The 288,358-nt window shown below is 42.4% G+C and overlaps 2 protein-coding genes across 2 annotated transcripts; both read left to right on the forward strand.

The window, feature by feature from the left end:
• Positions 1-54,898: 54,898 nt before the first annotated feature.
• On the forward strand, positions 54,899-193,217 carry COX10 (cytochrome c oxidase assembly factor heme A:farnesyltransferase COX10). The gene is made up of 7 exons (XM_088468456.1): positions 54,899-54,989; positions 69,888-70,015; positions 71,195-71,495; positions 75,617-75,741; positions 154,277-154,347; positions 186,661-186,893; positions 190,390-193,217. Exons 1-7 carry the CDS (start codon positions 54,983-54,985, stop codon positions 190,803-190,805), a joined length of 1,281 nt encoding a protein of 426 aa, XP_088324582.1. The 5' UTR covers positions 54,899-54,982; the 3' UTR covers positions 190,806-193,217.
• A 38,796-nt stretch (positions 193,218-232,013) lies between these two features.
• Positions 232,014-260,382, forward strand: LOC148542491 (heparan sulfate glucosamine 3-O-sulfotransferase 3B1-like). The gene is made up of 2 exons (XM_088468457.1): positions 232,014-232,685; positions 257,428-260,382. Exons 1-2 carry the CDS (start codon positions 232,309-232,311, stop codon positions 258,044-258,046), a joined length of 996 nt encoding a protein of 331 aa, XP_088324583.1. The 5' UTR covers positions 232,014-232,308; the 3' UTR covers positions 258,047-260,382.
• The last annotated feature ends 27,976 nt before the right edge of the window (positions 260,383-288,358 follow it).

A 288,358-nucleotide genomic window follows, 5' to 3' on the forward strand; every position in this document is an offset into this window, starting at 1 on the left:
CCAGTAGTGTCCCCCCTTATGCAGTGCCCCCAGTAGTGGTCCCCTTATGCAGTACCCCCAGTAGTGCCCCTTATACAGTGCACTCAATAGTGGGTCCTCCTATGCAGTGTCCCCAGTAGTGGTCCCCCATGTGTAGTGCCTCCCCCAGTAGTGGTCCCCCATGTGTAGTGCCTTATATAGTGCCCCCAGTAGTGCCCCTACATATATCAGAAAGACACACACAAAACACAACACTTATCTGAATCCCCACTCTTGCGCTCGCCGTCGTCCCCTCCTCCGTCCTCCAGCTCGGCACTATGGGAGAGACGTCTCTCCCTTCACCCACTGCGGGAGCTGGAAGGTGGAGCTCATAAGTGAGCTCTGGCCCGGCTCCGGGTGCAGCAGCCAATGCGAGTCTGTCTGACTCTCATTGGCTGTTAAAACAAACACACCACCGCAGGGTAGTACGAGTGTACTACCCAACTCCGGCGGCGGTGTGTTTGTTTTACTGTGTAGTGTGGACTGACTGACTGGAACGGACGGAGGCCGGCGGCGTCGCTGCCGGTCTGAGGGTGCCAGGGGCACAAGCCCCGGATGACCCTCCCTAGTTAAACCACTGTTCCACGTGCACTAGTGAGGCATTGTGAATGATGGATCTGAATGGACGGACAGATAAATGACTGAAGGTGAGCTGTGCTTTCAGTGGATTTGGGATTTCCCAGCTACAGTGTGCACACTATAAGATTTTCTGGACAGGTCTTTATGATACATGTTTTATCCACCTACTATTATATGGCCATATATATGCATTTACTGAGTTTTTAATTGGAATATAACTTTTGTGTTTATTATTTATTTGATTCTATCAAGCCGAATTTTGAAGAATTATTATTATTTGTAAATCACTTTTGATTATGCTATCCACATAGCGCTGTTTTCCTTCTTTGGGTGTTTTCAGTGACTGCTAGTGGTACAGAAGGACCAGTGCTTGCGTGAAAATCATAATTTAAAGGAAAAAAATTAAAATGATTGGAGGAAGTAAGCACTCCCCCTGGGCTACACTAGTTATGCCCACTCTGGTGGAGTGCTGCTGAGAGCGTTGTCTCTGCAAGCTATGGGACCTACAAAGTTCTAGCTATGTCCCTGGCTGGCATTGTAGCTGCATTGCACACCACAGAGGTACTCCTTTTTTCCCTGCAGTCTCTCCCACTGTCCCTGCAAATGTACGATCTGTCAAGAAGTGATGCACTTTGCCATGTATCCTGGGAGGTTCCTGTTTCCCTGAAGTAAGTCTAGTTATGTTTGTCATGTTGAGTAAGCATGTTCTGTTTCACTCCTGAAGTTGCCGCTCCGGTCTTTCTACACCCACATCTACATCTTGGCGAGGCGATACAGGAAACAGTACTGGCGGGATGTAATAACATCTCATCTGCCTGAGTGGATTAATGAAAACTCCCCCTTCCGACGATCCCTGCCAGAGCCCACAGTGCTTCAGCCAAGTGCTGATGTGCTGTGTCTTACCTCAGGCCAGCTCCACTGGGCATTCGCAAGATCTTGCAAGCATGGCGAGATCTCACCTGCAGTCCGGCAACCACAACAGCCAGGGACAGTGACCCTGCTGTGGTGTTAGAGGAATGACAGCTGCAGGTGTCGACAGCAATAGCTGCAGCTGTCGAAATCAATAGCTGCAGCTGTCGGAACGGTCAGTGCCACTGACCATTCATACATTCAGTGGCACAACGGCGTGCTTTGTAGATAGCAGCGCTGATAGTGACAGAGAAACATAGCGCCCCTGTCATTTTCCACCCAATCCCACATTAATACATGGGGGAGAAGCGGTATCAGCGCACATAACATGCGCTGTTACCACTAAACCCCCATATCGCCGGGTGATTCATCTCCCCCTCTATTCCCAAATCTGGAGGCCCTATATTCACTATTACATGGACACACACAATAAAATATACACATTATGGATATTTTGGGTACAGGAACAAATACCCCTAAAGCTGTATTTCAGACTTATGGTCAAAAGTCACAGCATGTACACTTGATGGCGTGGTGGTTATGTTTGACCTGGTAAGTGGAAGCAATGCTACCCAACACACCAACCATGCTGACACACATGGCGCGTAAAAACAAAACATCTATAAAACCCACAATGACAGAGGCTTTACACACATTGCCTGCTAAAACACATGAATATAGGTTTAGGATCGAAAATGACAATTTGAACTGCGTGCTCACTGCGATCACTTCCCGATCGCAGCGGCCTGTTCGCGCATGTGCACTGCAATGCATGTGCAGAGCGCAAACATCAAACAACTGCGTGCGAACGCAGACTTGCGAACCAACTTGAATCAGGCCCTTACACCTTTCCTTGCCTATCTCTCCTCTGGATGGTTCTATTAAACATATGGCTCAGGACACACCATGCCTAATTATTATCTGACACACTGTGGGCTCTATTTACTACAATCCGCATTTTGAATGCAGATTGTAGTGTGATATTACCGCATTGCGAATTCAGGCAATATCACAGGGATTTACAAAAAATTTGATGCAGGGATAGAGCTTGCGATAAAGCTCTGTCCCTGCGAATCCCCTCCGCACACTAATCACGGTATTTAAAAAAAAAAAAATACTGTGACAAGTGCCGCGCATGCACCGACTGGCTGCCGTTAAGCCCCTCCCCCATCACTAAGCGCCACCCCCCACGATCGCGACCCCCCCTCACTTAATTGCACTTACCTGCAGTGATCGGGGCTCTGGTGATGTACTCCATGGCTCCGGTCAGCTGACATCCCACCCTGCACTGGGACCCGGTCACCTGATGGCTGGCTCCCAGTGCATGATGGGAGACCAGCTTACGAGACGGAGGACATCTCCGGAGCCCCGATCTCCGGTCCAAGGATTCAGGTAAGTTTTTTTTCTTCACTATATATATATATATTTTTTTTTCTGGTTAGACCACACAGCTGATCACTGGGGCTGGCTCCGGGCTCTGCCTGTTAGAGCAGAGCAGGAGTCCGGTAACCGGGGCATACCCTGGATAATGCCACCTCCAGGTGGCGTTATCACAGGGCTTTCCCCGGTATTTTTTTCACAAATTATTTTTAGTAACTACCAGGCAGATCGCATTTCCCATTACAATGATGGGAAATGTGATCTGCTTACTAAAAATAAATGATAATTAGGGGTTGGAGTAGAATTTTACGCATTCTACTCCAATTGCCCTTTAGTAACTTTAGGTGAAACTAAAATAAGGTGAAAATGGTGTGAAAACACCCTTTTTCACTTTATTTTAGTAAAAATAATGATAATAAATAGAGCCCAATGTGTATAATTATTTAGAGCACAAGATTTATTTTTGTGAATGGCCTCATTGGCTACCGCTATACCTTTTTGTGTTGGGTTTGGGTCTTACTCAGCCAGACATAGGATGGTGTTCAGCAGGCATAAGGCTGGGAATCATTACTGGTTTTATCCTTCCATAATTAGAAGGCAGGTCATCTTTAATGTTATGCCAGAGTACAGATCAGCACATCCCAATGAGAAGCCTGTTTGAAGTGAGGCACATCAGGACGCTGCGTACCAGGAGGCTGAACTCATCATCACGCTGAATGCCTAATTCACCCCTATTGAATCCATCCGGGATTGTTATGTACAGTCTTTTTCAATTTCCTTATGCTTTAGTCTCATTTTATGCTGTCTGAGTTTTGACATACTGACCAGCCATACCTCCCACTTTGCCGTATTTACTGACAGTCACAGCCGACAGCATTCCTGTCCCACAGAGCTTGCATTTATTGCTGGTTCGTTCTTGTTTCATAAATGTAAATGATTTTTCATGTGGACAATTGCCTTGTATTTATTGAGAAGCAATACAGGCAGGGAACATGGATATTAATTTTTAGGTAACCAAGGGCTTGAAATAGTTAATGTAGAATACAAAAGTATAATTACTTTGGACTCAAAGCTTACCAGATTTGTGAGATTCCCTGATGGCTAGAATATGCCCAGGGGCTTATTAAGAGAGGAGGGGCCCGTGTGTATTCCCTGTCTGAGGCCCCTCCTCTCTTCCCGGCGGCTGGCAGCAGACTGACGCGTCTGACCGCAGAATCTGTACTCTGGGCACTAGTCTGTGCCCAGAGTCTACTGTGCATGTGCAGGTTGCCGGGGAAATGGCACAGCCGCACCGCACACCCTGCACCCATTATAGATGAGCCCCTGAAAACACCACTATATTATTAATAATAAATAATAACAGTTATTTATACAACACAGTATATTCTGTTCCCCGGCTGTAGCACAAGCACTCCATACACTCCGCTGCACTACCACTGCAGCTCCGCTCCTGGCTAACGGCACTATGAAGTGCCCGCCAGCCGTAGCAGATGACAGCTTCCTGTTTGTTTTCCATATAGTTCATATAGGAAATCGTTCTTATATGTATTTCAATTTTAGGTTTGCGTGTTGTATGCCCAACCATTTTTTTAAAGGTATATTATTAAAGGTTATATTTTAATACTTTAAATAATTCAAATTAAGAAGTGCCCCCAAAAGAGTCTACTTTTTCTTTCTAATTCATAGATACAAAGTACACAGGCCTATCTTAATGTAGGGTAGGTGTAACAATGCCCACCACTGCTGTGCCGCCGCCATAGCAAAATGCTTTATGAATGGGCTTAGTTGTGCATCCAATGGTAGCCACAACCCCCCAGTACCTGGGCCCTCCCAATATCTCGGTGACCCTGTTCACATGCAGAATAGCAGTTCTGTATGCACAGCGGGGATCCAGGAGATCTCACTATGTTCTTGGAGTCTCCTGGACATTCTGGGAGAGTAGACCCATTTGTAATGCACACAACACGTCCTGTCAGTGAGACCTTTGAAAGATACTGCAGTTAGCCTCCTTCACCTTCTGCATAGGATGGTTAGATAACAAATGTTATTGACAAAGACCTCAAGTTCTGTCTGGGTGTTGTGACATTTATATACAAGTAAATATTTTTAGTAACTATTTTATATTATATTAGGCAATTTACACTTTAAATTTACCAGTCCTTTAAGTTAAAAAAAATTTGTTTAAGTTGTTAGACAATTTAGATTTACAACAACATTCTGATTGCCACTAGTTTTAAAATTCAACTTTAGCCTCCTGTGCGGCTTCCTTTACAGTTGTAAGATAAAAAAGATTATACTACAAATCTTCCATGGATTGCTCAGTAGCTAAAATAATGATGACATATCCGAAAGTTTAGAGAAGCATTTTTTTTAGGCTGACAGCATAATAATACAGACAGATGAGTCAAAGCTCCTTTTTTTCACCCACTGGTCAAAGAAAAAAACTTTAAATAGAAAACATTCAATTATAACACTAAGCACTTGTTAAGGCATTCTGGTTAGCATCAAAATTTTAGGCATGCTGTTCCAGGAGGTTAAGCCGACCAATAAATCTTGTCTTATGCTGAATTTCTCAAGGGCTAAAGAGGCCCCATGTATGTCACACAGCTTTTTCTGCAAATACCTGACAAATTACAGAAAATCTATCAAGGCAAAAATAATGAACAATACATGAAAAAAAGGTATATACAGTAAAGGATATCTACAGCAGACACTATAGTGCTTCAGGGGCGTAGCAAACACTTTGAGACCCCCATATCAACATTTTGAAGGGGCCCCAGCCCCAATGCTTCAGGAAAGGCATCTATCTCCACATCACTTGATCATTTTCTGCCCCATAGTAGTGCCCTAGTTTATTTTCTGTCCCATAGTAGTGTCCAAGTTCATTTTATGCGCAAAGGAGACAGGGTTGGATTCCCGGGTCAAGTGACCTGGCAATCCAACCCAGGTAACTTGCAGGTTTTAACACGGAAATGACCCGTGAAACCCTGCATTGTAAACAGCGCAACCCGGGTCACGATGACCTGGAGCGCATCACATACCGGCCGATTGGCCGGCTTCAGTGGCCCTCGGAGATGACGTCATCTCCAAGTGTCCACTTCCACGCTGGAAGAGCCGGGTCACTACAGACCCGACTCTGGTGTGAACAGCGCCGACTCCAGAATTTCCTGGGTCGGCGCCGGCTAAATTTCAGGTCTGATCCGGTTTGGAACCCTGTTCCAACCTCCGGGTCAGAACCAGAATTTAGGTATTAAAGCAGTTCTAATTTGCACCCACTGTGTACCTCAGTTTCAGCAAATACATCTAGATTTGATCTGAGGAGCCAACTGGGGGCAAAAGGGGAAAGTAATAATTTGTACAGACAGAGAACAGGGGTTGGGCAGAGTGAGGGAATTAGATTTAATTATACAGAGAAAGAAATATATAAAAAACATGGTGCATTATCAGGTCATTTCAACTCAACATAGGGAAATGGAATTTTGCACCCACACAGAGATGGCAGAGTATCGTCCTACTTTGAATTAGAGATGTGCGCCGACCCCCGTGTTTTGGTTTTGGATCTCCCCTGGTTTTGGATCAGAATCTGGTTTTGGATTTTTTTCCTTGGTGTTTTGTTTTTAGGTTTTGGATCTGTATTTTTTCCAAAAAATGATAAACAGCTAAAACCACATAATTTGGGCCTGTTTTTGTTCCTACAGTATTATTAACCTTAATAACAATCATTTTCAGGCATTTCTAGGCATTTTAACCACCTCACAGCTCGCAATATTGATTTCACTATTTTTCACCAATACAGTCCAAAGGCTGCATCGAGCTGGCTGGCTAAAGTAAGCAACAGAGCAGCAGCACAAACCCACAGCAGTTTAAAAAAATATAGGACATCTATGAAACATTGCCACACAGCAGTAGCAGACAGGATGGCAGTTTAATAAACTATAATAATGTCAGTCGGCAATGCCCCAAGATGGAATTGTCCCTCCCACCCACTCTTATGTGGGCTATTAAAAAGGACATGCACAGTTTAACAACCAAAGCACTTTAGCCACTAGGACTGACACTTTCATGGCTGAACTCCTTGGTTTATTTGGGCCCCCACAAAACATTTTTTGGAAGGACTACCTTCAGTTATTAAGGAGAAGGTTGATGTTGATGGTGTTGGTGGTGGAGATTGCATGTGCTGGTCCAAACTGCTGGTAGCTGATACTGGACTGCTTGTTATTAATTTATAAAGTATAATTTTGTTAAACAAATTGCATGAACTCGCTGCAAATGACGTAACAGGGAGGAGGTCCCTAGATGGTTAACGTCCCTTCCTCTGCTAACTTTGGCTTTACAAATGGAACAGATGCCTTCACAACTGTTGTCAGAATTTAGATTAAAATAATTCCACACCCAAGACGTTGCTTTTCTGGCTTTCTTTTTATCATTAGCAAGAACTGCTGCCACTGGTGGCTGATTTACGCAAACCACATCCCCCTTATCATCAACATCCACATTAGCGTCAGATAGGACACAAATTTCCCCTTGATCCTCCTTTTGCACTTCCTCCACACTATCATCCGCATTTTTTGTTATTTCACCATCTAATACTAGCACAGCCGTCATGGCGTCAGTGATCCGCTGTGAAACTGGGTGACAGCTGTTATACTTACTTCCTCTATCAAAGGACTGTGTAATAGTCAATTGTTTTTTTAAATTACTTCCCGTCTCAAATGAGGATGTTGATGATGATGCAGGTGTTGGAGATCGAAGGCGCTTGGATTCCACAGAGAGGGAGCAGGTAGATGACACTGGACTTGTTACGTTTTGAGTTTTGGAACTCGGCGACATACACGTTGATATTTGATGAATGCGCTCCAAGTGACGTAACAAGGAGGAGGTTCCTAGGTGGTTTAGGTCCCTCCCTCTACGCAATCTTGCTTTGCAATGGTTACATATGGCTTGACAACTGTTGTCCGGATTGGGGTGGAAATAATTCCACACGTGAGAAGTGGATTTTTTTGGTCTTTTGCCCCAGCATGACAACAATGGGCTTTGGCTTTTTCAATCCATGGGCAACAGCTGTTGCCTTACTTACACAAAGGACATCCTCGGCATCAACATCCTCATCACCAATATCTTCATCATCAACAGCCTCATCATCCTTAGCACCTTCAACTACCAAAATATCCTCCTCCTCCATGTGCAATTCCACAGAAGCATCCTCGATGACTACATCTGCAAGATGTTGACTGCACTTCCCCACATTTACAGAGGGCACACAAATGTTGGAACTTGGAGGATCTTCCAGTACACTAGTATTCAGGTCTGGCTCACACATGGCAACCGCTAACAAACTTACACTCTCCTCGCGGATTTGTGATTTAGATTTCTCAGGGCACACAGTTGGTTTTTCCGAAGGGCTATCAGAATCAGCAGTCTTCCTAAAGAAAGGCCAAGGCCTTATCCTTTCCTTGTCACTTTGTGTAGTGAAGGGCATATTGCCAATTTTTTGTTTATCTAAAGGCAAATTTCCTTTCAATTTTTTTTTCTTAACTTCAGTACAAGTAGCTTTACCATATCGATGGCGTGACTTAAGCCCTGGGGCATGGGCCTTCATAGAGGATGAGGAAGTTGACAGCCTTGCACTGCTGGCGGCAGCTACAACATGATGTGACAGCCTCCATATTTTCTGCGGTCTTTAGGTAGTGTCACAAGCACCAATAGTGTAGCCAAGGTGCGGTTACAAAATTCACACACGTGCAGTCGTGCACACACAAAAAAATATTAGACAAAAAAAGACAATTGATTTTTATTTTTTTTCAGCTCCAGAACTTGAGCCCAGAGCAGTGATTGATCACGACTGGAGTCGGGCAGCACTAGGTTGCAACTTGTGTTGCTGGCTGGATCTTATGCGGTTAAACCTAACACGCACACAGAAAAATATTACATTAAAAGACACATTATATATATATGGATGGACGCAGCACCAGCCCAGATGTATTCTGCAAAAGCCCAGATGGACACAGCAGACAGCAGAGCACCTTCCCAGAATGGATCAGCACTGCAGCACCAGCCCAGGACACAGCAGACAGCAGAGCACCAGCCAGGAATGAATCAGCACTCAGCAGCAACAGCCCAGAATGGATCAGCAGTGCACCAGACCAGCCCAGGACACAGGATGCAGCAGACAGCACAGTACCACTCTCCCAGCCCTACACTACCCACCCTCCCTCTCCACAGCCAGAGTGAAATGGCATCCGCCGCGTGGTCCCTATATACTACATTGATCATAGAGACGTAAGCTTGTGAACCGCGAGATTTCCATCTCTATGGTTTTGCCTTGGTTTCGAGATCCGAGTCAGGCGGGAAACTCAGAGCCTGCTTGGATCCGACTCGGATCTGAAAAATTCGGGTGGGTTCAGTTCTCTGAGAACTGAACCCGCTCATCCCTACTTTGAATACAATCACTTTATGTACACATGCACTGTGTAATACAATAGCTATATAACTGATCTCTGGGTAGATCTGCTCAAGGGGTATGTAAATGTGGTTCAGATCGATGGTACTGTAGTGCTTCCACTCAGGTCTTCTCAGTAGACTTGTCGCAGGTGATTTCTTCACTCTGCAAGGGGTTATCCCTGCCTGACTCACCAGACACAAGTAATATACACATATTAATAGGAAGAAAGCCAATATAGCATGTTTATTACTGGGGAACAGAACATTTAGGAATAGAGGATAATTTGGAGTTTGCTTATCAAACTGTTTAACCTTTTAATTATGAGCTAACAAGATAATCCTACACCGCATTTGCAACAATTTTAATTCACACAATCTGTAATGAATTAAGTAGTAAATTTAGATTTACACACACTTTCTGAATAACAGAAACTCTCTCTAGCTTTGGTGGTATATGTAGATGATGTTTAATCTGTTTTAAAATCATAGGGATAAATTTACTAAAGTGAGAGTTTTTAGAAATGGAGATGTTGCCCACAGCAACCAATCAGATTCTAGCTATTATCTTCTAGAAGGTGCTAGTAAAATGTTAAGTAGAATCTGATTGCAGGCTATGGGCAACATCTCTACTTCTAAAAACTCTCACTTTAGTAAATATACCCCCTAGTATCACTCAATATGTAGTCTGGAAGTGTCTGGGTAAAATATTAAACCTAATCCTGATTGGTATCTCAGTCTCTGATGCAGATAACACTGGGGAACAAAAAAATATATATTTTTTCTTGCCAAGGATTTAGAGTACTCGCAGGTCCTATTTTCGCATTAGATCTTTGCTATACCTGAATTGGCTCCAGTTTTCAAATTAATGAAAAATTATAAAATTTAATTATTTTCTCCATTTGAAATACCTTACTAATCTAAAAAGGAGCTTAAAATGCGTATTACTGCACAATGGGAATAAATTTGCATTGTTTCCTATTGGTCATTCAACCAAAACTTAAAGAACAGTATGAAAATATCAAGTTAGACTTAGAAAAAATTGCTTATTCTCAGCATCAGTGGTCTGCTTGTGTCGATTTAAAAATGGTAAAAACTTTCTTCTTGGGCAGCAAAGTGGATATACTAAGATTCCTTGTCACATATGCTTATGCAATAGTCGTGCAAAACAAAAGCACTGGCAGCAAACCGTATGGCCTCCAAGAGAAGTTATAACTGTTGGAGAAGCCAACATCATTCATAAGCCCTTAATTGACAGGAAAAAAAAATCATACTGCCACCTCTCCATATCAAACTGGATTTCATTAAACAAATTGTAAAAGCTTGGACAAGTCAGGCGATTGTTTCACATATATTTGTCGAACATTTCCATCTCTTAGTATTGAAAAATTAAAGGCAGGAATTTTTGACGGCCCACAGATATGGAAACTGGTGAAGGATCCAAATTTTACCACATCTATGACTGAAACAGAATCTGAAGCATGGCTGAGTTATGTGCCTGTCATTCAAAAATTTTTAGGCAATCACAAGGCAAACAACTACCATGAATTAGTCCACAACATGCTAAAATGTTTCGAGAAAGTAGGTGCTAACATGAGTATTAAAGTACATTTAGATCACTTCCCATCCAATCTTGGAGATTTAAGCGACGAACAGGGTGAACAATTCCACCAGGATATTCAGGTAATGGAAGAAAGATATCAAGGAAGGTGGGACGTCACATGAAGGCTGATTACTGTTGGAGTCTGCAGAGGGACTGCCCGCAACAAGAATACAAAAGAAAATCCTACAAAAAACAGTTCTCATAGCTTCCTGACACTTATGTATGTAATTATCCTGTGTCTTTTTATAACATTTTACGAATTAAATTTAATCAGAATAAAAAAATATATCTTTTTAACTATTTTTAACATGTTTAATTTAATTTTTCATAAATATTAAAGACATATGCATATCTCAAAAACTAGAGCCAATTGAAGAATAAGCATGGCATATTCATGATCAGGAGCACAAAATTATTTGAAATCGACTCTTAAATCCCTGGCAACAAACTGACTGTTCCCCAGTATAATAGAATTACTAATCCCTGTAGATATCCCAAAGCAACTCTCTGTAATACAGCTTTTATACCTAAATTCCGGGTCTGACCTGGAAGTTGGAACAGGGTTCCAAACCGGATCAGGCTCAGAATTTAGTCGGCGTCGACCAGGATATTCCCGAGACGGTGCCTTAAATTAATAATATTACAATTTAAAACAAAAAGATCTATTTTTTTATTTTCTAACTAGTCCCAGCATAAAGTTAATAATAGTCACAATTAATAATTAAACCTATTTCTTCCAAACATTAACTAGTATTCACATTTAATTCAGTTCTGCATTCAAATAGCCCCCAAACCATTCCACCATAAAATGTTGTGAAATCCCACTTTAATAGAATCCACCATAACTCCACTGCCATCAAATAAATAGCCTGCTCCCACCATTATATGAAAAGGTTCCATCTACAATTAAATGATTAACTCTCTCCCTACCAATAAATTAAATGCTTCATCCCTCCACCACACACACACATTATAGTAAGAGTCACCCACCTGGCCTTTATGTTACCATTAAAAGTCTTTTCCTCCTCCCACATACTTATTTCCCTCTCACACACATAAAAGCTATTATTACTTACTTTAAAAAGACACTTCCCCTACCTGTTACAAATGTGTACCTATTACAGCCTTACTGTCTTCCTTTTGGTGCTGTATCTTGCAATCGGTATTACATCTTGTCTCCTGCTGCCTCCACACATGACTATAATAAGTAGAAGATTTTGCAACAGTTAATGTATGGGTGAGAGGGGAGGAAGCCCCAGACTTTCCAGTGCTTGGCTATTTACAATACCTCTGTGAAAGAACCACACTGTTTTTGCACCCCACTCCATAGTGACGCAAGCTTGTGGATGACATTCAATACATAAGATTGACCCCACATCTCCTTGATGCTGCTCCTAAGGAAGAAGAGGAATAATGGACCTTAATAAATGCTGGGCAGAAGGCAGAGTATCACAGTGCACCAGTGCAAAACCAAGGTGATTTGTACGGCTCATTTGGTGCACTTCTAAAATTAGTTTTGGTGGAAGAAGCCATTGTTTGTACTGGGCCAATATTCATACTATATATGTATAGATATACAGATGTGTTGTCACAGTGTGCCAAACACCGGTCGTTACTTACCGCTGCCGATGACGTCCTCCCCTGCTGCCTGTCTTGTCCTTCGGCGAGCAGGGAGATCCCGGCGCCCGCTACCGCAGGCTTCCTTTGTAAAATGTGCAGACAGTCGCGGCTCCCCATAGGGGTGCGCGTGCCGTACTGCAAGTAGTTTAAAGAAACAGGCAGGGATAGGGAATCACTGATTGGGGCTGGCTTGAACCCTGACCTATATAAGGAAGTTCCTGGGAGCACCTCAGTGCCAGAGTATAGGCTCCATTACAATACTCCGGCGTTACTATGTTTATCCTGACTATTGGTTCTGACCTTGGCTTGCTCGTGACTCTGATTCTGCCTGATCCCTGGTTCTGCGTTGATTATCTGGTTCTGGCCTCGGCTTCTCCCTGTGACTCGTTTACGCCTCCTCCCTGGTACTGACTCGTCTGTTTGGTTCTGATCCGGCTTGTCGACTACGCTAAAGTCTCCTGCACTCCTACTAGCTCACCAGCACCTGTATAGGGAAACCTAAGCCGAGGGCCGCAACCTGTGTGTCGGAAGCAGCCAAGTCCATACCTTCTTCCGAGGGTCCCTGGTGAATACCGCCATCACATTAGACTCTGCGCCTCAGGAATAGGTCTAGCCCTTCCAGTGCCGTGGCGCGACTTGGTATCACTGAGCGTCTTTTGGTACGTTTTCACTTAAAATGCGTCATTCACAATGCGATGCAAGTAGGACGCAGAAGGGAGACTAAACAGTAACAAAGTGCAATCAGTGTAAAGAGTGAACCGGTGTGCACTTGGAGTACCTGGGACCGACACTGTGTAACATCACATGCTCACTAAGGACTGCCCGTTGACAGTTCTCTCTGCTATCCGGTAATTGTGATTCTTAGTGCCACTGTGGGATACCTTGTCCATGTTATGAATGCTAAAGATTTTACCTTGCAGATTTTTTTGATGTATTAAATTGTGCTTCACTATATGCTCTTTTGGGTACCTATGCCGATGTCCTATAAGAGGATTTGTCCTAAGGAATCCGCTACACAACGTGTGTCTCAAATCGATAACTGGAGAAATTTAAGGGAACTTAACCCTTGTTCATAATGTACTAGGCGAAGGTTATGTGATTTCTGCATATTTATTTATGCAGAAGGGAGGCTGCCTGGGGAGACAAAATGGGGGCTGGCTTTGGAGTCAGAAGGGGGGGCTGGCTGGGGAGACAGAAGGGGGGCAGGCTGGGGAGACAGAAAGTGGGGCAGGCTGGGGAGACAGAAGGTGGGGCTGGCTGGGGAGACAGAAGGGGAGCTGGCTGGGGAGACAGAAGGGGAGCTGGCTGGGGAGACAGAAGGGGAGCTGGCTGGGGAGACAGAAGGGGAGCAGGCTGGGGAGACAGAAGGGGGGCAGGCTGGGGAGACAGAAGGGGGGCTGGCTAGCACTGGAGAAACACTTCAGGGCTGGAGATGCAGAAACATGGGGGGGCGGTTGGGGGCCCTGTCTGATTTGTCAGTCCCGGGCCCCACAATTTTTTATGGCAGCCCTGTACGGGCGACCCGTCGACCGACCGTACACTTGCTACAGGAACAGTTGACACGGACATCTCAACTGGAATTGTGATGTCAGGTCAGACATATCGAGCAGCCACTTGAGATCGGTCTGCTGACAGATCCGTCATTGTAGTGTGTACCCAGCATTACACACAGAACACAGCATAAATGGGATTGCCCCTTGAAAGCAGGACTGTTTGGTGTTAAACTCCTCAGATCCCTGACAGAATTATGTACTGTGGCTCCTATTTATACAAACTAGAGATGTGCGCTGATCCCCGTGTTTTGGTTTTGGCAAAACCACCCTCAAGTGTTTTGGTTCAGAACATGTAATTTGGACATATTTACATGTTAACCAAAATCCGAGTTTCAGTTTTTAAATCCGAGTTCCAAACTTGCAACAGACCCCAATGAGGATTTGGTTCTACTTGGAACCACAAAAGTGATCTGAGCCGGGACTCGATTCGACTTGGAACCCCAAAGTTCAGGTGTTTTCGTTTTCCAGGAAAACTGAACCGCACATCTCTAATACAAACTGCTTTATAACTCCATCCTCGGTATATGCTTTGCACAAAAGTTCATTCACATTAAGTAATTCCATTTTATGTCACCATCTTCATAACACCACCCTCACCATAAGGCCAGTATTTGGGCTTGCTAACCTAGTGTAATAAAGAAGGAAAACTGTAGCTATCAGTTTCATCAGTGAAATTTGTCCGCAAATCAGTGGCTATCGCAGGATTTCTAGAGGGGGGTTTTCAAATGCTAGATTTTAGAGTGAGTGTGGCCAGTCCATGAAGAGGGCATAATTAGCACTTAATATGTGTCCTACAAAGTGTATTGTGCGTCATAATTCCAGCATATACAGGACCAGCGATCACAGTAAATTATTAAATGCGGCAGTAAGGCCATCCTGCCTGAGATGAATGTTTCTATTTCAGATATGGGCATCATTCTAGAGCATTGCACAAGTCTGGGAGTCTGGTGAGTATCAGAAGAACCTAGCACTTCCCTAGACATATATGTACATATTGGTCTAATTTATTAATTTATTTATTTATTAACAGTTTCTTATATAGCGCAGCATATTCCATTGCATTTTACAATTGTAAACATTAATTGAACAAAACTGGGTAATAACAGACAGATATATAGGTAGGAAGGCCCTGCTCGCAAGCTTATGCACTGGATAGCATATTAGTATACATTATTAATAATTAACACTATTGATGGTCTATAGCAGTGCACCCCTAACAGTGCATGTTTTCCAGATCTCCTAGTTGGTACACAGGTGTATTTATTACTGGCTGACACTTGGTGGTGCTAATTATTTCATTTGGATACTGAGAAGAACATGAAGCATTAGTAAAAATATATTATATTACTATTTCTATTGTGGTTTTGGCGTGGACTGTGGAGGGGGTTTCCAGACAACCAGAACCCCCCCCCACACACACACACACACATACCCTGCATTAGCCTATGGAAAGTGTAAAAAATTGAATCCTCTCTATTATTTTTGTTCTGTGCAGACTACTCTTATTATACTCCCACCACATAATGGGACAGAAAGAACTGATGCAGTTACCACCACATCTATATTTGTAGACAGTGCTATTTTTCAGCAGGAACAAACAGGAACTCAGGGCTCGATTCAGACCCGCTCGCTAGGCTGTATTTGCACGCAGACTGCCGATGTTTGCAATCTGCGCATGCATCACAGTGCACGTGCGCGAACTAGTCCATGCGATTGGGAAGCGTTCGCTCGCTGCGCATAGACAGCTCACTAGAATGAGTGACAGGACATGCCGTTTGTGGGTGGTGACGGGTTGGTCTATGGAAACGGGGGCGTGGTGGTGCGAATACAGACGTACTTAGTGTCTTAACGCTGTTTCAGATGCATGCATAATTAAGACACAGCGTCATAGTACACGTCACATGGTTGAAAAATCACACTGAAGCACTCGCTTGCAGTAGGGTATGGTCAGCCACAAGTGCTTTGATAGCTTCCGATGGTAATCAATGTTACCGATGGTTGCATACACCTCCTGGACATGACATGCATAAGTGGGCGTCTTAAGACAGGCTGGTGGGCATCTGCACACACACCGCAATCGCACGCTGAGACAAGGTGGGCGTGCTATTGCCTTGCGATCGAGGATTTGCATACTTTGCTGCATGCGAACCCATCTAGTGAGCGGGTCTGAATCGAGCCCTGAATTCCTGCACCTCTCATTAACTATGAAGTAATGTACTTGGCCAAAATGTATTTTCCATAAGATAAGTTTTATTTGAATGTCCCTTTTGACACACACACACACCTATAGCTCCAACCCCAGTAGCTCCACAGTTCCTGAACCTGAGCCCTGTTTGTAGACTATAAATGACACGAAATGCAGAATTTACAAAAGCAGTGAGGAATGCCATTCCGCAGTACAGCAAGATATCGCCCGAACTCAGCACTTCTGCAAATAGTCTGTTGTGTTACAAAAAGAAACCTGCTTGAAATGATGCCTCATTTTCACTTCTCTCTACAATCAGGAATGTGATTGAAACCGAAAGTGGCAGGTAAGTCACCTAACCCTCCCCTCTCCCCCCCACTAAGCTGAGGGTGTCTAAGTCCTCCTGGGGATGCCTAAACCTAACCCCCCCGTGCGGCTAAGTGCTAGGGAAGGCCGGACTCACCTCGATCAGTCCGGTGTCCTTCAGCACTCCGGCGTCTGGATGAAGATAGGCGTCGGTATTTCGATGCCTATCTTCTGTCTCTTGCCGGCCTTCTGGTGTCGGGATATAGACCGGTGGCACTTAGTCTGCCGGTCTATTAACTACATCCCCTACATTCAGTTCCTCAGATTTTTTTATTCTGCCAGTGATCTAAGAAACTGAGCACGTCTGAAAACATAACTGTGGACATGGGGTCCTGACAATATCCTGTACATGCCTACTTGTAGTAATTCATGAGGTATATTTTAATGACATCACCTGATCTGGATCAGAAAAAAAAAAAAAGCGTCAGATATTTTGACACCTTCCCCAGTTTTTGCAGCTGAAAGACTATGATGAATGTCTCGGTTTTTTTATTGCCAAGAAAGGCCAATTAATCACATGTAGAACTTTGTTACAATAATGCTAATGCCTGTTTGATGAGATAGTAAACTTAATGTGCTTCCCTCCTTGTTGTGAGCAAATTAGCTCTAGGTACCATGAGCTTATGCACAATTTCCTCTCATCAAAGTGTGAAAAGAAATAAGCCACAAGCACATTGGCCTCTCGTTAATTAATATGTGACAACTCAGTATGTTAATGACTAAACAAGGAACATCTCCAAGTAATGGGATGAGAATTCTGAGGAGCGGAGTGCCAACATTTGTACACAACAAACTACAGATAAATTTAAAGTGTGCTCATTGCCACATAGAGGGGCTGACCAAATGTTTTGAAGAGTGCCGCATATGAATTCATTAGAAACTAGTGACATCCCTGAGGCATGAGACACAGAGTGCCTCATGCCGCAATAAAGCTACTGGTTCACACTGAACTAAAGTAATGCATTCTTGTGACTATTGGGGACCATCAGTTTGTAAATGATCTAGGTACAGCTCAAATAATTTTGCCCTGAAATACGAGGAGACTTATGTGACCACCGGTTTGCGCAGGCCATAAAACCCGCACAATACTTTCTTTCAGGTTTCAAATAAGGTGAAACATTTATCAGAACCTGTTTATTTGGGTTTATCAGGATTGTAAATCATTGTAAAAGAAGACATGTCAGTTCATGATTTCAGGTAAAAATAAAAATCTGTCTTGGGAACATCGTAACACACGGATCACTATTCAAAGATATGTGTCCAGAAATACTACAATGTAACTTTAAATTTCTGCTGCTGCAGTTTGCCTTTTGTTACAAAATACTTCACATTTAAATGACATAGCTGTTTGGCCTCGGCTGCTGATTGAGGCCTCTGCAGCTTATTAAAACTCCATCACATTCCTTGATGCAAAGACACCCAGTCCCAACAGATGTGTCCTATCATTAAATCTGCCTGTAATATGCTGTAAGTCCCAGCTTGCTGTATTAATGCTTTGTTTGTCTTTAAGCACAGATGGATATTTTTTATGAGTGCTTCTTTGCTGATGTTAGCCCCATGAGTTACCCTCTGTTAAATAATAGCGGCCTCCATATTTTTTTTATGTTTCTTTCCTATTAATAACATTGGCACCAAGTCTCATTGGTCAGTCTTGGAGCAGCTGTCTACTAGTGACAAGATATTTCCCCTCTGGCATTAAGTGACACAATATAATATAAATATCTTTACTCTGTTGCAGAATTGAGGGAAATTGTGTAGGGGGCTGACACACAGTATGGCTTATTCAGTAACATAGTGCCCTGCACAAATGGGCTGTTTACCATAATACTGAATCAGATGTCTGCTTTCATTTTGTAAACTATGCTGGAAAGATAAACCTGATTGCTTGCTATGGAATACATTTATGCATTACATGATGTTATTAATTACCATTTGTGTGGATATTTTCTCTACAATTCAACAAAGGTAAAGATTTTATTTTTTACTTGAGTGTTTCAAATATTCTAAACCAGAGGTTCTCAAACTCGGTCCTCAGGACCCCACAAAGGTCACGTTTTCCAGGTTACACATTAAGTGCACAGGTGTATTCATTACTCACTGACACGTTTTAAAAGATCCACAGGTGGAGCTAATTATATCACTTGTGATTCTGTGAGGAGACCTGGAAAACATGCACTGTTTGGGGTCTTGAGGACTGAGTTTGAGAACCTATGTTCCAAACTATGAACAGGGCTGTTCCTTGTGGAGTACGGATTAGACACGTGAGTAATACAGTGGCACAGCGATTAGCATTGCTGCCTCACAGCATTGAGGTCATGGGTTAAATTCCAATCAGGCCCTATCTATGTGGCTATATTATGTTCTCCCATGTTTGCTTGCATTCCTTCAGGGTTTCATTTTATTCCCACAGTCCAAATGCATACTGGTAGGTTAATTGGGTTCTGATGGAAAAAACATTGAATTCTAACTCTAGAGCGGGGTATTCCACATTTGCCCCTCCAGCTGCTTATGGAATTACACATCTCAGCATGCCCTGCCACAGTATTGCTATTAAGGCATGCCAAAACTGTGGCAGGGCATTGTGGGATGTGTAGTTCCACAGAAGCTGGAGGGCTGCATGTTGAATTGGATTTTTATCACCTCTGTGCTGCACACTTTCTATAGGACACATTTTTCAAGTTGCACTTCTGTAGGAAAACACATTTGTAGGTGCAATTCAGCAATGTATTAAAAATGTTCAAACACACAAAAAAGACAAATATAGTAAAGACTGACCTGATGTCCTCTCATTCTCTTCATTCATTAAATTAAGATATCATAATTTGCTGTACTCTCTGTACTTTAGAACAGGGCTTGACAAATCCCAGGGGACAGGTCGCCATGGCTACCAGATTTTGCTGCCTGGCTACCAGATTTTACAGTGAGGGAGGAAGCAGATCCTCATCAGCCCCTGCGGAGATTCGTGCCTATAGTATTGCAGCATTCATTACATGCACAGGAGTGCATGTGCTTGGTGTAGTCTGCGGTGAGTTCTGTTGTACTTTCTGGCACCATTGTTTTATATGAAATGTGGTCCATTATTACTGGAGGGTGGGGGGTGGAGCAGAGGAGATGTGCAGAGCAGTGAGGGGGCCTCCATTTTATTATATCCATTCAACTGTGACCATTTTGTGGACTAGTATAGTGTGTATAACAGCTGTATAACACACAGAGCTGTGCTCCTCACTCACTCCTGTATTTTTTGGGGGGGACAGTGATCTGGCTCCTACACTTTCATCCTGGCTCCTAGATTTTAGAAAAATTTATCAAGCCCTGCTTTAGAATAACATGTTTAAGTAATTGATTAATTTGTTAAGTCCTACAAAAATGAGGATCGGTTCCATGGAGTGAGCCTACAACTTGAAACCAAAACAAGCTGATGCACTTGCATAAATTGTGAAGCATTGTGGGTCCTTCTTTTCACGGTGTTCATAAATATACCTTATTAATAGCAGGTTATTGGGGATTAAATTACGTAAATGTAAATATGTAAACGAATAAAAGTGGCTTAATAGAAAGAAAAAAAGCTGCCAAATATTATACTCCATATTTAAAGTTTTACAATAAATATCTGTAAAAAATTGATAATTTAAAATATATACATTTTTTCTACTGAAAATGAACTAAAGAATTCTATTTTTTTTTATTTTTTATGTGTGTACATTATTAAAGTAATTTCCATAAAATATGTCACAGGTTCTCAAACTCAAGGCCCCCATACATCAGAGATTGATTTGTAGCAATCATGCAATTTGCAATTGATTGTGTTTAAAAATCTTTCCCTTTTTCAATCGATTGTGGCAATTCTGCAATCGATTTGAAAAAGGGAAAGATATTTATACACAATCGATTGCAAATTGCACGATTGCTGCAATCAATCTCTGATGTATGGGGGCCTTTAGTCCTCAGCACAGAATCACAAGTGAAATAATTTGCTCCGCCTGTGGATCTTTTAAAATGTGTCAGTGAGTAATGAATACACCTGTGCACCTGCTAAGTGACCAGCTAAACGTGAACTGTTTGGGGTCCTGTGTACCAAGTTTGAGAGCCACTGGAATATGGTATCCATAATAAGAGATTTTAGGGAACACTAAAAATGAATAACACTTACAGAAAAGTAACCTTTTATAGTTTCAATAGAATATGGTATTCTTACTCCAAAGAGTTTTATACCTTATATAACGATTTGAAGGAGATAAGAGGACTCTTCTTTGGGGGCACTCTTAATAACGGGATGTTGTCAGCATCCCGGCGTGCAGGCTGCCAACTGGTGAAATAACAGAGCCGAAATCCTGACAGCAGAATCCTTCTGGTTACGTTTAGGGTGCGGGGAGGGGGAGCTTAAGTTTAGGCGCTAGGGGGGAGGGAGTGCAGGGCCAGGTTTAGGGTGCAGGGAAGGGGGAGGTGAGGGTTAGGGGTAACGGTTAGTCTTACCTTGTTTCCTTACGGGTGTTGGTAATCTGACCAGTGGCTTCCCGACCGCCGGGATATCCTACCCAATCCTTAATAGCAGAATATTAAAATGTAACTTTTATTAATAATAACCTAAAACCACTATTTAAAATACAAACAAACAAACGACACCTATATTGTAAAAACATGCATATAGAGAAAAAAATAAAGTATCCCAAAATGATACACCGCGTGGTTCAAATCTCGGGATTTTATTCCCAGATACAGTATGGATACAAGTCTTCAAAACAGATAATAGCCTTAAGATGCCCATCCACTAGATGATTAAGTTGAGTGATTGAACGATAATGATCGTTAAATCGTTCATAGATTGTTTGCAAAAAAACCCGTGCCCGCTGGTCGTTTAGACATCTATCATCGTGCAAACATGCTGGACAACCTGACTATAACATCAGGTTGAGCATGTTTGCAGATGATTGATGAGCCTGCACTGAACGACTGCTCGTTCAGTGCAGGCTCATCACAGACCGACAAATGACTGCACGATTACAATGTCGTAATCGTGCAGTCGTTTTAATGTCTGCTAGTGGATGGGCACCTTAAGTCTGAAAGGGGTTCGGTAATATTCCTTAAGGATAAAGTGCACATTAGCCTGTATACACAAATATACGTAAAAAGTTTCATAAGCAAGGATTAAATGTACATGTATACAAATGGTAAACCTACGTACATAGAAAAATATAAAAGGTAGAGAAGACACGTGTCAAAAATGTGATAACTGTGTACCATAGGGTAGTGAACGGCCAATGAGAGCCCCTAGGACACATTACCATGTGTAAAAGAATAGTCCTGCATCTGCTGTTGGCTTAGGTAGGGGTTTAACCATTGATGACCGATAACAGTACAGATACTATGGAAAGTAAAAATAACTAAGATACTCAAGCCAAAATTGTCTCAATTCCCGTGACCTCATATTATTATTACATTCTATTTATAGGGCTCCACAATTGGTCCGCAGCCAGGGGCGTTTTAAGAGAGGAGGGGGCCCATGTGCAGACTCAGTGCGGGCCCCCTCCTCTCTACGGGGGTGCAGAATCTATGCTTAGTGCCAGAATCTACTGCGCATGCGCAGGTCTCTGGGAAAATGGTGCCCACAGTGGTTTCTCGGAGACAGGACTACTGCGCATGCGCGAGTAACCAGGAAAATGTATGCCGCCATTTTCCCAGTGATTTTTGCTGCAGCACTACGGACAGGTACAGGAAGTATAAGACTGAGTGCAGTGTGGGCCCACCTGGACCCAGTGCCCCGCACCCATTATATATAGGCCCTTGTCCGCAGCATTGTACAGAGAGCAAAACAATAAGACAGTACATGGTAACACAGTACAGTAAAATACAGTAGACAAACTACAAAATCTTAACACAGCCACTGGTGCAATGGAAATATTCAGCTTAAGCTTAAAGCTGTACCTGTTAGCGTGGGTGCAGATAAGGGTTCCAGGTCATCTGAAGAGATTAAAACAAAAGAGGAGTGGAGTCCTGGGGCAAAAAGCCAGAGAAGTAGGTAATGAGAACAGGAGGGAATATGTTGCAGCTTTCTTGCATGTGGCTTCTGAGAATATATTTGGCGAAAATACTGTCTGAAAACATAGGCAAACACAGGGGGGGAGGTTCCTGGAAACCCCCTTCCCAGCCTACACCATTACCACAATAGGAATAGGAATATAATAGAATTTTACTAGTGCTGCATATTCTTCTCAGTATCACAAATGAAATAACCAGCACACCTGTGGATGTTTTAACATGTGTCAGCTTCTGATGAAAGACCTTGAGAGGTCAGAAATGCATTAAGAAAAGGCTCTGACTAGGACTCTAGTCTGCTGACATCGGGTAACAGTGGGTTTCTGTGGGAGGCAGACACTGTGTCTGGGACCGAGGTTCTGAACTATTCCAGTATCCAGTATCTTCATTTTGGAACCACCAGAGATGACCACTTTGTTCCTGTATTGCCATTTGGAAGAGTGGGCCTGATTCAGACCCGCTCGCGAGCGCACAGCGCTCGCAAACGGGTCGATGGTCCCTCACTGCGCATGCGCACGCCGGAGCTGACTCAGGCATGCACATGCGCGAGACCCGGCCAGCGACGGGCGCTCCATCGCTACAGGTCTCGCACCAAAAGGGGGCAGCTGTCGCTTTTAATTGACAGCTCGCCCCGTTTTGGAGGCGGGCAGGGGGGTGGCTACACAAACTGAGGCGTTCCCGAAGGAACGCCTGCCGTTTGTGGGAGGCACCACTGACCTCACCAGTGAAGTCAGTGGAGAGCTTCCTGCTCTGTTAGAGCAGGAAGCTCTCTGGGGCTTGCGACGGACGAGACCCTACCACAAGGGTCTCGTCGCAAGCCCCGATGGTCTCGACCATCACCTGGCCGCAACCAGAAAAATTTAAAAAACGCCGATTCAGAGTGAGCACTCTTCAAGAGCGTCAGACTCTGAATCAGGCCCAGTGTACATGCTTTTAACCATTTATGTTTGTAAGTGCACTGAATTATTAAATGTTTACATTTTTTAAAGGATCTCTGCACTACTCTGTTTTATGTGTGCTCCCCACCTGCAGTGTTAATTCACAGGGGAAAAGAGACATGTAATTTCAGATATATGCAATGAGAAAGAAGGAGAGTATATATCACATTTCCACATTAATTGGATTGGAATTATCCATATAAATCTGCCTTCATAATGTGCCCACACATACTGGATGATTTTAGGCACGATTTGCACGAAAATGATGCATCGGAATGATACATCGTTTAAAAACGTGCAAATTGTGCAGCTTCCAGGAACGATGCGGGTCGTTTGTTGTATCTTTAGATGTTACCTACTGCAGGTAAGGTCTGCCAATCTCCTTAACGATGTACTGGAAATCAGGGCTGTAGCTAGGGTAGTGCGACCTGTGCCATGGCCTGTCAATTTTCTGTTTATTATCATTCTCACTTGTAGCTTCCTCTTATTTTATCCCCAGCATCTCCAGGTCTCCCCTATCTCTCCCCTAGCCCTTCCCCATGAGGCCATGGCCTTTTTTGAGTCTGTTATCTCCCTATTTCAAAAAGAGGGGGGCGCCAATGCTCTTTCTGGCACAGGGCACCAAAAAGTATAGTTACGGCTCTGCTGGAAATCATTAAGGACTCACGATAGGTCGTTAGTCAATGTTTAGCAGATGTAGTCTGTCCAGGAGTGCAGGTGAGTTCGCAGGGAATTCAAGGGAAATCATTGATGACATCGCATCTTTTGTGAGTCGTCCAGTGTGTGGGCACATTTATTGCACTGATTGTTGCTGGACACCATTGGACTGCTGCAGCGTGATTTATCCCATTTTATTTTGTCTTTCACATAAATTGTGGCAACTGGTTTTTAAAGGGATTGGTTATGCGGGAAGTGCCCTAACATTGCACATAATTGTCTGTTTTGTTTTATGTATCAGCCAGTAATAAATACACCTGTGCACCCACTAGGAGATCTGGAAAACATGCACTGTTAGCAGGGCCGGTGCAATGCTTCCCGGCACCCTAGGCAGAACTTCAGCCTATGCTCCCCCCCCTCACCCCATTACACTTACTAACATTCAATATACATGTGTTGTATAATACAATTATTTATATATATTAACAAGAAATGTATGTTGTGTGTCAGTAAGTATAATGGCCCTATAGACAGTACATAATATACTGTCTACAGCACCATTACACTTACTGACACACACACACGACATACATTTCTTGTTAATATATATATTATACTGTCAGTCCACAGCAGCACCATTATTACACTTACTACTTATGTAGTGAGGACTCGTTCCTTCCCACTCCAAGGCTCTCAGCTCGGGCAGCAACCATTTCCTACTCCTCGCCTCTCAGATGGGTCTATTTACTAAGACCTGAATTGATATAAAGTACCAGCCAATCAGCTCTGGTTGGTTGGTACTTTATCACTGTTCACTTTATCTCCATCCAAGGCTTAGTAAATAGACCCCTGAGAGAGGGCAGGGCCGCAACTAGGGGGGGGGCTAGAGGTGCACGTGCACCGGGTGGGTATTGCGGGGGGGGTGAAAAATCTGACTCGGCCATCTGAAAATGGCCGCCGCCAAAGAGAAGACAAATGCTAGAGGTCCTTACTGGACCTCTAGTGTCTGTCTCCTCCTTGGCGGCGGCCATTTTCAGCAGATTCCATGTGGACTAGCCGTCCGCATGGACTCTGCTGAAAACGGCCATCCAAAAATGGCCACCGCCAAAGAAGAGACAGATGCTAGAGGTCCTACTGGACCTCTAGTGTTTGTTAGCAGAGCGCAATGCACACAGCGTTCCCGGAAGTGCCGGGAACGCTGGCGCTGCAGGGAGATGATGCCGAGAGCTGCATCTTCTCCCTTCAACCCCCCCTGGAAATGAGCATGTAACTCCATGGCAACGAGCATGTAACCCCTGGCAACGAGCATGAAACCCCTGGCAACGAGCATGGAACCCCTGACAACAAGCATGAAATCCCCTGACAACAAGCATGAAACCCCATGGCAACGAGCATAAACCCCATGGCAACGAGCATAAACCCCATGGCAACGAGCATGTAACTCCTGGCAACGAGCATGAAACCCCATGGCAACGAGCATGTAACCCCTGGTAACAAGCATAAATACCCTGACAATAAGCATGAAACCCCCTGGCAACAAGCATGTAACCCCATGGCAACAGGCATGAAACCCCATGGCAACGAGCATGAAACCCCATGGCAACGAGCATGAAACCCCTGGCAACGAGCATAAACCCCCTGGCAAGGAGCAGGTAATTTTAAAGTAATTAGAAGCATTATTGTGGGGCATAAAATGGTGTCGGGCAAATATTTAAGTGGCACTTTGGTAATAGGCATTGCAGTGTGTGGCATAATGTGTAATGGGCATTATGATGTGTGGAATAATGTAAGTCACTATACCAGGGATGTCTGAGTAGTGCACTGCCTTATTGAGGAGCAAGGACAAAATCCAGGTACGGGAAGGGAGGGGGCGCAAAATTGCTGCCTTGCACTGGGTGACAGATATCCTAGTTTCGGCCCTGGAGAGGGAAGAGGAGGAGTAAAGGGAAAGTATAGAGCAAGGGGGCGGGCGATTGCGTTATGATTGCCATGCCTTGCTAGCACAAACTTCAAGTGAAAGCAGAGCAGGATTGCTCAGAGGGGCCCAGGGCACTTGAGACAAGGGGGCTCCTAAGGATCATTGCCAGTGCTCACTGTCTCCGTCACTGACAGAGTGGTGGCTACGGCTTGCTACACCAGTGCTGCGGCTGCCGCTCTGACTTCACACAGGAAGCCATGGTCGGTATAATACACAACGCCATTCATGGGCACCAGAGGCTGGCGCCCCTAGGCAGCTGCCTAATGGTGGCCAGGGCAGTGCTAGGTTCTTCTGCTGCTCCCCCAGACTCCTGGACTTGCTCCAATGCTCTGGAATGGAGCCCACATCTAAGATAAAAATATTAATCTCAGGCAGGATGGCCCTACTGCCGCATTTAATGGCTTACTGTGATCACTAGTCCTGTATATGCTGAATTACAGTATGACACACAATACACTTTTTATGACGCATAATAAAGCTGAATAAGAGCTAATTATGCCCTCTTCATGGACTGGCACACTCACTCTACTAGCAAACATTTGGAAAATCCCATTTAGAAATTCTTCGCTTACCACTGAGAAAAACTGTAATTTTATAAAATAGTTACAACACAATTGTAAACATGTAAATACACTGCAGCTCAATTACATAAATCTTTAATAGTGTCCTGATATTTTTCCTTATATCACACATATAGTGACATATATATATATATATATACACACACATTTAAAAGCTCTACTAGTTTAACGTGGAGATAAAAAGAACCTCCTTGAATGCAGTTAAGCTCTGCTTTTGACCATGTGCCATGGACGTAACTACCATAGGTGCAAGGGGTGCAGCTACTATAGGGCATTTTTCCCCATTGGGTGGTACATAGGGGCCCTTACACACTTTTGCTATGGGGTCTTCAGATACCTAGTTACGCCCCAGCCATGTGCCATGTGGCAATGAATGAAAGTTCCCAGGTGCATTAACCAGAGTTAAAGCTGCATCTGTTTTCGGTTATGGGGGTAAGATGCCCTTCGTGAGAGATACTCTTACTAGCTGATGAGAGAGCAGTGAAGAAAGAAGAGTTCAAGCTTACCTGGAATAGTATGAGGAGAGTCAGAGCTGGGAACATTGGGGACCCCAGTGTGTGCATAGTAGGAGTTCCTGTTGATCTGTGTCGACTTGCTTATTTACAGACAGTGTCGGTACACATATATTTGTTACCGTACAGTGCACCTACCTATACCTACATGTACACCTTTTATGCTGAATAAGATACTAGATTCAGAAAAAAGAAAATTGCCCCCCAGCACACTGCAGATAAATCAAAAATACTTGAATCCTACATGATAATAGAAATTCAGAGGTATTGGTTTACATACATTTGCAAATATATGAATAAGCGCTGGGCCGACGTCAAGGCTCCTCTATACCAGTGTCCCTAACATTAAGGGGTTCACGTCCGAGAAGCAAGGCACCCCAAAAAATTCCAGCCAAGGACCATCCCCAGGGCATCACACGAAAAGGGGAAAAGAGGTGATAGTGAAGTGTAAAAAGGATAGATGTGTAAAGATAAATCAATAAGTGTAAATGAAATGTAAAAGAATTAAAATTACATAAATAATACACAAACGAATAGAGAAGTGAAAAAATATTGTATGTGAATTAAGTGGTGATGCCATGAGCAAGGTCCAGCCAGAACAGCCCCGGGGGCCCCACTCCCATACGCTCACCCCAAAATAATTATTGCTACATAATAGTAGCACCCACTCTGGGTCATATAATTACAAATTGATGTACTGCATGATAACAGTACATGTATGAACATCCCCTTTTCGTGTGATGCCCTGCGGATGGTCCTTGGCAGGAATTTTTTGGGGTGCCTTGCTTCTCGGACGTGGACCCCTTAATGTTAGGGACGCTGGTATAGAGGAGCCTTGACGTCGGCCCAGCGCTTATTCATATATTTGCAAATGTATGTAAACCAATACCTCTGAATTTCTATTATCATGTAGGATTCAAGTATTTTTGATTTATCTGCAGTGTGCTGGGGGGCAATTTTCTTTTTTTCTGTGTTCAGTGTAAACCCCGCCCTTTACAAGCACCTGTAGTATATTATTAAGCTGATTGAGCAACTAAGATACTAGATTCCACTAGACCATTGATGGGCACACCGATACACCATGATTTATCGTCCCTCTAACTAACCATCAAAAGGAAAAACTTTACTGTGAATCTGTAAAGTGATCGGATAATTTGACCACAAGAAACAAATTATAAATGATATCCATTTAAAAACTATCCACTGTTGGTCAACTGAGTTATAACTATATGAACTATTCTATAGTACAATTTGAACTGTGGGCCTGATTCAGAGCCGAACGCTCTGACCAGAGTGCTCGCTCTGAATCAGGGCCCTCCTCCATGAAAATGGAGCGTCCTCCTGGACGCTCGCATAGCTGTGGGTGACCACCCACAGCATATGCGAGCGTCCATGATGATGGTCCCGATGGTCTTGACCATCGCGACCATCGGGCTTGCGATGGAGACCCTGCGGTAGGGTCTCGCTGCCGCAAGCCCTGGAATGATTTTGGCTCTATCAGAGCCAAAATCACTCCCACTGACATCACTAGTGATGTCAGTGGGGCCGGCTTCAGACGGTAGGCATTCCCATGGGAACGCCTCCGTCTGGCAGGCACGCCCACCAAAGGGGGCGTGCTGTCAATCAACATCGACAGCACGCTCCCTTTGGTGCGAGACCCCGAGCGACGTATTCCTCGTCGCTCGCCGGGTCTCACGCATGCGCACGACAGAGCTCCCTCCATCGTGCGCATGCGCAGTGGGGGAACATCGACCCACTTGCGAGCATCCTACGCTCGCGAGCGGGTCTGAATGACCCCCTGTGTCCCACCATTTACCAACTAATTATTTTTTTTTTTCAGCAATTAGTTAGAAAATAGAGTACTATGGCCTTGAGTTTTATGCTTTTCCGATGCTTACGCAAGTTGAACGATTATCAGTAAACTGCTGATGCATCTAAGTCGCAATGTGCCTGCATCAAGCACATTACCGTAGTCACTTACTGCGACTATTTATTCGTAGTGTGATTGACAGTCAGGGAGCATTTGGGGGATGTAATGGGGTGTGGCGGCACAGAACGCAGGCGTGTCACAACCTTTTTTGGGGCGCGTCTCACACTGCGATTTCGTATGCAAGGAATCTGGCTCTGGGATTGAATGATCTGTGACCCATGCTGCATCTTTGTATGCAGATTATGCAACATTTTAAGCAGAAACTTGGATTTGCAAAGCCGCAGGTGGGCATCTCAACACATCACCCGGTGACTGCACTGTTTGCATAGTCGCATAGCAACTGCGTACAGATTTACAGCTGCAACAGCATTAGCGTCCAACTCTGAATCAGGCTCTATGTTATCAGGTTTCCAAACTGTTGCATGCCAATTTTACCTGATATTTAAGATCATAACAGTGAAAGTTGTAAATGATATTCTGCATCAATGAATATATAGTAGATACATGGTATGGCAATCAGAAAAATTTTTACAAGTTGGTAAAATAGACAATTCTAATTTCGTTGGTGGTCAACTAGGACTATATAGCAGACTGGGTGGGCAGTGCTGTCATGTTACCTCCATTCTAGATGTCTCTGAGAATAAGCTTTTGCTTGGCTGGATGTAACAGCGACTGAATATATAAACATTCTCCACAGCACACAGAGAGTTGCTTCACGTAACAGACCAGGCAGCGTCAGCCTAATTTCCTTAGCGTTTCATAGTGAACTTACTGTTAAGAGTCTGTTTGGTGACAGAGTGTATCCCATCAGATCATCTAAAAGCCCTGTGGTGTTAGAAGACTCTGCAACCTCACAAAAATGGCTCCTGTGAACGCAAACAGAAACAGAGTCCCCTCTTTGGCTATTTATTACCAGTTATTTATATAGCGCACACATATTCCGCAGCGCTTTACTAAGGAAACCTTGTGTTATTGACAAGGAACGAGGTAGTCTCACCATACTCCTGGGTCGGGTGGCACACATTATGCAAAGCAGCACTGGATATCATTATTTGGCTGATTTTGTCTTTACGTTTTCAGAATAAGAGCAGGAGTGCTTAGTAGCCTAAAGTCTTAGCCATCCTGTGTTTAACAGACTGTATTTTGTCTTTATAAAAACAATAACTTTCAACAAATATTATTATCATTATTATTATATTATTATCAACAATAGTAATCATCATAAAAAAGAAAAAGAAAAAAATGATTTGGTAACAAAAAAGCATAATAGTAATTCACCAGATACATCAAGGAAACAATGATGATTAGAAATAACATGTAACAACAATATACAGCTAGCAGAAAAACTGATGATTATTATACACTTTAATAATTTACTTTAAATCAAAATGCTCCATGGCAGCCATTACACTGATTAGACATTATACTAGATAGGTAGATTCCAATATATATTGGAGCTCCTCCGCTTCCCCCGTGTCTTTGAGTGACTTCCCAAAATGTCTCTAAAAGACAAATCTCGGAAACAACATTGTTAGGAAACGTGGGCTGCCATGGGGAAAGTGACTTATGGCTGAGTAGAATCTGAAGTCTTCTCCTTTAATATCCACAATAGCCATTACAAAAGGGATGTACCCAAGAAAACCACAGGGGAGGGGGAGGCCTAGGAAATGAATACACACACACACACATACATATATATATATATATATATATATATATATATACACACACACACACACACACATACAAGTGACCTGCAACGGCTTCGCACAGAAGCAATTTTTTATTTACGGCCATAGTCATTTTTTAACCATGGTCTCATAAGATTGCCTTGTAGACATTAGTCATTTTCCCTCCTGATGTCAACACAAAAATATTTAGTTTTAATGTGACAGGCAAAAGGACCACGTAAAGTTTATCATGAGAAAAACAGTCTCCACTTAGGTCAACTCCAGCCACATTAAGAGGGGTATTCAATATGAAAGGTTAACTTCCCTGGCGAAGTTAACGTTTCATATCGGAGTTTTTTTCTGCGTAAAGGTATGGTGCACGCTCCCGCTTATCCCCGTATTCAAAATAAAATTAATGAAAACGGAAAACTCCGAAGTTGGATTTGCGTAAAGTTACGCATTTTTCCTTAAAATAATGTAAGACCCCCCTAAAGTTGTAAAAGCATGGGGGAACACTATGGATAACCCCGTTTTAGCCTTTAATTGAAAGTCGGGGATTTAAATAGCCGCAGCAGGTATTTTTTTTCCGACATTGAAGAAGTGATGCAGAAGAGCACTTAGGTTATTTTTTTAAAAATTTTTTAAGTGGTCCCATCAAATTTGGGGTACATGAAAATGGGTACTAGCATATTTTGGTGTCCCTAAAGTAATTTTTTTTAAAATTCTGCATTTGTGCACCTGCCGCTATAATTCTATTCTAGAAAACACCTGCCACATACTTGCAGAATAGCCCTGAACCTATTTCCCTATTGTTTAACAATTTTTTCACTTTTTTTTTTTGCACCCCAATTTTTACATTATTTTTTTTGGGAGTCCCTATTTTTTTTTTAAACACAGTTCTTTTTTAAATGTCATTCCCCGCGGTGTAGGCTATTTTTTTTAAGCCTGCACCCCTAAACCCCAATTCTGCACTTTTTTTCGACACCTATTCAATGGTGAAAACTTATCCCCGTTTTTTAGCAAAGACTTTTCAAAACTGCTAAAAGTCTTTGAAATTGAATACGGTGTAAAACTAAAACCAGTGATATTAACGCAAAAAACGATGTTATCGCACCCATATTGAATACCCCTATAAGTGTCTGTCCCTGTGCTTTATTTATTGTCATACCAAAGCAGACTCTTACCGGGATTGGAGTTGTTTGAAATTAAAGAATACTTTTTCACATTACTGAAATAGGGATGGTAAAAAAAAAGGGAAAAACTGAAAAAACAGGATAGAAGTGTCCAGGATAAACGGAATTGGGCACAAAAAAAAAACTTTTATGAGCAGGATATCACAATTGTTATTGTGAGTAGGGTACACCTTTATTATCCTCCTCATTTGTTAAATATGTTTTATGCTTTCACATACTAGAAGGGTGGGTAAAGATACCTTTATATGGACATCAGTCTGTCAGGATGCGGCCTGGGATCGCCCGCTTTCACCTCGGCACCGGCGTCCTTGGGTGTTCAGTCACTGGGAGTGGAGGTGAGTGGTGTCTGAGTATTCTCCCCGGGGTCTGCTAGGGCTTTCATGTGTGCGTCCTGGTTTCCAGGGTGCTGGGCATGGGCACAGCCATGTTGGTCCATATCACCTGACTAGTCTCTCCCAATGGTAGTCCTGTGGTCACTCAGCTGATCCTCTGATCCAATGACCAGCTACCCATGGGTATTTAAGTCTGACTCCAGGAACAAGTAACTGCTGTTCAACTTCGCTGTTCCAGTGACTGACTCTCACCAGTGTTGCTCTATGTTATTCCCTGCAGAGTGTTCAGCCTATTCACAGTTTCCAGGGTTAGCTGTATTAGCTTCCATGCTAATTCTTAGTCTGAGACTTTAGTTCTCTCTCAGAAATGCCAGTGTTTTATGTTATTTTTCCTGTGTGTCTTGTAGTGTGCTACTAGCTCTACTGCAGCCTCCCTGTGTTACTGAGATGTTAGGTTTCCTGCTAATTTCTTGTTATCTCTCAGCTGAACCTATAGCAATCCCCAGTATATGCCTGTGTCCACGTCTCTGTCTCTCTGTGCAAATCAGCACCTGAATCTGTTGCAGTTCCCAGTACATTTCCTTGTGTTCTCAAGCAAGCCTGCAACTAGGATCTCTACATTCTCAAGTTTATCTCCAGTGTTCAAGTATTCTGTTCATCACCAGTGTTCAAGTATTCTGTTCATCACCAGTGTTCAAGTATTCTGTTCATCACCAGTGTTCAAGTATTCTGTTCATCACCAGTGTTCAAGTATTCTGTTCATCACCAGTGTTCAAGTATTCTGTTCATCACCAGTGTTCAAGTATTCTGTTCATCACCAGTGTTCAAGTATTCTGTTCATATCCAGTGTTCAAGTACTCTGTGCATCTTCAGTGTTTAGTTCATCTCCAATATTCAAGTATCCAGCTCATCTTCAATATTTCAGTATTAGTTTATATTCTATTGATTTAATCTAGTTCTGGTCTTTCTGACATTCCCAGGTACCTGTCCAGAGGGCCGCACCCTGCCCACTTGGTGCAGTGAAACCCAAATCCCAATTGGAGCGGTCACTGGGGAAGACCACCAAGTGGGTTAGACTCCGCACCTCTGGGCAGGTCTAGCCAAACCTAGGTTTGGTCGCAATTGGGAAACCTAGCTGTCACTCACCTTCTTGTTCCCTAGTGACCCTACGCCCTGGCTTCTTCTCTACAGTTTGTGACACAGTCCATACAATTGTAAGTGGGGTACGCCTTCCTATGTTAACATGTTCGTATCTTTGTAATAAGGAAGTTCACAACAAACCAGAGTACACTATTGGTGTATCCCTCCTCTTTCCCCGTGTTTTCATCTCTGGGAGCTAATTGAGATTATTGAGAAAATAGGGATCTAGAGAGGGTTGTACCAGAAAGAAACCTTGATGAGCCAGATATTGCAGTTCCTTGTGTGGAGTAGGATACGCCCATTTATACGTGTTGGCCAAATCTATCTCGCTATCTTGCTAAAGGAGTGCAAATATACCTTTTATGTGCTTCTATACTGTCCACTTGTGGAGTACGCTATTTGTCTCTTGTCCATTAAGGTGGTGAAAACCTTTACTTTGAATACTCCAATCTTTCAGGATTTCCACACTAAGGGTGGATTTTATGCAAAGCTGCTTGTTTAAAGACATATTACACTATATATAAATCTTCATTTTTTATTTTCCCATGTCTATGAACTGAGGGCCTGATTCAGAGCCGGACGCTCTGACCAGAGCGCTCGCTCTGAATCAGGGCCCTCCTACCTAAAAATGGAGCGGCCTCTTGGACGCTCGCATAGCTGATGGTCGCAATGGTCTTGACCATCGGGCTTGCGACGGAGACCCTGCGGTAGGGTCTCGCTGCCGCAAGCCCTGGAGTGATTTTGGCTCTATCAGAGCCAAAATCACTCCCACTGACATCACTAGTGATGCTAGTGGGGCCGGCTTGAGACGGAAGGCGTTCCCATGGGAACGCCTCCGTCTGGCAGGCACGCCCCCGGCACGCCCACCAAAGGGGGCGTGCTGTCAATCAACATCAACAGCATGCCCCCTTCGGTGCGAGACCCGGAGCGATGGAGAGCCCGTCTCACGCCGGGTCTCACGCCGGGTCTCACGCATGTGCGCGACGGAGCTCCCTCCATCGTGCGCGTGCGCAGTGGGGGAACATCGACCCGCTTGCGAGCGTACTGCCGCTCACGAGCGGGTCTGAATTAGGCCCTGAGAGCACCAGTGAAAGGAAGCATCAGTAGCTTGGAGGATATTGGATCATGTTACTGGACTGAACCAATTGGATTAAGTATTTTAGTCATATTGTGTGATTATTTGTTGTTTGATGTAAAGTGCCTTTGTCCTATTTCTAATTAATGTATACTGATTTGCTTACTAGAAGTTGTGGATAGAAGAAAGGGTAACGTAGGCTGCGTTTCATTTGCACTTATTTGAGTGACACTGTTTTTTTTGTATATAATTTGATAAGTATGCTGTAGAGAATACACACTTATCAACCAACCGATAAGACTGGCACAGGAACCAGTGGTGATGTAATTGCAAACATATGGGTCGGTCGTACACATGCAGATGTGCACAATATATTTAAAAGATATATTGCATCTGCTGTGCTGCATGGCCGACGCGATATATCAGTAAACGTTCACAGATATATCGGGTGTACACACCAGCCAACGTTTGGATGATATATGTTGAGACTTACTTCAGGTTTCTTACTGATCTATTTAACTGTCTCTTTACTTTTTTCTGTTATATGGAACAATTTATTATGACTTTTACTGCAGGGATTACTTTAGCTGGTTTACATTTAGACTGCTTTTCTCCCAGAGTTTTCTTCCCTGAGATATCTGATCTTTTGGTGCACTTCTTTCAGGATGTTCCATTTTCTTATTCTTGATACCTTTCAAGATATTAAGTGGTGACAGAGTTAACTGCAGGATCTGGATTATTACCTTAGTTTTGCTTTGCAATGCAGCCAGGATAGAAATTACAACAAACTAAAGGCCATACACTGTGAGATTCTAAAGTTGGTCAGATCAGTTGTACGATTTCCCTTGAAAATTCTTCCCTTCAGATACAGGACGATTTGTATTTAAAATGCAACTATTTCACATAAGACCATACGACTTGATCAATCACATCACATAATGTGTGTTAATTCCTACACGATCAGTTGAGATCTCTCTGCAAAACCATCTGATCTGCAATCCAACTAGACGACGGTGGGGACGCGCATCGGAGTCGCAGAAGACTCAAAATACAACTATTTTCAAATGATTGGTCGGTCCAACCTGTAGAAACTGCCCAAATCGTGTGATCAATCGTCCCGTGTATGGCCAGCATAATGATCCTTAGCAGATACTTTATGCTGAGGTCACAAGTCACTACCGTTCCGAGAAACTATATTACATATACACACTTGTTGTTTATGCCGAGTAATAGCCTAATGCCAAATTGAGAATATCTTTACAAAGGATTACGTAACAAACAAACCCTAATCCTGGTGATATAATCAGGCTAGGGCAACAGTCCTATTTTCTCTTTTGGGTTTCCATTTTACAATTTCCTTTGTTAGTAACATTTTCCTGATTCATGCAATAGTTATTGTAAAGATCCCTGGTTTTGTCTTTAATCTGCATTCTCTTAAAATCGAGAAGAATGCCTGGGAGTAAAAGACCGATTCTGTATGTTGTATTGCTTCCCTGGTTTGCAACTTTTTATATCTCTGTACTGCTGATATGGAGAGTAGGATTGAATGAACGTATCTTTCAGTTCTTGAAGCAACAAATGAGATCTTTCTCCAGTATATTCCTGTATCATAGTATCTAACGTTTCTCCAAATTCCCTTCAAAAAGATTTGTCAAACTATATTTAATCTGCGCATCTACCATCCAAGTACATAACCAAAGGATTCTAGGAGACACTACAGAACAGTGGTTCTCAACTCCAATCCTCAAGTATCCCCACCTGGTCTGTTTCTGAGATCTCTTGCACCTAGCATGGGGCTAGTACAGGTGCCAATACTACAGATAACGATTGCGGCTGATGGAGTAAAATCAATGGGTGGCCCGGCTATCCGCTTGTGCATGCACAGATTCTGGCACTAGCTGTACAGTATCTCACATTAGTAGTAGATAAGGGGACTACCTGCAATTATAGCCACTTTGCGTCCAACTCAGAATCAGACCCTTAAAGGGGGAATTCTATAATTTCGATGTGCATGCTCCATTTCCGGCAGTGCAAGCTATTACTTATTATGGTAAGCAATCTTCTCTCTTTATACTGTGCACCTCTATGGGGTGCAAGGAAAAATGAGTAAAGATAAATAGTTGTGGAGTTCCTTTCAGACCGTTCGAGACCATTCAGGGTGCACATAATGGAGAATACAATTAAGGCTTATCTTGCTATATACTATATATATTTTTTTAAATAATCATAAGAACACCACAGTGGGCTTTATTCTAGAGTGTCACACAAGTTGGCCACATTGGGTGCTCCTCCCACATCCATCCGTTTGTGAAAGTAGCCGTGATCACTATCAGCATGTCACAAATTGTGGACGCTACCCGTATTCAGGGAATTGGCTAGACCTATTCCTGAGGCGCGGAGTCTAATGTGCCAGCGGTTTTCACCAGGGACCCTCACAAGAAGGTATGGACTTGGCTGCGTTCGACACACAGGTCACGGCCCTCAGATTAGATTTCCCTATACAGGAGCTGGCGAACTTTGTTGGAATGCAGGAGACGTTAGCGTAGTCGACTAGCCGGGTCAGAACCAAACAGACAAGACAGTACCAGGGAGCAGAAGTAAACCGGTCACAGGGAATAGCCGAGGTCAGAACCGGATATCAACGCGGAACCAGGGGTCAGGCAGAATCTGAGTCACGAACAAGCCAAGGTCAGAACCAATAGTCAGGATATGCACAGGAATGCTGGAGTATGGTAATGGAGCCTATACTCTGGCACAGGAATGCTCTCCTAGACTTCCTTAAATAAGCAAGGCTTGATTTTGGCGCCTTCTGTGGTTTACACTAACTTTTGTGCATGACATTTTAAATCCTATGCAGAGCGGCGTGCACGCTCCTATGGATGCTGCGGCCGCCTGCACACAGCCGCCGGAGAGGGAGAACAGTGGGCTCCGGGGTTCTCCCACCCACTGTCCCACGCCAGCCCGCACCCCATCGTCACCGGACCAGGTAAGAGTGACCTGGATTCGGCGGCGCTGTGACACAGCGCACCTTTGCACCAGCCCTATACCTGGTGTAAGAGATCCTTCTCAATCCAGAATTTATGTGTACACTTAACTCTGCACAGCCTGCAATCCGCCTACATGCCCACAGAACATATTCCGTACAAACGACAAGTTGCTGCCCATTTACACCCATTCAGCAGCAAATGGAGATGTGACCTGAAATACGTACGACTCTAAATCACCTGTAGCTGTTACAGATGCGCATGCTCGACTCAGGTGCAAAGACAGCGCCGCAAGATCCATCCGCAAAATGGACTTGTGTGCAACTGTGAATTAGGTCTACACACAATAAAATAGGAAATCAGTATGGCGCTGTCACTATGCAGCTAGTTCAGATGGATGGTGTCAAGCCCCCCCCCAAACATTAATAATATATACACAGATGATCAGCGCTAATAGACCTGGTAGTATTAAACTATAACAACACAATTGATTTTGGAATATTGTTGCCGGTCCGGAAAGAGTCCAAATGATATTCCAATGGTGTAGTAGTCGAAGCTTGTGGGGTGCTAAACGCGTTTCGTTGTGGAATGATCCACAACTTCCTCAGTAGCATACTACTGGAACCTCATTTAGCCTCTTTCCGGACCGACACCAATATTCGAACTCCAGCAGCTTCTCCATTGGAATCACACCATTTGCAACAAACCCTGCATAAACACCAGGACATGACCATCTTTATCAAGGCTGGTAATTACTCAAAAGCTGGATATTATTCCGGATTAATAAATTGAGGCCAGTGACTGTCACTAGATTATATAGATTGCTGGTTAACTTAATACTTTAACAGACATTTAATTCATTGGTTTATTTTTCACCATTTCATCTATTTTTTTTTTCACTAGTACCGTCCATATATATACCTGGATTGACCAATAGTTGATCCTATTTTATCTCTTTTTTTTTTTTTTTTTTTTTAAATGAAATTTAGCAATAAACTATTATTGATTTTCCAACCAAGCCGTATGGAGTCTCATATATATGTATTTACTATAGCGTTCCCGCTAGGCTGTTTTAGCGGGGCGCGGCGCCCTGCCCTCTTTCTGGAAGGCAAAAAGCGCCCTGCCCTCCAGAAGGAGGGCAAAAAGCGCCCTGCCCTAACAGCACGCAGGAACCGTCTTCACCCGCGGGTCGCAGTGTCCCGCGGGTGAAGAAATGTGCGGTGGCCCGGTCACCGCCGGAGAATAGACGCAGGGCGCATGCGCCTGGCATCTATTCTCCCTGTCTGCAGGGCTTGGGGGCTGCCCGGCGTGTCCGTAAGTGCCGGGCACGCCCCCAAGAGTGACGAAAAGGGGACGCGTCTTAGACACGCCCCCTTTTTTATGACCACGCCCCCTTCTCGGCCGCGCATGCGCCGAAGGCGCGCACGGATATGCCCTCTTTAGCTCCGGCGCCCTGCCTCCCGCCGCAGCTAGAGGGAACACTATACTATATGCATATGTTATAATCTTTCATAATACATTATACAAAATCAATTGTGTTGTTATAGTTTAAAACTACCAGGTCTATTAGCGCTGTTCATCTGTGTATATTTTATTCTGAATTAGGTCTAGTAGGTTTTCCTGTGATATTTAGGAATTGGAATGTACAAGTGGAAATTATTTCTTTCCATCTACTTTTAAAAAGACCCTGGACAGAATGTAACAGGTTTTGATTGGTCAATAATGGACATTTTTTTTGCCAATTCTGTGACAGTATTTATACTAGGTTGGTTCTACCCTTTAAATTCTGCTGCAAATTTGGAACCTATTGTATTCTGGCTACATGTAATCTACACACAGCAGAAGACAACCATTTGAACCAATATGCATGATGTGATAGGCGTATGAATTCAATTATTGGGTTGAAACATAGGATTAACTACAGTGGATGCAGGAGGTGTGGCTGCTATGTGGCCTGGGCGGCCTCGCCCACCTGTCACTCCCCCTGCACCCAACAGCAGTCTCTCTCTGCCTGCATAATGTGCAGGTGGGAGGGGGAGCAATTGCACTGATATGACCATGGCTGAGGGACGCACACATTTTTATTTTAGGGAATGTGACCATGCCTAATTTTTTGGCCATACCCCACCAGTACCCGGGCCCATCCCCACTCTCTTTGGCCCTGTATTGTACATTACCAAATGGCACAAGGGGCTACACAACACCACCTGGACAGCACTAGGCATGCTCATTCCGGCGGTGCGCTGTGTCCCTCTGTAAGCTGAGGGGGGAGGGCAGGGCCATGTTAATTTACGGGCAAACTTGGCAGCTACCCATGGCCCCACTATTCTAGGCAGGACCATTGAGAGCCGGTCCGGGCACATTACTATCAGGGGGCATGGCCTAATTGTGAGAGGCATGGTCACGCCCCTACATAATGGAAAAATCCTAATTGCAGTGCCACGAGGAGGGGGGCACTGTGAGCCCCTCAGCCAGGTGCAAATCCAGGTGGGGGGTATGACTAGTGTGATCGCTTCCCCCCCCACAGGCAGAGGAGAGGAGACTGCAGCTGCTGCTTAGCGGCAGCAGTCTCCCTGCAGCCCAGCACACAGCAGCATGTGCTGGGCTGCTGACAGGTAAGAGGGAGGAGGGGCAGTGTTGGACTCGAGGCCCTCCAACAAGCACAGGCCCAGGTAATTAGTACCCGCTCACTCTCCCCACCTGCCACCTGATTCTAGGGGCCTTCGAAGGGCAGGGCGGCCCGGGGGGAATTTACAGTACATGAAGCGTAAGGTCGTTCGCTCCGTGCATAGGGGAGCCAGCTGAGATGAAGGCAGAGAAAAAGATGCTCCCTGGCCACTCTGATTGTGAATTACACACAGAGTGGCCAGGCAGCATTCTCCATCTGCCTCCCACTTTGCAGCAACAGAGCCGGATTAAGGAGGGACACAGGGGGACGTCCCCCTTTCTCAGGGGGGCCCTCATACTTTAATCACAGCTGCAGAGCAGAGCAGGACTTGCACTCTGAGCTGAAGAAGAGAAGAGGGAGGTGGAGTCCGTAATCCTCACTTTACATCATGTTTTTTATGTTTAAACATTGATTTTGTTGAAAGTACCAATAAATTCAAAGGTTTTATTTTACTGACCATTCAAATTTTTATTCCTGTGAGTGCACTGCTTTGTCCAGCGCCTACAAGGCTATTAATACGGCCCTGGTGAGGAGCCCTTTCAAAATTTTACTCTGGTGCCCACAAAATGCTAGTTACACCCCTGGTGCTGCAATATCATGAATACACACAGTAAAATCGAATGCATGGATGGGATGATAAGGTTATTAGCTTAAATAATTCTGGTGTATAATAAAATGGATTAGGACATTTTTATCCTCCTATAAAATCATGTAATCTAATGCATAATGCTGGATTAACAGGGAACTGATTTTTAGTGAGCAAAAACTTCTCTGGAAATGTCAAAATGATTTTGCATTGGCATAATTACCATGTAGGTATTAGCAGGGATGAAATTTTATAGCTTAGACAATGCAATTTAAATCCAAAATGCATAACTGCCTTAATAAATAGTCCCTGACTTTTAAAGGTCACTTAGCAACACAGGATGATGCAAGTTCTGGTCAAAGCAACATCTGATCATGTGCGGATTGTACATTCTCTACTAGCTGTGAAAGATTTCAATTTACACTTATAAATTTAAGTTGATTACAAAGAAATATTTTTTTGGTATTAAATGGTAAAAAAATAAAGAGAAAAGCCATCATTTACTAGTAACAGTGATGAGTTCATGTACTGCAACAATTGTATCATTGGTCTGTCTACAACAAACTGTTACAAAGTAGAACTAAAGCTGGGTACTCACCTGAGCGATGATTCGGCTGGACCGATCGATCCACCAATTTGGGAAGTGTTCTGCACAAACGAATTGTGCATACACACCTACCAATCTGCTGCCCAACAGGCCTGGCTACAGGACCGGAAATGACATCAGTGTCATCTGTTCCTTCGACGATCGAATGAAGGATATATCGAAAAGTGGGCCTGATTCAGAGCCGCTCGCTAGATTCGATCGCTCGCACAATGTGTATGCAAATTGCGTAGGCAGTGCTATCGCACAGCAATGCATTAGCACGCCCAGTATTTCTTACAGAGCGATCACATAGTGTATGCAGACACCCACCAGCCTGTTTTAAGACGCCCACTTGTGCACGTCATGTCCAGGAAGTGTATGCAACCATGGGTGAATCGGATGCTATCGCAGCGCTTGAGGTTGACCATACCCTGCCACAAGCACTGCGAGGACTTCAGTGTAAAAACAAGCCAGGTGACGTGTACTATGATTCTGTCTTTTAATTATGCACACCTCTAAAACGCCGTTGAGATGCTCAGGCATGCCTGCATTTGCACCTCCACTAATGGCCAGCCCGTTACCACCTACAAACCGTTTCTCCTGCCACTCACTCTGCTGGGCTGTGTATGCGCAGCGAGCGAATGCATTGTGATCTTTCGCTAAAGTATGCGCACTGCGATGCATACACACTGCATACCATCGGCAGCAGCGAGAGTATGCATCTTAGCGAGCGGGTCTGAATCAGGCCCAGTGTGTACCCAGTTTAAGGGTAAAAAGCATTAAGTTGCTTTTTTTCACCTGAGATTTTCACCTCCGTTTTGCCAGATGATACAGTAGGATCAAAACAGAAATTGTTGGTGTTGTTCGGAAAATTCGAAAACCCTAAATTGCATGCCATTCAGTCCAAACAGCATGCAGTTCAGGGGAAATCGCCATTAGTAACATAAAAATCCCCTCCCTCCCCTTCAATAACAGCATAATTCCCTGTCCTCTGTTCTTGTCCTCTGGGGGGACAGGAACAAACTGGGGACATAATACCTAGAGTGTGCACTTGTATTCTAAGAACAATGACAGACAAAATAACCATGATAAACTCTACAATTAACATGGAGTATAAGTGAGGTTGTAAGTACATGTTTGGCCAAAAATGTTTGCCCATCCACCGCATGAAGGTAAACCCCATAAGATGGGTCCCTAGCCTCCCTAATACTAACACATTACGTTAAATTTATCCAGGACTTACCTGTAATAGTGCCCGTTCTAATATGTAGACAGAAATGCAGGAACCTGGGCTGGTGATTAAAAACACCTAAAGGCAGATGGGAGGGGAGCAAATTCCAAACAGAAGGAGTCTCAACCTTCAACTGTACAAAATCTACACAAATATAGTAAGAGGGGGGTGGCTTTGACTGCACACCCTAATTTTACACATAATAGGAGGTGCTGCCATGCTGAGACTTGTAGTACAATGCAGGGGACATAGAATGCAAGCGCACACTCTAGGTACTAAGAACAATGAGACAAAATGATCCTGAACAACTCTACAATTAACATGGAGTATAAGTGAGGTTCTCAGTACATGTTTGGCTAAAAATGTTTGCCCATCCACCACGTCAAGGTGAACATCCCTAAGAAGAACATGAACAAGAACAAACGTCTGGGCCTTTTCTCCTACGGTTGAAAGTGCAACCTTGAGTAAAATATTTTTTTTATTATCCAGCAGTATTAATTGCAGTATCATTCTGCCACTCATTTTTCAGTAGTGTGATGGTTTTTAATAATTACCTACCTACAATCTTCTGTTCTTGATCCAACATAATCCTAAGGAACTTTTGATGCAAAATGAGATAATGTCCTGTAAGCCCGCCCACTTAATTGACTGACGTCTATCACGACTGGTCTTCTCGTTATGGGAAGGTTTTTTCATAATTACTTTTTCTTTCAATACACATGCCAACAGGTATGGTTTTAGATATCTCATTTGTTCTTTTTTTTAAATCAAGTAATTTTTATTAAAATTTTTCACAAATTACAAAGAACAAAAAAGAAAATATACACAAAAAAAAAATACAGTTAAGATACAGGTGGTGGAGGTAAAAAAAAACTAACAAACAAAGGAAAGTTATAATGGAGAGAGAGAATATATATATATTTTTTCAAAGAACAGAAAATACATTACATGGGTGGATCACCAACTGGTCTACGAAAGCCCAAGGGAGAAAGAGCCCATCGGTCCCTTAATTTATGATATTTAGGAAGAGCCTTACAGCTAGTATAGACATCTTTCATGGTCAATGGTATCCTTCACCAGCGCTCGCCATTTGTGTATATCTGGAGGGTCTGGAGCACACCAGGAGCAAGCGATAATCACTATCTATACAGCCAATGTAGATAGGCCTAAAACATATCGATAAATAGTAACATTAAACAATTCTTCCAAATCTGAAGCAAATAAACAGAGATTAGCTTCTAATGATGGTAATGACGGAAATGTAGACTGAATATCCGACCAGACCAAATTCCAAAAATCACTGACCATAGGGTATTCCCATAATAAATGCCAAAAATCACAGCCATGTGCATGACATTTGGGACAGTTAGTTGGGGCATTTATATCAATATGCGCATTAGAGACAGGGGAACGGTAGGACCCATGCATAATAAAGTAATGGATTTGCTGAAAACGGACACAGGAGGTAATGTACCTTATAGAGCCCAGTATCTGAGTCCATTGCTCATCCTGGAGAAGACCCAAATTTAATTCCCATTTATTTTGATGGGGAAGAAGGGCATCCGGCAAATTACGAGAGGTGAGATCACTGTAGAGGTAGGAGACTATCTTACGAGAAGGTAATTGAAGGAGTGCTAATTTTAGTGGAGAGAGGAATAGCACTATAGGTTCATATTCAAACTGGGCACGCAGGGCATGCCTGAGCTGGAGATATCGATAGAAGGCCGAATGAGGAAGCCCAAACTCCACATGTAAATGTTCAAAGGAATGGAGGACACTGTTTTGAAACAGATGTCTAAGTGTTTTGACAATCTCAGAAATCCAAAAGGTCTGCGATCCCAGTATGCCCAGCTCAGAGAGACACACTTAGGATTTGGGTTTGTTGGGGACCCAGAGTGGTAATAGGAGCAGACACCTGAACAGATTTAAACTGAAAAGTGTTTTTCTTAATGGCAGAACTTGAAGACATGTACACAGATAATATAAAGTCCAGAACATAGGTAGGGAAGTGATGACTAGAAACTGTAGTGAAGTATGAATGGGTAATGTCCAGGTAGTGGCAGAACTAATTCAAAGTCTTTGTAATCCAAATGGTCACTGCAAGGCTGCAGACAGGATATCAGGTTACAAATTGATTCAGTTGAGATGAAATCCAGAGAGGTTATGGAGTAATCTGAATAGTAGTAACTGTTGGGTTAACTGGAGAGTTGTACTGAGATGGGTTAGTGTAGAAATTGGATTAGCTGCAATATGAGCCAACAGAGAGCTAGGTAAGCAGAGGCAGTAGGTACAGGGTTCACTGCACACTCAGGTCTTTTGGCAGGAAAAGGGTTGATAGAAGGTGCAGGGTGGTTCCAGCAGGAGGCTGGGAGCAGGCAGAGCGGTGAAGGCAGCTAGGAAGCTGGAATCCAGCAAGAGCACTGGAACAGACAGGTCTCAGGAGCACAGGAACACTCTCACAGCATGCGCTGTGAAACACGTTGCACTGGCAAATATGGGAAGCTCTGAACTTCCTTAAGTACCCAGTGCAGGAACGTGATAGGTTGGAGAGAGCATGTGACACGCCAGGATGGAGCAACTAAGTCACATGACTAGAAGCAAGATGGCGGTGCCCATACCAGAGCGGAATGGAAACACCACCATACTTACCCCAGCCAGAATGACACAGTGCCTGCGGAACACTTTGCACAGCCAACGCCTGCCACCAGACACTAGCCCTCTCTGCCGGAAGGACCACGCCACAGCGCCCTCACACGTAATACCCATCATCACCTATGCTGGAAAACCCTGGTCATGACAGACCCCCATTAAACCAAGGCGGGACATCAGGATCCAAACCCCCATCCCCAAATAACCCCTGTGCAAAACGCCAAACCAGTCAGGCCTGCCGGAGCAAAGGAGGAGATCTACTCTGAGTTTTAGCGGCGAGCATAACCTGTAATGGAGCCAAAGGGGACCCTGTCTGCTCATCAAGGAATCCTGCCATAGTGGTATAAGTATCAGCTGTCAACCAGGTGACCAGATGTGAAAGTTGTGAGGTCATATAATACAATCTTAAATTAGAAAGAGCCAGGCCACCTGCAGATTTAGGTCTGCATAGAGTTCAAAGTGCAATCCGAGGTCTTTTATCCCCCCGCACAAAAGAAGAAAGAATAGAGTCAATATGGGAGAAAATCTTTTTGGGGATAAATACAGGTGAGTGCTATAGTACATAAAGATATTTAGGCTGAATAACCATTTTAAATAAATTAATGCGACCTGTAGTGGCGGGCTGGGCCGGGGGGCAGGGTGCCATGTGCCCCCCGGGCCGCTCTGTGAGAAAGCATTGTGGGCCGCCCACCTCCTCCTTGCATAGGGCCGTGGAGGTGGACCAGTCACCAGTGTGCAGCGTGGCTGCATTCCGACTTTGACTGTCGGAGGCAGCCGCGGTCACGTGCTATTCTGTTGTGTATGTACTACAGGGCTATGGAAGCCCTGTAGGTACATAATGCACAACAAGCCACCAAACCCCGGCCGTCCCGTCGGCATCGCGCATAGGCGGCTGCCGGCCGTACACAACGAGCGGCGGCAGGGGGGGGAGGCAGCAGCTATGGGGGTCGCAGGGTATCAGCAGCGCCGGTTAAATGGTCAGTATATGAGTGACACGGCCACCCTGCGGCTATTTCCCGTGTCACCCAGGACCCCTCCCCCCAACCCAATAGATGTATTTTGTGCAAAAATAAAAATGTGTTGTGTTGCAAAATGGGAGCCTTATTTTTAATAAGAGTCCCCCATCATTAGTGATTTAAAAATAAATAAACAGCCCTTCAGCTTTGGGACTACACATCCCAACATGCCCTGCCACAGTTTGAATACAAGACTCCTGACAAGGCATGCTGGGATGTGTAGTTTACCAGCAGCTAAAGGGCAGCTTATTATAGCCCACCCCTGGTACCAAATAGGCAGGGCCATTGAAAGTCCACCCTTGGCTGCATCCAGAGAATGAAAGGAAGTGGAGGGAAAAATAAGCAGGGGAAGAGGAGCTGAAGGAAAGAAGAAGAACCCAGTTAAAAGAATAGAAAGTGGAGAGAGAAAAGCAGAAAAAAACAAAGAAGAAATGAAGGTAAGTGTATGTTTAGTATGGATTTTATACTCTTATTTTTCTTTTAAAAAAAAAAAAAAAATATGGTGGGAGGGAGTTCTTGTATGTAATATTTCTCTCTCTACACTGAACTTTGGGGAATATGTACAAGGTGCTGCTTAGTGACAAATGCGCGTTAACCAGCGCTATTTTACACTTACACTTATGTATGTTATAGCACTGCTAATATACATAAGTGTACGTGTAAAATAGCACTGCTAATATACATGTGTACGTGTAAAATAGCACTGCTAATATACATGTGTACGTGTAAAATAGCACTGCTAATATACATGTGTACGTGTAAAATAGCACTGCTAATATACATGTGTACGCGTAAAATAGCACTGCTGATATACATAAGTGTACGTGTAAAATAGCGCTGCTAATATACATAAGTGTACGTGTAAAATAGCACTGCTAATATACATGTGTACGTTTAAAATCACTAGACCTATTTATTTTATTAATAAACACCTCAATTTAAGGATGCGCCGTTACTTATGGGCCACTGCCTTGGACTTGCCCCCCAGGCTAAAAGTTGCCAGCCAGCCCCTGGCGACCTGTGACTGTAAGCGACAGTTTCTTACACACATGAATATTTTGTTTAAAAGCTGAGGTGATGGGCATCACATTAAGTTCCACAAATGCAGCCGTATCAGAAGCAATGGAGATACCCAGACACCTAAAGGAGAGAGTCTATTGTAGGAGGCAAGATGGTGTAGAAGAAAGGGATAGGGAACAGTTTAAGGGAAAAAGATTAGACTTGGACCAGTTAATAAAAAGCCCCGAAAAAAGCCCAAAATCTTCAATGACACTCATCAAATGTTCTAGCGAAGGGCCAGCATCTGCAAGGAACAACAGAATATTGTCTGCATAGTGAGCTATCTTGTCAATTACACGGACTGCCCGCAGACCGCGAATCTCTGGATCTAAGCAAATGAGACAATGCTAGGGGCTCGATAGCCAGTGGTGCAGGAGATAAAGGACACCCCTGACGCGTGCCACGCCCTAGCTTGACAGATGAGGAAATATAATCGTTCACTGACTTTCTGGCCCATGGGGAAGAATACAAAAGACGAGCCCAAGAAACAAAATGGAGACCAAAACCAAACCTAACCAGGACTTCCCACAAATATTCCCATTCCACGGAGTTGAAGGCCTTGACTGAATCTAGGGAAACCATCACAGATCCAGGGACATCTGCATAGGGCAGGAGAGACGTCTAAGATTGTGGGTAGTGGACTTACCTGGCATAAAGCCGGTTTGATCAGGATGTATAATTCAGCTGATAACTGAATTAAGACGAATAGCTAAAAGCTTGGCCAATAGTTTTATGTCTGTAGTAAGGAGGGAGATAGGTCTATAAGACTCTGGGTAAAGGGGGTCCTTCCCTGGCTTTGGGGGTACAACAACTAAGGCCTGTGTAGTGTGTACCCAGCTTAAGTTTCCATTTATACATTCACACAGACGAGTTCACACAGAGGCCCTGATTCAGAGAAGGACGCTCTAACAGAGCGCTCGCTCTGAATCAGGGCCGTCCCTCCTTCATTTTGGAGCGGCCTCCTGACCACTCGCATAGCTGGGGGTGACCACCCACAGCTTTAGCGAGCGGCCAAACTGATGGTCGCGACCATCGGGCTTGCGACGAGACCCTGCGGTAGGGTCTCGCTGCCGCAAGCCCAGGAGTGCTTTTGGCTCTATCAGAGCCGAGAGCACTCCCACTGACATCACTAGTGATGTCAGTGGGGCCGGCACCAGACGGTAGGCGTTCCCATGAGAACGCCTCCGTCTGGGCAGCCACGCCCCCGGCACGCCCACCAAAGGGGGCGTGCTGTCAATCACCATAGACAGCACGCTCCATTTGGTGCAAGACCCTTAACGACGGCTTGGCCGTCGTTATTCGGGTCTCGCGCATGCGCACGACGGAGCCGCCTCTGTCGTGCGCACTTGGGCACCATCGACCCGCTTGCGAGCGCTCAGCGCTCGCGAGCCTGAATCAGGCCCAGATTGTTTAGTGAACAAACACAGTTATGCACAATAAACTTCTCTCTCGCTATATATACAGTACTGTGACCATGTGGAAGATTTGGTAGCGAATCACAACTCACAGAAATACTTTCTTGAGGAATCCCCATGTGTTCAGTGTGCACATATGGATACTTTCAGGCTATTGAGACAGTGGACTGACAATGATCAGATTCTAAATTAATCCAGCTATGCTGGGGTTGCTGCAGGTCATTTGGGGTCCTGTCACAGCTGTGAAGCTACAGCACCCACTGCTATGCCACTGACTACTGCAAACATTAAAAATCCAGTACTCATCTAATAAGCCAAATTTGGTTTGTATTGTGCATTTCTCATGAAATATTTGTAAATATTTCATATGCTTTTTCTTATAGGATTGATGATAATTATTTCTAGTATGAGTTGGAGATATAAAAAAACCTGCATCATTTACTAGCTCTGACTGTCTATTTTAGCGTGCCTAACCTTAGCTGCTAGTGCATTAGGACACAATCTGTTACTGCATGAAAATGATCTCACAGAGACTGTTGAAGCACACCAGATTTCTTGCAAAAGACAACACACAATAACACATAAATATCCAGTTACTTGAAATACACAATAACAGTAAGTATGTAATAATTGTGAAATTAATGCAGTATTGTAAAAATTCATATAGATGGTCTGACTGTAAAAAACATTATTTTAAGCAATATTTTTTATATAGTCTAAACTTGTTTTTGAACGCCATAAAATAGGACTGTGAGCCTTAATAGCTATATTATAAAACAGTTCTTTAAATGTATTCAAAATAAATTTGTGTTATTAGTGTACTGTTATCTGTTTGTGGGTCTGTTTTTTTTCTTACTGTATTTTGTACTCTTGGTAAGCCAAGCAGATTCAATTAGAAACTGTTTTTTTTCTCTCCACTGTTTCCCACAGCAAATCCCTTGACGTAAGAAAACAGCCCGTTTAATGACTCATAACATCATCTATCGATTTAATGAGATGTGCCAGATTCTTACATTTTCCCCTAAATTAAAATTTGCATTAAAAAGACGAATGTTTTACCTATTGTGAACATTAGCCTTTTGATGGCTGAACTATGCAAATAAAAATGAGCGGTGTCATTACATTGTTATATGACACAGCCAGGGGCTGGAGGGAAGGGACAGAGTATTTGGGAAGATTATGCCCTGAATTACAATGTAAAATAAATTAATAAAGATCAATTATGTTTAATTGCTTGTGTACAATGTATTTCCTCATGAGAAGCTAAAATGTCCAGAGGCTGGAGTAATGCCTTATGTTCATTCTATTGTTGTTTACTGGAGACCAGTACTTACTAACACAAAATACCACGATAGAGACAATTATTGTATAATGCAAACTGCAGTATACAGGCTCATAGGATGAATAATGAATTAATAAATCACAGCTTAATACCATTCCACAGTATATGGTATCTCAGAACAGTATACATTGAGGAGTCCACAGGCTAGGGTATTGTATATTACTGCAGTATGTTTCTGCTCAAAACATCCCAGGGCAGCAGATAATATCGAATAATGTAGAACTGTGTAGGTGTATACAGTGGCTGAAAGTCTTAAAAACAGTGCCTATGTAAGCTGGCCTCAGACTGTCAGCCACGACTCCGCTATAGCCTGTTTCTTTTCCCCCAAATTGACGCTGCCAGCGGCAGGTGGTGCTGACCATCAAATCAGCAGAGGAAGAGAAGACTGTAGAGAGAGTGCTCTCCTGCCTTTCCTTCTCCTGCTGCTGCAGTGGCGTCACTAGGGGGCTGCGGGCCTTACCGGGTGACACTATCTGAGAGGATGACACCCATATAGCAGAGCTGCAATTTTGGTGTCACCCCCTCGGAAGTTGTCATCGAACAGGGCTAAAGAGGTGATGGATGACGTGCACCAGCAGCATGGGCGCGGCCATGTTAGACTCTGTCAGGTGATTCATCTGAGCATACCAGCCAAGCTCACCTGATTATCTGCACCAATGAGCAGGAACTGCTTCCTACTTAAACCTGCATCTGGATCCAGCACATTGCCAGAACAACATGTGCCTTCCAGTGATAGTTCTAGGCTGCAGGCCTCAGTGATCTCCACTGTTCCTGTTCCTTGCTGTGACCTCTGTGTACTGCGTGCGATCCAGTATCTGTCCCTGTGACCTCCAGCTGCTGCTAGACCAGGGTACCTGCATATACCATCTGCCTCTGGAATCATCTTCAGTCACTGCTATTTACGAGTGCATGTCCTCACCTCCGGCCTCTGGTGCCTTGGCATCATCCAGTGGACCTCGGGCTTACCACCTTCTCTGGACTTCTGCCAAAACTGCGTATTATCATTGGCTGTCTGTGCAGGTCATCAGTACACACTATATGGCTGGTTATTGACAGGTCTCCTTGTTTTGAATGTTTGCGTCTGGAGTTGGTTCTAAGTCTCATAGATCTCGATTCCAGTGCTAGGACCAGGGTGTGGGTTCCAGGTCCAGGACTTGGTCAGGGTAACATTCAAGGTTGTGAGACTGTAGCAGTTGACAGCTCTGAGTTTGTTATCACTGGTTCCTATTTAGTGTTCCTGCTAGGCTGTTTTAGTGGGATGCCGCCGCCGCCGCCCTGCCCAATTTGAAAGTATAAAAATGTGTCCTGCCAGTGTCCCGTGGTGGGCAGGTGAGTTCTGGTGAAACAATCACCGGCGAGTGAATTGATGTTGTGTGCATCTATACAAAACATCTCCGTATATTTTACTACGAGGATGATGCGGGAGGAGTCTGCCAAATATCAATTTGTCTATTGACAAAGTAAGAAAGCGATTCATCCAAGTTGCAATGCCCGTGGAAGTTCTGGCGCAGTTTAATGGAGAATGATGCAAGGTATCATTTGTAGAAATGGCTTTGCGCATTTGGAGTGGCATCTGTAATATCCTTTGCTGGATTAGACAAACCAAACATTGGATGATCAGACTAGCATGGTGCTGAACCTGAAAAAACACCAAATCATGTGTCCGATTAGCTCTAAAAGACAAACTAGCCGGAGTAAATGAGAGTGGTTTGCCTATCGATTTGTCCAAAAGTTCAAAAATGGTGCTCTACATGCTAGCGAGTAAAGGGGTTGGGCTGCCTCACCACACTGAAGCTTTGGATTTCCCAGGACGACCTAGGGATCGCTGCTGGTGTAAACATGTCCAAGTCCGGGACAACCTCAACATTAAAGTCACCACCCATCACCAGGTTGGGATTATCCCTATTTAAAAGCTTTTGCAAAACATCAGTAAAAAAATATATATATAACATGAGTGGTGTTGGGGGCGTTTATATTATGCAGAATTTATCTAGGGGCAAGAGGAGGGGTTGAAGAACAGCTTCACTTCAGAAATGTCAGTAAAGATATGAGTCTGGCCAGTCGGTTTGGCTGGGTAGAGGAGAGCAGATCATTTATTGTTATCAGACAGGTATAAATTCTCTTTGTAGCTGTGTGATGGTTGCAGAGTAGTCTTGGAATATTAGGATCTCATGGTCATCAATGATCAAAACTGTTTATAGCAGGGGTCTTCAAACTTGGCCCTCCAGCTGCTGTGGAACTACACATCCCAGCATGCACTGCCACCTTTTTGATATAACAGCATGCTAAAACTATGTGCAGTGCATGCTGGGATGTGTAGTTCCACAGCATCTGGAGGGCCAAGTTTGAAGACCCCTGGTCTATAGGCTATCAAAATATGCTCCTAACTCTAAAATTAAGGAATCTAGCCAGAACCAGGTGTGGTCTAGTTCCCCCTGAGACTGATGGATCTCAGTGGAAGCAACCTCCCCAGACACTCCCCAGCCCAGCCGAGCCCATGCTGCATAAGGGTGGAGTTGGGAGATATTTTAAGATAAGCGAAAAGATGTATGTTAGTGTACTTTGGTTAATATCCTGATATTTAAGTAGAACTATTTAATACTAAATTCAGTAAAACACATGTAAACAATGTAGGCATTAACAGAGCCAAGCAGCAGAAGACAAACATAGCAAAGAATAGATTGTAGGGGTGAAATTCTGTTTCGAGGAAGACCAGTGAGGAGACAATCTCAATAATCAATGCGAGAGATAATGAATTCGAGTTTTTGCATTGTCTTGTGTAAGATATAGGCATATTCTACATATGTTTCTAAGATGTATGTAACAGGATTTGGAAACATATTGAATGTGGGAAACAAAGGACAGTTTAGAGTTAAAGGATGACACCTAGGTAATGAGCTTGAGGGGTATGATTGATTGTTGTGTTATCACAAGTGATAGAGATATCAGATAGGTAACTGCTACTAGCTGGGGGATATATTATTCATTCTGTTTTGGAAAGATTCAGTTTGAGGTGCTGAGATGACATCCAAGATGAAATGACAGAAAGACATTCAGTAACGCAGGCCAACATCTGGAGGGGATAGGTAGATTTGCATATAATCTGCATACGGGGCCTGATTCTGAGATTTACCGTACAGGCACAGCCACTGCATGTTTGTACACAGCGGCTGTGCTAAAATTTGCAAAAGACGCCCACTGCCTGCTTCTCTGATCCACTGCTATGTCGGATCAACTGCGTGAACATCGGACATCTGAGTAATTCTCGGGTTAATTAGGATGTCTGGCACGCTGCTTGGGCCAGTGAAGGTGCATCCAAGGATGCAGCCACTAGCTTTGGCACGCCCAGAAAATGGGGCCGACATGTCCACGTTTTCTGGAACGCTCCAAGTCGCCACCCTCAAATGTCAGCAGCATGTCAATCATGCTGCGCCTTTTGGCGTACTACAACCAATGTCGCAGGACCAGATCTGCACATGTGCAGTGCAGCTCCTGCGCAGATCAAAAAAACACTGGACATTTACGTAAATATCGAATTTCCGTTAATCTCTGAAGCAAAGAGTGGTCAACAGAGACATATACAGCAGAGATCCAGGAGAACAAGAAGCGAGCAATGGTCTCTAGACCTAAAAGTGCAAACATTGGATTTCATGATTTGTTAAGGACAGGATGATTATTAATCACATCAACATTATGCAAAACCAGAGATTTGAAAGGGTATTTTTTTATTTCATATGACTGTATTATGTGCAGAACAGGTTTCTTTTGCAGAACTCCATTCATATAAAATAAAAATGCGTGTTAGTAAAAGAACAAATGCTTTTTGCCCTGTGATGGAGTCACTGCTTCAAAGAGTTAAAATAGAAGATAAGTGGTTGCATTGAGGTCCTTCCTAAATTAAACACAGAGATTTTGATTGCTATTTGGTAGAATGTTATAGAAAAGCGTTTGGCAGGACCTGGTTGTATTGTGGTTCTATATACAGTATATATCTAGGATTGCCTATAGCCATGTTTCCTTTGTTGTAATATCAGAAATGGTGATTCAGAACAAAGAAAAGCAATTATTTTCTCTCCGATTACAGCAGACCGCATTCTAAAACCCCAATCTTACCCTAAAACAACCAATTTCATATTTTGTAGGTCTGCATTGCACTCCCCTTGGTCGCCCTGCTGCCAGTGTTTACTGAGCCATCGTTAGTGACGTCATGACAAGAATGTCCTATATAGTATATAAATGATATAGCCTGCTCTGCTCATCCATTACATTAAACTCCAGATCAGACATGTAATTATGGACACGTATGTATTACACATGCTACATAGCTAGCTTTACAATTACATACATGTTGCAGACGGTGAGACCTGCATATGAAAACTAAAAAAATTAGCAGAATGCATCAGTGTCCGAGTCACATGGCTAACCTGGTACACCCTAACCACCTACATAAGGTACTTACATAAGCAACCTGCTGCGGTACCTCTGAAGAATGATATTCATATACAACAATGGCATGCTTAGACTTGTAGTTCCATATGCTACTGCTCTCTGATTATTACCCTGCCATGTAAATAATAATAGAGATGCCAGCAGCAAGCACAGACTAGTATCTCACGCTGACATAATAATAACTTCTAGTAACCTGGCAGCGACATGCCCTGAGCCGGGCGGAAGTACGTCTGATTCGGAAGCTCTGACATGACGTCACTGGCAAGATGGCGGCGCACATGAGCTGAGAGGGCACAGCGGGCGCAGAATGAGAGGTACTTGAGCTGCGGGTCTCCAGGCTCACCTGCTCCTGCATTGTGCAGAGGGGTTTATCTGGTGTTAGTACATTGGTGTAGCTGGCAGTATACGCATAATAGCCTCAGCTGCAGTCGCAATAGGACACTGCTGGGACTGATAGTTACCTTACCTCAGTCTGTAGGTGATGTCCATTGTTGTTCTAACGGCTTTTGAGGTTTATATTCTAATACTGTGGTTTTTGGGTTCTGTCGATAGTATGGCAAGATGACACAGCCATGCGGAGTGGTTTCTCCTGTCGGTCTGTATCATACTTGCATACCTCCCAACATGACCCTCTCCAGGAGGGACACAATGCTCTGGTCCTGGACTTCCCTGTAAGAGGTGGGGCTGCAGCACAGTTCAAAAGTCAAATAGGGGAGTCACACCAACTGTCATTTCACACGCTGCCAAACTTCACTGGCTGGGACTCACTGGCAGTTGGTGTGACTCCCCTCTTTGAATTTTGGACTGTGCTGCAGCCCCACCCCTGGAGCCGCCACCAATCATAAATTACCAGGGAAGTCCAGGACCAGAGTATTGTGTCCCTCCTGGAGAGGGTCATGTTGGGAGGTATTTACTTGCCTACTATTAAAAAAGCATTTCAAGGAGATTGTGAAAGTTACCCCTTTGAGCACAGAGATAAAGTGCACATGTATTGCTACATCTGAGAGGTGTGTCATAATACTGACATCCAAATGTAAATGAGCCCCAAAGCAGTTAGCAAGATACATTTTCTAAAAAAAAATAGATGTAGGCATAGAGATCATTGTACTTTATAACCAATGCAGAAAAATGACACTGATGATCTCATTTGAATGTATATAACAGCCACAAAACGGGGGTAAGGTGTAATCCGGGTGATTGCTAGACCCTGCAGGGAGTCAGGGAGATTGCTACTATTTCAGGGAGTTTCCCTGACAATCAGGAAGAATTGGCAAGTATGGTCTGTACAGTATGGAGCACATACTGGGGCCTATGTATCAAAGCTTGATGAGAGATAAAATCGGCTCCTAACTGTCATTTTTCAAACGCAGCTTGTGAAATGTCAGTTAGAAGCTGATTGGTTAGTGCTTTATCTCTCACAATTGTATCTCTCTCCAGTATTTGATACATAGGGCCCACTGTATCTGCGAAATGAAGGGACACAAAAGTCTCATCCACACACAGATAAGACATTCATTCACCAGGACTAGTGACATTTCTGAGGTAAGTGTCTCATACCTCACTCATATAACCAGCTGCTACTGAATTTTAGGCTGCGTTCTCACAAACACTGACTCTTAATTTTTCCCTGGCCATAGTATGATGTCTTATAAAGGCCCTAGCTCTCTATTTGTATTGTAAAAAAAGATCCTGGCTCACTAATGAGCAATGCCAAGGGGTGCCACTGTCAAAAGCACAGACACTTCCTCGCTGCCACAGTGTAAGCCCTCACTAATAAGTCCCATATAGCGGGCACTTTCTTCCTCATATCATAGTTATGTCATCTTCATGATCATTGTTCATGTAGTCGAAACTAACTCTCATTCATGATATTGAGTGCTGAAAACAGCGGATCTTGCTCAATCGATGTTGTATCCTACTCTAGTAACGCCAGCCCAGTTGTCATCTATTTTTCTCATTCCAGAGATCAAACACGTAAAGCTTTTATATCAGAAAGACACTAATATGACTGACTGATTTCTTGATGTTCCCGTAATTCAAGTTGTGCCTTTGAATTGCTTGGTTTGTAGGGCCATGAGAGCTACTCAAAAATGCTCACAAGGGAATCCACATAATCAGACACAGTGGTAATCTTCATAGAAACTCAACTGACTGCATCAATTAATGAGTACCCTATTTAAAGGACCACAAACTTTATTATTTTAAATACAATTTCATCATTATGTACAGTAAGCAGGACCTTGGTCACCTATATGTTAACACATATTACTTAGTTACAGTTGTACTTTAGACTATGTTAAAGCAGAACATAATAACTAAAATAGCATTTATTCTCCCACCATACCACAGCTGGGGAGAGAGGCTGAGTCCCTAATTGGAAAGAGCGAATGTTACATCATGAGTAATGAACATTCGCTCATTCAATCAGGTGATGAGGCTGATGACCCCAGGGAAAAAGTCTGAGGATTTGAAGAAACAAGGGAAATGTATCTTTAGAAGGGGATTAGCCCATTGGTGTACAATTGTGCAGGTGAACAGAAAAAAGATCCTCTCACTAGACTGGTAACTTAATGTAAAGCTGGGTACACACTAAACGATGTGTGTACCCAGCGATGCGACACACGACCCGGGCTGCTGACATATTGGACGGTCCATACCGTCCGATCTGGTGCCCGATATGCCGGCAGCCCCACATAGTACTGCATGGGACCGTCAGCCGTATTGCCTGATCTTACATGCTGCACATAAGATCAGGCGATGAGGCGGATGACCCCACGGGAGTACGCACTACACTAGGGGTGGGCAATAAGCGACCACCCCAGCTGTTATAGAACTACACATCCCAGATGCCCTGCCACAGTTTTGCTATTTGGCCATGTTAAAACTGTTGCAAGGCATGCTGGGATTTGTAGTTCAACAACAGCTGAGGAGACGCTTATTGGCCACCCCTGCACTACATGATGTAGTGCATACACACTACACATTTTAACGATTTGTCGTTCCGATGTGTCAGAATCGGACAAATCGTTAAAGATATCGTGTAGTGTATAGAGGCCTTAATACACTTCATTTGAGGTGTTTTGATTGCTGCGTAATATAGAAATTGTCGTGCATTAAAAATATAAAAGTTTTAAAGGACCTCCTCGCTTTTTCTCAATGTTTGTATTCCATCACTTTTTGTACATGTGATGCTCAATTGATATGTATTAATGTGAGATTGTGTAAAAAATGTTCAGATGTGCTTTCCATTTGCCTGATTTCCTGCATGGTTTTATGAACCCAGCTTGTTTGCATTATCATTGCAGAATTGAGCTGTTGCCCTGATGCTATTTTGTGAAATTTTAGTCACAATAGCAAATTATTCACTATCCTGATGCTTTGTAGAGGTCTACTTTATAAAAAAATACATTGGGGTTTATGGGCGGGATTCAATTGTTTCGCCCCTTTACACGCCTGACAGGAGCTATTAAATTGTTGCTCCTGTCGGGCGTGATCAGCTGCCAGCACACCATTTCAGCTCGCAGCCCCAGGATGGTGGGAGCTAAAATGTGCGAAAAGTGACCTGTTTGGGCGCCCAAAACAGCACTTCTCGCGATCGCGCCCAGCACTTCGGTCGGGGGTAGCCACTTTACACGGCTAAACCCGACCACTTTGGGTGCGATCAGCGCGAAAAACAGCAACAATTTAATAGTGCCCTGCGATCTCTCATCACTTTAGATGGGATATCAGATGCGCTATAACAATTGAATACCGCCAAATGTATCAAGCAGTGAAAAGCGTGGAGAAGTTGCCCATAGCAACCAATCAGCTCCTACCTATTATAGTGTTTACTCTAGGTCCAGCGCTGGACATAAAGAAAGGGCACGCCGGTGCGCGCCTCCGGGGGTGTGGCCATGAGAAAAGGTCCGTGTCTCTAAGACACCCCCCTTTTCATCACTCTTGGGGGCATGCCCGGCACTTACGGACATGCCGGGCTGTTCCCAAGCTCTCCCTTCTCTGTGAATAGATGCCGGGCGCATGCACCTGGCATATATTCACCCGGCAGTGATCGCTACACCGCAAGTTACCCACCCGTGGGACACTGTGGCCCGCGGGTGGGGACGGCACCCGGAGGCTGTTTTAGCGGGGCACCTTCAGAAGGGTTTGGGCGTATTCTGCCCATTTGAAATTGGGCAGGGCGTGGTACCCCGCTAAAACAGCCTAGCAGGAACACTATTATTTTATAGACTGTACTTGATAAATGCTACTTCTAAGCTGATAGGTTGCTATGGGCAACTTCTCCATGCGTTTACTGTTTGATACAGACCCCATTGTCTTGAAGATGCTCTGCTTAAAAAATATTTGGGAGATCAATCAATTCTACTCTAATACTGAAAATTACTTATGCTGGGCATACACTGCCAGATAAAATGTCTGTCAGACCGACAGACATTTTATCTGGCAGCCTGCCAGCCGCAGATGTCCGCGGCATACACTGTGAGAGAAATCTCACAGTGTATAGCCCGACATCCGCGCTCCGCCCCCGGGGGAGGAGGCATTTCCCTGTTCCTTCCGTAGGAAGGAACACAGGAAATGTCTGTCTGTCGGCTGCGCTGGGCATACACTGCCCGATGCGGCCGACAGTTTCCCGGGTAAATATCGCATCGGACGGGCATGCTGGACAATCCAACATGCCCGACCGAGCAATATTTAACCCTCGGTCGCCCGCACACACGCTACAATTATCGCGCGATCCGCCGATATCGGGCGGATCGTCCCGATAATTGCAGCGTGTATGGCCAGCATTACCTTTAGGTTTGGTGGATCCCTGACATCTGTAACGTTCTATGATGATCTCATTGTTTGTCTGTTTCATATGTATATATTGTGTTCACTCTAGCTCCGGCGGCAGGCAGGGTGCCGGAGCTAGAGAAGGCACTGCCGCGCGTGCACCCGAAAAGGGGGCATGGCCATTGAAAAGGGGGCGTGTTTATTAGACGCATCACCCTTTTCGTCACTCTTGGGGGCGTGCCCGTCACTTACGGACACGCCGGGCAGCTCCCAAGCGCTGCTGGCAGGGGGAATGGATGCCGGGCGCTTCTCTATAGGGGGCGTGGCCAAAGAAAAGGAGGCGTGTCTTTATGATGTGTCCCCTTTTCGTCACTCCTGGGGGCGTGCCCGGCACTTACGGACATGCCGGGCAGCCCACAAGCGCTGCGGTCACAGTGAATAGATGCCAGGCGCATGCGCCCGACATCCATTCACCGGTGGTGACTGCTGCGCCGCCGTTTTGACTACCCGCGGGATACTGTGACCTGTGGGTGGAGATAACCGTAGGCTGTCTCAGCGGGGTGCCGCGCTGGAGGGCAGGGTGCTTTCTGCCCTTCAGAAATAGGGCGCCCCACTAAATTTCTTGGGAATGAGACCAATTATATACACCTTCTGAAGTTCATTTTATATTATATTTTTTATAATTTTGTGACAAAGTTCGTGTACATCGAACCATCAGAAAGCAAAGGTTTCACTATCTCAAAATATTTCTTATTTCTAAATATTCGGATATGGGAGAATCAATGTGTGTGTGTGTGTATGTATATATATATATATATATATATATATATGTGTGTGTGTGTGTGTGTATATATATATATATATATATATATATATACATACACACACACACACATACATACATACATACATACATATAACCAATCAATTGAACCCGGCACTCACATATTGGGTGAATCAATTACTTGCTACAGTGACTTTCCAGACCATAAAACTCATTCCATAGAAGTCACGAAACAGGACGGCACTCAGTAGTCTTTAAAATGGTTCTTTATTTTTCCTTTTACAACGTTTCAGGGGTTCCCCCCTTCGTCAGGGACAGCAGGTTACAATAACACAATGACAATAATAGACATATATAGCCACAAGTATCAAGAAAATTACCTTCACCTGCAGAACGCTGATAACGAGCCATCAACACACGAGTGTAGTCATGGAAAGATAATGTCATCAATCAGCGCCTGCCTAGGTTCAACACTATGTTTGTGTTGCTTGGCAACAAACAATACTCATAGTCATAAATAACTAAATACCACCTATATAAAGCTTATTTAAATGCAGTATTACCCATATAATCACATAGTGTCAATATATATACTGTCAGGTGCATAAATATTGGGACATTGACAGAATTTTCATATTTTGGCCTCTATTCACCACCACAATGGATTTGAAATGAAACAAATAAGATGTGCTTTAACTGCAGACTTTCATATTTAATTTGAGGGTAATTACATCCAAATCAGGTGAACGGTGTAGGAATTACAACGGTTTCTATATGTGCCTCCCACTTTTTAAGGGGCCAAAAGTAATGGGACAAACTAAACAATCCTAAATCTAACTTTCACTTTTTAATACTTTGTTGCAAATCCTTTGCAGGCAATTACAGCCTGAAGTCTGGAACGCATAGACATCACTAGACGCTGGGTTTCATCCCTGGTGATGCTCTGCCAGGCCTCTACTGCAAATGTCTTCAGTTCCTGCTTGTTCTTGGGGCATTTTCCCTTCAGTTTTGTCTTCATCAAGTGAAATGCATGCTCAATCAGATTCAGGTCAGGGGATTGACTTGGCCATTGCATAACATTCCACTTTTTAGCCTTAAAAAACTCTTTGGTTGCTTTTGCAGTATGCTTCGGGTCATTGTCCATCTGCACTGTGAAGCGCCGTCCAATGAGTTCTGAAGCATTTGACTAAATATGAGCATATAATATTGCCCAAAACACTTCAGAATTCATTCTGCTGCTTTTGTCAGCAGTCTCATCATCAATAAATACAAGGGAACCAGTTCCATTGGCAGCCATACATGCCCACGCCATGACACTACCACCACCATGCTTCACTGATGAGGTGGTATGTTTTGGATCATGAGCAGTTCCTTTCCTTCTCCATACTCTTCTCTTCCCATCACTATGGTACAAGTTGATCTTTGTCTCATCTGGTCATAGGATGTTGTTCCAGAACTGTAATGGCTTTTTTAGATGTTGTTTTGGCAAACTCTAAACTGGCCTTCCTGTTTTTGAGGCTCACCAATGGTTTACATCTTGTGGTGAACCCTCTATTCACTCTTGTGAAGTCTTCTCTTGATTGTTGATTTTGACACATATACACCTACCTCCTGGAGAGTGTTCTTGATTTGGCCAACTGTTGTGAAGGGGTTTTTCTTCACCAGGGAAATAATTCTTCTGTCATCCACCACAGTTGTTTTCCGTGGTCTTCCGGGTCTTTTGGTGTTGCTGAGCTCTCCGGTGTGTTCTTTCTTTTTAAGAATGTTCCAAACAGTTGATTTGGCCACACCTAATGTTTTTGCTATCTCTCTGATGGGTTTGTTTTGATTTTTCAGCCTAATGATGGCTTGCTTCACTGATAGTGACAGCTCTTTGGATCTCATATTGAGAGTCGACAGCAACTGATTCCAAATGCAAATGTCACACCTAGAATCAACTCCAGACCTTTTACCTGTTTAATTGATAATAAAATAATGAGGGAATAGCCCACACCTGTCCATGAAATAGCTTTTGAGTTGATAGTCCCATTACTTTTGGCCCCTTAAAAAGTGGGAGGCACATATAGAAACCGTTGTAATTACTACACCGATCACCTGATTTGGATGTAATTACCCTCAAATTAAATCTGAAAGTCTGCCGTTAAAGCATATCTTGTTTGTTTCATTTCAAAGCCATTGTGGTGGTGATTAGAGGCCAAAATATGAAAATTCTGTCAGTGTCCCAATATTTATGCACCTGACTGTAAATACAAAGCACATGGCAATCCATTTACAACGAACCACCATAATTATACATTTGTAAAACGTACAGACCAAATCACTACACAATGGGCCTGATTCAGAGGCGCTCGCTCTGTCTGAATCAGGGCGCTTTTTTTTTTTTTTAATTTCGGGCTCCAGGCCGCTCACAAAGCTGTGGGTGACCACCCACAGGTATTGCGAGTGGCCTGGCGATGGTCGCGATTATCGCGACCATCGGGCTTGCGTCGAGACCCTGCAGGAGAGTCTCTGGTCCCACAAGCCAGAGTGAACTTCCTGCTCTAATAGAGCAGGAAGTCCACTACTGACATCACGAGTGACGTCATTAGGGCCGCCCACAAACGGCAGGCGTTCCTTAGGGAATGCCTGCATTTGTGCAGCCACCCCCCCTTCCCCGATTACAAAACGGGGCGAGCTGTCAATCAACTTCGACAGTGACAGAGGAGACTAATGCCCCTAACCACTAGCCCTAAGCCTTTTTCACACAGCTTAACTCTAACTTCCCCCAAACTCCCCCCTTGTGCATCAGCTAGGTTAGAACCTGCAGTGTCCAATATGATACTGGACTTCTAGCTAAGAATGTTATTAATATATTTCCTGCAAGCAGCTCTTTTTATTCTGTTCACTACTTCCTTTACCTATTTGTGTATCACACTTATTAATGGAATTTTCCGTTGCTATACTCTCTTTGCTTTTAATATATGAGGTATACCAATGGAGCACAATTCGAGAAGGTCTACAGGGAAACATTTTGGATCTTATGTTCCATGCAGCCAACGAAGGGTGGGGAAACTGAGCTTATCCCAATAAAAGTTTCTTAATTTTTAGTTTGTCATGTAAACCTGGCAAGGCGTCATTAAAAATGGAAACTCTTAGAAATCAGTGCTTGTACTTTTTCAGCACAAGGTACCTAAGCAACCCTCTGTGTAATCTGGACACCCTATAAAACTGCTTATACATCTTGTTTTCTTCCTTTAAACCCACTAAGTACAGACTCCACTAGTGGAAACTTTCTTACAAGATCATACTTACCAAGGCCATAAATCAACGGTTTATAGAAGCACGGTTTACCAGCTACACTGGTCTTTTATGATGTGACAGCTGCTGCAGTGAAGAAAATAAAAATTCTTGCAAGTGAAATTGCATAATGCTGAAACTGACGAGTTGTGGGTTTTTATAATAATAATTAAATTTTAGACATTAAGGGGGCAATTCATTTGTTTGTGTGTATATAAGCTCCCGTCTAAAGAGCCTGGGAGCTATAAAATTGTTTTGCACAATCAATTGAATAGCACCCTTATTTCTTATGCTGGTCCCTTCCTCGCGCCCGATTGCACAGAATTAGCCATGATAAGCAGTTTTCCCGTGCTAGGCACTTGCAACCTGCCCTGAAACCCTCCTTTACATGGATTTCTGCTCGTACCTCAAGAGAGTGCAAGCAGAAATGCACGATAAGTGCAGCCTCTTGGCTGGCTACACTAAACAATTGAATAGCTTTCTAAATACATAGGGCTCGATTCAATTGAACACGAATTAAATAGCACCGGGAGGGAGCTCCCGGAGCTATTCAATTCAGCGCACTGTTAAAGATTTCTTCTCGCACCCCTCCAGAAAACCGACAAAAGTACAGACTCGATGCGTTTTTTTCTGCCCTTAGCGCCGCAGAAACAGCATCGCACCGGGAAGTTTAGTTGGAGAATGCCCGTTCTCGCGACTAAACAACCTGTTTAAGGGGCGGGAGAACGGGCATTCTCCATCCTAACAGCGCTATTTAATTCACATTCAATTGAATCGAGCCCACTGTTTTACTAGAAAGTAACTAAATACTGGTCCAATCAGAATGCAGACTACTAATACCCCTTTTACACCAACATAAGAATCCTGGGTTGATGCACGGGAGCGCGCATTAGCTCGGGATTTTGCCAGTGTAAATGGATCCACCCGGATCCGGGGATCCAACTCTTTACCGAGGCGAAGCAGGAACCCCTACTGATTAGATGTATTAACATCTCATCGGCTAGAGTGGGGGAGTTCACAGCACAGCCTAGTGCTGATGCGCTGTGTCCAGAGAATGTCCAGAGACCGCTCACCACACAGATGTACAAAGTGCTGCAGAGCCGACTGAAAGCTCCCCGCAGCCAGTGCACTGTAATGACAGGCAGCCGATCCGATGTCACTGCTGCCAGGCCCTGGGGAGTATGGAGAGCCCCCAATGTGTGCCTCTGCCCCAGTCCCCCAATGTGTGCCTCTGCCCCAGTCCCCCAATGTGTGCCTCTGCCCCAGTCCCCCATGTGTGCCTCTGCCCCAGCCAACCATGTGTGCCTCTGCCCCAGCTCCCCATGTGTGCCTCTGCCCTCCCAGCCTTTGTGAGCATCTGCCCGCTTCCCCCTATCTGCGTGCCTCCGATTGCGGAGCCCTACTTGTTTAATTTATACTGGTCCCACATATTCTGATGTAAGCCTGCCTGCACCCACAGTGCTGCATCCTTTGTAGTTTGGCAGCGCTGGACTTTTCCATGTGATTCAGATGCAGCCCGATCCTGGCATGACCCAGAGACGGTGGTGCGATGACATGACTTTGTGTACCTACATTCCGCCTCCAGCTACAGTGATGCAGTGACACAGTGCAATGAAGTTGAATCAATGTGTTTAGATTTTTTCCTGTGGGGGCCAATGTGTGTGTTTTTTCTTCATGTGGGGCAAATGTGGTGTTTTTTACCTACTGGGGCCAATGTGTGTGTTTTTTTTTTTTTTTTTCCTACCGGGGCCAATGTCATCTGCTACTTTTCTTCATGGGATTTAGATGGGACCCAGAAAATGTCAGGTAGGACCCCGATTTCTTTAAAGTGAGGGGTCCCTGGGACCCACATTTTTTTGGGCTCACCGCGATCACTGATACATAGCCCAGCACATTGGCGCTATCTTGTAGATAGCAGCCCCAAAAATGGCATAGAGCCCCTGTCATTTACCGCCCAGTCCCCCCAATCACACATAGGGGAGAAGCGGTATCAGTGCATAATGTGCGCTGATGCCGCTTCGGCGGTTAATACATCTACCCACAGGATTAAGTGGAGGGGTAGAGAGAGAAGCCTGTGGCAGGGGCAATGGGGCATATGGATCTCCATATCGGCATCCGCGCACGTTATATGCGCTGATACTGCTTCTCCCCCATGTATTACTGGGGGGCTGGGCGGTAAATGACAGGGGCGCTATGCCATTGTCGGGGCTGCTATTTGCAAGATTGCAGCGCCAATAGCCTTGGCAATGTATGAACGATCAGTTCGCCTGACTGCTCCGCCAGCTATCGATATCGACAACTGCAGCTGGCGTTGCCCTATCTCCACAGCAGGGACAGCGCTGTCCCTGCTGAGGGACCTACTGGTTCCAGGGCTGCACGCGGGACCACGAGATCCCGCGCATGCTCAGTGGAGCTGGCCGGAAGTGAGACACAGTGCATCAGCACTAGGCTGATACGCTGTGAGCTCTAGCGGGGATCGCCGGTGGGGAGAGTTTTCGCTCCCTCCCTCTGCCGATGAGATATTAATACATCTTCTCGTTAGTGCTTCCTGCTTCACCTCAGTAAAGAGGTGAAGCAGGAAGCGTTATAGCGGTATCATAAGGGCCGCTACAATACATTACCCCCTCCATAGCTCATGCGGGAGATGTGCTACATGTTTATAAATTCATACCTTCTGCAAAGTGGTACATGACCTATTTTCATATGGTTCCATTCTGGACTTCCCTCTTAATTCATGATTGCCATCACCCGTGTTGAAATACCTTGCTTATCAATTAACTAGTTATTAATGATGACAAAGGTATTTCAGTACAGGTGACGGCAATCATAAATTAAGAGGGAAGTCCAGGAGCAGAGCATTTTGTACCTGATGGAACGGGTCATGTTGGAGGGCCTGTGGTACTCACCAAATAAATGTTTGAGAACCCCTGATGTAAATTATCTTCTTCAGTTTTTTTCTCTTCACTGGTTGAGATACTGCTTACTTTGCTCTTTATTACATAATTACTGTATAGAAAAGCTTCTTTAATAACACAGTGCTATGTGCACAGATGTACTGTAACCCATAGCAACCAGCCATTTTCAAACCATACTAAAACAAAGAGACTGGTTGCTATGGTTTACAGCACCCATGTGCCCGTTGCACCAGATGTCTAGTGGTTAGATATGCAGCACACACTACATTTGGTTTTTTAGTTTGGTTTCAGTCATAAAATCAGCAACTGGAGCTGCATATGTGATAAATCCTCTAATGCTTTTGTAATTGTGTTTAAGAACTTCACTTTACTTTTGTTTATTTATATAATGACATGATATTTAGTAGTAATCTTTACATTAAGGTAACTCACCACTCACTAAAATAACAGGCCTCTATATTTGTGTGGCAGCAATTTTAATTTCCTCACCCTTCCACATTTACCAGGCGCTCTAAAACCCTGTGTGTTTAGCTGCTGCTTTTGGGAACGGCACAGGGACTGGAAAAATTTGAGCAAGTGTTTGTTTAATTCCTGTCTAATGATCTTGTGAAAGTGCTTGTTCAACATGTTTTCATACCAATTACGTTTGGTCAGTGACAAAAAAGTATCTGATGGAGTGGGAAGTTTGCTTTTTCTGGAAAGAGAGAGGGACCCCAATGTTTTCGCAAATCATTCTCCCATGTACTGGACTCATATGAAAAGTCATTTACTCTAGGCATTTTTTTTCCCTTTAGCATGGGAATGTGACTGACCTGTTCAAGCTATGGCATAGACAAACGTGTATATCCAGCACTGTAATACAATTTCCGGTGGCACGTCCGGTGATTACTTCTACTATTAAAGCAGTGCTTTTTTTTTTTTTTTTTTTTAAATGCATCTTGAAAATAGTGCATTCAATTTTATATTGTGTTTTGCACACACAGATTTTAGTGCCTGACATGTACATCAAAACTGTCTTTCCCAAGGACACAATGCCGATTTATGGTATTCAAACCCGAATTTCAATGCTTTATACAGTATAATCCCTGTATTACGCTGAACATCCACATGTATGTTAATTGGTACCTTGTGGGGTTATTAGAAGCCATGTCTCAAGTGACCATACACTAACAGGCTACATGAGGAACTCATCCACAACAAGCATAACATACCAGTCAGGTGAGAGACCCATAATACTTCAATTTGAAAGCCAGATAAGATAGTGTCAATTATCATAATTTATACAGTGCCACAAAACTCTGCAGCACCTGACAGTCCGTATAACAAATCACACATAGAAACAGAATAAGGACAACATGGATGACAGGGACGGTGCCGACTTGGAACAGAGTAGAGAGGTCTGCTCATGAGAAATTACAATGTGAAACCTATTGGGCGATAGCTGCAGGCATTTTACACTGCATGACTCGATGTGTCTATGACGAGGTGGTAGATCAACCCCTTTACATGACCAGAAAAATCAAAAGTATTCCAAGATTTACTGAATGTTACAATACACCTTTACATGTTAAGTCAGATACACATTGTGTTTGCTGGTATAACTTTATGTTTCTGGAAGTTGTGCGCTAGGAATGAGTGGAATAGGGATTCAGGGAATGGTTCTGATTGGTTTGACTTGAAAGTGATCTCCACTTCTAAAACTTCTAAGTGTCTTAACTATTCTCTAATGTACTGTTTTACTAATTGAAACTCATTCACTGTCCCAATAATGTGTTTTTTTGCTAATTAAGCACCTTCACTATCACATTTATTGTTGTGCTAATTAAAGTTCCTACGTTGTAGCAATCGCTTTGATAAATAAGCCCCTAATGTAAACTGCTGGCTGGCTGCGAGGATTTTGTTGGTTATCAGGGAAACGGTCACAATAACACCTTTCCCCAACTCCCTTTTTAAACATGGTGATGATGTTGGTATGATGCATTGTGGTGGGGGGCTTCTGAGCGATTTCCCTGCTGCTGTGCTGATGAGATGGTTTCCTCTGATAACTAAGGGAGGATGGTAATTTTGTGGGGAAGAAATCTCAATGAGATTCATGTGAGGCCATTCTCTGGTGATTCTCAGAGCATTTTTCTGCTCCATTCAAAGGGCTTGTGCTCTTACACGACCTTGGCCTGTATTGTCAGTGGTGTGGCTTTTGTGCCCTCCATATACACTTTGTACAGGAACATGCTTTTATTAAGGCGTTCCAATTTATGATGCTGACACATAGTAAGGATGTGTCTCCACTCTTCTCAGTTATTTAAGACTTAATTATAACAAGAAATATATTTGGTAAATGAGTATAACTTGTAATTAACAACGGCATCATCCTCTGTTGTAGGCAGGCCCTTGAAGTGCTGTTTTTACTTATTCTACCATGCAAAACAGCCTTCTAATCATCCTTTTAACATCATTAGGATCATTATCAGGCATGTTGGGAAATTAGGTTGATTGTCCTGTGTGAGTGGTCGTCTTCCAAACAACGTAACAGGCTTACGTGTAAGCGAAGAAATAACCAGCTGCTTGACGTGAATATCAAAAGTAAAAACGGCAAAAGAATTACCGAAGGGGCGCTACCATGTGATGTAGACCCTATGATAAATGAGCAGCTTTATATAAAAGAGGTTAGTCAGTTCTCACAAGGTATAATGCAGAAAATAACTATAAACAGCGCTCAAATAACATTTTGTACATGAATCACATTAAATGTAAGATCTAAGCTCAGAAAATAGCAAGCACAATCACAATAGTAAAATACATATATAAAAAATAAAACTATTCTATAGCTGTGTTCTTAAGATCACCCAATCCACATAGTATATGTACTTAGTCCCAGGTGGTATGGCTGTGGGAGCTTAAGTTCATGAGTACGTCCAAACAGGGCGCAATCTCCTGGTGTTAGATGAGAAGCTGTGGTTAGCACAGCATAATAGTTACCAGTTCCAGTGTCTTAGAATGTGGGGTCCCTTTAGCAATGCCGGCAAAGCTTTTGCAATTGTAATAGTCCCCTGTGACACAAGTTCAATGTGCTGGTAGCAGAAATTGTGCAGAAACACCAAATAGGCAAATACCAGATGGGCTCCTTCTGGGCTTTGAGTGGTGGAGGGTGAAATTAGCCAGTCCCTTGGGACTAAACTTAGGCCATACCACCTGGGAATGAGTATATATACTATGCGGATTGGGTGATCTTGAGAATACTGTGCTATATATTGATAGATAGATATAGATATGTGTGTGTGTGTGTATTTTACTTGAAAATTAATATGCAATGTCCAGGACTTTTCTAGTTTGGCCATCCATGTATGCCGTCAAATTCTGATCCTGTTGCGTGGCTCTAGGTCGGCATAAAAAAATTGTGACATGAATGTATGAACTCATACGTATAGACACTTGTTCTTACATCAGCTGATGTGACTTTTCCCTTCCAGGTGTGGCAGGAATGTGCCTAGCACAGATTCGCAGGACAGTTGCGGTATCACCAGCAGCATTCCGCCTGCTCCATATATACAGGAGAAGAAGCAACTACTGGCTCATCTTCCATCCATCAAAACGCAAGGTAGGCACAGCTCTGGAGGTTAGAGCTACTGTAGTATCTTACAGCATCATGAAGCAGCAATTCAAAGTAATGTCAGGAGCCGGTCAGCTGAATTAACAAGTCAGCAGTACCTGTTTTTTTTATTATTATTATTATTATTATTATTATTATTATTAATCTCCAGCATGATAACGGATGGAGTATAGCAAAATTCAGTGTTACAAACCCTTAATCGCTAAATATAGAGCTTCTTACGACCTTGGCAGAAAAACATTCTGGTAAACCATACAAAAGTATTGTATTGTCAGATGGGTTTTAAAGTTTAAAGGCCAGAAATGATGAGAGAGCCATCAATTTGCTCAGTGCAAATAACCCCCCAACATTGGATACCATCATTGCCATAGTCTAAGAATTATGATGCGTTTGTTGCAATGGACACTTTTGAGGAATATTTTCCCTTTCTACCATTTTCTATTAGCTACTCTTAATGTGAATTTAATCAGTCTTCTTATAGTTAATGAATGGCAATGGTCTCCCTCAAAGCTCCGAATTATAGGTTATGTTTCTGTGACTTCTAACTGCTGTGGCTCATCAATTCTTCTGTATTTTATAATGGTGATCCATATTCAGGTGATATTAATTCATTGGATTAGTATATATCCAACTTAGCTTTCAGACACACATTTGAGTGATTGGCCAGATTGGTTTAGTTTCTTTGCACTTTATGATCAGTTTTGCATAATATTCTATTATAAACAAAGTGCGGATGATTTAAACCTAGGAAAAGGAAAGTGTTTGGTAAAACTTAATCATGGCATGTACAAGAGAATAGAATAAAACTATCTTAAGATAGAAACGCCCTTTACAATTGCCTATCAAGGGCACGCGGTACCACTTTCAGTGATTGTGCTTCAAACTTGTCTGCCATATAGATAAACCATTATTATCAGCTTTTTTTTATCTTTATGCAAGTTGCTTTCTATTAAACAGTGACTCGTCACAATGGACACATGCACATTACAAGATCAGGAGCTTGTCATAGATGAAGATATTCGAGAAACCATTTTTCTTTTTTGGAGTGTACCTTTTGTCCTACTGCAGGAGCCACCTGAGTCCTCATATGGCTGAATATATGGCTATATGAGACTAGCTAACAGGAATACACGCACATTTTAATTATCATATCTTTGACTTTTGCAGTATGTGGTGCAGTGTGGAGTTTTATGCCAGAGGGCGAAGCCCATGCCAGACCTGGCTGACTCAACCATACAAGAAGACAGTGCAGCAGTATTGCAAGAGAGAAAAGCTGTATCTGCTGTGCTCGCCACGCCAATGAAAGACCCGTCCAAAGATAACCATGCTCAGGAAGAGCTAGCAGCTGCAGCCAAAATAAGCGTGCAGCCCCATGCTTCCCCCGAGGAGAGAGGCTGGAAGGAAATAAAAGTACATTTGTCCACACTACCTGGAATTTTGGCTCGTCTCTCCAAAATCAGGCTATCGGGTATGTACTGATATCTACCTGTTCTTCCTTTTCCTACAGAATTGTCTCTGAGCAGCAGCATATTGAAGACAACCTTTCTCATGATGGGGATATGATTGCCTAGAGCACTATGTAGGTGTACAGGAAAAGTAGCCATTTTCTATGCTTCCCGGGCTCATGTGGAAATGTGCTGACGTCACACTGCAGTTTTTCTACATGAGCTACACCATACACTTGTGTTTACTCTAAATCTATCCTGCTTGCTTTCTGCCCAGTTCCCTTTCAGCATGTTTAAATAATGGTATAGATGGACATGGCTTTTTAGCATGATCATTTTACATACATAGAGCATACCATAAAACCAAAATCCTGTTTTTTCCATGACAGTGCCGGTATTTGCAGCAATAGCTGTTATGAATAAAAGCATTACAGTTTTCAACAAATTTTCTTTACTTTGCTTATTAGATGGAAAAACATATGCTACAGATGTGTCCACATATACCTGTCCTCAAATCGCTTCATGGGTTTTGCTACGTAGCCATGCCAAAACACTATACCTAAGTACCCAGTACACTGTAGGTGTGAGCTAAGATGCAAAGTGAAGGAAAAAGTACACAATCCAGGTTAAACATGCAAAAGACAAACCTGATACGAATGACCCTTGCCATGCGTTATTATACTTAGACTGCCACTTTATACCAATTGTTTGCAAAAAAATAAATAAAGTAATGCTAAGTACCTAGTACACTGTTTGCAAACTAAATCTCAAACCTGATATAAAAGTAACACAAAGAAGGAAAAAGTAACAGGAAAAAGTACGCAATCCAAGTTAAAATACAAGAAGACAATGCAGCAGGCAAAAGACAGGCCCGATACTAGTGACGTTTGCCATGGATTATTATGCTAAATAAGTGACTTTTATTATGAATTAATATGGAAAATTGAGGCAGGAAGAAGTAGCATAATTGAGGAAAAAAGTGTGCAGCACGGGAATAGCCCAAGACGCGTGTCTCTATATGGCGCAAAAGAGAGAGGTGCATGAGGACATACCTGTAACACACAGTTTTATACTACACTTTTTGTCTAGGCCAGCTACATTCTTGTATGCAACAGAGATGAAATACCCAGGCAAGATAACTGCTTGCTGACCTAGTAACACTTTTATAGAATGTAGGGATGCTTATACAGTACAAATTGTATTAATATCTATTCACAATTGCAACGGGAAGATATATAGTTAATCTGCCTTTGTGTTTCTGACTGAATTCCAGCTGCAATTTTCAAAACATCTAGCAGAGACCTAGCAAGACTATGAGATTATGAAGTACTGATGTACCACAATTGATGATTTTCTGCTATTTTTCTCTGCGGTATTTAAAACAGAAATTGTATTAAAGGCAAAACCCAGTGTGTTGAGTTGTAAAATATATTCAACATGCATAGTTTTAATTAATTCTATATACCACCTGCAATATCTTAGAAAATCTGCGATTTTGTTAAATTCATACTTGATAAATACCCTGTGCCTCATGTGCCTTATTAGCAATACAGAATGCTGATTGTGGTTAGTTTGGTGTCGCAGAACTGGAATAAATAACAAGAACTGTTTGCGGAAAACTATCCCTTTCATTTCAAATTAGCTCTTATATTGGCTTAAAGGGACTTTCCACCACTGTTGTAATTAGATGTAATTAAGTCCAAACCTGGGTATGTAAATTCAATTTATGCAGCAAGTATGAATTCTAAAAGACATGGAGGCATTTTCTTTATTATCAGTGGGACAGCACATTGAGCTGGAACAGGCGATTACTGCTGTTTAATAATTGCCAAATTATTTTGCTAGATTAAAAGTTTCTACTCCATGTACTAATGTTCTTATGTTAGAGAGATATCGAGTAGTATTAAGTCAATGGATACTTTTCTAAAATATTATTGTACCAGGCTAGTGGCTTTCAACTATTTATATATATATTAAACATAAAAATCTCCTTTTTTGCTGTTTTCTGTGGCTTTGTACTTAATGTTCTTCAGTGAAAACATAATTGCATACATATTGCAAAAATACAAAGGATAACTATAAAAACAAGGTGGGGGTAGAGGGGTAGTGGGGAGAGATTCACTAAGGCTTGAGAAGCAAGCAATGATGGGTCACACAAGGAGGAGTATTGAGGAAACAATGAGCCATAGTCACTGGAGGGAAGAATGGAGAAGGGAACAGATGAACACTGATGACAGGGATAGTGCTAGGAGGGGAGAACGAGGGAAGAGATTGCTTTAGAATAATATCTGTGGCTGCAATATTTGTAGGTTTGCAATGTATGAGCAAAGGGAGGGAAGGCAGTGCTAGAGAAGTGGCTAATAGGGATTTAAATACAAGGGGACTAATTTAGAGACAATAGGGAATCCAACTAGGGTGTCTAATTATGCACATTGGCAACACTGTTGTGTTTCAAGGTTAGACCCGCAACATGGTCTGTTCATGTGCAAATCTGCACCCTTATAGATGGAATTGCACCTAAAGGCCCCCATACATCAGAGATTGATTGCAGCAATCGTGCAATTTGCAATCGATTGTGTATAAAAATCTTTCCCTTTTTCAATCGATTGCAGATTGCAGGATTGACACAATCGATTGTGTATAAAAAAATTTCCCTTTTTCAATCGATTGCAGATTGCAGGATTGACACAATCGATTGTGTATAAAAATCTTTCCCTTTTTCAATCGATTGCAGATTGCAGGATTGACACAATCGATTGAAAAAGGGAATTTTTTTTATACACAATCGATTGTAAATTGCACGATTGTTGCAATCAATCTCTGATGTATGGGGGCCTTAACTCTGAATGAGGCGCAGTGTCTGTAGTATAATCCATGATTTACTTTATATAATTTTATCATTTGAGTGTCAGGAATTACCTAAAGAAATGTGCTAATACAGGTAGTTTTGTTTTTACAATCCCATATATCTAGATGAAGTAATAAGATGTGGAATAATGCTCCCTCTCTTGATATACTAGGATATTTGAAGTCACTGAGTACTTCAATGACTGTATAAGGATGTAGAGTAGATGACCATTATTGCTTATATCAGTGGTTCCCAAACTTTGTCGAATCGCAGCGCCCTAGAGTATCAGCATTTTTCCCACAGCACCCTTGGGCCAAAAGTTTCTTATTAAGAATTTCAGCAAAAATGAAATGAAGTAAATTGTGCTTACCTGTCACCCTTAGGCTCAGTTATGTGGTGGCTGACAGGGCTGCGATTCGTTTTGTCCACATATTTTTTGATAGGCAAAACCAGTGCTAATGGCTGCTAATCACAATGACTAAAAATAATTTTATTTGATACTGGACTACAAACCCTTGGCACTACTGCACGTGCCCTGAGGCACCCCAGGGTGCGAACCACTGGCTTATATTACACACACTTTTTTTTATAACAAAAAAAATTTATTCTTTAAGGAAAAGCACAACTTTGTCTTCTGAGAAATCTATGACAGTTGCTGCATGGGCGAGGGCTGGGTGTGATCAGTGCAGTTTTTGCCTGAGATAAATTTGATGGGCCACAAGAGTTCCATATTGCTGTACAAGGGCATAACATTGATAACAGGATATACTAATACAGACATTATATATAAATTCACATATATGCATAATTATCTGTAATGTGTCTGAAATATGGTAAAGTTTGTCACTCGCTGTTGCTCATTCACATAATGCATTTGTCCTCCTTCATCATTTTGCATGTCCACTGCCCATTCTTTGATTGTGTCCTTAGAAACTGTTTGTGATTCTCAATGGCCAGTTTAGACTTTTGAATCCCACAGAGCCGCCCGCCATCTTGGCCTACAAATCTATGCACATCGATTAATTTGTGCAAAATTATCCATGTGCCTTCACAAAGCCGCATATTTCAGTTGCAGTTTTGCACGTTATTGGCATGGATGAAGTTTGTCTTAACATAGCCACTGTCATTAAAGATATTCCCTTTGATTAATAGTCATGACTGAAAATGATAAAGAGCATTATTATTTCCTATATTCCCATCACTCATGCATTATATCCTCATAAAGTGTGAATATCTTCTTATCTGGCCTTGCATTGTATGAGCAAGACACTGGACTCTTACACTTGTCCTTTGCAGCCTTGGTGGTGATCACAGCTTCAGCGGGCTACGCCATGGCTCCTGTACCTTTTGACCTTAGCTGCTTCCTGTTGGCCTCTGTTGGAACTGGCCTTGCTTCCTGTGCTGCCAACTCCATCAACCAGGTAAGGTTGTCTGGTTTTGTTATCCGTACAGACAGATCAGTGCGTGTACATCATTTATATATGTTGAAGCAATCCATTTGACTAACATTGTTATAATGTCCGCCTATAGAAAGGTCATCTCTGAAATGTATAAAGGAGAATTGATCATGTTAGCATTCAGCGAATTCTGGAACATGCCAGAAAGCAGGGTTGTTGCAGTGTAGGAGGAGGATCTGTTTTAATGGGTATCCGATCTAAAGTAAAAAGGTAGACAATGTCTTGATAGACACCAGATGTTTGACAGGCAAAAGGTCGACATGTAAGAAGGTCGATAGGGTCAAAGGTCGGCATGCAAATGGTTGACATGAAAATGGTCGACACTTTTATTTATTTTTTTTTATTTTTTTTAGGGTTAGGCACTTAACCCAACGGATAGGCACCAGGAGGGTTAGGCACTAGAAGGGACGGTTAGGGTCAGGCACCTACCCCGATGGTTAGGGTTAGGCACCAGGAGGGAGGGTTAGGGTTAGGTACTAATGGGAGGGTAAGGGTGAAGATTAGGGTTAGAAAATGAACAAAAAAACATGTTGACCATATGCATGGCGACCTTTCGACCATGTCGACCTTTTGTCCCTGTCTAACAACTGGTGTCTATCTTTTTACGGTAGATCTTTCAATCCATAACCGTTTTAATGCAGACTGGATATCTGTGAGTCTCCAGGTGTTGTTGAGTTAGGTGTCCTAGAATCCCCTGCCAGTGACTGGTTGCCTACCTGATGGTTTTGGTTGTGCATTGTATAGGCCTCAGGAGAAATGGATTATCACCAATTTAGTTTATAGTACCATGTCTGGGTATGGGTTTTACATGTTAAATATATGTTCGTTCTTATCAGGAGTTGTCTGTTATACATAGGTGCAAGGTATTTCTACTTATGGTTATTTACCACCAGCCTTATTGTTCATTATTATTCATTGATCTTGCTGAATTTGAACTAAATGGATAGTATTGTTACCACCATTGCAGGCTATGTATGTCATCTAACCTTGTGTTTATTATCTGTAATAACAACAACTGTTATATTTCAAATAAAGTGAGATTTTCCTGATTCAGAAACTGTTTACAACAAATTAAAATATTTAAAATGTATGATTCCTAAATATTCTGCATGCCTTCAGGAATCTGAAAACCTCCAACAAACCTGTTCTTCCGCCTCCATATAGTTAGAAAACTAGTAGTGCAGCACACAGGTAACATATTAAATGCATAACATTGAATCTTATCCTCACTCTCGGCAAATCAATATCTCTTTTAACCTGGTTTAATATTTAATCACCTAATAGACTATACATTCTAGGCCCATAGTTTGTAATCCACTTATTAAGATATCGGTAATATATGTATTTCATGTTAACAAACACTTTAGAACTTTGCTAGTATAATTTTTTTTTGTGATTTTATGTTTTGTGGTCTTGTCTTTATGGGGGGTTCTTTCACTTTACGGGGCAAATTCAAATGTTTTTGGGCACCCGAAATAGCAGTACAATTGTTGCTCTAATCGGGTGCAAGTGCTGTAATGTTCTTTTCTGCTCGCTGTCTCCTGAGATGGTGAGTAGAAATGTACAAAAAGTCTGTGGTTTGGGTGCCCAAACGCATTTTGGGCACTCTAACCAGGACTTTAGACAGGTATAACCGCTTTACATGGCTAAACCAGTGCAATAATTAATGAGCACCCAAAACAATTGAATTGGTCTGTCAGGCGCCCATTATCGGCACCCAAAAAACTGTTGACTCTCCCCTAAAGAATATTCAATGTTTTTGTAAATCTTTCAAAATCTATATTTAATCTATTCGTCTCAGAGGTCCATGCATATGTATTCCTTCTGGTTTTGAGTTTCTTTATTTGGTATTTTACAGCTGAAAGATCTGTTGGCTTAAGCTGGGTACACACTTTTTCGATTGCAGGCTAAAACGGTCCCGATCAGCCTTGCAGTCTGTCCCCAGTGTGACCCCCTGTCAGCCCGTACACACTGCAGACATAGCACAGTGTGTACGGGCTTCTATGGGATCGGGAGATCGAATCGATAAATATTAAACAGTACATAAGATGCGACCTCCCGATCCCGACCATTGCAGGGGCGTTAAAAGCCATTTATCGGCTAATGCTACTGCATCGGGACAGTGTACACACCTATACAATGATACAATCCAACAGCCGTTCTCTCGATATTGGCCCGATGATTGTATAGGTGTGTACCCAGCATTCGGCTAGAGCGACACCACTCACGTCATTTCTCAGATTGCTATTGTGTAGCTCTCTAGGAGCTGCAGGTTGCCAGTCCTGCTTTGTTGTATATTTACAATCTTTTTGCACTTCAAACTTGTTCAGTGACTATAATTGTGTGTAATCTCTGTACATGAGTATATGCGGCCATACATCTGCTTTTTATATTCGTTTGATGCTATTGGGAGCTTAGGATGGCCCAGCTTTTCAACCCCCGCACTTTCTTTGTCCTTGTGCCATAGGGAAATGTTTTTTGCTTCATATTCACAAGATTGTAACTGATCCATTAAGGCCCTCAAGATTTTGCATTTGTCCTGTCTGCAAAAAAAATGTAATTGACTAAAGTTTTATTCCTCCGATTCTTTCTTTCAGTCTTTTTAATACCCTCCTGTAATACATACTTTTCATTAGCCTGCGACTGAGGCGCTCCGCAGATAAGGGAGAGCAGAGTGTTTCGGCATACCAAGTAGACCTATTCACAGTCAGGCACGTTACTTGTAAGATAAGTAAATTAGTTTCAAGTAATTCACATTATCCTTATGTTGATCTTAATACTACAATTCCTTAAGAAAAAGAGGATGTCTTCTATGGGGTGTGATGTCTAACCTGTCCATAGCCCCTCCACCCCAGGCGCCTGGTGGGTATATATTGTCTGGGGGAGGTGTGCCTTTGGTTGTCACAATCAAAGTGTTGCATAATATGGTAAAAAGGAAAGGATCTTTTGAAGATGAGCTGACTGTGGCAGATTTCTTGTCTGCCTGTAAGATCAGTAGATACGTCTCTAGACAGGTCATATACATAATTGAAGCAAGGAGGCCATTTCCCTATTATCTCTGGAGCACACCTTTTAATGTTTAGAAAACCTGTCCTGTTAATGGGCTCTCTCCCAGGCACACACAGGGAATTATATTGTATCAGCAGAGGGAACTCTCACTTCCCTTAATGTCTGAAAGTCTGTGATGTGAGTTTTACCTAAGTCACATTTTAGCTCATTAAGCAGGATTTCAGGTGTTACCTCTTACCCCTATTTGTTCTGTTTTTTTAATTTTGTTTTATATGGCATATTGTATTTGTACTGTATAACCCCCCTTCCCACAGAAAGAAACCCCAAAACAAGAAAAATATGATACACATGAGGGAGTGCATTTATAATTTCCTCACTCAAGGCAGGAGATCAGTGACGGAGGCATGAGGCTAACCAGGCGGAATCAGAAAGCAGTAAGACTGTTCTGTCATGCTCCTGTCATGTTATGCTAGAAGCCTAAGCTTTCAGCTGCTGGTAAAATGCTGCACAGTCAGATTCATGGTGTTTCTCCATTTTGCTTCACATATCTTACACCAGAAGGAAGACAGCCATTCTATTTGGCACATCACATATATATTTAGGTTCTAAGATCATGTGGGCAAGAACTACCCTACTACTTCTTTCAGGGACTTAACTGTTTCTTAATTTTTCCTAATATATAGCTGCAGAATAGGAAAGAACGAATGTCCCTTTATAAGTACTTAAGCTGGCCATACACGCTACAATTATCGGGGCGATCCGCGGGTTATAATTGTAGCGTGTGGGGGGGGGCGACCGAGGGTTAAATATTGCTCGGTCGGGCATGCCGGATTGTCCAGCATGCCCATCCAATGCGATATTTCCCGGTAAACTGTCGGTCGCATCGGGCAGTGTATGGCCAGCCGCGGCCAACAGACAGACATTTCATGTGTTCCTTCCTACGGAACAGGGAAATGTCTCCTCCCCCAGGGGCGGTGCGCAGATGTCGGGCTGATACACTGTGAGAGAAATCTATGTAATCTCACAGTGTATGCCGGCGACATCTGCGGCTGGCAGGCTGCCAGATAAAATGTCTGTCGGTCTGACAGACATTTTATCTGGATGTGCATGCCCAGCATTATGACTATTATATAATTATTATAACTAATAATCGTAAAACACTTAGTAATTCTTTCCTAATGCTAGCAGGATGGTAAGACTGCCTAAGGATGGTAGCTGAGTCCTAGTGAATGTGTAGGTGTTACTCAGGCCACATTGTCTGCATGCCCTGTGCCTCAGTAACCTCTCTAGCTGCTTTCTTAAAGTATTGGTTCCAATGTGTCGCCGTTATTTCACTAATTCTCAATGAATGTATAGGCTGCGGTCTCATGAATATTGATGCAGGCCGCTAATGGCTGCCTCCATTGTCTGTGGGCAACAAATGTGCTTTAATGAATGGTCCGAGTTGGTCTAACTGATATTCTAGACTAGAATTTGCAAAAATTACTCTTTTTTTTTTTGTAAGTGAAATGCACAATATGTTTTCTAAAATATTCCACGGCCAAATATATGTCTGCTACAGACTGTAAATCCGCCTAGATTCAGGAGTTATCCATGTTCTCTGTTAGAATGTATGTACCAGATAAGCCGTGGAGAGAATCCTGCAGCGTGCAGGGGTAAAGGTCAGATTTGAGGCAGAAGTGATTTTTTTTTTTAAATACATAATTACGGTTTGTAAAACGCAGAGTGTGCAAATATTCTTCCCATCCATCCTGTTTTCTGTACCGTGCTGGTACATTATACAAATGAGCATGAAAAGATGTGTAATTTGGAAAACACTGCATTTTGCATCCAAGATATATTTCTCATTATTGAGAGACCTATAATCTGCAGCGATGCTGACAACACTCTGTGAGTTAATGGAGGGAAGGGTCTTGAGGTTACACAGCCTGGTTAGTGCAGGGGTGCTGTGCTGTTAAACAGCTTTCCGTGGTGGCATGGGGAGCAGGACCTAGGACTGCTGCGGAACAGAAATGAAATATGATTTTTGACAGGCTGTTAAGGAGGAATCTCTGTCATTTGAGAGACTTCTTTTCAATTCCTTGTCAGTCTTTATATAAATTAGGATCTTACTTTTTTGCTTAACCATACTCTTGGGAAAATGTATTATGGAGCTGTGTATGATGTCGGCAAAATGCAAAAGCTTTGACATAATTTGGGAAATCATTAAAGTGCAGTTTCTTGATGGGTAATTCCACTAATAAATAATACAATTATATCACATCTATGAGAAATTTGCATTGTCCTTTTTTTCGTTATATTGTTTTTCTAATCTTTGACATAGATTTGTAAGGTATTGAAAATATAGATAAAACCGTGTACTTTGGCCTAACGTTACCAGAGTATTATAAGGATTTTCTCAGTTCCCCTGCAACACTGTGCACTATGGGCCTGATTCAGCAAGGATCGCAACTGCGATTACGCACACAACCGGCCAATTGTTTCATTATGCGTATGCATCGCAGTCACTACACAGACCCATCGCAGAGTGATTGACAGGAAGTACTGTTTGGGGGTGGTGACTGAGGGGGGGTCGGCGAAACACAAGCGTTCCGGGGCATTTGAACGCCGTTGCATGGGCATGCATAAACTAGCAATGCCATGTGCAGCTTGCGTACTCACAGCGTGCGATGAAATGAGCAATTCCTGTGTAAGGTCAGAGCTTGCGCAAGTGTGCGTGAGGCTCCGATGGTACCCTGTTACCGATGGTTTTGCAGTCTTGCGAAGTACAGATGGAGCCAGCCTCATTTTTGCAGCCGGCGATTACCCCATTGAAGTCTATGGTGTGCGCATACGAACGCTATAGACGCGAGCACACTATTTGCGCCATCCATGCCACAATGTGCTCGCATCCTGACATAGATGAGCGTGGCTACATCTGTATTAAGGATGTGTAGAAGGTAAGGTGGGTGTCCTTATGTGTGCTGCGACTGCATAGCGATCGCAGAGGATTAGCACATCATCGCTGTGAGATTGCGTGCGTAATCGCTATTGCATTCGCAGTTGCGATCCGTAATGAATCAGGCTTTATGTACGTGTGCATTGTCATAGAACTCCATTACAATTTACCCAGAGATAATGCTTTTGAATGCTGCAGGCATCATTGAAATTTGTGCAAAGCTACTGTTGGTTTGGTCGGGAGATGACCGCACATATTTTCCATCAGCTATTATAAGACCTGTAGGACAACATGAGAGCACCAATTGCCTGAAGTCACAGCCTGCATTATCAGAATTAGACTACTGCGGGCAGTTCTGGATCACGTTTTGAACACAGGGCTTAATAGCTCCTATGTTGCCACATCAAAGTGAATGGAATTTCAGAATTAGGGCCGTATTCAATTATCCGCGATAATTTTGCAGCGGTCGGCGGAATCTATAGTTTCCGCCTACATCGCGTGTCTTGGCTGCGGAAACTTATCGGGCGCGTCCCCGCTTATCCCCATATTCAATTCCAAAGGAGGTGAAAATGTGTCCAGGCGAAAAGTGCTGTCAGATTTGGTGAAATCAGCCTGACACCCCCCAAAAGATGCACTAACATTGGGGATCATGGTATATGCCCTCGAATGGAAGCTATTGGGGTACTTAAATGCTCTCATTAGCCGCTAATTAGCATCTTTGCACAAGTGGTGAAGAATAGCATTTAGCTCTTTTTTTTGGTGGAAATAACTAATCCCAGCAAATTTGGGGTACATGAAAATGGGTGCAAGCAAGGTTAAAATTCGCAAAAGTGAGGTCTTAAAAACCGTGAAAAACGCACCTTCAGCAAGCACCTGCAATCAAAAAACACCTCCTCCGTACTTGCAAAGTCTATTTCGCTAGTTTTTGCGTTTGTACCCCCCACTTTGTACTTTTTCTCCCCCATTTTCAAAGTGCTTTTTTGGGGTGTTCCTCTTTTTTTTTTTTTTTTTTGCATTTTTTTTTTTTACGCAGTTATTCTTTGGGGGGCTGTTCAAAGGGTGCAGAATGGTTTCCGCACCTTTGCACCCCAAAACCGCAATTCTGCACTTTTTTTCCGCCGGCTATTACATTGCATTGACTTTCTGCGTACGCGAAAAAGTCTTTGCGTCTATTCGCCGGGTTCAGTTGCAATCGGCGATACTTTTTCTAATTGCATACGGTCCTTAGAAGGATAAAAAACACTAGTCCTGCAGCTTCATTCCTTACTTTGACTCATTATCGTGAATTGCACTGTCTGATTTACCCTTGGTCTGAGCCTCCCCAGAGAGAAAATAAATGTAGACTAAATACTGTACAACAGTCGTTAATCTGTTATCACTGCTTTGTTTAATGTGTCCATGATGTGGTTCTTTTGTATTTCCTTCATCTGTTTTAGTCATGCATGTTCCAAAGAATTTATATGGTACCTGTGTAAATGTATTAAGGGATTTCTACACATAAACACATTATTTTTTAGTCTATGTATCATCACTGAGGAAGTTACATTTAATCTTTTATTAGCCATCTTCCCTCTCACATCATATTAATATAATAGTTTATTTGTGCCAATATCCTATAAACTGGTCACAAGGAAAATTAAATATATAATCAATTTTTGTTTATTTTTTGCTTATGAATATGAAGCCATCTGACATTAGCATAAAGCGTGAGAAATAGAATAAAGTCAGACAAACATATGATTGGGGGGGTTCTATCCAATGCATGAATAGGTGTCATTAATTCATAGTGTGTCTCCATCTCCTTGAGATCTAAATTGTTATGACTTGGAATGAAACTATTAAGAGCTTTCATCTCAATCTAATCTTCAAGATCTTTATTTAACCCCCTTTCCCAAACTTCCAGACAGACTTTAATTTGTCTTCAAATCTTAGGCTGCTTCCACTGAACTTGGACTAGTGTCAGTATTGCATTTCCTGTGTAACAAACCTAAAGCATCAGATTCAGCTGCTGTTTAAGTAATATCATTAGTATAAACAGCCGTTCATAAAAAGTGGAACACGCCAACACATATGCAGGCAGAGTTCTGTTGCAGAATTGTTTGCTAGTTTTGTGACCATTTATAAAGATGTTGCATTTCTCTTATACATTTATATTATTCTTGCTTGTCTGGGCCTGGCATTGTAATTCTGTATATGTATGGCAATTCTGTTTCACAGTATCCCTAAACTAAACATGATGGATGTAGCCATTTTGTAAGCTGAAGCAATATTTAGCCGATTGTTTTGTTAGGAAGTAGCGAGATCACCATGGCTTCAGGCAAGGTGCCATATACCTCAATGATAGTGCTAGTTCCTAGTGTGTAGGCTGCATTCATATCGGTATTGTAACATCCCACAAAATGGCTCCCTTCAGGGTGTGGATGACATATTATTTAAAAGCAATTAGCCTGCATGGAATGCTGTCAATTAGCTGACATAACTTCAGGGATGTGTTTTTTTATAATTTTTTTACATTAGGGATATATTTACTAAAGTGCTGGTTTTAATAAGTGGAGATGTTGCCCATAGCAACCAATCAGAGTCTACTTAACATTTATCTAGCACTTTCTAGAAGATAATAGCTAGAATCTGATTGGTTGCTATAGGCATCTCCACTTATGAAAACCAGCACTTTAGTAAATATACACCTAGGGCAGTGGTTCCCAAACTGGGTGCCGGTGCACCCTGGGGTGCCTCTGGGAACTTACAGGGGTGCCTCAGGTTGGTGGCTTGGGACCAAATCAAATTATTTTATGATCAGTGCGATAGGCAAAACCAGTGCTTGTGGCTGCCAATCAAAAAATATGCAGGAGCACAACTCTGTCCACCAGCCCATAACTGAACCTTAGGATGACAGATGAGCATAATATACTTAATTTGATCATTTTTTCTGAATGTCTCAATAAGAAATTTTTGGCCTAGGGGTGCCGTGAAAGAAATGGTGATACTCTAGGGCATGGATGGGGAACTCAGGCCTGGAGGCCGTATAATGCCCACGGACTCATTTGGTCTGGCCTTCTGAGCTTTTCTGCTAGCCTCACCTGGCTAGCAGGGTGCCAAGAATGGCACCCTGCAGCCAGAATCTATGCAGCAGTGCCACCTGGAGCGTCCTTAGGACGCTTCAGACAATCACACCGCTGCCCTTACAGCTCCCCGGAGCATCCTCAGGATGCTCCTGGAATTGCTGTAGTCACTGGCGATTGTGGCCCTCTCCTGTGTGATGTCACATGTAGGGGGCATGGCCTGCACAGACCCCGCAAATGTTATATATATCAAAATGGCCACGGTAGAAAAAAGGTTCCCCACCCCTGCTGTAGGTCGCCGTGATTCAAGAGAGTTTGGGAACCACTGCTCTAGGCTTTGAAAACCATTTTAATTCTGTGAAAAGGAGAAAAAAAATTGCTATTTTTATGTGTCAGGGTTAAGGCATTTTGCAGATGATTGTCCAAAAAAAAATCGGCAATCCGATCCGGAAGTAACTTATTCAGTCTGGTGCAAGTCAGACAATGAAATCAAATGTCTAATTGGTTGCTATGGATCAAATATGCACTTACAGTATTTGCAGCGTTAACAAATACTGTGTTATGGTGGTATACACACTGGACGATCATCAGCGATAACAATATCGTACGTTCTCCCATGTGTGCTGGATCATCGTTATCGAACATCCAGCACACCACGAACCCATCAACGATGGCCAACGATCGTGGGTCCCTATAGTAACCTGGTTGATAGCGTCCAGGTCGGCCTGCATGCACGGGCGATGGACGATATCGTTATTGTCCATACGTGCCCACGCATCGCAGGTCGTTGGGCTCCGAAAAATGCACCATATGAACGATAACGATATGATCGATATTGTTCTTATCGTCCATTTTAATCATACTGTGTGTACGCACCATTAGACCTTTAGAAAATTTCAGCATTCACACTCATGAGAAGTGTAAAATGTATGCGTGGAGTTGAAAACCTTTTAACAATGGATTCTATTTATCAGTTTTAGCCACTTAGGTAAGTAAAGCTGGGTACAAACCTATAAAAATGTCGGCCCGATCACCCAATATTGCTCATCAGGCCTACGATTGTATAGGTGTGTATGCAGGACAGTTGCTGGAGCGTTAGCCGATACACTACATATAACGCTCCTGCAAATGCCGGGATCAGGAGGTCGCATCTTATGTGTTGTTTAATTATTTTGTTTAATTATTATATGTATATATATAGTGCCACAAGTGTTCCGCAGCGCCTTACAAAGTACATAAACAAATAAGTTAACAAGAAACCAGTGACTTACAGTAGAATACAGTACAATAAAGGATAAGGACATGGTTTGTACACATTAGCGATCTTAACACTCAAATAAGTAGCAGCAGGGAGTCAGCAATCAAGTGTTAGATGCCCTTGTGGGGAGCAAGGAGTTGAAGAAAGTATAAGGAGAAGCACATGAGGGAAGAGGGCCCTGCTCGGGAGTGCATACCTTCTAAGGGGAGGGGCAGGCAAACAGACGTGACACAGTTGGGGTAGACAGGGGGGAAAGAGCATGTAGTAGTGGGTTAGAATGAGAGCTGATAGGCCTTTATAAAGTAGTGGGTCTTGAGAACCCTTTTGAAGATTTGTAGATAGGTGGAGAGTCTGATAGGGAGAGTGTTTCAAAGCTAGGGAGCAGCACGGGCAAAATCTTGGAGGCGGGAGTGGGAGGAAGTAATCCGTTGGCAGGAGAGATGGCATGCATTTGTTGAATGAATTGGATGGGTGGGAGTGTGAAGGGAGATGAGGTCAGAGATGTAAATGGCAGAGGATTAAGTAAGGATTTTGTAGGTGAGTGTAAGAACCTTGAAATGGATTCTGAAGTGGAAAGGGAGCCAGTGTAGGGCTTGAAGGAGAGAGGAAGCAGATGTAGAATGTTTGGAGAGGAAGATGAGCTGAGTAGCAGCATTGATGACCGATTGCAGTGGAGATGTGGGAGTCTGGGATGCCAGATAGGATGAGGTTACAGTAGTCCAATCTGGAGATGACCAGTGAGTGGATGAGGATTTTAGTAACATCCAAGTTGACGAAGGGTCTAATCCTAGAAATATTTATGAGATGGAAACGGCAGGACTGCGGTAGGTGCTGAATGTGTGGTTTGAAGGAGAGGGAGGAGTCCAGGATAACAAGAAAAGACAGCACACTTTGGGGCTAGAGAAGATAGTTGTGCCATCAATTCATAATGAAATTGGGGGAAGTAAGGTTATGCGGGGGGGTGGGAAGAAGATCAGCTTAGTCTTCGACATATTTTAAGAAAGCGCTGGTACATCCAGGAAGAGATAGCAGAGAGACAGGAATCTCTGGAGCTTCCATTATCTACATTGGTTTTTATTTCAAAGTGTTGTTTTTCTTGGTTGTATTACATGTACAGCATAAATTAAATAGTTAGACAGGAGTTCAACAGGAGGAACACATGAGGACAACATTTAAAGAGACATTTCTACAACTGAGAAACAACTTAAAAGGATCTTCTGACCTTCTGGACACCCTGCATCTCAGCCACCAGCTTTCGTTATAACCTGGACACCTTTTGCAACACCCTGCTTCTACATTGCAAGCACTACCACTTGTTTATTGCACTTTTAATTTTTGTACGTATATTTATCTACACTGCACTGTTAAAATCATTACTTTACCACTGTCATATTATCTTTTATACCATTGTTTCACACCCATACAATTAAGAATATATTATTCTAATATTATAGCTCTGCAACTTTAACAGCTCCAAACTCATTTTCTTTGCAATTTACTATTGTTGTTGTGCCTTTACATCTACAAGCACTGTTCTTCCTTTTACCTGCATTTTAGATGTTTTTACTGTTCCTGTAGCTCGTCACTACTCTCCCCCCCCCAATTCAATCATCTACACTGTCCCACTTTTCTTCAACTTCCCCGTCAATCATCAGCTACATAATTCTCCTACCACCAGTCCCCCACCTTGTTGCTCCCTCCATAGTCTCCACCACCTCCTCCTCCTCTGTCTCCCTTCATCCCATCTAGTACTCTCCACCGCATCTCCCATTACTCCATTATCACTTCTCACCATGGTCCTGCTACACCACCACTAAGACCTGCCCCCTCTCTTCTCTCCAAGTCACCTCTCCACTCCTCCACCCACACCACACAAAACCTCCACCTTGCCCACCACCTGCTGTCACCCTTCAGAAGCCCGCCCCATCTCCACACTCTCCTCATCCCCCTGCTCTAAATCAATCTCGCCTCCATGATTTAGCAACCCTAGTAATCTCATTCACATCTCTCCTCTTAACTCCTTCCCTTTCTCCTGTACCCTTTTGGATTGACAGATCTGACTATAATAAACTGGTCTCTAACTCCCTGAATCTCAACAAATCCTGGATTTCCCCCTCTGACACCACTTCTACTGTAGCTATCTCCTTTAGGGGCTACACATTCTCTTCACACAGCCTGGGGGTCACCATGGTGGTGGTGTTGGGGTCCATCTCTCTTCTTGTCACTCTTACCTTCTGAAATCTCCCTTTCATTCTTTCCATTCGTGGTTGATGCTTTTCGCCTCTTCCAACCTGTTCAGTAGTTATAATTTATCGTTCCCCTGGCCCTAGCTCCAAATTCATTGATAACTTTACTTCTTGGCTCCTAATCTTCATTGGGCTCTCAAGACCCACTTCTTCCTCAAAGCTTCCAGCTCTCATCCTAACCCACTGCTCCATGCTTTTTCCTCACTATTTACCCCATCTTTGTCACCCTGTTTGTCTGCCCCTCCCCTTTAGAATGTAACCTCTCACGAGCAGGTCCCTCTTCCCTCACGTGGCTCTCCTTGCCTTACTTATACTATAATTTACTGCTAACTCCCCACAACGGCACCTAACACTTGGTTGCTGACGCCTTGCTGTTTATTTAAGTATTATGAAGCAATGTTTTTAAACCAGGTCCTTGTCCTGCATTGTTTGTCCTGTTAATAACTGTTTTTCTTGTGTGCTCATTTGTTTATGTACTTTGTTAAGCGCTGCGGAACCCTTCCGGCGCCATATAAATGAAGGATAACATTTGTCGGCCCAACCTCTCGATCCCATAGAAGACCGCACACACTGACTGTGTACTAGCTCACTGCTGGTCAAGCTGGGTGCACACTGCTCGGCTGATCGGGAGTGCTTAACCTGATCAGCCGAAGATCACAAAGATGTGTACCCAGCTTAACATGATTAAAATGCAGTTTTACTTCTGTGAAATACATTTTGATACACCCTCTGGAATGGAGGTAAATGAAAAATCAGCAGAGGTTAAATATGTTTCCATAGTGTGGAGAAGGCATCAGGAACGGAGATTGAAGAGCAGAGAAAAAGCATTTAGTAAAGGATGTTTTATTAATTGTTACTTTTTTTTTTTTTTTTTTTTAGTCTGTTTAACCAGTATTGGTGCAATCTTGCCACTCCACACTCTCTAGATTTGTCTTGTTGAGCAGATAAGAAGCAATTAGCTTTATGTAATACAATGTCTGCACCAGATAGCAACCATGAGGTGGACTGAGGTTCTTCCCAAGGTGAAAGGTCAAATCACCATCCGCCAAAGTATCTCCCCCATCCCTCCATTACATTCCCTGTTTTTATTACTATGGGTTGAAACTATTGCTTTACCATCCTTTTTGTGTAATGTATATGGTACAAATATAATGTCTTTAAATCCTAATAGTAAGTTTTCATTTGACACCAAAATAGTTTTATGATGTGCTATAGGTGGTCATTAGACCTAAAAGCATAATAGAGAAACATCACCTAGTCTGTTTACATTTAAATGATGCGTGTTTTCTAAACCTGAGAGAGCATGTCTTTGAATTTACATATACTTACAGGTAATGCAGCCATTTTCATTAATAGATAGGTAAGCCCCATATAAAGTGAATATGGATGCACTCTATTCATTAAAGCAATAGGAATTAAATCACAATTAACTTATGTTGTTCAAGGTCTGTATTTTTTGTTAGTAGCTCGTATCACTGCCACATTACTAGATAAGAAATTTGGAATCCTATTCTTCTAAGAAAAAGATCTGGTACATAAGGGAAATGTGTGGATTACAGTTGATGCAGTACAATTATATTATGAACAAATTGATTGAGACTTGCTTTCAGGAGAATGTTTTCTTCTAGAAGCTATTGGATTAATGATGATGATTGATGAGTATGTTTTACATTTATACAATTAAAGTATTGTGATCCTAAGCTGTTCTACATTTGCACCAGAATGTCTTTCTCATCTGTGTGATGCAGTCACTTTCTTTTTTTTTTTTGTCTTAGTCTAAATATTAATGTTATGCAGCGATTTATAGAGAGAATTTTTAATCGGTCACATTTGTTTATGCCCAAGTAGATATTTTAATCAGTGGGCTCGATTCAATTCAACGCAAATTGAATAGCGCCGGGAATGAGCTCCCGGAGCTATTACATTTTGTGCGCTGTTAAGTCAGGGAATGCCCTTTCTCCCGCCCCTCGCGCCTTAAAGAGGGTGTTTAGTCGCGATAAGGGCATTCTCCGACTAAACTTCCTGGCGCGATGCTGTTTCCGCCGCGCTAAGGGCAGAAAACAGCATCGCGCCTGTACTTTTGTCGGATTTCTGCATGCATCCCTGGAGGGATCCTTAGTCTCGCTTAGCAGCGCGCTGAATTGAATTGCTCCGAGAGTTAACGCCGAGCGTTATTCAATTCGCGTTAAATTGAATCGAGTCCTATATTTCCTATCACATGAACAGAGAGGTGTTTCTGACAGTAACCAGGCCACCACTGGGGCTCCAACGGTGGTGATGGGTACTGGCCCAATCAGGTTAGATTGTGGTTTGTTTTGCTAACTCGCAGTGCTGGGGTCTTATATGCGATTCCACTTTGTACTCATTCTGTGTTGAGTTTTTATGTTCTCCCTGTGTTTGTGTGGATCTCCTTTGGTTGCTTTGGTATTCTCTCTCTCAGTTCCACACTTCAAACTAACTTCACCTATATGTGTGTGGCAGGGAATATAGATTGTAAGCTGCTCTGGGGAAGGGACTGATGTCACGGATTAAATATGCTCTGTAAAGCGCTGAGGAATTTATAGGCTCTATATAAATAACTGTTAATGAACAAATTAGTGATGTCATGGACCGTGTGCTAATGCATTCCACCATTGCCAGCAGTGTCTTCTCCAGATAATACAGACCGTTCCGTTCTGCTGACAACAGCCAGCCACAAAATGCTAATTCCTTTTCTCTGTCGCCTCATTTGGGAGGGAGTACCCTGTAGGGAAAGACATTCTTGAAGTTTTCCATGCGCTCTGTAGCATATATACATGAGATGAGGTGTTGTTCTTCCATAGTGATGGAGCATCTCACTGAGCTGGCGAGGGTGGAAATCTGCCGGCTTATACCTCTTTCTCACACACTCTTTGAGTCGTTCACTTCTCAGACATCAAACACGTTATCTTGAAGACAGGAAGCACTTTCCCGCATTCTCCTTCCTGAAAGGATTTCTGTACATTTCTACATTTCCTTACCTGTCTGATAAAACCCTCTGATGAATCAGTCTCTGTATTTCCTTTAGATCTCTGGCCAGATTGAGCGTCTGATCACAAGGAGAACACAGCGGGAACTTTATTATTAGAGAGACTGACAAGACTATCAACTTGTAGGGTGATGGTGTTTAGATTGTTTGCTCTTGTGGCAAGTCATTGTTTTTTTTGTCTGTGTTACCTGTTCTAGAAATATGTGTACACATTCGTTTTCTGCAGTATATTATTTCTTTTTACGCAAATAAGTCCTCTCCGCTACAAATCTATTAGGTGCTGCAAACCAATACTCTCATTCTTATTCATATATAAAAAAAATTTTTCTTTACACTTGGTGCTAGTATTTTCTAATAATATTTTAGTAGCATACATGTATACTAATGAAATGGAAATATTATTCAGAACTGAAAAAGGATACTTAACAAAAGTGGTTAAGAAACTAGGGCCCCCATTTACTAACGAGTTTTATCACCAAAATGAGTGATCAATTTCACTGTGTAATGGTGCATACACATGGTCAGATATTTCTACAGATCTGAACGATAACGATTTTAAAAATCATTCAATTGTTCATATCTGAAAGAAAAATCTGACATGTGTGACTGCAACGATGAACAATGAACGATGCACGTTCCCGTTTGTCAGATAACGATATCTGACATCTGATGTGTTTGCAGTCAGTTTTGGACGATTTCCATTCATTTAAATGCAGTCAAAAATCATTCAATCGTTTGCAAGTCGTTCAGTCGTTCATCTGACATATCTGACCGTGTGTATGCACCTTATGATAAATGGTGCTCCAGCCAATCAGCTCCCAACTGTCATGTTTCTAATAGTTGACAGTTGGGAGCTGATGGGCTGGAGCACCAATTATCATACACAGTGAAATGTATCACTCGTTTTGGTGATAACACTCATTAGTAAATGAGGCCCTATAGGTCTAATAAGGCCCCTTCCCAGGACAGCAATTAAACAAATGTGTGCTTTTTCATTTGCAGAGCATATAAACTGCTTACACCAGCACAGATTGTTTATTTCAGCTGCAATTCATTTTGAATTCAGTTAAACTGATACAGTTCATACCAAAAGACCAGATTATGACTGGTAGCTGAATTCATATTTTTGACTAAAGGCCAGTTACACAGCATTGGTCCAACACATAATCCAGCTGAACTTTAAAAGTCAGATCAATTCCACTTGCATTGTGATAGCGATCTACAGTTGTTCTTGGCCTGCAGACTGAAGCTGTGGCCAGCATGGTTGACAAATTGCACGACACAGCCACTCTCTTTGGACAAATAAGCTGCCCGCACTTGCTTTTTTCACTTAGGCCTAGTAATAAGCTCACTGTTAACATGTCTTCCGCATTACTGAGGCCTTTTATTGTTGTTGGAAGATGGGCGCATCTATAGATCAGTAGTGGTTGTTTCCAACCAAATTTATGAAGATAACAATCCTATTTATTTCAATTGGCTGCTTATTAATATTGTATTAATAATGTGTTATATAGTGAAAAGGGGAGCGTGACCAATTGGGAAGGTGGGTTGTCCATGTGACACGCCCCCAATTCGTCACATTTAGGGGCATGCCCAGCACTTATAGAGGTGCTGGGCTTCTCCCAAGCTCTCCTCTCACGGTGAATAGAAGCCGTGCAGTGATCTGTCACCACAACTTTTCCCACCTGTGGGACACTGTGGCCCGCGGCTGGGGAAGGCTCAGGCAGGCTGTTTTAGCGGTGCACCGCTAAAAGGGCAGGGCTCATTTTGCCCTTTTTAAAATCGGGGAGGGCGCTGCGCCCCTCTAAAATGGGCTAGTGGGTACACTAGGTAGGTGGTGTCACCGAACTGTGACATTTGGAAATGCCCAGACCTACATCGGTTGCAATCTGATATCTCGGGAGTCGGTTTGACCACCTGCTAGGCTGCTCCTGGCGAGGCCACATGAATTGTCGGAGTTCGAATAGGGAATGATAGTGGTTGCCTGAAGTTGTACGGACATACTCATAGCTCCCGAATGCCAGCTTCACTGAGCTAGAAGTCCCAGCTTGCTGGGTTTTCTAGTTCACCACTGCTATAGTTGTCAATTTGCTTTCCAAAAATCCCTTTGGTACTAGTTACCCTAATGCAGTGGTTCCCAAACTGTGCGCCGTGACACCCTGGGGTGCCTCGGAACACTTGCAGGGGTGCCTCAGGTTGGTGGTCCAGCACCAAATTGATTTCTTTATGGTCAATGTAATGTAAATATGTGCACAAACAGAAGCACAAACCTGTCAACCACCACATAACTGAACCTAAGGATGACCGGTCAGCACAATTTACTTCACTGTACTACTTCACTAAATTTTTTTCTGAATTTTTCAATAACAAATTTTGGCTTAGGGGTGCCGTGCAAACAATGCTGATAACTCAAGGGTGCCGTGATTCAAAAAAGTTTGGGAACCACTGCTCTAATGCATTCACCTTGTAACTGACATGCACGGTATACATATGTTACACCGCTGGCCGCATGGGCGGCGGTTCAAATCCCGGCAGCGCCAGCCCGACGTGGAAGGAAATCCTGATCGTATGCAAGGTAAGTATTCTCTAACCTAATCTACCCCCTAACCCTCCTTTAGGGTGCCTGACCCTAACCTCTCCTCCCTGTGCCTAAACCTAACACCCCCTTTCCCCACCATCTAAACCGAAGTCCCCCGGGGTGCCCAACTCTAGGTTCCCCCCGGGGGTGCCTAACCCTCCCTCCCCCTAGTCTAACCCTAATCTCCGGGGGGGGGGGGCGTGCCGGCGTAGGCTAATTAACCCTCGCCGGGATTCTGTAGTGGAGATGCCGGCGGTTGGCATAGCGACCGCTGGCATCATAAATGCATACCACATGCACATTAGAATGCATTATACAGTACATGACTGGGATGAGAGCAAATCTGTGAAGCATGTCCTGTTAATGTTAGTAGATGTAACTTACACACTGTATTCAGTAAAACACAAGTGAGTATGCTGTAACATTCCCAAGACAACTTCCCATGCCATAGACAGATTCAAGTTTACTTCCAGTGTCTGGGGTAGACTATAAAGAGACGCAGCAAAAATATGTATAGTTAATATTTATCATTGCGTTCTGAAAATACACAAAAGCCTTCTATCCTACGGTTTCTTTGTAAGGCTAACTTATCACATCATTTTCTTTCTTCACTTTCACATCCTCCTAACCCTAGGACAACTTTCCTGTGTGACTGGATCATACAGCTCACCAATAACCTCTGCAATCAGGCTGAACCAATTTGCAATACAGTATGTAGCACCTATCCTTGTGTATCAACACCTATTTCCTTATAGATTGTAAGCTTGCGAGCAGGGTCCTCTTACCTTTGTCTGTCTGTTACTACCCAGTTTTGTTTGTTTAATGTTGTTTCTAATTGTACAGCACAACGGAATATGCTGCACAATATAAGAAACTGTTAATAAATAAAAATAAATAATACATTTAGTCTTGGTTAGATACTCTTCATCATAGCATATCTAGCAACTTCTCACTCTTTTTTGAAATTTGTTTCCATGGGAAACAATTTAAAATGATGATGACTTATTTATAGTGTCCTCCTGTCCCCAAAACTGCTTCATTTTTATTGGGTTCCAAACATCCGGTGATCAAATGGCTTTGATTATTGCAAAACATGGTTCAAAGGACAAATTTGGGGTTGCCATCTGTTATTTTAATATAGCGCTTTTGCAAAATAAAAACAAACCTTTGATTGCTATGAACAAAACTACCTTTATTTATACGTAACACTCTTCATAAATGGGCCCCAGTGTATCTATTGGATTGAAAGTGCCAGAAAGGCCATTCTCTTATATTAACAACACTTTGGCCCTGATTCAGAGCCGGACACTCTGACCAGAGCGCTCGCTCTGAATCAGGGCTGCCTCCATTAATATGGAGCGTCCTCCCAGACGCTCGTATAGCTGTGGGTCACCACCCACAGCATATACGAGCGTGCAAAATGATGGTCGCGATGGTCTTGACCATCGCGACCATCGGAACTGCGAGGGAAAGCCTGTGTTTGGGTTTCCCAACCGCAAGACCAGGAGTGATTTTGGCTCTATCAGAGCCAGAATCACTCCCACTGACATCACTAGTGATGTCAGTGGGGCCGGCTTCAGACGGTAGGCGTTCCCTTGGGAACGCCTCCATCTGGCAGGCACGCCCACCAAAGGGCGCGTGCTGTCAGTCACCATCGACAGCACGCCCCCTTTGATGAGACACTCCGAGCGAAGGAAAGTCCTTCGCTCGTCGGGTCTCGCGCATGCGCACGACGGAGCTCCCTCCGTCGTGCGCATGCGCAGTGGGGAACATCGACCCACTTGCGAACGTACTGCCTCTCGCGAGTGGGTCTGAATGACCCCCTTTGATCCTCCGACTTACTATAGATGCTGTTTTTATGTATATTGCTTTCACCATCGGTCTCAATTACTTGTTGCATTTCAATGTGCTATATTAAAAGGGCTAACTATAGGGAGCTAGCTGCAAGGCTCAGCCTGTCCTGCAAGTACATTCATGTGGGTTAATGTAGTTCCAAAGAAACTGGCATTTAACCATCACTTATATCACACTGCCACAGATTGAATTAGTCATTTGCAAATTAGTCTTATGATTTTATTATTTATGTTTGCGGTATTTGACATCATCAGTGGGGTGGAGGGAAGGGGGGTCTTCTGTTTCTACTGTGACTGTATAAAAGTATCACCTGAATCTGAGAGATTGGGGTTGTATAGTAATTCAATCACCAGGTGGGTCCTGATTGCTCTACGAGACTCGCAAAGACGCACAGAGGGACCTGAAAATAATGTTTCCATCTCAATAAAACAAGTACAAATACTACCTAAAGTGTCCTTTATTTTTTAGGCTTGTTTTATGAAGGGGTATTTTATTGTATTAGTAATTTCTGTCATGAGACAGCTTGCGACCTGTGCATTGTAAATACTGTGTCTTCGCAGTGTACCCATAATCTACCAAAAGGATATTTGATTAATGTGAATGTGCTATTCATGGCCTACTTCCTTTCCAAAGCCTCCACAATTTGGCCAAATTTAGAGAAAATATGTAGAACAGCATACAGTGGTTATACACCCCTAAAATAATTATTCAATGTAAGGGGTTCGTATAGGTATTCCACTTAATTGTCACATTTTCAATGCAATTTAACGCTGAACAATAAATGTTGATTTGCCATAAAATGTGTTGCTGAGCGGAAATAAAATATCAGCCATACTGTAGATGCCAACAAAATACCATGTAATAATAGGCAAGCTATTGCGCTCTTGATTTCTGTAAGTTTGTACAATAGTGGCATCTGTGCATAGTTGAGGCAATCGGTACATGTCTTACTTTCCTCATATACAGTGTATAACTTTCCACGCGCTCTTTGCCTCAGATTTCTTTCCATTTAAGGGCCATTTTTTGTATTTTGATGTTCTATATGAAGTTTTATTTTGGCAGCCATTTTGTTGTATCTTATTAAATGGATCACTTTGTAGTTCTTGTAAGGCAGATGAATCAGACCTGATATAAAGTGGTGCTGCAAGTTGGTACTCAGTGCTACGACAATTGTGTCAGCTTGTCAGCAGCTATCCCTGGACTGCTTTACTCATTGTTCAGACTCGACAAGAACCTCTGTGTGTGAGCGATGTGGCAGGCTGAAATAAGAGTGCACAGGCTAGTATTGTCAAAGCAGACTTTCCATATCCCGACCTTTTGTATCTGAACATCCAGTCATATTTTTTTTCCTTTTAAAATGTCATATTTTTATGTATTTATAGTTCACATTGCTTGAGAAAATTAAAGTGAGAATCTGATTGGCTGCCTTGGATTGTGAGGGTTTTTTTTCTTTATTTGCCAGTTACCTGTGTACAATTTTTCATGAGTATCACCAATTGCTTTAAGTTGTGTAACGTGTCTGTATAAAATAAATTTAATAAGTGAAACTAGTAAATTGGATGAGAAAGAAAATGTTACGCTGAGGAGGTTGAGTATTCATACACTTTATATAAGAGGTTTATTTTACATATATCATTGTATTTCTGTGGTAAAGCTGTCTTTACAGCAAGGAGACCCACCCTCATTTCCATCTCAATTTAGTGTCCATTGCTTTGTTTCCTTTTTTTATATTTATATATTATTAATATTATTATTACTAATAATAAGTAATTACAAATAATGTTATTTAAATACCTGACAGGATTTTGCTGGGAACAGCTGTGCCTGATTCCTTTTGAGGAAAACGTGCCATGCTTTGCATACTGTTTAGAATTTGCGCTATTCGCAAAATCATGAAAGAAAACAGATTTTACGTCATTTTATTTCTTGGCTTAAAGTATAAAACAGTTTGACGCTTGTGCAAATGGTCACATTGTGAATTTTTTTTTTTTTTATAGAATTTTTCTCTGTACTTTTTGCTGCACATGTAGCTTTATTGATGGTTTATGACTGTCTCATTAATTCCACCGGTTTATATCCAGGAAGCGGTGAAAATCGATGAACAAATTCTCTTGGTTCCAGAGCTTGAACGCCTTGAAACGGGATCCGCGGTAGGATAAGGTTTATGGGCTTCTGCATTTTCCTGCTGGTTCTTCTGGGTATATGGGCAAGACAGGTGCTTGTCAGTGAAAATATGGGGGTTTAGAGGCTTTAGCCAGACCAAAACCAATAACCTACAGACGGGAAATGGTTCACCAAATGTAAACCAGATGGGGGGAAGTTAACCCTTCAAAAGCACAACCACTATGCACATATATGATGGAGGTGTGTGTGTGTATATATATATATATATATATACACACTTGCTGTGTTTCTGTGCTTATATATATATATATATATATATATATATATATAGAGACGTAGATATATTTATATGTACATAGCTGCGAAATGAACATTTTTTTCTGATGTGTGAGTGTGTGTATATGTGTGTGTGTATATGTGTATATATATATTCTATATAGTATGTTTGTATTTGTACATGTATCTATATAGATAGAGGCATTCGTGAGATATATATATATATATATATAATTTATACATTTTTCATTGTCAGTTTTTTTTAAAACCGCAATGTAAATATTTTTTTGAATGTTCCAAATATTAATATTTAAGATTATAGTGTGCTTAGAAATAAAAAATATTATTGTCTCACCATAGCGAATATAAGCATGAGTATTAAAAGAAATTCACAAATGGGAACAATGTTAATGAGTATACTGCATTTTTCAGAATATCAACAATGTACCAATATAAATAGGCCTCACCAGTACTTATTGCTCACTTTCTGGCCATGCCGCCGTTCAATATTCCACAATCCCAGGCAATAGGTATCACTCTCACATTTGCTGAAGAAAAAAATGTATAGTTGTGCAAAAATAATAAATCTTTTAAAAAAAAAAAGAAAAAGTAATTTTTATATTTGCAGTCTGTCCAATCATACAAATGCTGTACCTCTTACCAGGACCCATAGTCATTCGGGAGTCTGTTTATTTATTTGTAATATACGCCTCTGTACTGTGAGCTTTAATCAGATTTTATACCTAAACATCACTTTTTAAACATTTTCAAATTAGGTACAGTTATGTTGTTGTATTTAACATTTTTACTTAATAAAAGTGCTAGGGAGTATTTCTCTTTTATGCTAGCTTGTAGTTTTGTGCGCAAATGTGAAGGCCTTTAAAGGTGTCCTTTGCTCTGTTTTGTAATTTAAAGTATTTCCACATCCTGAAGTAGACCAGCATTCTCAAAGAGCTAATACACTTTGTATAGCAGACTTGAACAATTATTTTTCCAAACTTTTTTACATTTTACAAATATTTTTTTATTGTAAACGTTTGCATATGACTGATAGTCAATGTTGCTACTCTGCTGGTTAGTCAAAAGGGTATAGCAGACAGGGGGCAGTGTTTTAAGTGGTTTAGATGTTCACAGGTTATTCTGTGCCTGTGGTACCCATATGTTTTGCTTGGAGAGTCAATAAAGAAAAATGGGGTAGATGTACGAAGCCTAGAAGCGGTATCAGCGCACGTTATGTGCGCTGATACCGCTTCTCCGCGATGTATGATCGGGTGTCTGGGCGAAAAATTATAGCCTGTCATTATCGGCGCTGCTATCTACAAAATGGCAGCGCCGAGCGGCAGGGCTATGTACGAACGCTCATACCGCATGACCGTTTGGCCGGCTGTAGCTGTCGTTATCGACAGCTACAGCCTGGCGCTAGCCTATCCCCACAGCAGGGACAGCGCTGTCCCTGCTGCCGGCTCCAGGGCTGCACGCGGTGATTTTGCGATACTTGCTCATACCCGTTACACACCGCATTTCTGGGTCTCACCTGGGACTGTGAAATCTTCTCTGTCTTAAGGCCCCCATACACGGTGCGATTTGTATAAAGTCCAATCTCGCATACGATTTCCCTTGAAAATTCTTCCCTTGACATTCTGTAAGATTTGTATAAAGAAAAGGAACGATTGTACAAACGACCATACGGTTTGATGTACCTTAAATGATAGCAAATCATTTAAGATATATATCGTATGCAGCAAATAACCACACGGGAGTGGCCAGGGACATCGTACATCAGCAAAAGTGCGAACGATGTGTGTCACGTCGTACATGATCGCTCGAAATCTTTCTGCAAAACTATTTGATCTACGATGACGATACGGGACGCGCATCGTAATCGTGTATGAAAACACCACTTTTTATATGATTGGTCGTTACGATCCATCCAAAACGGCCTTATCGTGTAAAAAATTGTGCCGTGTATAGGGGCCTTTACTTATCGAAGTGGTGCTTTCTGTATACTTAGGCTGTAACCCATAGTAACCAATTACATGTTTGCTTCAATTTACTAATCTGCTCTAGAAAATAACGGGAAATCTGAGTTACTGGATTACACCATATCTGAGCACATTTCTTACATGTATGAAATAACCCACCTTTATGTGTGCCTACAGGTACTTTGACATATAAATGTGTTATGGTTTCATAAAACCTTTCTTTGCGGGATCGTCTAGTGCCTTTGTATGTAGTGGCACTTAAAGGGCAGGCAAGGTTTTTCTAGGAGAAAGTCCTCTTGTAATCTTTAAGTACGTTTTAATTAATCAAGCCCAATTAAAATTAGTTTAAGTGATGTCGATTTTTATCCTGCGTTGTGGTCGTTCTCTCTCCTATTTAAGTCTTAAGTCCTAATGCAGTGAAGTGTGTGCTCGGTCTATTCTGGAACATGTGAAACATTGGAGTGTTTCCTGTAATTAAACTCACCCTCAGCATTCCCTGAAAAGCCCCTGTGTTTGCAGAGCCTTTAGATGTAATGTTCTATGCGGCGTAAGACATCAGCCCTTAAAATACTTGTCAGCCAGTAACTGGTGTTGACAGCATCCCTAATCATATTAAGAGCAGCCTTTAAACTTTCCAGAGAATGCATAATTAATGCTTTGTTCTGTATGTGCTAATATTGTTATTGTGTTGTTGGCGATGTCGTAGGCTCTCTGCCCCATTTAATGCTCGCTCTGCAGAGGCTGCTTCTCAACGATCCCAAATCTTGTTCGATACACTTCTTGAACAGGACCTTGAAACCAGCGGGGTGTCCCATTTCAGAGAGGATACACAGCCCGTTTCTCACTGGCAGATCCCATGCTAATTTTATGTAGATGCACAAAGTGTCCCCTTGATCAGTTTTGCTGCAATTAAGAAAGCAGGCTCGCGCAGAGAGGACCTGTCAACTCTGCGCAGACATGCTGTCACTCCCTGCTCATTGTCCAGCTGTTAATTTGAAGTCACAATGACATGATTTTGTTTTTCCTGAAACGCATTTTCATTCAACAGTCCCAGTTTATCCCACACTCTAGACACAACTCTTCCATAAATAAGTTTTTGCAAATGAAGAGAGTACCAATACTGAAAAAGCCTATCCCAAAAAAAAGTCTTAAAATGCCCCAAAACATATTACTGGACTTTAATTACTTTTAAAAATGCTTAACTCTACTATACTAATAAGTATAATTTCTAAATGTCTTAGTTTAAAATTGTTCAGATAAAGTATTTTCGAGGTTTAAACTAGGTACACACCTGACAGATTTTCCAGACAAATTCGAACCACCTAAACGATCCCGATAACACTAGAATATACACACCACACCAGTGGTTCCCAAACTGTGTGCCGTGGCACGCTGGGGTGCCTCAGGACACTTGCAAGGGTACATAAGGTTGGTGGTCCAGCACCAAATCAAATTATTTATGGTCAATGTAATGTAAATATGCAGACAAACAGAAGCACAAACCTGTCCATCACCCCGTAACTGAACCTAAGGATGACAGGTGAGCACAATTTACTTCACTTTACTACTTTATTACAGTTTTTTATGAATTTCTCAATAGCAAACTTAAACTTAGGGGTGTCGTGAAAACAATGCTGATACTCTAGGGCGCCGTGATTCAAAAAAGTTTGGGAATCACTGTACTACACCTATAATCGCTTAGTTTCAAATGATCACCTGGACTTCAAATCGTTTAGGTGCCGTTTATTAAATGCAGAATGTGGCCGAACTCCGAACACACTGCAAATTCTGAATGGTGCCTTCCTGGAGGACAGACATTGCCAGGGACACTGTATGTCAGTGACCAATCCAACGGGTTATCGACCAACCGTCAGGCCCTGGTGCAGTGTGCACACTAACCAATTCTCAGGTCAACAACACGATATCTGAGAGATCGGCTTGAGAATTGTATAGTGTTTATCCAGCTTTTGTTGTAAAGTAGACAGTTCATGTTTAACAACATACAACATTAAAATGTTACAGACCCACTGAGTTCTGTGAGCGTACAACTCCTTTGCTCTAATGGACCTTGTCTAGGCATTCTTGTCTTTTTGTTCTGATAAATTTAAGTGCCCTATGTATTATCGGTGATCTTTACTATTGTATGTATTGTCGTAGGTTTTATAAAATACTGTATACATAGAAAAGGTTTGTTTTTCATGGATTTTTTTCCATCCTGCTGTCTCATTTATAGTCAATTATATTGTTTTAAGGAATACATCCCTCAAATGGTTCCTAAAGTGGACTAAGGGGCATATGTATCAAAGCTTGATGTGAGATAAAATTGTGAAATATATATCGCCAACCAATCAGCTTCAAACTATCAGTTCTTAAACACATCCTGCAAAATGTAAGTTAGAAGCTGATTGGTTGGTGATATATATTTCACAGTTTTATCTAACATCAAGCTTTGATACATATGCCCCTAATACTTTTAGTATAGTGGTCCCCTTTTCCCCTTTGTAAGTTTAAATCTTTTGTGATGTTTTCATTTAGTATGTTCTGCCACATACTAATTTGCATCTGGAAAGCTGCCGAAGTGTCTGTACATTAATAAAGTGAACATAGAGTGAATAAACCTATGTTTGGACATTTTAAGGATAATTCCAACTAAAATGTCTTTTTAGCTAGCAGTCTAATTCCACACATCTGGGAGTGTGAGTCCAGACCCGTTCAGAGCTGTGGTGTAGTCCCTTCTCCCCCTGGTTGTGGTGAGTGTTAATGTCCTGAGGGTGGCTTCTCCCAAACTTGCTTAGAACCACCACAGTTCTGCTAGATGTCGGAGGTCAAAGTCACAGGAGGTAACAAAGAAATAAAAACTACATTTTAGACGAAATTATCATTTATTATACATGTTCATCTGTATTACTAAGCCAAATAATGTAAAGGAAATAAATGAAGTTCTTAAACAACAAATAAAGCCAATATTTGACATTAATAAAAATGAAAGGCTGTGAGCTAAATTCTCTATACAGTGCTATTCAAAGCAAGCACATCTCCGGCAGTATCTGATGCAGGATTTATAGGGATAATTATATTCACTACAAAATCAGGCATGAATTTAATATAATTGCCCCTTTAAATCGAACAGTTGAAGAAGCTATGGCTTTCAAATGCTCTGCATAGTAAATTTAGCACTGTATGTTACTGAACTGAAGAACATACATGAAATAATTGGAGTGATTGTTTAACTGATTCAGGGGGAGATTTAATAAAGCTTGGTGAGAGATAAAATTGGAGATAAATAGCACCAACCAATCAGCTCCTAACTGTCATTTTTCAAACACATAGGCAGATGTTTTATAGCGGTACTTAACGTGCAGCCATAACATTATAATAATTCTTTACCGAGGCGAAGCAGGAAGCACTAACAATGAGATGTATTAACATCTCATCTGCTGGAGCGGGGGAGTGATAACTCCCCCCTCCAGCGATCCCTGCCTGAGTACACAGCATAGGCTGATGCACTGTGTTTCAGTCCCGGCCGACTCCACTGAGCATGCGTGGGATCTCGTAACAATCGCGAGATCCCGCGTGCAGCCCTGGAGCCGGCAGCCCCCGCAGCAAGGACAGAGCTGTCCCTGCTGTGGGGATAGGGCATCGCCTGTCTGTAGCTGTCAATAGTGACAGCTGCAGCGGGCGGAACGGTGAGGTCAACTGACCGTTCATGCATAGCCCAGGCTATCGGCATTGCTATCTTGTAGATAGAAGCGCCGATAATGACGGGCGCATAGCGTCCCTGTCATTTACCGCCCAGCCCCCCAATCATACATGGAGAGAAGCGGTATTAGCGTACATAACGTGCGCTGATGCCGCTTCGGTGCTTCGTACATCTCCCCCACAGCCTGTAAAGTGACAGGTGATTGGTTGGTGCTATTTATTTCCTAAATCTCCCCCTCTATCTGCCATGCTCCTTTACTCCTCTATAGCAGGCTGCCATGTTAGGAGGGAAGGGCTTCTCTAACTCAGCAGACGCCGCTTGGCAGATGTGCTTTGGAGAAATGAAATGTGTGGATTGGTTGGGCAATTGATGTCACAAAAGGCTGAAGTGTTATTGACCTGTGCCAGTATACTGTGCTAAAAAAAATGGGAAGCTTCAGCTGTCAGTAATGGAGTCTTGAGATATGTCCTTTTTAACAGAGATGAAGTGGAATGTCAGGGTGACACACAGTGTATTTCACATCCATGAATCACATTGGAAAATATCAGTTTTGAGTTACTGGCCCCTTAAAGGGACCTTGTATAAGTTACAGCTGTAACATTTACATACATTGATGGTTAACACTGTTTATTTATAAATGCACATATGTGGGGGTAATATGTTATTTTGAAGGTACGGTTATTATTTTTCCTGACATAAAAATTCTGATATTTATTATCACTACAGAATATTTAAACCACAGGTCTACTCTACCATGTCTGCCTGTCATCACTTGTTTGGCCAGAGTTACCCATTGGATTTGGCGTGACTTATTAGATCGAAGATGGGAGAGACTGTTTGATTTATGAGCTCATTCAGAACATTCATCAAACACATTGTCTTCTATTATTAAAAATAATTGTTCCAACATTCAGCAGCAGGTGGCCCAAACTTGTTTTTATAAGTCAGTGATGTCCGAAATGAGGATTTATTTTTCTGTAGTGGAATTCAGGGTAAGAATAAAAATGCCATTGATTTTGTGATCAATTTCCCACCATATTGCTACTTTAAAGGGCAATGCTGAACAGTAATGAAAGAGTCATTTATTTCTTGTTACACACGTCTTCTGGCCTGGTCCTTTTATTAATGCGCTCTGATTTATTTACGCTCTCAGTGCATCCAGAGCAGTGTTGCAGTGGTTACACAAATAACCACAGGCAGTGGCTCAGTCTCTTCTAATGTTCTACTGCCGACTGACCAAGCAACTTGAGACACTGCTGATTGTCTGGTCCTTTAAATAGTATCAATGCTCTTCCACCATCACCTAATTCAGCAGTTCCCTTTCATCCATTCATTAGTCAATAAAAATGTTTTCTTATATTTACCCTTTTATTTATATTGAGGCCTTGTCTCATTTCTCTATTTAATGGAACCACACAATAACTGCAGCTCCAGGACTTAAAAACACCCTCCTATTTTACACCCTTATTATTCAGTATTTAGATCTGTGACAAGCAGCTATAGACTACACTGAAATGACATAGATTTTGTAGGAGTGTTATCTTATTAAAGTTATTGGTCAGAGTTTGATTAGACCAGTGGTGCAGGGTTTCCAGGTCTCAATGTGCCATCATTCTGAAACTCCATTTCTTTATAAAAGGTATTGTATATGTGTCAATCCTAGGACACCAAAAACAGTTTGTAGGACCCCACTTGGCTTCCAAACGTTGTGTACCTATGCAGTGACAAGTAGTCTCAGTGATGTCACTGGTTCCTAGGGGAACTACAGTTTTAAGGATATATTGCTTCAGTACACAAACTGTCAGTCTACACTGTTCCTGTGATGTTACTGGCCCTTAGTGGGTTGATAGGCTTTGTTGTTATGGGTTTTTGTTTAGCTCACAAAAGCACCCTCAAATAGGCACCTCGGTCATCTCTCTGGTTTCTGGTGAACTGCATCTTAATCTACTATATAATATATAATCAAAGTAGCATATTCATCAATGTCATGTTATTAAAATTCTAAGTAATTAAAAGGTGGAATACAGCAACAATACGCTAAATACATTACAAATGAATCTTTTTTCAATTAAATATTTAGCTAAGCTTATTCATTAATAAGATTTCTTAGTGGGTGGCATATCCATCCTAGCCTCTAGGGCAGGCACATTTTCAACACGTCATGTCCAAAATGTAACCACACAGTTTATCCTCCTGTATTAAACCTTTGTTGAAAGATTCTGGTGTTGGAATGTGAAAGTTCCTGTTTGTACGGGGTCATTGAGGAATGGACTATCCCCTAACTGCAGGAACGTCACTGGCTTTCTCCGAGGAGGATGAGATCAACACAAAACCACCTGATCCGGCCTAGTCTGTGAGATAATATGCGGAGATAGAGTCCAGACACATGGCCGCCCAAGAGATCCCTAAACCTGTTTTTTTTGAGATTTCTCAAAAATGACATTGTGATACACGCAGTTCCAGCTGTGTTATGGAGGGACGGAACTAGTTATTGAACAAAGGCTTTTCCTGTCTGCTGTTTTCTTTTTTTTTTTTTTTTTTTAAAGTATTTAAAGTCCATCCATCCTCTACTCACACTAGAGGCAGCCATTTTGATATTGAGAACATATAGTATGTGTTTTTTTATATATTGATGATTGTATATAATCTATAAATTTTGATGTTGAAACAGTGGGTTTAGACTGATCTGCATTTTATGCTCAGTCATCTGTTTGGTGTACTGGCTAGATTGGGTTGGGTACGCGATTCCGGTGTTGATCACTCCAACGGTTAAAATCCCGACGCATGTGTCACGTCTGAGAGTGGAATGTGGGACGTGATGGGCCTAGGTTCCGGGAGGAAGCGCAGACGAGGGGCCTGGATATATGTTCTTCTCATCCACGGGTCTTGAGTGTTGGCGAGACCTGGGCAAAGGTGCGGAATCTAACCCACGGGATGGTGTTCGCCAGTGACCCCTCCAAGCGGGATTTGGGCTTCGCTGTACCCCATGAGCAGGTCGCGGTCCTTTGGCCAGGTACCCAAGCCCCATGGGAATAGAGACATAACACCCGTGACCCTGAGAGAATATGCCTGGGTAGGCACTAACACTAACCTACAGTGCGGTGTAATAACCCCTTGACACATAGATCACTAGCAAAGAAGATATTCAAGTGGAGATGGACTCACGATTACACGAGGAATCACCAGAGACGAAAGGCACACAGGTAGAGATGGTAGACACTGCTGCACGGATATTCACCAGAGACGGGAGGCACACAGGTAAACATGGTATGCACTGCTGCTGTAACGATGGATAGGAACCTCGACCGGGAACTCAACTATAGCACACTAGGAGACAACCATTGTTCAGGCAGCTTCCTGTAACCAGTGGGGCAGTTATATACCCAGGGGAACCCTTTGATAGATGCACAGCGTCAGCTGATCACTCACCTATCCTGGGATGGAGATACTGTCACATGGGCCGACTGTCATGGCGGCGCCCATGTCCGGAGTTGCGATGCCAGACCCCCAGCCCACCCGGAAGCCGCTGCATGCGGGGAGAATGCTCAGCTTCTCCCCCGCCGCCGCGCCAGCTGCCCGACCGCCCAGGATGTTAGGGGAAGCCGGCGGGACGGTAAGTGAGAGCCGATCCCCCTAGATAGTGACCTGACATTGTTATAGTGTTTGTAAGGCACAACATTTCTTTCCTGTTAGGGAATATAATCTTGCTCATAGTAACACGCAAATTATTGCTGCCAGTGATGGTCTCTGGCCTGTAAATGTGAGATGTTTGAAGAGGGTTCTGATACAGATCACCTTGCTGAAAAACTAGTATAGTGCAAGATGCTCTTGTATTTCTCAAACTCAAGAGTTCTTTGCAAATAAAAACAAAAGAAACATCTCCTCTTCTCCAGAGAGTCTATTGTAAGGATCGCAGCAGCACATTGTGCTGCAGAAAGGTATCTTATTAAGAAAATAACTTAATTTAAATAATGAAAATGAGTTTCAGTACCAGAGTTAAAGAGTCAATACATTCAAAAGGGGTAGTCTTGGTTGCACTGCAGCAAACTATGTTGCGTTGCAGGTAAAGAGGGGGGTTTTAGACATGGGATGGGGCAAGATCCTTGCTCAACTCTAAATTTTAATGTTAAAATAAAGCTGTCTAGCATGTGTGTGCTACTAGCAAAAGACAATGTATCTCCTGCATGCAAAACACAGCATGTGTTCCCTTCACAAAATAATTTGTCCAGGTACTTTAGCCAAATTTGTTGTTGATGTTAAATGAGGCCCATTGTGAATATATACAGTATTTCTGCAGCAGGGGTAAATGTAGCACTAGGCATGCACAGTAGGGGATATAGTCAGCATCCCGGCGTGCAGGAAACTGACGGTCGAAATACCGGCACCAGCATCCCGAAAGTAAGTATCGGGGGGGGGGGGGGGAGGGTTAGGGTTAGGCACTAAAGGGAGGGGGGGGGGTTAGGGTTAGGCACTGAGGGGGGAGGGCTAGGGTTAAGGTGCCCATACACAGTGCAATATTTTACACGATTTGGCCATTTTCGATCGATCGTGACGACCAATCGTGTAAAAAGTGGCGTTTTCTTGGACGATTATGATGCTGATGCTCGTCCCCGGCGTCATGTATCTGCATCGTAGATTAACTGAACCTGCAGTAAGATTTTGGCCTATCGTGCACACATCTTTCTGTGTTTCTGTGAGATGCATGTAGCATGGACCATGGAGATCCGTGCTACATGCATCTGTGTCATTGACACAGAGCATGCATGGGATCAGCGAGACCCATCTGTGCTGCTGTATATTTCAATGACACAGATTTATTTTATTTATTAACAGTTTCTTATATAGTGCAGCAAATTCCGTTGCGCTTTCCAATTGGAAACATTTATAGAACAAAAAAGGGTAATAACAGACAGAGGTCAGAGGGCCCTGCTTGCAAGCTTACAATCTATAGGGAAATAAGCATTGATACAAAAGGATAGGTGCTATATATTACAATTTGGTCCAGCCAGAATGCAGAGTTTCTTGGTGGGCTGTATGATCCAGTCACACAGGAATGTCGGCCAAATGTCAGGAGTATGTGAAAGAAAGACAGTGTGTGAGGTTGTGTGTGGACTGTGAGAGGGGATGTAATAAGACAAGGAGGCTATGAAAGTTATGTGGTCGGTTCTGGAATCTGATAAGCTTGTCTGAAGAGGTGAGTTTTCAGGGAACGCTTGAAGGATTGAAGACTAGAGGTAAGTCTTATTTTGCGTGGTAAGGCAGTCCATAGAGTGGGTGCAGCCTGAAGAAAGTCCTGTAACCGTGAGTGGGAGCAAGTAATGCGTGTGGATGAGCGACGCAGATCTTGTGCTGAGCGGAGAGGTCGGGTTGGGAGATATTTTGAGATGAGTGAAGAGATGTATGTTGGTGTGGTTTGGTTAATGGCCTTATGTGTAAGTAACAGTATTTTGTATTGAATACGGTAGAAAACCGGCAACCAATGGAGGGACTGACAGAGCGGGGCAGCAGACGATGAACTTTTGGCAAGGATGCAGCCTCGCAGCTGCATTCATATGGATTGTAATGGCGATAGCCTGTTTTTGGGAAGACCAGAAAGGAGACTAAGCTGAGCTGCCCCAGGGCACCGCCATAGTAAGAAAAGTGCAGTGCAAAGAGATAGTTAAGAGCAGCCACAGCTGCATATAAAGAATGAAAATAAAAAAGTGAAGTACATATAAAACACAGAGTGAAGGGTTAAAATGTGTTATAAAGGAAAATGTGTTATAATGCGGTGCCCTGAAACAGATCAACCAATGCAATCCAGGGGGACCCACGCCCCAAAAATGAACCAAAATTGCACTACAGTATATAACTTGTAGGACTTATCTAGAATTGTGCCTAATATCAGTGTGCATATACATTACCAGACTCCATGCTTTTAAACCAATAAGGAAGAGTGCTAATCCAGGCTGGATTTATTCTAAAATGTGTTTTGACTATGGTTTGCTATCTGCAGATTTACTAAGGCCAAAACCGCTGCAAAACTGCCATCAAAACAGATTTTAGAATAGAATAGAACAGGGCTGACATTTAGAAACCACTGCAAAACTGCCACCAAACCCCCGGGGTTTAGAACAGAATAGAACCCGCCACCAAACCGCCGGGGCTTAGACTAGAATAGAACCCGCCGTCAAACCGCAGCTTAGTAAATTTTGACGGAGACACCAGGGATAGGGGTCTCGCGGCTGAACAGTCCCGATACCAATGTAGGATATCGACGTCCGCCCGACTGGACGGATGGGTGCCGCTGCTGCACTTGGGCGGGCTGTGTAAGCCTGGGGAGGAGGTGTAGCGTTGGTCTTAAGTCTTAGGGCCTGACGTTCACAGTTGCGATTTTATGCAGACTGAGCGATTGTTTGCCATTGCACATGCGTATATACCATGCTGCGAGATTATGCATGCACAGAGGATCCATTTGCAAAGTGAGAGGTCAGCGTTTGAAGGCAGCAGTGGGCGTCCCTATGCTCGTGTGATCTTTTGAACCATCAGCATGTTTTCGCAGCTGCGTACTGTCCGAAAATGCAGCTGCGATCGCATTAGCGTCCATCTCTGAATCAGGCCCTCAGTGTGCAGATAACATGTTGTTTTTTTTGTTTTGTTTTTTTAATCTCTTTACTAAGCAACACTGTGATCTGCAGTATGTACAATATAATGTGTAAGGACAACAGAAGCACAAAACCTGTCATGGACCACAACAGCGTAAAAAAAATAATCATAGATCCGCCACAGGATCTTACAAAATAAACAGTTGAACTCAGATATACAAATGACTCCTAACTTCCGTTAAGACTGTATATGCATAGGTGTTTTGTTTTAAATAATAATAATAGGAGTGAGAGAAATAAGTGTGGAAAAAGGTGGTGAAGGGGGTGGGGGTAGAAGATAAGGGGGTGGGTGGGTGCAATGTAACAAAATCTACAGAATATTGAAGGACAAGGCTAAATTTGCTGGATTAAATACCAAATTGTGGGTTCAAAGACTTTAAATATTTTATCTTTGGGGTCAGGGAATTAGTGTAACATTCCCATTTTTTTAAGCAAAGAGTTCCACACCTTTCTTTATGTGGCAGAGCAGCTCTTACCTAAGTACAAATCTAATACTCCCCTTGAATTGCGCTGAGGTGGGAGAGAACGGGGTGTCCACTAGCTCAGAATAACCTTCTCTCAGTGACGACTTGCACTATATAAGTCCTGTTAAGCAATTTATCATGTATTTTTTGGTGCCTAGCAGAGCCAGGGGCTTTTATAGAATGCTCAGTGGAGCTAAGGGCCGTACTGAAGTCTGACAAGGTGGGGATCTCCCTTTGCCACATGGACCATAATCTAGCCCAGAGAAATTTGTCAGAGTACAAATAGCAAATTCTGTGCTTCGTTGAATGAGATTGTAACAACAGGGACTCTAGGCCACACGACTGCAGTAGGGATCTAGGACCTCATTCAGAGGCGGTCGCAAGAAGCGATTGCTCTCTCTGAATGAGGACGGGCACTTTTTTTTTTTTTGGTGCGGCCTCCTGGTCACAAGCTAAGCTGTGGGTTGCCACCCACAGCTTAGCTAGCGACCAGAGTGATGGTGATCACCATCTCGGGGCTTGCAACCAGACCCTAAGGTTGGGTCTGGGCACTCGCAAGCCCCACGGAGCTTTCTGCTCTGATGGAGCAGGAAGTTCCCCACTGACATCACTGATTATGTCAGTGCGACCGCCCACAAAATGGTAGGCGTTCCTTAAGGAACGCCTCCATTTTGGAAACCACCCCCCCGGCCCGCCTACAAAAAGGGGCAAGCTGTCGATCAAGATCGACAGCCGCCCCTTTTGTAACGAGCTCCGGGGCGAGAGAGTTTCTCTCTCGCTCCAGGGCTTGCCGCTGCGCATGCGCAGGGCTACCCATCGACCCGGTTGCGACTGGGTCTGAATGACCCCCCTAGAGTGAGGAGCTGGTATTTTCCTAAAGCTATAGTGACAAACCTGCAGGTATATTTAGAAATGGGAGTTGGGCAATGAGTATCTGTCACGTAGCTGAAGCTATATATGGTTGTCTTAAGTACAGAATAATTACTGTGGATCCTGGTGTTTTGTCTTGTTCAGTGATGCAACCTTCTCATATGAAGATTATTTCCTTCAAACACACAGCAAGGTATGAATTTTACATTGAAGGGTCATAGAAAATACTGTTGCCTCTTTGAGACAGAAAAATGGTAGAAGCAAAAAACATTTTGTTTCGTGGACCACTTGACCCTCCATGGAAGCTGCTGAATCTGAGGGGACCCCAGGAAAGGACCCTGCTACATTAGAGCATAAATTACTTCAACTACGCACAAATAAAACATTCAGGTTTCTAAATTATTATTATTTTTTTATGTTTTTTGTTTAAGTAATTTACATGGTATTCAGTTAAAACCACTATTGCGCTGCAATGCAGTAATGTGTTTTTTTTGGGGGGTCAGCTGAGGTAAAATCAAATATTAATCATTAATATGTAAAAATGCTGTAAAAAATAAAATGCTTATGACCGTTGTTAAATATTTTGTTTTATGAAGCAATATCTTTTGACGAAAGCCTATATTGATCATGGCATTACTTTATTTTTAAATAAGTAATACTTGACAGTAATGCTCCTGAGTTATTCTTGTGGGAATGCTGGCAATAGAGAGAACATCATTGATGTAGGATCCAACCACATGAAACAGCAGCCTTTGTCATTGTGTTTAAACTCCCTTCCACAAGAATGTATAAGCCTCACATCTTGTGATCTGCGAAGTGAAGTCACGCTTTGGCTGCATAGAGGTTACAGCAGAGTAACAGCTACTTTATCACAGATATGACTCACTCAATTCAGCCTCCCCACAGCCCCCCAGCATTATGTTCCTTATCATCTGCCTCAAAGCCGCAAATACATTTCCTTCCCGCTGCTTGGCGTTTGAAGGCAGTGATCGCAGACATGAGATTTTTTTTTAATTCAAATATACACTCTCTCATGCTTATTCAAGCTTTTATCTCCAACTTGGTATTAGTGTCTGTATCAGTACAAAGTACAGTCTTATCTGTAAACCAACAGTAATTTATCGACCGATTATTGAATGAAAGCACTGCTCTCGTTTGTTATATACCTAAGTTATTCTAGCCGTGAAATCCACTGATTGTTTTTTCCCCTACTTTTGAAATCAAAATGGCTTATCACTGACAATACTAGAATGGATTCTGCTATTATTTGTTAATCTCAAATCTGCACAGTTATCGTGTTGTTAAAAAGAGCAGTCCGATGAATGATTTGTGACCTGCCTCACTCAGGAGATATTGCAAACATAAGCTGCAAGTTGACCAGGGTAACGCAAATATCCACCTGGATTCTGGAGCTTTGTCAGTGTCTCCTGCTCTGCACCTGCAAGTGTCTAAGTTTATTGGAAAAGTGAAACACTTAGCCATTTATTACTTTTCCTTGCCTTTGTAAAACTGGTACCTTGGATAGTCTGTAGAGTACCACTGCTGGACCAAGATGAGGGAGCCTGTGTACCTCAAGGTGTCTCCTCTGCTAAGATGACTTGCAGTGCTTTTGTTATTGTGGGTGGACTGGATAGATGACCAGATATTATAGAGAGTATATACTACTCAAATGGTTTACTAACAATACGGCTAATTTGCAGTCAACGATATAGTGAAGCCAGAGATGTATATAGTGTTCATTCTAGCACCCTGCATCTATCATAACCTGTGCAGTTGCTGTTTCCTGCATGGGGTGTAGCTTCCTGCTCTGGTGCTTTAGCTGATGCAAGTAACTGCTGAGATACAAACCAGAGTGTGCTAGAAGCACCAGAGCAGACACCCCAGACAGGAAAGAGGAATTGCACTAGTTGTGACTGGTGCAGGGTGTTAGAATGAACACTAGTATATCTCTGTATCTATATTCTCGCAATGTAATGGATGCCTAGTAATGTAAGCCTAGTTCTTGAAGCACACAGTAACAATACGATGTCTGTCCTTAGTAGTGGGCATCTAGAATAAGTTGTTTAACCCAGTCACTCATGCAATTAACCCTTCTGTGAACGAATACGGTTGGTGGCGGGTTTTCCAGGCTATGTGTTGGCTGGGAAAGCTGCTGTATTGTCACACCAGTTGATCAATTTCAGTTGAGCTATGCATCCGTTGCAGTTATATGCATAATAGTAAGTTAAGTTATATCACTGGCTGCTAATGCTGAATTGATAGGTTGCAGTGTCATGAATATTGGCTCACCAGGAACAATCTATGCACACTTGAGACTGATTTATATTTATTTGAATAGTAATAGTAATATACAATGCAAAACATCCCCTAGTATTTTGTTGTAGGAGCCTGCAGTTCCTCTATTGCTATTGGCAGGATCTCCTGCATTGCAAAGGAAACCGTGTAAACATAGAGCAACTATTCTACATACCTTGTGCTGTAACTATCCCATAGCACCCACCTGTCTTGATTTTGTTAGGACAGTTCTCTTAGGAGATCTTAAAAGGGGCAGAGTTTCACCCAATTTCTGAATGGTTAGGGTTTAGGCAAACCTGGGCCAGGACTTTTGTTTCAATATTGCATGTATAAATGTTGGTAGTATCCTCAACCAATCAGCAGCCTCCTAACTAGTATAGCATAGAGATAGCTATTGCATGAAGCCATGCTGCAGACACTCCTTCCGCTGTACATAGCAGAATGCAAGGCAGCAGCCATCGGATGAGCCATCAAAAGGAAGCATGCAATAGTGGCATCACAATTCCGCCATCAGATTTAAAAAAGCATTTCCATCGGATTGGGCACGTCCGATGGTCATATCTAGGCTATTAGTGATCCAGTGACCTAATAATAACACTGTGTATAAGCTGTGTGCAGTCACACAATACATATTGGCAGGTAAGGAGAAGTGCTTTATATCTGCAATTACTGAATTAGTTATGTGAAAATCAATTTAATGTTTTTGTGTTCATCCCTAGTAATATATATAGAGTAGTTGGATGGTAGTGTGAGTACAGCGGTGAGGATTAGTACTGTGCTGCATTAGTAACTTTAGCATATATGACAATAGGGTAATTAAATCAGTGTAGTACGTGATTTTATGAAAATTGTAGTATAGGTCAAGACAAACCTTATAATAGGGTGATTATTACAGTCTAATGTACAATATAGACTACTCTGTACTGTGTAATACTTGGGCCATTATTGCAGTGTGTATGGTAATTATAATATATGAACACCTAGTTGTTAGTGCAAATTTCTAAACAGCCAGTCATGGGGTAGCGGGTTGGTTACCCACAGGATGTTGACAGTCAGAATACCAACAGCGGCATCCCGACAGTCGTAATCCCAAAAGATTTCTGTAAGTAGTATAATTCTTACCCTAACCCACTCCTCCCGCAGCCTAATGTTAACCCTCCCGTCATGCAGCCTAACCCTAATCCTCCCCTCCAACAGCCTAACCCTCCCCCTAGCACCTAACCCTTCCCCCTGATCCTAATACTTAACTCCGCAATCTGTCTGGATTCTGATAGTCGGGATGTCGCTGTCTGTATTGTGAACATCGGCACCCTGACTGTAAGGATGCTACTACATCCAGTGGCAGCAACTCCATACATCAGACATGGGGCCTGTTTCAGAAATTTACACTAATACAATTGCAGCTGCATTCTCTCACGTATCGCAGTTGCTAAAATATGCTAATGCCTTTCAAAGCATAGCCGAGCATAGAGACACCCACTGCTGCCTTCTCATATACGTCTGATAATGTGCAACAGCGAAAACATCGGGAACACCGACTGAGATCAGGCAGTCATGCAGCATATGCAGCAAGTCTGACCAGCAGCAAACACTGCAGCTCTCCTGACACGCAGGAGGAGATTGCAGTGGCTAATTTATGCACATCCATGAGACGGCGTTTAAACGGTTCCTCATGCCTGCATTTTCTAATCACCCTCCCGTTACCACCTCCAAATGCTGTCTACTTGTCACTTACTTTGCAAGTGGTTCCTCTGTACGAGCGTAATCGCAATGCAATTGCTGCGCGTGCACAGTGCGGCTTGCGCAATGGCAAACAATTGCTCGATCTGCATAAATATTGGCATTGCGTGTATCTCTGAATCAGGACCATGGTCAGGAGAGTAAGTGGTTCAAACCAAACACCAGAATGAGGAGGAAATGTGACCTAGTGACTTTGAACGTTGGATGACTGTTGTTGCCACAATGGTGGTTTGTTAATCTCAGAAACTGAAGATCTCCTGGAATTTTCACAAACTGTAATCTCTAGAGTTTACATAGAATTGTGTGCAAAACAAAAAACATCTAGTGAGTGGCAGTTGTGTGTGTGAAAATGCCTTGTTAATGAGCGATGTCAGAGGAGTTTGGCCAGACTGGCTCAAGCTGACAGGAAGGGGCTAGTAACTCAAATAACCATGCATTGCAATAGTGGCATGCAAAAGAGAAAATCTGACCGCACAGCACATTGAAACTTGAAGTGGATGGACTACAACAGCAGAAGACCTATACCACGCGGCTGTCCACGCCCGCCGCCCGTCTTACCTTCATTCAGTATGTCGGGCTCCCGGCGTAGGTAAAATGAAAGGCGTCGGGATTTCGATGCCTGTCATTAGACCCCTGTCTGGACTAGACAGTTGGGAAGCCGGCAGTCGACATTTCGACCGTCGGCTTCCTGACTGCATCCCGTCTGCGGCAGCTGCAGGATTCTATCATGTCGACGTGGATCACAATCTCTTAAGTGGTGTTTATAATGCAATACCTTACTTCTCTGGGTAGAAATACCCCTTGACGTTTAGAGTGTAATGGTACATATCATTTTCAAATCACAATTCAAGCTTAGGGCCCCAGCATATCTTCTTGTCCTCGTAATATAGTCTGTGCACTTAGCCAGTGATTATTTTTCTATATAGTAAGTTAGTCTTATGGCACAGGAACTTATTTTTGTCTGCAGGTCCGATCTGCTTACATCCTGTATATAACAAACCATGAACAGTGGCCACCTGCTTTATCTGTCCTGGAAGCTAACAATCATTCAGACAGACTCAATTTCCTCTCTGCACATGTTCTTATCGCTTTGGTTGCTTCCTGTAGTGGTCTCTTGTTGGGTGACTGGGTTACTCAAGGTGATTCCATGGCCTGATCAAAAATGAAAAAAAAAAAAAAAAAAAAAAACAAGAGGTGAGAGCGCCTGTTGGAAAACACTCACAGCTCCAGTGATTGGAACAGATTCTTCGGTTTGCAAAAAATATTTGCTAATTAATCAAATAATGCACTGTCATTAACATTCTTGCTCACAGCTGACGTGTTAACAAAGAAATGTGATAGCCTTGAAAAAGTCATTCTAGAAGAAAAGAAAAGCTCTTCTTTAAAGAGAAGGTTGCTTCATCAAAAGAGAAAAGATCTTTTACTTGCAATACATCATTAGATTAAAGGAATTGCACCGAAAATGCTGGTATAGTTTTTCAGCCATCACAGAACATCCCCTTAAGGTGCGTACACACAGAGCGATTTAAATGAGCAATTTGAACAATATAGTTATCATTTAAATCGTTCATTTTTAGGACCATACAAACTCACCAATGGTACGTATGGTCGATATCGACTATCACCCGTGCATGCAGGTCAACTTGTTTGATATCGAGCAAGGTACTATAGTTGTTGGTAGGTACATGGTGTGCTGGATGATCGATATCGAACAACAATATCGTTGTCGATCGTCCCGTGTGTACGCACCATTAGACTGACTAAATAAAATAGAGGGTTGCATCAGTGTTACAAATATTGTGTTTACCTACATTCAAGAGCACTCAATGAGGGGAATTCAATTGCAGGTGAAGGGTGCGAATTGCCATTGCCACACGTTTAAATGCCAGCAACGTCAGCCCTTGTCGCACCCTTCGCACAGTCAGCCGAATGCCCGATTCGCTCAAAAGTGCTCGTTACCCTATGGGGTAGCGAACACTTTTGAGCGAAATCCCGCTGCTGTAAAGTGCAGTAGCTGCCGCACAGATTCGACAGGGCGAATGTATTCGCTCCTAATTGAATTCGCCTCTGTGTCTTCTGAAAACATAGCACATTTTAGAGCATTTAGTGTATGTTTACAGAAGAATGGATTGTTATATCATGTGGATACATTCTGTTATATTTATGTATAATTAGCAGGTTTAGTTTAAAAGAAAAAAAAAAATAATCAACTTTCAGGCATCTGCCTTGTCTGAATAAGATTAGATTTGTTATGATAGTCACGGCATTATGAAACAGCTTGGCAAATATAGATTACAATCTTTCAGACTTGCATGGCTGGATAAATCCCAGACGCTAGGTAGCAAATGTCTCTAAAATATTACAACTGGCATCTACCTTCTGGAAGTCCATTCCATCAGTGCAGTGGATGTGTAACTTTACTTGTTCCATATAAGGTCTTGTTGACCACTAGATTTTTCCATTACAGTTATTTGGCCACGCCTGCTCTAGAAAAACGATGGGCCTGATTCAGCAAGGAACACATTTACTAATACGCACGCAATCGGTCGATTTATTCGCACTGCTTATCCGTATGCACCGCAGTGTGCGTGCGCAAGCCAGACATTGCGGTCAGAACTGTGTACGCAGAGGATACGCAGTCTTATGACAGAGTGATTGACAGGAAGTGCAGTTTATGGGTGGTGACGTGGCCGTGCGAATGCAGGCGTGCCAGTGCGTTTCAACACCGTTGCATGGGCATGCATAATTAGCCACTGCGTAACCAGACACCTCCTGAGGTCTCATAGCGTGCGCAGAAGTTAGCAATTTCTGAGTGAGGTCTGGGCTTCCTTAACTGTGCGTATGGGTCCGATGTTACCGATTGTTTTGCTATGTTGCACTAGTATACGGATGTGAGTAAGGGGAAGTGGTGTACGGATGTAATATGGAGCCTTTCTGGCATCTGAAAAGACACCTATTTTTTGCAAGCGAATGTACGCTTACAAGATTGCTAATAGTGTGGCAGAAAACCAGAAACCAGAAGGGGAGAAATTGCTCCTTAACTGTGTTGACTTCAAGGGTTTATTTGTAAAATAACTAAAATGATGTCCTTATTAAGAGAAAATACATAGGACATTGTTTTAGTCTATTAAATATAATTATTACATGTAATCTAATACATTTCTATTATTTGTATTCTGTCCTTAACCAACAAAATGGCGACAACCATGAAAATGTCACATACTGTAGAACCATGTAGGTACAAAGTTTGGTTTTGCTAACCAACAAAATGGAGGCCAGAGCACACAAAACAGGAAGTTGTCACTTCTATAAACTTAATATAAGAAAACCCACTCATCTACTCAGTGTATATAATGCACAGGATGAGGAACATACAGCTCACAGCCTAGGAACCAGGAAGCATGTACCTGCGTTCCCCCGGGTGCATGTGCAGTATGGAGAATCACCCACTTTTGTTTCTATTTTGTGCCATAATTCCAGCATATACAGGACCAGCTATCACAGTAAGCTATTAGATGCGGCAGTAGGGCCATCCTGCCCGAGCTGTATGTTTTATTTTATATGTGGGCACCATTCCAGAGCATTGCAGCAGTTCCGGGAGTCTGTGGGAGTGGTATGCAGTCGGGAAGCCAGCGGACCTAATCCCGACAGCTGGCTTCCCGACTGCTTTATCCCGGCGAGGGTTAAATGACAGGCGTCTAAATCTAGACGCCTGTCATTTTAGCGGCGCCGGGAGTCCGGCGCCCGGCATTCCAATCGAAGTGATGCCGGGCACCAAGCACGGACAGCCACGGGGGGGGGGAGGGTTAGGTTCAGGGCTCCCGGGGGGACAGGTTAGGCACCCCCCCCCGGGAGGTTAGGGTTAGGCTAGGGGGAGGGAGGGTTAGGCACCCCCAGGGCGGACTTAGGGTTAGGCACCCCCCCCCCCCCCCGGGCGACTTAGGTTTAGGCGGCGGGGAAGGGGGGGTTAGGTTTAGGCACTTAGAGGGGAGATTAGGGATAGGCACCCCTAAGGAGGGTTAGGGGAGGGAATTAGGTTAGTGAATACTTACCTTAGGGACGATCGAGATTTTCACACATGTCGGGCAGCCGCTGTCGGGATTCCAACCCGGCGGTAAATCATACCGATTCCGTGGGAGCAGCAGAAGAACCTAGCACTGCCCTGGACTTATATATACATATTGGTCTCCTTATGCACTGGATAGTGTATTATTAGAAGGTATTAATAATCAGCCCTATTGATGGTCTATAGCATTGGACCCCTAACAGTGCATGTTTTCCAGATCTCCTAGTTGGTGTACTGTATTTATTTCTGGCTGGCTCATGTTAAAAGATCCACAGGTGTTGCTAATTATTTCATTTGCTATACTAAGAAGAACATGTAGCAGTGGTTAAATTCCATTATATTACCATTTTTATTGTGATCATGGTGTGGGCTGGGGAGGGGGGTTTCCAGGCAACTGGAAGCCCCTCTGCGTTTGCCTATGATCCCTAATCAAAATCATCTTTACTGGCCAAGTATACAGCCGTGTACCCGGAAGAGCTCACATAAATACACTGCTCAAAAAAATAAAGGGAAGACTAAAATAACACATCCTAGATCTGAATGAATGAAATATTCTTATTAAATACTTTGTTCTTTACATAGTTGAATGTGCTGACACCAAAATCACACAAAAATTATGATTGGAAATCAAATTTATTAACCCATGGAGGTCTGGTTTTGGAGCCACACTCAAAATTAAAGTGGAAAAACACACTACAGGCTGCTCCAACTTTGATGTAATGTCCTTAAAACAAGTCAAACTGTGGCTCAGTAGTGTGTGTGGCCTCCACATGCCTGTATGACCTCCCTACAATGCCTGGGCATGCTCCTGATGAGGTTGGCGGAGGGACTCCTGAGGGATCTCCTCCCAGACCTGGACTAAAGCATCTGCCAACTCCTGGACAGTCTGTGGTGCAACGTGGTGTTGGTGGATGGAGCGAGACAATGACGTCCCTGATGTGCTCAATTGGATTCAGGTCTGGGGAACGGGTGGGCCAGTCCATAGCATCAATGCCTTCGTCTTGCAGGAACTGCTCACACACTCGAGCCACATGAGGTCTAGCATTGTCTTGCATTTGGAGGAGCCCAGGGCCAACCGCACCAGCATATGGTCTCACAAGGGGTCTGAGGATTTCATCTCGGTACCTAATGGCAGTTAGGCTACCTCTAGCGAGCACATGGAGGGCTGTGCGGCCCCCCAAAGAAATGCCACCCCACACCATTACTGACCCACTGCCAAACCGGTCATGCTGGAGGATGTTGCAGGCAGCAGAACGTTCTCCTTGACGTCTCCAGAATCTGTCACGTCTGTCACATGTGCTCAGTGTGAACCTGCTTTCATCTGTGAAGAGCACAGGGCGCCAGTGGCGAATTTGCCAATCTTGGTGTTCTCTGGCAAATGCCAAACGTCCTGCACGGTGTTGGGCTGTAAGCACAACCCCCACCTGTAGACGTCGGGCCCTCATACGACCCTCATGGAGTCTGTTTCTGACTGTTTGAGCAGACACATGCACATTTGTGGCCTGCTGAAGGTCATTTTGCAGGGCTCTGGCAGTGCTCCTCCTGTTTCTCCTTGCACAAAGGCGGAGGTAGCGGTCCTGCTGCTGGGTTGTTGCCCTCCTACGGCCTCCTCCACGTCTCCTGATGTACTGGCCTGTCTCTTGGTAGCGCCTCCATGCTCTGGACACTACGCTGACAGACACGGCAAACCTTCTTGCCACAGCTCCCATTGATGTGCCATCCTGGATGAGTTGCACTACCTGAGCCACTTGTGTGGGTTGTAGACTCCGTCTCATGCTACCACTAGAGTGAAAGCACCGCCAGCATTCAAAAGTGACCAAAACATCAGCCAAAAAGCATAGGAACTGAGAAGTGGTCTGTGGTCACCACCTGCAGAACCACTCCTTTATTGGGGGTGTCTTGCTAATTGCCTATAATTTCCACTTGTCTATTCCATTTGCACAACAGCATTTGAAATTGATTGTCAATCAATGTTGCTTCCTAAGTGGACAGTTTGATTTTACTGAAGTGTGAATGACTTGGAGTTACATTGTGTTGTTTAAGTGTTCTCTGTATTTTTTTGAGCAGTGTAACAATGCACAATCCAGTCATAAAACATAATCCAATACATAAATAACAAGCACCAGACACACAGTCACAAGCACACAGCTCAGCAGCACCGAGGCAGCCATCTTAGTTCATCTAAGTACACTCCTGAGGAAGTCCTGCTATAGAATGAAATGCAGCAGGCACACCTACCTATACCTACTTCCTGATCCATATATTTGGACTTCTATTGGGCTCCTTGGGGAAACAGTTTCCTTTGGACTTTGAACTCCTTTAGTGGACACTCCCTGCTTTGTGCAGGCTGTGCACTATGGGATACAGATAAGCATATTCTCCTGATGGCTGCAGCAGACAGATAAGCTATAAAGATTTTATTTCTGGTACAAGTATATACATTTGGTATGCAAATACTGCAATACTTTTTGCTGAGCACTCAGTCCTGTGAAAGGAAATACAGTACATACAGTATCACACTATTGTAGTTTTAACTCTTATTTTTGGGAACATTATTTTCTATCACGACGAGGCCCCACAACATGAGTCTCATGCAATGATCTTCTATCGAAGGAGCCGTGAAGATAGTTAAAATATCAAAAACCTATAGATATGCTTGTTTAAATTGTGCTTTGGGTAAACATATACAGTATAGATTTAAAGACTCACATTATAGCACACTTTTATTTAATAAACTACAGATTTCAAATGCACGTTGCCTACATTTCATCTAGCTGTAAATTAAGTAAAGGAATGCAAACCATCAGTGATTGCAAATGTTTAAACTGCCATTTAAGATTTGAAGCAGGAATGTCTTGTACACTGCACAGTGTTACCCTGATTTTACATTACGGCTCTGTTACAAAGTAAAGTGTTTTTTATCAAGTATTTCAATTTATGGAAAGCAAAATCCACCTCTAACATAAGGACATAAATGATCATTTATGTAAGCTCAGATAATGTAGATGCACAGAGCCTCTCATTTTGCACCAATGCACCTAATTGCCATCTCATGTGTTTATAGGTCTTGGCTAAATATAAGTTTAGGGATTGTCCCTAGAAAATATTTGCGCCTACTACTGCAGAATTGCAACTCTGACTGGAAATGTGCATCAGTGAAGAGTGAAACTGGCACTTTGAATGTCCAAACTATCTATTCTTTAGGACCTCTTCAATAATTGACACTTTCAGTTTTTATTCTAAAATAGTCTGGCGTGGCTAATTGTGAGGTGATTCCAAAACTGTGTGTAAATGTAGGGCCAATTCTTTCACTTTACCTCAGGCAGTACTTTTGGAGAGGCAGCAGAAATTGTACAAAGGGTGCTCAGTGGCTGGTATGAGGGCAACCAATTGTTTGCAAGAGAAAGTGTCAAGAAACGGAAAAGGTGCGGGAGGAAAACTTTCACAATAAGGTGGAGGATCCAGCCATAAGACTTCAGTACCTTCATTACCTAGCACAATTCCCTTCTGTACTTATATTTTTCCCTTATTTCATTTTTTTAAATCGTGATCTGCAGCGCACTCCCAGACAGCTGTCCAGTAATACATGCATAGAATGAGCCAGTATAGGATGAAATGTGGTTTTCACTATTCCGAAGAATGTGGCACATTTAAACCTAACAAAATCGAGTCTAGGGGCCTTAGAACAAATGGGCTGTTCTAAGGCCCCTAGAATCTCAGGAGGCACCAGAAAGGGGGACGGGGGGTGGCAGATGCCCTTGGCCCAGTCCGTCCTGTTTTAAGGCCCCAAGAATCGTAAGCCTCCCAGTTAATATGGCAACCTGCTGCAAAGGGGAAAGCGGGAGCATAGGGCAGGGGTGGCCAACGTGTCAACGACAGACACGATTTGTATTTAGTTTTAATATAAAAAATTTTAATTTATATAATTGTGAAGTCTCTAGTTCCCAGTAAAATGAATAGTTCAACCATTAACAGAGGCTGCCTCCACCCTTTGAATGCAATTTAATTTCAAATCAAGGAGTAAAAAGACAGTCGCTATCCTCATTTATTTAAATAAATCAAGAAAACATAAATACTCCAGTGTTTTACAGAACTATTAAAAGTAACAGTTTTCTTAATCTTTGTTTCCACTGGTGGATCTGAGGCATTTTGGCTTGCAGCTTCCCATGACTATTGCAGGCTTGGCCTGTCTTCTACATGTACTGAGATCAACAAGTTGACAACTTTCAGCGAATCTGGCTCCTCATGTGGTCGTTCTGTTCTCTGGCTCCTGTTGTGCAGACAGCCACGCCATGACAGGGGCTCCTGTGTTTGGACAAGCCAAGCCCTGGCTGCCACACAGACAAGTGTGGGTCACTTTAACAGTCCGATGGAGATTGGATCCCACAATAGATGCTCTACGTTACCATTGGCTGAAAAACTGTGACTGCACTAAATACATCAATTTGTCAATGGCATCGCCAAGTAAAATTTTTGCTGTAGTTCACTGTAGGAATGAATGGTGAAATCGATAGATACATGTTCAGAGTGCCTTGTGTACATCTGTCTTTTTGGGAACATTGTAGAAGGGATCAAATCCACTATGTGGAGCGGAGAGATGTGAGGAAAACTTTTCATACTTTGATAGAGCTCCTATTTATTTAACGTTAGTTGTCCTATAGTTAACTTGGCAAAGTTCTCTTTCTGCAATGCCAGTAATTGGTGATTTGCTTAAGATGTTTAGTTTACAACAAGTTTTCTGTGGTAGAGAAAAACTTTATATAAATAAACTAAGGCTTGTCCGTAATACTGATGTCCTCAGTTTTCACCTGGCGCTCATGAAACACAATTGGAGTAATCTGATAAAAATGTGAAACAAATAAATACGAATTAAAAATATTTTTTTAAAAATCAATGAAAAAATTAATAATAATTTTTAATATATAAATATTCTCCTACACAATCAGCAGTGCTGCAGGACTTAATGTCAGTTGCTAGTCTGACATACACTGCAGGAAACAGATTAACTAGGGAGAAAATGCTGCTCTGCTGCTGGTGCGTAGTTCAAAAGTGCTTAATTGTTCCCTATAATAAGCTTCTCTGAATCATAAATAAACATTTATTGAACAAACAAAATACTTAACATTGTAAAATTTATCTATAAAAGGATATCAAGATATCACTATATCCAACACAATGCTACAGCTAACAACTCTAATAGTTGATTGATGTGTCTAATTGTTGGTGTAATGGATCCACATGTGGAAAGTCTTAACTTAAGTTCAAGGTATAGAGGATTAAACTTGAATGCTCACCGCTTGTTAACTCACTGGGTGTTTAATGTATCCAGTGAATTAACTGATATGCATGGCGTTGGGTTGGTACTTGTAGTGCGCCGGTTCTCCCTTGGTTCATTAGATATACAAAGAGCGCTGGATGTACAAAAGGGTGTCCACTTATAAGATAGATCAGACAGCAATGAGATGTACAGCGAGGTCCCTATGTTGTATGTAGGACAGAGTAGCGGCTATAGCAAGAGACCGGTATCCGGTCGGCACTGCGATCTAGTTGCAGTCTTATGTCTCTGCCCTTTCTGTCAATTCTGTCAACTCCACCGCACCACTCAACGTCTCAGCTGCAATATGAATATGCCCTGGCTTATGCCAACACCTTTAGGTACATAGTCAGTGGCAGCGGTGAGCAGCAATGTCCACCCTAGATTAAACAGCAGTAGCACTGGTCACAGTGTAAACCCCTTCGACGCGGTTCGCTCCTCTTTTGGAGCTTTTTCAAGCTGTGGTAGACAGAAATAATATTACAAATTTGTAACTGTGTGTTTACGTCTAAAGTTTTGTAATCACCTTTTATAATAAATATTTATGCTTATTTTTGGTTGACACAAAGCTTCCTTGTAATTAATTATCTAAACTCCATTTTTATGTCAAATTTATTGTGCCAGCGTAAAATGCAACTCTTTACAGAGAATATTATTTCAACAGTTGTCACATTAGTCAATGTCCCAGTGGAGCTTACAAAACCTATTCTCTACCACACAGATGCACAACACACTGCAAACACATGGAGAACATACACAGTCCAAAGCTAGCTATATATATGTGTGTGTGTGTGTGTGTGTGTGTGTGTGTGTGTGTGTGTGTGTGTGTGTGTGTATGTGTATATATATATATATGTATGTGTGTATATATATATATATATATATATATATATATATTAATACTATTTTATTTTTTTTTGTTTTTTGGCAAAGGCACATGGTTAGATTGGTGGTTCTACTGCCTGTAGCATTTATATATGGCTGATGGTGTTAGTGGGATTTTACCCTTCCATCTTTCCCACCAAAGCTGCAGTTCCCTTTTCACTATTTAGCTGGTTTTATGTTCATGTAAATATAAATGTTGTAAATAACCTAATGTGTGCTGAGAACAAATTTGAGATTTTCATACGTAAACATTAGCTGGAACCTGTGGCATTGCTTGCCTTTCCAGATGTAACTATGGATATTACAGATGACGACAACCATCCTTCCTATCCATAACGATGGGAAAAGGATCTGCAGCCTTTCCTAAAGAGTGCTAAGCAGTAGAGCAGTGAAGACTTTCAGTTACAAAGAAAGTAATATCTATGTACAGTAGCATCCTGTCCACTTAAACAGCAAATTAGCCTTTTACTTTTTCTTTTCTCTCTTATTTATATTACTTTAAGCAGGAGAATGCATAAATAGAAGAAATAGAATGTACTCATTCTTCAAGCCCAGCAAAATCTGCTTTGAGAAAGTGAACTTGCCAACCCAGTCCTTTTTTCGTTCAAGTGAGCGAGCAATAATTCTACAATCCATAGCACACTTGTGCTCTTCTGTGAATATAGAGATTTGAACGTTGTCCGGGACTCTTGGCCACACTGGCGGAATGATAAATAGGGTGATCTGTAAACCAACAGGTGCCAAGTGTGTGGGCAGGCTGTCCATATGGCTGCGTATTATAACCGCTTAGTGAGGGTATCCAATGTCACTGGGAGGGGGCAGCTAAGTTTCTTTATCATTAAAAAGCAAATGATTGCCTATTTAAAACGCATACTTAAACTCCCCCTGGATTAATGTGTTTTCCTATTCTTTTACAGCTATGCTCCAAGCCAGCACAGTTCTCTGTCAGGGTTCTCAAATATCTCTTTTGCGGTCCAGATGTAGCAAGTTGTATATTATAGCAAGTCATATATTAAAACTCCTGTAAGGCTGCAGAGATCTGGCATCCATGTCGCCTCATACCCCACTGCTGTTCCGTCTGCTAAAGAAAAAAAGGAGAGAAATAGTTTCTTTTCCCACTGCCCGTTGCTTTTTTTCAGGATTTAGCTCCACATAGTTTGGTGTCAAACCTTCTGAGAGTTTTTAGTTGCAAAGAGCGATTGATGTAAATTACCTTCTGTGCTCTTTTCATGTGGTCGCCATTGTGAGTTCTCTGAGAATTGGCCAATTACAGGATTAGAATGCAAACAACCCTTAGCACGGCCACAATACTGCCCATTTTGTTTTTATAAGTCCCCCCGAAAAGATCGTTTTACATTTGAACTTCTCTAGAACTTGAAACCTTCCTTTTATTTTGCAAAAAGAATGGGAATAGGTCAGTAAATATTCACTATTCTGTTTACTGAACCACTGTATTATTTTTATTTTGTTTGCACATTTATTTATTTTGTCATTATCATCTTTATTTGTATTTTGCATTCATTTTAGAGGTTTTTTTTCTGCCTCTGCAGTTGTGAAATGGGAGCAAAAAAAAGAGTATTTTCCATGTTAAAAACATGTGCACATATGAGCTTTGCATGTCAGCAGTGAAATGCATGAGGGAAATTAACAGCAAGCTCTGTTCCTCGTCTATTGTACTCCTGACATGTTAGATATATGTTTACTTGCAATCGCAATTGAACGTGGTACAGATGTATCTGGTAAGGAATGCGAAAATAGCATTTTGCGGGTATAAATAACTGCAGCAGTGAAATACATGAGTTTGGCCAAGATTAAATAAATATAGCACTGTAGAGATGGCCGATAACCTAAATAATATGTCTCTCTGCGGAGCAGGGCTGCTAGCAATATTACCCATACAATGCTAAAAATGGATAAAAACATGGGCACCCCTTTCACCTTAGCTTGTCCATTGTCCTTAATCCCAGTAACAAGTTAAAACCATATATTTCATCAAAGAAAGAGACATTCATCTGTAATAATATATCGGCAGGCATTAATGTGATGTAAGTGTTACAAGAAATACCTAACAAATCTTATAAATAACACAGGAAGGAGCTCGGGTGCCGCAGGTGAAGGCTCAGGGGGACTTCCTGCAGTCCATCACTGTATTGAAGCCTTCATAATTGAAATAACACACTTTAACTATTGTAATTCAACACATTATTTTAGGCTTCAAAATGTGTATAAAAGTTTTTTCAGCTATTTCTTATACTCTCATTGATCGCTTGCAAATAGGACGACTTGCATTGTCAGTGGTAGCCCAGCATGATGCTCGTGTGCGATCTTGGCCATAGAATGTCAGGTGTACTAAATGTAATGCTGTAAAGGTGTTGTCCACTTTAAATAACCCATGCACTAGATGCCTTCCCTTCCTCATAATGAAACTTTAGTGGGAACACCATCATGCGCTCTATTTAGCAGATAAGTTTGTCCATGCCTTGGCGATCGCCATCAACACTTCTTGGCTCTCTTGGAGCAGGGGATGTTGAGTGCGCGACTCTTATCACCGAAGTGGATCAGCAATAGGTCTTTGTAGGGGTGGAGGGACCCAGCTAAATAGACTAAATGGGACAATATATGTTTTATGTTTGCTTAAGTACATACACAGAGGACATTTCCTCTTTACAGCTGCTGTCTCCTGATGACAATGGCGTTTCTGTCACTGCAAGTACATAAAATCAGTCACACCGCAGCGTTACAGTTGAAGCGAGGGTTATGATGGAAGCACCAGAGTCATCCGCTGCTGCTGCACTGGATTTGCCAGCTGTATGCGCCATTTTGCAGCAATAGTAGATTCTTCTAGGCGGTGGATGCATACAGTAAGGAGCCTGTTAATCAAGTGTAATGACTAAATATATTCCCAGGGTTGCTTTTCCTTTAGTATATATTCATTTAATTACCATTTATTTTATGAGGGGAAAAGCAATTTACTTTCATGCCTGAGAAATCATGTATTCATAAGTCTTTGCATTCTATGGTGGTGGTGAGGTTTTGTTTTCTACCTGAATTATAGTACAGTATATGTGTTGCATTTCGTGGTAATAGTTGCAGCTATGCAGAAAAACCGGATTCTCTGCAGAAGGGTGTATCTCCTCATGTTTGAGGATATGAAGTGAAAGTTACCATATAATTATAAATAAACCTTTTACAGTGTGTAATTTCTCTTTGACAGATTGTAGAGATTTTCTTGTGTTTATTGTCCAGTGATAGAAGAAAAGTAAAATCTAAAGTATTTGAGTAATCATTTCCAGAATTAAATGATCAGAATATATTTTAAGACCGCGTATTACGTTTCAGTAATTTGTAATATATGCCACTCGAGCTGCCTTGTAGTTTGGGAGTCAAAATAATTTTTATTTGATCACATTAAATAAAATGACACAACTTATGAATCAGTGGGTAAAACCCAGGGCCTGCCTCCGATGTATCACCTGCGCCCTCACCATATATTGTACATAATATGTGGTTACATTAATGCGGTAATGTGAGAATGTACCTCAGCAGACCTGTCACTCCTCTTCAAGCTGGCCTCCATGGTTTTCTGCCTTTGTTTGTTTCCAGTGACATTTAGGGGTCAGAGGGTACATAAGTATCCATTAAGGAATCATTATGTCACCCTTTATATAGAACTTGACAGTCCGTATTGTTTTTTTAAAGGAATAATGCAACCCTATCAGTGTATGTATATGCCAGTGACAGCTTCTGCGTTCAGTGAGCCTCTGCCACCAATTTATTTTGTATTCTTCACCTTTTAATATAGGAAGACCTGTGTTTGGTGGGTGAGACACAATTATAATGTTACTATGGAGAGTGGGTAAGTATTATAGTGTGCTTAGACATTTTAGACGAGGGATAGGGTTTACCAGACTATTGTAGGATTTAGTGCAGACATTGGGGGACATAGGTATGTGTGTAGAATTGTGGGATTTAGTGGTATGTGCAAACATTTTACTGTAAGTGCTGGGGGGAAGGTTAGAGTAGTAGTTGGGATGTTTAGAGGTTTTACTGTAGGGCAGTATGTATGCGGGTGGGTGGAGAGGGGTGTGTCTCCCCAGAAAATGTTGCCAGCCGATCTTGGGGAGAATACTGGGGGTATTGTATTAGGTGGTCCAGTGGTGCGTGCAGAGATTATATTGTATTGAGTGTGGGTTGGTTAGTGCAGGGCTCGACAAATCCCGCCATGGCTACCAGATTTTCCTGCCTAGCTACTAGATTTTGCAGTGAGGTGGGAAGCAGATCCTCAACAGCTATGGCGGAGATTCGTGCCTATAGTATTGGGGTGTTCATATCATGCACAGGAGTGCATGTGCTGAGTGTCGCCTGCAGTGATTGCTGTGCCTCTGTCTGTCCCGGCCTGCACTGACGACTCCTCTCCATCCTGTCCTGATCCCTGCTGTCTGTCCCAGTCTACGCTGATCCTCCAGTACGTCCCATCTGTCTACTGTCTCCTATCTCCGGCTGCTGCATAGAGCTCTCCGGTAGTAGGGTCTATGCGTGGCCAGGGATTGCGGAGCGGCTTCAGAGGGATAGTAGTGTGACCACAAGAGGGGGGGGGGTTTGTTGTACTATCTGGCACCATTATTTTATGTGAAATGTGGTCCATTATTACTGGAGGGTGGGGGGTGGAGCAGCCGAGCTGTGCAGAGCAGTGAAGGGGCCTCCATTTTACTGTATCCATTCAACTGTGACCATTTTGTGGACTAATATAGTGTGTATAACAGTTGCATAACACACAGAGCTGTGCTCCTCACTCACTCCTGTAATTTTTTTTGGGGGGGATGGTGGTCTGGCTCCTATATTTTAGAAAAATTTGTCAGGCCCTGGGTTAGTGTAGTGGTATTCAGTGGTGTGTGCAGAGTTTTTTTTGTAGGGAGTGTTGGAGCTCTGTAAGTAGGTGTGATCCAGTGGGGAGGTTATAGTATTAAGGCCTCCATACATCAGCAATTGATTGCAGCAATCGTGCAATTTGCAATCGATTGTGGCAATTCTGCAATCGATTGCAAATTGCACGATTGCTGCAATCAATTGCTGATATATGGGGGCCTTTAGGTGTGATTCAGTGGTGTGTGTAGGGATTTTATTGTAGTGAGTGAGACGGGGAGGTTGTAGTAGTAGGTGTGATTCAGGGGTCTGTAGGGATTTTATTGTAGTGTGTGGGATGGGGAGGTTATAGTAGTAGGTGTGATTCAGTGGTGTCTGCAGGGATTTTATTGTAAGAAGTGGGGGGCAGTATAGTATGTCAGATTTAGTGGTGTGTGTAGAAGTGTTATTGTAGAAAGTTGTGTTTGTGGAGGAAGGGTGTTAGTGAAGTAGGTGTGATTTAGTGGTGTGTAGAGAAATTCTATTGTGTGCATCTGTAACCAGTGTTGGACATCATGTACTGTGAGTGATTTAGGGGTGTAAAGTTATTATTGTAGGTTTTATTGGAAGATTTTATAAAAGCTGTGGACATAATGTAAATCATGGGGTGCAATAATTTGTTTAAGTGTATTTTAAAAGTCAGTGGGGACCTTCATGTAATGTGTGCAGTTTTGTGTTGAGGTGCCAGTGTAGAGTGAAAGGGACACATTGCAGTGTGTGGAGTTTTTAGTAGTTCTTGCCTTGATTCCATCTCCAAACCCTCAGTGCTCTTATACATTCCCATTCTCAACCCACACCTGGGTGGTAAAGCGTATCATGGAACCAGTGAGGAAACATATCTTACCATGTCATCAGTGTGGGGTTTTGGCTCAGCATTGCGCCATTGAAGGAGCATAGCATACCATGTCATCAGTATGGAGTCGTGGCTCATTATTGCGCCAGTGTGGAGGCGTAGCTTACCATGGCATCAGCGTGGGGTCATGACTCATTATTGCGCCAGTGAGGGGACATAGCTTACCATGGCAGTGTGGGGTCGTGGCTCATTATTGCGCCATTGAGGGGCATCAGTGTGGGGCTGTGGTTAATTATTGCGCCAGTGAGGGGACATAGCTTACCATGGCATCAGTGTGGGGCTGTGGTTAATTATTGCGCCAGTGAGGGAGCATAGCTTACTATAGTATCAGTGTGGGGTTGTGGCTCAGGGAGCATAGCTTACCATTGCATCAGTGTGGGGTCGTGGCTTAGCATTGCACCAGTTAGGGAGCTTAGATTACTATGGTATCAGCGTGGGGTTGTGGCTCATTATTGTGCCAGTGAGGTAGCATAGCTAACCATGACATCGGGGATGTGAAAATGAGTGTATGCATCCCCACTGATGAGTCCTTTTTTATTTATTTGTGACTACAAATGTGTGTTAGTATGGCATCAGTATTTATCCCTGTGCAATGTAGGTGTCCCATAAATATAATGGCCATGTAACATGAAGATTGTTGAGCCTATAAAAGCAAGACCTTGCTTAACTTGGGGTACATATGCAGTAAACTAGTTTTAAAATGTATGTGCTTGTTAATTAATTGGATGCCACATGGACTCCACTCACCTGTCTCTTAGTTATAAAGGGCAAGTAGTGATCAGGTGCTGCTGACCGAATGCCTTTTGGCCTATATCCCAAATTCTGTCTTTTCATGCTATTGAGAATGAATACCCATTATCCTTTATTGACCAAATTCACACCCTTTCCCTTAGAGCCCTGGTGCTTTCTGCCAGCTGTTTAGGGACATAGGTGACTAATTCTGTCTAGGTGCATACAAGAATAAATAGACTACAATGGAATAGCCGCCCCACAAGCCTTATTTTTAGGGAGAATTGCCAGTTTTCGTTAAGTACATACAATAAGATTTCAAGAAATAAAAATCATCTCTCATACATGGGGAGCACCTATATATTTGTCTTCATGATGAAGTCTACATAACAGTTTTATTCTTGTGCATCTCCTTACTATACCTTCATCTACTTCTTACTCTCTACCAGGGCACCTAACACTTGATTGCTTTGCATTGTTGCTTATCTGGGTGTTATGGTCGTGAATGTAGCAATGTATATTATCCATGTCCTGTAATGTATTGTACTGTACTGTAAGTCACTGTAAATCAATCTATTTGTTTATATACTTTGTAAGGCGCTGCGGAAAACTTGTGGCGCCATATAAATAAACGATAATAATAATAATATTCTAGTGTCTCATTGTAGTTCTAATGTCTATGTAGAGATTGGTGTTTTTATGTTTCTAGGTCTACCTGATGCACACTAACACACTTGGGGTGAGGAACTTATTGCGTTCTAATGAGCAGTTTAAACTCAAAAATGATCCAGAGAGAGGATATTCTGGAATTATTAACTGATTATACTTTCTGTATATCTGGTGTATTTTATCAAAGGCAAGAAACATCTCTTTGCTTTTCTGTGCCATCTGTTTTCTGCAAGTATTCAATTAACATATTGCTGTTACATTGCAAAAGTGTTCATTAATAGAAATGTGAAATATGAGCATTAAAAACAGCTTGTGTTGTTGCTACTAACAAAGATATACTGATGATTGTTATTCCTACTTTGACACTGTTTTGTGGGAATTTACCTATATGCCCAATTCTATTTTAATTTGACAAGATCACACACTTGTCACTAAAAATATAACCTGTTATGAGAATAGCAGAGGTTGGACTAAAAATGTATACTCTGCACATAGGTCTCTCTGATCATTGCTAGTGCTTTTGACTGTAGTTCCGAAGATATCCCACAGAGAATTCCCACTAGGTCACCAGATAATTGACTCAAATGGTTTTATCCCATCTGACTTGCTCTCTGCAAGCTGTGATCTTAACAAGTTGCCTGTGTTACATTACTCACAGAACCTTAAATTGGGGTGTCTCGTGGTCCATGGTACTAGATGGACATTTAAGAAGGTTAAGAAGGAGTAATGTGACCATGGTGTATGAAAATTCTGGTCTGCTATTTATGTGTTGGAGGGGATAGGTACAGATGTGTCCTCATACATCTAGCCTCCTTGCGCGTTAAACAGCCCTTCTAGTCGCGCCATGCCGTGGCATAACTCGTTAGCGCCGAGCATCTTTTGTTGCAACTTTTTACTTTCAATGCATCTTATTCACACAGTGATGTAAATAGCTAGCACAACCAGTTTCTCCTGATTAAAATGCTATGCAGCAAGCCTATGTTCTGTGTGAGTCTGCGGGTGTATCTGCATGCGAAATGCTACGTTACTGTGTTACAGCCGCTTATGGCCATAAGGTTTGCAGTCTGTGACAGCACAGAGTAGGTAGTGCAAGCAATGAGTTCTGAGAACTTGGCCAGCTCCTGCGACAGAAGCTAATTGCTTACACATATGTGTGGGACAATGTCCTAAGGCTAAATTACTTGCATGGGTTTGCAAAGCACACTGGCAACTCCTCATCGGAAACACTTGCACTATGTGATGTGTGTTTTACCTATGATGATGTCCTAGTACTTGCTTAAACAGAGCTATAGTGTGGGGCATGTTCACCAAGTACTTATGGATAAACAGACAGAGCAGTTGACCTCAATTATATAAATGTACCTCCAAATATATCTCGGATTTCGCCTTCATTCACAGGGGGCACTGGAGTCATGACTTTGGGGTATAGACTGACGCAGAGTGGAGCCGGCACTTTAAGAATTTATAGATGTGACTGGCTCCTCCCCCTCTATGCCCCTCACCTCTTCAGTTTTAGAAAAAGTGCCTCGAGGAAGCTAGTCCCTGGACGCACACTGAGTATATTTAATAGAATTTTTTTCTCTCACTCTACATTCTTCACAGGCAGAGAGTTCGCCCCTATCTGCCTGCAACGCTGGAGCCGCCGAAGGGACCCGTCGCCACTTTTTGAGGTGCGTTCCGGGTCCCTGACCATATCTCACAGGTTTCACAGTGAGCTGGGGACCCGTCGCGGCTGGGTCCGTGGCAATGGCGGGGTAAATAGTCCAGCCTTCCCCGCTAGCAGGGGAAGCGCTGGTTCTCTAACAAGATGCAGCTATAGGATGAGCAGAGGACCCATTGCGGCTGCATGTGGCTGGGTCCGGGTCCCCAACAGTGTCCCCACTACACGGGGAAGAGTACACTGCCTATAATGGTTATTGCTGGCTGCTCATTACTAATGCAGGAAAGATATGGTACTAGGGGCGACCATTTGCTTAGGGGTGGAGCATCTCCCTGACACACAGGAAAGAGCGCGTTACAGCTCCCGCGTTTTCTCAGTCACTGGCCGCCATTACAGCACAACTACAGATGCTCTGACAGCAGCAGCTCCTTCTGACAGCTCCATAATACAGCAGGGGACAGTGAGTTGTTGGGGGTATTGCCTGGGAGCCTTATTGTGTGCCACTCCTCCCTCTTTATTGCTGTGCCTTTCTTTTCTCAATATATCTTCCCTCTCTCTCTTTCACTGTGTATCTGAGTGTAAGAAAATTCTGCTATCTGTCTCTGTACAAGTATGACCGGCAGAAGTAATGCTTCTAAGGCATCTCAGAAGTTGTACGCCTGAAAAAAGTGTAATTCTAAATTTACACAGGCTCATTCAGAAGAGGCTCTTTTATGCGAGTCATGCGACTCCTGGGAACCCACTCCAGGGGAGTCTACCCAGGTCCAGGAAGCCTTACCTCCTTGGTCCACACTAGCTGGGGTCATGGTGGATCTCTCTGCGGAACTAGCAGAGTCCCGCAAAGAAAGGGAGGCTTCTCGAGAAATTCCTGAGCCGCCCTGGGCTCAGGCCTTAGAGCATTCTATGGAAAGTTTTTAGTTCAGGTGGTGGGTTCTGGTTCACAGGTCTAGGTGGCGCTACCTCAACCTCTGACCAGGAAGAGATCCGTACTGGCGATTCTGCAGTCGGTAGAGTTGGAGGACATCCGAGGGTCTCTGGTAGAGGAGGATGTTCTCCTTTAGGCTTCAGAGGAAGAGATGCTTCCGGAGGAGGATCCTCAGGAGTTGGAGGGTCCTGTGAGGCTTGACGCTCTCATTCTTGCAGTACACCAGGTACTTAAAATTTCGGAAGACGAATCTCCGGCTCTGACATCTCTTTTCACTAAACAGCAAAGATCCGCTTTCACATTTCCTATCTCACAGGACCTTGATGATCAGTTGGCTGTGGCGTGGAAACATCCGGACAAGAAGTTCCAGATTTCTAAGCGTCTTCTTTCATCCTATCCTTTTCCTACAGATAATAGGACTCGATGGGAATCTCCTCTAATGGACTCCTCTGTGTCCCGTTTCTCCAAGAAGACTACCCTTCAAGTGCAGGGAGTCATTTCATTAAAAAAGCCTGCTGACTGTAAGTTGGAAACAACTTTAAAATCCATTTACACCATAGTGGGGGTTCACACTTGTCCGGCCTTGGTAGGATCCTGGGTCAATAATGTTATTGAACAATGGGTTGAAGAGTTGGCAAGAGGTTTGCGTTCTGGAACGTCAAGATCCGAACTCCTTACCCTAGCGGAACATATTAGAGAGTCAGCCATCTATATTGGTGATGCTTCCAGGAATGTAGGCTTACTTGGGTCCCGGATTTCGGCCTCGGCAATAGCGGCTCGCAGAGCTCTCTGGCTTCGTTCCTGGCAAGCTGAGGCCGAATCAAAGTGGGCGGTGTAAGCATTGCCTTTCACCGGGCATATTCTTTTCAGACCAGAGTTGGATATGTGGATCTCTCAGGCCACAGGAGGCAAATCCACTTTTCTACCATCCTCTTCCTCGTCAGCCCCGTTACCACGAAGGACTTATTCTGGAACTTCCTTTTGCTCCTTTCGGGTACCCACTAAGTTCCAAGGTCGTGCAAGAGGCTCCTCTGTGGCTTCACGAGGAAAAAGAGGTAGAGGAGGTGCAGCTGTCCCCCCTCGCCGTCAGGACACAAAACAGGTTGACATGCCAGTGGCACGAGGGGCTACCAGCCCACCTGGGGGCTCACATGGTGGGAGCTCGTCTTTCTCTGTTCAAGGAAATGTGGTTTCAAACTTGTCCCGTCGCCTGTGGTCCGAAATCTAGTTTCACAAGGTTACCATATAGATTTCTCGATCCATCCTCCTCCTCATTTCTTCACAACCGGACTTCCAAACTAGGAAATTAAGAGAAGGGTGTTACATCACAAGCTCCGAGGTGGTGATTCCGGTTCCAAGACACCAGAGGAATCATGGCTTCTATTCAAATCTTTTTGTGCTCCCGAAACCGGAAGGCTCTGTTCGACCTATTCTGAATCTGAAGTTGTTAAATCCTCGCTTGACGTTCTTCTGATTCAAAATGGAATCTCTGCCCTCGGTAATAGCAAGCCTGGAGCCAGGGGAGTACCTGGTGTCTTTGGATATCAAAGACTCTTACATACACATTCCCATCTAGCAGCCACATCAAGTGTTTCTCAGATTTGCCATTCAGGATGCACACTATCCGTTTCGGGCTCTTCCGTTCAGACTATCCTCGGCCCCCAGAGTATTCATGAAGGCCATGGCCACCATGGTGGCTCTTCTTCATCTTCAAGGGGCAACTATAATCCTGTATCTGGAAGATCTTCTACTCAAGGCTCCGTCACCAGACCGCCTTCTTCTGGATGTATCTACCACTTATCACCGTCTGCTTCAGCACGGCTGGATTATCAACTTTCCAAAGTCGCAGTTGGTTCCTTCACAGCTTCTCTTATTCCTGGGGATGATTCTAGACATCGCTCTTCAGAAGGTGTTTTTTCCGGAAGACAAGGCTGCTGCAATCAAGGAATTAGTCAGACTTGTCCTTTAACCCCGGGGAGTCTCCGTGCATTTTTGTATCAGACTGCTTTGCAAGCTGGTAGCAGCTTTCGAGGCCTTAGAGTTCGGCCGTTTTCACTCTCGGACCTTCCAACTGGGACCTCTTGTCCCAATGGTCGTGATCTCATGTCCACATGCACTGCTTGGTGTGGCTGTCTTCAGAGACGCGGATCTCCCTTCTTTGGTGTCCACAGTCAAACCACCTACTGGCCAGGAGGCGGTTTGGTCTGTGGACTGGGTTATTCTGACGACGGACACCAGTCTCAGAGGCTGGGAAGCAGTGTTTCTGGACCATCATTACCAGGGCCGTTGAATGGGTCAGGAGGCTCTCCTTCCGATTAAATGTTCTGGAACTCAAGGCAGTTTACAACACCCTTTGAGACTCCTTTCCTCTTCTACGAAGGCTGGCCAATCTAGTACAGTCAGACAACGCAACCGTGGTGGCTTACATAAATCGACAAGGAGGAACTCGCAACCGGAAAGCCATGAGGGATGTAACCCCGCATTCTCCGTTGGGCAGAAGGGCACGCCGCAGCGCTGTCAGCCATATTGATTCCGGGTGTCGACAACTGGGAAGCGGATTACCTAAGTCGCCAGGATCTTCATCCAGGGGAATGGGCTCTTCATTCTCAGGTTTTCCAGAAACTGATCCAGTGATGGGGCAGGCCCCAGATTGATCTCTTGGCGTCCAGCCAGAACCATTAGCTCCCTCATTATTGCTCCCACACTCGAGATCCACAGGCATTAGCGATGGATGCGCTGACAGCTCCATGGCCGTTCTAGTTTGTTTATCTGTTTCCACCTTGTCCTCTTCTGCCTCGAGTTCTCAAGCGCATCAAGCGGGAGAAGGTCAGGGTCTTTCTAGTAGCTCCAAATTGGCCTTGCAGGACCTGGTTCTCAGACTTACAAATGCTTCTCGCAGCAGATCCTTGGCCGCTGCCTCTTTGTTCGGACCTTCTTCAACAGGGTCCTTTTCTCTATCCCACCTTACACAGATTGTGCTTGACGTCATGACTGTTGAAACCGCGATCTTGAAGCGGAAGGGTATTCCATGGGCAGTTATTTTTACCATGATCTGGGCTCTGAAACCTGTGACCTCGGCCCATTATTATCGGATTTGGAAGGTCTATGTGGCATAGTGCGAAAGACGGGGGTTTCATACCTCCTCTTTTTGCTTAGGCTGTCTTTTGGGGTTCCTTCAGTCGGGTCTCGATGCAGGCCTTCGCTTAGGTTCATTGAAGGTTTAGGTTCCGGCTCTATTTTTTTCAAACAAAAAATGGCGTTGTTTCCCGAGGTTCAGACCTTTTTACAGGGAGTCCTTCGTATTCAACCGTCCTTTGTCCCTCCGACGGCCCCTTGGGATCTTAGCTTAGTCCTTTCTTTCCTTCAGTCTTCAGTATTTGAACCTTTGGAGACTGTTGATCTGAAATATCTTCCTTGGAAGAGGGTTCTGTTGCTGGTCTTGTCATCGTCTAGGACAGTCTCAGAGCTTGCAGCTCTTTCATGCCGCGCTCCCTATTTGATTTGTCATGCAGATTGGGCAGTCCTGCGTACTTCTTGCCTAAGTTGGTTTCTTTTCATATTAACCAACCTCTTGTGGTCCCGGTGTTGGAGGAGGACCTTGCATCCTCCAGTTCCTTGGATGTGGTGCTTGCCTTAAATATATATGTCGACCGAACTGCTACATTGCGCAAGTCCGATTCCTTGTTTGTTCTTATGAAGCGGCTAAATGAGGGTGGCCTGCTTCTAAACAGGTTATGGCACATTGGAAACGACTGACTATTCACCAGGCTTATTTAGCAGCTTCTCGGTCCCCACCAGCTTCCATTTCAGCGAATTGTAGGCGCTCAGTTGGGCCATCTTGGGCGGCTGCCCGAGGAGTTTGTTTCTCAGCTCTGCCGAGCGGCCACTTGGTCAGGGACTCACACATTTGTTCGTTTCTAAAGGTTTGACACTTTTGCGGCTTCTGACGCTCAGTTTGGCCGTTCAGTTTTTCAGGTGTCGCAGCGCTCTCTCCTCCCGTCTGGGTGGCTTTGGGACGTCCCCACAGTCATGGATGAAGGAGAAAACAGGATTTTGATACTCACCGTTAAATCGGTTTCTCTGATTCCACAGGGGACGCTGGATGCCCTCCCTGTGCTGCTGTTCTGTTGTTTTTGTTGTGGTGTGACTGCTGTGTTCTTGCAGATTGCTACTGTTATTACTTTTATTCTGCTTATTATGTTCTTCCTCCTTCTCTAGAGGTTCTTCCTCTCTGTCTCCTCTTGGCTCTGTTCTATAATTGAAGAGGTGAGGGTCATAGAGGGGGAGGAGCCAATCACATCTATAAATTCTTAATGTGCTGGCTCCACTCTGCACCCGTCTATACCCCACAGTCATGACTCCAGTGTCCCATGTGGAATCAGAGAAACAGATTTAACGGTAAGTACCAAAATCCTGTTTTTTAAAAGAAAAAACTGTCTTGGATTGCAGAAATGTCTTTATTAGCCTTTAAGCAGTGAAGTGGTTAAGGAGTACCTTAGATCAGAGAGGTCCATTGCTTCTGTAGTATAGTATGGGAACAGTACAAACAGGTTGGCTACAACACATTCTACCTTTTCTAACAGGTAACTCCAAGTGCTGATTTAATAACAGTGTAAGTATATGTAATCCACAGCAACCACTTAGTCTGCCTTGCACTTGGCTGATTCATGCTAATATTTGGTTGCTGTGGTTATATAAAAAAATTTACTTAAAGAACCACATTATCAAATATGTGGTATGAGATTGTTTGTTTGTTTTCTTATATCATTTTGTGCAAACCCTTCCATGCTGTTTTGGTTATAGTCTAGTATAAGAAAATAAGTTCTAAATTTTTTTTTTTTTTATGTATTTCGAGAAAAGAAAACTTTATATTGTGTTTGATTGGTAAGGAACATAGATTGTAAGCACTATTGAAGCAGGAACTGATATGATTGCATACCTCCCAACTGTCCCGCTTCCAGAGGGACAGTCCCCTTTTTCTGGGATTGTCCCGCCCGCGGGCTGCAGTGTCCCGCGGTGGGGGGGAAGTTGGGAGAGCACAAACAGCTGCTCTGCTATGCAGAGCAGTGGGTGTGCAGGAGGAGAACAGATGCCGTGCGCATGCGCACGGCATCTGTTCTCTTCTGTACGGAGAGCATCTCAGAGAGTGCTGGGCACGCCCCCAAAGTGACGAATACGGGGAAGCCGCGAGGCTCCGCCCCGTTTTAGGTGGCACCGCCTCCTTTTCCAGAAGCCACGCCCCCTTTTCGGGCGCGTGCCCTGTCCCTCTTTTACATTTTGAAATGTTGGGAGGTATGTGATTGGTAAATGTTCTCTGTAAAGTGCTGCTTATTATATAGGTGCCATATAAATAAAGGTAAATACAAATATATGTAGGTTGCTGTGTACCCATATTTTTGCTATTGCCCAGGTCTTTCTGCAGATGAAGGTTTTAGTGAACTTGTTTTTTATAGTGCATTTTACTAGTGTTTGAGAACCTTTTAGTTATCCTTCATATCCTGTTTTGAAGGGGCACAGTGGGTCTGATTTAGATGTGGACGCTAATGCAATTGCACCTGCTATCTCTCCCAGATCGCAATTGCGAAAATATGCTAATGGCTCACCTGCCGTCCAGTGCTTAGAGGCGCCCACTGAAAGGATCTCACATCCGCGTTCATGCACAAACTGGAAACAACGAACACAGATCAGGTGGCCATCAGCCCTCTGAGTAAGTCTAAGTTGTCGCAGACATAGCCAGTCTCCAGACACCCAGAGAGCTCTCCTGCTGCAGGCAAGGATGCAGCGGCTAATTTATGTACGCCCTGAAAACAGTGTTTAAACAGTCAGACACGCCTGCGGTTTTCTAACAATCTCCCCCAAACGCTGACTACCTGTCACTCACTTAGTGAGTGAATCCTCTGTGTGAGCGTAATTGCAATTCAATTGCTTATGCGCCAAACAGTAACTCAGTCTGCGTAAATATCGGCATTGTGTCCATCTCTGAATCAGGCCCGGTGTCAGGACAACCTGTAATTAATAAGATGAACTGAAAGAGTTTTTCAGAAGATGAGTGAGCTAATCTATTGTTGAGGACAGGCATTTGCAGTGCCATGGTATGAGGAGGAAGAAGGAAACCACAGACTGAGAGCTAGATAGTGGAAGGAGCGCAGCCAACATTCTGGCTGCCCCTTCCAGGAGGGAGTAGCAAGATCGAAATATCAGGGGGCTTGGCCAGACAGCTTACCCAGCATGTGGGCAGAGCGGGGGCGTGGCCACGGTAATCACGTCATTTTGTCCCCGCCCCTGTTATACAATGCCGCTTCGGGGGTTTCTCTTGTTGCCGGGGGGGAAGTGGGGGCGGCCGCCAGGAGGCTTGCCTGCCTTTCCAGGTGCCAGGAGCGGTATCCTATTTTCACGAGGCTCCCGGCTGAATCGGGATCGTAGGCAAGTATGAGCGCAGGATATTCCTCCACCATAGAGTGGTGATGTGAGGCTCCTGTAAAACTGGTGACGGATGATTGTGATATCAGACTACCCTCTAAATGAAGCAAAGGTCATACATTCATCTTGTTTATAGACAATATGCACAGAGGTTAGACCAAGAAAATATCCCATTTTGCATCAGCTGTCATTGGTGCTGAGGTTCATTCATTTTAGGCATATTGCCACTACAACTGATTTGATTTGTCTGTCATGTAACTGGACTTTGCTCTCAACGTTTATAGGATGAGCCACACATCTTATAATTACTTGATTGTGTACTGAGCTGAAGCCTTAAAAATATGTTGGGTTTCATCTGTCCAACAATTGTACTATTGTTGTACAATTCATAGATACAATTATGACGTGACCTGAATGTCCTGTCACTTTATGGGCCGTGATTTTACATAACCTAATGGACCCTTCCCAAAACTGAAAGTGCAGTGTTTGATATATTTAAATAAGACTAGCTGTTGCCCGCAGCTTCGCCCATGATGAAATCATTTCTGCCAACATTTTTTCTCCCCCCACCCCTTACTGGCCACACGCATGGTGCCACACATATCTCTTACATTGATCCATCCTAACTTCAATAAACTAAGAGGGGTACCCTTATGTGAAAGAGAAGAGTGTCCTCTTTGAAATTGTTTCCTCTTAGTAGTTGTTGTCTGGCCATCACCTGTGGAGAGTACCCTCTTTCAAATAATGTGCTCCCTTAGCTGGTGCCAAAATAGGCTCAGCTGCGAGGGAGGGGCGTATTGAAAAGCTCAAGGAGAAGGGGCATTGACTACATTGCTTCTTGTTTGCAGCGGGCAAACAATTTTACTGACATGATGGGGAGGAACGCCAGACACAGATACAGTATGTAATATTCAGTGTTACTGTTTAACTTACTGAATTCAACCCAAAATTAAAATTGTTATTCTTTAAACTGCCCCAGGTTTAGTTGTAGTAAGGTGGAGGTGGAGTGAAGCATTGGATAGAAGGAAGCTAGAGTTGTAGTTATAGACAATGTGCTTTCCCTCTACCTGAAGTAACAGACTTTTCTCCATTCCCTCGAAATATGACATGAAATATGGAGTGAAGCCCTCCAGCAAGTCTCTGCTTTTGAACTCGCAGTTCCCATCTCTGTCCTATCTGTGTGTTCACAGTATTTATCTGAGCAGGTCATTGAATTGACAGTCTGTGAGTGTGAGGAGAGGCACATTCCTGCCTTTGAGGACAGTGTTTAAAAACCAGCCTCACCTCTCGCCCTGTAGCCAAACCTCCGGCAGAGGGCACAAACTGTTGTGGTCTGCAGGAAGGCAGCTCTCCTCTACAGCTTATGTCCCAAAGAGGACTAGTTCCAACAAAATAATTCATAGAGGGATATATGAAATTCAGCAAACTTTATATCCTGAGACTGACATTTTCTGAAATACAAAAAACTGCCCAAGATGCCGGCGCAGGTATTCTGATAAGGGTCGGAATCCCGACGTCGGCATTCTGACCGCATCCTGTATCAGAAAGCAGGGAGTTCTTCTCACTGCATGAGATTCTGAGGAGACTTTTAATATCCAGTCATTTACAGTAGGGCGTACATGATTATTTCTAATAAGTTTTTTAATTAAAAGAAAATAAAATTGCCGCACTCACAGCCCTCACAGTACAGATGTATCTACAGGCTCAAGATGACACTCAGACAAAGGATTATACAGATAGAAGCAAATCCCAGCTTCTTGCCTTCTTTCCATCTCATATCTTTGAACAATTGAAGATGCTGGACTGAGCTGCCATCAAGGCCACTGTATTCTTTGCCTACAGAGTTGCCTTATCACAACTCCCTGTTTTCAAATACAGAGTTTACAGCTTTCAGCTTGGGTGCTATGTGGCCATATACAGAGCATAGGTGTACAACTGATTTCTCATCTCTACTGATGAAATAACTTTAGTGTATAATCAGTATGTTTTAACATATGAACGTGACGATTATACCATACAGTATACGTGCAGAAATGCATTACAAGGTCATGCTAGAGTTCTTGAGAATATGGATGTTGCATGTCCTTTATAAGGAAACAATTTACTGGACCACTTAGCGATACTATGAGTAGTTCATTTCCAGAAGGGAAGTCTGAATAAACAGGTTTTCCAATTAACACTTACACTTGACACCATTATGCCAGTCCCTGCAGGCTATATGTTTCTGTGTAATATTATATAACAGTGTTACACTTTGCTAAATTAATGTAATATAAAATCCCTTAACCCCCTCTTTATTAAGCACATAAACCATTTTTGTTCTGGAGCTAAGGAGCGGAAGTGTGATCCACATTTAAAGTGTATATATTGATAAATCACGTGTGGTGCGGCAGGTGGGTAATAACTGATTTCTGGAACACAACACCACTTTGTAAATAAGGACCCGTTCGCTTCTTCGCAGCATGGTTTCTTTCTACCTACTGCTTTTTAAATCTGTAAGTGTCACATTAGAGAGGTTAATTAGGCCTGTGACACTCAGATAGGGAGCTTATTAAAGGTATGAATCAATGGCCAGCTCTTCAGTCAGGCCAGCAAATCCAATATGTGCTTGTTCCCAATTAACGAGATTCCATCAGATGGGAAGAGCTGAGCTTTAAAATGGCTATTTTTATCTTAATGACATCCATAGGAAACCCATTTGTAACCAGAATAATGTTGGGCTTACAACCAAAACTCATCTGCTGGAACCAAAGTGTCTGCTGTAGCAAGACAGCTTTTATGTAGACGCAAGCAGAAAAAGAGAAACTTCTTCATAATCTCCATACATTTGCTTGTAGCAGAAATCTACAAAATCTTTGGCTGCTGTGAGATGAGTAGGAAGTAGAGATTAGCAAAACCGAAGCAAATTGAGTTTAATGGAAGGACAGACCCCCTAGGGGTCTATTTACTAAGCCTTGGACGGAGATAAAGTACCAGCCATTCAGCTCCTAACTGCCATGTCACAGGCTGTTTGAAAAATGACAGCTAGGAGCTGGTTGATTGGTACTTTATCTCCGTCTACATTATCTCCTTCCAAGGCTTAGATGGATAGACCCCTAGGTCTATGTGAGAGGGGAAACCCTCAGGCACAAAACTGAAGGGAAGGGTGGGGGCCCTTAAAAAGTTAATATTTTTTGTTAATTTGGTAACAGTTGAGGGCTATGGTGCACTTTCTTCCTTCTTGTCCCAGATGTATCAGGTCCATTCATGCCCTCACCCACTTTGCATCACATATATGTTTCTGGTAGATTTGGCAATTTAGAAACTACATACCCCAACATGCATCTTTTGACGTCTTGTTGTATTTAAAGCACCATTACCCTAAGACAGTGGTTCCCAAACTCTGTCCTCAAGGCACCCTAACAGTCCAGGTTTTAAGGATATCCATGCTGCTGTACAGGTGATTTTATTGATACCGAATTCATTTTGATTAAACCATATGTGTGTGCAATCATGGATATCTTTAAAACCTGGACTGTTAGGGTGACTTGATGACCGAGTTTTGGAACCACTGCCCAAAGACATTGCAGTGCTGCAGTTATCATGTATGCTTCTTGCATTTGCAAATATTACGCAACATATACGACCTGTGTACAAACCATGTATGCAGACGCCAGAGACCAGCATCATGTGAAACCAACGCTGACTTGAAACACACTGTATTACAAGCCATCACCACTTAACTCTTTGATGTGGTAGCTGTTATTTGTAGTGTAATTAGTGTTTTGCTGTGCATCCCTTTCATGTCATGGTGCTAATTCAGCAAAATGTCTTTCATTTACTACAGTGGTAATTAAGGATAGGTTTTAATGAATACACATAGGGAGGCGAATGGCACTGAAGTATAAGTTTCTGTTGTCGTCTGTGCATCATGAACATCCCAGTTTAGCTATTGTTCCTGACCTAGAATGAAAAAAGTACATGTGAGAATAAAATAGTTGTCAAAGTCACAAATATCAGTTTCATTCTTCTTATTTCACAGCTGGGATATTATCATTATTGCTGTTAATTTGTAAGGCACCACAATGCTCTGCATTGCCCGAGATGGGTGAATTTATAGCATACAAACAGGGACATACAACGTAGAGAAAAAGGGTTGCCCATGTGTAACCAAAGGGTAGGAAGTGCCCTGCTATAGAGAGATTACAGTTTAGTGAGCTTCTGGAATAACTACAATCTGTTCAGTATCACATTGTAGCTACTGCTGCTATCTACTCCGTCATATGTGTCTAGACCTAAGTAGATAGTTTGACGGCAATGATTGATAATACTTCTATCAAAATCAATGGGATGTTTATTGGGCATGGACGAAATGGTAGGATCCCTTCATATCGTAGTGATCTTGTTTCTGATTGATCAAGGTTACCAGACTTAGTACACACAATGATTTTATTGAAACCATTCTATCATTCTCAGATCAAGTCCTTTAGATTAGTCACACATCACACAACACAAATATTTTAATAGCCAATATTGTAAATGGTAACTGTAAAATTATTTTTGATTTGATTTAGGACAAGGTTTCCCCACCCAGTTGATCAGTCTTCTGAACAATTTTAGTTGGACAAATTAAATTTTTTTAAATGGTTAAGTTAAGTTAATTATGTGCAGGATTTTTTTTTTCTTTGTAAATTGTCAAAACCAAAGTATCAAACGGCCAAATCAGTTGGTCTTTTTCTTACATTAGTAATTTCCTTTTCTATGTAGCTTTAAAAGGAAGCCTCCATCAAGCACCATTTTTACTATGTTTTGTCCATTTATAAAAAAAAATAAATTAAATTTTTATTATTTTTTCAAAGGACCAATAGACCATAAATTTCAAGATGAATTCTATAAGAACTACTAATACTATTCACAAATGGGTATCCTATCATTAGGTCTACAGTAAAAAGGTAGACAATGGAAGTTAGACAGGCAATAGGGCGACAGGGTCTAAAGGTCGACACACTAAAGGTCGACTAGTAAGAAGGTCTACAGGGTCATTAGATCGACACACAAATGGTCGACACATGTTTTTTTTTGTTAGGGTTTGGCACTTACCCCGACTGCTAGGCACCAGGAGGGAGGATTAGGGTCAGACACCTACTCTGAGAGTTAGGCACCAGGAGGGACGATTAGGGTTAGGCACCAAGGGGAGGGTTAGTATGAAGATTAGGGCTATAAAACAAAAAGACACAGGTGTCGACCATTTGTGTGGCGACCTAATGACCCTGTCGACCTTCTTTCTAGTCGACATTCTTACTAGTGTGTCGATATTCAGACCCTGTCGATCTATTGCCTGTCTAAATTTCATTGTCTACCCAAACATGGTCTACCTATTTACTGTAGACCTAATGATCCACACCCTCACAAATGTGACTGTCAGCTTGAGAGTTACTCCAAGACACAGGGTAAAGGGGAGTAGCCGTATTCTATAACATCTAACCTGTCTCTACCTAATTTAGAAGGGAAGTTACCATTTATAATGGCTGTCATGGAGTATTTCAAGGGGAAACTGTGAGACCATGGGAAGTGACTGTATCTCAGCCATTTTGCTCTGTGTAAATGAGGTTGCGAATTAACAAACATGACAGTGTATGGGAGAAACGCAGGCCATTTCTCTTTCAGGGTCCATAGGGATACCATGGGGTGTGTGTGGTTGGAGTGATCCGGGCACCAAACAGTTAAGCTTTAGCTCCCAGGATGCTCCGGTCATCCTCCACATATATTCCCAGCCAGAGGCAGACAGTTTTTCGTTTGGTGCTGGACAGGATCAGTCGCACTTTTTGTAACAGTCGGACTGCTTTAGCATCCCCAAGCTTTTAATTTTATTAGTTATATTATCTGAGCAAGCAGCAAGGCGTCCCAATGGGCGCCTGTTCCGCAGCTCCTACTACCTCTGCCAGCGCCGCTCTGATGTGATATACTGTCTTAAACTTTCTGACTGTCAGTTATATCTATTTCTGCTGCTCTTTCTCAAACCCTCAACTACCAGGTGTATAGGGGCATTAGTACTTCACATTTACTTATATTTGTGAAGGGTGTCACATTGCATTATTAACTAGACACTTATTGTGTGCTACTTATTGGCTATTTCTATGTCTTCCAAAGGCAAAGATAAACAGGAGGCTGAGGCCCCTGTGCTACTTTCATGCAAATCCTGTTTTGTGGGCTTGCCCTCTCAGGATTTTATACAGGATGGTCTATGTGCTAATTGTTATCAATCTGCTCAACAGTCCACCTTACCAGCACTTGTATATGAGCCACCTTGGGTGTTCTCCGTATCCCAGGTTATGCCGCAGCTAGTGGATCGTTTATCAACTCCAATGCTGCTTCCCACCATGTGATACCCACAGCTATTACAGCCTACTACATTGGTAATCCCTATGCATCCTCCTTGGATGGATATTTATGCCCACTCAGTTCAGAATATGACTCCAAACGTCTGCTGCCTCTCAGCAAAGGTTACAGACGGACAGACCATTAGCCACCAAAGCACATAGGCAGACTGCATCATCCTCTCAGTCCACCCAGCTTTCACATTCTGATGCATCATTTGAGGAGGCAGATGACACACAAGGTTCTCTCTCGGGTGAGGATCACCGTCATTCAACAGTGGATGTTCCTGCTTTAGTGAGGGCGATTAAATCAATCCTGAATATAGAGGATGATGAACCGGTCCCTAAACCTAAAACCCTGATGTATAAATGTCAGAAGGTGGTTAAGGCTGAATTCTCCCAATCAGAACAGCTCACTGAGCTCTTGGGAGAAGCTTGGGTTACTCCTGGCAAGTGGTTCCAGGTCCCAAAAAGACTAGTGTCCCTTAACCCTCTCCCTACTAAGGAGTGTACTAAGTGGGAAGTCCCTCCCACTGTTAACTTGCATGTGGCACGCTTAGTCAGAAGCTCTACGCTGCCTTAAGGACGCCACGTATAGAAAGCTAGAAACTTGTCTCAAGTAAGTCTACTGGCTCTCTGGCGCTATCACAAGGCCAGCTATGGCTGTGGCCTGGGTGGCTAAGGCTATTGAAGGATGGGCAGGGGCACTGGAAGAGAGCCTGCCATCAGACACTACCAGGGAACAACTGGCCTACATCTCCCATATTCAGGAAACAGCCTCTTATTTTGGTAGAAGCTGTGTTGGATACTGGACTCCTTGCATTTAAGGCATATGCAACCTCGGTAGCTGCACGTTGGCTGTTTTGGCTACGGTCCTGGAAGGCGGACACAGGATCCAAGAGGGCACTCAAATCCTTACCCTTCTCTGGAGACAGGCTGTTCGGCGCAGAATTGGACAAAATTGTGGCTACTGTGGCAGCCTCTAAATTTGCCTTTCTGCCATCAGCAGCTGCCCCTATGAATGCTCACAGCCCGCATCTATTACTTTTACTTTCAATGGTGCTCCCTCAGAAGCTATGATCCACCAGTTTTTAGGGTCACCCGGGTGCTTGCCTTTCTCCAGGCTGGGTTAGACCTTGGTCTCCCCCTGGCCGCCCTTAGAGTCCAGGTTTCTGCTCTATCAATCTGGTTCCAGCAAAGGATTGCTCCCCTGCCTGATGTTAGAACATTCCTTCAGGGGGTTCTCCATCTTCAACCTCCTTTTGTCCCTCCAGTAGCTTTGTGGGATTTGTCCTTTGTTCTCAGGGCTCTACAGGCTCCTCCATTTGAACCTCTGGAGTCTGTAGACCTCAAGTGGCTGACAGCAAAGACGATCTTTCTCCTCCCTATGTCCTCTGCCCGCAGAGTATCTGATTTGGCATGCTCTCCTGTTGCTCCCCATTTTTTATCATTCAACCGGACAGAGCTGTCCTTTGTACCAGGGCTGGGTACCTCCCTAAAGTGGTATCCCAGTTCCATTTGAATGAAGAGATTGTGGTTCCAGCCCTCCAGTCCTCGAATCTTTCTGCAGGTGAAGCTTCCTTGGATGTGGTTCGTGCTATTCGGATCTACGTGGATCGTACAAACTCCTTGAGGAAATCAGATTCTCTTTTTGTGTTGTATGGCTTTCACAAGTGAGGATGGCCAGCTAACAAACAGATTCTGGCTTGATGACTCTGCGTGACAATCTCTCAGACCTACACGCAAGATGATCTTCCTGTTCCAAACAGGGTTACAGCTCATTCTTCTCGGTCTGTGGAAGCCTCGTGGGCGGTTCGATATGGCACTTCTGCTGAACAATTGTGCAAGGCGGCCACGTGGTCTTCCGTCCACATGTCTCAGATTCTACGCCCTTGATACTTGTGCCTCTCAGGATTCTCCTTTCTGCTCAGGAGTGTCCCCACCATTATGGAAACTGCTATGGAACATCCCCATGGTATTGCTGTGGATCCCCTATGGACCCTGAAAAAGAAATTAAGAGTTATGGTAGACTTACCTTTGTTAACTCTATTTCTTCAAAGTCCATAGGATCCACAGGGCACCCACCCTAACGCATCTGGCTTAAACGGGTATTTTTCTCTCTTGATAACTGATTCCTTCATCTTCAGGGAGAGTGTTTCTTGAGAGTAATGTTCTTCCTTCTCTTCTTTCCTGCTCCTGCCCTGGGCTTGTTACAAAACGTTGTGGCTGGGGGCGGGGTATATGTGGAGGAGGCCCGGGGCATCCTGGGAGCTAAAGCTTTACTGTTTGATGCCCGGATTACTCCAACCACACACACCCCATGGTATCCCTGTGGATCCTATGGACTTCGAAGAAATAGAGTTAACAAAGGTAAGTCTACCATAACTCTTAATTTCTTGAGTGAAATTGACAGTATGGCAGCTTCATTTGAGCAGTCACCTAAACGTACTAAAATTATTCTATGCTAAAACCAGTGCTGTGGTTTATATACATACATATAGTAACAGAAGTAATTTTATAGGACAGACCAATATTCATAAGAGCACAACCCATGAATTCACAGGAATCCATGCAATTAGCAAGGCAAGTTGTGAAGCTATAATTATAAGAATACAGCCTATCAATTAGTAATGAGGCACTTCATGGCTACTCATGAGGCACTGAATCCTAGTGTCTCTAAAAATAAAATATGAAGTAAATATGAATCTTTTGTAAATAGATCTTATTTTATTTAAATTAAATTATGTCGTTTTTCGCCTATTGTCTTATTCCCCGTATTCAATTACATTGACTTTTCGCCGGTGCCAAAAGTCAATGTAAAAAGAATTGAGGTTTAGGAGTGCAGGCTTAAAAAAACAGCCTGCACCCCTGGGAATGGTGTAAATAAAAGTTTAAAAAAAAAAAAAATCGGGACACCCCAAAATTTTATTTCAAATTTTGGGGTAAAAAAAAAAAAAAATATGGGAACACATCCTAAACTACCCAAATGGATTCCAGAGGGGTTCGGAAGTATGTGGCAGGTGTTTTCTTCATTTGGGGGGTGTAGCGGCAGGTGCATTTTGAAGAATTTTTAAAAATCATTTAAGGGACTTAAAAATATGCTTGCACCCATTTTCATGTACCTCAAATTTGATGGCCATAGTTATTTTTCCCCAAAAATAAAGCTAAGTGCTATTCTTCACCACTTCTTCATAGCCGCATTTATGCACCTGCCGCGGCTATTTAAGAACCCGACTTCTTTCAGCAGGCAAAAACGTGATCCCCCATGTCTAGACATCTTTAGGGGGATCCTAGGATGATTTCCCGAAAATTCCTGTTTTTTTTTCGCTGATCCAAGTTTTGCTGGTTGCCGTTTTCGCCTACTTTGAAATTGAATACGGGGGATAGCGGGCATGCGCGCGATACTTTTCTGCCTGGAAAAACAGGTGAAGGAGGCAAAAAGTCTGGACTTTTCGCCTCAAATTGAATACAGGCCTAAGTATGGTTTGCTATTATATCATCTAACATAAATTAAAATTATTCTCCATAGGCAGTAACAGTCATACCTCACATGCAGACAGATAGCCCAAACTTTCCCTTCTCTCTCTGTGAATGTTACAAACTCCTTTCACTAAGTTATTTTAACGATAGTTGTTAACAGATTTGTGTCCATTGCTGAAGAGTGAGGAAAGGCTTGGTAGATCCGTCCTATCCTACAGCGCCATTGACATAATGTCTCACAACCTGTCTTCATAATAATTTCTGTGATTACAGAAGAGATGTTTTGTAGTTCTATATCTCCCTCAGACAGGGAGCTAAAGGGAAGGTCTGCGGCAAGTGCTCAGTGTTACACAGACAGGTGGATGAGGGGATATCACAGACCCTTTGATGTGGGCAGTGAGTTTCCTGCCACTGGTTGGTTAACAGCAGATTGAGCAATCAAGTACAATTCCTCCTAGATTGTACACTTGGTGCTTGGCAGTGACCTACCTGCTGACACGATAGCCTGGTGAGCTATAAATTGAAATAATAAAGATTGCCTACACACGGGCAGTTGGGACTCTTACCTTTACATTGGCACAGATACCCACTGAATTTTAGAGAACACAGTTGGATGCATTTCTTTTAAAACCTATAGGAAATAATGAATGGTATTCAGTACATGAAAATACTGCACTATGAATTTAAAATCCCTCATTGTAAACGTATTGGCCACAAAATGGCCATAGACAAAGCGAAGGGAACATGTGTCCTCATACACTATTTCCGCAGTCGCACCAAACAGCCCTTCTCTGTGCCCCTGGTTCCGTGCAACTCAGCCTTTTTGTGTCTTTTGCACTCGAATGTGCATCTTAGTAGTAATGCGATGAAACAAAGCTACTTATTGGAGTGCAGTGATTTTGATATGCAACATTTGTATATCTCTGTGCGAATGAGTCTGAATCTGTATACAAAGTGCTACGATGCAACAGCCATGGCTTTTTCTCACGACAAGTTCTGTTGTGCTTCATCTGCTGCTTTGTACATGTTTATAATGAATTCCAGTGCTGTTAAAGTCGCTGCCCAGTTTGTCTGGTACAGACTGAGAGGGGATTTGCTGCGTCTGCAGTTCGAATAAGATGTAAATTTAAAGAAAATTTGTGCCCTACACTGCTGGGCGCGGCTCACCCGCTTCAGGTGTCTCACGGCCGGGTGTAAGGACACATCTGTGTAGTCCCATTGTCAAACCCTATATATTTATTAAATGGAAGCTGCAATTTTGCTGCCTTCACTTGAGGTAAATATTGGAACAGTGCCTCTAGTGGCTAAATTATGGTGACTTATGTGATAGAAAAACAGTTTTTATCTGCTTTTAATATAGTCTGGGTTTTAAATATAGTATTGGTGGATATGCCCTGTGTATTGAGACTAGGCTGAAAGATTAGACATGCGCAATGATTGATGGAATACACACATAAGAATGGTTATTGATTTTATGTTATAGGTTTTTGAAGGCCGCATAATAAAAGATTGTAAGGGCCCCCATGTACCACCCAATGGTGAAAAATGTATAGAACACTGTAACTATGACAAGGAAAATGGGCCCCCACTGCTCTGAGCCCCATAGCAGCCTGTAGTCTAAATATGCGATGGTAGATATGATGCACAGATTTATGAAGGACTGTCTTGTACTTGTGGCGTTTTGTCAGGTGTACCTTCAGATTTCACCCTTGCCTCTCCAAGACTAGCTATCTGTGGTGAAACCACATCCATCAGCACTTTGTTTCATCACAGCTCTTGTCACAGTGTGTGTTTGTGTTGCTGCATGCGTTTGTCCTTTTCATCTTACCTGATCTCCGTCACAAGTTCACCCGCCCGCAGCTTGTAGGATTAAGCAATCTTATTAGGAGGCAAAGCTGCCTGTGACCACAGACCAGGGATGTGTTGACAGGCCATGATTTTTTTTTTTTTGTGCAGAGTGGATGAAGCTTTGAAATTCTTTTTGTCTCACACCTGTGAAATTTACTGTTTAAATATCTTAAAAGGTGCAATAGGCATGCCAAAAGCACTCGGTCATGCAACACACATACTGTACATGTGCATACTAATACTATTGTATGCATTAACTGTATAAAGTAACGGTAAAAAAAAAAAAAGAGGCTTGTTTCTCTGTACATCACTCATGTGCCTTTTGTTGTCGTGTTTCCCTTGCAGTTTTTCGAGGTGCCATTTGATTCAAACATGAACAGGACAAAGAGTCGGCCCCTGGTGCGAGGACAGATCAGGTAAGAGCTGCACCTGCCTCAGTAATATGATGCACTCGCCTTTGTCCCAGGATGAGTGTGCTTTCATAAGCATACATTGTACCTTGAAAAACAGTCACTCCAGCTGGAGAAGAACACTTTGGCCCTGATATTCAGTTTTTGACACAGGGGACAGTATTCTTCTGAAACCTGCTAATCTCACATAGTAGTTTTTGAAGTAAGTGATCCAGAAAGCTCCAACACAATGGATGTATGAATATCACCTTTATGGGTGCGTTTCACTCCACAAACTTACTACGTCTTATTGATTTACCAACCCTTCTTTGTGCTGCACTCTGATGGGACACTCATTGCTCTCTCCCCACCCACTTCATAACTGAAGGCACGCGGAGGAGCAGGTGCGCAATGGCAAAAAAGGTACTCTGACCCTAGTAACCTACCCTAAAAACATCTGTACCCTGATGTGTCACACAGACATCAGTAGGGGTCTGTTAATCCAATTGAGAGATCCTTAGCATAGCACAAGAAAAGGTGTGTTTAGTTATCCATGGTAGGAATACTACCGATATGCATGCACTGCACATTGTCTATGCACAAAAATACCTGACCACTATCCTTCCCTCTGACATCTTCCCATCTGGCGTGCAGCACATCTTTCCATCTATGCAATGTGAAAGATATGTCATTCCATTTTGCCTGAAAACAACATACCATCCAATACATAGCCTAATGTGTATCCAGCGTAACATTCCAATTTTTGTCAGACAGGCCCATAAAAGCACTAGTACGTGTAGTACTAACAGGAGTTTGGAAAATAACTGGCAAGTGTAGGAGGATCAGTGCCACGTAACTTGTGTGATCGACGGTTGAACAATGGATATGTACTAATACTCTCTACAGGTTATTTCTCTGCACACTGCTCCTGTGTACAGTAATAACGTGAATTTTCTCAGATTGACCTATAATAATCCAGATTATGAAATATGGTCTGTAACATGAAGAGGAGTAAAGTAGTCCTGTAACGCTATAGCACCATTTTGTTTTCTGTATTTTATGCTAATGAGCAAAGTGGAAATTGTTTAACTTGGTAAAGGATGGTTATTGTGTACTTCTACAGGGAGGCAATCGGGAAGCCGACTGCCTAAATACCGGCAGCCGGCTTCCCGACTGTCTTATCCCGGCAAGGGTGAAATGCCGGGCGTCTAGATGTAGACGCCCACAATGACAAGTTATTTTTAAGTCTCAACATTCAACTATCTCTCCTCATTCCACCCGTATCACACCACCTGTAGCTGCAAGGAAATGCCAGCCACCTAAGGGTGCTTTACTGTTGCCGGCTGATAATGCTGCTCCCTTACATTCTCACCAGCAGCTTCAATTGTTACTCTGCTACCTGTTTCTCATGTGCTCCCCACATTTGGCATATAAGGTAACATGATCTCGGTGTATAGGTCTAGTAATATGGCACTGCTTTCTCAATAAATGATGATAAGAATAATAAACATCACAATAAAACATCACTTTTATAGAATACACATCATGTACTGATTTTCAAAAATTCAAAAAATTCAAGTCATAAAACCGATAGAAAAGACTATAAACACATACATTATTATAAAGTCGTTTTTAGTGGAATATGGTGTAAAATTGTAATTTTATTTTTAAAACCATTTCAGAACATCAGATTCCTCCACATATATTTCTCTCTGTTGTGGCCTCACACTATCGATCTCTTTGGGCCATATTCAATTAGAGACGAAAAAACATTTTTCGCCTGTTTTTTTGCAAAAATGTTGCCTAAAAACTTTTCGCCTAATTCAATTCCAGGATTATTTCACCTAAGTGGAAACTCGATGCATTGACTTCGCCAAAAAGATCCTCCAATCAATAGCAGGTGAAAAGAAGCGCAAAATCTTTATTTTGTGGTGCAAACATGGGAAAACGACTCAGAACCCTTGGGACAGCCCCCCAAAGGAAAAATCTGCAAAAAAAAAAAACCCTAAGAACACCCCAAAAAAAGACATGTCAATTTTGGGGTGAAAATGTAAAAAGTGGGGGGGACAAGCATAAAACTAGCGAATTAGGCTTCTTGGGGGTCCCCAAGTATGGGTCAGGTGTTTTTGGGATTGCAGGTGCATGCAACTAGTGGATTTTTCACATTTTTAAAAAGTTCACTTTAGAGATATAAAAACATGCTAGCACCCATTTTCAAGTACCCCAAATTTGACTGGATTACTTATTTTCACCAAAAAAATACTGCTTGAAGCTATTCTTCACCACTTTTACAAAGACGCTAATAGCCAGCAATTTACACAACTTAAGTACGCAAAATAGCTTTATTAGGGCTATTACTACACATCTATATTGTTTTTTCTGGGGTACAGACTGATTTCCCCAATTCTTCAGTACTTTTCACCTGTTCCGCATTCGCCTATTTCCGTTTTCGCCTGTTTTGCAATTTAATTAGGTGAAAAGCGGGGATGCACATGGAATGTATTCGTCTCTGAAACAGGCGAATGAGGTAAAGTCGGACAGGCAAAAATTTTCTGACTTTTCGCCTCTAATTGATTACCCTACTTTGTCTTTGCTACGGCCCCACACCATCCTTCTCTCTCTCTGCTGTGCCCAAAACCTCTCTCTGCTACTATTCCTCTCTCTCTCTGCTATAACCCCACGTTCTCGCCCTGCTATGGCCAATGCCACCTCTGTACACAGTGCCTGTACAGCAGTTTTTAAAAGGTGTCTTTTTTTTTGGTAGATGGCTATTTTGGTGCCTGGTTTTTGAAGAACTACAATATAATCAAAAGTTTTCCATAGGAAACTTTGTTAAAAGTAAAAAATAAAAAGGTATATAGTCTAATTTATAGCAACCAATCAAAAATGTGCTTTAATTTTGTAAACTGTAATAAACAGTGAAAGTGTAATCTGTTGTGATGGGAAAATACACAGTTACCTGTCCTCCAGTTTTCATAAATGTCCCTCAGAATGTGACTATCATTTCTTATAAGTATATGTAAACTAGCATAAATACTCACATGCTGTATACTCAGGACTTATGTAATATGGTATTAGCTACATGGCTGTAGGTGATTGTGTCATTTTTACAGATATTTCTCTATAAGATTAGTTTGGCATCAGCTGGAGGGTGAATTAACTCTACCCCGTCATGAGATTGTACAATGTAATGAGAGTGATGTTATGGATTTTTACTATTTATTTCTGGTAATTTTGCCATCAGCGACAGCCAGACCTTCATTTCCATTTATTTCTATAAACATGACATTTCAATATTAGTAAATGGAAATAAATTTCAGGTTATACTGTTTGGTACGTTGCCAGTGAGCATTGCTTTTACCCATCGTGTTCCAGTAATTAGTGTAGTGGACAATTTACAGGAAACACACATTTTTTCCCCCCTCAGGGGTATTATAAGTTGGTTCTGCGCCTTTCTTACTTTCGGTTCCAATCATTTCCAGAGGATGTACAGAAACAAATGGTTGACACTCCTCCAGGCTACGTTCTGCATTACTTTTTATGTAAACATGCTTACTGCTCCAGTGGGCCTGCGCCCAGTATACCTTATGTTAATTACAACTAATCAAAAACAGGACATACCGTATGTTAGAAATTTCATCAAGATCAGATGTAGTTTTTGTTTTTTGTCACCTTTATATTTGTAATCTGAATTTCTGCTGTGCTGTTCAAATACTCTGACATGAATTGTAAATGGGTTCTGTCCTTGCAAAAAATTTACCTCAGAACACCTGTCTCTATCAACATTACAGCTGTTTATACAACCAATGCTATTTAGTAGTAATGGTTATATTTAACTCAAACATATTCTAAGTAGCATTTCTAGACATTCATAGGAAAACACCTGGGGGTAAATTTACTAAAGTCAGAGTTTTTAGAAGTGAGTTTCAAAAGTGATTTTGCCCATAGCAACCAATCAGATTCTAGCTATTCTCTTTTAGAAGGTGCTAGTTAAATGTTAAGTAGAATGTGGAGGTTTTGGTCGCATTGTTCACAAAGTCGGGTAATGGATAGCCGGCAAGGACCAGCGATGTGCGTGCACGCTGGGTCCTTGCCGTTACCGACTATCTACTGAACATGCTCGTCAGGCTTGGCATGTTCAGAGATAGGAGGTCGGACTCCTGCACTGAATGATGTTTAGTGAACGCCGTTCAGTGCGGGCACCGCATTATTCTAATAAGATATTCTTTAGAGTGCTTTCAAACAGGTCCTGGAACTTTTGATATTCTGCATTTCACACTAGGGGTAAAAAAATCCTTCTGAAACGCAAGTTTGATTTGAAATACTGCACTTTGCGTGTATAATTATACACACTAACACACACAAAACAGAGCCCAGCACTCAACTAGTTAACTGCACAACATGCCCATGTGCCTTTTCTATAATGCAGCAAATATAGTTCCAGTATGGAAGGCACTCGGAGACTCTAAAAAGAAATGGAAAAATTCAGAGTGCATTTTTCAGAGTACTGAAAAAGGATGCCAATCTCTACTGAAAGGCGGATACCGGATCCGGGGGAAACTTAGATTATACTGTAGCTGCTTCTATTTGCTGCATAATTGGTGACACAAGCAGCGAAACTCATAAGAGAGCTGTGCTCACTGAAAATCTGGACTTGTTATTATCCATCTGATTTAAGGAGCTGAAAACAGAGTGCCTCATATGATGTATGAAATGATGCTTTACTTTTAACTAACCACAACTTTTACTAACCAGCATGGTTGTATGGCCATAAGACTTTCTGCATATTGAGCAACTTTGATAGGATGCTGCTATGTATTGCTTTATATTACACCATAACGTTTAAATTGCATCTATGCTGAACTCTGAAAATTATGACTAACTTGCCTAAAAGAAAGCTTCTACTAATGAGCAATGTGTATGGAGCATATTTAACAGTTTTGGAAGTGTGCTGCTATTGAAATGCTGATTAAGCAATTTTAGACTTGTGCTGCTATTGAAATGCTTATTTATGTTGGATGTTGAAATGTATTACTAATTATGCAGTCTAATGGCCTATTTTGCTATTAATGGCCCTCATTCAGAGCCGTACGCTCTGAGCAGAGCGCACGCTCTGAATGAGGGCCGGCCTCCATGAAAATGGAGCGTCCTTCTGGACGCTCGTATAGCTGTGGGTCACCACCCACATGCTATACGAGCGTGCATTTTGATGGCCGCGATGGTCGAGACCATCGCGACCATCGAAATTGCGAGCCGGAGCCTGCGGTTGAGGTTTTCAACCGCAAGCTCCGGAGTGATTTTGGCTCTATCAGAGCCAAAATCACTCCCACTGACATCACTAGTGATGTCAGTGGGCCGGCTTCTGACGGGAGGCATTCCCGTGGGAACGCCCCCGTCAGGGAGGCACGCCCCCGGCACGCCTACCAAAGGGGGCGTGCTGTCAATCAACATCGACAGCACGCCCCCTTTGATCAGACACAACGAGCGAAGGACTTTCCTTCGCTCGTCGCGTCTGGCGCATGCGCACGACGGAGCTCCCTCCGTCGTGCGCATGCTCAGTCCATAACATCGACCCACTTGCGAGCGGACAGCCGCTTGCGAGTGGGTCTGAATCAGGCCCAATGTTTGTTATTTAATGTGGATTTAATTTTATTTTATTGAGTACATTTTAATAAATTTAATTATTTAATTCCTATTGGTGGAATAGCGCTTTCTTTTTTGGAATCTTTTTGTTTCATAAGAAATAAATTTTTCCAGTATTCTGCATAGAAAATGGGGCAATACCTTCTTGAAAGCAGCAGTTCTATCAAATTTAATTTTGTCACCAGTAAAAGACCAGCGCCCTTATATATTTTTTTATTGTGGTTATTGTCAATAAAGAAATAACACACACTGATGCAGCGTTTACTTTGCCGACGTTTTCGGGGCGGAACACTTATCAAGACATCATAAATATATTAGTGTTCACGCTAGCGCAGGCAGGGGACAGGGCATCTGTCAGAAAAGGGCACTTCAACTCGCCCCTGAAAAAGGGGCATGGCCACTCAGAAAGGGGGTATTGCGTTGACACACATCTCCCTTTTCACCACTATAGGGGGTGTGCCCAGCAGCTTCATCGGACAACGTAATAAGGGCAGGCCGCGTTTTGGTTGTTTTAAAATCGCCCAGGAGCGTGGCAGCCGCACTAAAACAACCTTTCAGGAACACGAGGTGTGGCTATTAAATAGCAAGACTGACTCTATAATTTGTTTAATTTCTGTTTAATTATATTAAGTACAGTACATTTTAATTTTGTTCCCCTTTTGTACACACTGCTGCATTTTTATTTACCATTGGTCAAAGCCGTGCTGTAGTTTATTATCTGCCAGATGTCTCGACCGCTCCATCATTGTTTTCTTTACCTTGGTAACTTATGCAAAACGGGTCCCCTTGAGTAAAGATTTGACTTCAGGGAAAAGAAAGTAGTCACACGGTGCTAGGTCTGGCGAGTATGGAGGGTGTTCTAACACTGCAATCTGTTTCTCAGCCAAAAACTGCTTTTCAGAAAGCTGTGTAGGCTGGTACGTTGTCTTGATGGAGGATGAAACCATTTTTACTGGCCTCTTTCTTCTGAACCTTTCCCGCAAAGTTGCTTGAATATTTTTGTAGTAATGTTGATTCACTGTTGTGCCATCTGGTACCCAGTCTTCCAAAATAATACTCTTTATATCAAAGAAAACAATTAAAATGGCTTTGAATTTGGATTTGCCTTGACTTGTTTTCTTCATTCTTGGTGATGATGATGTTTTCCATTGCTGGACAAAACATCTATAACTTTACTTCAAAATGTATGAACTGTGGGGAATTCCCAAAGTAGGTGCCAAAATGTACCATTAGCTGCCTGACATTTTGGACAATTGCTTTACGCACGGCCAAAAAAAAGAAATGAGCCGAGCATGGGTTAAATATATTCTATGTAACAGAAATAATTGAAGTTGTTGAAACCTTATGGATGCAGTGGAGACGCGATCACAGTCAAGGGCTCTATCCCAGTCACTATCATTCATAGGGCCTATATCTGCCTCCCATTTCTGTTTAAGATACAATCATTTGGACTCCTGATAATGTGACATAAGATATGAGTGAATGAAAGATGGACATATGAGGGACTAAGAATAAGCATGTCATCTTCATAGGGAAAGATTGTATGTCAGGAGGCTCATTAACAAACTGAAAAATCTATAGAAGTACTAACCTGGTATAAAGAAAAAATTCTCGCAACTAAGAAAGGGATTTAAGAATAGAGTTCTCATATAAATGCACCAGAGGATTTAGATCTCGTCAACACTAAGTCTAATGCGGGAGCGACGGTTCACCCAGATCAGAGAAGACAGCATACTATCCAATTTACAAAATATTGAAGCTGGGAGAAACATTGGAGACTCCTGAAATACATAAAGGAACTTAGACTGAACTATCATTGTGATCAGGTTAATCCTAGTCATCATTTTATTTTTCAAGTATGCAAGCAAGGGGTGTAAATTCAACATAATGTAATCTTGTGGGGAATTAGTAATACAGATACCTAGATATTTCAATTGGGATACCAACCGCAAAGGAAGCGGGATACTGGGGGACATCGAGGGTTGCCCTCTAAATGGGAGCATAGAGGACCGAGGCGATTACCTGATTCAGTCTTAAAGAGATGATTTTGACCAGAATTTTTGCATCAGTAAGTATTAGTGATATGGGACGATATGAGTCCAGGTATTTGGGATCTTTCTCTGGTTTTAGCAAAACTACAATTAATGTTTCTGACAGATGCAGGGAAGGAGTTTATCTAGAAACAAATTGTTATACAGCTTTAATAATTTAGGAACAAAGATACGGGCATGTGTTTTATAAACTTCCAGATGGATGCCATCTGTATCTGGATCCTTACTCCCGGGAAAGGAATTGATGGCCATATCAACTTCTTCCAAAGTTAACAGGGCATTAAGAAAAACATGAGCCTCAGGGCAAAGACTAGGAAGCCCAATTGAAGCAATATAGGAATATAAATCTAATATATCGCAGGACAACCAGGAACTATACACATTTTTATAGGTTAACAAGACCGATGCTTCCTAATAAGCTCTGAGATAGTGTTAGTGGGGCATTCAGCATGGACCAAACATGCTAGGAAACTGCCTGGTCTGTCAGCATATGCATAATAGGAATTAGCACAAAACTGCAGCCTATGATTAGTCCTGTCCAATAAGTGGGCTGTCCAAGCTTTTTGAGTAGCCAGCCATTTGATTCTAGAGGCATCAAGTCTATCCCCAAGATAGTTTAATTCAAGATTTTTACAAGTATATTCCAACTCGGCCTCCATTTTCATATAATACAGTTTAATCTCAGCCACCCTTGGAAGATCCAGGTTTCATCGCAGGTAATTACTTTATCTAAAAAATGCAATCCGCTTGAATTGGTTCCAAAATGTCTGTACAAATTCGCTTTCAATTTTCTTGTAACCATCTTAGCATAAACTTTTGTTATGTTAAGATCTTGGTGCAAAACTTGCCTAACCGTTTCGTTGTCGATGTTGACCATTTCTGCTATCTTTAGGATGCTGAGTCGACTGTCAATTTGAACAATTTTCTCTATATTTTTATTTGTTTTCGATGTGTAAGGCCTTCCGGGTCCTTCATCATTTTCGACATCCTCACGACCATCACAAAATCTTTTGTACCACTCAAAAACACGTGCATGAGACGAACATTCTGCCCCGTAAGCCTTGGTTATTTAATAGCCCATACCTTGTGTGTATATGTTGTGTATACACACAAGGTATGCTAATTGTATACTGTGCATACACACAGGTATAGTAATAGCCATTTCTTGGTGAATGAGACACTACTGTTGTTTTGACATATATTGGGGACGTTTATTAAATATTGGAGAGAGATAAAGTGGAGAGAGAGAAAGTTCTAACCAGCTTCTGTCATTTTACAGACTGCGTTTGAACAATAACAGTTAGGAGCTGATTGGGTACCTTATCTCTCTCTACTTTCTCTAAGCTTTGATAAATCTCCCCCATTCTTATGAAACATTTCCATGTGTCTATTGGTCAGGTTATTAGAGTATATCTGAGAGGACCGTAAACATTCTCCCATGCACATTCAATTCTATATTTCAATTTAGATTTTATTTATTTTCTTTTTATTCCAGAAAGTAGTTCTGCACCTACTATTGTACATTTGCTTTCCAAAACAGAAATGTGAATTGCTATGTACTTAAATTGTGATACAGTATTCCTTTTTTATGGGTTTTTCACCTCCCAATGTTTTTTTATACTGTAGATCGGCCGCATGTTGAATACTCCTGCTGTAGATATTGTATTATTTTCAGATTAGGCAGCTTGAAGGTGGAATGACCATCCCTACATGCACCATATTTGTATGGGGTCATGACACTTGTAGGGTCAGTCCAAATTCTTGCAGTTTCGCTGTCTAGTGTGTCTGGTCTCTCTGTCCCCTCACTGTCCACCCCTCCCTCAGTTTGTTATTGTTCAGTTTGTCCCATGTAATGACATCAATATATCAAGTAACTTGTCAACAGGTCATTTAAAGTTCCTGCAAGTGCCACAAGGCCTGAGTGATGACTGACAAATTCCCTTTAGACACTTATTTATCAATGACAAGAGAATTGCTCTTGTTAGAGACTTGTGCTTGTTACTGCAGATAAAATGCAATGTGTAATGTAAAATGACACATATTGGGAATATAAGTGGAAAATTTGTATCATATGTTAAAATGAGTCATGGGTTCAATGTCTGAATCGTGGCTCAGCCTAAAACATGGAGTCGGCATACCCACATGCTTTTTACTTCTATTTGGGTGGCTTACCTTTATCAGTATGGTTCTTTATTCATTTAATGTGTGTACTGTAAGTTAAATGCTATGGGGAGAATTTACGAAGCAGCGGGTAATGAAGCCGCTGCTTTCTGGCGTGTTGCAGGTACATATTTAAAACAGCGCTCTGAGTCAGTCTAAAGCACACTGGGCTTTACACTGACTCCGAGTACCATTTAAAATATTCACCTACAATCCCTAAATATCAGCCGCAAATTGTAGTTTCACTGTAGTTTGAATATTATTTTAAAGTAAGAATGAAATAACCATTTGTTACTTTTCTAATTATAGTTTTAAGGAGATTGTTTTCTCACTCAATGTTGCAATGCAGGGAATTAACTTTCTGCTTTTATATATATCTATAGCACACAAATACTGGGCAGCAGTACTTTTATACTGAGCTATGAAGCATTCCTTCCCAACTCTTCTAAATGTATCTGCATGTTTTAAATATCCCTACCCCCCAACGTACATAAAATAAATTTTATATATATATATATATATATATATATATATATATTGTGAAAAAACTGAATTGACAATCAGGCGACTAGTTTGCTATATGTGTTAAACCACAAACGGTAAAAGATACAATACAACACAAATGAGTTGTTAATTTCAAGTGCAATGTTAGTCTGGTTATAACTCAAAACATATAGGAGGGTGTATTCCATGCTAAATAATAAATAAATTATATCAAGTCTATAGGTAACAAAGTGCTAGTGCAAAGTTAGGAATGATTAAAATTATGACAATTTATTAGTAAAAAACACACACAAAAAATAAATGAATGTGACCATATAAAAATAATGACTGGCAGTAAAAAATAAATAAATAAAAACAAAGTAGAGATAAGTTGATGTTTAAGCAGCTTATCTGGTTAGAAGGGAGAGGTAGTTCTCCACAGTGCATGAGGCAACAACAGTCCCAACGCGTTTTGTCTCTATGACTTCATCAAGGGGATAATGTCTCAGTGTGGTGATCCTGTATTTATACCACACTATGAGTTCAAATAGGGGTCAGGTGTTCACCTTACTTCCTGTATCCTAGGGAGACCTCAAAACCAAGTGATTTTGTAATCCAACGAATCGTCATCTAGAATTGTTTATATTATAGTTTCCCATAAAAATACACCCTCCTATATGTTTTGAGTTATAACCAGACTAACATTGCACTTGAAATTAATAACTCATTTGTGTTGTATTGTATCTTTTACCGTTTGTGGTTTAACACATATAGCAAACTAGTCGCCTGATTGTCAATTCACTTTTTTCACTGTCTCCAATAATACCCACACTGGTATTACACTATTGACTCAAAGCTGACGCCGGAACACTAATAGGCCCAGTTGCTATAAACTATACACTTTATTTGGTTCACTCAGTAAGTTACACAGGTATTGGCGCTGTACCCATCTATTTCTTGATATAGATAGATAGATATATATATATATATATATATATATAGTAAATAAATTCAGGTCATTTGCGTAAACGTGATGACCTGTATTTTAAGTCTCCAATTTCATATATATATATATATATATATATATATATATATATACATATACAGGTTGAGTCTCCCATATCCAAATTGCTTGGGACCAGGGGTATTTTGGATATCGGAATATTTCGTATTTTGGAATATTTGCATAAAAAAATGAAATATCTTGGGAATTGGACCCAAATCTAAACACAGAATGCATGTATGTATTATATACACCTTATACACACAGCCTGCAGGTCATTTTATACAATATTTTTAATAATTTTGTGCATCAAAAAAAGTTTGTGTACATACATGAAATTCATTTATGTTTCATATACACCTTATACACACAGCCTCAAGGTTATTTTATACAATATTTTTAATAATTTGTGTTTTAAACAAAGTTTGTGTACATTGAACCATCAGAAAGCAAAGATTTCACTTTCTCAGTCATGCTAAAAATATTCCGTATTTTGGAATATTCCGTATTTCGGAATATTTGGATATGGGAGACTCAACCTGTATATCAATCACAGGGGCTCTGCACTCACCGTAATAACTAACAATAATAATACACATAATAAACAGTGGGGTTTTGGTTCATGAATTGATCAATGCATTTAAGCTTGCTCGGACCCTCGTCACGGGACCCCACTTTACTGCAAGTCCCTACTCTATTGCTCAGAATTATAACATTGAACTAGGCATCACATTAGTGTTAAACTCAGGGTATGCTATCAAGGTTTAAAGCTCACAGCGACTTTGCTTTTAAACGTGAGACAGTCACCAAGCACACCTGTTTTAATAACACATTTTAATACAAGTTATTATTATAACTGTGTACATATAGTCAGTTGGTATCTGGCACAGTGGTCGAAGTGGGGCGGTATACGGTGGTATGACATACCGCCACTTCCCGGCCCCACTTCATTTTAGCCGCAGAAAAGAATGCACCAGCGCTGGGATGCAGTATGGCATCCCAGTGCTGGAACAGCGGTGGCAATGGCAATGAGTAGAGATTTGGCCCGCAGGGGACACATCTCGCTCGGCGGCAGTGGAGACGCTGGCATGTAGCCGGGACAAAGCAATCATCCGGTCCTGGCTGCATTGTAAGCACTAAGCAGCACACACTGGCTGCAATGCCAGCCAATCCCGGGGCTCGCGGCCGCCAGCCAATCCCGGGGCTCGCGGCCGCCAGCCAATCCCGGGGCTCGCGGCCGCCAGCCAATCCCGGGGCTCGCGGCCGCCGGCCATGAGAAGCTGCCAAGTGGCAGCTTCTCATTGGCTTGCACTACTGCATCAGCAACGAGGACCCGATGCTCCTGGCGGCTTCATTCCAGCAGCGCAGGTAAGAGGGAAGTGGAGAGGGGGGAGGGTGTGAGAGAGGGAATAGAGAGAGGGAGGCAGGCAGTTAGTCTTGTAGGGGGTGAGAGAGGGAATCAGTTAGAAGGGCAGGGTGTGAGAGAGGGGAGCAGGCAGGGAGAAATGTGGGGTGAGACGTACAGTGGGGTTATATGGAAGCAGGGGCCCAAGGGGGGGATTCAATCTCCATACCCCCACCTCTAAATTCCCACTTCGAGCACTGATCTGGCTTATTTGAATCTCAGTGATGTCCAGAAGTTAAATCCTCCATTTTTGTTACTGGCAACTACTTCATATCCACCTATTAACTTCCTGTGGTTAGGTACTAAGGCCCGTATTCAATTACAGGTGAAAAGTTTTCGTCTGTTTCCGAAGTATCGCCCTATTCAATTCCAGGACGGTTTCGCCTAGGCGGAAACTCCATAGGCAAAAGCAGGCGAAAAACTTTCTCCACCCAAAGGCAGGAGAAAAGAAGTGCAAAATCCATATTTTGGGGTACAAATGTGGGGTCTTGGTTCAGGACTAATTAGGCAAAAAAATAAAACTTTATCTGAATTCACCCCAAAAAAAAGACATGTAATTTTTGGGGCGAAAATGTAAAAAATTTTGAAAAATGGGTCTAAAGTACTGGGACAGGTATTTTGGGGTGCTGTATGGTTGGGACAGGTGGCTGCAGCAGGTGTATTTTAAAAAAAAATTTAAATCTGCACTTTATAGATACAAAAATATACTAGTATCCATTTAAATATACCCCCAATTTAACTACAGCAATTATTTTTTAAAGAAATTGCTTTCCAACATTTTTCCGCCCTTATGCAAGTATGCATATAACAGCCCTATATAAATTTAAATACCCTAATTAATTTTATTAGGGTTTTAATACACTTCTATATTGATTCCCCCTGTTAGTAATGCTTTTTAGGGGGCACAGACTAATTACTCCAAAAAGAGCTGTCCTTTTCGCTATTTGCTGCATTCGCATATATTAATTTTCACCCGTTTTGCAATTGAATAGGGCGAAAAGGGGGGACGATCATTGAGAAAGCAGGCGAAAACTTTGCTTCAAAACAGGCAAATGAAGCGAAAACATTGCGCTTTTCAGAGCAATATGTCTTACACTCCAATTTATTAACAGCTAGCTTTTTCTGCTAATTAAAAAAAAGACAAAATAATAAAACACACACTTTTTTTTTTCCTAGGGAAATACATATTTCTGACAGGTCACCTCTTGCTTCTAGTTTATTGAAGTTGGCTGAAGATTGTAAAGGTAGAGGGGGAAAATCAGCCAACATAGAAAAATAAGAGCAGGTTCTATATATTTTATTTGTGACATGCCATATACCTTGTAAGAGTGGGGGCTCTTGTGCTTTTAAATGTCAAGGTTTTCCATGAGGCGGCTGTAGTCAGAATTGGTGGGAGAGAAACTGGAGTCTTAGGAAAGCTATATCTAGCTAGAGAGAGTTACTAGGCAGCCACTTGCACACTGGGTGGATCTAATCTTCCGGCTGCTTTATTGTTATATATATATATATAATTTTTTTTTTTTTATTAATATATTGTATTGTCACCTTAACATCTTTCTAGGTCAGAGATGCTCTATTCATAGTGTTAAAGTGTACCCAGTGCTGATTCACAGTGAGGGCAGCCATTTTGTGGGATAAACTAATCATGAAAATGCAGCCTGTCAACTCCCTCAGACCAGAGACATCCCTGAGGCATTAGGCACTGTGTGTCATAAGCCTTATACCCCTTTTAGGCATACAACCCGGGAAATTTTCTGCTTAGACCAGGGAATTTCTCCTGTGCATATTCCCGGGTATTTGGTCAAGACCCCCCTTTCACACTGCAGCGTCTACACGGGAAATTCCCAGGTAGACCCCTTTCAGACATAAGCAGGGTTTTTTAGTTTTTAATATTACCTGCCTCTCCTCTGCCCTTCCTAGCCTATCCCCTCTCCGGCTGCTGCTGATGATATCATCATTATGCAGCAGGCAGCCGACCAATCATTGCAGCCATTTTATTTTAATAATATTAAATTAATTATATCTGCCTTGGTGGTCCAGCGGGAGTGCGAGCGGCCCGCTGTGGCAGAAACCCCGCTGGCACTGGGGTTCTCTGTACACAGCCACCGGCGTGGGGAGTGGAGAGCTCTGTGCTGCCAACTCAAAGCAGCAGCGCTGCGCTGCCAACTCAATGCCACAGCGCTGAGCGTCATATAGGACGCTCTGTGCTGCCAACTCAATGTAAAAGCTGCTTGGTGCAGCCCGGGAGTAAATTCCCGGGTAGCACCATTCAGACATAAGCAGGGTAATTTCCCGAGACTTAAATCCCAGGTAATTCCCTGGTTGATTGAATGGTCGGCTACCCAGGAAGTTGTTCCCGGATAGATACCTTTCAGACATACGCGGCAACCCGGGAATTTGGCTGAGGCAGGCCAAATTCTCGGTGTGTCTGAAAGGGGATTCCACTGATCCTTTCTGGATTAAGTGGAATAATGGATCAGCTGATAAAATGGCTGTTTTCACAGTGTGTAGGCTGGCATTTTTTCCTACTTAACAGCGGTTTAATTTAAATCAACTTGACACAAACATAGGTTAAACTTTTTAAAAGCGTATTTAAAGGGGCACTTACCTCTGTTTTATCATATTAGATCTGCATTACCACCCACGGAAAATATTTTACTGCTATGCTCCTACCCCAAGCCCTTGTGGCTGCTACCTGCAATCACATTTCCCAGGGCTTCTCCATTCTTATTATTACCCAGGCGACAATTCCATGATTGTCATACAGGTTGGCAGGAGCGGAAGAGAGAAAATAATGGGCATGTGGAGAAGGGGGACTTCTGCTGGCAGACCAACTAGCACTGTCATATAAACTAATTTCTATAGTATGAATTGAATACATTCCATGATATTTACATAGACAAAATATGAGACAATAAATGTAGGATTATAATCCCTTTAATAGTATAAGCCTGTAGGTATAGTGAGAAACAAGGTCTATCTTTCTATACACCCTAATGATGCAATGAAGGCCTACCCGTAGAGCTTGCAATCTAGTAGTACAGTAAGTGGCCTGTCTTAAAGACAATGCAATCTAGTGTTTTTAGGGTATACTAGGGTCTCTAACAGTTGAGGGGGATTATATTTTATATATATTTTAGATCATTGTGTTCTTTTTCCCATTATGGACTCCAGATTTGCTGTCAAGAAGTATATTAAATTACAATACAGATACCTAAATTGTGTGATGGCTGAGAACCACAGTTTGTACATGGTTTGCCTCTACAGTCTGGGACTTGTAGTTCTGCAACAGTTAGAAAGGTTAGACCTGCTGTGCCTTTCAGTTCAGTAATGCTGGGCATACACTATACAATGATCTGTCAGATATCTGTCCAATCTGGCTGGTTGGAATGAAAACCTGGTAATGTATGGGAGCAAATGACAATCGCCCATTTGCTCACAAACACTGGAAAACAGACAAAAATGGTCGTTCAAACAAATTGGTTAAAACACACAATTTTAACCAATTTGAACAATTGTTTTTTGTCCGTTTTCCAGTGTTTAAAACCATATGATAGGATGTCATTGGCTCCCATACATTAAAAGGTTTTCGTTCCAACCAGCCAGATTGGACAGATATCTCACAGATAATTGTATAGAGCAGGCCTGGCCAACCTGTGGCTCTCCAGCTGTTGTGAAACTACACATCCCAGCATGCCCTGCCACAGTTTTAGCATTCCCTAATAGCAAAACTGAAGCAGTGCATGCTGGGACTTGTAGTTTTACAACAGCAGGAGAGCCACAGGTTGGCCATTCCCGGTATAGTGTATGCCCAGCATTACAACTTAATAACTACAGGATGACTTGGGGTGTTTTGTGTATCTGCAGCCAGTATAAATTGAACGGTGACTGTATGTGATTTATAACTTAACACTTGTCTCTTATCTGCAGCTCACGACTCTTTATTTATTCACTGCCTAAACTTTTCAGAGTACATTCCATTGTGGGCCCACCTTTGTGTGTGTGTATACACTGTGCAAGCAGGGCAGGTGATAAGTCTGGGGGCTCAGCGTCTTGTCAAGTCACCAAACAGCCCAGATGGACTGGGTACAATGGGAAAGTCATGGTGAATTTGGGCTAAAGAGCTTTTCCATCTGCTTCCAAGTAGGGGCAGGCACAGGAAAGGGATGCTATAAAGACACGTAATGTGTGATCTACATAGGGGGTAAGAATGCCATTGTGGGGAGTGGTCTATCAGGCCAAATGCCACCACTAGACCCTCATTCATCATGTCTGTGTGGGAGACTTTGGTTAGTATAACAATAAACAGAACTTGTTTTGTAAATAGGATGGTCTGGTTCAGCAAGAACATTGTAAATTCAGGTTATACAGTGATAGAGGTGAGTTTGTTGAGCTGCACAAAGTCTCGCAGTAAAAAAATGAATCAACGTTATAAAGAAAGATTCCTGTGTGCATTGCTTTTATTCTGTGTAAAACGTTGGTGGTGTTCAAGCAGACATTTGGTGGGGCCGAGCACCCTGGCTTACTGCAGGTCCTGTGGTCAGGTATAGTAAGTGTCTATAATGTAGGTGTATATATATAATGTATGTAATGGAGCAATCTCATAGGCAGTGTATGGAATCACTGGACACAGTTTCACACAATAATTCATTGGGACATATAGACAGCCTAAAGGCTGCCAGGGGTGATAGGTGCAGGCAGTGACAAGTCCTGGAGCTGGTGACGAAGGTGGAATCACATGCACTATGTAACTCAGAACTTCCTGTTTCCAGAACTAGTTACAATGTAAAATATAAAAAACAAAAAACAAAATGCAGGTTCTGCGTACTGTTGTGTAACAACAGGAGAAAAAGTGCTAACTGTGGGTATGGGCCCTATGATATAGAGGTGCTTCGCATTTAGTGATTACGTAGTATGTTCTACCATATACCACATGTTCAATGTGAGGGACGCATAGCTGTCAGTGAGTATTTATTGAGCACCTTAGGACTGTCAGGTAGATCAGATGTGCGCAGTATTTTGTTCTTGCCTGTGACATTCTGTATAGCTAGTGCCATGCGTACAACATCAGATGGTAATAGTTACAGAGCTAACCAAATGTATATTATTTAGATAGTAAGTAAATGTTTTCACCACAATTGTCACCTGCATTATGTGCAGGAATTCTCCATTTGATTTATTGCTCAGCTTATAGAGAGGCACCCCCCTTGATTGACCAGTGGTAAATTTGGAGATGGATTAATCAGTTGTCTGTCAGTGCTGAGTTGGTGGGGCTTGCAGGCTGGTACTGTAAAGTTATTATTGTGCACGTAAACAAAGGCTTAACCTCATGCTATTAGGGCACCAACAAGACATTTGTAGTGTCACAATCTGCACAAAAAGTCCTCGTGCCTCAGTGATGTCATTAGTTTCTATGATTTGACAGTCTGTATTTTCATGAGTTTTCATTCAGCCCACAATGTCCACTGTGCGGCAGTGGGTACACTTAAATTGGTACTCTTGCAGTAGCTGCATATCACAGATATCTGGCACCTTAGGTTCTGTACATAGGTGTTGGAATACAACGCCTGTCCAAAGGAAAGACAAAAGCCTTGTACTTCTGTCTTTTCTGTTAAGTGAGCATTGCAGTTGACCTTATGAAGTACCAAGCATTAACTTTTATGTAAAGACACTTATTACTGGCAACTAAAATAAGGAATAACTCATTCATGATCATAACATAACACTGAAACATAATGCGCGCTGCCTCTAGCGGGATCTTGTGGCTAATTGAATTGTCCCCGAAGTATGTTTAAAAGACTTTAAGAATGTGCCTTAAACGCCTGACAATGCCCGCGTGTACAGACCCTTACACCCTGGGCCGGTGGTGTGAACAGAACCCAGCATGCAGTGCCATCATGCTCTCTGGTGTCCCTGATTATACATGGTTTGGAATATGTTAGTGCAATAACAGATAATTATGTGCAGGATACAGCACTTTGTTTGTTTTTCCCAAGTTATATTGTAGTTATTTCTTCAGTCTGTTACCATTTTAGAGGATGCATGAAACTAAGTGTTCTTATTAGAACGTTGCTAGAAAGAGATGGTGGGCTGTAATGTGTGATGGGATAGGCATGACCACAGCAGAGGACATCTGTAATGGCTAATTTCAGCTGCCTTTGGGGTTATTATCACATCCTTTGGAATATTCATCCTAAAAATAGCCCAACTACCAAAATGCCTAAGGGATTTTTATCACCCATCTAAAATATACAGAGACCTGGAATAGTCCATCCTGTTCACTTTATGACCCCCTCCTGGACAGCAGCTGACCTCCAGCCAGTGACACATGAGGGTACTTGGTTTGTAAACAGGCGCCAGAATATCCATCAGATCAGAGGGAGATGTATTACTGTGCTGACGGCTGGATGGAGAGCAGGACTGCAGATCATTCATTGCTGACAGCTAATGATCCTTGTTAATTGAGACACAGCACCTGGATCATTAAAGTGAGGAAAATCTGTGACTTTATCTTTTTTTTATTTCACATTTCTTTGTCTTTTGTTTTTAGCACAACTGAATATAACTTGGTAACAGAAATGTGCCTTGGAATTGATTTTACACTTTGAGTAAGGACGAAATGGTTTTAATTTTGGTACCTTGTATAAAAATCTTCTATTGCATACACCTTAGAATGCACCTGTCAGCAGCCATTTTGTGGGCTGAGGCAGGATTTGGGCAGCACAGATGTTTTAACAATTAGCTATACTACCTCACAGGACTGAGGTCTTGGGTTTAAGTCCCACCACAGCCCTAACTGTTAAGGTTGTATGTTCTCCCCGTGTTTGAGTGGGTTTCATCCAGGTACTCCCGCATCATCCCACACTCCAAAAATATACTAGTATACTAATTGGCTCCCGACCAAATGTAACCCTAGTGTGTATCTACTTGTGTTAGGGATTATAGATTGTATGCTCCACTGGGACAGGGACTAACATGAATGACCAAATATCTGCAAAGCTCTGCAGAATATGTATGAATATGTATGCGCTATATAAATAACTGATGTTAAGATAAAATGTATGAGAATGCAGCCAATTAGTTACCTGGGGGCTAGTGACATCAGATATGAAGCATTGTATTGATACTGTAAACTGAATATTGGTTAAGATCATTGCGCATGGTGAACTGAAGCATTTGTACAGCTGCTCGGCCATGGAAAAACCAATCCATGAAGCTCCCAGGAGAACAGTCCTTGTACTGAAGCTGCTTCCGGAGGTAGTTTAGAACTCAGTAGTGAGTGTTACAATTGAGGACAGACAATTTCTATGTCCTTCAGCACTCACGGTCCCGCTCTGTGAGTGTGTATGACCTACCACTTCATAGCTGAATATTTTTTTGCTCCTAGACATTTCCACCTCACAATAACAGCACTTACAGTTGACTGGCGTGTTGGTGACATCCTACGACAGTGCCAGGTTGAAAGTCACTGAGCTCTCTCAGTACAACCATTCTTCTGAGAATGTATGACTATGGACATTGCATGGCTGTATGCTTGACTTTATGCACCTGCTAGCAATGGGTGTGAGTAAAATGACCACACACACTATTTAGAAGGGGTGTCCACATACTTTTGGCCGTGTGTGTGTGTGTATATATATATATATATCTAAGATAATTCTCCAGCCACAGACTTAGGGCCGTATTTAATCAGCCTCGAAAATTTCTATCCTTTTCGCCTGCCGGACTTTCCGCCTACATCGCGTGTTTTAGGAGAAAACACTTTCCATGTGAGCGGCCGCTTTTCGCCCCTATTCAATTCCAAAGGACACAAAAACGCGTCCCGGCGAAACTCAAACAGGCGAAAAGTGCTGTCAGATTTGGGGAAATCTACCTGCACCCCTCCCCCCCAAAAAAAGATGCACTGACATGGGGGATCACTATGGATACCCCCGAAAAGCCCTGCTGAAGGTATTTATGGTGCTTAAATGTTCTCAATTGCTGCTGTTTAGCGTCTTTGCACAAGTGGTAAAGAATAGCATTTTGCAGGGGTTTTTTTGGCAAAAATAAGTAGTCCCAGCAAATTTAGGGTACATGAAAATGGGTGCAAGCATGGTTAATTATCGCTAAAGAGTGGTTTTAAAAAACGCACCTTCAGCAATCAAAAAGACACCTGGGGCATACTCGGGGGACCCCCTGGAGTCTATTTTACTAGTTTTTAATTTTGTCCCCCAGCTTTGGTTTTTTCACCCCCAAAACTAAAGTACTTTTTTGGGGTGATCTAAAGTATTTTTTTTTTTTTGTCACATTTTTTTACGCAGTTTACCTTTGGGGGACTGTCCCAAGGCTTCAGGGGTGTTCCAGCAACTTTGCACCCTAAACCCCCATTTCTGCACTTTTTTCCGCTGGTTACAAGGCGCAGACTTTTCGCACTGAATACGGAGAAATTACGTCATTGGCGAAAACTTTATGCTGAAAATTGTTTATTGCGGCTAATTGAATACGGCCCTAAGGGCATATGCAATTGGGTGCGAAGTTTAGAGAGCTAAAAAACTTGCTTCCAATTTTGGATTACGCGGGTGTGCGCGCTTCGAATACCCACGGTGTCCAATGAAAAAAATAAAGTGGTCAGTAGGTTTTCAGAGCTGAAAATAAAAAGCTACTTACGTGTCTGGTGGTCGCCGCGGCTCCTGGTGGCCTCCCCTCCATTTTGTCACTGGCGAATGGGCTGCTGGGAGACTCCAGGTGTACTGGGAGGCGCACAGCCTGCTGGGAAATGTAGTTCTCTCAGTGCCTGCTCTACAAGGGGGGAGGGGTACACTCACACAGGAAAAATCAGACTTGCTCTGTGGGTGCGAGGAAATAGACGCGCTGAATTCCATAGAAGTCACGTGTCCCATTTTCAGGCACCTTGTTGAATAGTTACTAAAGCCCAGCGGCTGCGGTAAACACCCTGCGCCGCAGGGTTTTTTGAATATTTCGCCCGCAATTGGATATGCCCCTAAAGGTGCATATCCAGTACATGAGTGGAACGACTGTACGATTACAACATTGTAATCGTTCACCATCCTGTGCAGTGGATAATGAGCTCACACTGAACTATATGTCGTTCAGTGCAGACACCCTCCCTCATTCCCGAACATGCACAACCTGATGATCTCGTCAGGTCGGGCAGTATGTTCAGGCGATGACAAATGCCGACAACGACCAGCGGGAATGCGAATCGCTGGTCGTTGCCGGCATTTTACTGCACGATTAATGAGCGATTGAACGATAATGATGTCGTAATTGTTCAATCGCTCATTTTTCTCATGTAGTGGATATGCGCCTTAAATGTTCTGTATCTTATCTGGTGGGATAGCTGTGACAATATTAGTAGTCTTGCTCCCAAATTGAGTAGTTAAAAAACTGTTTCTCAGCTGTATTAGAGAGACATTCACCTAAGGTGTATGAGAAGGAGCTGACACTCACCTGGCCTTCCCCAGTGTGCTCCACTGCAGTGAGCCATCTCCATTTACAACACTTGGCCTAGAGGAAAATATGCTTCAAAGAGTTTATTAAAGGGAGTCACTCATCACTGAAAACAACATAGCGGCCTTTGTATGTTACACGATGAAATCAGTTCTCATTATTCAATCTGTGTGAACATGCCGAGCCTATATTAGGATGATCATCTTTGTGTTTGTTATTTTATGAATATCCATCTCATTTCACAGTGTGCTTCAGTTCCACTCTCTCCCACTTGAGGGGTGCATGCATTCATTGTAGACCAAAGCCATAATAAATCAGCAGTGTGTGGAGGGGTGTGCGACCTTTTTCATATGCTACATATACCAGTTACCTGACAATTGACATAGCCTAAAAAAAGCAACAGTTGTTATGTTGGTGAGTGGCTACTTCAACAATCTGATATATAATCTATTTAGCATTATTACTTCTTGTTCACTTATTTATGTACTGTGTAAGGCGCTGTGGAACACTTGTGGCACTATATAAAGGATAATAATAATTATAAACCTGTTGTCAATAAAATGCTCATCCTAAAACCTTGTTCGGGGTGGCAACTGTCTAGATTCCGGCGCCTATCTTTAGTCCCGTGTTGAGCTTGCGACTTCGGGATTACGACCGGCGGCGTCCGGTCCGCCGGTCTCCTATCTACATCCTCAGCAAAATAATATTTTAGATCTTTTAAAGGATCACTAAACTTGAAAAATGTAAACCATAAAGCTAAATACATTGTTCAATGTTTGCCTGAGTTTCCACTGCAGTATTATTACCTCCCATTACAGAAATCAGAAACCCCTCCCATTATATAGTACCTGCCAGTACGTAAGTAAGGGTCTTTTACAAACTGCAAGCCAGCAGTGCAGATGGATTTGGGACATCACATACTTTTGCCCAACTACACCTTAGTTTTTAATAGGGCCTACATCTTATACCTTCCAGTTGTACTTCAGTAGACAAGGCAATTTCATGTCAATAAATTTTTTTTTGTTATTGCTCAGCTTTAACCTGATGGATGGAGATAAAACAAAGTACAGGTTATTTCTAGGAGTGTCCACTACAAAATGATGCATTTTTATTAGGGATGTGCAGGCTCGGATAGGTTCGAGTTTGCACGCCGAGTTCGGATTTTTCCCTTCCAATTAACGGAACTCAGAAAGAGGCAAAACGTCATCTTGCATGGACAAACATCATCATTCCTGGACTTTGTCGTGGCGTGCAAACTCGAACCTATCCGAGCCTGCACATCCCTAATTTTCATGAGAATTGTTTCAGTAATTTTTGCGCCAAACAAACAGACATACACAACGTTCTTATAATATTAGTCTAGATTAAAAAATTATTTAAAAAAAAAATACATGCCTATAGACATAAACTAGCTGGGTGAAAGTGAATAGCTTTAGACTTAATTACTTTGGAATTAGCTCTCAAAGTTGAACTGCAACCAGTAGACCAGTAACACATCCTTTTATATAGCTACAGAGGCCGCACCCTTACCACTTAGTGTAATTGTATCATCTCTCACAACTGTCCCAGTTTAGGCAGGACATTTATGATTTCAGGGCTCTGTCCCTCGAATAGTCGTGATCACTTAGCAGAGTAGCACCAAACGGGTGCCTGCAGCAAGGCATGTGTGTTTGGCAGAGAGAACAGGCAGCTACACACTTTTCCCAATTCACAAAGTTGGCGGATTTGCTGTATGACTATGATAGTGTGTGAGCAGTAGCTCCATCATATGTCTCAGTGGTTCTCAAATACCCCCAACAGGTCATGTTTTAAGGATTTCTGCCTGTAGAAGATGATGTGATAATTACTGGACCAGCAAATTAGATTAATTCACCTGTGATTAAAGAAATCCACAAAACATGACCTGTTGGGGGTACTTGAGGATTGGTGATGAGAGCCCCATGAATGGTGTTGTGCCTCATTCCTCCTTATCAGATGTTGTCTCTTGGATCAAATCCGTGAGAAGGCAGCCAATCCCGTCCCTAGGAGCCAGTGACATCATCATTAGACCGTCACCACTGTGAGAATGTAATTATTCAATAGGAGTTTTACAGTCTATTCACATCAGTATAAATAAACATCAGATAAGTGACTTCTCAGGTTTCCTGGCAGCCATAGGTCATGTCTTTGCTTTTCATCTACAAAAGACAAATCACTTTTAAAGCAAATTGGACAATATTTCAGTGGTGAATCAGTTCTATTACTTATCTGTTAGCAAAGCATAGGGCTGTCTCATCCTAGCTACAAATAGTTAATAAATACATACATGTTATGATGTTTGTACAACAAAAACATGTCAGTATTAATGTGAAATGTAAACTTGCTAATAACTGCTTCATCTGACCTCAGAAGTTTTCTTGTATGTCTTATTATAGTTTATATACCAGAGTTTTCTTTCTTATTTTCGCTTTGTGTGAGATATGTGCAGAAAATAGATTGTACCCGTTATTTAACATGGAAAGAGAGCAGTATAGGACCCAGGATTCGCACTGCAGACCCTACTGTCCTTTATGACTGCCTGCTGTGCTGGCTCTTATTACGGATCTTATGTTGGGCATACACTGTACAATGATCTGTCAGATATCTGTCCAATCTGGCTGGTTGGAATGAAAACCTGGTAATGTATGGGAGCAAATGATAATCGACCATTTACTCACAAACACTGGAAAACAGACAAAAATGGTCGTTCAGACAAATTGGTTAAAACACACAAATTTAACCAATTTGAACAATTGTTTTTTTGTCCATTTTTCAGTGTTTAAAACCATATGATCGACTGTCATTGGCTCCCATACATTACCAGGTTTTCATTCCAACCAGCCAGATTGGACAGATAATTGTATAGTGTATGCCCAGCATTAGACTTTCTTTAAATGACATCTACAAAGCAACAAGTCATCTGAAAAAATACTTTTTTTGTTTTGATTTGAGAATACCCATAGCACAGCTAACACAATTAGGTTAAACGCCCACATATATAACCTTCCTCGCCACAAGTTGATGGCAAGGTGTGGACATAGTACATATTTTATATTCTCATCATCAGTAAACTTTAACAAGTCCTACAGCATTATAAATATATAGAGATACTGAATTATACCCTGCATACAACGATGCGGGACTGTGCTTTTAGCCTATACATGCAGAGTAAGAACAAGCACAGAGAATTACATAAAGGACAAGACGACCTTGCATATGTGTAAGAACATTATATGTGGCCCTTTGCGGTTGTTCGCAAATACAGAACAAAGGCTTTTCCCTCGTCACGTTTACAGGGCAAAAGAATTGTCATTATGTCCTTAGTCAGGATACCATTTCTTTAATTCTGTAAGCCTGATACCGTTCAATATGTATTTATATTATGTATTTAGGGGGTGATTCATCTAAAAAGAATTATATTCAGAATCAAATGTAGCAAAATTCACCCTATTCTTGAAATATATACCTTTCCAATAAAAAGTCCCAATTGCTTTCTATTAAGACATAGTTCTGTATAACCATTTACACTTGCCCAATCCATCTGCCATTTGTATGAATTATACATGCAACTTATTTAGGAAATGTGCCATTCTGGAATATCATCTAACGCAAAACATCTAGAAATGATGATAACCTCTACAAATGTTCAGCAGTCACACTCTGCTCTTCTATCACATTGGTGTAAGTAAAAGGGTGCAAATGCTAACCGGTGCAAATCTTGCAGCCCCCTTTTATATCATGCATACAGTATGAGAAGGCAAACTGTGCACAAGGGCGCTGTAGCCTGTAGTCACACCTGAACATATATCTTAGTTAAAGATAGGTATTTTACTGGCCAGAAGAATACATCCATTGTTCTACCTTTCCTATTTTGATTTTGGGCCTTCTATACCAGCACCTAATGAATTTAGCAGAAAAGTCCACTTTTATCTCTGTGATAGATGTCCATCCTTTAATGAAGCTGTAAAGGTCCCGCTTTCAGATAACAGGGAAATCATCAGCCTGTCTAGTTCCAAATGATCTAGAACTGTGTGATGCTGGAATTAGTGGCCGATAACATCTCTTTATTGCTTGTAAAGTTTGCGATTAATATTCGTTACTACCCCAGTAGAAATAACTCCATCTGTATGAGATCTCTGCAGAACCCACCTCGTCCTGCCAGCCCCCACTGCCACTTTTAATTAGCTATACATATCGAACCAGTAAGATTTGCAAACCACTTTTAATTAAAAAGGCAATTGAATTTATAACCATTGTTCATCATTTTTATTTTTTTTTATCGCTCCTGTCTGCTTATTACAATGAAACGCCCAACTATACATAACTATAACAAAGCAATTGAATCCGTTTTATGTTCAACTTTATGTAAACACCTGCGGCTATAAGATACTTTGCAGCACAATTATATTTCCAAATACACTCAATTTTAACCTGTGAAGTGGAGCAGACGGTCCATCAATCTGAGCTCAGTGGTGCAGGGTGCGTCTCCCAGCCTCCCTTTGTAATGGTACTTTGTTAGCTTTGAAGACCATTTGTATTATATGAGACTGAGATGCAGAATGAGAGAATACTACAGATATACAGTACTATGCCTCTTGTTTTGTGTGTAATATTACAGTGTCTTATCTCCATCCATGCTCATTTTTTCACTGAGCCTATTCTGTCCACCACACTGTACCGCATGGCCGGCGGTTCAAATCTTGGCAACGGCAGCCCGACAGAGGAGGAAATCCCGATCGTCCTTAAGGTAAGTATAAACTAATCTAAGTCTACCCCCTAACCCTAACCTCCCTCCCCTGTGCCTAACCCTAATCCCCCCTCTAAGTGCCTAAACCTAACCCCCCCTTCCCCGCCGCCTAAACCTAAGTCTCCCCGGGGGTGCCTAACCCTAACCCTCCCTGCCTCTAGCCTAACCCTAAGATTTTGACGCCTGTCATTTAACCCTTGCCGGGATTAGACAGTCGGGAAGTCTGCTGTCGGCATTGCGACGCCCGGTTTCGTGAACGTATACCCTGTACCTGTTGTCATTTTAGACAATATATCCGTCATTGGTTCTTTTCATGTTGCTGGCATAACTGAGAGCTGACACCTTGCCAGACTACGTACTTGGATGGCAATATTGCTATTTGTTTTATTTGTCTAATAATGAGATCTACTCATCACAACAGAATTAATAACTTGCCAGCTGTTTGTTTATAACAAAGTTAATATGTTTTATACTGAAAGAATGAAATTGAATTTATGCTTATAAGGTGTTTTATGTAGTTGTGGTGTAGTTGTGGCAGATGGTTTTACCCCCTGATGTCCTTTTTTGCATGATAAATATTCATTAATAGCATGTTAATGCACTAGCTAAAAAATAAACAGAATCAATCTTTTAAGTACTAGAATTTCTAAAATATTAGTTTGTGGTATAGTACATGTAGTAATTTAACCAGACGTTCCTCTAAAAGGTGATCAGTGCAATTGCCAATGTAATCACTGTACAGATCCGTCAGGCTGACATTCAGTTCACTGGAGTAACATTTAATCTGAGTGTGGGAGCCAGTGAGGGAGAGCAGGTGTTACATTAAAGGTGTATGTGAGCCCTGGGCAAACTCCTTACGTTACAGGTCATAGTTCATATGAGCAATTCTGAGCTAGAGAGCCGCAGCTCAAAGACTTCACATTTGAAAAAGACACCTCCATCTATGAGTGCAGATTCTAACCTGCAAGCAGCTGGGCAACGCCACACAATCTGGTGCAATGCTGGGGGAAGGATAGAAATTCACAGGAAAGAAATGGGATTTCTGCATGGCAGGAAGGTGATTGTGAAACAGTTAATCGCAGGCACACATTAGTGAATTAATAAAGCACATTTTGAAAATGTCCTTGAGGCTGCAATTAATGAATGAATGTTTGTTTATTGAAAACCCCATCTCTGCAAACTCCACATCACCAATAATGACTGCAGGGTAATGAACTATAACGATCGGATAAATTTCCTAACTGCAGCATGTAGTACTGACACATTCATCCAGTGATCCATGATGTGCCTCCATCTAATGCTTGGCACTCCCTGTCCTGCAGGTGGCAGGTAACTGATGTATGTGTAGACAGGAAGTCAGAAAATATCAGAGATTTGCAAGATACATATTACAACGTGTGTACTGTGATCTCTGCTTTGAATATGAATAGGTTAATAAGGGGACTAAATTGTGAGCTAGTGTACTGGTCGCCCACCAAGATAACCATTCTGGCAGCTGTACATATATACAATACAGCACTTTTAGTTCAATTAAGAACTAGTGACACCACTGAGGCAGTAAGTCCAAAGTAAATTTATACACTGCATTGTAATAAATACTGATTCAGTCCACAAAATGGCTGCCTCCACCATGTTACGTGCCTTGTATACTGTAATAGCACATATAGAGTTTTTCATACACTAATGAACCATTAAGGTTGCTCTTGGAAACTGATGAAAAGTCAGTTGTGCAGTGTTGCATTGTACAGCAGGTTCTCAGTGCTGCTCTTTCAGGGTGGAGTTCTCCTAAGATTAAACTTCTGACTCTTTTGTTTCCAGATCACTTGTATACATGCAACACTTATGATATACTCATTTCACTTCTTTAATTTTTACAATATGCAATATAGTACCAACCTGATTATATTATGCACATATGGGGAAGCCTGTAACATTCACCCAAGGGGATAGAATAAACCAACCCAAACCACTGGCGTGGGAGCCAATATGGCCTCATTACAGCTAGCCATTAGAAATTGCTACACACATATTATTTATTATTTATTTGTTTATTAACAGTTTTTTATTTAGGGAAGCATATTCCACTTCGCTTTACAATTGGAAACAACATTAATAGAACAAAACTGGGTAGTAACAGACAGACATAAAGGTAAGAGGGCCCTGCTCGCAAGCTTACAATCTATAGGGACATAGGTGTTAATACACAAGGATAGGTGCTACATATTGCAAATTGGTCCAGCCAGATTGCAGAGGTTATTGGTGAGCTGTATGATCCAGTCACGCAAGAAAGTTGTCCTAGGGTTAGGAGGATGTGAAAGTGAAGAAAGAGAAAATATGTGAGGTTATGTGTGGACTGTAAGAAGGGATGTAAGTAGATAGGGAAGCTATGTGTGCGGTTCTGGAATCTGATAAGCTACTGAAGAGGTGAGTTTTCAGGGATGTTCGGAGACTAGCGGAAAGTATTATTGTGAGTGGGAGGGCATTCCACAGAGTGGGTGCAGCCCCCCCAAAAAGTCCTGTAACCGTGCATGGAAACAAGTAATGCGTGTGGATGAGAGATGCAAATTTTGAGCATAACGGTAGGCGGGTTGAAGATATTTTAAGAGAAGTGAAGAGATGTATGTTGGTGTGGTATGGTTAATAGCTTTATGTGTAAGTAAAAGTATTTTATATTGAATATGATAGAAGACTGGTAACCATTGGAGGGACTGACAGAGCGAATCAGCAGACAATAAACATTTAGCGAGGAAGATCAGCCTCACAGCTGCATTCAAAATGGATTGTAGCGGCAAGAGTCTGTTTTTGGAAAGACCAGTAAGAAGACTATTGCAATAGTCAATGCAGGAAATTAGTGCATGGATTAGAGTTTTGCAGTGTCTTGTATAAGATATGGGCGTATTGAGGATATGTTTTTTTACATGTATGTAACATGATTTTGACACACATTGAATGTGAGGAACAAAGGATAGTTCAGAGACAAGGATGACACCTAGGCAACAGGCTTGCGGGGTGGGGTTGATTGTATAGTTGTCAACAGCGATCGATATATTGGGCTGTTGGAAATATAATTCTGTTTTAAATATAATGAAGTTTGAGGTGACGAGATGCCATCCATGATGAAATGGCAGAGAGACAATCAGTGACATTTACCAGCACAGATGGTGACAAATCTGGGTTGGAGAGGTAGATTTGAGTATCATCCGTGTACATATGATACTGAAAACCAAAAGAGCTGATTAGTTTGCCAAGAGAGGCGGTATAGATTGAGAAAAGCAGATGACCTAAGAGTGAGCCTTGCTGTACTCCAGCTGATAGAGGTAGCGAAGAGGAGGCAGGATCAGAAAAGCGAATAGTGAAAGAGCAATCAGATAGGTAGGATGAGAACCAAGAAAGAGCTGTGACCTGAAAACCTAGGGATTGTAGTGTTTGTATAAGAAGAGAGTGGTCAACAGTGTCAAAGGCAGCAGAGAGATCTAGAAGAATAAGAAGTGAGTAATCGCCCTTAGACTTAGTGCTGTCTCTGTGGAGTGTTGGGAACGAAAGCCTGACTGAAGTGGGTCCAATAAGGTGTGCGAGTTAAGACAGTGTGTGAGGTTAGTGTAGGCAAGTCTCTCCAGTAGCTTGGAGGGGCATGGGAGCTGAGAGAGAGTTCGGGTCAGAATTTAGTTTTTTTTCATAATGGGAGTAATCACCACATGCTTGAATAGTGATGGGAAAGATACCAGTATAATCCAGTCTTGGGGTCTGAATAAGGGTCCAGAAGTTCAACAAGTCCTTCAGTTCATGATATCAGGGGAGGGCAGCGCTGTCCTTATTTTTCTAGATTCAACTGGATGTACGGTCCTTTATGTCTGCGCTGTGTTTCATTGATCAGAGACGCTTATTTTGAAAATGGGTCGGTCTTCACATATGACTTGCTGTGATCAGCATTAGTTAGTCTTGGGGTCTTAAATTTATAGTCAGCAATACTGACTCACTCATTCTCCTCTCCAACCCTCAGCACTACCGATTTTAGGTGGGACAGTTTTGATTTTGATTGTGGGACAGGAACATGGTATTCACACACTGGACCTGATTCTGAGTCTGACTTTTATTCCCACTGTTCTAGTGACCGCAAATACAGCCATCATTATTAGTATCAGCACTTGTACCAGCCCCTTGCTAGGTGCAAGGGATCCGTCAGAAACGAGTGTCCTCTCCTCACACACGTGAGTCAGAAAAGCATGGAGCTAATGATATACATCCACGACACTCCCATCAGAAACGGCTGCTCTGTGCGTCTTGATACTCCTTGCCAGTCACTGTCTAAAAAAGCCTACTTCACATTAGGCTCCGTCTGCACAACATGTGCAGTCTGTTCCAAATTGTGAGATGCTTCTAGTTTCACAGATGTCTCCGACTCACCTCCATTGTGGTCTGAATTTATTCTTATTGTTCTGTCACAAATTTTTTGAGGTTGAGAAATTTGTTTAATCCTTTGGTCAGAGTCCCTCTAATCGATTTGTAATGTTGTGATAATCAGCAATGGAATATTGTAGCTACCAGTGCTGCCATCCCTGTTACCCGCTACACTTTCCTCCTCTACAGTGTATCTTCTGCGAGCCTTTAGCCCTATAGCTCTCTGATGTGCTGTGCTGCATCCAGACTCCTGCATGGCTCTGACCACTGTAACAGCATAGATTTATAACACTGTGCTTGGGAGCTGTAATGACACAAAGTAGCTCCTGTGGTCCTGGACAAAAGCACAGGAAAGTAACTAGCAGCCACGACCACTGCGGATGAGAAGAAAGGAAACGGAAGGGGGATATACTCTGGTTTCCAGGACAAACACCCAAACTCAGCAAAGACGAACAGTCTCTTTATACAGCTTGTATATATAATACCCAAATGAGGAAGCATTTGGAAAAAGAAGATTGAACTTTATGAGGAGCTGCTCCTCTAAACCAGGCTTGGTTTGGAGTAATGCTACTGATAAATTAGAGTGCAAGCTCTTCAGCATTGACAGGGCTTTCTATATAGAAGATTAAGAACTACAGTTGTGTGTGTCTGGATTGAAACTAGAATGAGTTAAACTATACTTTTTATCACAGACGGATATATTCTTAACTATCTTAACTATAGTTTATTTGTAATAAGGATTATAATAGATTAAAGGAATTTATTGTCTACTGCACAGTTACATATGTGACCGTTCCTCTCTGGCTCCCCTGCCACTCTTACCCAGTGTAAACACTACTAGTATCCAAATGTGTACAATGGGTTTAATTGATTGCCAACTATAAACTTCCTGGTTCATAAAGGACATTCTTGTAGAAAAGCTTGGTCACAATTAGTGTGTGAATAGCAGGTAAAAATATATACTATCTCTCTCTCTCTGCAGTCCTCTCCTAGCAGTGTCCTTTGCCGCAGTCTGCGCAATCCCAGGGATCTCATTGCTGACCTTCGCTGTCAATCCTCTGACCGGGGCCCTGGGTGCTTTCAATATCTTCCTTTACACCTGCTGTTACACCCCTATGAAACGGATCAGCATCACTAACACCTGGGTGGGTTCTGTGGTGGGTGCAATCCCACCAATTATGGGCTGGACCGCAGCAACTGGCAGCCTGGATGCAGGTGAGCAACTATAAGATTTGCACTGTTCAGTAATTGTTGGAGGCTTTTAGGAACTAAGGCCTGTCTAAAACCATGACTACATTAATAGCCTATTGTGTCATTAAACAGTATACTGCTATTTCTATCTGTGATGTGCCTGTCATATAGATGTGTTTTCCTAAAGTCAGAACCATATGTTGAATACAATCTTCTTCTCCGTCTCTAAGCAATCAACAAATTGGCCCCTCTCACTTGTATTGAATCACTCAGTTTTACAGTTCAATCTTTAACATGCCACTAAGGCAAAACACACATTGATATGCAATTCACCACATACAACTTAAATCTAGAGGACGAGGTCTCCCACCCTGCCGTACTACAGCCCTGTACTTTTAGAGGTCAGTACTGACCCTGTACCCTGCCACATTATAACCCAGTCCTTATAGAAATCAGTACTTTTAGAAGTCTACAGCCCTGTCCCTTTGGAGGTCAGTAGTACTGACATTTATGTACCTTTAGTGCCAACCTCAATAAGGCATGGTCTTAGACACAGATTACATAGGCCTGCTCCCATGCTGAGGAGGCTAATTGTACATTAATGGCCAAAGCCCACCACCTGTGAGCCTTTTCAGGGCTACTTATCTTTTATATGAGCCCTTAGCACATGTCAATCAAACATATATAGGAATAAAATTACTTTTGTGATGTCATGCTGTACTAATTACAGTCTCCATTTATATAAGTAATTCTCCATATTACTACCAGGTAGACGGTAGTGATGGTCATGAGGGTACCTTAATTGCTACTCTTCTAATCAGTCCACATTGTGTAAAGAGCAAGAACCCAGATCCTATCTGCATTCCACTTGTCAGGACTGCTGTCAATAGCTCAATCAGACACAGTAAGCGAGTGCTGCACTTCATATGAAGAGGGGGCTGTGTAAACACCAATTGCTTATGTGCCTTCGGGACAATTTAACACTTTCTGCGCTGGTGAGATTATATAGCACAAAATGCATGGAAATAAATAACCTATTGGTTATCTGTAGAGAAATATTACATTGGGATGATTTTATAAAGTGGGTGCACTGTTAAGTCTCCATAAATTATTTTAAATGATGCATAGCATTATACTAGATTTGATTCATCTAGATATATAATCCTAACACTATAGTACAGTAATACACAATAACATTATATGTTACCCAAGGAAGCATGTTATCAGTACAGTCTTAATAAGCTTGCCATCTTATATTATGTGGGGAAGACCCATACCCAAAGAACATTTGGAAAGATTGTATACTGATTGACTGGGAGGACCCCCAAGAAATGTCCTGATTACCTTACCCTGGCTTAAGGAGCTTGCACTCTATCTATGTAAACAATATAACCTGGAAGAAAACCACTGTAGTAGTAGTATAGATACTGTCCTGCTCATGTAGTAATGATTACAGAGTGGTTACTGTACAGTATACCTTTGCTGTACCCCGCAGAAACATGTGCCTCTCACTCACATAGTCACATCCATCTAACCCTGACCTCTCGTAGAAACACCATAAAACACTCAGCTGTCACTGTAGGTTAGGAACACATAGCTGTCGCCCTCCTCCTAAACACTGACGTGATGCCATGGGAGACCCTTAGTGGAAGAACCCTTCCTGTGGGGATACTTTGATTTGTTTGTGTAACAAAGAAACAAACATCCTCGGACTGATGAATGATGGCGTTTCCCCGTCCTAATTTATTTTCTCAGCTTTTTGCAGAGGCACAAACCAGGCTGTATGTTTACTTGCAGCAACGTTTGAGGACTCTTCTACAAACTGTTTAAATAACATGTTCTAAGAGCTGTGCCCTCAGGCTGGTACCATATTAAATAGACTCGGGCACTATAGTCACTGTGTAATATGAATTGTGTTAATGACTGGAAGAAGAGGCCTTTTGTTCTTGTAATGTTCATGTTCTTCACTTCCTAAGCAGCCATTGTTATGAGTAGTAGCACAGTACGTATAGTGGCAGTGAGGGAGAGAGAGATACGTGCACTGTGTGTCAGAACAAAACTGTCCTCACTCTTGTCATACTTTGGGCCTGATACATAGGTGTACCCAGATGCGACTGCGTCTATTGGCAGTCACCTGTCTGCAGCTTCATGCAAATGCTGCTATAAAGTCCTGCCCTGGTGTACATCAGTGCGTATGAATGTGCAAGGGCTGAGATGGCCACTTTGAGCATCTTTAGACACTCTAATAACACTTGGTCCGTCTTGTGCCAGCCCTACAGCAGGTTCAGCCTCCAATGAAGCGATTGAGCCCCTGTGTACACAGCCATTTGAAATGAGTACAGTTTTACAGGGCCCACACAGATTCTAAGGAGGGTCACCTTGCGCTCCCCAGATAGGTAATTTCTACTGCACTATCATTATATTTAGGTCCTCACTTTCTCTTAGAACAAGTACAGAGTTCCCTTACCTTCTGAGCAGACAATGATTTAGGAGCCCTAGGATGCTATCTACAGTGCCCAGGCTCTTATGGTTTAAATTGCTATAACAAACTGAGCGAGAGATTTGCAGACATGTCACATCTGTCTCACTCAAAGAAACCATAATACATTGACTGGGCAATATTGTATAAATTACGAGGCACATATTTATTGTATTGTCTTATATATGCAATGCACAGATCCCGCTGTGTGCTGGTGTGAGGATACTGACCGCACAACAAGAGATCAGTTGTTACATTATGTACTTTGTCTGCTCTGTTTGGTTCCATCGTTTATGAATCACTAAAGAGTGTAGGTGCCAGTGAGTTACATAAGTATACAGCCTGTCAGCATTGGTTTCCTAGTGAGTTGCATTCCTGTGGTTATTGGATCAGCCCACAGTATGGCTGCCTCCACTGTGCCTGCGATTCTGCTTATTCTTAGCTAAATATTAGTGCAAGTGACAATTTCACTTTAAAGTGATATCATGCTGGGATTGAGAAGCGGTTCTATCTTTTGGAAACATATAGATGGTCAGCCAAGTGGAGGTGCCTCTTACCTTTGCCAACACAAGTAGTTATAAATCAAACCTTCTTTTTATTGATAGTACTTTGATAAAATTGTGTTTTATTTCTAAAGCTGTATAACCTATATAGCACCTTACTGGCCAGTTAGGGTAGTTGTATAGAGCACCAGATCACGTGCTGGTTCCCCTGATACACGCTTAGTACATCATGCATTCTTAATGTCTGTAGATTGAGAGTAGAGGGAATTATATTTAGAGGTAAACAAAACACATTGTGTTCTCTGTAATGTAGTATGGCCACATAAAATACATTACAGGCTGCTATAGTGGACACGAATTCATTATTGATAATCATAAGACAGTGTTCTGAACTGAGGGGATGAAATTCAGTTAGACATAAGATGCAGAGAGAGACACTCTCTGGTAAATGTTCTGGAAAAATGCCAGATGGCAAATTACCAGTTTCTTTTGAAAATGGTGAGTAATTTTGTACTAATGGTTCTTCATTGTGTTGCAGGAGCCCTGCTTTTGGGAGCAATCCTCTACTCGTGGCAGTTCCCTCACTTCAATGCCTTGAGCTGGAACCTCAGAGAAGACTACTCTAGGGGTGGTTATCGAATGATGTCCGTCACGCATCCAGATATGTGTCGCCGTGTGGCGTTGCGTCACTGCCTGGGGCTCATAGGATTGTCGACCTTAGCTCCAGTTCTGGATGTCACTACATGGAACTTTCCCATAATCTCCCTTCCCGTCAACTTGTACATCTCTTACCTGGGCTACAAGTTCTACCGGGACGCAGATCGTAACAGTTCTAGGAAGCTGTTTTTCTGCAGCCTGTGGCACCTGCCAACACTTCTGCTTCTCATGTTAACCTGCAAAAAGTCTGTAGTAGGGAAGAAAGAGAAAAAAGAGATAATCCAGGATCCAAGCTGAGTCTGAATCTTCCATGAGGAACATGGGGTCAGGACAGAGAAGAACTGTGGTGTGCCTGGGCATTATGGTGTCCCTTAATCAATTACTACTGTGCAGACATTTACAGAGCGAGAGAGTGGTGTACTGTGTTGGCCAAGTGTGTTGGCCAAGAATGCATTTTTAGGCCCCAGAATTGCCATTTAGGCCAACCTTTCTACCTCTTACCCATACGGTGAGCCAGCTATAGGAACATACAGCAATTTAAAAACCACTTAACGTAAGTTAATAAACCTTATCTTTAACCTATCAACCCCCACATAGTTCCACACAGGTGTCTTATCCAGTAAACTATGGACAATGTGGGAAAAGAAAACATCCCACCTTCTTTAAGTTGCAGTGGCTGCCACTGTCTTACAAATATTAGATGATGTTCTTTTGAAATAAAGTAAATTAATGATGCCATGTCCAGTTGAATAACCCGAACACAACCTTACAATAAATTTTTCATGTTAGGAATCTTGCTGCAAATGGATACATGTGAATTATAACCTAAAAAGTTATATTAGTGCAGGGAAGGACAAAATAATATAGAATTCACTGGGTGTCAACAGGATTTTCTAAGTAGTCAGGGACAATGTACATCTGTTGAAATATCTACCAAAAGCTAAGCACCCTGCTGTGATGGTCAATGCCCACTTTTTATATAGCCAATTATAAAGAAGATACAAGTCTTAGGGTCCCTGGCATTTTAACCGGAAACAGAAGAAGAGTGAGTGGTGACTCCAGAGAGAGATGTCACACGGAAACAGAAGAAGAGTGAGTGGTGAGATGTCATCCGGAAACAGAAGAAGAGTGAGTGGTGACTCCAGAGAGAGATGTCACCCGGAAACAGAAGAAGAGTGAGTGGTGAGATGTCATCCGGAAACAGAAGAAGAGTGAGTGGTGACTCCAGAGAGAGATGTCACCCAGAAAGAGTAGAATGAATAGTACTTGAGGCTCTATGTGTGCTCTATGTGCCTGATTCAGATTTGGGAATAGAGTAAGATAGAGCAAGTAACTGTGCACCTGAACAAACCATGTTGCAATGCAAGGGCTACAAATACATACATTTTTGAGTATGCAGGATAAATACTGGCTGCTTTTGCATGTAACCCACAAATGCTGGACAACTTTATTTTTGCACTGCAATGTAGATTTTAGTTTGGACTTTCCCCCCCCCCCCCCCCACCAAATCTAAATCTCTCTGCACATAGAACATCTGCCCCACCTGCAATGCTACAGTACATGGTTTTACCAAGATGCACAGTTACTTGTTATATATCTTACTCTGTTCCCAAATCTGAATCAGGCCCTCTGTCAGTTCTCAGTCGCAGCAATAACACAACAGAGAAACCTATCCGTACAATGCTGGACACAGCCGCAGCAAGTACCCTCTCTTCCCTGTCAATATCCTTAACAACATTTTATTTTCCTTATCTATAGACTACATGAAGTTTAGAAACTATATTGTAATAAGTTGTATTCATAGGAATGTATCCATCTTTTCATACAATTCACGACGCAGGGAATGGAACGAGTAGTGTCTTCATCATGTTTTTTTTTTTGTCATTTAACTTATTATTTTTTACATTTTTATTTTCCTTATACAAAAATAATGTTCATATTATGTCTCATCAATGGTTTTGCCAGGTGACTGCAACTAATTTATCATAGAACACCTATTAGAATGGCCTCTTAAATACTAAAGCTTTTATGTGTAACCTATAATGTCAGATGGTTAATTAGATGCTGAATTCAATTTTACTTAGGCTTTTACCAAACTTTTTTCAAATATGTTAATTAACTATAACTACGGTTATGATCTTGCTGTATCATCCAGTGTTGTGCTTCCTCTCCCCTGCACAAGTATCTGACATTGTCCTTGTATATCATACAAGACATTGCTGCCTTCGGTGGGACAGCTTGTTGTAATAAAGTAAGGCTAAAATAAAGTGCTGTCCCAGTATCTGCACTTTGGAGAGGGACAGAAGTCAGCATTGGAATAAAAGCACAGGTAGAGATGGATTATGCAGCAGATCTTCCAAATTGTAAATATATTTAATTTATATTTGAAAAATATCATAGATAAATGTTTACATTTATTTTATTATGAAGACAAAGACTGGATCAAGGAAATGTGGAGTCACTATGCCATGTATATATCCCAATAATACAAGATGGGAGCGTCCCAGTGTGAAATAATGCAGGAGCTATAAATACCCTTTTTACCTAGACTTCATCACTGCCGCCAACGTCCACTCATATGAAATTGCCTTATAATTCAAAACATTATACAGTCCAGCACGGCCTGAAGGAGCTCTATGTACTTGAAAATAAATTCAATCTCAAATATACTGTAATAATGCAAATTATCATGTGTTTTTGACATTGCTTATTTCATAAAACATAAAACCAAAATTAATAGCTGTACTGTTTTTGTTTTATGCTACATCTGCAGTTTCCTAAATGAACAATGTCATATTTCATGGGTCTCATAGTTGTCCACATCCATCCTGTAGAGGGTTCCCGTGCTCCATGGCCATGATACTGATAAGCACTAAATGTTTCCTTCTGTTACCTATTCTATACATAATTTAATTTATAAGTGTTGATTCTGACTCATTCGTTCCAATACATCGTAAGATGTCTGTATACTGTATGCGATTTAGACGGTGTTCATATACAGAATATATTACACCTGGCCGTATATTTTAATAGTGATCAGATCAGGGCTGTATAATCCCTTAAATCACTAAATTAAGGGCTATGTGTCCAAATGCATTAACATTGCTGGTCAAAGCCAGTGCCAGAGCATCTCATTATGATACCCAATTGGCAAGCTTTGATGCCAGGAAAAGTCAGTCAAGTATATATTGTAGCTGTGTTAATGGAAAGTGGAATGGTCAAGTGAGCACATATGACAGGTACTCTACCCCATACATTGAATAACAATGTCTCTTTGTTTAATACCAGCAACGATTGGCGCAGTTATTCTGCCAGGCTGTTATAGTGTGCCAGTTATATTCTGATGCTAAGGCAGCCATTTTGTGGCCTGAACAATTATTCATTATAATGCAGCCTCAATTCAGCAAGAACCAGCAACATCTTGTCAATTCACCAGCGAACAGTGATAGGAAGTGTTAACCTGCATTCTCTATATAAAAGCCTTTGCTGTCTCCGGTATGTAGATATGGGCATACTTTTACCATGAGCTTCCAGCATTTGCCACAACAAATTTGCTGGTGAACAAAATAATGATGTTTTTACCTCTAGCACTGGCACACTAAACTGGCACACTACACTGGCACTGAGAATCATCCGCTATAGGGAAAAGGAAAACCTTCTACCTCTTTTGTATCACCTAAACGAAAGCTTGTTCCATCTCTTAACAATGAATCTCATACCATCAGTGTGCCCATTTGCCAACTTCATCTTTAATATTGAGCCTAAAATGAGAAAATAAACAACCACCTGATTTAGGGGAATGGTTAATCATGAAGAAGTGAACCTTACGTAGTCTTTAAAAGGAGCAAATAGTTTGTAGTGCAATATCCATTTGTAGATATGACCAGTTGCATTTTCAAATGAGTGAACTTAAATTTTAGGGTTAGTTTTTAGGCTTGTTTATTATTCAGCATAGTTCAATACAGAGTGTGGGGATATATGGAGTATTACTGTGCAGATGTTTACTGCACCACGGTCATCTGCCAGAACTGAAATATTTGAAGTCATATTAATACAGTTCTACGGTACAGTACTTGCTGGAGGAATGTTCCTCATAACCAAAACACTTTAACCACTTAAAAGACGATATTTTTTTCATCAAAACCGCACAGAAATTGTCGTTTTTCTACATCAGGGTCCATAGGGTATCTACAGGATACCTTAGGGTACAGGTGATGACGTCAGGCATCGGGCACCATAGAGTTAAGTTTTCAGCCTCCCAGGATGCACTAGGGTCCCCCTCCTATACCCCGCCCCCGAGCCAAGGCATCTCAGTTTCATTGGTGCCCGGCTCGGAGTCGGAGCACATGTTTAGAGGGGGGCTAAGAATAGCCCCTGAAGTTTTCTTCAAGGCAGCTGTGGCTGCACATCTGGGAGTATAGCATGGACAGTCACTGCTGACGTCCATGCTGTCTCCCCTACACCCCGCCGGTACCAGAATGCCGGTACTGATCCGGGGATGCTGTTAAGTATCTGGGGTCACGGTTAGCGGTGACCCCCAGATACTTCGTACCATGGCCGGATCCAAGGGGAGCAGGTAAGCAGCGGGGGTCCCGCGGTGGGTCCTTGCTGAGCACATGGTCCACAGTCATCAGGCAGGGGGCTCCCTGGGGACTGGCTGCAGCGTGGAGCCAGGTACTATCCTGCGCTTCCACTACCCCCCTGGGACAGCGGGCCACAGCTGAGCGGCAAGCGCTGCGGCGTCCCAGGGGTTAATTGCATGCCAGGGGAGCGCGCCTTCCCTGTATACAGCCGGCGCCTCCCCCGCTGCACACAGCCTCTCTGCGCTGCCGACTGGCCCTGTGGCAGCGCTCCTCCCCCAGGCCGGCCTCCTCTCTGCTCCTCGGTGGCCATCTTTGTATGGTGAACGCTGCTGGAGCTGCTGATCGGTGGCATCGCGGTCTGGGTCCCCCGGCATACCTCTCCTCCGTTGACTGCAGGTCTGTGTATGCAGCGCTGTGTCCTACCAGACTCTGTGTAGTTGAGAAATAGCGCTTATAGTGCAGGGATTGATTTCTTCTGCATTGTATGTGACTTCTGCTAGCGTCTGCTGCCTGTACTTTCACTTTCTACTGTCAGCCATTTTACTGTCCTTGCTCTTACTCTGCTGATGCCCTTGCGGTGCGGTGATTACAGGGCGGTTCTCCCACTATACTAACGAGTATCAGTGAGAGGGGTCACATACTTACCATCATGTCTGAGAGTGAATTTCCTCTCCAGCTTATGTGTACTAAGTGCAATGTACCAATAGCGGAGGGGGATGGTAACGCGGGGGGGGTTATTTATTGGCGCGGCCAATTGCTGTCACGGCTTCGGTTCAGGAACCTCCCTGGGCTTGTTTCGCTGAGGTGCTTACAATCCTAGTGGGCCACTTAGCCCCGCCACCTGCGTTTTCCCCGATGGGATTGTCCCAGCAGTCAGTGGTGTCGTCACCCATGCAGGGGTTCCCGAGACAACTGATGGTACCCCACAGTCTCCCTATTTCCCCTCCCCAGGTTTCCCAGGAGCCTGCGTGGGTTAATTCACTGACAAATTCAGTACAGCATTTGTCGGAAGTGTTACAAGGAGAGTCTGTGTTGCCGCCGCATAAGCGGCCTGTGGCGTCTCTGTCTGCTCCTTATGAGGATGACGACGTGACGTCCGATGATGGGGAGATTCTGGATCTATCTGACCAGGAACCTCTCCGTACTAAAGAGTCGGACACTAAGTCCAAGGTTTATTTTCCTGGCCTCATTCGGGCAGTCCGCACGGCTTTAGTTATTGAGGATGACGATCCTCCGGTGTCCAAGTCCAAATACGCCTTTTTTAAGGATATTAAGGGTGACGCCACAGTGTTTCCTCATTCGGGTCAGTTAGTAGACCATTTAGAGGAGGCGTGGAAACACCCTGGTAAACGATATCAGCCTCAGAGGTGCTTAGCCGTGGCTTATCCGTTTGCGGACAATTATTTTTCTAAGTGGGAATCCCCTCCACAAGTGGATTCCCATGTGACACGCCTAGTCCGAAGTGCCACCTTGCCCATGGCCTCCATGTCCTCCTTGAAGGATGCTACGGACCACAAGGTGGAGATCTGCCTAAAGTCCATTTATTCCCTTGCAGGGGGGGGGGGCATCCAGACCAGCTATGGCCGTAATTTGGGTAGCCAGAGCTATGGAGCGCTGGGCTGATAGTTTGGAGGCGTCTTTGGACTCTGACTGTTCGGCTGAACAGGTCGAGTTGGTAGGCAATCTCCGAGATTCGGCCACTTACATCAATGAAGCGGCCTTGGATATCAGTATCCTCACATCTAGGATTTCTTCGGCAGCTGTTGCTGCTCGTCGCACCTTATGGTTGCGATCTTGGAAAGCGGACGCTGATTCCAAAAAGGGCTTAGAAGCTTTGCCTTTTAATGGAGAAGTCCTATTTGGTCCGGATCTGGACAAAATAGTAGCCACGCTCGCGGCAGCCAAATCTGCATGTCTCCCGTCTGCTGCGGTCCCTTCAAGTTTGGGTACGTCGGCCTTACTTGGCCCAGGGTAGGCCTAAAGCACAGTCTTTTTCCCCGACAGGCTGGGCCCAAGAAATTGGCCAAGCCCAGGAAACAGGCCTGGAGTACCAGACGTCCGGCCCTTAAGTCAGATGATAAACCTGCGGCCGGACGGTCCGGGCCTCCCTTTGGGGGATCCCAAAGTGGGAGGCCGTCTGCTGCAGTTCGCCCAGTGTTGGTCGATAACCACGACAGACAATTGGGTTCACGAGGTGGTTTCTCACGGGTATGCCCTCTCCTTTCGGCACAGGCCCCCATCCCGATTCTTCACCACAGGCCTTCCATTAGCCCGGAACAAAGCGTTGGAACTGCGGAAGGTTTTGCACACTATGCTCCAGGCTGGAGTTATAGTGCCTGTTCCATTCTCCCAGAGGGGCCAGGGTTTCTATTCCAATCTATTTTTGGTGCAGAAACCCAATGGGTCGTACCATCCGATACTCAACCTCAAGGCCCTCAACAAGACTTTGTGGGTGCCGCGGTTTCAGATGGAGACCCTACGGTCCATCATTCTGGTGCTGGAACCTGGGGATTACATGGTGTCATTGGACATACAGGACGCTTACCTGCATGTCCCTATTCTTTTGTGCCATCAGCAGTTCCTCAGGTTTGCAATCCGCTCCTAAAGTCAAAAACATTTTGAAAAAGCACTGGTCCATTTTACACCTGGACAGTAAATTAACGACTATCCTATCCTACCTGATAAACCTGATGTAGTGTATAGGAAAGCGCGAGATCTGAAACAGAAACTGGTCAGAAATCATTTGAAAAATGGCAGAGCTAGGAAGCAGACAACATTAGATGGGAAGACCATGAGGCAAGGCTTCTATCATTGTGGTCGGTGTCAACAATGTAGATATCAGGGTTATCGAAGCACCACTCCAACAGAGAGTATTATCAGCAATCAGACCCACCAGGAATATAAAATACGGCACACATTGAGTTGCGACAGCAAGAATGTGATCTACTTGCTAGAATGTTATGCCATTTGCAATACATAGGGCGCACCACTAGGAATTTGAAAACCAGAATAGGAGAGCATATCCGCAATATCAAAATTGGTTTCGAACAGCATAGTGTGTCAGAACACTTCAAAAGTAAACATCAGAGCAACCCCAAGGGATTGAAGTTCCTAGCGATAGATCATGTCATACCCAATTGGAGGGGAGGAGACCACAATAGTAGGATAGATAGAATCGAAAGCAGGTGGATATTCAATCTACATACCTTAATCCCAGAAGGTTTGAATATAGAACCTTAGTTTTAGAATAAATGGGAACAGTTCTCTATTAAAACGATTGAAATCCCAAAATAAAATAAAATGACACCCTGTAAGAAATTCTCCTGACAAGATTTTGACCATGCAAGTTACATATAGGACATGCATAGGTTATATAGGATGGGGTTAAATAAAATACTATATAACATAAAGACAACATAATGACAATGATGTTTGACATTTACTAACAAGTATCATTTTGAAGGTAGGAACATAACCATCATTATCCTTTGATTAGTAGTCAGGCCCTTTATGGAGAGATGAGGACAGTATGTGGCTCAATACTAATATTTGAGTCACACTGATTGGCCATGAATTAGTGAGGAAGGTTCAATATGATTAACGTTGGGATACTAGTGTAATTCGTGCAGAACATATAACCAATAAAATGGCCGCTCACTACTGGGAGACATGTTTCTATTACAGTCTGTATCATGATTATCTTAAATAACCAAAAAGATGGCCGCCGCATGGTATTTTACATTGTAAAACCCACAACAAAATGGCCGCCGGGATGGCGCATGCGCACAACAAGTATGGAGTCTTCAATGCACACTCTAGTGCATGTGACAGGGTTAAGGATAACTAGCATGACGCAACCACGAACCCGGAAGTGCGGGTAACGCCGATAACAGCGGCGAGGACATTGACAATTAAACAGCCTATATAAGGGAGTAAAACATAGAAGGGCGGGCACCTTGAAAAGTCTGTTATCCCGGATGAAACGCATTGGGCCACGCCCCCTTTTGTGTATACAGAACCCACATATGAGAACATTTGTGCAAGGCACTTTTGGACACATTTTTTTATTACCAGCAGTTTGGGACTGGTTATGTGAGACTCAAGTGAGTCATAGCATTTGTATTTATTAATAAATAGTGTTGTATGAGACCAGAGTCCTGAGTCTTATATAGTGCATAGCCACATTCATTATCACCTCTGCATCATTTCTTCATCACCATCTCTGCAAGCACCGGAACTATGGGAACAGGCAGGAACCTATCGCACATTTGGTAAGTACACACCTTAACTTACCTATCCTGCATTATTGTGCTACCAAGTTCCTGATACCGTGCATGTGTATTATATTTGAGGTGGAGAGGAGGAAGAAGAGGCATAGCACTGATATCAGAACACCCTTCCTACAGACATCACAAGTTATAATTCTGGGATTATCCACAAACAATTTTTTCCTAAATGAATGTTTGGAGTCTGGGACATAATCAGTGACACTTTCCTGATCAGGGCTAATAGTGTTTTGAGACTTAAAGTCAATTCCCACAAGAACACCATACCCACAGATTGACTTTTTGAGACTTGTTCACCATATTACATTAAGAGACACGACATTAATCAGGAAGATTTCTGAGCGCACCACAGTTTTGTGTATAATATATGTTCTTTAAGAGATTGGGATATCTCTGTAAGTGGAGCAGCTGGAGAGATTCTAACAAAAAGATCTAGAGCGCTGTAATTCCTATCTGTAATAGATTGCAATCTGCAACGATCACTTCCAGTTCCGCGCGATGCCTTTTGGCCTGGCGACAGCACCACGAGTGTTCACCAAGGTCATGGCGGCTTACCTGCGGCTGCAGGGAGTCCGCATGTTGCCGTATCTGGATGACCTTCTGTTGGTGGCGGGATCTCCAGAGCTCCTTCTACGCCATTTGGACCTGACGATTGCAGTACTGCAACCTCACGGCTGATTGATAAACTGGCAAAAGTCCACCCTGATCCCATCTCAGAGGATTCTGCACCTCGGAGCCTTGTTGGAATCCAGACAGCAGTGGATCTTTGTGACGGGGGGAAAAGATCTCTGCCTTGCAGTTGAGGGTGCGCAGTTGTCTGCAGAGTCGCCGAGTGTCTACACTCGGCGATGAGGTTGCTGGGCTCCATGGTGTCAGTTTTCGACATGGTGGAATATGCCCAGTTTCACTCCAGACCTCTGCAGCAATTGATCCTGTGCATATGGAATGGACTGCCTCAGAGTCTAAAGTCCCAGACGATGGTGCTCACTCCGAAGGTTCGTCTGTCTTTAGCCTGGTGGTTGCAGATGACCCACCTCAACCAGGGTCCCCCATTTTGGGTGGCGAACTGGGTCCTGTTAACAACGGACGCCAGTCTTGTTCCAGGGCAGGTGGACTCAGGCAGAAAAGGAGCTTCCAAAAAACATCTTGGAACTCCGCGCGGTTTTCAATGCTCTCCAGCAGGCACATCGGGTTCTCCAAGGTCACCCCGTGCAGGTCCAGTCGGACAACACCACATAAATCGACAAGGAGGAACCCGAAGTCGGGCGGCACTCGTAGAGGTGTCCCGCATCCTGGTCTGGGCGGAGCACAATCTCCCGGCTATATCAGCAGTATTCATCCCGGGAGTCCTCAACTAGGAAGCGGATTTCCTCAGCCGCCAGGACGTACATCCGGGAGAATGGTCTCTACACCAGGACGTCTTTCAACTTCTGGTGGACAGGTGGGGTCTTCCAGAGATAGACCTCATGGCGTCACGGCACAACAACAAGTTGCCGGTGTCCGTCCAGTGGACGTTCCGATTTGCTTATCTCTTTCCTCCATTTTCCCTTCTGCGTGTAATCCGGAAATTCAAACAGGAAGGAGGTATGCTCCTGTTGATAGCTCCCGAGTGGCCCAGGCGGCACTGGTTCTCAGACCTTCAGAGTCTGTCTGTGGACATTCCTCTGTGGTTGCCGCTATGACCGGACCTGCTATCACAGGGTCCTTGTCTTCACCCGGACCTGGCTCAGCTGTCTTTGACGGCGTGGCTGTTGAGACATCCATGTTAAGGTCCAGGGGGTTTTCCAGCTCTGTGGTACAAACCATGCTAAGAGCTCGGAAACCATCCTCTGCAAGGATATACCATCGTGTGTGGCATAGTTCTTTCAGTGGTGTTGACCGAGAGGTTATGCCCCTTGGGAGTTCCGTCTGTCTAGAGTGTTAGCTTTCCTGCAGGCGGGGCTAGACCATGGACTTCGCCTTGCTTCTCTGAAGGTGCAGGTGTCTGCCCTGTCAGCCTGTTTCCTTCGTAGGATTGCTGCGCTCCCTGATGTGCGCACTTTTATGCAAGGTGTTCTTCGCATTCAGCCACCTTTTGTTCCACCGTTGGCACCTTGGGATTTAGCTGTGGTCTTGAGAGCTCTCCAGGGACCGCCGCTTGAACCACTGGGCTCAGTGGACCTTAAATGGCTGACAGCTATAACAATATTCCTTCTGGCCATTGCTTCGGCCAGACGTGTTTCTGACTTAGGGGCTCTCTCCCGTAGACCCCCTTTTCTGATTTTTCATAGGAACAGGGCGGTGCTGCGCACTCGTCCTGGATTCCTTCCCAAAGTTTTATCAAGTTTCCACATCAACGAGGAAATCATTGTGCCGGCTTTTAACCCACCTGATCTTTCAGTGGGTGAGGCCACTTTGGACGTTGTGCGGGCCTTAAGGATTTATGTTGACCACACTTCTTCGTTTAGGAAGTCGGACGCCTTGTTTGTCCTCTATGGCTTTCGTAAAAAAGGGTTGGCCTGCTTCAAAGCAAACTTTGGCAGGTTGGATTTGTATGGCAATTTCAGAAGCTTATTTTCATGAAGGCCTTCCGGTTCCATCTTCTGTGAGGGCTCATTCCACTAGGTCTGTGGGTCCTTCGTGGGCAGCTCGACGTGGTGCCTCTGCAGTCCAGATCTGTAAGGCTGCCACGTGGTCCTCTGTCCATACCTTTGTGAGGTATTACGCGTTTGACACCTTTGCCTCTCAGGATGCTTCCTTCGGGCGGCGGATTCTCCTTTCAGCACAGGAGCGTCCCCACCCTTAAAGGATACTGCTTTGGGACATCCCCAAGGTATCCTGTGGATACCCTATGGACCCTGATGTAGAAAATATGAGATATGGTAAGAACTTACCTTTGTTATCTCTATTTCTACAAAGTCCATAGGGTTCTACAGGGCTCCCGCTTGTCGCGCCTGTGCAGCAGATGGGCTTTACTCTGGTCACCGTTTTTTTCCGTCTCCCTCTGGGGAGAATGTGATTCTTGTGGGTGTCCAGATCTTTCTTCCCTCTCTTCCTTCTCCTCCTCCGGCCTATGGCTTGGTACGTAACTGAGATGCCTTGGCTCGGGGGCGGGGTATAGGAGGGGGACCCTAGTACATCCTGGGAGGCTGAAAACTTAACTCTATGGTGCCCGATGCCTGACATCATCACCTATACCCCAAGGTATCCTGTGGAACCCTATGGACTTTGTAGAAATAGAGATAACAAAGGTAAGTTCTTACCATAGCTCATATTTTTTTTTTTTAATCTAATGAAGTTTAAAATGTACTTTTTAAAGTATATTTAAATATATTATTTTAAAAAAAATACAGTACCTAGGGGATGTTTTGCATGCCCCACAACCCCTCTGTCCATAGGCCCCATTGTAATTTACCATCCCACCCCACATCAAAAATAGCCCCCCCCAGTGTCAAAATAAAATAGATTCCCTGCAATAACAACCCCCACCCTCCTAGTTATGATAGGTATCTGTGACAGAGCCCTCACCCCCAGGGACAATGGTTGCCAAATTTAGTCATCCCCCCCCCCCCCTCCCCATGTGTGTGTGGCTCTCTCTCGTTAATTTTTTATTAAGATAACCCCCCAGCCAAACCAATATTGTAATCATTTATGCATAAAATATTAATTTAAACCTTGCGCTCCACTGCACAGATATAGTGATAAAGTACAAATTTGACTCTTTAGATCCTCCAATTTCGATTCTCCACGATCTTCTCCAATTCTTATAATTCTTATAGAGAGAGAGATTCTTTCAGCAGAAGTGGTCCAGTGTATATATATATATATATGTAAAAAAAAGAAAAGTAAACTAATAGTGTAGTATGTTCGTATCTCTGAACCTTTATAGAGGACTAAAGAGGAATCCAAACCAAACAAAAAAATATATTTTCAACACTGTGAACAGTTCAGAAAATGGAATCACCCTGTGATCACTAAAAACGTGGAATCGCTCACATCAAAGCTTACATCATCAAGTATTATAAAGGTATCTTTTATTCATCCCATGTAGAGCTCTCACAAAGAATGTTAAATTCTATGTCACCACGTGTACAAATGCCCTCCAGATGAACAAGGCTTACATGTATGCTTACATGTGTTACGATCGGTACTTTCACGTAGCAGTTTCTTTAATCCTCATAACATTCCATGCACACTCCAATAGATAATAATCAGATATTTTTGGTATGTAAAAGTAAAAAAGTTCAATAAAATATTCTATGTAACTCCAATCAGACTTGCCAGGAAGATGTTTTCTGTTTCTACAGCCAAAAAAGGTATAAGAACCCAAGGAGCCCCAAAAGTTCTTACCTCCCGGTTGTAATCACTGGCTTAGAGTCCAAATGTCCATAGTAACACCACACCACCAACGCGTTTTGACTAGTAATGTCTTTCTCAAGGAGATCTGATGATTTTAACTGCTCCTTTCCATCGCTAGAGTGCACGTTTTTGAATATAAATACTATAATAGTCTGTATAACACTTCCCTGCAGTCACAGACCGCCGCATCTCTTCCAGGGGATCCGAGGAGATGTGCAGAACGGATCTCCTCTGCTAAAGCCGGGGGATGGAGCAGGCTGGCGTGGTCGCATGTAATGCATCCTTGCCAGATGAAGCACTTCTGGCTCCGGTCGGATTACATGCGACCACGCCAGTTAAGTTGTTAAACTCCATGACAACTGCTGAACTCATGGTCATTTCAACAACATATTGCACAGAATGTTTCCAGTAAATTTCAGCACCAAGCTGGAACAAGCAAAAGCCAACTGATCCATAAGCTGCATTAAGGCAAGATGGCTGCGGGCAATGTGTACAGAGGTCAGTTCAACTGCAATAGCAAGCTAATCCACTGCGATCGCAATGCAAACTCAGCACAACATAGGGACGCCCACTTTACCTTACACACATCTGTAATGTCTAGCAGAATAGCGAAACCATCGGTGCAATCGAGTACCATCGCAGCCTCACGCACTTGCACAAGCCCTGATCGTACTCAGAAATTGCTAACTTCCATGCACGCTATGAGACCTCACCCTGCCTATGGCATCACAGTGGCTAATTTATGCACGCCCCTGCAACGGCACGCCTGCTTTTCCCTGACCACCCACAAACGGTGCTTCCTGTCAATCACTCTTCGAGGGGTCTGTGTAACCTCTGCAATCATAATAGCTAGTTTGCGCACTGCGATGCATACTCGTGCGCAGAACGCAACAATCACCTGATTGCGCGCATATTAGCAACTGCGTTCCTTGCTGAATCAGGCCCCGAGACTCTAAGGCAATCTCTGGCTTTCCAGCTGCTATGGAACTACAGGTACCAGCATTTCATTTCAGCCATCAGTGTACCCCCTTTCCACATCAGTTAGGAATTACATTGGATATGTCTCTTTCCCAAACCTGAAAGTATTCTCCTGTATTTAACTAATGTACCACAGTGTAAAATGATCAGACTTCCCATTAATTTTTGTTAAAAAAAAAAAAACATGTTTTTATTGTGTTGAAGCTGCAACACCATACTGTACTATGCAGGGAACCTTTTTCCTAAGGCCACCTTCCCCATATCCGGAGGCCTGGAGACTGCTACATGAGCTGGTTTGCTGGTGCTCTGCCACTTCTGTAATACAGATCCAGCAAATTAATTTTGTTAACCATGATTAAACGGCTGCAGAGAATGAACCAATCACAAGCGCAATCTCTTTATCTCAATTGTGGCTCGTCATTGGTCTTTCCACTCACCTATTCCTCTGGTGGTTTTTGGCTGATACTTTCAGAGAAACAGGGATGTTCCATGCGGCAGTATTTCTTTGTGCTCTGGCCAGGGGTCATACTTAGGAATAGATGTTTCCTATGTGGTAAAGCAGCTTTAAGCGTGTGCCTTTGGTAGACTTTCAGTCTTACAACTTTGCATACATAGCTTAAGTCACCGCAAATTTCTAAACATTCTTTTCATTTTTTTCATTTTGTAATATTTATGGCTCTCTTACAGACTGTACACGTAGCATGTTGGCACTTAATAATTGCTGGCTAATAGCGTAATAATATACAGGATAAATGCTGTCGTACATTTTGGAGCCAAGCCGAAACTGTCTTACAGTCATCACAAGTTTTTTTGTCTTTGCAAACAAAGTGGTATATATTACCCCAGGTGAAATACAACATATTAGGGTACATGATGTTATGATGGTAGTTTAGCTGCTAGATATAAAGCAACAATAATTTAAACAGCAAAACCAAGTTAGTTTTGCCCTTTAATTTATTGCATCTTTAAATATTGAAGCTAAATTGATGACATCTTACGGCTGCCTGGTACTCGCAGACTAGTACATGTGCCTCATTGTGTAGAAACAGTTATGTAAATGTCTTTCACCATCCTGGCCATAATGTACATATATACATATTTTTTTATCTTTTAAAGTACAGCAGTTGTGTACGCACAACGCAGGCAGGCATGGGGACTAAACCATTATAGAAGAAAATTAGGATAACAATGTACTAGGAACATGGTGGCCCAGAAAATGGCTGTCTGTACCTCTGTCACTGCCTCATCGCAAATAGATGGACTTCATTGTCATTACTATTGATTCAATTGTCAAAATGGCTGTCTCCATACTGTGTAAGGTGTACTTTAAGCTTTTCTCTCCAACTGTCCTAATTCTTGGTTTATGTCCCATTGTCCTGACAGGACATTTACCCTGAATGCTGGGAGATATATAATGCTTACCAGTCATCTACACAAATCAACAGTGAGCAGATGCCGCATACACCTGCTGCAGGTACAGGTGGCAGTTTACCGGGTGATTTTTGGGGAGGGATGTCTTTTCAGGGTGGCCCGGAGCATCGGAGGCTCAAGTTAAGTGCTCCAGAGGGGTTGGCCGCACCCACATTGCGAGACGTCTTGACCTAAGTAATGTGTTCACACCCCAGTCCTGACTCCAAAGATTGGAGTGTTGGGAATTATGCTATGCGGTACATAGATATTTGTCGCTCTACCCACCATTAGCTCCAGCAGTTACATGCAAATTAATATTTACCCTATGTATTATTGTGAGCTACAGACAGAGCTGATTAAGACTCCATGGCGCCCTAGGCAAGTTTCTGGTTTGGGGCCACACTCATCCAATCCATTGACATAACGGTATTTCTCTGATTACTATAAGCAGGTCACACTGACATCACATGTCTGATACATGCAGGTCACACTAACATCACATGTCTGATACATACAGGTCACACTGGCATCAATGCCTGATACACACTGATCATTATATCCAAGTCTCACCAGATTACTTTTAATGTACTTTTAGAATGTAAGCTCTTATGCTGCGTACGCACCTATAGATATATCTGTCCTATCTGTATGGTAGGAATACAAAAATCTGGTAATGTATGGGAGCAAATACGTAATATAAATTTGCTCCCAATCACTGGAAAACAGACCATATTTCCCTTCCCATTAGACAGATTGGACAGATATATCTATAGGTGTGTACGCAGCCTTACGAGCAGGGCCTCTACCCTCTTGTGCTTCTCCATACATTACTTTCATCTACTTCTTACTCCCCACTAGGGCACCTAACACTTGGTTGCTTATGCCCTGCTGTTTATGTGGGTGTTATGGTCGCTAATGTAGCAATATATATTATCCATGTCCTTGTCCTGCATTGTATTGTACTGTAAGTCACTGGTCAACTTTTTGTTTATGTACGTACATTGCAGGGGACATAGAATGCTGGGCGCACACTCCAGGTACTAAGGGCCCGATTCAGACCCGTTCGCTAGGCTGCGTTCGCACGCAGCCTGTCGATGTTTGCAATCTGCACATGCATATAACTCACAGTGCACAAACTAGTCCATGCAATCGGGAAGTGCTCGCTGTGCATAGCCACCTCGCTAGAATGAGTGACAGGACGAGCCGTTTTTGGGTGGTGACGGGATGGTCGATGAATACGGGGGTGTGGTGGTGTGAACGTGTCTGAGCGTCTTAATGCCATGACAGGGGCATGCATAATTAAGCATCAGCGTCATAGTACACGTCACATGGTTGTTTTACACACTGAAGCACTCGTAGTGCTTGCGGTAGGGTATGGTCAGCCACAAGTGCTGCGTATGGATCCGATGGTACTCGATGTTACCGATTGTTGCATACACTTTCTGGAGATGACGTGGCAAAGTGGGGGTCTTATGACAGGCTGGTGGGCGCCTAAATACACACCACGATCGCATGCCAAGACATAGTTGCCGTGCGATCGCGGGATTTGCATACTTTGGCTCCGTACGAACACAACTAGCAAAATAATCCTGATAAACTCTACAATTAACATGGATTATAAGTGAGGATCTGTTTGGCCAAAAATGTTTGCCCATCCACCTCGTCAAGGTGGACCCCATAAGATGGGTTCCTAACATCCCTAATACTAACACATTACATAAAATGCTTCCAGGACTTACCTGTAATAGTGCCCGTTCTAATACGTAGACAGAAATGCTGGAACCTGGGCTGGTGATTAAAAACACCTAAGGGCAGATGGCCAAACATGTACTAAGAGCCTCACTTATACTCCATGTTAATTGTAGAGTTTATCAGGATTATTTTTTCTATCATTGTTGTTAGTACCTAGAGCAGGGGTTCCCAACCATGGTCCTCAAGGCACACTAATAGTCCAGGTTTTAAGGATAGCCATAGTTGAGCACAGGTGACTTAATTAGTACCTGAGGTATTTTGATTTAACCATCTGTGCTTAAGCATGGATATCACTAAAACCAGGACTGTTAGTGTGCCTTGACGACCGAGGTTGGGAATCACTGACCTAGAGTGTGCGCCTGCATTCTATGTCCCCTGCGTTGTACTACAAGTCTCAGCATGGCAGCACGTCCTATTATGTTTAAAATTAGGATGTGCAGGCCAAGCCCCACACCCCCCTTACTATTGTTATGTACATTGTAAGGCGCTGCAGAACACTTGTGGCACCATATAAATTTATGATTAATAGATTACTATAAATGTTCTCCTGGTGAACTTTCAAGGGACAAGTGTCCTATTGTCATTGTTACACTTAATAAAAGAGTGTCAAACACATAAGGCCTGATGCAGGTACGGGTGGCTGTACAGTCGGCACAATTGGGACTGTTACTGCTCCTACTGCTATGCCATTGACATCAGTCTGCTATGCTATACTATGCTAGGCCATTGACATCAGTCTGCTATGCTATACTATGCTAGGCCATTGACATCAGTCTGCTATGCTATACTATGCTAGGCCATTGACTTCAGTCTGCTATGCTATGCTATACTATGCTAGGCCATTGACATCAGTCTGCTATGCTATACTATGCTAGGCCATTGACATCAGTCTGCTATGCTATACTATGCTAGGCCATTAACATCAGTCTGCTATGCTAGGCCATTGACATCAGTCTGCTATGCTATACTATGCTAGGCCATTGACATCAGTCTGCTATGCTATACTATGCTAGGCCATTGACATCAGTCTGCTATGCTATACTATGCTAGGCCATTGACAGTGAGTCATCAGTCACAAGAAATATGTGAAGCAAGAACTAATTGCTTTAGTAATATCTACTGATACAGTATATGCTTCATTATACCACTGCTACAGCTTTTTTATTACGTTTTCATGCTTTCACTATATACTGTTAATTGTAAGAATATTTGATCTGTAAATATGGGTGGCATATAAGTAGTGTTTTTTAGATCTAGCACTTTTCAGACACTACAGAGCAGAGAAAACATGTCCCTATCTATCATTGCTGTAATATCTCACTTATTCATTATAAAATATCTATTGTACTATCCTATTAACAAAACCTATTTACTATAAGGAACAGTTTGGAGACATACTCCGCTTATTGTAGAAACGTCTTTTATAAAGTTTGATGCAAATATTTGCAATGAGGGAATTGGTGACAGTTGTGTTACAAAAAAATATTCCCAATGACCTGACCCCTGTCCATAGTTCATCTGCTACATCTAGCTCATCGGTGCACAGTGCAAGTTTCAGGCTTCCTGCACAGCTTTGTCAGTATCTCTGTCCCATGCTGTTGAGCAGGAGTCAGAGGAGAAAGTGCTTAGCCTTGGAACGGACATCAATGGCAGAGATCCAATGGTTCACCATCTTTGACACAGTGCCCCACAGTGTTTTTTGTGTTTTTTTTTTATTCTCCATGGCCCCGGGACACAGAGCTTAGCTCGGCCCCATGTTGTGTCCTGAAAACCTTCAACTCTGATTGGTCTGCTGCCCGAAGAGTAAGAGGGCAGGAGTGATCATAGGTAGGTGAAACCATCAATGGTTCCCCGGAATATGGTTTCATACTATTGAGGTTAACCACCAATAGTGCCATTGACGGTCAACCCACTGATGGCCATCCCTAGCTGTGTCCTGCTTGGCGGAGCTTAGTATATGCACCTTGGGAGTACTGTGCAGGAAGCTTCACCCCCTACTATGCTGATTTTGAGCAGAGATGTGTGGCTTGCAGTCTGCCATAGCCCTTTATGAAGTGCTGGCCTCCGTAACACTAATGAGGAAATGTATCAAACCTTTGATAAAAAAATGGATGTCACTCATACAACCAATCAGCTTCTAGCGATCATTTATCTAGCACAGTCTGTTAAATGATAGAAGCTGATTTGATACTATGGTCAGTTTCTCCACTTTAACTCTCTCAAAGGTTTCATACATCTCCCCCTAATAGAGCACTTGTACCCCACCCCTGCAAGCAAGGCCCTTTGCTGGTACTTTGCAGGGGAATTATGTGCTTTTTTTATGACTAGATTACCCCTCCCTTACAGGCACCTGTGATGGACCAATATATTGATTTGAGCAACTGCCATTCTGTGTATTACTAATCTGAGAGGCAGATGTTGGAGGGTACGCTGATCCTTGTAGTGTCATATTAGAGGATTGTGGGGTAAAGGAGGTGAGTTAGCTCTTGATTTAGAAAACTATAAATGCATGTGCTATTATCATGTAGCATGAGAATATCCATAAATGTATGACCCAAAGTGGGTGCTATTATCATGGGTTGGGACCACCAAAAGCAGAGACGCTTGCTGTGGCTGGTGGCTTACCTTATGTTTGCAAATATATGTACTGAGATCTCTGCATTTCTATTATGTAGGATGGGAGTCTCATTTGCTGGCCCTATGTAGTGTGCTGGGGAATTCTGTGTTATTTTGGGGACAGAGGAGGTATTTACATGTATTTTATATCTACAATCCAGATTAGTATCTTTACAATAAAAAAATGTACAATACTTAAAATGTTCAGGATGTACATTATATAAAACCTTTACCAATACAGTTCAAGTCTTGGAGTACCTCAACACCCAGATAAAGGCCTGCTCGCCAGGACAATGCGACCTCATATACAATATATATGGATATATATATATATATATATATATATATATAGCACTGTAATACAGGTTTAAATTAGTCCCCTGCTCCATCCTTTACACATTAGTCTGTCCCAACTCAAGCACTCTGTTTATAGGATCCCATCATGTGCTGTTAACACATCTGCTGACACCAAGCTGAACCCGGCCAGTTCAACCGCCAGGTCGCCCCTTGTACTCTCTGACCTGCCATATAAGACACAAAGGACCCTCCATTGTAATGGTAATGGGCCTGGAGTGGAGACAAGAGTCCAAACAGATGTGACACGGCTGGTGAAGGATGGAGTTCATGTGTTAGCCGCAGCGCAGCAGCTTGGGAGGGATAGTAACCCGTTCCTGCCAGAGGTGCATAAAGTTATCAGTAATACGTATTCATAGCTCATTAAAAAATACTGAACTAATTCTTTATCAGCTTATTTATGATAATCAGTGTGTATTCAAAAGTACAATGAGGTAGCGGCAGTGCTAGTTTTCAAACAATGATGATCTATCTTAACACAGTCATTTTAGGGCTGCAGACTCACAGTATCCGGCCATATCCCAGATATCCCAGCATGTGGCTATTATGTCGCAGAACATTATCTGTAAACTCTTTTACAAATAAATGTTATCAAACGGGAACTCTTGGGGTGAGGATGTACCCTTTGCCTCTGGTGGTATATTTCTGGCGATTATAAACTATATGGAATACCTTCATTTATAATAAGGCTTACAGCGAGGGCTTCAATTAACCTTACTCACTATAACCCTACTGGATTCAGTAGATACTCTTCAAGCCCTACAATGCTCAGACTATCCATTCGTATCTTTTACTGATCTAGTAATATTGAATCAGACGTCCTGCAAGTTGGATTGATGAATCGGCACCTCTGGCTAACATGCTAGAAATCTACAGAGAGGCAGAATCTGATGGCGGCAAAAAGCCACAATCCAATCTAAGATGTCTTTTTTTGTGTGTGTGTCCTGTTTTTGTTTTATATTTTAGATCTAAGTCTTAATACCAGCCATATGTTTGTCCCATGGATTATATCATGGTTTAGCAGTACAGTAGGTACAAGTAAGGAGCAATTAGCATGATGTTGCCCAGAATTCCAAGTTTGATCACCCTTTGGTTCTGTGATATAAACTAGCTACGAGCATGTGAATACCTTCTGATTCTTATTATACTATATCATGGCGATTGGATGAAAACCTCCTCGAGCTAAACATACTGTAGAAGGATGGAGTTCACTCGGGGTCAGAGATTTCAGAGCAGGTAGGGAACAGTCTGGGTGGCCTTGCTGATTCTTATCGGTGCACAGATCCTAAATTAACTTCAGCGATTCCCTGTGCTTCCATCCTCTCGTTTATACCTTCCATTTAATTTCACAAAGATCTGTGTGCACAGAATGAGCATTGTATTACTTTTGCACAAATCTATAACTGGGAACGCAGAGTGCGTCATCTTTGTCTGGCCGGCGCATAAGAGGTTAAAATGAACATGGCCTGTCTGTAATTTTTGGAATAGTCTATTAGACACAGCACCTTTTTCCAACAGCTGTTTCAAGTGAAGATCTTGGCAGTTTGGTGACTGTATAAATTAAAAACAGAGATTTCATTTTGGAACCTTGGAATGGAAATAGGAAAGATAAAATATATACATTTATATTTTAAAATTGCAACACATGGAATAAGCAATAAAGAGGAAGGACCAAAATTGTAATTCCTTGTAAACAGCTCAAAACATAATTTCTGTCAATCATAAAGTAGCCAATGTTTCAAATGATGAATGAACATGGGGGCCGGATTCAGAGATTTTCTCAAAGCCGATATTTATGCAGATTGAGCGATTGTTTGCCATTGTGCATGTGTGAAAGTCGCACTGCGCACGCACAGCTATTGCCTTGCAGTTACGATTGTACAGAGGAACCACTTGCAAAGTAAGTAACAAGTAGTCAGCATTTGGGGTGGTAATGGGGGCATGGTTAGAAAAGTGCTCGTCAGACTTGACTTACATGCTGCGTGGCTGCCCGATGTGCGTCGCTGTTACCGATGTGTACGCTGTTAAACGTTGTCGGATGGATATGAGAAGGCAGCAGTGGGTGCCCCTATGCTGGGCCGTGTTTTGGAAGGCATTAGTATATTTTAGTAACTGCGAATTGGGAGAGAATGCAGCTGCGATTACATTAGTGTAAATCTGTGAATTAGGCCCTGAGTATACAGTATATCACATCAGTGGGCAGAAATTATGTATCATTCTCTCTGCTGTCTCTTCCTGGATGTCCCAGCGATTTCTTAAACTTAATATGTCTAAGACAGAGCTAATCATCTTCCCACCATCCCACATCACCTCACTTCCCACTATTTCTTTATCAATTGATGGAATAACTATCTCATCTAGTCCCAGGCCTGCACCGGGCCTGTGAATAATGTTTTAGATATATATATATATATATATATATATATATATCTCAAAATGGCCCTCTGCAGAAAAAAGGTCCCCACCCTCCTTTAAGCCCATTGTGCAATCCTTCAATTCTCAATGTGCACAAGGATGATGACTTTTGCCCATCTCCCAGATTGCCTATACTGTTAGGTTCTCATTAGGACAAGGATCATCACAAGTGCAGATGGCTCTCTTTACCCTGGGTTAACCAAGGCTTGCCCTAAGGCCTAAATCTTTGAAGGCTCTCCCTATGGGCACACTACTTAACAACTGAAGTAGTGGAATTGAGATAGTAAGTGTGCCATGTCCCCCATCCACAAAGACACCACGCCCAATAGTCTTTTTTTTTTTTTATTGAAGGTTCAATGCAGGGGAATACAAAAGGCCACAATAATCTCTCTAAATCAGTAGTTCTCAAACGCTGTCCTCAGGACCCCACACAGGTCAAGTTTTGCAGGTCACCCAGCAGGTGCACAGGTAGGTTCATTACTCACTGACACATTTTAAAAGATCCATAGGTGGAGATAATTATTTCACTTGTAATTCTGTGAGGAGACCTCGAAAACATGCACTGTTTGGGGTCCTGAGGACCGAGATTGAGAACCTGTGCTCTAAATGTTTGGGTACAGGGCCCAAAATGGCTCAATTCACTCACCTATATCAGTGAATAAAATGTAATCAAAAAGGTGAAAAAAAAAAAGGATGTTGTGTTTATAGAGGCCTAAACTGTGCCTAGAAGCTATCCATGTTACTGCCCACACAGGAGAATGGGTGCCAGTGGCGGGCTGGGCCGGGGGGCAGGGTGCCATGTGCCCCCTGCGCCGCAGCGACATGCGGGCCGCGGGCAGTCTGTGCCACTGTGACACAGACTGCACCGCGTGTGTAGCGCTGACCGGATGGAGTTCGGTCAGTGCTACACAAGTGACAAACACACAGCCGCCGATACCGGCAGCTGTGTGTTTGTTTTGATCAGCAGCCAATGAGAGTCTGTCAGACTCTCATTAGCTGCTGCTGCGCCCACTGCAGGAGCCGCTCCATCTTCCGGCTCCTGCAGTGGGCAATGGGAGAGGCGTCATAACGTCATATGATGTCTCTCCCATAATGCAGGGCGGCCCGGTCCGGGAAGGACAGACGGAGGAGCGGATGGCGACTGCGAGAGCGGGGATTCAGGTAAGTGGTTTTTTTATTTTTTTTACTATGTGTGTCTACTGGGGGGGGAGGCTGGCATTACAAGGGGGGAGACCACTACTGGGGGCACCACAAGGGGGGGGACTACTACTAATGGGGGCACTACAAAGGGGGAACCACTACTGGGGCACTACAAGAGGGAGGGACTACTACTGGGGGCACTACAAGAGGGAGATCACTACTGGGGGCACTACAAGGGGGGGACCACTACTGGGGATTATAACTGGGGGCAGTTCAAGGGGGGGACTACAACTGGGGGGACTACTACTGGGGGCACTACAAGGGGGGACTACTACTACTATGGGCACTACAAGGGGAGGGGACAACTACTAGGGGCACTGCATAGGGGGGAGGGGACTACTAATAGGCACTACATAGGGGGGAGGGGACTACCACTGGGGGCACTGCATCGAGGGACCACTGCTGGGGGCTCTATAAAAAGGGCAATACTGGGGGTACTGCATAGGGGGGAGATTACAACTGGGGCCACTATTTAAGGGGCACTGCATAAGGGTTACCACTATTGGGGGCACTGCATGGGGTGTGGACTGCTACTGGGGGCACAAGGGTCACTGCACAGGGGGGACCACTACTGGGGGCACTGTATAAGGGGCACTGCATAGTGGAGGATCACTACTGGGGGCACTACTGGAGGCCTGCATAAGGGGGTCCTCTCCTGGGGCACAGGGGGGCACTGTATATGGGCACCACAATGGGGCTGTCCCTAATCTTTATTTTTACTTTACATTAATCCTATATGGCCAGCCTCCTCCCTGGAACACTTGAGGGGGGGACGGGGGGGGCGCCGTAGCACGCACATTCTTTGGGCACCCTGGCTACACGCTACTCCTCTGCCAGGGCCGTCTGCATGCATTTGCCCCCCAGGCTAAAAGTTGCCAGCCAGCCCCTGATGGGCGCAGCGGGTTTCCCTTATGCTTAGTGACCCCACAAGTTTGCCAGCTCTTACTGCTTACCTTCTGTTCAGAGGACCAAGGCAGATTGCCCATGGTCTGAGAGATTGCCAGTTCCTCATAGAACTGGTAACCTCCTAACCAAGATGGCAAAGCCCAAGACACTTCACAAAATAAAGTCTGTCAGTGACATAATTGCTCAGCTAATCTGTGACAGAAAGGCTGTGATATAATGAAGGGAGGGAAGCATACTTTTATTTATTACAGCTAAGTCAATAGTCATAAATAACCTCCTTTGTACAAGGGGCTGTACAATCTGGAAATGAGTGTAACCATTTTACCATAATGTCTACATTGGACTGTGCTATTTGCATTACATCTTACAGTATATATATACTCCCATCATAGAGTCATTATTTCAGTCCTTGTCCTCTCTCATAGGGGGGAATTTAATAAAGCTTGGAGAGAGGTAAAATTGGAGATAAATAGCACAAGCCAAGCAGCTCCTAACTGTCACTTTACAGGCTGTGTTTGAAAAATGACAATTAGAAGCTGATTGGTTGGTGCTATTTATCTCCAATGTTAACTCTCTCCAAGTTTTATTAAATCTCCCCCATAGTACCTAAAGTCTAGAAGTAGGTGTGCTCCACAGCCATCAACTGAGATCTTATGTAAACACTGCAGCAATTCAAAATGTTGTAAGGACCTGTGAAGCATTACTGACATGATAGCTGGGAACTCCGTGCACTAAACCATACCTCCCAACATTGGGGTAAGCTGGTCTGGACCATGTGGCTATATTGAGAATGGGAAGTGTCTAATGCTGAAAAGCGCTAATTTGCCCCTTATCCCTCTCATTACCCTCCATCGCCCTTTCCATGCTGCACACACTAGTGGCAGGTGCATACGGCACCCGTTTACTGCTGCTCTGCAATGTTAAGCAGAGTGAATTAATCATACTTATATTGTGACTCCCAGGCAGATTGCGAAAATGCAGTCACAATCGTGATTGTGGGACAGAGCCAACTTCCACAGAAATCGGGATCTAGTGGCACACCCCCCATAACGTTGTCCAAAGGTTTGAATTTTTTCAATGAGATTTTGGTAGTGTATTAAACAATAAGGAAGACTATCACCACCTGGTGAGGTGTTATGATAATGTTATGATAATGTATGATTCAGTATCTGTGAACTACATGTGAGGCTGCAGAGAACTAATCCACTAAAAAATGTCTTATTTTTAGCGATGGGGCCTAGGCTTTAATTTCAACCAGGCTGCTATCTCCCTGTTTCACAGAAGTTTCCTCAGGATCCTCCATTTTATTGCCTTTGGTCCAAAAACATACAGGTAGGCTTCTCACTAGATTGGCCTTAGTGTGGGTGCACTTGTGCTGTGTTAGGCAGAACAAGACAGTGAGTTGCGCTGGGTCACAGCGTATTGTGACACACATCATGAATAAACATCATCTGACATTATACACCCTACAGTAGCCTACATGGATACTAAAAGGAGTTCTGCAGTCACATGAAAGCACAAGGCTGCGGACCTGGTGTTTTTATATACATTATGGGCCTGATTCAGAGGTGAACGCAATTCTGATGTTTGCTCAGTTGAGCGATTATCTGCTACTGCGCCTGCACGATAAGTCCCTATGGCGCATACATTCACCTGAGTGTAAGTAGAGACAAGCAGTTGCGCACGGAGCCGCAGACATTAGAGCTAGCTAGGCATTACCATGGGCATTCCTGGGCGGTGTCTGGAGGTGGCCTGAAGTGAACGAGGCTGAGTTTCTAAACTCAGTACCGCAGCCACGGAGACCATGTTTACATGAAGGAGTCACTGCGTCTGTCATAGGCTGGTGCAAGTGTTTATGGTGAACGCTATGGTGCGGCAATGGTGGAGTGTTGGAACCACCATCGGAGTTGCACCAGTCATGTACATTGAAAGTGGGCATCTCAGAGCTTGCATTGGCCAGTGCACACTATAACACAAGGGGTAGGCTGAAACTAGCATTTGCGTATTTCCACTTCGCAAAAAAACGCAAATGCGACTGCAATAGCGGCCATCTCTGAATCAGACGGTCATTCTTCATGGTGCAATAAGTATATTCCTCATCCTGCTCCACACTGCTGACACAGAATCAGCTTCCTGTACTGCTGGTGCCATAGGATGATTCTGTTGTATTAACTAGAATATAATATTTAAAATTTCGGGTTTTATAGGATTGATGTGAATTTTCTATCTCGGGGCTGCCATCAGATATTGTGGGGCTCATTTTACATGAAACATGCAGGGCTCCCCTTTAACTTCTGTGTCTACCACCTATCCCATGCCACAAGTACATTTGGGATACACACAGAATGGAGAAATAACAGCCACCATGCACGGTTATGGCTCTATCAGTAATATACCTGCCTGTGGCATATAACTAGGACTCTAGGATTGTTCATTTTGCAGAGGGGCAGTAGCTAAATAAAACACCTGTGTCAGGTGAATTAATTTGCACATTGCATACTGTGTACAATATATATTGCTGACTGAGGGTCTGATTCAGAGATACATGGTGTTGCAATCACAGCTGCGACTTCGTATGCTGTGGAGGAGGGATTGTAAATAGCACCCTCCCCTAACAGTACTGGGATGCCCACCGGAGTCATTGCAAGCAGCACCGCAACTGCGAACACTCACAGCCCGTACGCAGGTGCTCCGATAATCGGCCATGTGAGTAACCCTATGGTCAAGCAGCATGGGCGTCTGGACTGAGAAGCTGGAGCTATCATATGTACGCTGGCTCCTGCTGTGACTGGCCCCCAAAACCGCACCAACCTGCCTGCGCTTTGCCAACATACATGTTTCCTCCCTCAAACAGTGCCTTCCTGTAAATCACACTGCAATCCTTGAAGGTTTGCATGTGGGATCTCCGAGAGGGCTTGGTGCATGTGCATTTTGATGCATGCGCAGTTCACCGATAATCGCTTAACTGCACAAAAATAGGAAAAGCATACATCTCTGAATGAGGTCCTGAGTTGTACAATTGGCAGCCATTTTATGGAGACCAAAAATGGACAGACACCTATGGGAAAAACCCAGCCAATATGTCTGAAGACAAACTGATGGTATAGTTCAGTGGATATCAAGCTTGGTCCTCAGGACCCAAAATGGTGCATGTTTTCCAGGTCGTCTAGCAGGTGCACAGGTGTATTCATTATTCACTGACACATTTTTAAAAGATTCACACGTGGAGCTATTTATTTACTTGTAATTTTGTGGGGAGACCTGGAAAACATGCACTGTTTGGGGTCCTGAGGACAGAGTTTAAGAATATGTGGTATAGTTACAGAAGGCTTGCCATACCATCCCTTTAATTTGGGACACGTGAGTTACACAGTTTCTGTGGCCGATTAAAACAAGGTGTAATGGAGACTTGAAGTCAGCCAACCACAGAATCTGTGTAATTCAAATGTGTCCCGAATTAAATAGACTATATGGCAAGCCTAGGTTTAGTTGATTATCAAGTGGTAAGTGAAGGAGAAAACTCAATGAAGTGTCAGACAGGATCATTAGTGCCATGCCCCCTTGATAGCCTGGGTCCCTTAGAAGTGTACACTCATCTGACGGCAGCCTTGCCCTAGCCTATATTTAACCATTTCTTAAAAATCAATATTTGAGTATCTAAACTTCACCTTTCTGAAATGTTGTTGTCAAAGTGGGTGGGGGCAGGCCCGGTGACAGGGTGGGGCTAGGGGCACAACTGTATTCAGGCCCCAAGGTTCAGGGGCCTCCAAAGCCCCACAGATTAACTATAACTAACTAACTGTTTCCTCTACTCCTGAAGTGATCAGGAGGTAGCGGGATCTGTCCGAGGAGCCAATGTAGCTGCTTTACTGCACTGGTAGAGATCAGTGCAATAAAGTTTTTTTTTATTGCAGCGCAGCACACCTGATGTCGCCACACCTCTGAAACAGAGCAGAGGAGCTGTGGCAGGCAGCCAGAAGAAGGTAAGTGTTGGGGCTGGATTGCCACTGTTGGGGGCTGGAGGGACACTGGGAACTGGAGAGAGACTGTGGGGATTGGAGGGCCACTGTGGGTCCTGGAGATACACTAGGGGGCTGGAGGGACACTGAGGACTGGAGGGCCACTGCGGAAACTAGAGGGCCACTGTACGGGCTGAAGAGAGACTGGGGTCTGGATAGCCACTGGGGGCTGGAGGCAAACTGGCCCGGAGAGCCATTGTGGGGGCTGGAGGGCCACTGTAGGGGCTGGAGAGACACTGGGGGCTGGCAAGATAATGTAGGGATTGGAGGGCCATTGTGGGGGCTGAAGGGACACTGATTTATGACATTGGTTATATACCTACACAAACAGACATCTTCCGAACTATGTGATCTCTAACGTGAATACCGGCTGAAGTCACCATCTGCATAGGGAGGAATAATTCCTTCAATTTATGCTACTCTCACCCAATGACAATACTTTTTGTTTTCGTAATAACCAGAATACCTGCATAATCTTTCTCCGTGATATTCCATAACTTAACCGGCCAGTTTCACTGTTTTATACAGTGCTGTTATGGCAAAACTAGTGAACATAGCTATTTTCTATAATACCTTCTTATGCTTATATGATTTACTAAAGAAAAAAAATATATATATATATATGCTGTATATACAGTCAGGTGCGTAAATATTGGGACATTGACAGAATTTTCATATTTTGGCCTCTATTCACCACCACAATTGCTTTGAAATGAAACAAACAAGATGTGCTTTAACTGCAGACTTTCAGATTTAATTTGAGGGTAATTACATCCAAATCAGGTGAACGGTGTAGGAATTACAACGGTTTCTATATGTGCCTCCCACTTTTTAAGGGTCAAAAGTAATGGGACAAACTAAACAATCCTAAATGAAACTTTCACTTTTTAATACTTTGTTGCAAATCCTTTGCAGGCAATTACAGCCTGAAGTCTGGAACGCATAGACATCATCAGACGCTGAGTTTCATCCCTGGTGATGCTCTTGCCAGGCCTCTACTGCAAATGTCTTCAGTTCCTGCTTGTTCTTTGGGCATTTTCCCTTCAGTTTTGTCTTCATCAAGTGAAATGCATGCTCAATCGGATTCAGGTCAGGGGATTGACTTGGCCATTGCATAACATTCCACTTTTTAGCCTTAAAAAACTCTTTGGTTGCTATTGCAGTATGCTTTGGGTCATTGTCCATCTGCACTGTGAAGCGCCGTCCAATGAGTTCTGAAGCATTTGACTGAATATGAGCATATAATATTGCCCGAAACACTTCAGAATTCATTCTGCTGCTTTTATCAGCAGTCACATCATCAATAAATACAAGGGAACCAGTTCCATTGGCAGCCATACATGCCCACGCCATGACACTGCCACCACCATGCTTCACTGATGAGGTGGTATGTTTTGGATCACGAGCAGTTCCTTTCCTTGTGGTGAACCCTCTATATTCACTCTTGTGAAGTCTTCTCTTGATTGTTAACTTTGACACATACCTCCTGGAGAGTGTTCTTGATTTGGCCAACTGTTGTGAAGGGGTTTTTCTTCACCAGGGAAATAATTATTCTGTCATCCACCACAGTTGTTTTCCAGGTCTTTTGGTGTTGCTGAGCTCTCCGGTGCGTTCTTTCTTTTTAAGAATGTTCCAAACAGTTGATTTGGCCACACCTAATGTTTTTGATATCTCTCTGATGGGTTTGTTTTGATTTTTCAGCCTAATGATGGCTTGCTTCACTGATAGTGACAGCTCTTGGGATCTCATATTGAGAGTCGACAGCAACTGATTCCAAATGCAAATATCACACCTAGAATCAACTCCAGACCTTTTACCTGCTTAATTGATAATGAAATAATGAGAGAATAGCCCACACCTGTCCATGAAATAGCTTTTGAGTTGATAGTCCCATTACTTTTGGCCCCTTAAAAAGTGGGAGGCACATATAGAAACCGTTGTAATTCCTACACCGTTCACCTGATTTGGATGTAATTACCCTCAAATAAAATCTGAAAGTCTGCAGTTAAATCACATCTTGTTTGTTTCATTTCAAAGCCATTGTGGTGGTGAATAGAGGCCAAAATATGAAAATGCTGTCAATGTCCCAATATTTATGCACCTGACTGTATACACACACACACACACACACACACACACACACACACACATATAATAGTTTTAACACACGATAAGTACTTGTTAAAGTAACAGTGGTATAAGGCACCTGGCAATATACATAAGAATTTTGAACTGCTCTACTGCTTTCTGCTACCCTGGGAGCCGAAGGGTTAAAGCCAATATAATGTGGACATTCATAGTTTAACTCTTCGGTGCTTCAGATGTATCAGATTGCTGAGGTTTCTAGCACAGCTGCCTAATGTTAGAACTTATTGTTTAATAGTCGCACAACAGATGTGTTTTGTTCACATCTGGCTGCACTAAGGCGTCACCAGATCGTGTGTCTGATGATGCTATGTATATTAGTATTTACCTGTATTGCTTGAGAAGTCCATTAAACACATCCCTGACTTTCAAATAATAAGAAAAATTATTCATCTAACCATATGTGATCTAGTCATCTCCCATCTCGCCGCGAGCGCCGGAACAATTCATCATTGCTCTGGCGCGGAGACAGCTGATCCACAAAATCAGCTGTCTCCCTGAAGTGTTTCACTGCTTCTTTCAGAGCAGTGACTCTTTTCACTGCTCCTTCAAGAGCAGTGAGACAATTGCACATTCGTGACCTACAGGTCACACATGCGCACAAGAGCCCCGACATCCAGCGGAAGGAGACGGATGGGCGGAGGGATCTGAAAGGATCTCTCTTCGCAACCCGGACCTCCTTCCCATAGTGGGTTGTGATACACAAGCGGAGCAAACGCCCTCTGAACATGGCGAATGCTCCCACAATCAAGCTCCGACAATATTGTATTTTCGGAGCTTGATGAATTCTGTCCCGATACTAGTGAATGGGGACAGCAAGAGGAAGGTAAGTAGGAGATATCTGTGATACTAGTGTATGGGGACAGCGGGCCATTCCGCTAGAGGAAGGTAAGTAGGAGATATCTGTGATACTAGTGTATGGGGACAGCGGGCCATTCCGCTAGAGGAAGGTAAGTACGAGATATCTCTGATATCTCCTGTTTTACCTTCTTGACGAATGGACCGATAACTTAATTTCTACAATTGCAGGTGAAAATGTTAATTTACATTTTGCAGGCTGTGTTTAAAAATGATAGTTAGGAGCTGATTGGTTGGTAATTTATTTGTTACAATTCTATCTCTCTCCCAGCTTTGATACTCAGGCCCCTAAATCTTAAGAGTTTTTTGTGTGAAAACATGCAAGTTTGCATGCTCTGTAACTTTATTACATTGACTGAGTTTAAAAATGTGAGAGTTTTCTCTCGCATTTTCTAAACTCTCACCCTATTACATTTGGCCCTGGGACTGTGTTTTGAAAGATGAGATTAGGTAAATTGTGCTTGGACACTCTAAACCAAATCAATATGGTTAGGAACCCATTATTTTCATCCCGTTACACACTTTGTTTTTTTTATATATGGGTTGGCAACCCCAAAAATCTTTATTTTATTTTTGATCAGTATATTTACATTACTTGTTGGGGTGTTTTATGTATTTGAATGAAACAATAATTAACTGGTCTGATATACATATATCCTTATGTCACATACACAAGGGGGCACATGTTCTAGCTGTGTGCAGAGTAAATACATTATATGAAATTGAGTGAGTTCCTACAGAACTATACTAAGTTTCCCTGTTTGCCATTACATGCTGTGCTGCGTTTGTATTGTGTGCTGGCTGGTAAACAGGTGAAATTCACTCCTTAAAAGTGACGAGGGTGTCTTGCTGAGAGTGAGTCTGGGATGAAACTGTATGTGACAATTAGTGACATAATATGACCTTTTAATTGTCCTAATGCCTCTTTGTGTTGGGTTTACAACTGCAATATCCCCTCCTATATTGACAAAAGCCTCAGTCTTTACAGCTGTATTGTTTTTGCATTGATGTGTGAATGGTATATGAGTGTGTGCATGGGGGGTTTATACAGTTCATTTTCAAAATATCAGAAACCTAGAACTGGCTTTGGATAATCTATGGCTTGCCAGTTGCTGTGGTACTACAAGTCCTAAGATGTTCTGTCTCTGCTGTTTTCTTTTAGTGCACGCAGAGCACTATCTAAGGTAGAAAACAGACTGAGAGATGCTACTGGTGTGGTCAGTATGACTAATAATCCCAGTAGATATCATTGATTCCCCTATTTTTAAGTATTAAAGAAGGGTTCCTGCAAAGTTTAACCCATTTTCTTGTATGCTGTATGGATATCTCCAAACAGAATCATACTTATACCTCAAAACCAGTGGTTCTCAAACTCAGTCCTCAGGACCAAAAACAGCTCACGTTTTCCAGGTCACCCAGCAGGAGCACAGGTGTATGATCATCTGTCACACTTTAAAGATCCACAGGTGACCTGGAAAACACAAACTGTTTGGGGTCCTGGGGATCGAGCTTGAGAACCACTGCTCAAAACACTGCCCTTCTTGACATTTTATTCTGCATACAATGTCACTTCAGTCCATAACAGTCAGTTTGGTCTGCTTGGCAAACTCTGAGCCTACATAAAATCGTTTTTATGCTAAGAGCTGCCCACATTTACTTTTATACAAGCTACTGTATTTCTGTACAATCACACATTACAATCAACCAATTACACAGGTCTGCGAAACTTAAGGTATTGAAAGCTTTTTTAGTAATACTTTTATATTCTTAATTATACTCCTGTGTACATCAAGAAATAGTATATTAAAAAAAATTACCACATCACATTTACCTATAAGGGGGTTACATTAATTTAAAAAAAACAAAAAAAGAAGTTTAATTGTTTTTGACATATTTATTGTGAAATACGAAGAAGTGTAGATGATATCACTGTGTTTTTGTCTTAATTACATAATAAAATAACAATAAAATCAAACGATAATAGAAACAAAACCATAGTTATTGAAAAAATCATTATCTTGTTTTCTTTGTCTTCAAACTTCGTTTTGTCACTTTTCGCTTATAAGCTTTTTCTGTGTCGTCTCTGTGTATCGTCCAGCAGTAGTCAGCCATCATGCTGACGTCCCAACGACCCTGGTATCTTCTTTCTACATCTTTAACGTCTTGGTGGAACCGTTCACCCTGTTCTTCACTGTAGTCTCCGAGATTATTCGGGAAATGCTCAATATGGGAATTCAAAAAATGTATCTTCAAACTCATATTGCAGCCAAGGTTTCTGTAACTATTAAGCATTTCCCTGACAATTTATTTGTAGTTTGGATCCTTGACACTGCCTAAAAATTTGAAATCACTTGTACTATATGAGTGGTGTGTACTGTATATGTACTGTGTGTGTGTGTGTATGTGGTGGTAGGCAGGGGTTAAAATGAGCCGGCACAGGGCAAAACTGTGTTGCATCTGTTGTATTTGGTTCCACCTTCACCAGCCCACCTTGTAGTTGTTTTGTGTGTGCAATGTTCATTTAGACAGTATGGGGTTTAGGCCCTTTGTAAATTTCAGCTCCAAGACCATGTGGACCTTAATCTGGCACTGGGCGGGGGGAAGTTTTATGACGAGAACTGAATTGCAACGTTCTATACAACCGACTGAATTAATTTAAGACAATGTTTTATAATACATTTAGGCAGAATACATTTATTACTTTAAAGAATATGAAAAAAAATGACTTTTTCATAAATACACTTTTGCAGAAAAACGTGATGTTATATGCAAAATCTGGAGTCATTTTCGTGTTCAGAAGCCAAAAATCTATAAGTATGACATAAATTTGTTAAAAAAAGCTTTTTCATCGCAGACCTGTGTTATTATTTATTTACTAAGGCCTTCAGTAATAGTGATTGTCTTTTTGTCTTTCTCACACTTTACACTGTGTTCTGATAGAGCAGAGACAGTTACACTGAATGTGAAATGTAGGGGACATTGTGGTATGTACATGGCTGTAGTACATTCATCAGATGCAGTACAATTATTTTGGATGAATATCTGTCACCTAAGCTGACTCCATGCCTACAGATTTTGTTGTGTGCTGAATTCAAATACTGTATGTCTGTGACATTTCTCTACCAGGTAATTATGCTGAGTGACATGCAATCTTTTTATTTATTTTTTTAAAACCATGTATTTACATACTTACTAAAATACAAAAAAAGACAAGCCTGTAGCTTTATAGCCCCAGAAATGACTTTTAAGCATGCAGAAATAGTCCGCCAGCAAAATTGGGTATCTGCTTGCCTTGGTAATGCTTTTCCATATTATAAATATCCTGATGTGAAGTCGGGTACACACTAGACGATGTGTGTACCCAAGCGACGGCAGATGTGACTGGACAATATATATCGGTCGGTCCGTACACACTGCACGATCTGGTGTATTACTGCTCAATTTGTTGTCCCCCCACCCCATCTAGAAGCATGGTGTCATTCCTTGAATCCTCAGATTGTCCTGAACTGCAGGTCGATCTAAAGATGTGATGAACGATGAGCAGGAGTGTGCAACAATGCGTACACACTGGCCGATTTGTCGTTCCAATTCATCGGAAACTGACAAATCGTCCTAATCATCTAATGTGTACCCAAGCTTTAGTCCTCATCCTGTGTGGCGCTCACCGCACACTTTTTCCAGGAAAAAGTCCAAGTTAGAGTCCAAGAAGTTAACCTTTAATAACATATTGCCGCCATTGTTTTGTAAGATGTAAGAATGTCACCAAATAGTTTTCGGCCTTGTGATTCCCCAAAAAGTTTGCAGTCCAGGCTTGGTGTACAAAGAGGAAAGGTACACTTTATCAGGGTCAGCAAATTAACTGTTCACATTTTTCTTGCCTGGAACAAGTGAGGTACGTCTAGGCCAATCCTTCTGAATGTAGAGGTTTGCTTGTCCCTACTGACATAAAAGCCAATAGTGCATGGTGTAACTGAGCTACACCCCTAGCAACGTGCAATTAGATCTCCACAGATATTCCACTTCCAGTTCTGATACTGAGCCTTTCCTGAAAGCACCTTCATGTTGTCCTATGACTCTTTCATGTTTGCAGCCTGTGCAATATTATATTATGAAGCAGGACCACCTGTAAGCTGACTTTTGAGGAGTCAATGAACAAGCATCACTTGTCCACATTCTGTTCATAGCCAAGAGCCCCATGACTGAATTAACTGTTATCCTGCCACCATTATCAATTCTACAAATTCTCATTACTATTAAAAGATTAATAAAATATATAGTTTTTATCCTGTGATTATTCTAAATGAGGAATTAAACACAGCGACACAAGAAAACTAAGCCTGATAGGAAACACCTAATTGCTTATTCCAGCTCTTTTCCTAACTTACTGCTCTTTCATCACTGCCTACCCATCTGTGTCACCCCTTTAGATTGCAAGCTCTCATGAGCAGGGCCTTCTTCCCTCATGTGCTTCTCCTTTCCCTTACAAACATTTTCTTATACATCCTAAACCGGCACCTAACGCTTGGTTGCTGCCGCCCTGCTGCTTATTTGAGTGTTCTGATCGCAGATGCAGCAATGTTTATAAACCATGTCCTTGTCCTGCATTGTTTTGTACTGTAAGTCACTGGTTTCTTGTTTTGCTCATTTGAAAGGCGCTGCGGAACCCTTGTGGCACCATAGAAATAAAGGATAATGATATTAATAGTCATCTGCCTGGACAACTGATTATATTTGAGGGTTACTGACTGACGCAAGTTAATTGTTTTAAACCATTTGAAAAAAAAAACCAACAGATTGAATGACATGATTTGTAACGTTTGTGTCACTCGCACAAGTTTCTTGTAAAACATTTACACAAAATTAAGATGTTACTACTGTACATGTGGATGGTAACCAACTGTGATAAGCTATATCCAGCTTCAATAACAATAAGGATTTGCTTAATTTGCATCCAAGTTTACCTCTAATATTGAGTCTCTTTCTATAGTATAATCTCTAGTAATAGCATATTTTAGATTTACTATCACTGATTATCTACTCAATTAACAAACACCTCCAGTCTTCATTCTAACATACCTTTATGTCTGTTTATTCGGACATATCTCCCTCTATAGTATCGCACAACCCTGATGTCGCACTTACCTACCACACTCCCTACATCTGGATGATAAAAGTCTACACAAAAGACAAATTAAAAATTATAATGAAAAATTAACATATTAGGTAAAAGTTGCAGGAGGGCACATACAACATTAGCTTAAAACCTATGCCATGATTTCTCCCTAGCTTTCTAGTCCAGGCGAATTCTCCCAAAGTCCCATCACATTTACTTGAATCACCCCCTAAAAATGCATCCTCTTCATCCCTGTATCTTATGTCTTCATTCCTCAAACTCTCCCTCCTGCCTGTACAAACTGCTGCTTCTCCACAATTGGCATCTTGCTCGGTAAGCCTATCATGGAAATGTAGCTGCTCAAGCAAACAGAGATATGTAACTGGCCCAAATGTGCTTATGCAGCATAGACGGTGTAATGGTTAGCGTTACTGCCTCACAGCACTGAGGTTGTGGGTTCGATTCCCACCACGGCCCTAACTGTGTGGAGTTTGTATATTCTTCCTGTGCTTGCGTGGGTTTCCTCCGGGTACTCCGGTTTCCTCCCACACTCCAAAAATATACTGGTAGGTTAATTGGCTCCAAAAAAAACTAAAATTAACCCTAGTGTGTATGTGTGTGAGCATGGGATAGGGAACATAGATTATAAGCTCCACTGGGGCAGGGACTGATGTGAATGGCCAAATATTCTCTGTAAAGCGCTGCGGAATATGTGTGCGCTATATAAATAACTGGTAATAAATAAAATAAATAAATTATGCAATGCAGAGTTCCTATTAGGCCCTTTATAAAACCCTTTTCTGTGTATACTTGGAAGCTACTCCTCATGTGCTGCAAGTGAGTGGAAAGCATTAAAGTGCTTTCTACAGGGCCATCTAATGTCATAAAGTGGGCCCTGCAACAGGTCATGTTCTGAGAATTTCCAAGTGGGATAATTACTCACCAAGGAAATGAGTTTAATTGACGTGTACATGAATAAGGACATAGCCTGTCGGGAGGATAGAGTAACTCTGATTCAGAGTCTCTGGAGATGGTTCCCAGGCTCACTCTTGTGACACATGTATCAGTACATATGATCTGACAGAATGTTCCCATATTCCCTACACAGCTTGAGGCAGCTGTGAAATGCAGTGAACAGTAGGGTATATCTCAAGTGGGTGCATAAGGCTATACAACAGTATATGTACATACACAATGGGTTCCAAAGGGTGCCTGCTGTTTGCATGCAATACAGGAAGCCATTACGTGTTCTCAGTATTCATAAGAATGCAGCTTATCAATTCACTATAATTAGTGTCTCGAGCCTCCGTGATGTCCCCAGTCCTGAATGAGTGGATGAGGTATTGGTGTGTTTTATATTTTGATACCTAAAATAAAGTAAATAAAGCAGCTGTATAGTCCAGTTTCTGCAGACATACATAGAACTGATTTATTTTGAATGTTCTATTAGTAGTAAAGGGTCCATGACTGTAAGAGTCCATGGTAACATATAGAATGTCGTACCAGTATCCCATATAATCATTGTCACCAAATAAGCTTACATCTGCTATGCACATTGAAAGAAAACACCACAGTGTAGATAACAGGGAGATGTGGCCAAAACAGAACCTGGACACATTTTAAATGGGCGGTTCACCTTCATACAACTTTTATTCATTTTTATAAATTGCAACTTTTATCAAATGCATTGCTTTAAGTGTGTGGATTCCTTTAGCGTATTTCACCAAGGCCGTTGCCCCCAGATACAACACAGCTCATTTATGTGTATTGGATACAGTTGTAGCCACTGACCAGCCTTTACTTTAACACTATGAAAGCCTTAACAAAAAAATTATAATAATAACAAAAAACACAGAAGGAATATTCCTTTTCTTACAATATCATTTCCAGTCATTGATATGTCATTTTAAAATTCCAAACGTATACTTTTTATAATATTACAATTTAATTATTATTTCCATGGCTTGTTTATATGCTGGATTCTGAGACATAAAAAGCTGTGTCACAACCAACAACATCTGTAACATATTCCTCTCCAAACGCTGATAATTTGATTTAAATTGAGAACAGTTTCATCAATCTGAACATAAAAAAGCAATAATTACAGCGCCGTAATCTAATTATAGAAATGTCTAAGACTAATGGAAGAGCAGAGTGTAGGTCTTTCAATGGCAACATATTTACATTTCAATATTATGAATATTCAGTGGAGCAAAACGTCTGTTTCAATAACATCACAATTTATCTCTGAACCCAAAGCTGTGATATTGGCGCACATCGTGTTGGATCATTTTCCTGACTCCAGCAGTGTAAAAACGCTTAGAAAAACACCGACTTTATGGTTATTTTATGTGTATTTTTCTTATGTCTACAAAGTGGTGTCAAGTTTAAAACACTATAAACCGTGTTAGGGTTTATGGACTTTAAATAAAAGAGGAAGTAACTTCCTCTAGTGAAATATAATAAGTTGCCTTGTGTTCTGCTAACCACAAATAAAATATTTTTGTATTTACAAAGTATTGCATAAACATGAAAATATTATTTAGATAATTTCCAGCTATATTTAAGGCTCATTTTAAGAAATTATTCTAATTTATAAAGATACACGTTAAAAGGGTTTAGTGTGGTATGTTTGTGAAAACACTATATATATATATACACACAAAATGTATAAACAAAATCAGTAATTATGGAACATATTTACATTTTTATTATAACTTTTTTTGTTATTAAATCCATAACTTAAATTAATAAATCATCAATAGTGTATATGTGAGGAATAAATATAGCTAGAATATAATTATATTTCATTGTATGTTTAAAAGGGTAAGCACTTCACTTAAACCTATGTTTCTGAAACTCAGGGGGTATTTAAACCTTAATAATGTATGAGGTAAACTAAAAAACTAACAAACACTTTTTACCTAGAATCCAATAAATAAATACATGTGTGTGTGTATATATATATATATATGTGTATATATATATATATATATATATATATATATACATGCATACATACTTTGGATTCTAGGTAAAATTTATATATATATATATATATATATATATATATATATATATATATTTTAAATAAATATAGTAGCAAAATATTAATACTAATGTGTGTGTATATATATATATATATATATATATATATATATATATACATATATATACACACTTGTTTGCATTAGAGCAAGGGTACTCACAAACCTGCATATATAATGAGTGTACACACACTATATATATATATATGTGTGTGTGCGTATATATATATATATATATATATATATATATATATATATACACACACACACCCACACACATATTGTCCCTTCCTTTGCTAAGTTCCTCCCTTTAGGCATATTCCAGGTCCTCAGATGTAGCCCTCATGCACGCAGCATATTGAACTTGTCACATCTCTATAGACATTTAAGATAAATAATTCTCCATTTGTATAGACATCGATCTTCAGGCTGGGCAGCTGCAGTCACCCTGTTTGTGACTTAGTAAAGACTAGGAAAACAAGGCGCAGAAATAAGAAAGCCTTTGCATATTGATTCACAGCACTAAACTCACTTAGAGAAGTCTCTGGCAGTAAATTATGAGAGGGACTGATTCATCCCGTGCACTTACACCCAGTTTGCATACAAATACCCAACATTTACCAAACAATCTATTGTGTCTCTCTGGCAGATGACATATGGGCTCTTTTAATTTCAATTATTTTACTCATTATTGAATTTTCCGTCCTCCGAATTTATTACTCAGATTGAAATCTAAACATTGGATTATTTTACTTTTTTTTTTTACCCCTAGGATAGAAATATCGATCATGCAGAACTGAATTAAAATTCATATAGTAACAAAAGTGATGAATATATGTAACATGCACGTGCATTAGATTGGTTTTATTAATGGCTTTAATTATCGATATCAGCGTTTTCTGAAATGAATAAATGTAGAGATCGTATTGCAATAACTATGCAGATAATAAAACACCATTTATTAGCTGGCAGAATGCTGCCACTACTGTGTATATAGGCGCTGCCACATACGGGGATTACTGTGTATATAGGCGCTGCCACATACGGGGACTACTGTGTATATAGACGCTGCCACATACGGGGACTGCTGTGTATATACAATAGGTGCTGCCACACACATCTTATGGGAAATGGCTGCACGGAGAACCCTGGCTCGGACCTCAGAGGGACGGGTGGTACGAGAAGGTGACCAGAGCTGCCACACGCTCCCTCCTCTCCCAGCAGCAGCACCAGCATGCTCAGTCTGAGAGAATAAGGACTCGGAGGTTGGGATGCAGAATATATATAGAAGCAGTGGCAAATCAGTGCACCGAGACAGCTGCAGGGCTCTATTTATTGGCTGTCCTTTATCAACAAATGGCTAATTAGCATACTGAGGTTCTGTGTTATTGGGCAGCCGACCTGCCTGTCACTCGCTGGTGCCCTCCCCTTGCCATGGATCAGTGTGTGCAGCCAGAATCCTGGCAGTAGTGTGTGCGGCAGCTGCAGGGGAAAGGTGCCAGCCAGGTACATGCTGTAGCAGGATGTATAAGGAGAAGCCGGGCTCACAGGGTTATCTGATCGCCCTGCCTGCATGAAGACATCCTGGATACTGGACGTTATTGCTGGGCTGGGATGTGCAGCTGGGTCTGGAACTCCTGTGAGGGGATAGCTGGATTTGGGGGTTGCTGAGAGGTCTCCGATGAGCCCTGAGTGTGGACCGAGCAGCGGAGTGTAGGGGCATGATGCTGCTGCGGGGAGAGTAGGTCCCTGGCTACTGGGGCTGCTGAATGATGTCCCCATGGATGCAAGTCCCGTTTCCCCCCTGAGGAAGAGGCTGCTCCTGCCGCTCTGCACCATGCTGTTCCTCTGCCTCTATATGTTCTACTCCTGCGCCGGCTCCTGCGCCTCTTTCCCCAGCTCCGCTGCGCCCGGGCAGCCCGGGGTGCTCTCCCAAATCCTCCTCCGCCCTGCACCGGCCGAGGACACGGGCTCCATCAGCAGCTTCTACAACGGATCCGGGAGCAAGAAGCTGCCCCAGGCCATCATTATTGGGGTGAAGAAAGGGGGCACCCGTGCTCTGCTGGAATTCCTGAGGGTGCATCCGGACATCAGGGCGGTGGGGGCTGAGCCCCACTTCTTTGATAGGAACTACGAGAAGGGCCTGGACTGGTACAGGTGAGAGAGCCGCACACTTACTGTACATGTCCTATGTGTCATTTTACCGGTACATGTCCTGTGTATGGTGTTACTGTATACATGCCCTGTGTGTGATGTTACTGTATACATGTCCTGTGTGTGATGTTACTGTATACATGTCCTATGTGCGATGTTACTGTACATGTCCTATGTGTGCTTTTACTGTATACATGTCCTGTGTGTGATATTACTGTACATGTCCTATGTGCGATGTTACTATATACATGTCCTATGTGCGATGTTACTGTATACATGTCCTATGTGCGATGTTACTGTATACATGTCCTATGTGCGATGTTACTGTATACATGTCCTATGTGCGATGTTACTATATACATGTCCTATGTGCGATGTTACTGTATACATGCCCTGTGTGTGATGTTACTGTATACATGTCCTATGTGCGATGTTACTGTACATGTCCTATGTGTGCTTTTACTGTATACATGTCCTGTGTGTGATATTACTGTACATGTCCTATGTGCGATGTTACTATATACATGTCCTATGTGCGATGTTACTGTATACATGTCCTATGTGCGATGTTACTGTATACATGTCCTATGTGCGATGTTACTGTATACATGTCCTATGTGCGATGTTACTATATACATGTCCTATGTGCGATGTTACTGTATACATGTCCTATGTGTGATGTTACTGTACATGTCCTATGTGCGCTTTTACTGTATACATGTCCTATGTGCGATGTTACTGTACATGTCCTATGTGTGATGTTATCAGTACATGTCATGTAGCTGCATAATCATATGTGTGATATTACTGATACATGCCTGTGCGTAATTAGTGCGCCTGCAGGCTCCTACATACGACATTACCCCTACATATCTGCGCTATTACTGCGCCCATCGGATACTGCCTGTACAACGATAGCATCCACACTATTATATAAAGTAACATGAAGAGCCGCAAATGCAGAGCAATCTGTATATTAATGACCGGTGCCCCCCAGCAGCAGCAGCAGGGTGCACACGCTATGGCAGCAGGAGGGCAGAGAGGAGAGGGGCACAGGCTGGATGTGAGGGGAGTTACGGCAGGTGATCTCCCACTTCTTCCCTTCCCTGGTCCTCGGGGAGTCCCAGCTACAAGCCCAGCGCTGGAAGGGGCTCTCCTCCTCTCCTGACAGATAAAGGGTGCTGTGCGGTTATTATTGCTTCTTTGTATAGATTCATCATTTATCAGCTGATCCATGTAACACACAGAAGGGTCACTCACTCCCTGCAACCCACGCTCCAATTATTATTATTGATTTGGGGGTTACTTGGCTATAATGGGTCCAGGAAAAGGTTGGTGAGGAAAGATTTCAACTAATAGCTCCAACATATTCTCCGTTATCCCAGAGATGAGAAAAAAGCTGTGTAACATCCATTAGACCATTACAAACTAGATTTTTTTTAAACCCTAGACTGCTTTGATCCTAATGTGTAGTTTGCGGAGAGGAGCAGAGGTTTAATTCCACGGGGGAATTCTGTAGAGTCTGAAATTGTGCGCAAATAAAATATTGATTTTCTTCTCCCTTCCAGTCTGAGGCACTTTTGTGTGGCCTTGCTCTCCATTCATCAGAAGGCGTTTTCCCCAGCCATTATCTATGCACCATTCTTCTAGTAACAGCCTAAGTAATAAGCTGACATGCAAATTGCCAGTGCTACATGTATTCATGCTAACACAGGGGTGATAATAATAATAATAATAATAATAATAATAATACAGAAGTTCTGTACTGAAAGGCTACAATACTATAGAGCTGATTTTTGTAACTTTTTATTACATTTACTAGTATGTTTTTTTATGTAAGCTAATTGTTTTGGAAATAAAGCTGGCTTTGTGTTTTATTTTTTAAGACAATTGAACCAGCTTAATTAATGTTTTTTTTTTTGTTGTTGTGGTTTTGTTTTTTTTGGTTAGTATAGAAAATAAGATTTACCTGTCTGTATAGAACAGTAAACTGTAGTATGATGTGCAGAGTTGCAGTGATCCCTGTTGAGTAGAAGAGGACATTGCATCCACAGTCCTCGGGACCCAGTACAGTTACTGCCTTGAGACTCCGCGTTCATCTACAAGAGGATGGGAAACAATTTTACCTTCTTTTTTTATAGGCAGAGTGAGATGAGTCAATAGGTTTCTAGCCATGTACTTAAATCCAAGTTTGTCCCATTTACTGACGATATACAAATATTGAAAAAGCTACAAAGACTAGCTGAAATTTTTGACCATCAGTTACATTAAATAGCTATTAATTTTAAGTAAAACAAAATGAAGAATTTAAAATGTAAAAATTAACATCTAAGAATAACATTTTATTTAATTTCGTCTTTGTCCTATTGAGAATTATAATGTTCATTAAAAACTTTTTTGTTTTCAATATTAAACAGTTTAAAAAGTAAATTAGAAAATTCTACAAACTTAGCCTTTTAAAAATGTACCTACAAGGACTAATGTATAAAAATGTGCAAATAATTCAAATAATATTTCTATATCCTTGCTTTTTATACATTTCCCTTTCATTTGTTGAGTAACGTTTGATGTTTTTGTTTTCTATTTTAACACTGGGTCTTTTCACAGAGAAAATGTCATTTTCTACCCAATAATGAGCCCTCACATGCATCCTAATATCCTCACAACATCCTCTTTTGAACTTCTATCCCTGACAGAGATCATATTAATAACTGCATCCAGTCAAATATCATATCAAAGATGGAGGGGAAGAGCATAAATATTTATTTATGGCTGTTTTTGCATTAGAATAGAATAGTAATGCACTTATTTGTTTTTCGCCAGACTCTTTTCTTTAATCTGCCTTCAAAAGAAAAGTGGGGAAAAAAATAAGACTTGTTACAACACGGATGGGAACATTACCACACACAAAAAATGCCCTGGGAAGATTCTGTGTCATAATAAATGTTTTTGTTCTGCCCTTTGCTCTCAAAATCTTTGTTCTCATTCATTTAAAACTTTTACCCAAACCGCTCTATATGGGAAAAAGACAGTTGCACAACTCAGATCTTTATACATCAGTGAAAAATTAACAATGATCAAGACCACGTAGAATAGCAACACTTGGACCAGGTTAGTGTATATATATATATATATATATATATATATATATATATATATATATATAATAAAATTGCAATGTGGTGTCCTCCTGATGTTGAAGCCGTTAATCTGTGACAGATCCAACTAGTGGTTTTCGCTCTCAGTTAATAAAGCTTATGCTAGGATATCTGTGCAATTAATGTTCAGTCTAACTTAAATAATAATAAAAATAAACATACAACAACAGTATCAGTCTTGTAATGCACAGCGATTTGCAGGGTTTGTAAATTTAGATAATCATAATAGACTCCAACTCTAAATCCCCCTCCTCATTTATATATGCATGTATGAAATACTTGTGGATAAGGATATTTATAGGTATGTCGGGGCTGAACCACTGCACCAAACATTTTTTAACTCTTCTCTCAATTTTGACACTTTTATAACTTTATAAATGTATAACTTTTATAACTTCTATACCACTTTCTAACCTCAAGATGTAAAGATGATTCTGCACATAGAAAAGTGGAATGCATCGCTATATTGCACTGAGGGTGAAATAATGATCACAGTACTTATCAAGCGATGTTATAAGAACTTGAGTGTTCAGCTATTGTCATTAGGATTAGATATGTCCCCAAGTTCCCACAGACAATGATAATTACAATATTTTATTTATGAGGCTCTCCGCAAGGGTTCCCTAGTGCTGTACAAAGGGATAAAACGAACAACAGGATACATAATAATATTTAGAAATATACACACAATTGCCTGAGCTGATGTACTGGCCTCTAAAAGCACAAAAGTAAATGGAAACATTAGAAAACTATGACCTCCTACAACTAGAACTATATACATTACAACTACTACAATGCAATCACAGTAAAACATGAGATTTATGCATAGAAATAACTTGTTACTCTTGTAAGGAAACAATAAATAATATGGCGTTAACCCTGTGCTGCCAACACCAGCCTGCTATGACAAGTATTTATCCAGACACTTAGGTGATAATAAAACCCAATAGTGACTCATCCTCCCATCCCAGCACAGCACAGCAGGCAGGAACCTGAGCAGGGTCCGTAATATTAATCCATAAGGAGAGAATGGCACATTGGCTTCCCGACTGCATACCTTGTCTACAGTAGGTAATATATAGCGAACTGGGCTATGTACGCAACACAGGACATGAAGGCAGTGCATGTGTGTGTGACAGAGGGACTAAGGGCAGGAATTATTCACGTTCATTACTTGTTACAGGCAGATGCCAGTGGGAATATGTGCAGCAACTATGTATTTAAAGGACAGTTAAACTAGTGGTATATAAAACACCTTAGTGATCACAAAGCTATTACACAGAGAAGCAGGAATTCCCTGGAATGAACCCTTCTACTGACTTATTGCTCATTGCTATTGAAGGGTTACACCAGAAAACTAAACAGATCTCTATGCTCAGCAGAGAAAGGGTTGGTCTTTCATTTTGAGATGCACAAAACCCCAACTCCTTTCTTTCATATGTGAAATCATTTGTTTTAACTTCTATTACTGTTATCTAAAAAAGGAGTGTTGTTTTAATGGTGTCGATTTAAAGTTTTATTTTGTCATGTGAGTATAACGTTACTGGTGTGATTTTGTTACCATCCTTTCCAGATTGATAAATCCTTCTCCCAGCAACTGTTCTCTGCTTATATTATTACACTATTATTAGAACTGGGATTTTTATGTTGTATCATGTTGCAAATTATGTACATAGATATGTAAATTTGTACATAAATATATAGCTAAATACGTAGATTATGTTAAAATATGTAATATCAAGTAAGACCAAAACGTATAGAAGTTCTCAGAAGTAATCTAAATAGCCAGAGAAAAGAATCCCAGCTATCATTATTATTATATTTTTATACATATTATATAAGATCGCTTAAAAGAGATGCTAAGAAATTTAACGACTCCAGTTTTATATAGGGAGGCTTGTGAGCTATAGGAATATCATGCTCCCTACTGTATATTATAAACATATTGAGTCACTGAAACTGATTCCTATATAAAACCGATCAGCCTGCAGCTTATTTCCTTATAATTGACACTACATCATTGTAAGTGCAGCTATTTCTGGGTTGCAGCTTCAATACGTTCGGGGGAGGGGGGTTTGTCCAGTCAGTGTCCCGTTCTGTTAGTGGGCATTAGGATACAAGCTTGACGACCATGTTAAAATAGGTAAAATTCCTACTGTAACATATATGCAACACAACTCATTGAAATTTGGTTTGCACTTACCTATGACAACCACTGTTACTATGTGGACAGTAAATAAGAAGGACCAAAGGCAGTAGACATGTAACTGTACCTTGCATCATTCCTGTATGTGTTAGGCCCACAGCCTAACTTACAACCCTGTATTGATCTAGGTAGACATCATACATACTCAAATAGTGTTCACGGTAAGAGGTACAAGTTTGAATGATGCTAGCCACATACCTTCACATCTATTATCTGAATGTTTATACTCGTGTCAAATTTGGGCACATACCAGTATGTATGGGCATATTGGAATGATTAGTTAATTTGGAATATCACATGCAATGTTTTACACAGGGATCAGTGCATAAATATGTGATCAGTGGCCAGTCTTGCTTGCATGCGTGCCCATAAATTAGACCAATTCCCTTTGTTTCCCTGGGCACAGCGGTCATTGGTGCCTACTTTGGTCTGCAATGAGTAGCTGACAAATTTGCTGTACTCAACTTCTACTAGTGGAATATTTGAGAAAGGGGTTAACACATATCTAAATAAAGCACCCCTACCAGTACACACCATACCACACAACACAACATTGACTGGACATTGGCAAGAAGTATACACGTACACTATTTATTTTACCCTTGGTGGTGGCCTAGGTCATCATATTGGCACTTATTAAAGTAACCCATGAACACAAAGCAGACTCTGACAGAAAAAAAGGGTGGACTGTGAGTGACAAATGACTACAAATTAATTGGCACTTTATCAAGGATCTCACATAATTGTAGATATTATGTTGCAATGCGCATTATATAACCATGTAAACCAATCTGTCACAAATATTTAAAGGAAATGTATACATTTTGAGCAAAATGCTTATAATACACGTCTCTTTCTGATATCTGAGAACAAAACTGAGATGAGTTCTGTGTCCCCTCACAATCTAGGGATATATTTTTTTGTCAGTAGCCAATTAACCTACCATGATATTTATAGGGAGGAAACCCACATAAGCACGGGTAGAATATACAAATTCCACACAGTTAGGGTCATGGTGGGAATCAAACTCTGGACCTCAATGCTCTAAGGAAGTAATGCTAACCATTACACCATCCATGCTGCCCAAAGTTGTCATATCATCCAAAGAAACTGTTGCAAACTTGTACGCTTGGGGGTATATTTATTATTCTCATTTTAACCTCGGTACTTAACATACTGTATTGCAGCATACCTTTGCTATACAGAATTAACGTCTGCAGCCAATTAACAAGATTACACCCTCTAGAGGGGTGGTTCAACAAAGCTGCAATTTAAGTTTACCAATTGCAGTCTGCAAACTCTTCTATCTATTTGTACTTTGTTAATGCCTGTTCCATGTGAAGACAGCTCATGCACAGTAAAAACAGCAGAATCTCAGTTGACAAATCTCTAGAGCTATCTGATCGCTGAGAAGAATAATAAATATATGTGTTAAACTCAATTGCCGAACTAACTGATAGCTCAATGAAATAGGCAAGGAGAAGATATAGGGCGGGATGCACTATTGCGTTTTTTTCAGTCAAACCTCCGAAAATGCATTTTTTGAGGTTTGGTTGCTTACCGCATATGCACCAAGCCCCGGAACGCAATACAATCTGGGGCTTGGATGCGGTGGGCAACGACATCTCTAAAGATGGCATTGCTCAATAGAAGCCTATGGACGCATATACAGAAGGACTTCTGGGCCATAGACCCGTAAATTCTTCTGTCGCAAAGGTCAGCTTTTACCAGAAGAGCTGTCCTCTGTGATTTTATTCATGCATACCGGCGTTATTTATGCCGGTATGCATGCGATGACTGGCGGGATGCCTCACATGCAAATTGCAATGCTTGACGCATCCCACCCATAGTCTTATAGCATTCTGGCTACCATGGCAGTCAATGACCATCCCTATTCTCCCAGCAAAATAGCATTCTGGTATATTTACGTTTAACATGCTATATCATCAGGGCTTGAGCAAGTGCAGTCACTTTATTAACTGAAACACATGAGATGTCAATAGTGCAGGGATTGGAAACCTTTTGCGGGCTAACATCTAGTTAACTTCAGTGTGCTAATCCTATAGGTTTATTGCTATCTGTAACTGAATAAATAAACAAATTGCTTTTTTAATTATAAATACTAGCAACCTGCCTCAGCTTTGCCCAGGAGCAATTTCATCTCACCAAAGCCCCCTGCATCTCATAACAATCTACGCCATGTCACCACAGCCCCCTGCATCTCACTAGTGTCACCACAACCACCTGCAGCTGGCTGGGGCCCGGCCACTGGGATGCGCTGGGAAGGGCAGGAGGATCATAGATGAGAGATTGTATTGCAGCTAGATGAGAGATTGTATTGTAGCTACCGTAAGCATGATCAGCAGAATGTCCTCTGGGCTGGGACCCCTGTACATATTTCCGCAGCTTTCATGTGCACCCTTCCCCAGTTCCCGAACATGGCGATGAGCAATGTCCTCTTTGCACATTCTAACCTGTACTTCATGGGCTTCCTTTGTTGAGCTTCCTCGCCGTGATGCCTCTGTCCAAGAACAGCGCTGACTTTCATGGGAGGTGTCTCCTGTTCACTGAGGGCATATGGCTGGGCAGGCACATCATGCTGGAGAGGGAGCACTTCACGGTGGAACAGTGGTGGCCAGAGTCTGCCTGCAGGTTTAGTGTAGGGATGGATATCGGAATCCAATGGTTACTAACCATCAATGTTTTAGTTCCAATGGTAGTGTTTTTATCATTTGATGGTGGCGGTCCGATGTTTGACACAATAGACATTGAGGCCTAATTTTAAGTCTGGAATCTACAGATTAGTTCTAGCTTCCAATCTTTCTGAATGCCACCAATGGCACACGTGTCGGGGGTTACTGATCGCTGCCCTAGTGTATTAATAAACTCTATTCTTACAAATATATGCCTCTGTGTAGCTGACTTGTATACTTTCACCAATGATTTCTGCTTTTCAATTTCCTAGAATAAAAATGGAGACATTTTCCTCAAAATATTAAATTGCTAATATGGCATGACTAGTAACTAACTTACTCAACCTTAAAACAACTTTTAAAATAGTGCACCAGATAATGGCTTTAAAATATTCTCAGAAGTCTCAGACAGGGAAGGGGAGTAAGATATTAGGGAATGGGTATGAAATTCGATTCGGGTTCGATTCCCGTCAGCGGCAGGCCGACATCAGCAGAGTTCCGAGCAGCGGAAGCCCGACAGCGCTGGAAATCCCGATCTACTAACCTAACCCCACTAACCCTAACCCTCCTTAGGGGTGCCTAACCCTAACTTCCCCCCCAAGTGCCTAACCCTAATCCCCCCTCTAAGTGCCTAACCCTAACCACCCCCTTCCCCGCTGCCTAAACCTAAGTCTCCCGGGGGGGTGCCTAACCCTAAGTCCCCCCCCGGGGGTGCCCAACCCTAACCCTCCCTCCCACTAGCCTAACCCTAACCCTCCCGGGGGGGTGCCTAAGCCTAAGTCCCCCTCGGGAGCCCTAAACCTAACCCTCCCCCCCCCCCGCGGCTGTCCGCTCGCGGCGCCCGGCATCACTACGATCGTGATGCCGGGCGCCGGTCTCCTGGTGTCGGGGAAATGCGGGCGTCTACATCTAGACGCCCGGCATTTCACCCTTGCCGGGATATGACAGTCGGGAAGCCGGCTGCCGGTATTTAGGCAGTCGGCTTACCGATTGCTTCCCAGATATTAGTAACCCCTATGAACGCCACATACTTTTGGTGAACAGACATTCTGATTAAGATCCATATCAAAGAGAAGAGAACAAGGTTAATTTCTCAATAACATGTTAAACCTTTTTCTTATATACTAAGTCTGGTTTACATTACCTCTTTGTTAAACCTGAAAATATATCAAATTGATTATTCACAGTTTAGGATAAAACAGATTATGTATTAAATGCAGCAATTTATGCTACACACTGCCAAGTCTATATGCAGTAAGCCAAATTATTTAATTTTAAGGTGCTGTTTGTTAACCATACAAAAGTGCAAAGTGATTTTTTTTTTCTTTTAACATCTGTAATAATTATTTTGGAAATAGATTTTTATATGGTGCCAAAATTTCTTGATTCTCATTAAACAAATCAGATTTGCCAAATGAATATATTTATGCATTTTCCATACATTTAAATTAATGCCACATTTTCACAAGTCATTTGGTTAATTTACCCTTTTCTCAAAAGTATTTTTTTTAGGCAAATATTAATTTTTAATCATGTGGTTATTTTACATTACTGGAGTTCTTATGGTTTCTTAAATTACTCTAGTTACAAAAATATCATATTTTTCTTAAAAGAATAATAATATAGAGAAACATTCCATGAGTGGGGCAAATATTAAGTCCACATGGATTTTATTCTCAATTTTTCATTAATGTGTCATACTGCCAAAAATAATTATTTTTACATCTTATTAGCACTGGGTGACTCAATGTATATACAATGAGGCAAACTACTGTTTTAGAATATTACATTATATGTTTGTGACCCTTTAACTTACCTAATACACCAATATATTCCATCCCCTATATATGGCGCAGTGTGGTGTCATATAAATGATAGATAAGTTTTATTTTTATTGCTTTTGAGTGCTTGCGACGCTCTCCTTTAATACCCCCTAGATCTCCCATATTTACCGTGACAGAAGGTAAGCAGATACTGTATATATATTACAGTATGAGAAATTTATTACGATGAAAAAAGAAAGGGGGTGAAATCAGCGGCCCAAACTCTAACAGACCACCAGTACCTAAATGCTGCTCCCTCAGATAAGGGGTAGCCAACCACTGGATTTCACACAACAAAGATAGAACAAATAGAGCACAGATATGCTGATAAAAAATATTTATTTTATTCTATTACCAGTTATTTATATAGCGCACACATATATTCTGCAGCGCTTTACAGAGCATATTTTGCCATTCACATCAGTCCTTGCCCCAGTGGACACTCTATATTCCTTGTCACATGTACACGGAGCCAATTAACCTACCAGTATATTATTGGAGTGTGGGAGGAAACCGGAGTTACCCGGAGGAAACCCACGCAAGCACAGGGAGAATATACAAACTCCACACAGTTAGGACCATAGTGAAAGTTGAACCCACGACCTCAGTGCTGTGAGGCAGTAATGCTAACAATTACACTGTCTGTGTGGCCCAAAAATATATAATATTTACTTCAAATGTTAAGCATCAAATTTCAATTACACAATAAATATTTAAAAGTATTAAAATACAATGGAAAAATAAATAATGTAAAACCCCTGGTACCACTGTCATAAAAACTAACATATGCCCATACAGATACTCATCACTTAACAACCTACTCGTTTAACAACTGCTTGGACTTACGACGTGCTCTGACCAGCTGGAACCAATAGTACAATGACCGAAATGTTACTCTGAATGTCATTTTTTTATAACTTTAATTGTACTGTACAAGTATGTAAGAGTTATGCAAAGTAAAACACAGTTAAAGTATCAAGTTATGATTACCTGTATTAAGTATATATGGCTCCTCGTTTAGTGACCAATTTGTTTAACAACAGTCGTAGGAACGGAACTCGGTTGTTAAGTGAGGAATGTAAAATAGTACTGTCAAAAGATGGAGCTATAGAAAACTGCTGAGTGTTACAATTTGTGGTTCATTTAGTGTGGAAAAAAATAATTTTGTAACCACAGCTCCCAATCAGCGACTGTAACAATGTCAATTGTTATGTTGTTAAAAAAGATCCTTCCCTCTCCATTCACAGGACATCGTTTCAGGATGGTAACGGTCTGTGCAATATCTAGATGCCAGAAAAAAACAACACCGTTCATAAATCCCTTTGCCAGAATGCAGTAAATGAGCTTTTAAGCCCTCATATGCAGTCCGTTAAATTGATTCTCTTTAAATTGAGAGAATCAAAAATTGACTGGTTAGGGACACCGGTAAATCAGCTTGAATCAAAAGAGCTCTGTGAAATTCAGCCATAGTCTGTTCCTGCTGCAGGTAATAAAAATTAGTTTTAGGGTATACAGCCCTGAGTGGTGTAGCCAGCCCGGGAGCAATCCCTAGTAAAGGCTAGTACCGGCACCTGTTGTTATTAACCTGGTGAGTGGTCGGGTATGTGTCGCATGGACTTGTTTTTTTTTAGTATTCTGATGTTTACTAAGTCACAAACTTGATTATTTGTTAAATTCAAATATACTACATTTAAAACAACACATATTGTTAATAATAGATCATATGTGATACAGTAACATACTTTTATATAGTCAAATACAAACAATATTTATACAATACAGTAGTGATGCAAATATATTTCCTAACTTGTACAAATCTCTATATTAAAGGTGGGTTCTTCTGATATCTCCACATCAGTGTTCCTGAGAAAAACATTTGTAAAATAAGAAATAACAGACCCCTGTAGTAAATGCTTGCTGTTACATTACCCCATATATCATACAGTATGTAAGGTGGAAGTGACTAGTACAGATATTTTACTTTAAATCTATGGAGTGAAAAAATATTGTCCTAATATCACTACTGGATTATAGGATGTTTTACAGTATTACCTTCATATTCAAATGTATTTCTTTTTGTTTATTTTTGTCATTGGCAATGATGTTAGAGATCACATAAGGGTGACTGAGTATTTTCAAAATAAATCACCAGGAAACAAGTGTACTCCTACTGCTGTGTATTATCATTATAAGTTGTTTTCTTGAGCTTTGATACCTTACATTCTCGCACTTTTAGTCAGAGGAATACCACCATTATTATTAGATGAAGATATGGATATCTTAATTACCCTTTATTGTCCTCTAGTAACTTTTTTATCCCCAATAGTAAGATCCTTTATCCACTGTAGCTGTTGCTGTAGTCCATATTACATGTGTTTGTGCAGCCTTCTTATGCCCTATGAGTTCTATGTTATGTGTAGAAATAATCACCTAGTTTTTCCATAAATTAATACAACGTTCAATTTGCTGTCACTTAAATTGTAAGTGATTTGATTGTCTCTCAAATAATCTAATCTGATAATTTGCAGAGAATAAACTGCTTATTAGTTAAATGTGACAGAGTCTATTTTGTCTTAGCAGAAAGAGCAATTTATAGCAGACTTCGGGTCTCTGTTAATAAGACAAGGTAAACATAATAGCCAAACAAGTAAAGTCCATTAAAACACTGCATCAAAGCCCTGGAAATATACAATTTCTGATAGACTGGTTTATTTTAGAGATAATCAATGTTTGTATTCAAAATAGTTAAGACAATCTGGATTTTTGATAACATGTCAACATTGGTTTGGGTTATCATGGGCCTCAGTGGTTGAGATATTTGCACAGATGGGAGAAATAATCCATGTTACAGAGGGGGGAGCCATGCCCAAGAAGGCTTTTTGCCCCCATTGACTACTAGATAGAAAAAGAGGACATTGTCTCTAGAGCTCAGATTTCTGGGACCCCCTCACCTGTTGTGTAGCTGAACTGTCTAGAAACTCTGGCACATATGCGAGAGGAGCTTGGAGGTGCCTTTGATATTTCAACACCCGTGACTGGGATTCTCACATTGGGATCAGGAGAAGATCACACCCGTCATAAAAATGTTACATTTATTCAGTCATTGAACATTGTCAAATAGTTTTGTCTCAGAGGCTGATCACAGCTTGTAGACATTTATGCAAGCTGTACGAGATCCATGCATTACAGTTCAGATCATTTTTATTTCTAAAATGATGCAATTTTGTATTTTCATTTCATGTCGAAACCTAATGCTAAAATGACTCTACAGAACATATAAATAATGTCATAAGCACTATTTACACTGATAAACAGAGGAAAATATCTTAGAACGTGTTTCTGTAGTAATTTCTCCTAGGTGATAAACTGCTAATTTGTATTTCTTCTACTGTAACCCTTTGCCACCAATCAGATATGTGCTTTCATTAGACTTGTAGTGGACTAGTGAAAATGTGATTGGCTGCTATTAGTTAGTGTGTGATATAGTGTTTGCACCATGCTGTTACATAACGCTTGATGTGTACACGCAGTAGTAGAGAAGAGGTTAATGGAAAGTGTGACCTGTTAGTTTATGGATGCTCACTCTAATGACCAGCACTGGTCCAGCTTTGCTCCTGAGCTAAGCCAATGCTTAACAAATTGCAGGTCCTGTTATGTCAGACCTTATAATTAAAGGGCAGTGCTTGGTACCTGATGCTGGCGCGGATAACAATCTGTACGGTGATTAGAAGGCAAAGGCTAGGATGGAAGACCTAATGACACAGACTTTGCAGGATTATTCCAAAGGTGTATGGTAGCATTATCCTAATGGAGTAGAGATAACTTTGATAAAGAAACCAAATAGCTTGAGGCTGAGGACAAATCGATCAAATCTTTTGTGTTACTTTAATTTACAATAACAATTGAAGTTATTTCCTTTTACTCTGTTTAGTGCAGCGAGTGTTTGGAGGCGGATTTCTTGGATACAGTATCTGTAGTTCATCTTGCTGATCAGCTCATTAGAACTTACATTATCTGTGTATTTTGACGCTGACATATTACCTTTAAATCACCCCCCGCCCTCACCTCAATTTGCACTCATTGGGAGGGGCTGTGTTGGTTTAAAACTCTTTATGGATTCTTGCTGTTTGTTCGTGGCTGAGATGAACACATTTACAGCACGCACATTCCCTTGTGTCTGTAAAACAGCTGGTTAGCAATGATTTAACATGTTTATATAGCCAACTCAATATCAAATGCATGATTTTGTTATGCATCAAGGGGGTTTATAAATTCTCTTTCACCCAGTCATGACTATAAGAGCCAACAGCAAAGTATCTACTCCAAAAACAAAATTAAAGAGGAATTAAAATGACTATGTAACAGCAAGTTATCACTTTGAATTTGTTTCATGCTGTGAGTCTCTGACACATTTATACAGAAAAAATACAAATAAAAATAATTAGCTAAACTGGCTCTAATTCAGGGACACTTCCCCCCCACCCCACATCCCCTAACCAAATAAAACCAGAGGAGAGCCGGTTGACAAGTCTGTATTTTGTGTGTCTGAACCTTGCTCTGTATAAGAAGAGGGAAACACGCACACACAGCCTCTTATTATATCCCAGACTTGTAATTAGTCAGAATCATTACCAACAGAGCTTGGCACCAATGCTCCCCCCTATCCCAATTAAAATACAGCATACATAGATTTCAGGAAGCATGGTCACCGTGGAAGAAGAGTTACCTTTTGGCAAACATTCTTAAAATGCTTCTTTCATGGGAGTAAAACATAAAATTTCAGTCACTAAGCTTTGATGCTCTGATCTTAAAATAATTATCCAGCAACATTTTCCCTGTCCTTAAAGATACAGAAAGTAAAACAAAAATGTTTACTTTGTGTTGTCCTTGGACATTCTTGTTATTGTAACAGATCAGAATATTACTAGACTGTATAATCTAATTTTCTGCTTAATAAAAAGCTAGTACATAATGGGCCTGATTCAGGTCTGGACGGTATAGAGAGTATTCTTTGCAGTTTCTCGATAATTGGATAACTGCGCATGAGCAGGATCTGTACTGTGTATGTGCAGGTCAGGTCCTGCAATCTCACTCACAGCCGCGTTATAATTGACATGCTACAGCGTTTGGGGGGTGGAGTAGGGGCATGCCTGGGCTGTATAAACTACTCAGACTGGCTGTGCTGTCGGTGTGGCGCAAGTTGTGTCATCATGGCTCAGCACTCCCCGCTGTGCAATATTGCAGGATCACATGAATATGGCCCTGCCCCCTCTGCGCGATGCCGTGAGTCACAGAGAATCGCACCCCTTACATGCTGGAGGTGTCCTGTCCGTGTCGTGCTAAAGGATGTCTCACTCTTACAAGAGTCTTGTGGAGAATACCCGAAATGTGTGATTCTCCCTGACATTCTGTACACAAGATGGAGAGCCTGTATATCTGCAGTATTGAATTCTAATAGCAAATACGTATTTCCCATGGAAAACAAATGGATAACAACATGGGTGTGACTGTGACCAGAGCCGTAACTAGACTTTTTGGTGCCCTGTGCCAGAAAGAGCATTGGCGCCCCCCTCATTTTTTCAAAGGGACATAATGCACCTACAAAAAGGGGAATGGCCTCATGGGGAAGGTCCAGGGAAGAGACCAGGAGATGCTGGGGATGAAATAAGAGGAAGCTAAAAGTGAGAATGATAATAAACAGAAATTTTACAGGCCCAAACAGCGCCCCCTGCCCTGTGGTGCACTGTGCAATGGCACCGGCCGCACTACCCTAGCTACGGCCCTGAGTGTGACACATGCTGGGCATAAACCTGGCGCATATGCTACTGGTACAGACCCACATGCAACTTTCCATGGTTGCCACTATGCATATGTTTTACTAGTCCCCATTTACAAATGCAATTTGGGACGCAAATGCGCCCCAGCACGTCTGCTTCCTGCTCACAGATGGTTAAAAATTTACATGAGTCTACAAAATGTCTTAATTCAACAGTATTCTGGAAAGATTAACATCTAATTTAACAAAAATATTATTTTGGTGTATTTTATAGGCGTACTAAATGTATATCTTGTTGCATTAATTCTAGCTCCCTAACAGTGTCAGATGTACTGACAGTGACTGTATACAGTAATTAAGAATTGTTTATTGATGGGTTCAGAGTTCAGGTATTATGTTATGTAACAGCACAGCGCAGCCCACCCTAGGACACACACAAAGCAGGCTGCTGTTAAACAGTCAATCAGAATTGACTCTACTAAAGAGGGAACCTTTTATATGAAATTAAAAGATGAGCTTCTCCTGTTCACCCAGCATGAGGCGTCAATACAGAAATGACACAGTTGGAAGTGTCAGCAGGGCTCAGCCAGGCTTAGCCAATCCTGTTCCAGTTTCTTGAGGTGACACAATGTCTGATGTGGTCATCATTTGGGGTGGGGGAAGTGCCTGTCAGAAATATTTGTAGAAGGCAACAGAATGGAGGCAACAGTGCTTTTCAATGGGAATCACACTGAGGCTAATTGTGCAAGGGAGCATGTACAGAGAAGAGGACAGTCCACTCTTCTGGCTAAGTAACTGGGGTGAAAGAGGCAGGGGTTGTATATACCCTGACTGAATACAAGTAGCAAACAGTTGAAAAAACAAATCTGTGGGGAACAGGAATCTCCTGCTGCATCATAGAACAAAACACGGTTCATCCCAACAGGATCTAACATGTCAGCCTTTTATGTTCCCCAAAAGCCTTTGCACACACGGACGGCCATGCTGTATTGTTCCTAACCGTTCATGCTGTTTCTAAAAGACCTGCACATTTCTATAAAAGCAGATGACTGACCCATATATATAAAAAATGAGGGCTGGCAAATTACTGTCTGCTGATGCAGAATATTAAATACTTTTCCACTAATGCACACTTATACCATGATGGTGTTCAGCATATTCATTCATCTGAGGGCTAAGTATGTTCAATTACGTTTTATTTCACATTGTTTGCTCACAGTGGAAGCAGCCATTTTGTTGGCTAAAATAATATCTATGAGAGCCTTCAAATTCAGCTGGAACTGCTGACACTCAGTGATTTCACTATATCCTAATGAAGTGACTGAATATGGAGTCAGACCACAAAATGGCTGCCTCCACAGTATGCCTGTGCACCTAGAAAGAAGTCATGAATGCTTTATACTCACTATTACTAAATTTAAAATAATACATCTGATAGGAAAATAACATAGTAATATTTTTTCCATTTGCAATTTATACTAAGTAGTGGAAAATGAGGTATTGTTAGGCATGATGCCAGAGGTGTTGCTGCTTCTGGTGACACCCGATGCGCACTATGGATACCCCCGCGCATCGGATGTGCGCCCAGACTAAAAGGGGGTGTGACCTAAATAAAGGGGCGTGGCCTCATGGGTGATCCCTATAACATCACTCTGGGGGTCAGCCCAGCATCATCACTGGAGATGCTGGGCTGCCCCCTCTTCTATGACAGGAGCCGGGTGCTGCAGGAGAATGTCACACTGCAACACTTGGCTCCTGTCACTGCAGAGGAGCCGGCATTTTGGTATCACCACCTTCGGGGGTCAGACGACATATCGTCCACATCGGGCACTGTGTACCCACTATTGCCAGTGACATCGCCCGTCGGACCAACATGCATTCGGCAGCATGAGCCCTGTTGCTCCCGGCAACATCAAGTGTGTACACACTTGCCGATGCCGACACCCGCTGCATGCTACATCTGCTGGATACACATCGTTAAGTGTGTAACCAGCATAAGGGAGAGATGTATAAAACCTCCATACAATTCATGATGTCAGATTCTGAGTCATATAGAAGTATATGTTGAGTGTGTGCATATAGCGCAGATGTGAAATTCATATACCTATTCTGAGTCTGACAGAACATGGACATATCTGTCTTTCTGTGAAATAGGGTGTTTCAGGGCGTGAGCTGGTAGATGGCAAAAGATTGCACATAGCCACCACTGATTTGGTGGAGTGTCATTAGTCATTCATACAGGGAAGGGAAGCCTGTTTCTGGCATATCTCTTGCACCTAGCATGGGGCTGGTGTGAGTGCAGACACTAATGATGATGGTTAGCGCGGCTGGCGTAATATAAATGGGCAGCACGGTTTTCCCCTTGCACATGCACGAATCCCCGCATTAGTTGAACAGATACTCGCTTTAGCATAAAGTATTATATAGTGGCTTCTGTGACTGCCCACAATTACAAGTCAGAGTCAGCCCCTGCATTGGCACTATCACTACATACAATAGACAGAATGACGGCCGGGATGACCAAACATATATTATAATCCAGTGGTTCTCAAACTCTGTCCTCGGGACCCCACACAGTTCACGTTTTCCAGGTCACCCAGCAGGTGCACAGGTGTATTCATTACTCACTGACACATTTTAAAAGATCCACAGGTGGATATAATTAATTCACTTGTGATTCTGTGAGGAGACTTGGAAAACATGCACTGTTTGAGGTCCTGAGGACCGAATTAGAGAACCTGTGTTATAATCAACTCAAATGATCCCGCCCATTTTACAGCTGTCTTCATGCTGTGAGCGATTATCGTTCATGTCCGTACACTGGGCCTGATTCAGACCCGCTCGCGAGCCCTGAGCGCTCGCAAGCGGGTCGATGTTGGCCCAGTGCGCATGCACACGACGGAGGCGGCTCCGTCGTGCGCTTGCGCGAGACCCGAATAACGACGGCCAAGCCGTCGTTATGGGTCTCGCACCAAAGGGGGCGTGCTGTTGATGGTAATTGACAGCACACCCCCTTTGGTGGGCATGCTGGGGGCGTGGCTGCCCAGACGGAGGCGTTCCCATGGGAACGCCTACCGTCTGGGGCCGGCCCCACTGACATCACTAGTGATGTCAGTGGGAGTGCTTATGGCTCTGATAGAGCCAAAAGCACTCCAGGGCTTGCGGCAGACGAGACCCTACCACAAGGGTCTTGTCGCAAGCCCGATGGTCGCAGTGATCTTGACCATCGCGACCATCATTTTGGCCTCTCGCCAGGAGGCTGCTCTTAAATTCAGAGGGCCGGCCCTGATTCAGAGCGAGCGCTCTGTCAGAGCATCCGGCTCTAAATTAGGGCCACTGAGCGACTATTATTGTGAACGGTCACTACATCGGATAATTTTAACGATTCGGGAGCAGACAGCAAAGGTTATTACAAGATACAGTAGTGTTGTTTTGTATTTGTTATGCTTTAATGTAAATAAATAAACTTTAATGATTTCCCTTTGAAGCTTTATCCAATGACAGGTGACTCGCCTCACTTTGTTTTGTATGATTGTCTGAAAGCTTTGTTATCTAGGCAAAGGCAAGGGATGAGTGTTTTGGTTTAGCTATATCCCATACTTCTAGTTATCAAGTGTCAGGCGTATTATGATAGAGAAGGCTCTCACAGTGAATTAGTCAGGTAATACAAACACAACAGGACATCTGAGGTAATTAGTCTGATGGATGATTAGGAGGTCTTCCAGGGTTTGCAAACAATCACTTTCTTTTGTTTAAGAAATCATTTTGGTTATTGTTTTCATGAACTCTTATCTATACAGCTTTGTCTTATATTACAACAGATCTATTTGGAAACTGTTGCAGTAATGTTTAAAGTGTGAAATCAACACAAGGTTAATTTCTAACTTCATTCTCTTATTTTCTGTGCTGACCTTTAAAGGGGTGGGGCAGGAATCTGCATTCTATCCACACCTCAGCTCAGTGTAGCGTATCTTGCGTTAATTTGCACTGTGCATGTCCAGAAAGCCAAGACGCACAAATGTGTGCTTGCTGGTATCACACCTGATTGGAGAGGTAGAATGAGGTGTTCGCACATAGGCTGAGTACAGTAGGAACGAACATATGCAGATCATACAAATAGCACCTGTATCTATGCCTGAGAAAGCCGTGTTATTTGTGGGTGGTCAGGGGCAGTTGCAAATAGCGGATGACGATGACCATAGCCAGATCCATTATGCCCCTACCAAGGGCCCAATGGGCACGCAAGATAGAGTAATATGGGCCCTTATTTTTATGTTGGTTTATTTTGACAAATTGTAGTGGGAATTGAGCCCAAATCAACATGTTGCCTAGGGGCCCAAGGGGCTTAATCCGGCTCTGGTGATAGCAGTCGTCGGCATTAGCAAACTACTAGTGATTAACTGTTTGTGAATGCTCTCATGACACAGATTATGGTTATTTTTCATACACTATACAAGCAGTTGTTTCTCATGTATTAGTTTTTAGAAGTTTTGCTGATAGCGAATGCTTCACAACATGGCAGTGTGGTACTTGTAGTCCCCTATGTAACAGTGGAGTCGGATGGACCGCTATTAAAGTGGCTGCGCAGTGGGGTCTTGTTTAAGGTGGCTTTGTAGTGCTGGGGTGTATATGGGGGTGATGGTGCGCCTATATTAAGGCAGCCAGAAATCGGAGGGTAGTTAGGGGTGGATGACACATTTCTGCTGCAGGGACAGAGGGTGCCCATCAGATAATGACAGGTGTTTCTGGGTAGCAGTTGGTGTTTGTAGTACTACCAGCGCTTGCAGGGCTGCAAGGGCAGTGTGGTACTTGTAGTCCCTCATGTAACAGTGGAGTTGGGCGGACTGCTATTAACGGGGCTGCGCATAGGCATCATGTTTAAGGTGGCTTTTAAGTGCTGGGGTGTATAAGGGGGTGATGATGCACCTAGTTCATAGCAGTCAGATATGCCGGGGTGCATGGGGTGGAACGCTGCACGCTGAGACAGGTGCAGCTTACTAATGTCGACCTTATCACTGTCATTATTATATTTGTCGGGTTTATCAATGTGTTTATGTGTCTAACGTGTCTGTGAACCATTTCATATGTTTATCATATATCTGTCGATATAATATATGTCGATTATTTACCTGTCGATCTTGTTTTTGTCTTATCTATATATTGTCGATGTTCTGGTTGTCCATCATATATATATCATACTTTATATTCTTGCCCTATTTCTTTGTCAGACCTTTACAGGTGTCCTAACAATTTGGTGATCGACCTGTTATATTGTCGATCTTTTTGTGTCGATCTATAGTCATTGTCAATCTTTTCTGTGTCGTAATGGTTTCATTGACGATCTTTCTGTTGTCGATCTTTTGTATATGTCGGTCTATTAATTGTCGATTAGTGGTTTGTCAATCCGTCGTCCGGATAACAAAAATGCTTGTGATGTACCTGGAGAGGGTCTGGGTACCCAGGCCTGCCTTGGAGGTATAAGACCCGCTCACTTTCTGCACTTCCTCGCAGGGCCCTAGTATTCAGTAAATCCAGGCCCTGCCTGATTGCTTGGTAGCACTGGCATGGCATACATGATACTGTTGCCGGCAGGTACGCAACTTCGGCTATAGGAGGAGATATGCAATTTACACACACTTTGCTATGAACATTACATTAGCCTCCTTGGGCAGATTCAGATTGCATGCTCAGAAATAAATATAGACATTTGTTCTGTATTCAGAGTTGGCTGCATTTGTGCGTCCGCATCACCCTTATATATCTGCATATGAATTCCCCATTGCCACCCACCCTGTTACGCCCATTCAACCGCAAGTCTGATGCAAATGGCTCTGACACATGCAGCACAGTTGCTAGAAATCATGAAATCCATCCAAAAAAAAGCAGAATTGCGTGCAAGTGTGAATGAGGCCCTTTATGTGTGTAATATTTCATTAGCAAACATTAACTCTGTTTAAAATGAATAATGATGTCTCATAGTTTGAATAGCGGAATAACCTAAATAGAGTTTATATTTTCGGATTGGTTTAGCTGAGGAAATGGTCAGACAACGGGTACATGGCAATTCTCTCTATCATGTCAGTGTGTTGGTGCTTTCTCTCCATGTATATGAAAATATAGAGATCTTTACAATCCGTAATATCCTCCTGTCACAGATAATAGATGTTGCTGTGTAATCTTCATCCCAGTTGGTATTTGTGCCTAATTTAAACACTAGGCAGCTTGGGTTAATGCATGTGTTTGCAAACAAATTAAAATGAGGCCATGCAATCCGCAGAGTTTACAGTAATTTGAGGCAATTTAGCAATCTGCTTTATGCAGTGCTAACAGCCGTTCTCCAATGGAAGATGTATAAAAGGGATGTAATTGGACAAAGAAATGGCTTCATTTGTAGCGTCTGAAGGAGACAGAGTATCGTTTAGTCCGCCTGGGTTGTCATTGTTCCTGCTTTATTACAGCACTAAGAGACTCAGTACTATTTAATCGGTCTGTTAATGGGATAACAATACATAAAGTAGAATTAAGTGATACTGGACTCCTGGATAACTTTCAAGGTTGCTACCATATGTTAATAGTTAATATTTCAAGTTCATTAAATTTGAGCCTTGTCTATGTGCTTTGCTGTTCTTTGCCATATGCAATAAACATTTAAATAAACCTACAATTTTATATGTTAAGCATTTAAATTGTCCAGTCTCTCTGTATATAGATTGAAAAAGCAGGCTTAGTTTATCTATTCTTTAAATAGCCTTGTATGTGCTGAATTTCAAAATAGTATTCTATTTATAAACAGCATTAACTAGAACATATAGGTATCTCACGAAACCCATGGACTGTGGTTTGCCATTTACCGAATGCACGGCTGCCTGGACTGACAGTACTGCTAGTTGATCTGTTACCACCTAATTGGATTTGGATTGTGCAGAAGGATCATTCTGGATAATCTGGTCAAAGATAACCAAACTGGCCATCCAAATTGTGAATGGACTAGTTTCCAGCTATAATCTTTTGTGTATTACTGGAAATGTGTGTCCCTGTCTTTAGTATTGGCCAAATGTATTTTTTTGCATGTTCGATGCAATTCAAGTTTATTAATTGTCATTCCCTAGTCTTTAGCCATTGACATTGAAAACCAATATTTTTAAGTGCAAAGAGTGCACTATTAAATGCACTATGTAAAAGAGATGATAAGGATTGCATAATGCTCCAAGATTTACAGAGGCTATGATTATATTTTGACAGTATTAATCAACCTATACCTCATTGCTTCTAAAGAGAATAGCTGCTGCTTTGTCAGAAAATATCAAAGTAGTACAACATGTACAGTAGTGATGGAACTACAAGTCTCAGCAAGTTGAGGATGGCAAAGCCTGCTGGGGCTTCTAGCTTCACAACATTGGCAGTGCATGCTGGGGTTTGTATTTCCACAATTGCTGGATAGCCACAAATTGGCTGTCTTTGCTACTCCACTGAAAGGAAAATGGTAGACTGCTCCATACAGGAGTAACAGACTGAGGGGTCTATTTACTAAGCAGTGTTAGGAGACAGAGTGAAAAGTGATAAGGTGCCAGCCAATCAGCTCCTAACTGCCATCTCACAGGCTGTGTTTGAAAAATGACAGTTGGGAGCTGATTGGCTGGCACCTTATCACTTTTCATTCTGTCTCCTAACACTGCTTACTAAATAGACCCCTGAATATTTTTGATTGCTTTTGTGATAATTTGTGTCACTTTCCATATACCACTGGCTGTGAGTGTGATATCCAGCACCGTAAGCAGCAGCAGTGTAACATACATGACTGGATAATCTTTACATGACTGCTGCCTTACATGCACTGTACTACTTTGATGTTTCAGTATTATATTATAAATAATAATAAATGTGCATACCACTGTCACAAAAACACACCCCACTTCACTCTGAAAGAATAAACTAAGTTAAATATAAGTAAATAATATGAAGAGATATAAAAATCAACTTTGGTTGAAAAACTGACAGAACAAGATAGTGGGGTGACTGGTATTTCAACACCGCAGGCATTAGAGACAGGTGGCTCTGTTGTGTGCTGCAAAAAAGGACTTTTTTTTAATGGAAACAAGACATGGGAATGCCCACCAAGATGCTGTAATGCCCACAGAGGGCATTAGTAAACTCTCAGCTGTTGGGAGGTATGGATAAAAATGGTCTGAAAATGGTCTGATAAAGCAGGAAGGAGCTGGGAGCTAAATGTGGCCCTCGGGCTGCCTGTTGCCCATCACTGGCTTACAGTATATAATCTATACAAGTGCAACTGAATAATAAAAGGTTACATCTCAAAATACAGTACACTAAGCCAATATACAGTCTATCAATTCAGTAGAAATAGTTCCTTATGGATATTTATTTAGCCCACAAAATAGCTACCTCCACTGTGAGCAGGCGATGAGTGCACGTTCACCCTTTTACTGCCAGGGGTTCCTGTTTAGTTCACACAGTATTGAGAGGGTTAGCAAGTCTTTTCCAAGTGACATTTATTTTTTACATAACAAGTGCTTTCCAAGAGGACAGAATAAACAGAAGTGCTGTAATCTGCAACCACGTTACACCACAGTCTCCTTATCTCATTCTTCCTTTACCCTGAACCCCAAGTAAGCCCTTATTTAAAAAAGAGGAAAGCAACAGCAAAACATTTTCACCTACCAAGCTGCAGCTAATTAGTGAAGTGGGTCAATCCATTTTAAAGCCATACAAATAACTCAGCCTAGTGTTACTTCAAAGCTCCTAAGGAGAAGTCATTTGTCAAAGAGATGAAGCTTGCTGGCAGCATTAACCCTTTGACTGAATGCTGAATTACAGTTAAGGGGCAGATTAAGTCGTTCTGCAAAATGGCATGTTAAATTTGTTCATAGTTTATTGCTATTATCGGAGATATTCCTGATATAAAAACAAAACAAATGCATACACAGTAGTATACACCTCCTCAAACAGTTTATTTTCCTCAATGATCTGGCTCAGATACAACTTGAAACCTATTTAACCTACTGAACAAGTAATAGCTATGTGTGTTTCTATTGGTGTGTTATACTAATGTTGCCTTTTTTTATGTACAGGGAATTGATGCCAAGGACACTAGATGGTCAGATCACCATGGAAAAGACTCCCAGCTACTTTGTCACCAAGGAAGCACCAGCCCGTATCTCAGCCATGTCGAAGGACGCTAAGCTGATTGTGGTGGTGAGGGACCCAGTAACGCGAGTTATATCAGATTACACCCAGACGTTGTCAAAGCGGCCTGACATCCCTACATTTGATAGTCTGACATTTAAAAACAGGACTACTGGTCTTATTGACATCTCATGGAGTGCCATCCAGATTGGCATCTATGCCAAGCATTTGGAGAACTGGCTCCAGTATTTCCCCATGAACCAGATCCTTTTTGTGAGTGGGGAGAGACTAATTACAGATCCAGCCGGAGAACTGGGACGTGTTCAGGACTTCCTAGGGTTGAAAAGGATCATCACCGACAAACACTTCTATTTCAACAAGACTAAGGGCTTTCCATGCTTGAAAAAGGCAGAGGGGAGCAGCAAACCCCATTGTTTGGGGAAAACCAAGGGCAGGACTCACCCCAACATAGACCCGGAAGTTGTCCAGAGACTGAGGGAGTTCTACAGGCCATTTAATATGAAGTTCTACCAAATGACTGGGCATGACTTTGGCTGGGACTGAAAACTCAACCAGGGTGCTTTTGTTATGTGAAGTAAACACATCTGTGTGTGTGCTTGTACAAATGTACAGAGATCTATTTTATTATAATTTATTTGTAATTCCTAAGCAATTAATCCACTAAGCTGCCTAATCACGCGATTCCTTGCTTTTGCCCATAGTGTTAACATTCCATCAAACAAAATCTTTGGAGGGCTGGATATCAATGTTGTCTTACATTACAGATGACCTACAGGCAACTTCATGGTCTCAAAAAATGGTTATCCATACCCATATCAGATAATGGTGCTCCTTTTGCTGTCCTATGTTGAGAAAATATGAAAAAGCACAATAATTTTACCTTGGTATTTTTTATTTACGGGTATTGAAAACTCTTAAAAATCTGAACGCTTCTTGGGTTCTTGGTCTTCATCTCAGTTTTTGAGAATCATTTGTTACTGTAAACTGTACCTTTTAGAGCATGCAGGGTGGGTCCAGAGATTTAGTGGTGGAACAAAACCTACATTATATTAATTAAGACAAAAGACTTTATATTTTATAATCATTAAGGCAATAGTTTATTTAGACTCCTATTTCATATTGCTGCGGAGATACTATACAGGTACAAACTGGGTTCTGTTCGGTTCATATGTAGAGTTTGGAGCTTAGTTCAGGGCATCATTTTATCTTAGCTCATCTGCAAAATGAGAAAAAAGGAAGACCATGTGGGGACATAAGAGTGTTAGATCTCTGATCAATCCAATTATTATTATGTTATTTATATAGCGTCGCTTTACAGAGAATATTTGGTCCCTGCCCCACTGGAGCTTACAATCTACAGTATATTCCCTACCACATATACACACACACTTACACAGTAAGTAGCCTTCATTTTTGTCATGAACCAATTAACCTACCAGTATATTTTTGGATTGTGGGAGGAAACTGGAGTACCCTGAAGATACCCACACAAGCATGGGGAGAATATACAAACGCCATACAGTTAGGGCTGTGGTGGCAATCGGATCCAAAACCTTAGTGCTGTGAGGTAGTAATGCTAACCACTACACCAACTGTGCTGTTCATAATTTACAGCCGCAATGTAGGAGTACATACTACAGATCCCACAGCAATACACTATAATTTATTACATGATCAGTCATCTGTGATTGGATAGACCAACCAGTGTCAGTCATAATGCTTCATGTCTTCCAGCCTTATAATAACTATATAAATGATAGATAATGTTTATTATTAACATTTATTTTCCATAATCAGTGATTGCTTTTCTTGTCATGATTGGATGCACCATCATTCTTAAGGGGGAAAAAAAATCTGAAGACATTATGATAATTTTTTTATAATATCAATTTCATATTTTTAATAAGGCCCCTTTGCACTATTGCTGTCAATATCCAAATTTTACTATAAGATTGTATTTGCCACAGTATTTTTATTTTATTATTTCCTTGTGGGAATCTTTGGTTTATGTTATGAAATTCCCATTACAAACCATAGTGACATCTACAGAGCAATCGATGGAAACCTCACTAATACACTTGAATTTAAACCTGCCTTTCATAATAATCTGTATAACAATTATTTGAAGACCTTGCGTCATCCCAGATTATTAAATGTTCAGGGCAATGATCATTTGGCAGCCATGATGCATGTGAACATGGAACCCAAGGATGCTAGATTACCCTTAAAGCCATCAAGAGCTGCTTCCCTGCCAAAACTTTGCACATGACTCCTAGATTGGGGTTGGTCATTTTTTGTCATTTTTCTTACATACCAAGAACCCCCTCAAAAAAACCAAGAGTAATTGGTTTCATTATTTATGATTTAACGGCTAAGAGTGGTAATTCTGACACTGCTGCTAAAAAAAAAAAGATACAATAGCTATGCAGACATCTGTAAGTATTTAAGAAAGATGTAGTAAGTACTATGTTATTCTGCCCAATAGGATGCAGCCATGTCACCAATCCAATACAAGGCCTACTTAATGTGATTAGGTACTTTGTTATATGCCTTGGTTACCATGGAGACAAGGCCTATTACTTGGTTTCATACTCAAAGTACTGCTAGCTTTGCATCTGAAAGAAGGCTCCGTGGTTGGATTTCGCACATCAGACGAAGTGGTTGAGTTTTATTCAGCCATATCTATTTTATCGTTTTTTTTAATTTTTTTTATTATTATTATTTTCTCTGTAACCTGTTAATTTAGAAATAGCAAATTTATATAAATATATATATATAAGTAAATATATATGGAAAGAAATACAAAAGACATTGCAAAATGAAAAGTGTACATTGTAAATCAAGTATTTTCTGGTATGTACCATACAAGATTAATTTTACACAGAAAAGAAATTATGTTTTTAAAGAATATTGCATTCTGAAAATTCATACTATGTCTTTGTATGAGCAAATAAAACTATATTTTACCAAGATAAAAATAATTATTACTGCCAAGTTGCTAATTTACTAATGTGCCATGTAGAGTCTTCACAAAGGGAGAGCCACAGATGTTCCAGAATGTACAGTAATAACCCATAGAGACCAGTCAGTAATTACCTTTCATTGATCAAGGGGAAGTTACATCATGACAGAAAACATTTCTGGCCGCTATATGCTACATACATTTTTCTCAGAATTGGTGATTTACATCCAGAGACCGCACTTACGCATGTTCATGCATCCCTGACGCCTTGCAAACCAATGGTACTCCTTCTGATAAGTCATCTGCTTTGTTGTAAGCTTGACAATGATCATCTAGAAAATATTATTTGTTACTAGTTATTTATATAGCGCACACATATTCCGCAGCGCATTACAGAGATTAATTGGTCATTCACATCAGTCCCTACCCCAGTGGGCCTGATTCAGCAGGGCCTGAACGCAGATTCCCGATGTCGGTAATCTGCGCAGGCGCTTGACCTGTTCTGCGCATGTGCATGAGCATCGCGCTCGCAGACTGGCAGCAGATAGTCAGTGATTGAGGACGTGTCGCTGCTGCTGGAGGGGAGGGAAGAGGCCAGGATCTCCGTCGGCTGATGGAGATTTCCTGGCCCCTTCCTCTCAACTGCAGCGGCCGGCTGCTTGACCCCATGGGTCACCTTAGCCGGCCGATGTTACGCAGATTATCCAATGCTGCGTTGGACAACGCAGCTCGTATAAGTAATACACAAAAGGATGGTTTAGCTCTGCATGCAGCTTTGCAATTACGATCCTTACTGAATCAGGCCCTATGTTCCCTTCCACATGCACACACACATACACACTAGGGTAAATTTTTGTTGGGAGTACCCAGAGGAAACCCACGCAAACACAGAGAGAATAAACAAACTCCGCACAGTTAGGGCCATGGTGGGAATCAAACTCACAACCTCAGTGCTGTGAGGTAGTGATGCTAACCATTACACCATCTGTGCTGCCCCAAATATACATGAACAATACGCTCCAGAGAAGCATGCAGCATGTCTGTTGCTAAGGACAGGTGCCACGTATAAGGAAACGACCTCTTAAAAGAAGCACAGAAGTTGCTTTGTGTGTTCCGGATCTTACTGCCCATGTGGCGTTTTGTGGATTGCCATTCAATTATCATTACATATTTTATTTATATGACGCCACAAGGTAACAGCAGTGCCATAGAGGGGTTAACAATACAACTGAACATCTATACAAATTATAACTATAACAAAACAATACAAACAAACATAGGTAAGTAGGGAAAGTGCAGGTAAGGGTGGTTTGCTTGGAGGAGGGGGGTGAAGAGGGTAATAAATCACCTTTCAGTAATCCTGTACCCAAAAAGTGGATACCCAAAAAGTGGACACAGGATCTGTGCCGCTGGTGAAGGTTTGAGTTTGCACTGCTGCCAGGGACAGTGTATAGAATGGGATGAGGGTCCTGGCCGTAAGGGCTTGCAGTCTAGATGGTGGAGCATAACCTGTAAGCTCAACTGGCAGAAGAAGTAGGGTGAAGGTCAGAGGCATTGAGCATTGAAGGCCTGATTCAGTGATGTACGCAAATCAGATGGACTGCCTAATCTCTGATTTTTTTTTTGGGGGGGAAGGGTGGGTTAGGTTTAGGCTGCGGGGAGGGGAGCAACATTAAGTTTAGATTGAAGTGCTGAGAGGTGAGTGAGAAAAAGGCCAGAAAGGAGAAGGCTGCAGCAGTCAGGGCGGGAAATAAAAGTGAATGGATCAGAGTTTTGGTGAGAAAGGACCTGATTCTAGAGATAATGTGGAGCTGGCATAATTGTAAGAAAGACTGAATGTAGGGAGTGAAAGAGAGTTTATATTGACATGCCCGCATCTGCCTAGCCACCACCTGTTATCACCTAGGAACGCCCACTGCTGTTCTGCGTCTCTGAGCTGTAAGAATCGGGATGCATGTGCTGGACGTCTGGGACACTGGGCCTGATTCAGAGCCGCTCATAAGCGGCCGCTCGTTCGCTCTGCATGCGCAAACTAGTCATTGCGGTCGGAAATCGTGCGCTCGTAAAACAACGAGGGGCTGCTAATTTGATTGACAGAATGTACTGTTTGTGGGTGGTAGCAGGAGAAGGTGCTTGAAAACGGGGGAGTGGAGATCCAAACGCAGGCATGCCTAACGGTCAAAAGGGTATTTAATGGGAGTGCATAATTAATAAAGGAGCGTCATTGATCACGTCACTTGGTTGTCTTTTAGCCTGAACTGCCCGCAGTGATAGCAGGAAGAAAATCCTACCCCAACCACTGCGAGCAGTTCAGATGCCTTTCGATGTTCCCGATCAATCTAATAAATACCGGAGATGACGTGTGATGCGAACGGCAAAGGGGCGTCTTTACAAACTAGCGAGCGCATTTTTCGGACGTTCACTCAGACATTGAGGCGTCAACACACCGCAAAGAGCGAGCGCTCAATTTAAATATCCGGCCCCTTTTTAAGCACGAGTGTCCGCAAATAGCGTTCGGGCCTGAATCAGGCCCACTGTGCAAACACTTCGGTCACACGCATACGGATAAGACACTGCGTCTGACTCAGATTCAGGCGATGAGTTTGGATTTGGACAAAGAAGGGCTGATTCTGAGATGGGAGCAAAGTGAAAACAAACAAACAAAAAGCAAGTAACTTTGCACTAGGCAAAACTATGCTGCACTGCAGGTGGGGAGTATACAAAATATACAGATAGATTTATATTTTACGGGGGTATGTCTTAGCTCAAATCTAAATTGCAGAGTAAAAATGAAGCTGTCCAGCATTTGTTGTGCAAAGCAGTTATTATTTACCCTACATGAAAAAAAAATATTTGCACCCCTTGCATTGCAACATAGGCCCATATTCAATAAGAAGCGAATAGCCATTTTTTGCGAAAAAGTATCGCCGATCTCGGTTTTTCAAGTGGTCGGAAACTTATCTCCAAATTAAATTCCAGACGGTTTTCGCCTATGTGGAAACTCAATGAAATGTAATAGGCGAAAAAGATTTGCGTGCAACATTTTTATTTTGGGGTGCAAACCACTCAGAACCCTTGGAACAGACCCCCAAAGGACAACTGTGTCCAAAAATCCCTGGAAAAAAAATAAGAACACTCCAAAAAGTACTTTCAATTTGGGGGGGGCGAAAAAGTACAAAGTGCGGGGACAAGCATTAAAACTAGTGAAATAGACTTCTTGGGGTGCTGTAAGAGAGGCCAAGTGTTTTTGGGATTGCAAGTGCATGTATGAGGGTGGTTTTTCACATTTTTTAAAATGTAACTCTAGAGACTTTAAAATATGCTAGCACCCATTTTCACGTACCCCAAATTTTTCAGGACTACTTATTTTCACACAAAAATACAGCTTAATGCCATTCTTCACCACTTGTGCAAAGACGCTAATAAGAAGCTATTGAAACAACTTAAGTACCTCAAACAGTTTTATTAGGGCTATTCGGACACATCTACATTGATCCCCAATGTTAGTGCATCAGGCTGATTTCCCCAATTCTAACAGCACTTTCCGCCTGTTATGAATTCGCAGCTTGCCGTTTTCGCGTGGTTTGTAATTAAATAGGGTGAATAGTGGGGATGCGCACGATAAGTTTCCGCGTCCAAAGCACGCGATGTCAGTGAAAAGTCCGGCCGGCAAAATTTTTCCGCGGGTGTGAAACTAATTGAATACCGCCCATAGATGCAAAGTCACTTTTGTTTTTTTGCTTTGTCCCAACTCAGAATTAGGCCCAGAATGGGGATTACGTGTCTTGGGCTGCTCCACCCTATACTGCACACTGAGTGCCTGCTTCAGAGATGGGCGCTAATGCGATCGCAGCTGCGATTTCATATGCAACGCAGCAGCGAAAATATGCTAATGTTGGCAAAGCTCACCCGAGCATAAAGACACCCACTGCTGCCTTCTTACCTGCGTGCGACGACGCATACCTCTGTAAATATCAGTAACATCGACGCATATCGTCGGCCATCTTATCCTTGCGGTAGGTTTGACCTGACACGCAGAGCTACATATGCACTCGCAGTGGCTAATTTATGCACGTCCATGTAACGGCGTTTAATGGACAGACACGCCTGCGTTTTTCTGACCACTCCCCGTTACCACCCCCAAACGCTGACAACCTGTCACTCACTTTGTTATGGGATCCTTTGTGCGTTCATAATCGCAATGCGATCACATTAGCGTCCATCTCTGAATCAGGCCCAGTGTACACTAGTGGTGCTGTGGGTAGGGAGTTGTACATGCACTACATGCCAGTGTACTTCTATATTACAGGCATATATAGTACTATATACAGTATATATTTCTATATACTATATTACACCGGATGGATGTCTTTAAATCTCTATACTACACTCATATTTTACACTGCACATGGGGTAGATGTCTATATTTCTATATCATGCCCATACATGGTATGCAGATTAGATGTGTAAACACTTATTTATTACACTATTACCCATTTTACACCTAAGTCCGGGTCTGAATCCTGGATTTGGAACATGGTTCCAAACTGGGTCAGACCTCATTTGTGGCGCCAACCTGGGTTATTCCCGGGTTGGCATTGTTCACACGGCACCCATGTGCAGCGGAACTCTTCTACCGGTGCTCGGAGATGACATCCTCTCCAAGTGCCTGGATATCTGGATCTTTCAATGCAGTGAATGGGAGCCAGGTTAGAGGACCTGGGTTACACAGGTCTTTCCCATGTTGAACCCTACAAGCAGTGTCGGACTGGGGCATGAAGGGCCCACCGGGGAAATGCAGTGATAGGGGCCCATACTTAGGGGTGTGGCCAGCCATAACCATTAGAGAGTGCATGGTTGGAGCCCCTTTAAATATATATAGTATATACTGCTAGTGCATGCATGATAATGTATCAGATTAATAACTGCAATGGATTGTAGAAAATACACCATAGTCCTGTGCAGTATAATACGACATATGTATAATGTATAATATAATGTATAATTGAAGTACACAGTCTGGAACCTGATTCCTTGAAGAGGGAGTGGGCCTTCAGGCAGGGGTTTCCCCTGTACCCCTGTGGGCCAGTCCAACCCTGCCTGCAAGCTACCCAGGTTGGATTGCTCGGGTCACTCGACCTGGGAATTCAACACTGGCCCCTTTTACACTGAGCAGCAACCCGGGTTGACCCGGCAATAACCTAGTTTTTAACTGTGGTGTAAAAGGGGTATAATATACAGTAATATAATGCACACAGCAGAAAAGTCTATGTATTGACATTATATAATTCAGATATAATGCTATATTCATAGGTAATTGCAGTGGGGAGGGTTGCCTGGAAACCCCCCTCACTAGCCCACACCATGATAACTACAATAGAAATAGCATATAACACTAAAGTTGCTAGTAGTAGTATATCTGGAAAACATGCACTGTTAGGGGTGCACTGATGCAGGCTATCTATAAGGTCAATTATTAATATAGTATAATAATCTACTATCCAGTACATAAGGAGACCAATCATGTACATCTATGTCCAGAGCAGTGCATTGTACTCTTTCTGCCCCCCAACCCCCCCCCTCCCCTATTCCCAAACTTGTGCACTGATCTGGAATGGTGCCCACATCTGTAATATAAACATTCAGCTCAGGCAGGATGGCATTACTGCCGCATATGATGGCTTACTCTGATTGCTGGTCCTGTATATGTCAGAATTATTTTATACCTTCAAATGATGTATATTATAGCTGGTAAGTGCTGATTATGTCCTCTTCATGGAGTGCCCACACTTGCTTTAAAATCAAGCATTTGGAAACCCTTTGTAGAAATCCTGCGTTTGCCTCTGATATTCCTCTTTGGATACAAATCCTTTTAAAGATGTTGAGGTCAGTATGAGACCATTGCCTGTTCCCCATGTAAGCCATACCTCCTACCATGCTATTGAACACTTAAGCTGTGCTCCTAAACTGTGGCCATAATACCATATCTTGATCTTTCCCCATGCCTAAATTGCAAGATCAGAGGGGCAGGGACTATTTATCTACGGGGCCAGAAAAGAAAGCATTTCTATCGCTGTTTATCATGGCTATATAAATCTTTTTCCTACCTATTTAACAAAAAGCATGGAGACATTATCACTGGACATTGCAATTATAGGCAAAACTCAGCAACAGCCACTGTCAGAGATGGTCTTAGTAATAAATTGCAAAATGTCCTAAAGTTAGGGTTTTCCAGGGCATCATAAGTAGATCCCTACAGGGGCGTATCTACCCATTGGCCAGGATGGCACTCGTCAGGGGCACTGACCAAAGGGGGGGCGCCGTCCGGTAGTGCCACCAGCAGCCAAGGGGTGGACAAGTCCCCCGGCCCCACAAGTGTAGGGCAGACTGCAGTGAGAGCGGTCTGCCCTACACAGTTTACAAACACACAGCCGCCAACGGCAATATATCATACCGATTCCGCATTTACACCAAGTCTGACCATCTGCAGAAATTGCAAGTCTCCTTGCATGCAGTGGGCTCTCAAGCTGCGTTTGCAATCACAGTGGCTAATTTATGCACGCCTACTGAATCAGGCTTTCACTGTGCCTCATTGATGTCATTGGCAACTTTTCTAATTTGTTTCCTATATATATACATCATCTACTCCAAAAATGTTCAAGTGTATCTATTGTACACAGCAGTCTCAGGGCCGTGAAATTGGATCATATTTTTCAGGTGTGCGGTATAAGGGGGCACAGGTTCAATGCTTTGAAAACAGAGATAAATATTTTGTCTGTTGCTCATGTAGCCTATTAAAATGATCAGCTGGCAAGTCATATCACGTGCGGAACTTCTCCGATGCTTTCCAGCACACTTGGAAAAACAAGATTCACCCTTGGAAAATTGCATTATTTATGAGGATGCATTTCCTGAGCATGTATCCCAAAGAAGACTTGTTATTGACCTGCATGAAACACCTGAACAAGTCCGTTTTTAGCCAGCCAAGCATAACGTGAGAGGGCGATTACCCCTAATATTTAAAAATGGCTTTATAAATAATTGATAATACAATTATAAAGATTTCAGGGGCTTATTACAATTAACGAATGTACACATAAAGCACAAAAAATATCTTATACCCAATAGACATCCTGGACGGGATGTCCAAAAATGCAGTTTTCTGATTTTGGGCTGCATTTCCCATGTGCACCAAGCTTCACTTTCCAGAGCTTGGACCTGATAGGCGCCTAATAGAAGCCTATGGGCTTCTTTTCAGTAGACTGATCCAATAGGATTGTTCCCAGGGTCCCCCGCAGTTTCCGCAGACGGACTCCCGGGTCATAACCTGGAAGTCCCCAAACGACAAATGACAGCTCTTATCGGAAGAGCTGTCCTTTGCGTAACTGATCATGATTACAGTGTTACTAAACGCAGGTATGCATGCCATTGGCAAGATGCATTGCATCCAAAATGGGATGTTTAATGTATCCTGCCCCTTGACATCTAGCATATAGAGCAGGGGCTGGAAAAATACGACCCACCAGGCAATTGTGTCTGTCCCGTGGCTCTTATCCCCCATGGTCTGTAACTGCTCTGCACTTATACACCTGGTGGGCAAAATACAGCAACGCCAGGCAATTAGGTCCATCTCATTGTCTATTATCCATCCAGCATCTGTATGTGGCTCGCAGAGTAAAGACAAAATATTTTGTGGGTGGCAATTCACAGTTTACTCAAATTTGTTGGCCTCGCAGCTGAAATAATTTCCCAACACTTGAGGGACTACAACAGCAGGTAACACATACAACTTTAAAATCTTCCCCACCAGGAGAGCACCCGCAGTGGACATACAACTGATCACTAGGGGGTCAAGCGCTTCTTGTCATTAGGCCCCTCCTCTTTGTGGCATGATGCCATGAATTGGTGGTCCGTTTAGGGGGGGCAGGGCAAAGATGACTCAATTCTCTGAGGATGCAGGAGGGGAACCTACTCTTCTGAGAGTCTGTGAAACTACCCTAAATGTGCAAGTCCCCTTGGAGAGTTGCAAGTATGACTGAGTAACTTGTTTAAACAAAACTAGTCCACTTTTCTGACCTTGCTTCTGGGAAATCCAGAGGCATAGCAAGAAATGGTCAGGTAGGTGGGCTTGATGACACAGTTCAATTAAAAGTAGGTGGAGCAATCATATAATAAAGCTAAAAACCCATCTCAGTTTATTCATGAATCAGACTGTATCATGCCCTTGCCACTAGGAGTTATAGAGTTAGGAGAATGCATTTTGGGTCATGGCCCCAGTCAACATGCATCATCATGCCCCCGCCTAACTCTGTACTTACCTGTAAGTACTCTCAAGGGAGTTTGGGAAGTCCCCTCCTAATTCAGGACTCTACCAGATATCATGCCAATAGACTAAATATTGCCGCTTGAATTCTGACAGCTTCGGGATCCTGGTTCCAGTATCCTGACCACTGGCATCCCAAAGGTAAGGTTAGGCAAGGGTTAGGCTCTAGGGGGGAAGGATTAGGGTTAGTCACCAGGGGGGAGGGCTAGGTTTAGGGTGCATGGAGAGGGTGGCTAGGTTTAGGCACTAGGGGGGGAGGTTAGGTTTAGGCACCGGGGAGGGAAGGTTAGGGTAGGGGTTAGTGGTATAGTATACTTACCTACGGGTGTCGGGATTTTGACTGTTGGGATGCCGCTGTCAGAATTCTGACCGGCAGCATCCCGACCACTGGGAACCCATACCCAACCCATTACAGGCTTGCAGGCAACTATGACCTAACCTCAGCTGCACAACAAATGTACATACAATGAACATGTAAAACCAGCCACTCAACCCAAATACGAGGGAGTCAGATCTATATACAGTCTAGCCGCACATGTTTTGGGGCCTAACTGCAAGAAACCTCTCATTCCATTACACTGGGCACTGTGATTGCTGGTCCTCTATATGCTGGAATTATGACACAATATACTTTATACACTTGACGCGTATTAAAGCTGGATAAGTGCTAATTCTGCACTCATCATTATTTGAGGGAGTCTCTGTCACAGTCAGGGAAAGTATGATTTAAGGTGCGTACACACACAACAATTTTTTGAACGATTTAACTATAACGACGTTGTTATCGTTCAATCGTTCAAAAAATCGTTCAGTGTAAAACGATAAACGATTATCGTTCATGGTGTTCACGTTTGTCGATTGTAGTTTGTAGTTCAGTCAGACTGGCCAACTGAACGATTTTCAATAGAAGTTGCAACATTTTCCTTCAACAAACAGAAAATCGTTCATTAAGTAAAGTAAAAACCAACTACTTTGTAAAACGATTTTCTTTCAACTTTTTCAAGGGAAAAACTGACCGAAAATCGTTCATTACTTACATCATTGTGTGTGTATGCACCTTTAAGCTGCATACACACACAACGATTTTGTTACCAACGATTTTATGAACGATTTTCTGTCAGATTATCTGTCAGATTTTTTAAAGTGTAATGAACGATTTTTATGAACTACAAACGATTTTTGCATATTCCCTTAATGAAAATCGTTCAGTTGACAAGTCTGACTGAACTACAAACTACAAACGTGAACGTGCATGAACGATAATCGTTCATCATTTGACTCAGAAAGTGAACGATTATCGGTCAAAAAATCGTTGTGTGTGTATGCAGCTTGAGATTTGGAAAAGCAGACTGAATGTATTTTTTCTGATGGTGAACCAGTTTTGTGTACAAAACTGTGGAGGAACTGCTTAACTTATTCTCTGGGTTAGGGAATTACGGGGACACAAAAATAAACTAATCTTGAAATCTTGAGACTGTATCTAATTTTCCCTGTAAATAAAGACCTTTTGGCTGGACTTGAATGTTGCTTCTTGTTTAACTTGTTCTTCAATGTTTGTCTACAAGTATCTGTAACTGGAAAAGGTTAATATGACCCTTAAAAATCTAACTAGTAATGAAACATTACTACAAAACATTGTCTCAGCATGTTTTGTCATCCTTGGGCTCATTTTCACAGCTCCATGGTCCCATGGCCTGTCATTACAGGGAGAGCCTGGGGCTGTTGTTACACGTCTAATGGCTGTTTGTGATGAGATGACCAAACTCTGTTAGATTTACACTCTGTAGATATTCAACGTTTTCACTGGCGTGCTGCTGCTGGGGATGTCAGTATTACAGGTTAGAGAGGGTGTGAATTGGGTATACCAGAGGAGAGAAGCTGGAGTTGGGCTGACAGCAGCATACTGAACCCCTACAAAATAATCAGCCTTTTCTAACCTCTCTGGTGACCCGCAGAACTTCGTTCTCATTAGGCCTTAATACTAGCTCCCTTACAATTTGGGAGGCAAGGTCTAATGTGATGTTATTTGGAGGCGTGCCCGCATGGCATGCCTCCAAATAACGTCAGGCTGGGGGTAAACCCCAGCACTTAGTCACTGGCTGGGCTTCCCCCAGCCCTCTCCTGTCAGTGAATGGATCCATTCACACTCCGGGGGTCCAGCTCCGCCGTACAGCTGAGCCGGGCCTGATCTGCATGCTGCAGCGGGTCCCGGCAGGGTGGGGGGCGGGGGCGTGTCGCGATGGGCCAATATATCTGCCGACGTGCAGCAGATATATTGGCCGATGAATTGATCGGTCAATATATCTGTCAGTGTGTACCCAGCATTATATCCATATGTAACTGAGCCCCAAAGCAGTTAGTAAGATCTATTTATTGATGAAAACACACCGATACGTCACAGAAAATGCATGTAGCCATAGGGATCATTGTGCCTTATAACCAATGCAGGGAAATTATACTAATGATCCCATTTGAATGTAAATATCTCTGTTTTTGTCTATATAACAGCTTCATAAAGGGGGTAAGGTGCAATCAGGGAGATTGGTAGACATTTCAGGGAGACAGGGAGATTGCTACTATTTCAGGGAGTGTCCCTGATGATCAGAGAGATTTGGCAAGTATGGATTTACTTCAGTAGATTAATTTCTTCCTAAACAGAAATAAACCTAGCACAACTCAACCGTATGCAGGGACCCTGAGAGGGGGGGGTTTACAAATTACCCGAGCCCGGGCTTGCTGCAGGGGTCCGGCACCGCACCCCCTCCCTTTTAAGTCACAGCAGCAGCCGCAGCAGTCTCCTATGCCTATGGGGGGAGCAATCCCACTGATCGCACCCCCCCATTGGCTGTGTGCCGTGCTGAGGGACACACAGCGCCCCCCTCCACGGCGGTGAAAAAAGTAATTTTTTTAAGGGGGCGTGGCCACGCCTTCTGCGATTAGGCCATGCCCCATGTCACCTGGGCCTGGCGCGGCTCTCCTCGGCACTGACCGTATTTTAGGCAGAATGCCTTTGCATATGTACAATATTTCTTGGAAAATTTAAACATGAAAAAGAGATATATGTTCAGGGTATTAAATAGGATGGACAATTAAAGTTTTTTTCCAGCACCTGGTGATTTAACTGTTTGCAACTTTTATTAATCACTTTGATTAGTTTTCTGATCTCCCTTTCTGTGTTTTTCAGCCATGTATTTACATCACCAAGCAGAGTTATTTATTTTAGCTACCCAAGGAATACACACAGATCTGCCATGTTCTCTGCATTGGATTCAACAAATTCTTAGTTATGTGTCAGAACCCAGGACAATGAAAATGAAGAACTTATGACATGAAAACATGGATGGACAGCTGCAGGATTATAGTTTTAAAGGCTGGTCAATTTTCACTGCTGCAAACAGTAGGCAACTGTATTATCACTAATAAGCTGATGGTGTTGTCTATAGTCTAGGTCAGGGGTAGCCAACCCTGGTCCTCGAGAGCTACCAACAGTGCATGTTTTCCAGGTCTCCTCACAAAATCACAAGTGAAATAATTAGCTCCACTTGTGGATCTTTTCGAATGTGTTAGGGAGTAATGAATACACCTGTGCACCTGCTGGGTGGTCTGGAAAACGTGAACTGTTAGTAGCTCTCGAGGACCGAGGTTGGCTACCCCTAGTGTAGGTAGCCTGAGTCAGGTTAATTTCTCGAACGGAGCAAAAGCTATCATTAAGTCAGACCTGCCAAATATTCACAGCTCTTGGACCCTAAAGGGGGGTATCCACTTAGCGATTTTTATGAACGATAACGATCGTTTGATCGTTCAATCGTTTGCAAATCTTTTGCAAATGGTTTGCAAAACTGTCTAAAATGACCAGCGATGCGCATGCCCGCTGGTCGTTTAGACATCTATCATCTTTCCAACATGCTGGTCAATCGTCAGGTTCAGCATGTTTCCAGATGATTGATGACCCTGCACTGAATGACTGCTTGTTCAGTGCAGGCTCATCACACAACTGACAAACGACTGCACGATTACAATGTTGTAATCGTGCAGTCGTTTTCAGATCTTGTAGTGGATACCCGCCTTTACACTTCTATTCCAAATCAATATAAATCTGACATTTCATTATTTTGTAACAATGACTACAGGACATTACACTGTTTCACAATAGTCCACCTTTAAACATGAAAAATGTCAGATACATTTAGAGAAATATTGTTGTCTCTGCAAAATGCTCGTATTTTGCGTCTTCAGCCTCAAGCAACATAATGGCTATATATGGCATGAGAGAAAGGTCAAAAAGAGACAAATGCAAGTGCACACTCTAACCAAGCTGAACCTAATAATATAACTGCTAAATAGCATCAAAGAGGTTCTTAGCATAGCAATGGCCATAATTATGGGCCTGCCCACCGCGTCCAGGTGACCTCTATCAGGCAGGTCCCTAACATTCCCATGGAACAAATATAGGGCACGGGACCCCCCAGGCCAACCCAGCAGAACCGCCCCATGGCATCACACTAGTGTGAGATTTGAAGTGAGGGATAAAGAATAATAAAGAAAGCCTATGTGTTAAGTCCTACCTAAGTATATAAAAAACAAACTAAAGAAGTGAAAAAGTGTACATTATGATGCCATGAAGCAGTCCAGCCACACCAGCCCAGAGAGCCCCGCACCCCAATACCAGTTAGAGTGTGCACTTGCATTTGTCTCTTTATGCTTGCAGCACTACAAGTCTCAGCAGGTAGCACCTCACATTGTGCTTAGGGTGTGCAATCTAGGGCCCCTCCCCATATGTGAGAGAAAGGTCGCAAGGCACCAATTTGACTTAACAATACAGAAGTCTGGAACAGCCTTTTTGTCCTCCTATCTCTAAATTGAGAGCTAAATATAAATCTAGTGCAGCTGATGCTTATTTACATATTCCAGGAACACATTGCCTGTGGCAATCACTGTGTTCTCAGGAAGAGGAACACCATGCACACAGGTACACATGATCACCATTTCATAATTAGCAACATGTGTACACAGGAAGCAGCCATAGCAACAATTTGTACAATTACAGGAATACAACACTGCAAATCACCATGTCAAAAAAACACTGAAACACTTGTTCCTGGGTTTTATTTTGTACCTTTTTAAAATTGCACTACAACCTTCAGAAACGATCTGACAAAAGTACCATCTGGAAGTACATGACCTACTACATGCAGCCAATTTTCATACAAAAATACTGTAACCTATAAATCACTGTACACTAATGACAGAGGCAATGGTGCCCCCCAAAGGAGGAGCAGGCTGCCTCTGGCTGCACATTGTGTGCAAGTGTCTGAAGGCCGAGAGGCAGATAGAAAACCCTGGGCTTGATTCAGAGATGGACGCAATGGAGATTTTTACGCAGATCGAGCGATTGTTAATGCGCAGGTGATTGCATTGCGATTGCACACGCACACAGTACCCACTCGCAAAGTGAGTGACAGCTAGTCAGCATTTGGGGGTGGTAATGGGGGGTTAGTTAGAAAAACGCTGGCGTTCCTGACCAGCTGTTTCGTGGGCATGCATAAATTAGTCATTGCGTTCTCCTGTGCAGCACGTGTCACGAGAGCTGCAGTGTTTGCGGCCTGAACTGCGTCGGTGTTCCTGATGTTTACGCTGTAGCACGTCGTCTGATGAATATGAGAAGGCAGCAGTGGGCGTCCCTATGCTCAGCTATGCTTTGGAAGGCATTAGCATATTGTAGCAACTGCGATTCGCGAGAGTATGCAGATGTGTTTGCATTACTGTCCGTCTATGAATCAGGCCCCCTGCTCGGCTGCTTTGATTGTGTTTGTTAGCGCAATGCCAACATAAAATAGTGTGATTGTTGCCGCTATCACTTTACTTTTAGGTTCAGACACAGCTTTAATGCACATGTGGACAAATCTTGGTACATGTTGCAATTTTGCAGTCGCCATAGAAACCTATGGGACTACTTTAACGATTGAACAAAAATCTAATACATTAGGGAGATACTTAATTTATGCAGAAATAAATATATCCCTTATTCATTGTGTGAGGTTCACCTGTCAGTGCTGAAAGTTTGGGATTTTAAAACATGACAAAAGATTGTGCTGACGTTTAGGAGACTATTGGAGTGGAGATAAGGTTCTACCTCTGCGTCCCACAATTTCTCAAAAGATTAACTATGGAAATTTCACAAATTCCTTCTGCGGTAACAACATTTTGAGCCGCTTACCACCATACATAAATCTCTAATGTCTGACTGCACATGGCAAACGATCTTTTAAAGTGATAAACTTTTGCAGAGGAGCAGGGTTTTCCCTGGGCACCAGCATGGTAAACTGAGGCAATTCATCTAGCCCATGGTAAATAGCCCCATAATATCTTACATACATGGTTACACAGAAAGGTTGAACAAGACACCAATTTATGAACTTCAGTCTAGCTACAGTCAGTCTGTTATAGCCTTGGTTGTTCCTTTTCTAGTATGACTTTGAAAGTAGATCATATCAAACAAATATTGGCCAGTAATTAATGGGGATGAAGCTATATACATCAACCCACTAATGGCATTCTGAGATTTAAGTATGCCCAGTGCCAACCGAATTGCGGCAGAGGTGAATCACTGCTCATACATCTGTTTTGCTCTAAAGTCTCAGACGGTCATGTGAACCCTGCTGGTATGTTGTGGTCTGATCCCAGTCTGAAGAAAGAGAGAAATGGTTTGTCCCATCATTAAAAACACATGCACTAAGCGTTTTAGACTCCTAGTATTCTCCTCAGCTTTGAGTTTCATGTGGTTTGGCAAATAATCATTGGTGTGTTTCTGATATGTAGTACATACTGTATTATGTCTGTTCATTTTCTAATTGTTCTGAGATTGAGGCTGATAGATCAAGTTTTTTTAAACTCCATTAACAGTTTAAGGCAGGTAGTCTTAAGCCCAGTACACACTGGATGATTTTTATGAACGATATATCGGTGAAATAGTCCAGTGTGTATGAACTTAACGACGAACGATGCATGCTCCTTCGGGTCGTTACCGATATCCCCAGTCGTCTGTACATGCAGCTCAATCTGGGGATAAAAGGCAAATAAGAGCAGTCGGCGCTCATAGGAAGGCAAAAGTTTGACCACTAGCTGCTCTCTCAGGAATTATCCCTAATTCCTTAAACTGATATAGCAAAAATAGATCAAGCGCTCTGTGGTAATGGCATCTATTATATTATAAATATTATCTATAAATAGTCTAAATAATTCACTGGTGGGCAAGAACTTGAGGCTGGGTATTCAGGACTAGAGTCCCATAGGTATGAAAAAAGTCTAGTACCAGAGTCTGAGAGTCCTTAATATTAGGGTGATGTATATTTGTCCCAAATGATGATGATACAATATAATCGTGATATCACACTGGTAGGCGACAACTTGAGGCTGGAAATTCAGAACTAATAACGGTGGATGATAATAAAACTCAAGTGGGCAACATCTGTCGGCAGAGTGTTCGCACGTGCAGACTTATATGTGTATGTATACAGGTCGGCAAAAACTGTGGGCAGATAGTTGTTTACAACAAACCGTAGTCTAGATGTATGCGAATGTAGTCTCCTTCTTCTCCGCTTTCCTCACCACCTCAGGAGAGGAACGTAGTATCAGAGTGACAGGTACACCATATTGCAGTATCTTAAGGTAGGAATAAAGTGACTTACCTGACCTTGAAGTCTGCTGGTACTGTGTCAATCTGTGTCCACAATGACTGCATGTTGGTGTTCATGGGGAGACTATGCTATAAGGATGACTAGGTAATCAATGGTACAATGACTGTTTATTCAACAGTATACAGAGTACAGAGAAATACCCTTCAAACAGGGATTGGATTGTTTAAAATCACAAATAAGTATAGGTAATATATAGGTAATCTGAGGATAGTTTTAACGATGCCATGCTGAATGCAGCATGCCCCACCATGCCGGCACCACCGCTGGGCCCGCTGCTGCCGATATCGCTCATACAGCATATCAGCCAGTGTGTATGAGCTTTTAAAGTGGGCAAGTCAGCTGCACACAGAAAGGCAGACATTTTCTAGACTGAACCAATATTGATGAAAATGAAGCCCATCGACTTGATAGGAACTAATCGCTAAGGCTTTTTGCGATTTCCCAACTTACTAGAGCACATGTTCTCAAACTCGGTCCTTAGGACCCCCAAACAGTGCATGTTTTCCATGTCTCCACACTGAATCAAGTGAAATAATTATCTCCACCTGTGGACCTTTTGAAATGTGTCATTGAGTAATGATTACACCTGTGCACCAGCTGGGTGACCTGCAAAACGTGAACTGTGTGGGGGGGGGTCCTGAGGACCGAGTTTGAGAACCACTGTACTAGTGAATAGGTAGGTGGAATCCACTGAGTGCAGGTGACAGTTATATTTCATCTGACCAGCAGTGCAGAGATCAGCAAAATGGTGAGGACAAGATAGATCATAGTCCATATTGGGGATTGTAATGGTAAACATAAGCAAATGCAGGGGGGGGTTCTGGTTGCCTAGAAACCCCCCTCCTCAGCCCACATCATGACACAATAAAATGTTACTAGTGCTGCATGTTCTTCTCAGTATCACAAATTAAATAATCAGCATCGCCTGTGGATCTTTAAACATACCAGCCAGTAATAAATACACCTGTGCACCAACTAGGAGATCTGTAAAACATGCACTGTTAGGGGTGCACTGCTATAGACCATCAATAGGGTTAATATTAAAACTGTATAATAATACACTATCCAGAGCATAAGGAGACCAATATGCACATATATGTCCAGGAAAGTGCTAGGTTCTTCTGCTGCTCCCCCAGACTCCCGGACTTGCTCCAACGCTCTGGAATGGTGCCTACATCTGAAGAAAAACATTCTGCTCAGACAGGATGGACCTACTGCCGCATGTAATGGGTTACTGTGATCGCTGGTCCTGTATATGCTGGAATTATGACACACAATATACTTTGTATGGCGCATATTAAAGCTGGATAAGTGCTAATTATGCCCTCTTCATGGCCTGACCACATGCACTCTAAAATTAAGCATTTGGAAACCCCCCTCTAGAAATCCTGCATTTGCCACTGGTAAAGGGGCAAGAAGGAGCTGAGGGCCTGATTCAGAGCCGGACGCTCTGACCAGAGCGCTCGCTCTGAAACAGGGCCCTCCTACCTAAACTTGGAGCGGCCTCCTGGCCGCTCGCATAGCTGTTCCTATGGGAACGCCTCCATCTGGCAGCCACGCCCCCGACACGCCCACCAAAGGGGGCGTGCTGTCACTCACCATCGACAGCACGCCCCCTTTGGTGCGAGACCCGGAGCGACGGCTTCCCCGTCGCTAGCCGGGTCTCGTGCATGCGCACGACGGAGCAGCCTCTGTCGTGCGCATGCGCACTAGGGCACCATCGACCCGCTTGCGAGCGCGTCTGAATCAGGCCCTGAGTGCCTGATTTAGGGTGTGATTCAGAGATGCAAATACAAATGTGCTAAAAATATGCAAATGTTGCAGTTGCCTAGATTTGAATTGAGATGGCGGGCGGCACCTTCGCAAATCCAAGTATCTGCATACAAAAACGTGGCATTGGTCACAGATAATCGGCCTTCTGCAGCGTGTACTGAGCCCTTATTATTGTACATGGGATCGCAGACACAGGTTGCGACACATCTGCCCCGAAAACGATCTCGACACGTCTGCGTTTTTGCTGCCACTCCCTCTTTACCTCCCCCAATGGCTCCGTGACTGTCAATCACACTGCAGGTAAATAGACACTGCCAGCAACAACAGTAATGTATCGTGATGCATGCTCAATGCAACATATATTTACGCCGATTACCGATAGTTCTTTATCTGTGTAAATATCGGCAATGCATTCATCTATGAATCAGACCCTTAGCACATTGGGCCAAGCTCCTGATGTCATAAATCTGCACATGTCCAAGATGCACTGCACAGGCATCCCATTTGTTACCGTCGGTGGATGCATAACAGAATTGGATGGAGATCCATACAAATTCAGTAGGTGTTCCTGGGCAGTGGCTCTTTTGTCAGCGGGCGTGCCAGTGTCACCGGCGGCCATTCTAGATTAGGTCTGGCAGGCAATGTTTGGTCCGAGTAGTGTGGAGGAAGAGGGGCTTAGTAGTCAAGGCCGAAGCCACAGCCTTTGATGCAGGTAGTGGCTCTCCACAGTGATGTCTGGTTAGTGAAGAACATGGAAGACATTCTATATGGCTACCAGCAGCTTAGCGTGTAGGAAAGAGGGTCTGGTAGTCAAGACTGAAGCCACGGCCTCGATTAGTGCTGGGGCACAGTGTCCTGTCTGGACCGAAAGAGAGTCAGGAGCTGTGTTCCGGAGAGGTTGGTAACTGGACAAGGACCAGGTACTGGGCTACTCCAGATGGTTTTAAGGGCCCAGATGATGGTTGAAACTAGGCCCTACTGGAGAGCTCACCAGGGTCATTCCATGGTAACTCGCATTACAAAGTGACATAGCAAGTATATGCATGTCTATCAACAGCAAAAAGAATTTATGTAAAATTAATTTTATTTACTGAGAAAATATTAAGACAGGTCATGCTTTAAAATCCTGTATACAGGAATTGAAAATTGTTTTCTATGTCACTGTAACGTGAGTTGCCATGGAATGTCCCACCAGTCTATGACTAGACCCTCATGTGAGTTGAGCATACACAACTTTGAGCAACTAATTGGATTTAGAGTCATATGCATATTAGTCACATCTCCACTTGTGGCTCAATGGGTGTAACTGAGTGGCAAAAGGGCATTCACACATAAGATAAATGTGCCTGTTGTGGGCATGTAGGTAGAATTGCGGGCTTTGCAAAGGTGGGGGTATGCAGAGATCTGTCTGATTTCAAATGGATCTCTTGCACCAAGCTTAGGGCTTGTGCACATGTGCAAAGATAGTGATTACAGCTATTTCACAAGTGGATGGATGGGGGCTGTACAGCTGCATAGATGTGATGAACATACACATTTGTTCCCGTGCATCCATTGTTGCCATACTTACGACCAATTTGCATGCGACTCTGATTCAGGCCCAAAGTGTTATAGTTCAGAGGATCTCAACTCCAGTCCTCAAGTACCCCCAGAAGATCCTGTTTTCAGGATTTGTCTAATCATGCACAGGTGAGTAATACTATTTTGCTGGGTCAGTAATTATCCCACGTGTTTCCAGACAGAAATTCAGAAAACATGACCTGTTGCGGGGTACTAAATATTCCTAGACTCCTTTTCCTTCTTCAAAACAAAAAAACTGTTATGAGGTTTAGGGGGATACTGGGCAATGAGAAACACCCTCTAAGTGTGCACCTGCAGTTTTAAGGAAGATTTTGTCAAAAATCATATATGTTGTAGCTGTTCATTTAATCTTAAATTTGACACCATATTTATCGTGGATGGCTGTGGAGCTTGGCAGCTGAGGAACAAGTTGTCCACGATAAGTCCCTGGGAAGGTTGTGAGCCATTCACATGATACTCACACCCATTACTGGGACTGCCCATTCCCTGGCGTTTTGGGATAAATACTTTGATTTGATTGGAGGTTTCATTCTCTTTAATAGCAAAACTGTTAACAGGAAAAAAAACACATGTAATGTATTATTTATTTTTATTTATTATTATTTATTTGTAGAGTACAAAAATGTTATGCAGAACTTTCCTAGAATTATTGAATCATTTATATCAGTCCCTGGACCATTGGAGCTTACAGTCTAAATTCCCTTCCACACCTACACAAGCACAGCTGCACTAGGGTCTATTTTGTCAGCAGCTAATTATCCTACCAGTACGTGTTTGGACTGTCGGAGACAACTGGAGTGCCAGAAGACTCATGTAAACACGGGCAGAACATACAAGCTCCAAGGATAGGTCAATGGTCAGAGTCGAACCCATGGACCCAGCAATGTGAGGCTGCAAAGTTCAACACTGTTTCACTCCACTAGTCAACCTCGTTAAAATCCCTCTCTCCTTATAGCATAGTTTTATTTTTTATGAAACTGTATTCTCTTTTTTTAAACTAGTATGAAACTTTCATGAGGTTAAATCTAAACCATGTTTTAGTGCCAGTCAGAATTAGGCAGCACTATGGATGCATTAATAATGTAACACTTTGTCCTGAAGCAGAGGCACAGAACAAGCTGAGCTGAAGCGAAAACCTTGCTAGGCTTTTCACCACAAAGGGAACCATCATCCAGACTCTTTTATAATTAAGATTTTCGAACAAGCTAGGTGGAAGGAAAGTGCCTTGTGGTAGTTCTAAGTGCATACATGCTGATTCAGAGACCGGCTAGCTAGTCTAACTGGCAAACTGTATACTGAAATGTTACTTTACACTAACTCTGTTCCCCTCTTATAAATGATTTCCCACTGTATGATTCTACTACCTGTCCTGAATGTCTGAGCTGAATCTCTCGTCTGGGATATCTTTCTCTGTTATTATCATGCAACCTCCTAAGATAGGTGCAACACAAATGTTATTAGAAATAATTTTAGATTCATAAAAGAAAATATTTCTATAGGATGATTACTGTATTTACACAATTGCATTTGCATTTGCAACTAATAAATAATACAGTTTGCTCTGTGGTATATATGTGGCAAGTTGTAAGGTCATGGCAGGTCTGCATAAACAATATTCACTTTAGGGTGCATCTAGATGGAGTTTTTGTTATTTTTGGAAGCATTCTACAATATTTGTTTTCCTGTTTCCTCATCTAGGAGTGTGGAAAATGAGGCAGTCCTCCATTCCAAACATTTGCTAATATATAGCTCATAGGCATTTATAAGCATTATTTTTAAATGTGAATGTGCTTCAAAAAACCCTACTTACCTGGAAGCTAAGAGTCCACCATGGCTGTCCATAGAGGATACACTTTATAGGTTTATTAAATATCTGCAGGGTCCATCTTATGAATCTGCCAGGGCTGACTAAACATGATCCACCTTAGGAGACTGCTGCACCACCCTAGAAATCAGCCGGACCCACCTAATGGGGTCAATCCAATTAGGTGCGAGTTGGTTCCTGCGAGCTGTTCTCACATTTCGCTGAAAAGGCTGGGAAATTCTTTATTTTAAGGCAAAAATGTCAGGACACAGGCCCTGATTCAGATCGGTTTTTTTTCTTTTTGTGCTGCCTCCTGTCCGCTCGCATAGCTGTGGGTGACCACCCACAGCTATTGTGAGCGGCCAGGTAATGGTCGCGATGGTCAAGACCATCGGGACCATCGGGCTTGCGATGAGACCCTTGTGGTAGGGTCTCGTGGCCGCAAGCCCCAGAGAGCTTCTGGCTCTAATAGAGCCGGAAGCTCTCCCACTGACATCACTGCCTCCGTTTGTGAAGCCACCCCCACGCCACGCCTCTAAAACGGTGCAAGCTGTCGATCAAAATTGACAGCCGTCCCCTTCTGTGCGAGACCCGGAGCGACGGAGTGCTCGTCGCTAGCCGGGTCTCGCGTATGCGTACGTCGGAGCCGGCTTTGGCATGTGCATGCGCAGTGGCCTAACGTCGACCCGCTCGCGAGCGCATAGCGCTCGCGAGCGGGTCTGAATCAGGCCCACAGTGCAGAACCTCTGGCACACCCCTCCCATTTAATAATCATGCACTTAGAGGGGTTTAAAATAGAATACTTTCGCCAATAAAGATATGTCAGTATGTCAGTTCTCAGGTGAATTTCTCTAAAAAGCTCAATAATGGGTAAATGATGTTGGGCAGGTATGTGGAGGTGTAAATGATGTGGGGCAGGTATGTGGAGGAGTACATGATGTGGGACAGGTACATGGTGGTGTATATGATGTGGGACAGGTACGTGGAGGTGTACATGATGTGGGACAAGTATGTGAAGGTGTAAATGATATGGGACAGGTATGTGGAGGTGTATACGATGTGGGACAGGTATGTGGAGGTGTAAATGATGTGGGACAGGTACATGGAGGTGTAAATCATGTGGGACAGGTATGTGGAGGTGTAAATGATGTGGGATAGGTATGTGAAGGTGTAAATAATGTGGGATAGGTAAGTGGAGGTGTAAATGATGTGAGACAGGTATGTGAAGGTGTAAATAATGTGGCACAGGTACGTGGAGGTGTAAATGATGTGGGACAGGTATGTGGAGGTGTAAATTATGTGGGACAGGTACGTGAAGGTGTAAATGATATGGGGCAGGTATGTGGAGGTGTAAATGACTGTAAATGATGTGGGACAGGTATGCAGAGGTGTAAATGATGTGGGACAGGTATGTGGAGGTGTAAATGATGTGGGACAGGTATGTGGAGGTGTAAATGACTGTAAATTATGTGGGACAGGTATGTGAAGGTGTAAATGATGTGGGAGAGGTATGTGGAGTTGTAAATGATGTGGGACAGGTATGTGGAGGTGTAAATGATGTGGGACAGGTATGTGGAGGTGTAAATTAGTGTAAATGATGTGGGACAGGTATGTGGAGGTGTAAATGATGTGGGACAGGTATGTGGAGGTGTTGTATTGATGAGAGGGGTTTTAGAACTTGCAGATGAGAGGTCATAGTGTTTATTTAAACTTTTTACAAATGAGTATAAAACACTGTCAAATTACTGTACTATGCAGACATTTTTCTGTACCCCAAAATTCTGGAAAGACTTTTATTAGATTAGAAAACACTTACTTGCCATCATTTTTCCACCGTTAATAAAAAATCAGCAATTTACCACCACCCTGCCAATAGACCACTAACAGCCCTCTATATGGCCCTACTATTTCAGTTGTCACTTTTTTGGGGTCCAGGATGGCTTCCTCACTTTACATGAACTTCTCCCAGGTCACATTTTGCACAACCTCATGTGAGTTCCGCAAATTGCCATTTCTAATTGAATCTTGCATATCTCGAGTGCACGCATTCATGTGATTGACCCCTATGTGCCAGGGATGACCTTATAAGCTTGTCAGAGCTGGACAAGTAAGGTGAAGTCTGTAGGAGAGCGTTAAGCAGTATGCCAGCGGTGTTCAAGAAGGATCCACCTATTGAGTCTACATGATCCACCATGCAAGTCCACAGGTTCTTCTTTAGTATTGAGAGCTGTAGACGCAGGACGCCTGTCAGAGTAGCCACATCTCAGCTAGATTGTTTTCTGAAATATTTTATTCTGTTCTATTATTCAGCCTTCCATCAAAATTATTCTGTTCTATTATTCAGCCTTCCATCAAAATTAAACTAAAACGTCTCAGGGAAAGAGGTTTTGGGATTTGTATATAGTGAAGAGATGACCAACTACCAACAAGATCTGGAAACTGAATAACAATACTGAGAGGGGAAGAAACATTCTCCCCTTGCAATTGCATAAACACAATAAATAAGACAATTTTTTTCGATTAATGCCACTCTTAAGTCTGAAATTATTGTATCTGGTAGACTATAAAACAGATTAGTAAACTAATATCTAGTATCCAGGCAATTACAAACAGCCTTTGGATGAAACTGTCTCTCCCTGAAATTTTTAACATGAGACATTGCTCCATTTCTCCAGTCATCCAGCAAGAAAGCATTAAACCCACATAAAGCACTCAGAAGGATGATACAGACAGATGTGCACACTTTATGGACACTGACTGGAAATGCTATATTCTGTCAGCTGCAAGGAAAATCTATCTGTCTCTTAAAGCCAATTTGTCAGAAGATTCATTGTGCTATTATCAGTAAGACTGGAGTAGGGGTCTAAAGGCACGGGAATGGTGAGCGTTCCAATTTATTCTAGACTCTTGGCGTGTGATGCTCTGTCTTTACCTTGTGATGGTCCCAATGTTAAAGTGACATAATTTCATAAAACTACTGTAGTAATGTCTGATAATATATTATATTACTATTATTATATTAGTATGTGAGGGCTCATCCAGTGATAGATTGCTCCTATTGGCAACAGAGGGTGTTCAAACAAACTGCCTTATGCAACATATTGTTTTGTTCTTAATCAAACACCAAGATGCTCATGATCCTTATATACACTGGAATCCTTGCAGTCCAAGTACTTTGTACCAAACAGCAAGAAATGTTGAAACGAGAGTTTGAATACCTTTTGCACCTATCTTAATTGCAATGACCGGAATATAGAACTTACCTTCCAGAGAAGTGTGGTGGAGGTTACATTTTTAGACCTGACCATTTATGTAGATCTGTATACAAAAAATTATTGTAAACCCACAGACTGCAACTCCGATATTAACCACGAAAGTTATCATCATAGAAACTGGATCCAAAGCATTCCAAAAAGCCAGTTCTTACGTCTTAGGAGAAATTTCAGTAAGCTGGAGACATTTAATGATCAAGCTATAATGGTGGAACAACAATTCACAGAAAAAAGGTATAATGAGAAGACTATTAGGGAAATGAAATGTGCAATTAGAGATGCACCAAGAAACACCATTCTAGAAGGTAATCAAAAAATGAGACTAATACAACAGAAAATATAGGAGTGTGTTTTATTACTAAATACACGTCACAATATAGACAATTGGAACACATTATTAAGAAACATTGGAAGATTCTTGAAAGAGATCCAACACTAAAAGAGTTAATTAGCAAGAATCCTAGATTTATCTACAGGAAAGCAGATAACTTAAAAAGTTTATTGGTCACCAGTTCTTTACCTGTGGAAAAAATGAACACGAGAATCCTATCTAAAGGTTTTTATAGATGTGGATCCTGTGTGACGTGCAGGAATTGTCAAACAAAAAAAAAGATAACAGAGTATGTATCTAATGCCACCAAAAAAGTTTATCCGATTAAAGAGTTCATCACTTGTGGCACAAAAAATGTTGTATATCTTTTAGAATGTGTCTGTGGTGAACAATATACAGGTAGGACAAGCAGGTTGTTAAAAGAATGCCTGGCTGAACATGTCCATAATATAAAAAAGGGATATAACCTGCATAGTGTATCTGTACAAAACACGATTGCAACATTAGGGGGCATATCCAATTACCCGCGAGTAATTGAGGGGTGAAAGTCCCGCGGCGCGGGGTTTAGCTATTCAATAAAATTACTTTTTCCCTGCGTCCAAAAACAGGACTTCCACGCGAGAACACACTGATTGCGCGAGAACTGCGGAATCAGTGTGTTATTCATACTTGCGCGAGGCCGAATAGGGTGGTCTCACGTAGATTTTAACTCGCACCTACATGAGCTAAAGCCTGACAGCCTGGTGCGAGGTAAAGCCTGACAGCGGGGACTCGCGTGCGGGGTCTCGGGGACACCCGCACATGGAGTCCCCGCTAATAGAATCCTGACCTGCGCGATAATTAGCCGTGGGGTAAACCCCGCAGCTAATTGGATATGCTCCTGAGAGTCTCAGTTATTTTTGTGGGATCAAAACAAGTAAGGGTAATTGGCGGACAAAAAATATGGAGTTCCAGTCAGCCAGACTGGAAATGAAACCGGTGCATTCTTTCTTTTTAAGAATGTTCCAAACAGTTGATTTGGCCACACCTAATGTTTTGATTTTTCAGCCTAATGATGGCTTTCTTCACTGATAGTGACAGCTCTTTGGATCTCATATTGAGAGTCGACAGAAACTGATTACAAATGCAAATGTCACACCTAGAATCAACTCCAGACCTTTTACCTGCTTAATTGATAATGAAATAACGAGGGAATAGCCCACACCTGTCCATGAAATAGCTTTTGAGTTGATAGTCCCATTACTTTTGGCCCCTTAAAAAGTGGGAGGCACATATAGAAACCATTGTAATTCCTACACCGTTCACCTGATTTGGATGTAATTACCCTCAAATTAAATCTGAAAGTCTGCAGTTAAAGCACATCTTGTTTGTTTCATTTCAAAGCCATTGTGGTGGTGAATAGAGGCCAAAATATGAAAATTCTGTCAATGTCCCAATATTTATGCAGCTGACTGTATTTATAAATACTATGATATATACAGAGTACGGATTCCTTTTAATTACCTACCACAATCATGATTGATCCAAATAAGACATGTGACTGGAGGAGGCCGGATTTATATACTGGCCGTTTTACAAGTGATGGCACTTCTTGAAAAAGAGGGGAAGGCCCCTCGAAACACGTTGAAGCCATCCATTTACATTTCTTCAACAGATCCACTCACGGAGGTTTTGCGGACCAACATCTTTGCTCCCGATGACTGCAGCACAGTGAGATGCGGCTCGCAGACCTTTTGATGTTTTGGACCTTGTTTTAGCTCTGTCTTTGGAAGTGTTCGTTGTTCCTGTGTTTACCCTGTGCACCAATAAATGTTCCAATTTCCCGATTTGGACGAGCAAGTGTTTATATTGCCTTGGGGAAGAGTTACTGAAAAGATACCTTTACGGGAACACAAGGGAGGACTCAGATGTAAGTGATACATATCTATTTGCAACCTGTTTTATTTGTGACCAACGGGATAAATATACCTTGATGGACACACGAGAAAGGATGATTATGTAAGTTATTATAATTATCTTTTCTCACAGGAATTGGGCTGGAATTAAACAACATCATGCCGACTGATCCAGTAATATTCAGCTGGATTTCCTTTTTTTACCATCAATAATATTTCTTAAAAAAACATTTTCAAATACAAAAATCCAAAATATTCAAATACAACTTTTTATTTATATTAGAAAAAGAAAGAGATGAAATAAAAAAGAAAAAAAGGTAAATAAATAAATAAAATTAAATAAAATAAGAGGAAAAGAAAAAATAATTAAAATTCAATTAACAATGTCACATAGAGACATCCGGAGACACAGTGAAATACAAATACAGCATGTGGGCAATATATTACCAACAAATACAACAAACTAAAATCTAAATCCGGTATCTTGCTGTGGTAGAGCTTGGAAATCTGGAGTAGGAGGACTAGATATAGGGATCTGTTGAAGAACACCAGCTCCCTCAGTAATGTAAAGATGCCAAGACATCCATTTCTTCAAAGGAGAATTAGGTGAAGTAGAGTAGGGAACATCATAAGTCTCCATTTCAAAATTATACTGAATTTTTTAAAATACTCGAGATATAACGGGGGGATTCGGAGATTTCCACAATTGGGCCAATGTAGCTCTAGCTGCCAGCAAAATTTGGCCTGTCAGATAACGTTCACTTTTAGGAATAGAACGGGGACACCAGTTGAGCAATGCTAGAACCGGATTTGGATTAACAATCATACCAAGAACTTTAGATAATAAATCAAATACCTCAATCTGAAACAGCGAAGGATTGGGCAATCCCAGAAGACATGGAAAAGAGTTCCTTCCTGCGAACGTTGTCTCCAACAGAAGTTTGAGCAGGAAGACCACATTTTGTGCAATTTAATTGGGGTTAGATAAAGTATATGGAGTAGTTTAAAATGCATCTCTATATGATTAGTACACTAGACATGTGAAATTAGTTAGTATACATACTTTCCCATTGTAGTGGAGTAAAAGTATACTGCAAATCAGATTCCCATTGGAGTTGCGTTGTAGACTTGTCGATAGGCGTAGATTGTATAAACACATACCAATAATAAATATCCCCCCTAGAGGTTTGTGAAGATAGTTTACTCAAGAGCAATGG

Source organism: Taudactylus pleione, unplaced genomic scaffold (genome assembly GCF_031769625.1).
Source record: "Taudactylus pleione unplaced genomic scaffold, aTauple2 ptg000012l, whole genome shotgun sequence".
Lineage (NCBI taxonomy): Eukaryota > Metazoa > Chordata > Amphibia > Anura > Myobatrachidae > Taudactylus > Taudactylus pleione.

Excerpts from the sequence above, each read along its gene's own strand:
- COX10 (XM_088468456.1), top strand. Across the intron at positions 70,016-71,194 it reads TCCATCCATCAAAACGCAAG|TATGTGGTGCAGTGTGGAGT; the intron begins GTAGGCACAGCT and ends TGACTTTTGCAG. Across the intron at positions 186,894-190,389 it reads AACTGGCAGCCTGGATGCAG|GAGCCCTGCTTTTGGGAGCA; the intron begins GTGAGCAACTAT and ends ATTGTGTTGCAG.
- LOC148542491 (XM_088468457.1), top strand. The coding sequence starts at position 232,309 with ATGGATGCAAGTCCCGTTTCCCCCCTGAGGAAGAGGCTGCTCCTGCCG. Across the intron at positions 232,686-257,427 it reads AAGGGCCTGGACTGGTACAG|GGAATTGATGCCAAGGACAC; the intron begins GTGAGAGAGCCG and ends TTTTATGTACAG.